The sequence below is a fragment of the Sciurus vulgaris genome (assembly GCF_902686455.1).
Source record: "Sciurus vulgaris genome assembly, chromosome: 15".
NCBI classification, from domain to species: domain Eukaryota; kingdom Metazoa; phylum Chordata; class Mammalia; order Rodentia; family Sciuridae; genus Sciurus; species Sciurus vulgaris.
Genome location: NC_136476.1, coordinates 22034957 through 22323314, shown reverse-complemented (window position 1 = coordinate 22323314; position 288358 = coordinate 22034957). Strand labels below are relative to the sequence as shown.

General features: G+C 37.9%; 1 protein-coding gene, 1 long non-coding RNA gene and 1 pseudogene across 3 annotated transcripts; all 3 read left to right on the top strand.

Annotated features, from left to right (window-relative positions):
• The first annotated feature begins 71652 nt into the window (after window positions 1-71652).
• LOC306645383 lies at window positions 71653-180761 on the top strand. Its single transcript, XR_013759631.1, has 3 exons — window positions 71653-71865; window positions 72743-72835; window positions 179332-180761. It is a non-coding gene; the product is annotated as an uncharacterized lncRNA (long non-coding RNA).
• On the top strand, window positions 143154-147229 carry LOC306644870 (ATPase PAAT-like; annotated as a pseudogene). The gene is made up of 3 exons: window positions 143154-143188; window positions 145419-145656; window positions 145843-147229. The product of its transcript is annotated as an ATPase PAAT-like (transcript).
• A 44302-nt stretch (window positions 180762-225063) lies between the features above and the next one.
• On the top strand, window positions 225064-266900 carry PUM3 (pumilio RNA binding family member 3). Its single transcript, XM_079112145.1, is given in 21 exon segments — window positions 225064-225123; window positions 232511-232602; window positions 233729-233896; window positions 233899-233943; window positions 237207-237342; window positions 237939-238014; window positions 239927-240020; window positions 240272-240291; window positions 240293-240339; window positions 240984-241054; window positions 241057-241157; window positions 242533-242636; window positions 244040-244118; window positions 246056-246154; window positions 246986-247038; window positions 250242-250384; window positions 257460-257592; window positions 258261-258483; window positions 261016-261103; window positions 263598-263688; window positions 266598-266900. Coding segments are annotated over 20 exon segments (1989 nt in total). The 5' UTR covers window positions 225064-225123; window positions 232511-232517; the 3' UTR covers window positions 266731-266900.
• Window positions 266901-288358: the final 21458 nt, after the last annotated feature.

Sequence of the window (288358 nt, the reverse complement as noted above, 5' to 3'; positions counted from 1 at the left end):
TCTATCTCTGGGGGCAACATGAAGGGTGAATGGTGCAACAGAAAATGGGCAGTGAGAAGGAGAAAGGTGGTTTGTCACACAGCTGAGAAATGAGGACCTGAACTAGCACAGCTCTCATGGGTGTGGAGAGGTCTCAGATGGAGCAGTGGAGTGAGATGATGTGCTGTGTGATTCTCTCATTTCCCTGATAATGCTCTGTTGGGAGCACCACAGGGTAGTTGCGGTCACCCTGTCTTTGAGAGTTCACTCTTAAGGCCTAGATGGCGCTGCCTGAAGTTTTCTTCCTTCCCTGGTGTGACTAGTCAGCAGCATTCAACTTGATGCCCAGCACCCCATGACCCAGCTATCTTGAGCATCTCCAAATCACTTTTGGAGTTTGCTTATTTTGTCTTGCGTCTCCCTCAGAATGGCTTTATTACCATTCATAATGATAGCATGGAGGGTACTCTTTGAATCTGACCCTGTGCACATTGCAGTGAAGTGATTAGTTTTTGGTTTAAGTGCTTTGGAAAGGTTCCTCTGGCAAATAATTTTCATCAGGGTGAACTTGGCTGTAGCACTTATTTATATGTCAATCATATTTAATTTCCTCTCTCCTGGGATGAATGTGGGTCATGGATTCAGTAATATCAGTTGAATAGTTCCATACTTATACACCCGAAGAGATTCCTTCCTTAATGTGACTTAGATAATTTTACTGCCTGGATAGATAATCTTGCTTTTGGAAAACGTTGTTCATTTGCAATCCTAGCTACCCCATCACTTTGCATCCATTCTACTGCAATTGCATTGAAGAAGTGGTTTTAGGGACAGATGGAAGCTCAATTCTTTTTAATTCTTTATTAAGGTATAATTGCCGTATTTGAAAAGTTGTACATATTTAGTATATAGATATTGATGTGTTTGGACATATGTATTCACCCATGATACCATCACCACAATTAAGGTTCTAAACATATCCTTCACGTCCAAAAGTCTCCATATGTTCTTATGTGTTTTTGTTGTGTTTGTTTTTTGGTAATAACATTTAACATGAGATTCATTAGCATATTAGCTTAGCATATTTTAAAGGTCACAATGCTGTTGTTAGTCATAGGTGTTGTGTTGTACAGCAGATCTCTAGAACTTATTCATCTTGCATAACTGAAACTTTATACCTATTGAGCAACAATTCCCCATTTCTGCCTCCCTTCATCCCCTGACAATTATTATTCTCTTCTCTATCCTTGGCTTCAGTGCATTTGGCTATTTTATACAGTTCACATAAATTGAATCATGCAGTATTTGTCTTTCTGTGACTGGCTTATTTCATTTAAATAATGTCTTCTAGCTTCATCCATGATATTGCAAATGGTAGGATTGTCCTCTCTTTTTAAAATTCAATTTTGTCTACATACACATTTGTTTATACTTTCATTTGTTGATGGATATTTCAGAATTTATTTATTTATCTGTTGACAGACATCTGGAAATTCAACTCAAAAGACTTTTATACTATTCTAATTGACAATGGAAGGAATTTGTAAGAACAAGAACTGTGGTTGTCCTTATTCAGTACAAAAGTTCCAACTGGGTCTAAGATTTTCAAGAAAAGTCTTGGTGATAAATATTGGAATATAGTTCAAGATTTATGGCTGAGTATCAATGGAGACTACCTGCATACTTTCTACTACTACTGCTACTTTCTACTTTCTGCTACTGTTAAATTTTTACCACTTATAAGTTTAATATATTATAAGCAGATGAAATCTTCAGGGTATCAGGAAGGACCCAAAAGGATGAAAAAAATCACCACACAGAGATATAATTACTTTTGACATTTTGCATACATACTACTTAAAAGTTGCATAACAGGGATTATCCTTGTTACAGTTTGGATATGAGATGTCCCCCAAAAGCTTGTGTGTTAAATACAGGAATATTTCGAGGTAAAATGATCAGTTATGAGAACTGCAACCTAATTCTGTCCATCCTACTTTGAATACACTACCTAAGTGGGTTGTGTCTGGAAGAGGTGGGTCACTGGGGACATGCACTGGAAGGGTTCATCCTTCCTGCAGCAACACCTCCCGGACTTCCTGACCACCGTGAGTTGAGCAGCTTTCTTCCTCCACTCACTTCCAAGGTGATGTTCTGTGTCATTTCCTGCCCAGAGCAATGGAGTTGGCGAACCATGGACTGAATCTCTGAAACCATAATCCACAAGAAACTTTCCCTCCTCTAAGTTGTTCTTATCAGGTATTTTGATAACAACATTGAAAAAGTGAACTAAAACAGCCCTGAAAATATTTTGTCTTTTTTTTCTTTTATTATAGGTTATGAATATTGTCTCATAGCAATTTTTTTCTTTTTTAACTGAATCTAATGGTTGAATGACATTCTTTCACGTGAAGACCATCTTTGATTAGTCTTCTATTTGAACACTTAAGTTGCTTCCACTTTTACTCTTACATGTATTTTTACAGGAAAATGTTTAAACAGATGCCTTGACACATGACTAATGTTTTCCTAAGGACTGATTTCTATAAATGAAGTGGTAACATCAACTGTTGTGAATATGAAGATTTTGGGCAGGTATTAATAAGTCATCTTAAAAGTTGTAATGATGATTTCCCCACCAATACTATATGAAGGCACCTGCCAATCTGCCAATCTTGGACATTGAAATAACTGACAGTTCTATAGTTATCTTGTTTTAATTTAATTCCTTTGAATGCTGGTGTTCTTGTATGATTTACATGTTGTCTAGCCAATTGAATTCTTCCTTAAGAACTGCCTGTTAATATTATTTATCCATTTATTTGGGAACTTTTATTGATTTACACAAAGCTTTTTATTTAAGAATATAATATATTTTGAATGTATTTTATATAAATACTACCCCCAGGTTTATATTTTTCCAGTTTTTCTTTTTAAAAGCATTTAATTCTTACATGGTCACTTTTACTTTATACACTTTGTCTTTGCCTTAACATTAAAGACAACTCTTTTCTAGGATTTGAGAAATATCTTCTTTTTTCCTTTTAAAAAGCCCACGTCCATTTTGGGTTTGAGTTGTTAGCTGGGAATCTGTATCAGTTAGGATTCAGTTCAACAACATATAATAAGAAACTCCCAGATAACAGTGTCAAAAAGAAATTAAAGTCCTTTTCTCTTGCATAAAAAAAGTCCAGTAGTTACCAGTCCAATTTTGGCTGTAGAAAACTTTCAGGTATCTAGCTTCCTCTCACCTACTACTTTGCTACTCAACTCTGCTCATATTAAGATTACAAATAACTGACAGACCTCCACTCATCACATCTGCTTTCCAGACAGCAGAATGGAGAAAGGAGAAGGGTAGTTTTCTCTTTTTAAAAATGGAACTAAAATTGTTTTCAATTCTTTTCCTCATAATTTGCCTAAAAAAGCAACCCTTCTTTTATTCACTTGAAATACCACCTTTATCAAACACAAAATTCTCGGATGACTTTCTTCCTGTTTGTAATCCCTGTTGCATTCATTCATCTATCTTCATACTATTGTACTACACAACTCACGTTTTTAATTTCTGATAATACAGTACTGTAGCTGATATTTTATTCATTTCCCCCAGAAAGAAAAACCCAGGGATCCATTTTTTTTCTATCTGATTTTTGGAACAAAATTTAGATTCACAGATAAATTTACACACACACACACACACACACACACACACACACACACACACAGAGAGAGAGAGAGAGAGAGAGAGAGAGAGAGATAGGTCAGAATTATAAATATAGAATTCTTTAGAATTTTAACAGTTTTTGAAGATACATACAACTGTCTGTTATTAGCATGAAGAAGTTAAAATTTATTCTCTTGATTCTTTCTGATTTTACAATAAAATCTTCTCCTTACCAATATTTAGACCTTTTGTTTATTTTCATGCCCTATTTTATTGGCTAGTACTCTCAGAACAATGTAAGATAAAACAGACTTGTGTGAACTCAATGATTTCATTTGTGACTTGAAATGGATTTAAAATTTAAGCACAATATTTGTCTTTGGATGAATAAACAATTCTTTATTTTAAAATTTACTCTAGATGATTAGATGTTCAATAAAAAACTGTTTTCCCCTCTTGTTCATTTATTTTTTGCTTTAATAAAAGGAATCACATATTTTCCTTTACTATGTTTTTATGACATTTGCATTAATGGCTAGAGGAGACTCTAAAAGTGTGAGAACTAGAGACTGCTGCATTTGAATCTTGTCTCTGGCTATCTTAGCAAGATGACATACATAAACTAGCTGACTTAGAAATAACAAATATATTGCTCACAGTTCCATAGTCTGAGAAGTTCAAGATCAAGGTGCTGGCAGATGTATGGTGAGGCCTCATTCCTCAAAAATGGTGCCTTCTTGCTGTATCCTCATGTGGAGGAAGGAACAAAAATGGTCCCTTTCCCTCTTTTATAAGGGTACCAATCCCATTTTTTGCTCACAGTAAAGAGAAATGGGGGAGCTAATTCAGGCCCTGGTGCATGCTAGGCAATCCCTCTACCATTGAGTTACATCCCCAGCCCAAGGTAAAAGATTTGAAAATGCTCAAACAGCTGGGCATGGCGGTGCACACATGTAATCCCAGTGACTCTAGAGGCTGAAGCAGGAGGATCACAAGTTCAATGCCAGTCTCAACAATTTAGCAAGGCCCTAAGGAACTTAGCACGACCCTGTCTCAAAGTAGAAAATAAAAATGGCTGGGGATGTTGCTCAGTGGTTAAGGACTCCTGGATTCAATCCCTGGTACAAAAAAAAAAAAAAAAAAGTTCAAATACAGTTAGCTGCCTGCTCAGCTCTATACTGTGAACAAGTAAGTGTTTTTAGTCAAAATGGGAATATTAATTGCAGGAAATCAAAGATTTTTAAAATTCCTGCTCCAATCTCTTTGCACAGACTGATGCCTTAACCCTAATTACCCCACCCACAAAACCCATAAGAACTACTTAGTCTTAGATCTGTCATGTCCATTCATAACTTGTTTATTCACTAGCCTTTCGCAGAAGTGATTTCACATGCTCGGAATGACCTTTTCCACTTCTTTCCTTCCCCCTTGAAAATCTTTTTCTTTTCCTCTAAGACTTGGACCCCATGTAATATTGCCTATGAGAGATATCTTAGGCAAAATCAGTTGCTCGTTTTTCTGTAATACCATAGCACTTTGAACAGATCTCTTCTTGCACTGTGAGCTCTTTCAAGGCTGTAGCTGCAGTTTATTTATTTTTGAATCTTCCCTTAGTGCCAATCAACAGTGAGTGGCATATAGCAGATGCTCATAAATGTTAGTTATATGTGCATGTGTGAATGAATCCCCAAACTAAGGCCTGCAGATGCCTGATTCCCCACATCTGCTGCAGGGTGAAAACAAAAATTAATCTCTAGAATAGCTCTTGACAGCTAAGTTGTTATTTTTTCCTTTTTCATTGGCAGCTCCCACTCTTTGTTGTTATAGCTGGCAAATCCACGTTGGAGTCATTCTCCTCAACTGGGTATCTAGAAGAGGATAGTTTAGGGTTGCAAGAAGAACATAGGTTAAAAGTTTCAAGAAGAACATAGGTACTTTGTAAAACACGTTACCCAGACAGGATATAGATTCTATAATACTTGTTTACTTTAAAGAGACATTTACAATGAAATTAATTTAAATTTAAGAGATGCTGCTTCTTTGGTGGACAGAATTTTACATTCCTACAGAAAAATGAGGAAGTGAACTTTTTCTTAGATCAAACTGTGAAAACAATTTTTTTTTTTTTTACAAATCAAGAAATCTAAATCATTTGCCAGAGTTGAAAAAAAAAAAAAAAAAAAAAAAAACTCCAAGTGGAAAAACACCAAGTTTTTGATCAACACTTTGTTCTCTGTAATACTCTGAAATTTTATTCTCCTGGTTTTTAAGTGGTTTAGGAAGATAACAAGGCTTCTATGATTGTGATGATTCAGGTAAGTGTTTATCAATCATACTGTATGTGCTGGAAACAATAGCCATGCATTTGATAGAAAGGAGGAAATTTAAAAAGTTCTACTAATCCTTTCCCTGTAAGTCTTAGCAACCATGTTCTCTATGATACCTAGTCACTTTTCTACCTTGAGAAATTGTAAGGGGAACTGAGGAATTGCTATGCCAAGCATCATAAGTAAATTGAAGTGAGCAGTGGCTTCCTTGACAAGCTGTTAGGCAAGTGGCATCCTATTTCATTAAAGGCAGAATGAAAAGTATCTTCTTTCTGACTTGAAAATATTGGTCACAGAGGTGTTTAAAATTTCATTATGGAATCGGTTTCGGTGTTTATTTGTTTTTCTTCTTTCTGCTGTGGTCATGCGTGGAGGAAAGGATGTGAAAGAAGAGAGGAAGTGGTAAAAAAATTCTTAAAGCTGATTTGGAGTTTAGAAAGATGAGGTACTTTTGCCCTTCTGCTTTGTTTTAAAAGGGATGTGGCTAAAAGGTCACATGTATCTGAACTGGGGCGATGCTGATGTGATTCCTGTCAACTCAATACTTCTTGGTCCTTGCTGTGCACCAAGTCCTTTAGGGGAATCAGAGAAAGGACAGAATTCCTTCCCTTGAACAGACTGACATTTTGCACGATAGATAAGACTGGGGCACAAATGGGAGAGAATAAAAAAGTGGTGTAAGAGAGGCACAAAGTTCTATTGAGTTAGTGTGAGAAAACTAAAGCACGTTGGTTGGGTTAACCAGGTGGCAGCATTTGAAATGAGCATTCGGAAATCAGGTAGCACTTTCATGAGTAGAAAGGCAGCTATAAGTATCGCTTTGAAGTCCCACTCTTCTGGTTCACATGCCTACCACCACTATTACAAGTCCTTTTTGGAAAGCAGCTGGTAGGTGGTTTGATTGGAGTATGGCACACATTTAGGGGGTTCGTGGGGCAAAAGCAGTACAAGTGACCCAGAGGGTTACAATACCAGGCAGAAGAGACTGTACTGTATGTTTTAGCCAACATTTTAGTTTCTGTGATTAAAAGAATTGACAAGAACAATTTTAGAGAATGGAAAATTTATTTGGGGCTCACAGTTTCAGAGGTCTCTGTCCATTCCTGGGGCTTGAGGTGAGGTAGAACATCATGGTGAAAGAGTGTGGTGGAAAGAAGTGCCTTACATGGTGATCAGGAAGCAGAAAGAGACTCCACTCACCAGACAAAATATATACCCCAAAGGCACACCCCCAACTACCCACCTCCTCTAGCCACACCCTTCCTGCCTTCAGTTACCACTCACATAATCCCATCAGGGAATTAATTCACTGATTGAGTTAAGGCTCTCATAATTGAATCATTTCTCCTCTAAACCTTCTTCATTGTCTCACACATGAGCTTTTGGGGGACACCTCACATCAAGACCATAACACTGTAGTAATCAGTGGTGAATCTTTGCAGGTGTGAGCAGAACATGTCTATGATTGCACACATGCTTCATCTTTTGTCCTGCAGAAGTTCATAGTGTGAGTTCATGTTCAGACAACGTGAGGATAGCAGTGGGGAGATTATCAGGAGTGTCCAGGTGGGGAGCAGTAAAACCTCAGAATGGGCAAGGTCAAGGGATTCAGGCAAAATGTTCTTAGACTTGATGCCAATAGTAAGATTTATAAGAGGAAAAGTGACTAAGTGGACCTCCTCAAAATTAAAAACATTTTCTCTGTGGAAGCTCTTAAGATTAGAAATCAAGATATATGAAGTAAGAGAAAATATTCGCATACTACATATCTGACAATGACTCAATATCTAGAATGTGAAGAACTCTCAAAACTCAACAGTAAAAAAGTAATGATCCAGTTCAAAAAGGGGTAAAAGATGAGCAGAAATTTACCGAAGAGAATATTAGATGACAAATAAGCACGTGAAAAGATATTCTACACTGTTAACCATTAGAGAAATGCAGATTAAATCCAGATATCACTATACAACTATCAGAATAGCTACAATAAAAAATAGTGACAACACCAAATGCTGAGGAAGATGTGGAGAATGTGGATCATTCATTTATTTTCAAGGAAAATATTAAATAACATAGTCACTCTAGAAACCAATTTGGCAGTCTTCTATAAAGCTCTATGTGCAATTACCATGTAATCTAGCAGTTGAACCCTTGAACATTCATACCAGGAAAACTTATTTTCACATAAACTTTACATGAATATTCATAACAATTTTATTAGAAAGAGCACCAAAGTAGAAGTGGTTGTCGCAGAACTGTAGTGTCTTCATATCATGGGAAACTGCTCAGAAGTAGAAAGGAACTATGAATATATTCAGCAACTCAGATAACTCTCCAGGGAATTTTGACAAGTGAAAAAGCCAATTCTAAATTGTTATATACTGGATGACTCCATTTATATAGTGTTTTTGAAATGACAGTTTTTTAGAAATGAATTAATGGTTTCCAGGTATTCAGGAAGGGGATTGGGTGGGGAAGGAGGGGATAGAGCTATAAAGGGCAACATGAGGATATTTGTGCTGAAAGAATTGTTCACTATCTTAATAGTCGTGAATACACAAACACACACATAATAAAACACTCATACACACAGAGGCATGCATGTGCGAGGACAGGTGAAACTAGAAAAATCTGCATGTGACTGGTGGATTGTATTCACATTGGTATACTGATTCTGATAATGTGACATAGTTCTGCAAAAAGTTAGCACTGGGGGACATTAGTTAAAGTGTATACAGAAACACATTTGTTCTTACATGTGATCTTGTACAGTAATCTCAATAGTATTTTTAGTTAAAAAATAAAAGTGGACTGAAGCTTTGATAAAGTGTGGATTTTGTTATAGTCTAGATCTTTGTAAATATAAAGCCAAGTAGACTGAAACGATCATGGAATTGAGAGAGATTAGCACCAACTGACACTCTTTCCAGTCATTCTTCCATCATATGCTGTTTTGTTTGTTCATTTGTTTGTTTTTTTGGGTACCACGGATTGAACTCAGAGGCACTTTACCACTGAGCTACATCCCCAGCCCTATTTTGTATTTTTATTTAGAGACAGGATCTTACTGAGTTGCTTGGTGCCTTGTTTTTGCTTGGGCTGGCTTTGAACTCACAATCTTCCTGCCTCAGCCTCCCAAGCTACTGGGATTACAGGCATGTGCCACCGCACCCGGCATATGCTTTTTTGTTGTTGTTGTTCTTGGTAAGTTTTAAGTTTTATTGGCATCATGTTCATCTCTTTACAGAAGAACTCAGTCCACACCTAGGATGTCGACCTCTGGAGAGGGGAAAGGCTCTCTGGTAAAGAAAGCTACCATGCAGGTGGATCCTGGGCAGGGGGCAGGACTGCCGGTTCCAACGGAAGAGATGGGTGGGTTCGTGAAGGGGCAATGCGGGGAGATGGGTGGGAAAAGGGGAGAAAATGATCTGCTAGCCTAAGGAGACCACGGCCCTGAAAGGAGTGCCTTCTAGAACAAAGGTAGAATCAGTAGGAGAGATGGGGGGGTGGCTTCTTTTGATCTAAGCAAAGTCACTTTACCTCTTTGAGACTCAGTTTCCCCATCTAGAACAAAGGTAGAATCAGTAGGAGAGATGGGGAGGTGGCTTCTTTTGATCTAAGCAAAGTCACTTTACCTCTTTGAGACTCAGTTTCACCATCTGTAAAATTTGACTAGGTTATCTTTAAGGGTCAGATAAGCTTCAGCACCTCAGGATGGTAAGGCAAATCTGGAGCTCTTCTCTGCCCTGTGCTCCAGCCAGTATGGAGACTTCTCTTTTCTCTTCTCAGCCTCTCCATCTTCCCTTTGTTCTCAAGTGTCCATCTTTTTGTTAGCAAGCACCCACTTACTTTTCTTCTTTTTTACATGTCACTTCTCTTCCCATGCTGAAGGTTTTACGGCATTAAACTGCCCAGGGCACAAAGACTTCTTAAAGGAAGAATTTAATCTCTTGAGCATGGCCATTTTGGCTGGGTGTATCGTCCAAGCTGCATCTTTATTTAATGATTTTAACAAGTTATATCAATCTGTGTAAGCCTCAGTTTCTCGTAGCATGGAAATATTATGACCTGATTCACATGAACTGCGTAAATAATGTGTGCTGTGCAGTCACTGGGACATATAGGAACGAGAAACAAATGTTTTTAGTTTCCTTCTCCTTTCTCAAGTCACTTTCAGAGAATAGCAACTAATGCAATTAGTTTCACTGACTTGATGTTTAAGGATGGCTACATCACCTCCATTTTCCCGTTTCATCCCGTTTAATGTTTCATATAAAAACATCAGTATAGGTTCCCTCTTAATATCTCTCTCCATCTTCATATTCTCTAAGAACTTCAGGGTCTTATTTATTAATGGCCCTGCTTTCAAGCCTGAGGGAACCAAAGGACCTGACCCACCCACTACTTGGTCACCACTTTTGCCTTCTATTGCCTCTGGTGCTAATGGTGTTGCTGTTGGAACTAATGCCTGCAGTGTCTATTTCCTGCCACTCCGACATTTCGCACGGTTCTGTTGGAGTGGAGGATCCGACACTTGACATGGTCTGTTGGAATAGAGAACTCAACACTTGACACAGTTCTGTTTATCGTCCTCCCTCTTGGGGGCCATAGGCGTGGCATGTCTCCATGTGTAGTTGCTTTTTAGTATTAATAATCAATATATCATTAGAAACTTATTGGAAAAAACATTGGGAAGGTTTTACTGTATTGGGACACAAAATAGTGCATAATAAAAATTTAGCACTAATACATAAATAAAATAAATGAAAATAAACAATTGTAGCTGTGCTTGAGTTAAAAGAAGCCTGTGATTGCTTTAGCATAATAATAGATGGATAAAGAGGCATTCCTCTGAGCTTGGATGTGGTATTTAGACTTTGTTGCTTTCCTAGTTTTAATAGTTGATTATAGAGATACTTTACATAATGAAAACATTTAGGTTAGTCATAAATATAATTTGTGCTTTTCCTATGTTTAGTCTAATTCTTTGTGAGAATCAGAATAAGATTGTAGTCTGCCATTATATGAAATTAGAATAGACTAAATACTAATTCTAAGTTGATTTCTTTGCCCTTTAATAATAGTAAAAACTTTTCACTGTTAAACACTGGAGTTCATGGTGGGGGTGGTTTCTCAGAAAATCTAGTGATAGATTAAAGGTTAAAGGCTGGCAGATCATGGTGCCCTCAGTTTAGCTGGGAGACAAGATTGTTTTAATCCAGCTGGAAAATAAGATTGTTCTGGTCTGGACTGTCATACAGAGAGAATGTGTACTTTGAGAAGAAGCATAGATTGTACTTTTGAAGGTTTTTCTTATTCTAAACTAACCATAAAACTATAAAAAGGCTGGCAAAAAAATAAAGATTCAAATTCAGCCTCAGAACACTTGGTGTCTCTGTGTGCTGTTTCTCCACCGCGCCGATGCCTCCCATCCACCGAGGACCCCCGACCCCTGCTAGGGCTGGTCCCCGGCAAATGCCCCATGGAAACACCTGTTTCTATCCAATTGTTATGGTCCCCTGCAGAGGCAAATGAACACACCCTACCCCGAAGTTTGTTCAGATATCTGATGATTCCATGCACCCTGAGAGCCCATGAGAAGGTTTCTTACTAAACTCAGATTTCTGGGAGAGCAGGACAGTTCTCTCAAACAGTTCTCCAAGGTGAGAAAGAACAAGATTAGTGAGATAAAACCCCATTGACATTTCCTGCACACAGGCAGGGAACTGACTGAATCAGAAGGGAATACCCAGGTTTTCTTACTGGCTTTCTCAGATGTGAGGTCCCAGGGCACAGGGAGGGTTTCAGCTTAGAAGTTGACCAAGATCAAAACCTGGGGTTGGACTCCTATGTCACCAGTGCTATGCAAAGATCCTCAATGGTTATTCCCTCAGAGTTGTAGCTCATTGGCTCACATTCAACCTATGGAGACAGATAGAAATTTCCTGTGCCAAGACTACAGCCATGGCCTACAAATGACCTATGCCCTTATCCAGACGTGCCCTTTCCTCACTATGAGTTGCTCTTTGGGGAATTCTGTGGTTTTTCCTATCAGAGGACTCTCCCCGCTGCCCACCAGCCCTACTCCAGCAGAAACATTTACTAATGCTGCTTCCCACAGGGATGGTATCTAGGATTTTTGTTCTCAGCAGGTTTGACTTCTGCGCAGATGCACTCATGGAGAGAAGACTACCACCTCTCCAAAAAGAGGGTTCCTAGTTTAATTCCTGGCTCCACTGGGAGATGTGGAATGTCAGAATGGGTAGCAATCTCTGAATGCCTCAGATTCCCAGTCTCTAAAAAAGGAAGTCACATTTCCAATTTCTTAGGGTTTTTTTAGGATTATGTGAGATTATGTACATGAGATATTTTTCATTTTTTAGCATAAAGTAAGTACTGAGTAAATTCTATGCATTATTCATAATTTAAAATTTTTGTTTTTTTCAAAATAATACATATGTAGAATTGAAAATCAAGGATGACACTGCAAAGATTATGAGGAAAAATATAATTTTTTCCCCTTTCCCTTGCTCACCTCCCAAAAGCAAACATGCAAAGCTCATCTCACCATTTTTTCTAGCGTTAATTCCATTTTCTAAAGAACATGCTATGATGATGTTTGCGGATTTCTCAATCTTGTACATGTCTAGTGACTGGTAGATGAGAATTTAACCATCTTGTGTTACCCTTGCCTTGCTGTTCTTTCTGGTTTTTTTTTCTTTCTGGTATGATTATATTACAGATTTCTTGTGCTTATGTAAATATGGTTCATTATAGCTGTAAAATTTCCTTTCCTGCAAACTTCCAGTTTTTTGGCTTTGTTTTTGAATATTTGCCTCCTGTTATCCATTATTTTATTTTGATTTGTTGCTGTCTTTAATATTTTGCAGGCTTCTTCTGACTTACACCTAGTGGTGTTATTTTGTAAATGATCACCCATATCAGATGTTTCCTTGGAAATAACTCACAACTTCCACCTGCTACAAAGATGGCATCATCTTTAATTTCCCATACCCTCAATCATCTGATTTTTCCCATTTCTTTCTCTTTTTGGTAATTAATTGTTGCTGGAATGTTCTCCAATAGTTTCCTAATAAAAGGTCCCTGGGAAGTAGTTTTTAGAGTTATTTTGTATCTGAAAATGTTTTACCTTTCATTCACATGATAGATTGCCACACCGAGTGTAGAATTTAAGGCCAAAACTTATTTTATTCTACAATTTTGGAAGAAATTCTTTGGTATTGCTCAAGTTTCCAGGATCACTGAAGATATCTATGTCACTCTATTTCCCTTGTTCTGTATGTGATCTATTTTTTTTCTCTGAAAGTTTTTATAATTTTAATTGTACCTCTGATGTCCTGAATTTCACAATAATATGCCTGGTTGTCCATAATTTTTCATTTATTGTTCTAGTTATTTGGAGAGTCTATACAATCTAAAGATTAGTATTGTTGAATTCTGAGTAATTCCTAAATTCTTTGCTAAATTCCTCCCTTCTGTTCTCTGTTTGTTCTAGAATTTCTGTTGGTTGAATGGCAGAATATCAAGTGTAATTCCTTAATAATTTCTTTTTTCTCCTTTTTTAAAATAATTTTTCTTCTGTTCTACTTTTTAAGATTTCCTTGAATTTTTCATCTAATTCTTCTAGTGAATTTTTTTATTTTCAATAGATTTTTTAAATTTTTATTGTAAACAAATGGGATACATCTTGTTTCTCTGTACATGAAGAAGAGGCATACCATTTGTGTAATCATACATTTACATAGGGTAATAGTGTTTGATTCATTCTGTTATTTTTTCCTTCCCTTTCACCCCTCTTTTCCCTCTATACAGTCCCTCCTTCCTCCATTCTTGCCCTCCTCCCACCCCCCATTATGTGTCATCATCCACTTATCAGCAAGATCATTCGTCCTTTGGTTTTTTGAGATTGGCTTATCTCATTTGGCATGATATTCTCTAATTTCATCCATTTGCCTGCAAATGCCATAATTTTATTATTCTTTATGACTGAGTAATATTCTATTGTATATATATGTATCACAGTTTCTTTATCCATTCATCAATTGAAGGGCATCTAGGTTGATTCCACAATCTGGCTACCGTGAATTGAGCATTTATGAACACTGATGTGGCTGTATCTCTGTAGTATGCTGATTTTAAGTCCTTTGGGTATAGGCCAAGGAATGGGATAGCTGGGTCAAATGCTGGTTCCATTCCAAGTTTCTATTGGATTTTTAAATTTCAACTATGTATTTTAATTTATATTTTTTCTTGTGCTTTATTTTTATAGCATTCTGTTAGCTTTTTTAATTTATTTTTATTTTTATTTTTTATGGTGCTGGGGATTAAACCCAGGGCCTTGTGCATGTGGGGCAAGCACTCAATCAATTGAGCTCTATCCCCAGTCCTTTGTTAGCTTATTAATTGTTTTTTTTTTATTCCTTAGCTTCTAAAATGCTACCTGACACTTAACAAGTGCTTAATAAGTATTTTTGAATGAAAAAAACCCCTCTATATTAATTACATTAAACAATTTTTCCAATGTTTACTGTGTTATCTCTCTCCCCCTGGAATTCTATTTTCTGGTCTTGTTTTCATTTTGGAGTCTTTCCTTAAACATCTAGTGTTCTTTTCATGATCATTCATTTTGAAACTGCTAAGAAGCAGTTTGAAAGATTTTATTATGGTTAGGACCTGTAAGCATCACTGTGGGGAAATCTGGTCACTAGCTGTATTAGTCTGTATTAGTCTTCTATCTGCATAAAATGTGCTATAATCTTAGCAGCTTAAAACAATACACATTTTTAAAGCATGGATTTCTGAAAGTCAGAAGTCCAGCTGAGTTTTCTTCCCAGGGTTTCATAAGGCTGGAATGAAGGCATTGACTGGATTGAGTTCTTATTTGGAGGTTCTGAAGAAAACTACTTCCAAGCTCAGTCTTGGTGGTGGTGGAATTAGGTTCCTTGTGGTTGGACGACTGAAGTTGCATTTCCTTGTTGGAACTTCACTGGAGTTGCTTGCATCATCTAGGAGCCAGCCACACACCTTTACCAGACACGTTACTCACCCGCTCTGTCTTTAAGTTTGCAACAGCATATAAAATTCTTTTCATTCTTTGAATTCTGACATCTAGTATCTGATCCAGAGACCTGACCATATCAAACAAACAGGGTAATCTTATATTAAATTCAGTTTATTTGGAAATGTAATTACTTCAGCAAATTCCCTTCATAGTGGTTGAGGAGTCTGTCTAGTGTCCTGCATCATGTGGTAGTCTTGGGGGTTACTGAATCATAAAATTTTTCCTTTAGTCTAAGTGCTGGCCTATCCCTCAGTAACTTCCATTTAGGGCTTATTAGTTTTGCCCCTGAATAATTATGAAATATTTGCCTAAATCTAAAAGTAATGTAAGTTTGCTTTAGAACACAGGGGAAAAACAGAAAAGCAAATAGAGATAAATAAAACAACTATAATCCCAGTGCCCAGAAATAACCACTATTATTTTATGTATATATTTACTCTTTATATGTGTTTATTTTACCTACCTACCTATCAGTCAATCATGTTATTAACATCTAGATGAGAGTAGCCAGGTAATGCTAGTGGACGTCTGAGAGCGGGAGAACCCCCACAGTACCATTGGATCTTCACTGGAGAATGAGAGGGTTCAGTCCGAGCCCAGAAGTTTAAGCATGGAGTGGTTTTGCTTCTGGTAGGTCCCAAATGGGTGGGAGCTGTGTGCCCCTTTACAGTTCAGAAATTAATTTTAAATAAACATGAAAAACATCCTTTTAATACCTAGGTAAAATAAACATATTACCAGAAGAGAAAGACAGAGCCCTATACTGAGGAAAAATGGCTGGGAATGGAATCAAAATCGAGCAAGATAGGAACAGAAGAGATCAAATAAAAGAGACGGTCCAGGATAGGGTGGCAGGCTAAGATACCCAAAAGGGGAAATACCTAGTAAGTAAGCTGCCATATTTCAAACCTATACAAAAACAATTTTAGTGAAATTAGAAAAACAATGTGAGCTAAATGTCTTCTAACAATTAAGGAAAATAAGATTCAAATAAAAACAAGCAACATAAGGACTTGTGGTGAGCATGAAAAGGTCATTGTGTGAGGGATACTATGCATCGGCAGGCGTTGTCATTGTAGATTTAGCTGTAAGATGAAATGTGGAGGAAGGGGGTAGTATTTAGGAAACTTAACACAAAACAACCAAACGACTGGTCAGATGTCATAGTTGTTGGCAGTAGTATTCTGAGATTGGTGTGTGCTTCTTAACAGCCCCTTCCATCACTCTCTGCCTCCTATCTGGCAGCTACCTTACTTCTCAACTCTAAAACCCTTTCCAGATCTTCTTCCTTTCCCTCTTTGCCTTCCCCCAAATCCCTTCATTTTTCTTCTGCTATTTGTCAGCACAAAATGATGGAGCTGGGTGCAGACTTCATGGATCAGCAAAGCCTTGATTGAGCAGTGGATTCATGCACCTGGTGGACCCTGTTTCCTAATGCAAAATGAGCCACCGGCCAAAGAAGGAATCTGTACTAATGCATGCGACACTGAGAGGTCACTTAATCATTGACAGAGCATGTCAGTTTGGACACTAAGGAAACAGGTTTGTGAGATTTAAAAATTTGATTTTACTGGGCAATATTTTTACTTGGGGAAAAACGGAGGGCCTGAAGTCAGCGTTCGGTGCTTTTCTCTTTTCCTTCAGAGTCCCATTGTACTGTCACCGGGAAAGGATTTATTTGGGGAAGGATCAATGCTTTGGCTTCCTCCCAGGTCTTGCCATGTTAAGCCTGATGTGTATCTCCTTCCCAGGGATTGTTCTGTCACTGGGAAAGGATGTATTGGGAAAGGATCAATGTTATCAATGTTTGACCTTTTTCTACACTCCCTCTTCCCAGGGCACACTATTTTGGGGTTTGTCATTTTCCATATCTTACTCTATTAACTTCCTGCCTCTTTGAATTTGAATTAGTCAATCCATTTTCAGTTTTTGTCATTCTTATCACTCGAGCAAGAAAAAGCCTAGAATTAAATCTTTCAAACACAAAATTCTCCTTAACAGAGCAGGAGAAGCAGTATGAGTGTATCATTTATTGCTGTTTTGTCAAATCTCATAGAAAATTGTGTTAGTAGTATGATTAGTATTGATGCTAAATGTCCTTTACTCTTTTCACTCATCTTCTGGTGTGAAGGTTGTTAAAAAGAGCAACCACACCATTGTCTATACGTTTTACTCCATCTATATAGGGGCTGCCTAGGTAATGATTTTTTAGTTTTTGTTTCTAGGAAACATAGTAGTAAGAATAATTTCTTATTTATATGTGGGAAAAATATCGAGGGTCAGTTTAGCAAAGAGTTGGTGTGCAGACCATATTATTATGTAATGAGTTTTATTCTGCCCAGGAATTTATGTATAAAAGTAATTATAGAACTCCTACACTTATTTCTAATATTCTAGGTGGACTAATATTATTGCTTTCCTGTGGAGATTAAACTTTTGCCTTTGTGTAAGCTACAAGGAGAGGGGAGGTATACATTGGAAAAGTGGGGAAGTAGTGGTCAAGAAAAGCAAGGAACGTCCTCTTAACCTTACCCCACGGCACTGTCCATGTTTAATTGTCTACACCTGTAAAATGGGTGAATCATGGATTTCTGTGGAAGTTATGACAGACGAAATTATGGGAGCAGATAGAATAAGGCCTGTGTAGTATTCATCATTATCGTTTGGTTTGAGAAACTTCTGGAAGAACACATGGCTTTCAACAGGAAGGGAACAAGGAACCTCTGGGCTTTCCTCAAGCTGACTAAACTCTGTGCATGAACTTCTGCTTGTTACTTTGCTGCTACCAGCACTCAACCTTAACCTATGAAACTGTAGCAAAGAGTATTGTTGATGAGGGCAAAGTTTTAAAAGCAGCGTGATGGTTAATCACAGAAGTGGCCCTTCTAAATGGGTCACTGAAAAGATGAAATGAGATGTTGGGAAGAGGGGGTCAGACTGTTCAGCAATTCTGGCTGTGATTAGTAGCAGCAGGAGCAATAAAAATGTAATAGAAAGATGGAAACCCTGTACTCAGTACAGGGTACACTGGAAAGGACCCCCATGCTCCCCTCCAGTGGTGTAGTGTCTTCTGGTCATGGATTTATGTGTGCTCTGCAATACTTTTTCACTATAGTTCTTCAATTTTTTTCTAATGTAAACTTTTAAATTTAAAAAGATATATTTCTCCATTGATAATACTCTTTTCCCTAAAATGGCTGCCTTTAATCTTGATCTTATGAATTAAAAGAAATCATTTAGAATGTTTATTCTACATACTAACATGGTCAAAGGTCAGCAAAGGAAATCAACACAAGAAGTTAAAAGATTAGCAAATGAAAACATGGGAAGATGCTCATTTCCATGGATAATTTAAAAAATGGTAATTAAAATAACAATTGTATTTGATGTAGTAATTCTTCAATAAACTTTTTGAATGAAGTATCAATGAATGTCTAATAAGTGGAAAGATTGTAAGAATGATAATAATACTACTCTCTGAAAATGAGAATGGCAAAATATATTAATCGTTCGTATCTTTTATTTGATTACTTTTTAGCAAATGAATATAGTCTTCTTTTTTTGGTTATAAAACTAAGCAGTGGCTGGGAGGCCAAGGCAGGAGGATCATGAGTTCAAAGTTGGCCTCAGGAACTTAGTGAGTTCCTAAGCAACTTAGTGAGATCCTGTCTCAAAGTAAAATATAAAAATGGGCTGGGGATGTGGCTCAGTGGTTAAGTGCCCCTGGGTTCAATTCCCAGTATTCAATAATTCAACAATAATATTAATAATAATAATAAATAAGTCATATAAAAATGCAAACCAGGCAGTTTTCCTATTAAGGAAAAATTTCCTATTAAGGGAAAAATTGAAGTGATCCCAAATTTCTCCATCCAATGGGGACCACTGATAAAATGCTGGTGAATATCTTTTTAAAAAGTTTTCCATGAAAGTGAACATAATATTAAATTATTACCATATATTATATATGCCTGTCTGCACCCCAAACATGGAAGTACTGTGCTTACCCAACCATGTAAGTGATGGACTTCTTGCTTTTTTGCATTTTCTAACTGTAGTAAACAATTCCAAGATGAATGTTCTTGATTATACATTCATCCACACTTGATAAAGTACATTCTGGAAGAAATTATTACAAGTCAAATGGCTAGTGAAGAATACATAAATTTAAAATTTTTACTTATATGGATATAGTACATCCAGAAAATAGAAATGTACAGCCCCAGTGACAATTATATCATTCATTATTTTCTCATGCTCTTCAACATTCGATATTGTCAACATATATTTTAAAAGAATCGAACAATAAGAGATAAAAAGTTAGGTCTCTTATTTTTCCTCTCCTGCTGGGGATGGAACCCAGGCCTCACATGTGCTAGACAGGTACTTTACCACTGAGTCACACCCCAGCTTGTTTGCTTACTGAGATTCACTGTTCTTTCACTTTTCCCTCTTAGTATTTTTCCAGTTGCCAACCATCTGTCCATTCCTCTTATTAACTTCTCAAAAGAGTTGCTTACTTCTTTTTATTTTAGAGTGCTAATTGTGTGTTGTGGATATTAAGTGTTTGTTAGGTATGCTGGGAAATATTTGTGCTGCTTATCACTACTTTCCAATTTAAAATTTTTTTTTTTTGCAAAATCAAAAATTTAATTTTGAGTCATTATCAATATTTATGTCCAGAAAAATGATCTTCATTAAAAAAAAAATAAAAGTAGAACTACCATTGACCCAGCAATCCCTCTTTTGAGTGTAACCCCCAAGAAAATATTGACACCACTTGATGAAGACAACTGTACTCCACGGTCACTGCAGCATTGTTCATTGTGACAAGATGTGGAAATAACCTAGGTGTCTGTCAGCAGATGCCTGGATAAAGAAATTGTGGCATATACATAACAGAATATTATTCAACCTTTAAAAGAAAGGCACTTCGGCTATTGGCATCAGCATGGATGAACTAGAGGATAATATGCTAAGTGACATAAGTGATACAGAGAAAGAAATACTCTATGATCTCACTTAAATGTGGACTCTAAAAGAAATAAATGAGTACCTAGAAACGGAGAGTAGCAGGATGGTTACTTGGGGTACAGGAGATAGGGAAATGGGAAGATAAAGGTCAAGGGATACAAAGATGCAGTTGTTGATGATGAATAAGTACGTAGGTACATCCTGAGGACTATAGCTAAAATATCACATTGTATACTAGAAGTTTGCTAAGAGACTAGGTTTTAGACATTTTTACCACATGCATACACATGAAAGAAAAGTAACTGAGATGATAGATATGTTGGTTTTCTTTTTTTAATTTTTTAAAAATTTTTTATTTTTTACAGACTGCATTTTGATTCATTGTACACAAATGGGATACATCATTTCTTTTCTATGGTTGTACACGATGTAGATTCATACCATTCATGTAATCATACATGTATGTAGGGTAATGATGTCTGTCTCATTCCACCATTTTTCATACCCTGCCTCCCTCTCATTTCCTTCTACATAATCTAAAGTTCCTCCATTCTTCTCTCACTCCTGACCCCCTACCCCCATTATATATCATCATTTACTTATCAGGGAAAACATTCAACCTTTGGTTTTCTGGGATTGGCTTATTTCACTTAGCGTGATATTCTCCAACTCCATCCATCTACCTGCAAAAGACATAATTTCATTCTTCTTTAAGGCTGAATAATATTCCATTGTGTATATATAGCACGTTTCTTTATCCACTCACCTACTGAAGGGCATTTAGGTGGGTTCCACAATCTAGCTATTGTGAATTGAGCTGCTATAAACATTGATGTAGCTGCATTATTGTAGTATGCTAATTTTAAGTCCTTTGGGTATAAACCGAGGAGTGGGATAACAGGGTTGAAAGGTGGGCCCTTGACTGTAGTAATCACTTTTCTTTTTGTATGTTTATCAAAACATCGTGTTATAAAAAACAAAACATCATGTTTTTTAAAAACAAAGACAAAAAGACATGACAGAACTAAAAAGTAAAAGGAAAACTTTCTTCACCAATATGTAAAGAGAGGATAGGGAAAGGGTAAAAATTGGGATATATGGGCAGGCATTTTACAATTTATCAAAAAAGGAAAAATAGAAATTCAATTTGTACTCTAACGAAAATATCTCTGGACCTATGGGCATAAGGAGTACCAGACTAGGGAAGTTTGAAGTTTTGATTTATTCTGGTATTCAATTAATACATGGAGAAATACTTTTGCCAATTTAACAAATATTTATTCAGCACCAGGCACTGTGCTAGGTTTTGATTCTGAGAGAAAAAAATATTGATTTCAAAAACAAAGTGAAATTGCCCCTGCTGGCAAAGAGGTCAGAGACTACAACAGGCAGGTATGTATAAGGGCCTGTGGATGCTTCGAATCCTCCGTCCTTTTTCATTCCATATCATACTTCGATACCAGAAGAGGAAAAATTGATAGAATGCTAAAAATTCTAATTTAGTAAAAAAATATTTCTTGTAGCTTAAGAAAACCTTTAGAAGTGACCCAAAGTCCCTTCCTTTGTATCCACATTCACGATTACCTCTCTTCAAGGAGGTACTTATGCCTCTAAGATATTGACTGGGCTGTCCTAACTAAACCTGCAGTCATGTTTGATGCCAAGGAAATGTTTTCCAAACATCTGCACTATTAAACCAGCCAAGACATTTTGTGAAAAATATTTGTGAATACTTCCATCAGGAAGTATGTATTCATTTGAGCTAATGGATGGAAATATTTAAAAATATTTATCTTTCATGCTTCTGTGTGTCATGCGTGTGCATGTTTTGAAAGTGTGCACAAGCATGCCTATGTTTGTATCAGTAGAATGTTACATGCAATTGTGTTTTTAAGTTAATACCCTTTATGTATTTGATTGTGTAAGGGAGAATGCAAGATATTAAGAATAGGAATTAAGATCTAATTTAAAGTGAGAGAAATAATAGTCTCTTAGTGTTTTAATAATGTTTTTAGAAATTATTTTCCATTATTAGTCTTCACCAGAAACTCACCCATATTTTCATTTTACATAATGAAAAAATGTAATTTAATATGATTAGGTAATTGAAATTCCTCAGTTTGCCTTTGAAGATGGAAGCAAAACTCCAAGTTCATTGCTCTGTCTACCACAGGACAGCTGCCCCAATGCTAAAAGCCTGTCTAACCTATAAAAGGAAGATTAGCGAGTTTGTTTCCAATTGTATAAGCTCCCTCTTTATCACATTTCTATCCACATGTTATGGGAGAGACATTGTGCTTTAGGCTTTGGAGTCAAATAGCTGAGTTGAAATTCCATTTCAGTCACTTATCAGCTACACATATTGGGTCTAAGCTCTCTGCTTTACCTTTACCTACAAACATTGGAAGCAATAATACTTGAAATGGGAATTCAGTGAGATATCTTTGGCATGTTAGGGTCTCAGGAATTACTCAGACATTACCTGCATTCTTCTGGGATGGATCAATATATTAAAAAATAAAATAAAATAAAAGTTGTGGAGCATGGATCCCTGGACACCGAGGCAGGAAGCAATAGGAATCACTTTTGAGCCCTGCGCTAACCCATGTACAGAGAATCCTTATTTGGCTATGGTTAGATTCATTTCTTTCATCTCTGATCCTTCATGTTCATATATGTTGGAGGAGGCATTATATCAAGACTTTAGAATGGAGACCTTGAAAACATGAGAGAAATGTAGGAATGGCACAGGTGAGTGAGCATTTTTTAACAACATGCAAAATACATCTGCCTAATTTATTTTTTCACCTATTTGTTTTTTTGTAATATTAATTTTTTATTTATTCTTTTGAGTTATACATGACAGTGGAATGCATTTTGATATATCAAACATACATGGAGTATAACTTCCCATTTTTGTGATTATACATGATGTGGAGTTACACTGGTCGTGTACTCATATATAAACATAGGAAAGTTATGTCTGATTTGTTCTGCTTTTCCCATTCCCATCCCCCATCCCTTCTCCCATTTGGCCCTGTCCAATCCAGTCAACACCCCACCCCTGCCTGTTGTGATTCAGCCTCTGCATATCATAGAGAACATTCACCTTTTTTTTTTTTTTTTTTTTTTGAGAATGGTATATTTCACTTAGCCTGATAGTCTCCAGTTCCATGCATTTACTGGCAAATGCCATAATTTTATTTTTCTTTAAGGCTGAGTAATATTCCATTGTGTATATGCCACATTTTCTTTATCCACTCATCTGTTGAAGGGCACGTAGGGTGGTTCTATAGCTTAGCTATTGTGAATTGACCCACTATAAACATTGATGTGGCTACTAACTGTAACGTGCTGATTTTAAGTCCTGTGGCTACATGCTGGGGAATGGGATAATTGAGTCAAGTGGGTCAAATGGTGGTTCCATTCCATGTTTTCTGAGGACCCTCCTTATGCTTTCCATAGTGGTTACACCAATTTGAGTCCCACCAGCAATGGTTGACATCCTTTCCCCACATCCTTGACAACATTAACTATTACTTGTATTCCTGATAATTGCTATTCTGATTGGAGTAAGATGAAATCTCAGTATAGTTTTAATTTGAATTTCTCTAATTGCTAGTGATGTTGAACATTTTTTCATATATTTATTAACTGTATTTCTTCTGTGAAGTATCTGTTCAGGTCCTTTGCCCATTTATTGACTGGGTTATTTATTTTTTTGGAGTTCAAGTTTTTTGACTTCTTTACATATCCTGGAAATTAATGCTATATCTGAGGTGCAAGTGGCAAAGATTTTCTCCCATTCTGTAGGCTTTCTTTTCACATTTTTGCTTGTTTCCTTTGCTGTGAAGAAGCTTTCTAGTTTGATATCATCCTATTTATTGATTCTTGATTTTACTTCTTATGCTTTTTTGAGGAATTCAGCTCCTAAACTGACATGATAGAGAGTTGGGCCTACTTTTTATTCTATTAGGCACAGCGTCTTTCATTTAATGCCTAAGTCCTTGATCCAGTTTGAGTTGGTTTTGTGCAGGGTGAGAGATAGAAGTCTGATTTCATTTTGTTATATATGGGTTTCCAGTTTTCTCAGTACCATTTATTGAAGAGGCCATTCTTTCTCCAAAGTATATTTATGGTAACTTTATGCCAGTGTGAGATACCTGTATTTATGTGGATTTGTCCCTGTGTCTTCTATTCATTGGACTTCATGTCTGTTTTGGTGCCAATACCATGCTGTTTTGTTACTATAGCTCTGTAGTATAATTTAAGGTCTGGTATTGTGATGCCTCCTGCTTCACTTTTCTCACTGAGAAATGCTTTGGCTGTTCTGGGCCTCTTATTTTTCCAAATGAATTTCTTGACTGCTTTTCCTGTTACTATGAAGAATGTCATCAGAACCTTAATTGGAATTGCATTTAATCTGTATAGCACTTTTGATAGTATGAGGATTTTAACAATATTAATTCTGCCTATCGAACAACATGGGAGATCTTTCAATCCTCTAAGATCTTCTTCAATTTTTTTACTTAGTGTTCTGTAGTTTCCAATATAGATGTCTTTCATCTCTTTTGTTAGATTGATTCCCAAATATTTTATTTTATTTTATTTGGACTATTGTGAATGGAATAGTTTTTCTAATTTCTCTTTCAGTTGATTCGTCACTGATGTAAAAGAATGTAATTGTCTTATTGGTGCTAATTTTATATCCTGCTACTTTCCTGAATCCATTTATGAATTGTAGAAGTTTTCTGGTGGAGTTTTTTGGGTCTTCTTAATATAGAGTCATGTCATCAGCAAACAGGAATAATTTGAGTTCTTCTTTTCCTATTCATTTCTCTTTAATTTCTTTCTTCTATCTAATTGCTCTGGCTAGAGTTTCCAGGACGGTGTTGAATAGAAGTGGTAAAAGAGGGCATCCTTGTCTTGTTTCAGGATTTAAAGGAAAGACTTTAAATTTTTCTCCATTTAGAATGATGTTGGCCTTGGGTTATCATACACAGCTTTTACAATGTTGAGGATAGCTGATGGTGTTTGTATCTTTAAATGCTCACTCCCCAGAGACACTGAATGTTGCTACGTGGGGAAGGAGTCCCTCTTGATCACTGGGGTAAAGCAGTGCTTTGCTGAAGTTCGAGTCTCATGCTGGTGAGTTTGTGCCAACCCTGGCCCATGTCTTTGAAAAGTGAATCTCATTTGCTGACTTTCATCTTTGTCATTGGTCAGCTTTGACAAAAATGTGTCTGGATTTGAGTTATCACCCATTGACAAAGCCACATAAAACTGGCATTGGAGCTTCTTTGAAATCATCCCTGGCTAGAGAATTTGGTCTCCTAGAGCAGAACTTATTCTTAGCTCTCATATTGCTAGAGCTGCAAGAGAAACCACCGATTGGTCAGTTCTTTGCTCCTGTTGTTGCTTCTTGAAGTTGAGGTTGTTGGAGGATTGTGATATTCAATTTGAGAATGATTTCATCCTGTTTTTGTCTGAGAACATTTGATAAGCACTGTTAAGACTCTGAGTAGCAGAAGTCAAGTTAACAGAAAAGTAAACTAAAGGATAAATAGACATATTTAAGCAGGTACTGAAATACCCTCTGGAAAATTTCCAGTCTCATAAAGAAGATTTGACTAACAAAGCCTTGGGTCTGCTTTAGATGAATGATGTCATTTCCTCACCCAAGATATAAATTGTTCTATCTCACTTCTGGTGTCAATCCATGACAATGTGAACAATCCAAAACAATGTGAAGCTTTAGCATTGGTACAGATTTTCCTTTGCTTAGGCAGATGAGTATTGTCTTTTCTAGAATTTCCTATAAATTAAATTATTAAATACCTACTCTTTGACAAATAGTCAACATATATATCAGGTCATTTGGCATGTCTTGAGATTTAATCATGTCGTTGCACATGTTAGTAGCTTGTTTTTACTAAGTAATAGTCATACTTCATCTATTCTCATTTTCATGAACATTGAGCCTGTTCCAGGTTTTGGCTATTATGAGTAAAGCTACTAAAAATATTTTCATGCCAATTTTGTTACATGTCTATGTATTTTTCATTTCTCTTGGCTCAGATACCTCAGAGTAAAATTTCTGGGTCATGACTGGCATGGTGGTATACACCTGAAATCCCAGTGGCTAGGAAGGCTGAGATGGGAGGATCACAAGTTCAAAATCAGCCTCAGTAATGGCAAGGCATTAAGCAACTCAGTGAGACCCTGTCTCTAAATAAAATACAAAATTGGACTGGGGATATGGCTCCATGGTTGAATGCCCTGAGTTTAATCCCTGATACCCTCCCACCAAAAAAAAAAAAAAAAAAAAAAAAAAAAAAAAAAAAAAAAAAAAATTCTGGGTCATAGAGTAAGCACATGCTTAGTTTTATAAGAAATAGTTTTTTTATAACCAAAATAATTGGACCATTCTATAATCCCATCAACAATGGACGAGAGTTCTGGTTGTTCTACATCCTTGACAAAATTTGGTTTTTCAACTTTAATTCTTCTTTTTGATCTTGAAGCCTTTTATGTTTTTCTTGATTCCTTAACTTTCTTCTGACCTTCACTATAATGCTGCATAGAATTGAAAAGAATATTTTTCCTTGACATTTTCTTGATTGTACAGGAAAATCTAGTATGTCACCATTAGGCATAATGTGTGATATATATAGTGGATGCCCTTTATTAGATTAGAGAAATTCTCTTTCATGCTTAGTTTACTAGAAAATTTTATCATTTTGAGTATTAGATTTTGTCAGATTTTTTCTGAATCTATTGAGATTGTCATATTCTATAAATTTGGTGAATTATTTTGAACAAAATAGTTTGCGTAGAATTGATATTATTTTTCTATTAAGTACTTAATAGAATTTGCGAAGAAATTAGGACTTAAGGTTTTAGCCATGGAATAAAATTTCTTTTGCAGATATAAGGCCATTAGATTTTCTTCTTGTGTCAATTTGGTATTTTATAGTCTTTCTTGAAATTTTTAAATTTCATCTAGGATGACAGATTAACTGGCAGATTTGTACATAATTTGTACATAAAGCATGTTATCCTTTTAATTTCATAGGAGTTGTAATAATTTCTTCTGTGGTTGTTAATGTCTCCTCCTTTTCTCTTGACCAGCTAGCTTGAGGTTTATTAATTTTATTAATATTTTCAACAAATCAGTTTTTGTTTCCATAATTTTGTCTATTGTTCGTCTGTTTCCTATTTCATTGACTTTTCCTTATGGTTTTCTTTCTTCTGCATTCTTTGGGCTTACTTAGCCTTTTTGTTCTAGATGAAGGTCATTAACCTTATTCTTCCGTTGTTTTCTAAAATAATTTCTTAGAGTTATGCATTTTCCATTAAGTATGGCTTTTCTTATGTAACCAAATTTTCATGTTGCATCTTCCTTAGCATGCAGTTCAAAATATATTCTATTATCTCTTCCAGTTACTTATTTTAACCCTGGGATATTGAGAAATATTTTAATTGGCATGCACCTTAGAAGATTCCGCATAGCTTCCTGTTACTGAAGCTAGGCATTCTTAATATGCTGTCTTAATTTTGTTGCCTTCCTTTATGGAGTACTGAGGTTCGTTCAGGTTGGCTAGCTGTAGGTCAGCTCTGTTCTTCTGAGGCTTGTTTTAATTTACTGTGGCTGAGAATTACTTATTTGAGGTCTAGTCTAGAACTACATATGAACACTCTGGTTTCTGTTCAAAGGTCTCTGTACTCTGATTGATTGGCACCATGAGTTCTCACCACCTTACGTTGTCTCTGGAACTGTTCAGCTTGAATCTCCCTAATAGTTGTTCTTTTCTAGTACAGTTGTTAATTTTTGTACATTTTGTAGAACTTTGTACTACACACAATTTATTCATCTGGAAAAAATACATATGCATATAAATATACATATATATATATATATATAAAATGTATATTTTAGCTTTTTCTTCATATAGGTTCTTGCTCTCTGGTAATCTGCCTTAGAAGTTTCAGAAGTAGCTTCACCCTTTCTGAATGATCCTCTCTGTATCTCCAGGTAAACCCGACCATTCTGTTTTCCCACATGCTGTGCTACAGTCTGGATGAGGCCGCAAGGCAGAAAACCACAGCAATCCCAACACTGTCCTCCCTGGTTTTCCTCCATTCAGGGATCATAGTTTCATGTGACCTGTTCTCCACTGTCTGGAAACTATAGTTTTACATATTTTGTCCAGATTTCTTGTGTCAGTGGGAGGGACAGTATGATAGCAGCTAATCTGTCACAGTTATAAGCAGAAGATCTCTCTCTATTTTCTCAAGAGAAAGAAATTCATGCACTCAGAATATTTCCTATTTCTTTAGTAATAGCTAATGGGAAGCCATGAAAATCCAGAAGCAATCAACATTCCCTTTCCTTCTGTATTCTCATTCTGACACAAATCATAGCTCATCTGTGCCTCTGTTACACAACCCAGGAGATAGAGGCAGAAAGACAGAGGAAAAAGAGATTCCCATTCATAAAATATTTGCAAATTTTTCCTTCCCTTTAATGGCAGATCTGCCTTTTTGACTTTGATATTCCTGTATAAATGGTATATTTCTTTTTCTTCCTATAATCTTAAATACTGATCACACTCACAAAGGACTCAGTTATAGACCATAATAAAAATCCAATTTTTCTGTGTTTAAGAACTGTGAAAAGTCACAGACTTTATTCTATTTGTGAGACAAGTTAGATCACTGCTGTGCCACAGATGACCACAATAGACATGAGATTCCTGGGTCAGAGATTAAAAAAAAAAAAAACCAAACACTATTATTCAAAGAAAGAGCAGTAGCCAGAGTATCAGTATATTGTCAGTTTTTTGAGCCCCAGTTTACACAGGCAGATGTGAAGGGTCAGAGGGAGCCTTCACGTACATTCTGTTACATAACGGTAAAGGAACACCTAGCTCAGAGAATCCACCATTTTATAGCAAGCATTAAACAGATGAAGACATTATTTCATCCTCAAATTTGCTTGTTTATGCACAACTCTGAGATAGTCCAGGCAAAGAGTCAAGGCCTGTGTTCTTTCCCTAGCCAGTAAAACATCTATGAGTCATGTTAAGGGACCCATGAAGGCATGTCTCTCAACTCTCTTGCTTTGCAAAGGAGAGGTCGAAGAATTTCTCATTTATAGAAACACAAACACAGAGAAAAGGGTAGTGCCTATGGAGTATCCCTTATCTGAAAGGTTTTAGACCAGAAGTGTTTCAGATTTTGGAGATTGATTTCATATTTGAGAAAGTTTAGGTAGACTTTACTGATTGAGGCTCCCTAATCCAATATGTGAAATCTGAAATGCTCTAAAATCTAAATTTTTAGTGTTACATCAGATTTTTGGACTGGGAATGTTCAACCTTTGTTCATGGGTCAAAATAAATCAGGAATAAGCACACCCATTGACCATCTTTGCAGGAAAGACAGATATGGAAAGACAATATAGAATTTCTTTTATACTTAAGAGTAACTAATATCAGTAATGCAGAATATACTACAGTCAACTTTCTTAACAATTCAGTTGAGACAGGCCTCAAGTTTTTATTAACTGTAGCCTCTTGACCTGATTATAGAGAAGTGGGTGCCTTAGTCATTCAAATTATCCTGAAAGCTATAGACAGACAACACTGAATGAGGATAAACACCAGCCTCTCCATATTTTCCATTGATTGGCGGGAAATAGACATCCATTTGACAAAAATAATTCAAATAGGGTTTAGGCACAAATAAAACCAGATTTCCAGATATCAATAAACCAGAAATAATTTAGAAAGAGATGCAGAGTACAATGGATAAAGTACATTTCTCACATAGTGCTGCCTGGTCAGCCCTGGTGGTGTAAGTCTTTGTGGGCATCTCAGTGGGGCTTGCATGTTAAAAATCAAATTAAAAACCCAATCAACATTTCTTGAGTGCTGAGTGGGGTTTTATCTACAATAATAAAACGTATATGAAGGAGTCCTGATTTCATGACTGGCACCCAGATAAAGAGAGAGACTCTATTTGTAGGTCAAATATGATATCTTCCAATGCTGATTGGGTTACATTTGGGTCAGTTTTAATAAAAACAAGAAATTCCTATTTTCAATAGCGAAAGCTAGGATGAGGCTTATCTCAGGATGTGACTTAGAAGGTCCCACATGGCCCAGGTCCCAGGCGGCAGCGGGATCTTGATTGTCATTTATCAGCCTGAGTGTTGACAGAGGCTGTCGGCTTGTGTCACTGCCTATCAGACACAATTGCTGAGTTTTCAAGATGTGCTCTGCTTTCCTGGAATAAGAGGATGTGGAGTTTGAAATGTGAGTCTCTTATGTTATATTTAGAAGTGAAGAAACAGCTGCCAAATATCTGTAACTTGGGTAAGAAAAAAAAAAACTCCAACTTACTGGGGAGTTGACCGGTGTTGAGAATTAGATGTCACCACCAGGAGAGAAGTGATCAAATATCCATGTCTCTGTAAGAAGGATTTCTTCCTGCTTTCCTTCTGCGGAATTGTGACACAGTGATTCCCAAGCTTGATTTGGTCACAGATCAGATCATTTCCTGTGATCTCAAACAGGACTGTGAAATCTTAAAAGCACAAACATTTTTTTTTTTATTCAGTGTATTTTAGAAGCAGTGGGGACACTTAATAATAACAGATATAAAAAAATTTTACAAAAACGTTTAAGTGATAGACTGATGGTAAGATGTGTGGAACATTATCATATACTGTGCAAGGTATCTTCCTGTTCATCCTCCAAGCCCTTACTTATGTGCTAAATATGTAGTCCTGAGCAAAGAGAAGATTTCACAGTTGTATAGGTGCATTTTAAGGAAGGGACACTGACAATAAATAACTGGACATATAGTGCTGTAAAGAAAAATGAAGCAGGATGAGGAGCAGAGAATGACCCAGGACTATACTATCTGTAGGCAATTTTTCAGGAAAAGCCTCATCGATGAGATAACATTTGAGTAGAAAACTTCAGGGGGCCTGGGGAGTAGCCCTGCATGTCTGAGCTAAGTGTGGTCCAGACAGAAGGTGGAACTACAAGGAGTCTGAGACAGGACATGTTTGAAGACCAGATGAGAGCAGCAAGGCAGGAGATCAGAAAGCAAGGGGCCAGGTCAGGAGAGGCCAGGAAGCCCTGGTGGGAACTTCAGTTCCATTTTAAGGGAGGTGAGAGGCTTTGGAGGATTCAGAGCAGAGAAGATAAGACTTGACATGGTCTGAGAATTACATCATTTTTATGTCATTCTTAAATGTACATATTTATACCCTCTCTCATTGAGATACTCATAGCAGCCCTTTGAGACTGGTAGTTTTTATAGTCTATTCCCATTTTCAAAGATGCTAAGACTCAGGGTTATCGAGGAAGTTGCTCAAGTGACAAAAATAAAATGCAAAGTCCATGCTCTTTCTGCCCTTTCCAGTTTGCCTCTTCACCTTTCAATGAACTGGCTGTTGACATTTAATATAGAAAACTTACATTATTAACTGGGATGATATCATGAACATGGGAAAGCCAACTTTTATCAATGTTGTCCTAAGGACAAAAACAAATACATTAGCAGAGTTTATTATGGGGGCTTATAAGTCTTGGGAAAATAATTTGAAACTTATATAACAGTTGCATAAACAAAACAATTTCTAAATTTAAAAAGATATTAATTTATAATATTTTGTCACATTTGATTTTGCTCTCTGTGCATATATATATGTACATTAATTAATGTTATAACTATATAACATTAATTTGGAAGAGTTCTTCACTCTTCTTTCTTTCATGACAGGGATATTTGAAGAGTATGGATTAGTTACTTTATAGAATATTCCCCAAGTGGGAGTTTTCTGTTGTTTCCTTCTGAAAAAGATCAGGTGCAGCAACTCCAAGTAGACAGCTACCCATGTGCTGTGGTGTGCGTCCCGGGGCATCACACCCAGGAGCATTGATGTCCCTTCACCTTTAATTGAAAATGGTAATTTTGATCTCCTGGTCAAGGTATTTTCCATTTTGTCCACTGTAAAGTGACAATTCTTCCTTTATTATATGTAATTAATAAGCAATCTGCACAAAAGACACATTGAGATTACACAAATATCACTTTGCTTATCAAACAGCCTCCCATCCCAAGCATAGTATTCATTCATTATTTTTTTTTAATTGTAAGCAAATGGGATACATGTTGTTTCTCTGTTTGTACATGGCGTAAAGGCATACCATTTGTGTAATCATAAATTTACATAGGGTAATGTTGTTTTATTCATTCTGTTATTTTTTCCCTTCCCCCCACCCTTCCCACCCCTCTTTTCCCTCTATACAGTCCTTCCTTCCTCTATTCTTGCCCCCCTCCCTAACCCTAACTCTAACCCTAACACTAACCCCTCCCTCCCCCCATTATGTGTCCTCACCACTTATTAGCGATATCATTCGACCTTTGGTTTTTTGAGATTGGCTTATCTCACTTAGCATGATATTCTCCAATTTCATTCATTTGCCTGCAAATGCCATAATTTTATCATTCTTTATGGCTGAGTAATATTCCATTGTATATATATATATATACCACAGTTTCTTTATCCACTCATCAATTGAAGGACATCTAGGTTGGTTCCACAATCTGGCTATGGTGAATTGAGCAGCTATGAACATTGATGTGGCTGTATCTCTGTAGTATGCTGATTTTAAGTCCTTTGGGTATAGGCCAAGGAGTGGGATAGCTGGGTCAAATGGAGGGTCCATTCCAAGTTTTCTAAGGAATCTCCACACTGCTTTCCAGAGTGGCTGCACTAATTTGCAGCCCCACCAGCAATGTATGAGTGTACCTTTCTCCCCACATCCTCGCCAACACCTGTTGTTGCTTGTATTCTTGATAATCGCCTTTCTAATTGGGGTGAGATGGAATCTTACGGTGGTTTTGATTTGCATTTCTCTTATTACTAGAGATGTTGAACATTTTTCCATATGATTGTTGATTGCTTGTAGATCTTCTTCTGTGAAGTGTCTATTCATTTCCTTAGCCCATTTGTCGACTGGATTATTTGCATTGTTGGTGTAGAGTTTTTTGAGTTCTTTATAGATTCTGGAGATTAGTACACTATCTGAAGTATGATTGGCAAAGATTTTCTCCCACTCTGTAGGCTCTTTCTTCACATTGCTGATAGTTTCCTTTGCTGAGACAAAGCATTTTAGTTTGAATCTATCCCAGTTGTTGATTCTTGCTTTTATTTCTTGTGCTATGGGAGTCCTGTTAAGGAAGTCTCGTCCTAAGCCAACATGTTGAAGATCTGGACCTACTTTTTCTTCTATAATTTGCAGGGTCTCTGGTCTGATTCCGAGGTCCTCAATCCATTTTGAGTTTAGTTTTGTGCATGGTGAGAGATGTGGATTTAGTTTCATACTGTTGCATATGGATATCCAATTCTCCCAGCACCATTTGTTGAAGAGGCTATCTTTTCTCCATTGCATATTTTTGGCCCCTTTGTCTAGTATGAGAAAATTGTATTTATTTGGGTTTGTGTCTGTGTCCTCTATTCTGTACCATTGATCTACCTTTCTATTTTGGTACTAATACCATGCCATTTTTGTTACTATTGCTGTGTAGTAGACTTGAAGATCTGGTATTGCAATACCCCCTGTTTCACTCTTTCTGCTAAGGATTGCTTTAGCTATTTTGGGTTTCTTATTCTTCCAGATGAATTTCATAATTGCTTGCTCTATTTCTGTAAGGTACATCATTGGAATTTTAATTGGAATTGCATTGAATCTGTATAGCACTTTACGTAGTATGGCCATTTTGACAATATTAATTCTTCCTATCCAAGAACGTGGGAGATCTTTCCACTTCTAAGGTTTTCTTTAATTTCTTTCTTTAGTGTACTGTAGTTCTCATTGTAGAGGTCTTTCACCACTTTTGTGAGATTGATTCCCAAGTATTTTATTTTTTTCAAGGCTATTGTGAATGGGGTAGTTTTCCTGATTATTATTTCCAAAGATTCATCACTTATGTATAAAAATGCATTAGATTTATGAGCATTGATCTTATATCCCGCTACTTTACTGAATTCACCTATGAGTTCTAAAAGTTTTCTGGTGGAATTTCCTGGTTCCTCTAAGTATATAATCATATCATCAGCAAATAGGGATAGTTTGAGTTCTTCTTTTCCTATTCGTATCCCTTTAATTTCTTTGGTTTGTCTCTGGCTAGAGTTTCAAGGACAATATTGAATAGAAGTGGTGAAAGAGGGCATCCTTGCCTTATTCCAGTTTTTAGGGGGAATGCTTTCAGTTTTTCACTATTTAGAATGATATTAGCCATGGGCTTAGCATAAATGGCCTTCACAATGTTAAGGAATGTTCCCACTATCCCTATTTTTTCTAGTGTTTTGAGCGTGAAGGGGTGCTGTATTTTATCAAATGCTTTTTCTGCATCTATTGAAAAATCATGTGATTCTTGACTTTAAGTCTATTGATATGGTGAATTACATTTATTGATTTCCTGATGTTGAACCAACCTTGCATCCCTGGGATGAAACCCACTTGATCATGGTGCACTACCTTTTTAATATGTTTTTGTACGCGATTTGCTAAAATTTTGTTGAGAATTTTTGCGTCAATGTTCATTAAAGATATTGGTCTGAAATTTTCTTTCCTGGATGTGTCTCTGTCTGGTTTAGATATCAGTGTGATATTGGCTTCATAGAATGAGTTTGGGAGGGTTCCCTCCTCTTCTATTTTATGGAATATCTTGAGAAGTATTGGAATGAGCTCTTCATTAAAGGTTTTGTAGAACTTGGCTGAGAACCCATCTGGTCCAGGAGTTTTCTTTGTTGGTAGGCTTTTGATGACTTCTTCTATTTCATTACTTGAAATTGGTCTATTTAAATTGTGTATGTCCTCCTCATTCCGTTTAGGCAATTCATATGTTTCTAGAAACCTGTTGATGTCTTCAAAATTTTCTATTTTGTTGGAGTATAGATTTTTAAAATAGCTTCTAATTATGTTTTGTATTTCAATCCTGTCTGTTGCGATATTTCCTTGTTCATTCCGAATTTTAGTGATTTGGGTTTTCTCTTGTCTTCTCTTTGTTAGTGTGGCTAAAGGTTTATCAATTTTGTTTATTTATTCAAAGAACCAACTATTTATTTTGTCAATTTTTTGTATTGTTTCTTTTGTTTCAATTTCATTGATTTCAGCTCTGAGTTTAACTATTTCCTGACTTCTACTACTTTTGGTGCTGGTCTGTTCTTCTTTTTCTAGGGCTTTGAGCTGTAGTGTTAGGTCGTTTATTCATTGAGTTTTACTTCTTTTATTAAATGTGCTCCATGAAATAAATTTCCCTCTAAGTACTGCTTTCATAGTGTCCCAGAGACTTTGATATGATATTTCTTTGTTCTCATTACCTCTAAGAATTTTTTAATTTTCTTCCTAATATCTTCTGTTATCCATTCATCATATAATAGTGTATTGTTCAATCTCCAGGTGTTGGAATAGTTTCTGTTTTTTACTCTTTCATTTATTTCTAACTCCAATCCATTATGATCTGATAGAATACAAGGTAGTGTCTCTATCTTCTTGTATTTGCTAACATTAGCTTTGTGGCATAATATATGGTCTATTTTAGAGAAGGATCCATGTGCTGCTGAGAAGAAAGTGTATTCACTCTTGGTTGGATGGTATATTCCATAAATGTCCGTTAAGTCTAAATTATTGATTGTGTTATTGAGATCTATGGTTTCTTTGTTCAATTTTTGTTTGGAAGATCTGTCCAGTGGTGAGAGAGGCGTGTTAAAATCACCTAGTATTATGAGAGAGGCGTGTTAAAATCACCTAGTGTTATGGTCTATTTGGTTTCTGAAATTGAGAAGATTTGTTTGACATACATGGATGAGCCACTGTTTGGGGCATAGATGTTTATGATTGTTATATCTTGCTGATTTATGCTTCCCTTAAGCAGTACGAAATGTCCTTCTTTATCCCTTCTGACTAACTTTGGCTTGAAGTCCACATTATCTGAAATGAGGATGGATACTCCAGCTTTTTTGCTGAGTCCATGTGCATGGTATGTTTTTCCCCATCCTTTCACCTTTAGTCTATGGGTATCTTTTTCTATGAGGTGAGTCTCTTGCAGGCAACATATTGTTGGATCTTTCTTTTTAATCCAATCTGCCAGTCTGTATCTTTTGATTGATGAGTTCAGGCCATTAACATTCAGAGTTATTATTGAGGTATGATTTGGTTTCCCAGTCATTTGGTTCATTTTTTAAAATTTTATTATTTATTCATTTATTTATTTGACTCGACTTGGTTCCTCCTTTATTTGAGAATTCCTTTAGGATAATTCCTCCTTTTGCTGATTTGCATCGTTGTTTTTCATCTCTTCCTCATGGAATATTTTGCTGAGAATGTTCTGTAATGCTGGCTTTCTTTTTGTAAATTCTTTTAGCTCTTGTTTATCATGGAAGGATTTTATTTCATTGTCAAATTTGAAGGTAAGTTTTGTTGGGTATAAGATTCTTGGTTGGCATCCGTTTTCTTTCAGAGCTTGAAAAATGTTGTTCCAGGCTCTTCTAGCTTTTAGGGTCTGAATTGAAAAATCTGCTGATATCCGTATTGGTTTCCCCCTGAATGTAATTTGGTTCTTTTCTCTCACAGCCTTTAAAATTCTGTCTTTATTTTGTATGTTAGGTATTTTCATTATAATGTGCCTTGGTGTGGGTCTGTTGTAATTTTGTGTATTTGGAGTCCTATAAGCCTCTTGAACTTGATTTTCCATTTTGTTCTTCAGATTTGGGAAATTTTCTGATATTATTTTGTTGAATAGATTGTTCATTCCTTTGGTTTGTTTCTGTAAGCCTTCCTGAATCCCAATAATTCTTAAATTTGGCCTTTTCATGATATCCCATAATTCTTGTAGATTCTGTTCATGATTTCTTACCATCTTCTCTGTTTGTTCAACTTTGTTTTCAAGGTTAAATATTTTGTCTTCAATGTCTGAGGTTCTGTCTTCCAGGTTTTCTATCCTACTGGATATGCTTTCTATGGAGTTCTTAATTTGGTTTATTGTTTCCTTCATGTCAAGGATTTCTGTTTGGTTTTTTTTCAATATCTCTAACTCTTTATTGAAATGATCTTTTGCTTCCTGTATTTGCTCTTTTAACTGTCGATTGGTGTGATCATTCAATGCCTGCATTTGCTCTTTCATCTCATCATTTGCTTCCCTGATCATTTTAATTATGTACATTCTGAACTCCTTTTCTGTCATTTCTTCTGCCATGCTGTCATTGGGTTTTATTGATGTAACATCTAGATTTGTTTGGGGCATTTTCTTCCCTTTTCTCATATTGTTCAGGTATCAGTGGACCACTGAGGTATTGCAGATTTCCTCTATTGACTTACAATGTTCCTGAAGATTTCTAGTATATCCCCTCTTAGCCTTCAGTAGGCTGAAGTCTTGGAGGAAGTTGATAGCGCGGTGCTCCACAAGGAAGCTGCCTCTCTAGGGGTGGTGGACTTCAGGTGGTGTATATTCCCTGCTAGTGGGCAGAGGTGCCTCCACTTGTTGACCAATGGTCATCCAATGGGGAACTAGGCTGCGGGCTGAGGCAAGACCTGTTTGGGCCTGTGTCTCTGATTTTACCGTCCTTGTGGGAAAACCTCATTCGGCAGGGAAGAGTCACCTGGTGGGGAGGTCTCGCTGGTTGGTTCCCCTCCTAGAGGTTCCCCTCAATCTACAGCTACCACCTGGGCTGGGCTGCCTTCCTCTGCAATGTTCCCAGGGTCCTGGACCTACCTCCTGGGCCTGGGAGCCTCACCCTTCGCAGATGAGTCTCCTTAGGCTGCCTCTCCTCAGAGAATCTGCCCGCAGTCCTGGAACCTTTGCTCCGCCCTAAGCCTGTCTCTGTGCAGCTCTTCCATCAAGAAGCCTTGTAGGTCCCGGGACCCTGTTCTGCACCTAATCGCCTGGCTATGCGGCCCCTCCTCTGAGCAGCCACCTGGAGCCCCATACAATCGCTCCGAGTCCCAGAGAGCCAGTGCGTGCCTCTTCCTCCAGACAGCCACCCGGTGTTCCGGTGCAGTCACCAAGAGTCCAAGCAACTCACTGCGCACCTCCTCCTCTCGCCAACCGCCTGTAGCCCTTGGCAGTCACTCCGAGTCCACATGACCCGCTCCGTTCCTCCTCCTCCTCCAGGTAGCCCTCCTGGTGTTCAGGAGCAGTTACTCTGAGTCGCTCTGAGTTGCTCTGAGTCCACATGACCCGCTGCACGCCTCCTCCGGGCAGCCACCTGGAGCTCTGGTGCGGCCACTGGAGACCAAGTGACCCACTGCGCTCCTTCTCCAGGCAGCCCCCCGGTGTTCAGGAGCGGTCACTTTGAGTCCAAACAACTCAGCACTCGCCTCCTCCTCTGAGCAGCCGCCTGGAGCTCCAACGCAGTCAACTGCGACCAAACTGCTCGCCATGCAGCTCCTCCTCCGGCAACCGCCCGTAGCTCTGGTACAGTCACTCCGAATCCAAGCAGCCTCGCTCCACCTCCTCCTCCTCCTCCTCCTCCTCCTCCTCCTCCTCCGGGCAGGTCCCAGTGTTCAGGAGTGGTCACTCTGAGTCCAAACAGCTCTCCTCACAGCCCCTCCCCTGGGCAGCCGCCTGGAGCCCCAGTGGTTGCTCCGAGTCCCAGTGCTGTGCTGAGCGGCCTCCTCTACGATGCTCCCAGCTGTCCCAGTTCACCGCTCCAACGGGGGGAAGGGGTGTCTCGCCGGCAGCTCTACTTCACAAAGTTCCCTGCGTTCCAGGACTATCGCCCCATCTGGGATGCCTCCCCAACAGGAGAGACTCACCCGGCTGCTTTGAGTTGGTCCCAAGTCTCTCAATATCTCCTCTTTTGAATCCTGAGTCCTGGAGCAACATGAAATGCAGCCACCCTCCAGTCCACCATCTTGAAACCTCCCTATTCATTCATTATGATTGCTTTGGACAGACAGTTTTTATATTTCTGTGAGTAGCCTTATATCCTGCTACTTAGCAAAGTCATCTAGGTCGTGTAAGATTTTTTTTGTAGTGTCCTGGAATTTTCTTCATAAATTATAATATGCATAAATAAATTCATATATATAATCCTTGACTAGAGACAGTTCTTCTTTTTCTATTTGTATGTCCTTCAATCCTTCCCTCCCTCTATTTTCCCCTTTCCCTATCCCTTCAATTCCTTTCTTTCTTGCCCTGTTACAGCATCTGGGACTTCTAGTGCAATATTGTGTAGCTCTGAATGAATATCTTTGCTTTGTTCATGATCTAAGCGAAAACATTCAGTTTTCGCCATGTTAACTGGGGAGTTTTTTTTTGTAGATGGCTGTTATTAGGGTGAGGAAGGTTCATTCTGTTCCTAATTTCCTGAGAATTTCTACCTTGAATGTGTGTCTTATAAAATGCTTTTTCTAAATCTGTGGAGCTGATTATATCATTTTAATTTTTAGTTTGTTAATATTGTGAATTACATTATTCATTTGGAGGTATTAAAACAACCTTGAATTTTTGAGAAAAACTCCATTGTCATGCTTGATACATTATATATGTATCTGGGTTAAATTTTCTAGAATTTTATGAGTAATGTGGCCTTATAAAACGAGCTGGAATGTGTTCCAATGTCCAGTAGAACAATAGCTAAAGCCATTGTGAGATTTTTCAAATACAAAACCAATTTCTTTAATATATAGGTCTGTTTAAAGTGCCTATTATTTATTGAGGAGCTTTAATGGTTGTGTCTTGCATGGACTTGTCCATTGGGTTCTCAAATTAGTTGCTGTTGAATTAGTTGTTGTTCATAATACTCCATTATATAGATGAGATCTGTAATGATGCCCTCTCTTGTTTTTATATTGTTAATAAGTCTTGCCTTGCCTATTTTTTCTTTCTAGGCTAGTTAAACACTTATCAACTTTATTGATCTTTTCAATGAAACAACTTGGGTTTTATTCATTTTTCTCTGTTTTCGGTCTTACAGATTCCTGCTCTTGTCTTTATGCTTTCCTTTCTACTTTGCTTCTCTGATTACTCGTCTCTGTTTAATTTTTTAAGGTGACTTAAATCATTCATTTTAGTTCTTTCTTTTTTTCTCATATACACATTTTATGCTATACATTTCCTTCTACACGGGGCTCTGAGAATATCCATTTTGGTAGGTTGTATTTTACTTGCCATAGAGTTCAAGATGTTTCCTAACTTCTATTGTTATTTTTTCTTTTCTTCAACCTATGGATTTCCTTTTTGATACATGGATTATTTGTAAGTGATTAATTTCCAAATATCTGGGGATTTCCAGGATATCAGTCTTTTATGATATTTAGTTTAATCTGTGTTCTGAGAACATGGTTTATGTGGTATCGGTGGGTTCAACTTTGTTAGAGTCTGTTTATGGTCCACAATATGGTCTATCCTGGTGGATGTTCTGTGAGTACTTGAAAAGAATGTGTATTTTGTGTCTCTAAATGTCAGGTAAGTTTAGTTGTTTTATTGTTATTAAAAGAGGAGGGTTGTGATTACCTACTATAACTGAATTGCATATATTTTATGCTCCTTTCCTATGTGAATGTTGATTTTCCATTGAGTACATATGAAGTCTTCTTTCAGATAATGACTCAAGAAAACAAAAATCAAAGTCTCAATGATTCTAGGAGGCCTTTTCCAATTTTCTTTCTATTACAGTGAAATTACACATTTCACTTAAACGTAGCGAGATCGTGGCTACTCCATGCTTCCCTATTCTCAGCATTTATTATAATAGCCTTTTTGTCAGGTTCCTGTTTCCTGATGAACATGCATAAACACCTGCATCCCAGTGAAATATTCATAAATAGGAATGAAATGACATGATGTCTGGAATTTGCTTTAAAATGTCCAGCCAAAGAAACAAAATACATATGATAGTACAGATGAATTAAAATCAACAGGAGCTTAACAAATTCTGAATCTTGACAATGGAATTCTTTCTATTAATCCACTTTATGTCTATTTTCATAATAAAATTTTAAAAATGAGATGTTCGAAAAGTTCATACAATTACAATTTGGAGTATCAGGATTTACAAGGAAACAAATATAATTTATCTGCAATTTGATTAGTCTGCTGGCCATCTAAGGTGCATGATCAAGTGTTTTAGAGCAGCCTTGAAATACCCTCTTAAAATTACAGTACGAATAAGCAGAGGCTAGGATGAGTAATGGACTAAAAGAACTTAAAAATCTTTACAGTTTAGGTTTTGCTGCACTTGACTAATAGCTTGAAGACAAAGCAGAGCATAATTACCTATGATAGAACAACCTGTGCTGGACATTAATACTTGTGTTCCTTCTGCTTCTTTTTAAAAAGTGCTTTCTAATACCTTACTTGTCTTAGAAGTGTGAAAGGAACTTACATCATATAAGTTAAAAGAAAATGCTTCAGAGAAAATATCATTTAAATTAATTCATAAAAATACTATTTCCAGGGTGGGAAGACAATGCCTGTTTCCCATACCATCATCATTCCCATGATGGAGGAAAGTGTTTCACCCTTAATGGAGGACAACTTAGCAATACATTTCAAAATAGAAATGTACATCTCTCCAATCTCACTTCCCGGAAGTTAGCCAATGAATATATTCATAAGTAGGCAGTATGAAGTAAACTTAAACCATATTTGCATTAAATCATTGTTTTCAGCAGAAAAATAGTGAAAACAAGAAAAATGTCCATCTTTAAGCTCAGGGTGATTTAGAACACCACTCAGCTGTTTAAAAAATATTAGTGTCTTTGGGTAATATAAAAATAACTTTTAGCTGAAATAAAATTTCTAAATAAGGGATACTTTAGACCATCTATCACTTAGCTAAAAGTAAGAACAATATTTATTCAGCATTTAAAACCCAAAGCCCTTCAGACAGTGCACTGGGAACCAGAGATCTGCAGCAGAACAACTAAGAGGGGGACCTTTTATTCGGGCTTAATGTTTCAGAGGTTCAGTCTGTGGATGGCCAACTCTATTGTTCTAGATCCAAGGCAGAACATCATGGCATAAGGATGTGGTGGAAGAAAGCTGTTCAGTTCACGGTGGGCAGGAAGCCCGGACGGGAGAGCCATAGGGAAGACAATCTGTTCCAGAGCAACCCCCAGTGACCTGACTCCTCCACTCACAGCCTACAGTTATCACCCAATTAATCCATTAAAACTAATGATTATGTTACAGTTCTCACAATTCAATCATTTTCTCTGAATATTCCTGAATCAACATAGAAGCTTTTGAGGGACATCTCATATCTAAACCATACCACCAACTAAGTGCCTCCAAACCTTCTCATCTTCTATTTCTAGGAGAAAACTCCTTCTGGTTCCTAGATAAGGTGATGATGCTCCAAAAAATCTTTGGTTCATGGCATCTCAGGAGATTTTATTGCATTCTGAACTCATTGCTCATATAAGCATGCTATATTAAAACTTTATCAGGGAAGAAAACTTTATTAAAAAATTATTGATACAGAGTGTTGTTTGTCCATTTATTGGATCTCCATAGTGGGAAGTATAGTCAATGCCAATCTTATACAAGAATGAAGTTAAAGTCTGCTTCTCATAGTTGGAAATCGAGAAATTGTTTCTCCACTGAAGTAGCTTGCAGGAGGTGTATGTTCAGACCAGTCTGCAAGAATAATAGTATGCCGAGAGCTCAGCATACCACTTCTTTATAAACAAGAGATATTATAACATAATAACCTTATTCAGTGGCAAAAATAATACTGTGTGAAAGTGTGTGAAGAAAGAATTTAGGATGCCAAACACTTTCTCCAGTGGTTCACGTGCTAATGACACATTTTCCCTGTCAGTCACAGGTGCAGTAATAGTTCCTGTAGCCTGCCTTAGAGGTTGCACATTATACAAGTACCAGGACAAGAGGGATGGCTGGGGGTAATGTCCTTCCAGTGATACCCAGAATGTGGAGCTGCAATGGCCTAGCGATGTCTATATTTCTTTACTTAACTCTTGGCTACCTCCTTTCATTGTGGTGAGTCCAGAAATCACCTGATCCTTTCCATTTTTACCATCTTTACCTTTAGCTATGGAAGGGTTTAAGGATTCTGTTCACACAAAGTCAAAATTCTCCATTTGTTTTCCCATCTTTTAAAGTACACACAACTATTTAGATCAGGGTTTCTCGTCCTCATTGTTGGCATTTTAGTCTGGATCATTCTCTGTCATGGTGGGCTGTCTTGTGTCCTTCAGGATGTTGAGGATCACCCAAGCCCCTGCCCACTAGATACCAGTAGTACTATTGCCTACCCGGTTGTGACAACCAAATATTTTCAGATATTGCTAGATTCCCCTGTAGAACAAAATCACCCTTGGTTGAGAATCTCTTTCTTGGGCACCTTTTGAGATTTTTATCAGTTTTATCTGCTGGAAATAAAGAGGAAAACTAAGGCATAACAAATAAGCTGCAGCTTGTATTTTTATTTTTTATGACCAAGAGCCAGAATTTACAAATTGATGACCGGAGGGATGAGTTCGCCAGAAGATGAGTAACATTTGACCTATCGTGTGATTTTATTTTTAAATTAAAGTTGAAGGCATCTGGAAGAGGCCTACACTTTCCACTCTAGGGTTTGTCAGTCCCCTCTACTTGCTAAAGATGCACATGCTTGACCCTATTTACTGAGCCTGTCTGATTATAAGGATGTCAGTGTGCCACCCTTTTCTACAGTAGCCATGGAGGAAAATGCAAGGACCAAGGTACATATTTATCAGGGATACTTTGGGTTGCCATGGTCGACTTGGGAATTTGTCCAAATTAGGGGGAAAAAAAGCCCTCTTAAGACAATTTTGCTTTCCCTGTCTGAAAGTTATCATGGTATACCGATTTCATTAGAGAATTACAACTCAATGTACTTGTATAATAAATCTATAATGTTTTAGGTAATGTAGTCCAAGGGTTGTGCAGTACACAGTCTATAGAACGATGTGTGTCAGTCTTACATATTTAAATTAAGAAAGGCCTGTGCTCCATAAGGAGACCTAGATTTAGGTCTTCCTGGGCTTTTCATTAAATTATTTGTTTAGAGCAGACCTGAAAGAACAGGAAAAATTACAGTTGTAGTGAGATCAGCATTATCTTCCCTTTGGTTGAAGAGAAACACCCACTCTTTTGAAATAGCAAGTCAGGACCATGCCCAGGATCATTCTTGAAGTTGGGAGGGGTAAAATCCAGGGAGGATGATTGAGTGGGACAAGAAATCAAGAGGAGATTCCTGAGTGATGAAGTAAAGAAAGAATGTTTTTTTGTGGCTTGACTGCTAGAACCTTCTAGTTCATACAGAGCTGATCCTGGGAGGCTGCTGTTCCTAGGCATGGAAACCACTTGTCTCATCACTTATGCATGTTACCTGGTCAGAGCTCTTAGAGAAGTGATCCTCTGGATTTCATATTCTAATTCAACATTTGATTATTATTTTTCTTTCCTTTTCATTATTTTTTTTCCACTTAACTTGTACAAAAGTGTTTTTGAGCACCTGCTACCAGCAGGCACTATTGTAGATTCATGTTTGCATGCAGACATCATTTTTTAAATGCAAATTCTGCTCAAGTAGGCACTTTAGAGAACCCCTCTCTATTGCAGAGAGTTTTTAGTTTGCTCAGATTCCATTTTAAAATTCACTTTCCATTTTAGTATTTGAAAAAATATAATATTAATTCAACTTTTGTTAACATTGTGGCTTACTTATTTTCAACATTTATGTTTTGTATACATTTTTAAACAGTTATTATTTTCATATTATTTTATATCCTACTACTCACACTTACCACTATTGTAAACATTTTCCATATGTTTTAGATTTTATAAGCATCATTAAAAATAAATAAATAATATTTACAAGTAAGTTCCTATATTTTGCTTAATCAGTCCTCTGTGGTAGAACATTTAAATAGTTCACACTGTTTTACTATTAAAATATTTTTGCCAGTATAATTAGGAAGGGCAACATTTTTTACAGTACAGATAAATAAATATCTGGGTCTATACCTTTGGATGGTTTCATTCAGATCAATACCTGGAAATTGAACAAATGTGCCAAAGGATATGAATTTTTTTTCCTCTGCTACATATAGACAAATTGCTTACCGAAACACATGTTCTGTTTTGTAATTTATGGAGACTCCAGCATTATTTGAATGTAGCATTTCACTAAAGCCTTATAAAAATTGAATGTTGTTAAGTTTTTTAAAAAATTATCTTATTAATTCAATTCTAAAGAAAAAATTGCACATCATTTAAATTTGCATTTCATTGTACTCTATTGATGTGAAATTGAGGGGGATTTTGTTAGCATACCAGACTGTGACCTTGGGACACTGGGTGACATCATCTCTGCCATCAAGAGACCATCTACTCTGGCAGTGACAGTGTCATTCACAAAAGCCATTTCAGTTTCCTTCAAGTTTTACAATAGAATTGTACTTCTCTGGTCCCTTGAAGTTAGGCATGGATGAATGACTTGCTTTGGTTAATGACTGTAAGTGAGAGAGAAGTGTTAATTTCTCACTAAAGGTCTTACAAGCCATTGTAGCAATTACCATGTTCCTGTTTTCTTGCTTTTATGATCCTAAACCCTTTCTAGCCTGGGTCTTTGGGCATACTTGTGAGAATAACATGAAGCAAAGTCACTGCAGTGACCATTGAATGGCTTATAGGTTAAATGAGAAGAAAATATTTTTCTAAGCTAGGGATTGTTTGTTATGAGGCATAACCTGCCTGTCCTCACAGATTTGGCCTGTGCATCCAATCCCCGTGCCTGCATTGCTGTGACCTAGCACCAGGATGTATGGCCATTTCAATACCCAGAACCATTGCAGCTGAGCTTGTCAGGTGCTTTTCCAAACAAGGGAAGAGTTCAATGATATTTATGTATAATCCATTCAATTCCAAGCAACAAAGTGGGTGACAACACTATGCCATCTGCCAGCTCAAATTATTTTTGTCATCACAGATTAAAAATTCAGTTTTAATATTCAGCAGGGAAATGCCTCAGTGCTGGTTGGCTTTGGGCAACTTTTTAAAGATCGTTTTTCCTTCACAAAAGGCCCATAAAAGCTAATAAAAAGAGCTAATATTTATTGATCATTCATTATGCTTCAGGGACTGTGCCAAGCATCTTACCAATATAGTCTTCTTCATCTCTCCTTAAAAGCTGACGAGGTCATCTCTGATTTGTAGATGAAGAAACCAAGGTTCAAGGTGAACCTCCCTTGTCAAGGTCATTCTCTAGTTAATAGCAGCATCAGGATTTGAACCATGGTATTTCTAGGGTGGTGCACAGCCACTACACGATGGATGTACTGGTTCTCTGCAGGTTTCCTCAGGGCTGTAGTTGGACCCATTTGGATTCTAAAACACTGCCATGTTGTTGTCAAGGCTTTTGTCTTATCCATGACTTTGTCCAACTGTCGCCTGCCAGTTACCATGCAGATGCTAGGGACTAAAAAATCAGTAAGACATAGTGCCTGCCCTCCAGGAGCAGATTCCCTAGAGCAGAACTGACCTGGAAATATGATGTAAGACACAGTGCAAATCACGTGAGTCCACATTTTTAGAAAAGTCAAAAGAAACAGGTGAAATTGATTTTAAACACATGTTTAACCCAGTAAATCCAACATGTCATGTAGTCATGTAACCAGCATAGAAGGTTATGAAGGAGATACCTTATATTCTTTTTCTTTTTTACTATGTTTTTGAAATCTAGTACATTTTATTGTATAATTAGCAGTCTGTGTCATTGGACCAAGCACCTGGGCTCCATTGCCACATGTGGTTGATAGCTATTGTATTGCTTGCACAGATCTAAAGGGAAAGATTAAGACATAGAGATGCTATTTCAAGGTATCAGGGAGACTGATAGTCCCCAGAGCACTATGAGAACCTAGCAAAAGGACAGTAAGCCCAACTGGTAGCTCTTAGGAAGTTTCCGGGGAGCCAAGACTAGGCTGGGCGGTAGTTTGGGGCCCAGTCAGGGAGGGAGTTGACAGAAAAGCCAAAGAGTGTGGAATTTATTCACAAATCCCTCTTAATTTTATAATGTCCTTTCATACACATTAGATCATTTAGGAACTGCTTCAGCCTTGAGCCAAGTGGCCAAGACTGCTAGTTGCCTCCCTGTTCTATTATCTCCTTCTTCTCTAACAGAAGTACTGTATTACCAAGGTTGGCAAGGACTGTAGCTAAAATCTATATCTTCCAGTAAGCCTTGAAAATAAACTTGTTAACTAAAGTTATTGGGTAGAGTTTCTGGGAAAATTTTGGATAGGAGGTATACCTCTTTATCCATTCCCCTTCCAACTTCTTGCTGCCTGGAACATAAACGTGACTGCTAGAGCTGAAGCAGTTGCTTTGTGACTACAAGGCACCCTGAGGATGGAAAGTACACTCTAAACACATCAGAAGAGAAGGACACATAGTACCTGTGTCTTTATGACTGTGGATCTGCTGTATTATCTCTGAATTGCATAATTCTGGACTTCTTTATGTGAGAGAAAAGTAAATTCTTAACTTTTAAAAGCCACTGTTATTTTCTTTTTTGTTATATGTGGGTAGACTAACAAAATCCTAACTCATACAGAAAATGGAGCTCACAAGTTAACTCTATCCATTCATTTTATAGAGGACTTCACCACGAATCTGAAAAAACTGTGTCAAGTAGAGGTATTGGAGGCCAAAACCACAGTCTGGGGATTCCACTCCCAAAGCTTATGCTTTATTTATTGTATCAGTGTATCTTCTAAGCATGTGGTTTCTGCTACCTTCTCCTCTTTCTTCCCATTCTGGGTGTAGCTGTTGTGCTGAAATGTGGTAGGGTGATAACTAGTAACATTCTCTATGGGGTATCTGGTAGCAAGTGGTGTGGTATCCACTTTGTCCCATCCTCTAGTTGGACACAGGTGTCCTTTTCCTTGATCACCTGGCAGAGGCTCATGAAACAAGGGAGCAAATGGGTGACCATCTTCTCTCCTTTCCTTAGCCCCACCCATCCCAGAGCTGGTTTCTCACCTTCTCAGTCCCTCTGACTGCTTCCTCTGGGTTCTCTTGGCTGGGCAGAGAAAAGGCTCATCTGGTTGCTTCTGATCCTTCAAATGAACTGCAGGCACTGGGCTTTCACCTCTCTCCCCTCTCCTGCTGTTGGCTTTGTGATTATAGCACTGCTCATTTAGCAGTCCTAGCAGAGAATGGTGATGCTCAAATCTGTCAGTTATGCAACTTGTTGGCAGCTCTACAGAGGGCTCCGTGGGAAAGAAGGTTACTGACTCAAAGCTAAATGTGATTTTCACATCATCTGCAGAGCCCAGTTCATCACAAGATCCATACTGCTTGCAAGTTGTTCATATCAATCAGTGGTTTGTCGAGCTTCCTCTCTGATCTTCAGAACTACCATTAACTTTACCTTTGCTGCCAACAAATGGCCTGAGCCAAATATCTGGTGCTACTTTCCTCTTTGGTTCCAGGTGTGATCAGGCCATTGTCATGGACTTTGGAATGGACATGCTTCCAACTGACCTGGAACTCCTTACTCCAGGATTTCAATGCCCTTTTGTGTCAATCTGTCTTCACAAATGAACAGAGAAACAGGTGTTCTGCCTCTTAGACTTTCTGTATCCAAAGCAAGGGTGAGAAAACTGTTGCTTGAAGGTCAGCATGGTGAACACGTTAGGCTCCATGGTCCTTAGGCTTGCACATCCATACAACTCTGTCACTGTAGCAGCCATAGACAGTACATGAGCAAACAAGCCTGGCTGTGCTCCCATAAAGCTTTATTTATGGACCCTGAAATTTGAATTTCATATAATTTTTGGCATAAAATAAAATTCTTTCTTTAATTTTTTTTTTAAACTATGTAAAAATTATTCTCAGCTCAGGGGCTATACAGAAACAGGCAGTGGGTTGCATTTGGCCTGTGGGCTGTGCTTTGACAACCTCTGATCTGATCTAGAAGCAGGAGAATGTGGTAGTTGAAAGCATAGCTCTTTGGGGTACCAGTCCTGGTGCTGTCACCAATTAGCTGTGTAACTTAATGTCATCTGCTTCACTTTTTTTCATTTGTGAAGTAAGGATAGTTCAAGGTATATGACAAAGGACTCCTGGTTGATTAGATGAGATAATGAATGGAAAGTACATGGCCCTAAACACTGTGGGGGACCCCTGTGGACACAGCACTGAACGAGGCATTACAGAAGATCTAAAAACGAACTAGACACAGGTGCACCCTACAGGAGTTAGCTTGGAGTCCCGCAGGGAAGTGGCCATGTGCCTCAGTAACTATCTCACACAGTGGACTTGTCCACAAGAGATACAGCAGTGTCAGTTTGTTATCTTGCTGTTGTGTTTTTGCTTTAGGGGACTTGGGGATGCTCAGTGTTTTTGCTGAAAGGGGGAACAGATCTGCCCAGGACTTCCACAGTGAAACCAGTCCCCATACTTCTGTTTGAAGTCCAGCTTCACCATTGCCCTTGCTCACAGTCCCACAGAAGCCACAGAGATCAATCTTCCACTTGCCACCTCTTGTAAAGCAGCCCAGTTGAGCTTATGGCAGAAAGCACTTCGCCATTGGTGAATTTCTGTTAACTGGAAGGCATTCCAATAAAATGTGTACAGTTTGTCCATGACTCATTTGTGAATGACATGAGAAATATGGTTAATTTGTGCTTGATGTATTTGCATTATTTTAATTTCCACTTAAAAATAAAGTCTTACTCTTACCTATCTGTGTAAGATTACTTGTTCTGTCCAGTTGGGGCACCAACCAAAATCCTAACTGAACTTATCAGTTGGGGCCCATGTAGACTATATCCCTATATGGAATTCTTTAACTCAGCCCTTAAAAAAACAGAAGATAACAAGACTTTTCATAAATCACTTGGACCTTCATATGTTTTAAATGGTGTACAGCTTTCTAAATTGTTTCCTTTTATATAATGTATAAATCACAGGTCATACTTCTGAGACCATAATAATAAAAAGTGATGTTCAGATACTAAGAGCTCATCTCACCACCAGAAAGAACTGATTAAATCCTTAGGATCCTATTCAATGTGTTTCCTGAAGTCCTCCTGACTCTGCACCACCCACAAGTCCCAACCTGCTCACATTCGGTGCGATTCCATGCCAAGTTGATATCTCGAACTCTCAAATCAGGTATTTCATACTAATTACAGAGCTGTCTCTGTCCTTGACAACAGTTACTCAAGTCCACATTTTCAAAGTGGTGATCTTTCCATTCATTTTTTTGCAAACCCTTTAGGATGGTCCTTTAATTCTAATAGTGTAAAAACACCTGCTGCAGCTGCCCATTTACCTTGGAATTACTTCTCTCAATTTTGTACTGCTATAGTTTCTTTCTGCTCTGTCTACTCTTTGATCTGTCTTCTGCTATGATGATGGGGAGGGCTTTTGAGGTTATTCTAGAATTTTGAAGAGTGAAAGGAACTTCCAAGTTAGGCATGGCATGAAAAGCTTGCCTGCGCAAAGATGTTGTGTAACACAATTCTGAGGAAAGTTCTCTTCAGGGTTGTTGTGAGTGTGGTGAACCAGAGGCAGCACAGAGCCTAGGAGGCTGTATTCAGCTGACCCAGCCCAGTGGACAGGCCCCATTTGAGGCTGTGATGCATACTCTGAATGATGCTGCCTGGCATGTGTCTCCCAAGGCTTCTTGTGTTGGAAGCTTGGTCCTCCTTGTGATGATGTTTGGAGGTGGTGGGGGACCTTTAAGAGGTGGGGCTTAGTACAGGGTAATTAGATCATTGGGGCTCTTGTCCTTTGGAAGGGACTAAAGTTAGTTCCCATGGCAGTGAGTTACTATAAAAGAGCAGAACTGGTCCAGGCATGGTGACACACATTTGTAATCCTAGCTACTCAAGAGGATCAGGCAGGAAGATCACAAGTTAGAGGCCCTCAGCAACTTAGTGGGACCCTTAGCAACTTAGTAAAACCCCTTGTCAAAATAAAAAATAAAAAAGATTTGGGATGTAGCTCAGTGGTAAAGTGCCCCTGAGTCCAATCTCTAGTATCTAAAATAAAGTAAAATAAAATAAGAAGGCAGGACTGGCCCCTCTACACTCTCTGATTTCCTGTCTTACAGATAATTTGTATACATTACCACCATCATGCTACCCACCATGAGGATTCACCTGAGATTGAAGAAATGGAGTCACCTAATCTTGGATTTTCAACCTACAAATCTTTGAGCTAAATAGACTTCTCCTCCTCCTCCTCCTCCTTCTCCTCCTCTCCCCCCTCCTCTTTCTCCTTCTCCTTCTTCTTTTCTTTTTTCTTTTTTGGTACCAGGGATTGAACCCAGAGGACCTTAACCAATGAGCCACATCCCCAGCCCTTTTAATACTTTATCAGAGATAGGGTTCCACTGAGTTCTCAGGGCCTCACTAAGTTGCTGAGGCTGGGTTTGAACTTGTGATTCTTCTGCCTCAGCCTCTTGAGTTGCTGGGATTATAGGCATGTGCCACCATGCCTGGCTAAATAGATTTCTTTATACATTATTTGGTCTCAGGCATTTTGTTATAGTAATGGAAAACAGACTAATATGATTCTAACAAAGAAGGAGCAATGAAGGGGAGGAAGAATAAAAGGATGGCAATAGTTTTATGGAGCTTCTTTTGTGTTAGGCCTTCCCACAAAGTATTTAAAAAAAAATATACATATATATATGTAAAGTGGGGTGTGTGTGTGTGTGTGTGTGTGTGTTAACTCTTTTAATTACTAAGTAGGATTGCTTCCTACAATGTACTGGTCACTACCTTGGACAATGGTGAACAGAGTCAGAAATAGGCTTCTTACATCTATATGACTTACAACCTTGTGAATTTTGATCGACTCAAGCAAATGCACACAAAAGTTTGTCCATGGCAGGGTCAAAGCTCAGTGCACATAAAAGTGCTGAAATTGACATCAGTCCCCTCTCCAAAATCCACACGGACTACCAGTTGCATAAAAAGACAAATATGGCCTCACATTTAATATTATATCATTAAATGGCTTTTCTATTAAACTTTAATTTTTTTCTGTGACTCCAGATTTTGGCCCCTGCACATTGGAAAACCAGGCCACATCCCCACTAGCACTGTGACTCAAAAATCTCCCTGCTGGAGGCTTTGCTTGAAGCCAATACCCTCCTCCTTCCTCTCTCCCTGTCCAAATGCCTCCTGCTACCCTTGGCTCACAGTTTACCTCCTCTAAGCAGCCTTCTCCGATGGAATACTCAGTGCTCCCACTACTTGCATCTTTGAATACAAATTATCCTACATTATTTTCTGTATTAACAATGTGTTGCTTTGTAGTAGTTCTCATGTGTGTCAATCTCACTCTTCCCTCTCTCTCTCTCCCCTCTCCCTCATCACATATTCCTTGAGGGTGGAAGCTTCATTTCTAATTTTGTTTGTAGGCCCCTCCACAGCCCCCACTCCTGTGCCCAGCACACAGCGGGTGATCCATAAATGCTTTTTAATAAGGAGCTGACTCACCGCCAGCACTCTGGCCCCCTTGGCTCAGGTTGTTCTGAGCACACAGCCTCCCAAGAAAAGCTGGCTTTCTTGGCTTCCTTCCACAGTGCGGGTATGAATTTCAATGCTAGACCTCAAAGAAAAAAACTCAGAAAGGGCCATCCTTACCCTTGGGTAATTGTGAAAGAGAGGGCCCCAGTGGAGAGGAATCCTAGGGCCACATGGATAAAATTCACACCTATTTCTATTCACTTTCCTTTAGCAAATAAAACAGAATTTCTAACCAAAGCTAACATTTAATACATACAGATAGTGCATGTGTTTGTTTTTGCGTGTGTATGTGTGTGCCCATGCATGCATGCATAGATATAAATATATATTTCCATAACAACCCTTGGGCATAGGTATTATACTCATTTACAACTAGAGGCAGTTGTCTGTCTAAAGCCACAAAGCTAGCAAATGGTAGAACCAGGCTTGGGTGCCAGGTAGGCTGACTTGGTTGAACATCAGCTCTCCGCCTCTGCATTGTGTACTTCTACACTGTATCTTTTGGCATTAATTTGTGTCCTTATTTGTACATGGTATGTGTACTTGTGCATAGACAGCACAGAAACAATTTTAAAGTGCAAAATGAACTTTGTATCTGTATTGCGTTACTCTGATAAATAGTACATTATATAATTGATAAACATGGGGCTTATAAAGGCAAAGAGAGTTCAGCTAGAGAATGTTTTATAAATTCTAGGAAAACTTTGCTAGGCTAGAGTAATAGGTAACTAGTTCTCAAGGTGTAATCTCTAAGAAAGGAATGTCTGCAGTTGCACACAGAGAGCCTTTTACTGTCATGATTTTGTTATGCTGGGGACCAAAAACACTTCCCCACCTGGCTGATCTCTCTGGTTGGAGCTGAAGCCATCTCTCTATTAATTATGTTGCATGGATGTGTCACATTTTATTTTTTTCCTGTTTGATTACAGTATTTAATTTTAATTTTATTTATTTTTTTATTTTTACAGGCTGCATTTTGATTCATTGTACACAAATGGGGTACAACTTTCCATTTCTGTGGTTGTGCATGATGTAGATCATACCACTCGTGTAATCATACATGTAAGTAGGATAATGATGTCTGTCTCATTCCACCATCTTTCCTTCAGTGTGTCACATTTTAACTTTATCCTTGCTTCTTTCCTTCTCAGCCTTCCTCTGTTGGTACCCACATAGCTTATTCTGAGGCAGAACATACCCCAGAGGGACATCCTACGTTTTGGCACTTCCCACTTTCTGGAATAGAAATATTGGTACTGGAGTGAACACTGGTCTGGCTGGTTTGACGTTGAGCAAATCATCTCTCCCTCCTTGATTGTTCAGTGGATATCATAACTCCTCTTTATAGTGGGGATTGTATTAAATGGCACCATAAATGTGAACATAATCGGAGCACTGGGTCTGTGTGTGCCTGCTTCTGACCCTGGCTGAGACTGGCAGCAGGAGCTCTCTCTTCTCCACTCCTGGTTGTTCTTTTGTGTTTCTCTCCCCTGGCACTCCTCCCCCAGCCTCCTCCTCTTCACTTTAGTTCCTGGACAGCTGCTACTGTGAAGACAGTGCAGCTCCCATCTGCTTTCAGCATATGGGACCAAGGCTGTTGCTTCCAAAGTCCTTGTGTTTGTTGTTCAGAGCAGGGTGGGTTATTGTGTGGAAGTGAGGCAGAAAATTGCAGTGTGACCTAATCAGTCTCTGTTAAATTTTGATTTAGTGTAGATGGACTCAATTGATCAGTCTTTCTATCCATCTACCTATCCACCCATTCATGCATCCATCTCCCAACTTTTACCACAGAGATTTGAGTTTTCTCATACATCTATATAATAAAATACAAATAAAGTTCATGATCAGAGAAGCACAGAAGGCTGAGGCCAAGGGGAAATTAAAACACAAATCTGTATATTAGAGGATCCATAAATATTGTTGTTAAATCATGGTTTTAGCTTTGAACATCTTGGCATCTAAGCAAAAGAAGAATCACAATCAGTTTATAAACTTATAAGACTCCCAATGTCTGCAAGGGGTGGAGCAGTGGTAGGTGGGCATAATATGTCAAACAAAGCTTCTCTTGGCATTTAGATCTGAAGAAAATTTTCCATGTGGATTGCCGATAAGACTTAGAACATGCCTTCACACCAAAGTATCAGGGGTTCTGGTTCTAGACTCAATACTCATTCAAGAGTGTCAAATGAGAACATTTCTTCCTATCAAAGTATCAAAGGATTCTAGATTTTCTGGAAGTGGGTCACAGATAAAACTTCAGGTAAGCCACATATAGAAAGGGAACTCTACTGGTTAGAGTTACAAAATATTGAATGATAACCAATATCCTTGGGTTTAATTCTTCTGATTTTGGATTCATGTTATCCCAAACATGAATCACTGTTGTTGAATCTGTTGGTTGTTGAATTTGTTATTTGCTTTTTGTAGGACTGTGTGGTTAGATTGCTTTGATAGGGATGATGGATAGTGCAGTGGCTGCTTCTGGAATCCTCTTAGACTGGAATCACTCTGCTACTGTCTCCATATGTTGGTGGACCCTAGGTCATTGCTGATTATAGTAAGTATCAAGAGAGGTAAATGATCTGAAAAAGTTAACCTTTACAGTTCAAATCACACAGTGGGTCAATCAACAGCAACACATGCACATAACAACATGCTCTTGGAAATGATCATGACTGATGGTCCAGAACTTATCTAATAGCACCAGCATTTGTCCCCCACCCCCAGTGCCAAGGAGTGTCTGTACATTGGCCAAACAAGGTCATTGTCAAGAAACTCAACAATGTTCCCTGCAAGCTTAAAAAAACAAAAAAAAAACAAAAAACCTTTCTGTTTATTGAAAAGAACATAAAGTAAGTTTGGTAGCAGATTTGCTGGCCACTGAATGGGCCTTAAGTATATGAGGCATAGACTCAAATACCTATAGGACTCAGGTGGGTCATAGAAAGGCATGAAGTGAGATGGTTGCAAATAAAAGAGAATGGGTACCACCATGGTGGCTGGAGACATCATGCCCTTTCAAAAGCAGTAGTTACTTCTTTCATGTGAATTTCTGCCACAAAGCAATTTAGACTCAAGTGTGCCATATCATACAATTTTAGGCAGAAGTCCACATTTCATCAGAATTTTTTCTGATTTTTAAAGCACATAATGGCCAAATTAAAACATTCCTATAGACTGGATTTAACTTCTCTTGTTTTTATGTCCAGTGAATCACTTGGATAAGTATGAAAGAGAAAACAGAAAAGCAAAGCAACTGAGCTAAGACAACACATGCACTTCTATGCTTTCAGCCAATTAATATAGATGCATTTCGCTGCATTTTTCTCTCCAAAAAAAATTGAAGACCATATTAATTTCTTTTTAAAATTTGTACTAATTAGTTATAGGTGACAGCAAAATGCATTTCAATGCATTATACACATATGGAGCACAACTTTTCATTTCTCTATGCAGAGCCACATCACTTATGCAAGCCACACCACTTGTGCAATCATACATATACATAGGGTCATAATGTTCATCTCATTCCACCATATTTCCCATCCCCTTACCCTCCACTCCCCTCACTCCCCTCTGCCCAACCTAAAGTTCCTCCATTCTTGCCTTCTCCATTATGGATCAGCATCCACATATCAGAGAAAAAATTTGACCTTTGGTTTTTTGGAATTGGCTAATTTCATTTATCGTGATATTCTCCAACTCCATCCATTTATCTACAAATGTCATAATTTCATTCTTCTTTAAGGCTGAGTAATATTTCATTGTGTATATATGCCACAGTTTCTTTATCCATTCATCTGTTTAAGGGTATCTAAGTTGGTTTCACAGTTTAGTTATTGTGAATTGAGTTGCTAAAAAAATTGATGTGACTGTCGTGCACTGATTTTAAGTCCGTTGGATATAGGCCAAGGAGTAGGATAGCTGGGTCAAATGATGGTTCCATTCCAAGTTTCTAAGGAATCTCCACACTGCTTTCCAGAGTGGCTGCACTAATTTGCAGCCCCACCAGCAATGCATGAGTGTACCATTTGCCCCATATCCTCATCAACACCTATTGTTGCCTGTATTCTTGATAATCACCATTCTAATTGGGGTGAGATGGAATTTGAGGATAGTTTTGATTTGCATTTCTCTTATTACTAGAGATGTTGAACATTTTTTCATATATCTGTTGATTGCTTGTATTTCTTCTGTGAAGTGTCTGTTCATTTCCTTAGCCCATTTGTTGATCGGGTTATTTGTATTCTTGGTGTGGAGTTTTTTGAGTTCTTTATAGATTCTGGAAATTAGCGCTCTATCTGAAGTATGAGTGCCAAAGATATTCTCCCACTCTGTAGGTTTTCTCTTCACATTACTGATAGTTTCCTTTGCTGAGAGAAAGCTTTTTAGTTTGAATCTATCCCAGTTGTTGATTCTTGCTTTTATTTCTTGTGCTATGGGAGTCCTGTTAAAGAAGTCTGATCCTAAGCCAACAAGTTGAAGGTTTGGACCTACTTTTTCTTCTATAAGATGCAGGGTCTCTGGTCTGATTCCGAGGTCCTTGATCCATTTTGAGTTGAGTTTTGTGCAGGGTGAGAGATAGGGGTTTAGTTTCATTCTGTTGCATATGGATTTCCAGTTTTCCCAGCACCATTTGTTGAAGAGGCTAATTTTTCTCCATTGCATATTTTGGCACCTTTGTCTAGTATTAGAAAATTGTATTTATTTGGGTTTCTGTCCATGTCCTCTATTCTGTACCATTGACCTACCTGTCTATTTTGGTGCGAATACCATGCCGTTTTTGTTACTATTGCTTTGTAATAGAGTTGAAGATCTGGTATTGCGATACCCCCTGATTCACTCTTTCTACAGAGGATTGCTTTAGCTATTCTGGGTTTCTTGTTCTTCCAGATGAATTTCATAATTGCTTGCTCTATTTCTGTGAGGTACATCATTGGGATTTTAATTGGAATTGCATTGAATCTATATAGGCCTTTTGGTAGTATGGCCATTTTGACAATATTAATTCTGCCTATCCAAGAACATGGGAGATCTTTCCGTCTTCTAAGGTTTTCTTTAATTTCTTTCTTTAGTGTTCTGTAGTTCTCATTGTAGAGGTCTTTCACCTCTTTTGTGAGATTGATTCCCAAGTATTTTATTTTTTTCGATGCTATTGTGAATGGAGTAGTTTTCCTAATTTCTCTTTCTGAAGATTCATCACTTATGTATAAAAACACATTGGATTTATGAGCATTGATCTTGTAACGTGCTACTTTACTGAATTCACTTATGGGTTCTAAGAGTTTTCTGGTCGAATTTCCAGGTTCCTCTAAATATATAATCATGTCATCAGCGAAGAGAGTAGTTTGAGTTCTTCTTTTCCAATTCATATCCCTTTAATTTCTTTGGTTTGTCTCATTGCTCTGGCTAGAGTCTCAAGGACGATGTTGAATAGAATTGGTGAAAGAGGGTATCCCTTCCTTGTTCCAGTTTTTAGGGGGAATGCTTTCAGTTTTTCACCATTTAGAATGATATTGGTCATCGGCTTAGTGTAGATGGCCTTTACAATGTTAAGGAATGTTCCCACTACCCCAATTTTTTCTAATGTTTTGAGCATGAAGGGATGCTGTATTTTATTGAATGCTTTTTCGGCATCTATTGAAATAATCATGTGATTCTTAACTTTAAGTCTGTTGATATGGTGAATGACATTTATCGATTTCCAAATGTTGAACCAACCTTGCATCCCTGGGATAAAACCCACTTGATCATGGTGCACTATCTTTTTAATATGTTTTTGTATGCGATTTGCTAAAATTTTGTTGAGAATTTTTGTGTTGATGTTCATTAAGGATATTGGTCTGAAATTTTCTTTCCTGGATGTGTCTCTGTCTGGTTTAGGCATCAGGGTGATATTGGCTTCAGAGAATGAGTTTGGGAGGGTTCCTTCCTCTTCTATTTTATGGAATACTTTGAGAAGTATTGGAATGAACTCTTCATTAAAGGTTTTGTAGAACTCGGCTGAGAACCCATCTAGTCCCAGACTTTTCTTGGTTGGTAGGCTTTTGATGACCTCTTGTATTTCATTGCTTGAAATTGATTTATTTAAGTTGTGTATGTGCTCCTCGTTCAGTTTAGGTAATTCATTTGTCTCTAGAAACTTGTTGATGTCTTCGAGGTTTTCTATTTTGTTGGAGTATAGATTTTCAAAATAGCTTCTAATTATGTTTTGTATTTCAATCGTGTCTATTGTGATATTTCCTCGTTCATTCCGAATTTTAGTAATTTGAGTTTTCTCCCTCTTTCTCTTTGTTAGTGTGGCTAAGGGTTTATCAATTTTGTTTATTTTTTCAAAGAACCAATATTTATCTTGTTATTTTTTCTGATTGTGTCTCTTGTTTCAATTTTGTTGATTTCGGGTCTGATTTTAAATATTTCCTGTCTTCTACTACCTTTGGTGTTGGTCTGCTCTTCTTTTTCTAGGGCTTTGAGCTGTAGTGTTAAGTCCTTTATTTGTTGATTTCTACTTCTTTTGTTGAATGCGCCCCATGAAATTAATCTTCCTCTAAGTACTGTTTTCATAGTGTCCCAGAGATTTTGATATGATGTGTTTTTGTTCTCGTTTACTTCAAAGAATTTTTTTATTTCCCTCCTGATGTCTTCTGTTACCCATTCATCTTACAATAGCATATTATTTAATGTCCTGTTGTTGGAGAAGTTTCTGTTTTTTATTCTGTCATTTATTTCTAATTTCAATCCATTATGATCTGATAGAGTACAAGGTAGTATCTCTATCTTCTTGTATTTGCTAATAGTAGCTTTGTGGCATAAAATATGGTCTATTTTAGAGAAGGATCCATGTGCTGCTGAGAAGAAAGCGTATTAGTTCTTTGTTGGATGGTATTTTCTATATAAGTTGGTTAAGTCTAAATTGTTGATTGTGTTATTGAGATCTATGGTTTCTTTATTCAATTTTTGTTTGGAAGATCTATCCAGCGGTGAGAGAGGTGTGTTAAAATCTCCTAGTATTATTGTGTTGTGGTCTATTTGATTTCTGGATTTGAGAAGGATTTGTTTGACGTACATGGATGAGCCAATGTTCGGGGCATAGATATTTATGATTGTTATGTCTTGCTGATTTATGCTTCCCTTAAGCAGTATGTAAAGTTCTTCTTTATCCCATCTGACTAGTTTTGGCTTGAAGTCCACATTATCTGAAATTAGGGTGGATACTCCATCTTTTTTGCTGTGTCCATGTGCATGGTATGTTTTTTCCCATCCTTTTATCTTTAGTCTATGGGTATCTTTTTCTATGAAATGAGTCTCTTGCAGGCAGCATATTGTTGGATTTTTCTTTTTAATCCAATCTGCCAGTCTATGCCTTTTGTTTGATGAGTTCAGGCCATTAACATTCAGCGTTATTATTGTGATATGATTTGTATTCCCAGTTATTTGACTCACTTTTGTTTTTTGACATGATTTGGTTTCTCCTTTATTTGGCTATTCCTTTAGGCTAGTTCCTCCCGTTGCTGATTTGCATTGTTGTTTTTCATCTCTTCCTCATGGAATATTTTGCTTAGAATATTCTGTAATGCCGGCTTTCTTTTTGTAAATTCCTTTAGCTTTTGTTTATCACGGAAGGATCTTATTTTGTCGTCAAATCTGAAAGTAAGTTTTGCTGGGTATAAGATTCTTGGTTGGCATCCGTTTTCTTTCATGGCTTGGTAAATGTTGTTCCAGGCCCTTCTAGCTTTTAGGGTCTGGATTGAAAAATCTGCTGATATTCTTATTGGTTTCCCCCTGAATGTAATTTGATTCTTTTCTCTTGTGGCCTTTAAAATTCTGTCTTTATTTTGTATGTTAGGTATTTTCATAATAATGTGCCTTGGTGTGGGTCTGTTGTAATCTTGTATATTTGGAGTCCTATAAGCCTCTTGTACTTGATTTTCCATTTCATTCTTCATATTTGGGAAATTTTCTGATATTATTTCATTGACCAGATTGTTCATTCCTTTGGTTTGTTTCTCTCAGCCTTCCTCAATGCCAATAATTCTTAAATTTGGCCTTTTCATGATATCCCATAATTCTTGTAGATTCTGTTCATGATTTCTTACCATCTTTTCTGTTTGGTCAACTTTGATTTCAAGATTAAATATTTTGTCTTTATGTCTGAGGTTCTGTCTTCCAGGTGTTCTATCCTATTGGTTACGCTTTCTATGGAGTTTTTAATTTGGTTTATTGTTTCCTTCATTTCAAGGATTTCTGTTTGTTTGTTTTGTTTTGTTTTTTTTTTCAGTATCTCTAACTCTTTTTTGAAATGATCTTTTGCTTCCTGTATTTGCTCTTTTAACTGTTGAGTGGTGCGATCATTCAAAGCCTGCATTTGCTCTTTCATGTCATCATTTGCTTCTCTGATCATTTTAATTATGTACATTCTGAACTCCCTTTCTGACATTTCTTCTGTCATGCCGTCATTGGATTTTATTGCTGTAGCATCTAGGTTTGTTGGGGACGTTTTCTTCTTTTGTTTTCTCATATTGCTCAGGTATCTACCTCTCTAGTAGTGAAACTCTGAGATATTGCAGATTTCCTCTATTGACTTACAGAGTCCCTATAAATTACCAACACTCACCTCTTAGCCTTCAGTTGCCTGAAGTCTTGGAGGAACTCGATAATGTGGTGCTCCACAAGGAATCTGCCCCTCTAGGTATTGTGGCTTTCAGGTGGGGGGTATTCCCTATCAGTGGGCAGAGATGCTTCCACTTGTTGACAGACGGTCAGCCAAAAGGGGTCTAGACTACGGACCGTGGCCCATCTGGTCTGGGCCTGTGTCTCTAATTCTACCGCCCTGTTTGGAAAGCCTCTCCCAGCGGGGAAGACTCACCAGGTGGGTAAGTTTCACTGGACAGCTTTCCCCTGAGAAGTTCCTTTTGGTCCAGAACTACTGCCTGAACTGGGCAGCCCTCCTCTGCAATGTTCCCTGGGGACCGGACCTACTGCCTGGGCCTCGCCCTGGGACGAAGTCTCTTGCTGAGCGGCCCTCCTCCAAGAAGCTGCCTGCAGTCTGGTCCTGAAGCCTGGGTCTGGGACCCTCGCTCTGTGTGGATGAAGCCTCTTGCTGTGTGGCCCTCCTCTGCAACGCTTCCAGTTGACTTTGTTCACGGCTCCAGCGGGGGCATCTCACTGGGCCACTCTACTCCACGAAGGTCCCTGCATTCTGGGACTACTGCCCCATCTGGGGAGTCTGGCCCAGTTAGGAGAGACTCAATGGCAGCTCTGAGTTGGTCCCAAGTCTCTCAATACCTCCTCTTCTTGAATCCTGAGTCCTGTCAAAGGGCCTCCAGTGTCCTGTAGGTGTCTCAGGAAGGGAGCCGCCCTTCCGATGATGATGGCCACCCCCTCAGGAATAATTCAAAATGCCTGCACCAGCCTCCAAAGAAGCTGGGGAGTCCCAGCGAGGGTGCGCTGAGTCAGCACATTGGCAAGTGCAGTGTCCCTCAGCAGTAGGGGGGCAGGCGGGCAGACTTAGCAATGGCGACTGACCTTGGCATGGGGGTCAGGTGGGGTCCAAGTCCATGTTTCTCAAAAGTCATATTACAAAACTAACAAAGCAGCTACTTATCATCCAAACTGGTCTTTTTATGGGAATTGAAATCTCAAGTCTTCCAAACACTCTCTTCAGCCTTGCAACAAGGTGCAGAATTTTTTCAACTGAGTTTATGAGAGTTTTTGTCTTATTCATTTATGGATAATGTATAAAGAGAAAGACCAGAGAGATTTTTAGATCAATCTATTATGCAAAGTTTTCACTTGGCAAAACAAAGTGCCCCAAGCATTATGCAATGAAAGTGCATGTTGCTATTTTATTTTTAAAAGAATGTATACTGAGTTGTACTAGCACTTCCCCCAAATTATCTGGTTTGGGAATGTCAAGAGCACAACATAGATAGTCATAAATATCTTGATTTTAGTTGCCAAATGTCATTTTAAAACCTGTAAATCTAATCAAATTGCAAACATGCCTTTTTGCCCTGTTTGGTATTCACCTTGCTGGGAGGCATGCAGAAGTCTTAGGAAGCTATAGCTGCTAATCAAATAGCAGCTCATATTGCCATATAAAAACATTAGTCCCTCTGAATATATATTCAGTGCACCAGAAGGTGCATTCTGACCTCACTGAGTGAATGGAGGGACTGTTTGTCTTTCTATAAGTCTGGTGACCTTCAAAGGACTAGGTGGTTTTGTGGAATTCAGTCTTGACCTTGAGTAATATGAATAAGGGATGGCCTTCCCTGTGATAGGTTAAAGCACAATGGTAGAGATGGGCTCAATTGCAAATAGACTGACTACTTCTAAAGGAGTGAAAAGAATGGTTCAGATTTAAAAAGCACTTGAGATGGATAAAACAAAAACATGGAAAGCTAAGCCAAAATCAAAGGCAAACAAACAAAAAGAATAAAATTATCACCGTAAGCCTGTGTGACTAGCAGTGACTTAGAATACAAAACAAAACAACATTTTTGCAAATGGGGGAGTTTCTGTTTGAGTCAAGGCTACTTGTATAAAGAAGTTGAAGTCAGAAAGGGACAGCTACCATAATGGAATGTCACCTAGAGCAGGTATCCCCTTTCTACTCTCTCAAATTTTCCTCACCCCATCTCTCAGTTACCTCTTTCTCTTGCCCTTGCCCTTGCCCCCATGGCCCCCTCCCACAGGATTATATGATTTTTCGGTCAGGATAATTCAATAGCTTATCATTCAAAATGTAACACTTTTGAGTGTGAAAGGGAGTAGGATCAATAATTTCTCTAGGATAGCAGGAATAAACCAAGGTGTCCCAGCCAAATCAAGACACAGCTGCCCCTTTGAAGTCTCAGAACCTGGCCCTGTTGGATTACAGTGCCATGGTGTTCATTCAGACTAGGTTACCCTTGGGTCAGCAGCTCATTCTTAACTCATACTCGTTGGCTCAAGTCCCGTGGTGTAAACAGATCATTAGGAACCATGAACAGTGCCAGATATCCTTAGGGAGTGTAGATAGGGAAGCAGGACTGGTGGTGGTTGGCAACGTCAGATATTGAACATGTTACAAAACCAGAAATGTTAGATTAGTTGCTTTGTAGTGGCTTTCTCACATCAGTGATCTGAAGCTGGAAGCAAAATCTGGGTTTAACCTAATCCAAGATTTCAGAAGCCAAGACACTAAGTGTCTATTTTCCATGTCTCAGCACCCTCCAGTTTGCCCCCTAAAGCAGATTTTCTGACTCCTACTCACTCTGGTTTAGCTTAGAGTTTAATGCTTCTATTTCCTTCAGTAGAAGTCAACTGTGATTTTGCTTACCTGAAATCTACTCTCCTTTCTTCTGCTAACAGAACTCAATTTTCTTTTAGGTTTAGACAGATTGACTTGTCTACTCAGTTGATGTTAATCCTTGGCCATACACATTGTTGCAGACATGCAGAGAGGAGTCTGTAATTTAAATTGGTTCAACAGATTCAATCTGGAACTTTTGTTAAAACATTTGGAAGGATTGAGGTTGCTGTGCTGGTAGGAGTGCAGTTCTTGGTTGCTTATGGTCGTTTTGTTGTATGAGGAGGAAGCCTGCCCAAGCAGGAAGCTAAAACAGAAATATGGAATGAGAGACACCAAGTCCTAAAAACATTGGAACTCATGGACACAGCCATTTTTAAAAATGGAATTTTAATCCTGTGTTTTTCAGTTTTGTGAGCCAAAAAAAAAAAAAAAAAAAAAAAAAAAAAAAAAAAAAAACCAAACAGTTTTCACTGATATACCTTTTAGAATCTGTTTCTGTTTCTGTTCTGGTTTGGTCAATTACCCCTCTGTTCAAGGCTGACCCCAGACTTACCTGCTTATTGGCAGTTAGGAAGTTCTTTAAGTCTTGGGCTTTCCTTGTGAATGGTAGTGTGTCGGAACCAGCAGACTAGGATCCCAAGAGGATCAGGGACCCAACTCAATATTCGAACAAGTGCAAAACCTTTCTTATCTTCCTGGATGGTGAGGCTTACTCTTTTACTACTATTTAGGTCTCTGCAGGTCATTCTAACAAGTGCTAATTGATTTTAAAGATATGCATGAAGAATGCCTCTGATTTGACAAAATGTGAACCCACTTATTTTTGCATAAATCTTTCCTAGCACTTTGCACCTATCTTTTGTTTGGACAAAAACAGTTTTAATAAGTGCTGCATAAATTATGAACTATAGGTTTGGTTGCTAATTGTAAGGCTTGGAGAAAGAAACAAACCCAAATACTACATTCAGTTTCTTAGAACTCCTAACTACCTTTGTTTTAAGAGGGGTTGATTTGACAATTGCTTTCAAAGAATGCTGACAAGTTCTTTTTAAAGAGGAGACAAAAGCACTAAAAGGGAAAAATTAGCTTGAAATTCGGTGACACTATTTTTCTAGTTTTTTTTTTCTGTATGGAATAGAAATATAGAGTGTCCTATAATAGTATTATTTTTGTTGGGTACTCAGAAACCTACTTTATATCTAAGTCCTACTCTACTAAGTAAATCTGCTTGTATGAGTCACAAGAGGGGCCATCCCATACTGACTTCACTCAATGGCACAGTCCCCTGCATATACACATGTATTCATTTCTCCATCCCACTTCAGCGTCACCATCTGAGATTTCAATGCCTTTTGCTGTAAATACATAAATCCAGTATATCTGTATGAGAATGTCTTAAAACTCAGTTTGTGTTTCACTATGGGAGTTGGGGTGGAGCAGGCAGGGGAACTCTCTTGCACAAACATTATGTTTCTGTCCATGAAAAACAAAGAAAAGCAAAAATATTTTGACATATTTAGAGGTTCAGATAATGAATAGTGAATAGACTTAAAATGCATGATGGATCAAAGATAATTTGGTTCTGGCAGCAAGTTTAATTAGCCATGATTAACTGAACTTTTTCTCTTTAAGGAAATGGAATGACTGAACCCAAATAATTAAGTTTGCACACCTCTGATTAGGGAAGAAATAAATCTGTGAGAAAGAAACCCCTAATTCTCAGGTAATTGCTCTGGGAGAACCAGACAAGTTAGGAGGTAGGAGTGGAAATGGATCCAAGAAACAGTGGAAGAAGAGGGGAAAAGGAGGAGGAGGGAGAAGAATCAGAACAGAGAAGAAAGAGGAAGGCAAAAGGAGCAATATAGAGAGGAAAGAAGAAGAGAAGAAATAAGAAGTAGAAAAAAGAAGAAAGAGAAGAAGAAAAAGTGAAGCGGGAGGAAGAAAAGAGGGAAAAGAAAGAATATGTTCATTCATTTATCTACTCAATTATTCAATGATATTAATTAGATACTTACTAAATGTCAGATATTGGATTAAGCACTAGAAATGAATGGCAAACCAATCTCTATACCCTCATTTAAATCTTTTCATTTTTATATTCTATTGGGCAAGACAGGAAAAATAAGTAACTGGACAAAATAGTAATCATGACACCATATGTTATGTGGAGAACTAATAAGGGGCTGACATATAGAAGACAGCAATATAGCTGTTGATATCACATCTGTCCCATGTGAATGAAATCTAGAGACACAATCCCACTTCTGCAGCTCCGATCAGTGGATATGAGGAATCAGCATATCTACTCTAAGCTGATCCATCCCAAAGGGGGACACGCCCAGGCCATGAATCCTGGGGAAGGAGAACTACATGGGGTAGTGGTTGGCATTTCTCTATCCTTTGTATACAGATTTCAGAAGACAGGTAGGTGTCTTTTCCTTCTATGGATGCCCAGAAAACAAAACAAAACAAAACAAAAATAAACAAAAAATGAAAAACTTAACTTGACAAACTTGAGCTGATGGACTAGCAGGAAGTAGAATGGATTATATGTAAATTAGCCCAGAAGCAATTCTACAACAGTATCTAGAATCCAACATTATTCTTAAAAAAATAAAAATCTATACCATGACTATCATGTTGTCAGTTGTGTACTTTCTGGTAGAATTTTGAGACATGTGGCCAGAACAGCTGAGGTAGTCAGACAGGTATTACCTTTTCCTGGCATAGAAAGATGCTTGTATCTTGGTAAATAAATTCTCCGTATGGAAAGCCTTGCAGACAGTATCGCTTGTAAATAGCAGCTATTTAAGAGAAGAACGCAAACAAAAACAAATCCCTTCAATCTGGTCTTATGGAAGTAACAACAGAGAGCAATGTTGTACATGAGCAGTCCGTATTGATCTATGGGTATTAACTATGTACTAAAAATTGAAAAATAATGGTTTGTCAGGAAGAATGTTAAATCAAGCCTGAGAATCAGAGAAGAATAATTGGAATTAGGACTATAGCATGGAGCCTCATTTCCTTGGTTGATACCTACACTATAGAGAAAATTATAGGTACATATTTGTGGTGAAAAGTCACAAAACTTGATGGTTTACAAGCTGAGAGGTTATAAGGGCAGCTCCGTGAGTCACCCTTTCAGGAACAGGGTGGGTGGATGTATTCTTTGAAAGGTGTCATTTTACTCATGACGCATGCTCTGTTCACAAGGACTTGGCTGTTACTAGTAATTGAGAGTGATCCCTTGTCCTTACACATTCTGCCCACTGCCTTCAGACTTCCAGGAACTCTATTTGTTCCAGAGCAGACATTCTTCCCCATACCCTCCTTACTTCTTCTGCCCTGAGCAACTAATGGAGCCCATGTACAAATGTGACTACCCCTTCAGACTTGACTGTATTCCAAAAAGCTGAATGTTCTTTCCTCTTCTTATTAAAGTCCCGGCTATGCAGAAATAACTGCATTCTTCAAACACAGAGTACCTGCAGATGCAAAGACTCCCTCTGCCTCCTCCCCGCAAAATGGACTCCTTATCAAAATGTTCTCCAAAGACAAAATAACATGCTGGATTTAAAGATCCTTTTATTCCCTTTACCCCGAGTCTATGCCCTTCAGTTTGGAGAACTGGGTAAGGGAGGAGAAGGGGTGTTTGGGTGACAACTGCCTCTTCTCCTGAGGGATTCTCCAGAGTCCTTTTTTCCCAGAGACAGAGAGGAAAGAAAAAAAAAAAAATCAACAAAGTTCTTTTCTTTTTGAAGAGAGCTTATATTTTTTGCCTATTTATACATCATGTGGAAATATTTTCCTTTATTTAGACGCATTTCTTTAACCATTAAAATTAAAATGGGGGTGAATTGTTAAGAATGCATTCTCCTAACAGAATTCACCAGGGGTAGGGGTGAATAGATGATTCTGGACTTGCCAGGATGCTCCTGATTTTCTAAACCTGTCAGTCCCACACAGAGGCTCTGATTTTTGGTTTATCAAACATGATCCCTGTGCTAGGATTATAAGAAGCTGTGAGAACAGTGTGACTGAATTATGTTTCCTCAGATTCATATGTTGAAACCCTAACCCCCATGTGACGGTATTAGAATAGGGAAGTAATTTTGGTTCTACAGGGTCACAGGGTGGTGCCCTGGTCCTGTGGGATTAATGCCCTTACAGGAAGAGATACAGAGAGCTTAGTGCTTTCTCTCTGCCACATGAGGACACAGGTAAAAGCAGCAGATGGCAAGCCAGGAAGCAAGACCTTCCAGAACCTAACTGGTACCTTGAACTTAGACTTCCTACCCTCTAACACTATGAGAAAATAAATTTCTATCATTTATGTCAGTTCATTTGTGATGTCTTGCTATATGTTCATATGTGATGTCTTGCTAGACAGCGAATAATGTGATAGGACTGAATTTAAAAAAAAAATATCAAACACAGTAGAGCTAATACATCCAGATTATTTATTCTGTAAGCAGTTCATGTAACTTCATTGGAGTTTCCCATTTACATTTTCCTTTGGATACAAATGATGAGTTGTATAGAAGAGCAGCTGTGTCACTATAATTGTCAAAAATCCTGTTTATTTTTTAATGAAAAATAATACTTTTCAGCTTGCCACGTCTTCTTATTCACTAAATTAGGTAGCCATTATTTTTGTCTCTATTAAAAATTCAAATTTCCCCTAAAGTATGTAGACCTACAACTGTAGAGAAAAATTCAAAAGACTATTTGTTGAACAAATTAATTTACCGTAGGCTTTGAAAGCCCAAACAACAGAGATGCCCAGGACTCAAAGAACTCACAGATGGGTGACAAGAACCACTGCTGGCAGTCTCTGAGAACTCAGAGAGAACTGGAGAGGTGCCAGGAGACTGGAGCTGTGTAAATATTGTCCAATTCTTTTTAAGAGAGAAAAAATGCAAATACAGAAAATAAGAGTTAACAGACTTGATATTTTCAACCCAAAGTCATATTTGATAAGCAAATAATTATGTCCAGAATTTGAAGAATATGGTAAGAATATTAAGATTTATTTAGTCTCTAATATTTCCTCTGAGAACAAATCGGAACAATGAGCAAAATGGCAGCACAATTAAGGGGCTTTTGTAGCACTTTGCATAGCCGAGTGATTTTGTGTGAGAAGTGTTGACACACACAAAGTTAATAATGGATTGTTCAGGGAAAAACCAGGTTATAAGACATAGAGTACAACACTATTGTTGTAAATAATATGGAGATAGAAACAAATATATAAAAAATTCCCAGGAGAGTCCTAAAACATTATTAGTGGTCGTATTTGAGAATTGTTTTTCCTTCTTGGTTTTCTTTTCTGTATTTCTAAATTTTGTATGGTTAAGTGATAGACTGGTTTCTTTAATAACAACACAGTCCAAAGAGAATAACAAGAGAATAGAAATATTGATTAATGTATTGATTTTATGTGTGAGAAGATGTTGTGAAGAAATAGTATCTCTTTTACTGTACTGTGGAATTCTTATTGTATGACTGCTTCAATATTCTATTAACTGGAGTTCTCAAAACTGTCTTGTCACCAGAATTACCAGGGATATAGTGAAACATATAGATGCTGGACTCTAACATTCAGGTACAGTGAACCTGCTGTGAGTCTTGGGAATCCAACGACAGGTAATTGATTAAATTATGGTATAGACAGAGTTTGAGACTACTTACTGACCTGAGGAGTTACCCATAGTTTCATAAATGAAAAGAACCAGTTGTAAAATACTATGAAGCAATTTTGTTAAGAAGAAGAGCTTTACACACACACACACACACACACACACACACACGCACACACCAAAACATACACAAAATGTTCATAATAATCACATCTATAAGGGGATCACTTTTATTTTCTTCTTTTTATTTATTACATTTTCTAAACATTTCATATATACCATGTTTTAGTTTTATAGTTATTTTAAAATCATTATTTCCATCATTTCCTTTATAAGGGTATAATTGCAAAAGATAAAGATTTGCCAGAAAATTTCATACTGGAGTTAAATTTTTAACCCAAGAACCATTCTGTTTCCATAGAGAAGATGTGTACAGGGAAACACTAACCAGGTGACAGTTCTTTGGTTGGAATGATCCCTTGCAAGCTGGTGAGAAAGTCAGTGTTTGGGATACACTGGACATCTAATCCTGATTTTATTTCCACCAGGGATTCCTCCCAGTACCCTTCTCTAGGTTCTTTGAAGGAGATGGAATTTCTATGTGCAGGCAGTACTTTCATCTGTTTTCATGTTCTCCACCAAGATCTTTTTTCAACATACCTGTCCCCATGTGGGAGATTCCCAGGACCTCACCAGTTAGAAACAGTTTCACCAAGTTTACTAGACATTTGTCTAAACGTGCTGCATTTACATTTCAGACCTATTTACTGGGTGTGTGCTATGCTGTGCTTTGTTCTAGAAACTAGAGAAAAATAAGTCATGAACATCTAAACAATGCCTTAGGAGAGGTTGATTTAAGCAGAGAGTTGGAGATTTTAAAAAACAGATAAATTCAGTAAAATGTGAAATATGATAGTAAGCTAAGAACATGAAGTTAGAGTGAACATTCTCATCTCTGGCCCCACATGAGAACTCTGGAGGCTTTTGAAAAACAGAGATGCCTTGTCCCCACTTCCCACACTGAATTATCAGGTCTAGGGTGAGGGTTTAATATCCACAGGCAGGAAAATCTTTCCAGTGTATTCTGGTCTATAGCTGAGTGTTGAAACCCACTGCAATGCAGCAACTAATTGTGCCTGTGGTGCTCTAGAGCATGGCAACAAGGAAAGGCTAGCTGCACATAGTCTGGGAAATGGATAGGAGTTTGATATCCAAAGATAATCTAACAAGAAACGAGGGGTACAAATTCAAAAGGTCTTGCCAGGACCTGGTTGATGTAGGAATTTGTGAGGGTTCAACCTGGCAGGAGTACCAAGGGCATGCTGCAGGTCTTGTGTGTGTGGGAAGAGAGGTTATAGACAGTACTAAAAGGCATTGCAGCAGGGACAGATGGGAATGTGAGAGGTGGGGTCTCGAATGTGATGGGCTGGAGCTTACCATGAACCAAGAGTATGTGGGCATTAGGGACCCAATCATGAAGGGGAGACCAGGTCACAATGTCTGTGGTGGTCACAGATGGTGCAGACCACTAGGTGGAATTGGCAGTATCTGAGAGAGATTTCTGAGGCAGAAGTGACAGAATTTGGCAATTGTACATATTGCATTATCAATAATATCACTTTGGAGTTGTTTCCACCTTCAATTCTGCATTTTTATCCAATAGTAGAATGCATTCCCTTGTGTGCACATATCCTGAATTATTTCACTTTTTCTCTCTATGGCTTGAGAATATAGAGTAAAATGAGAGAGAAAGAAACTTCCGTATTTATGATAGAAAAAGGATACACACACACACACACATATATATACATGTATATATAGACACACATATATATTTATATTCATATACTCTTTTCTTATTCACAGATAAATATTTTTCTTATCGTCTCATTCCCCAGAGCACACACTGAGTATATATCTGTGAGCTATTCAAAGATAGTATCAGGAGAATTGGAAGAGTTCAGTCTCTGCCTGTGTCCCATTATGCTCTCCCACTTGATGTTTCCAAATGCAAATATATCTGACAGGTGTAAATAAGGGTGTCACTTCTCGGAGCAGAACCCATTTCCACCTTGCCATTCCTTATCATGCATATTTTTGGGGACAAATGTGCTGTTTTCATCTTCTAAGATTTTCACAGTTGGCATTTTTTTTTACACAGTGCAATGGTGAGTTCTGTGGTTTCCAAGGTGAAGAAATGGATCTGCTTTTTCTCCTTACAAAAGTCAGTGCATTGTCAAATTCCTTGAAAAGATGTGGAGTCGGAGAAAGGAATCCTTGGTGTTCAGTTAGTGGACAGAGGAAGCATCTGCTGCACAATACTTCCAGGTCAGGAAAGTTGTCCCAGGTGGAATGAATTGATTTATTTCAAGGTGACATATACCTGTGAACACACCTGGGCAGTTTGGGTGGTAAGGACATATTGATTTTTCTCCTTCATGGTTCTCCTAGCAAGTTCCTCAGACCAGCAGCAGCTGCAGCGCAACAACAGCAACATCACCACCTGGATTTAAATCCCTACTCTGCCATTTATTAAGTTGTCAAGACTTAAGCACGTTGCTATATCTTTCTGAGCCTCAGTTTCCTCAGCAGAGAAACATAATGCATATAATTGTGATTATTTAATTTGATGAGATGATATCTGTGAAGCAATTAGCATGGCACCTGGCATATGGAAAACTCTACCAAATGGTGGCAATTGCAATGATGATATTTATTACTGGCAGTGTTTATGGGTTTATAAGCACCACAGCACCCAACTGGCTTGTCTCAGTTTCCATCAGGATTATCGTCACTACCTTCCACTTCCCCCATCATCTGAGATTCGTATCCATTTTCCTCTCAAGATGGATGGGGCTCACCAAGAAAGGCCATCCCTCTACACTTTGATCCTTTCTTTACATGATACCATTATTGATCTATGTTGTCTCATAGCCTGCACTTTAAGAAGGGATCCTGGGTGCCTATCCCACCCATATCTAGGCATGAATCTATTGTATGGAACAGGAGTCCAGAAGTGTGGACTGTACTTAGAATAATATTACTCACAAATAGCATTATCACAGACCCCCATGCCACTCTCATTCTCATCTCCCCCATGTTTTAAAGTGTAGGTCTAACTGACCATGGTGGCTGTAAGAACCAGACCCTCATGAAGGTGCTTCCTTGATGGTGGTTGACCCCCCCACCTTTCTTTTCCCCACAGTTTTATGGCTGATTTTCTCTGATGCTAGATTTTGTGAGGACAGTTACTTACCACAGAGCCATCCTCCAGAACCACACTGACTTGGGAGACAAGGTAAGGGTGGCAACAGGTTAATAATCTCATGCTATTTTAAGAAGCCTTTTCAAGACCAGAGTCAAAATGGAGCTTTGATAGAATTACCATGTGACCCAGAAGTTCCACCCCTAGCTATATACCCCAAAGAACTGAAAATAGATATCAAGCAAATTCTTATACATAAATGTTCATAGCAGCACTACTCAGAATAACCAGAAATATAACTGAAAATGTCTATCAGCTGGTGAATGTATAATCAAAATGTGGTTGTCCATGCAATGGAATATTATGATTATTCATAATTCATACTATCCATAAATTATGAATATTCATAATTATTTCTATTTATACTATCCATAAAAAGAATGAAAAGCTGATACATGTTTCAACATGGATGAACCTCAATGTGAAAGAAGCCAGCCACAAATGTCAGAGGATTCCATTTCTGTAGAACAGATAAATCAATAAAGGTAAAAATCACACTAGTGGTTGTCAGGGCTGTGGCCAGGTGGGAGGGGAGAAGGGAAGGGAAGTGATGACTTAGTAGGGACAGAGTTTCTTTCCTTTGGAGTATTGAAAATGTCTTGGAATTAGGTAGATGTAATGGTTGCCCAACATAATGAATGTACTAAATGATACTAAATTGGACTCTTGAAAATGGTTAATTTGATGTTATATGAAATTTTACCTTAATGAAAAAAATTAAGCTCTGAGTGCCAAGAACTCAAGATATTGAATGTACTAAGTGTTGTTGCACAGAACAGGTTAGGAGCTTTATTGCCATGTAATGAATAGCTCTTCATGAGGCACTCCACTGTAATTTTCTCATAGGCTTCACGTGTGCATGCATTTATTTCCTTCACAAAATGTATCTAAATGATGCATGATTGCTAACACATTAAACAACCATTGTCCATTATTCTTCTACCAGTTAAAAAAAGCCAACGTGTGTGTGCACGTGTGCGTGTGTGTTTGTGTGTGTGCATGCATGCGTATGTGTTTTAAAGGCTAAACAGTTTATCTCAGAAACAAGAATACTGGTCGGAGGAATCAGCAGTTGTGAAATCCAGTTTCATATTTCCCCCTTAACTATGTAATCTTAGGCAAAACAACCAACTTCACTGAGCATCAGTCAATTCTGTCACTGTAATAATTGTGTAACCACAGTGTTTGAGCTTTGCTACATGAATTTCCCAGGAGGTGTGGTACAATATTGAAATAAGGGTCTTGATGATTCATGCCTCCCTTGTATCTACACCACTTTGCCAAGTCAGGTAGCTGCTCTTCTCATCCAAAGGCAGTCTGATTTTTTACCTCTTAACACTGTGCTGACCTTGTGACTTGCTTTGACCAGTAGAATATGACAGAGATAATATGAATTCCATAGGCCCAGGCCTTAACAAGCTTGTGGCATCTACTCATACCCTTCTTGGAACCCTGAGACCACTGCGCTCTGAAGAAGCCCAGTATCGTCTACTACAATTGAGAGGTCACATGGAGGAGACCTGAAACCCCCAGCAGGCAACCAGCATCAACTGGGAGATTTAGGAGTGAGGCCGTCTGGCACCTCTGAGTCCAAACAGTCTTCAGCTGAATGCAGGAGCATGAACAGATATAAGCAAGACTACAGAGAAACTGCTCAGAATTGGGAGAACTAATAAAATGTTTCTACTTTGAGCCTCTAAATTTTCTTTCCTTCTCTTTTTTCTCATTCTTTTCCTTACATGTGGTTAGTTGTACAACAGTCAATCAAAATAGAGAAAAAGATGCATGAAAAAGTAGTGATCAATAGACCTCCAGCTAGAAGTTGTCTAACCCATGGCTTCCTTCTCTAATGTCTCCCTTCTGCTATTAATCTCATCAATGATGTTTTTATGTTGGTTAGTGTATTTTTTAATTCTAAAATTCCCATTTGGTTCTTCTCTATATCATTTATTTCTTGACTAAGATTTTCTGTTTTTCCATTGGTTTCAGCAGTGTTCATGATTGCTGGTTGGAGTTACTTATAATAGCTGCTTCAATGTCTATCAGATAATTCTAATCTCTGTGTACTGCAATGTTATCTTCAGTTGATCCTTTTCCCATGGGAGCTGAGATTTACCTGATTCATAATGTGCTAAGAGATTCTGGATTGACTAGACACTGTCCATTCTGAGTATTGCATTATGAGTCTCTAGATCTTATTTAAAACCCATGGCGAATGTTGGTTTCTTTTTTTTTTTTTTTTTTTTTTTTTTAGCAGACAGGCTGGTTAGGTTCAGGCCACAAGTTTCATCCCATAGTTATCTTCAGAGGGCTAGGATTCCCACGTCAGATCAGTTTTCAATATCTTGGCGCTGCTCTTTGGATCTGTCTTTTTGTGTGTCACGCAGTGGTCAGTCTGGTACCCGAGTGGAGGTCTCCAAGTTTTGGTGTGCCCATTACTGTCAGATCAAAGCATGTACAAGTTGAAAATGAACCTAAGAATCTATACAAGATGCTTTATTTGTTGCCTTGCTAAGCTTCTTTTTCCCATGATCTTGATATTTTCTGCCTCCCTGTATTTTTGTCACTTGCTAAAAATCTCACTGTGCCCTGTACTTCCATGATTTTTCCTACATATTAGACAGACAGAGGAGAGAGAGAAAAAGTGCTGGGGTGTGGACCCACCCTTTGGGAACAACAATGCCACTAAATGGAGAGGTGGGTTCTCCAGCTTTGGCTCCCACAGACTGATGTTGCCACTAATGCGGCATCACTGGGGGTAGAGGAGGTGGGGAGGGAAGGAAGCCAGGAGGAGGGAAAGGGAGAAAGGAGAGGGAGGGAAAACAGAATTTCCACACTCTGAGCATTAGGAATTCCCTTTCCCTCTCCTAGAGTCAGAACCAAAGGGCATCTCTAAGAGCTTTCTTGATCTGTACCCTGGTGCCCATTTCTGGGGTGTTGAGTTCAGGCCAGGGTTTATGGGAAGGAAAAAATGGGGTCAATTTACAACTGTTTGGCAAGATTTCAATTAATCTTCCCCAGTCTACATGCTACCATTTACTTTTCAGAATCATCGAGTAGTTGCTCCGTGCATTGTGTCCAAATTTTATAGTTATATTCAGTACAGAGTAAGAAGGGCCTCCTCTGACTTAGCCAGGATGGGATGCTTTCTACAAGCTTGCTCAAGGTACTCTGGTGGGTGAGGTAAGAGAACCAGTGAGACCAGAGATAGTCATGTTTGACCACATTTTCTCATCTGTTATAGGTCTTGAGATATCCAGGGACCTGGCTTTGTCAGTGGAGCATGCCTGGATAAAGCTGTGAAGTAAACAGTCCTAGGCAAAGAATCTGATTGTGAGAGATGGGCAGAAGGGAGGAGGGAAAAGGCTTGTTTCTTTTGTCACTATCTGATCTTCAAGATTGTGGGTAAGCACTCTTGTTCAATTAAGGTAGGTTTTTTCCCAATTAATTAAAAAAAAAAAAAAGTCAACCCTGAACTGTTGTCTTCTTAATGGTGAGAATGTGATGATTTTATTTAGGGAAACTTCTCTCCCTTTGCAGGAACCTAGTTTTAATCTATAATCTCTATAATCTATTTTCTTTATTATCTATAATCTACTTCAAACTCTGATTATAGCTTCTAAAGATCCTTAATCTCACTAATAATTTTCATAATGAAAGTCTTTCTCCTGGATTACATTTCTTGGCCATTTCATTTCTGCACTTTTTCATCAGTAACAATGAAGTTATTGGACCAATTCATCTTTAATGTCACTCTCAACTCTAAAGAGTTGAGATTCTCAATATACCCTATTCTTGCCTGCCTGAATGGTTTATGTGCCAAAAAAAATAAAATAGGCATCCATCTGTTGGGGCTTATGAAGGTGATAATTAATCACATGATTAATAATTAATTATGTCCCTTTCCCCCTTTGAGTTCTGAACCAATTTAGAAATTGTCACAGATGTCAGATAGAAATCATAATGTCAGTTTTATTGGTGATATTGCTGTTCGAGAATGGGACTTAGACCTGTGGCCAAATAAAACTTCTATTCCCTTGTCCCCTAAACTGAACCTTTCCACCTACTTGTATGCTGAATACTTGGTCTCTAAGGGGGTATCAGAGCTCACCAGGTTAAACTTCCCACAGAGGATCAAGGGCACACACTTGAGTAGGGGTAGGCAAGCTGACCCCAGGCCTGCACTGGGACTGTGCATGCTCATTCCTATTTTCACTGTCCCCATCAGATGAGTCGCTCCTACTATGGGGAAAAAAGAGGAAAGATAGATGACCATTCTTACCTCCATTACTGCCCTCTCTTGGGAGTAACTGTCCTCTTCCCTCTGAAAACTGAAGGAGTACACAGTCTCCATTTTAGTGTCCCTGAACTCCCATTGGTCCCTGATAAACTGGGATGATTGGTAAGCCTAACTTCAATCCTATCACAAATCCAAAATGTTTTTATTTATCTTTTGTTTGCTTTCATCACAACAAAGACTGTCCTAGAATAACTCCTGTGAGTTTATGGCAGATCCCACCTTTTCACTAAATCCTTGTATTCTTTCTCATTGAAATAGCCTTCCTAAAAGAGCATCAGTATTGACTACCTGAAAGGGCAAGGGTTTGGGATGCTCAATACCAATAGCTACTACTTATTAAGGAACTTAACACTAGCATCAAGCTAAGGGCTTTCCCCAATGCTTCCTTTCACCTTCATTACAACTTTGTGTGATAACTACTAATATTATTGCTCTTCTAGAGATAAGAGAATTAGGGTCTGGAAATAGTGGTGGTTATTTACCTGATTTTATATAAATAGAAATGAAAAGGTCAGGTTAAGACTCAGTCTATCTTCAGAGTCCACACATATACCTTCTAAATGACATAACCCATGGGAAGGTTGGCAGAAATTGCTAAGGGAGACTCTTGTTTCCCCAGATCTAAGGGTGAGATGAAAACATTTCATTATTTAAGACACCCCACAAATGTATGAGGTAGCATTGCATAATGGTTATATTCATGAGTTATGGAGCCAGAGAGCTGTTAAAATTCCAAGTTGGCCACTTGCCCATGTACCTGTCCTAGACCTTTATCCTGTTTGTCTTGAGATCCTGGGCAGGTTATCTACTGTCTCTGGGCTTTGGTTCCTTTATCTGTAAGAGTAGAATAATGGTAAGAGTAATAGTTACTTCCTAGAGTCGTTGTCAATCCAAGATGAAACAATGTGTACGAAGCATTTAGTTCATGGTCTGTAATATGAACACAATACACATTAGCCAGTATTATTGTTGATGATGATCTTGGGGAAAAATACTATAGTTTCTACTTCAGGTATAATTTTCAGTCTTCCTAATCTCAAGTTTTTATTCTGTCTCCTTCATGCAGTTTTAATGAAAATCCTTTCTTGGCCAGAGCACTGCTGGCTGAGAATTCCATTTGGAATCTGTCCAGAAAACTGACCCTGCTGGAACCTACCCCATCTCCCCTCCTTGGAGTTTCTGTTAATTGCCATCTGGCTATTTTTAGTTTCTTCAAATGTGTGCTGGGTACAAGCAGGGAAAGTCCATCCTGCTGAGGGAGTGGGGTTGTATGAGCTGTGGGGTTTTAATTTGGAAATGTTTTGACACTTCATTTGTCAGGGCACCAGTTGCTGGAAACTTGTGAGAGTAAGCAGGAGCTGAGAGCTTATTATTTTTTCAAATCAGCATTTTCACAGGAGAGAATCCCCAGTTGTAACAGCTGCTTAGTGCATCCAAATGTGGGGTTGGCTTAGGCAGAAGGGATTTAGGGATTTGGGGGCTTAAAAGAAAACATAAATAACAACAAACATGCAAAGCAACTTGTTTAGACTGTCAGCTGATAGGCAGATTTGCAGAGCTTGAACTTTGGATCTTCTGATGTGAGTTTTATTTGGTGTGAGCTTTTCATCATTTTTCCCAAAAGTCCTTAGGTTCATTTCTATTCCTGTTCTGAAATTCTCTTCTTACTTTAAAGTACCACATACCTCGAGTCAACCTGCCACACTGGAAAGGCTTGACCTTAATTGTTGACCAGAATGAGGGTTGTAGCACAGATCTGCCACAAAGCCCTGTCTGTAAGTTCTTGCTTCCTTCCACTGATTCTAACCCTCTACCTCTCATCCTGAGAATCATTCTTAACCCAGTGGTAGCAGAATCCTTGTTCAGAGCTGAGTCGGGAAGTAGTGAGAGAAGGAAATGACTCATGATTCCCGGTAGCTGCTTTGCATATCCTATCTCATTTAATCTCTGTGTGTTCGGGTTCTTGGCTGCCAGCATCAGAAACCAACTCTGCTAATTTAAGAAAAAGAAAAAAAAAAAATCCCAAAAGGATACAGGAACATCAGATAACTATGCATGGTGACTACATAACCAAAATAACTTTCAAACTTATGCAGAGTTGATCACAGGAAGACAGCAGTGCAGCCAGACGTAGCTCTGCAATGTGCACAGCCTTTCACCCAAAACTAGTCTGCAGTGTTGTTCTTAGAACTTCTGCTCTGCTGCTTTACCATCTGGAAGTAGCCATGACCTTACCAGAGTGGGTTCTGTGCAGTCTCCTCAGCTTCACACTCTGAGCTTCCCATGCAAGGTGCATCTTTTTTGGCAGGACCTGGGTCATGTCTGTGCTTTAGCTCAAGTGTGCTGGAAAAGAGCATCTGACACCTTCATTCTCCAGCAGGAGGCTTGTACTGCCTCATAATGCAGAGGTGGACCATTCTCCAAAGATGGGAAGGGAGTGCAGATGCTCAGAGGCACAGAAGAATGGCAGATACTCACTATACTGTGCAACACACAGAGGCAATGCATGTTATTAGGTGGACAATAGGGACCAGAGCTACAAAAATTTAGTTAACTTGCCCTAGGGTACATACTACTAAGTGGTTTGAGATATGTGCAAACTCAGGTCTGTCTGTATCCAAGACTGTACTTCAAGATGATTTGGGGAATGTTAGAGAGACTGTCTACATATTGATGAACATATATTTTACTTACCTATGTGATTTTTGGAATGTGTGTGATGGAGGGTAGGATATGACAATGTAAAACAGTCTCTTTTAGACTCTGTTTGTATACACCCATGCATGCATTTTTTTTTTTCCTGTGACACGGATTTGAAAGCTACTTTAGTTTCCTAGGGCTGCCATAACAAATTACCAGAGATGGGGTAGTTTGAGTACAACAGAAATCAATTGTCTCACAGTTCTGCAGGTTAAAAATGCCAAACTGAGAATTCTTCAGGGCTGTGCTCTTCTGAAACTTCCAGGTACAAATCCTTCCTAACTTCTGGTGGTTGCTGGCAATCCTTGATGTTCCTTGACTTGTAAAACACATCACTTAAATCTCTGCCTCCATTGCTACCTGACATTATCCCTGCATGTTTCGTGTCTGGGTAAATTTCTCTCTTCTCTAAGTGACACCAGTCACATTGGACTAAGGGCCCACTATAATCTAATCAGACTATCTTAACTTGATTACCTCTAAAAGGGCTCTATTTACAAGTAAGGTCACATGTTCTGAATAGGCACAGATTTTTGAATGGTGGATATTCTTCAACCCAGAGGACTGGCTAGGTTCAAGTTAAGGTATCTACCACTAAAACTCATTCCTGGGGTGAATGCTCTGGAATAGAGATGAGTAAGAGGTACAAAATGGAACTAGGTTGTACCCGACTTGTTTATAATTTAAAAAATGGGACTAGGTTTAAACTGATTTCTTTGGCTCCTGAAGCCCACAGAGACCCTCTGAATGGATTTTCTGATTATGAGTATGAAGTAGATAATATATGTGCAGGGTTCTGAGCTTATATAGAATCTAAAAGGTTAGTGGAGAAAGATTCTAGAATTAGCAAAAGAAAATGCTTTCATTTGGTATGAAAGTAAAGTGCAGCTTTGGAGGAGAACCTAGAAGACTGAACAAGCAATGATCTCAGACTTGTTTTGGGGGTAACTGGAAAAAAGGAAGCTGGGGGTTTAGGATACAAGGCAGTAGGTGGATTTCTAGCAAATATGTCTGTACTTAAAGATCATCTCTGCTCCTTTTGATATGATGACACATGACCTTGATCTTTTTGAAGTTGCTTTTAAATTGGGATAAGAATCAATTATATGGTGGCTATAAGAGTTTAGTGAGTATGGAGAGTTTGCGTACAACTCTAGAATGCTGTTTAAACAACTAGGGAATCAGAATCAGAAATCATCAGAGCTTCAAAATGTGATTTCCCCAGGCTGTGGCATAGGATAGACTAGGCTGCTGTAACAACCAGCTCATAGATCTCAGTGGCTTAAACCAACAGAGCTTTATTTCTCACTCACATCATATGTCCATTATGAGTTGTCTAGAGGCTCTGCTTTCTGTCATTCTTACTTTAGGACCCAGGCTGAAAGAACAGTCTCCATGTGAAACAGTTCCTGTTTCATAGAGAGACAGAGAACATGGAGAATCATACCACATTACTTCTGTTACATTGACCAACACAAGTCATATGGGTACTCCTAATTTCAAAAGGGCAGGAGATTATAATTCTACCTTGTGCCTATAAGAACTGGAAGTGGCAAAATGACTATTATATCAGGTGTCACTTTTGCAAACTCATTACAAAGGGACAGTTGCTAAGGCGATATTCAGAGTGTACCAGTTATGCATGGAAAGGGATTGGATGTTGAAGGATTTATATTTTACTTACATGGTTTTATTGGAACCAGCTTCTGCCTAGAAATTTCCTAGGGCTGAATTTCCAAATCTTATACTTTCCCTCTAAGACAGTGCCATGAAGAGCCAATTCAGGGAAGCTACTCACTTTTTAAAGGCTAATATAGAAGACTCTGTGTAACAGTAACTTCTAAGGTACATGACTTCATTATAATATGTGATTTCCAGGATGTAAATAAGCATATAAAGAGAGTAGGTCATTAAAAAGCAGTTAAAGTGAATAAAACAATTAGTTAATAAGCTCTTCAAAGTATTATACCAGAACCTATTTTTATTTTTTCCTGACACTGAACCAGAAATTGAACTCTGATGAATTTGAAGCTTCTACCTAAATCCTCTTTTCACTAATAGTCCTAAATTTGAGGTACTGACACAGTTAATAAGCTTCAGAGTGTGGCTTAGGTTTAGAATTGAGAAGATCCAGAAAACCAGAATAGAAAGAATCACAGGAAAAAGTCAATAAACACACGTTGGTTTTTTGTTGTTGTTGTTGTTTTTGTTTTTTTATAACTACCATCAATTTCTTAGTGTAGGGTCCCTAAATCACAAAGCATGGGGCAAAGATTTCTATACTGGAACTTTATCAGGGACTGAAATTTCAGGAAAGCAGAAGCAGGATAAGAGGCCAGTGAGGCAGGGAAAGAGGGAGAGCACATTACTGAGCAGGCTAAAGTTTTATGAAAATCTGCTTGATGTCAGAGGATGTCTTCAAAAGTTCTCCTCTAATAGTTCATCCAGGGGGAGAAAAGAGGAACAATTTATCCATTGGCTGCCACCTTCCATTGCTCAAAGTATGTCACTTAGGTCCCTTGACCTTCAAGGGTGTCCCTACATGGGTGCCACATGTATACTACAGTGCTTGCTCCTGCCTAGCAAAGAAGCTCTATGGTAGGAAGTAGATGAGGTGTGCACTGTTTTGCTGTGCCCATGAACAACATGAGGCACTAGGAGAAGCCATTGCAACAGGCTCCTCAGGCAGTAGTGACTATAGTGGCAACAGCAGCAGCAACATTAGCAATGAAACAAGATTTAAGTTTGGAAATCAATTTCTCAGACTCCTCTGGTCAGATAGCAAGGCAAGTACTCTATTCTGGTGTGATGCAAAAGCAGAATGTTTTATAACCAGCTATACAAACCAGCAAACTCAGAGTCATTCTGGACCTTTTCTTCTCCTTTCCAGTATCCAAATCCTTTAGATTCTATTAGAATCTTTAGGTTCTTGACATTTCCACAATCTGTCCACTTCTTTCTGGTCCCATAGCTAATTCTTAGTTTTCATTTTCGTTCTTATCTTTCCTGGAATTATGCAAAAGTTTTTCAACTACTTTTCCTACTGGAACAAGTTAAGATAACTTTGAATTCATGTAGGAGAAAAATCCCATCTTAAACTGACTTAAACAGTCAAAAGTAGTGTGACACCATGTTTTAATCCAATTACTCTGAACATCATATCCAAATTTAACAAAACTCAGGAAGCAAGAGGCATTTTTTTCCTGTGTCCTTTAAAAGGGAGAAATCTTTCCCATCAGATTTCCCATCAGGTTCCATTAGCACATTAGTATCACCTAGGTCTAAACCCATCATTAGGAATGAAGAGGAATGGAATCACCTAATGATTGCCCTAGACCAATAAATGTCCCCTCCTTACAACTGAGGGTGGAGGAGGGTAAATACTTAGTGAAAGTGAAGTTCTTAATGGAAGCAGGAAGGAGAAGGGACTGATATTGGTTAGGAACTGCCAATGCCTGCTCTCCGTGATCTTGTGGCCATCCCTTCCATGCTATTCATGGTATTAGTGAAATGCAACATTGAAACAATTCTTCTGTTAAAATATTTGATCCTTCTTTGTATTAGGATCAAAATGTTTATACACAAGAGTCTGTGATCATGCATCTACCAGTGTCTCTGTTTTTCACCCTTGCCATGTTCATGTCCCAACCATGCCTCTGCTTCTTCCTTCAAAACTTGCATCATGCTCCTGAGGCAAAAATGTGACTGGCTTTATCATCCTGGGTGCCTTTGTTCATACTTCCCAGATATCGTGCCTCTCTCTCCACTCAAGTTGCACAGTGTGGAATCACTTCAATTTTCATTCCCCAGGTCATCTTGGTGAAGTCTTCACAGACCGCTTGGTACAGGAGACATTCCTTCATACTCCCACCATGCCCTTTGTATAATTCTGTCATCACCATGGTAACTCATCATTGCATTTCTTTCCTCTATGTCTTGATCTACATGTCTCATTCCTTCTACCAAATGGTCATGCTCTACTTGCTTTTGCATTTCCAGTCCCTGGAAGTACTTGACACAAAATAGGAAGCACCTAATAAACGACTGATGAATGAATCAGTGCTCGAGGTTTAGAGCTCAGTGATTGTTGTCAGAATGTATTGGTAGCATCTGTAGAGGGGCTAATCATGAGCTAAAGGTGGTCCGCATACTTCATATATTCCTTAATCATAGAGGAAAGTACTTGTAGAATTGGTAAAATGGTGGATACAATTTATCTGTCCCCTGCCAAAGACTAGGCAGAATGAAATACAGGTGCTTATAGGCATCAATGATGCTTTATTAAACACAGGCTACCCTCTAGGTAAAAGGAATTTTCACTGCACAACAGATGTAGAGTTATGTCTTATGAGGAGCAATTACTGAAGAATTTTCCTGCAAAGTTCTAATTATTTGAACAAGATTGAAGTCTTATCTGCAAAGGCCATAAATGGATGTTTTCTGCAACCATTGAGATGCTTAGTAGATGTGATGGACTACAAAAAACTGTGCAGTTTCCTCATTGTGTTTCTTCCTAGAAACTGCTCAGTTAACCTGTCAGCCTATAGTTTGGATGCTGGAAGAGTTTGGTCAGTCTGTGGAGTCAGGCAGTCCATAGCAGCTAACAATGATGATAAAGTACATGCAAGAGCATGGGTGAGGTCCAACTTTGGGCTTTCTAATAGGGTGGCTACAGGTAGAATAAAATGGGGGCAGGAAGGAGAGATGGCTTTGGAAGTGCACAGAAAGGTAGGTCACAATAATTAGGAATATAGTACATACAACAATGGTAGTTGGCTTGTTGCAAATTGAGCAGCCATTGATATGTGCAAGCATGCAATGAAATAAATAAATAATAACTGGCATCATAGGAGTTAACTAGGGGATAATCAGGACTTCAGTATTTGAAAATAATTATTAATAGCTGGGTGAAAAATAAGGCCAATAGCATCCCATTCTGAACAATACAAAGAACAACAGAATTGAAGTGAAAGGGTTGGTAAGAACATAGGGTCAGAATTAGGTAATTTAAAAAATCTTATATCTGCCACTTATTAAGTGCCTCATTTTTACTTCCTCTGATTCTCAGTCTCTTTATCTATAATATAGGAAAGCAGCAGTACCCACATTATAGATTTTCGTCACAAATAAATCAGGCAGTCCCTAAAAAGTACTAGAAAGGCATAGGATAGGATAAGTATACAACAAATGGTAAATATTTACCTTATTTTTATTCTGTTTCAGGATAGTTTGATTTCAGTTTCATAAGGACCTGGATATTCCTTATTCATTTTAAGCTAATAAAAAATACATTTGAACTCACTTGGAATTATATGAGCTCTGTCCAAACATTTTGCAGGATCCCTTCCTCCCTCCTCCAGGAAATCATAAGGGCATGTGATAATTAAAAACATCCATACAAGCAAAATGATGATCCTTTCTTTTTAAACTTTACTTACCAACACCTTCACAGAATATTTGGCACTATTGTGCAGATCAATTGTTGACTATTCCCTATTGGTCCTGCTTGATATTTCCCACCATTATCTGATGCTGCCTCATATTAGATTTTTTTTTTTAAAATGACTGTATCTGTAGTTACCGCCTATTTATGCAACGGGCAGCCTAGGATGAATTCCCTCTCTAGAGGAACTTGGTGCACAAGAGCTAACTGGATTGTAAAGCAATGATAATATGTCAATGTCAAAATAAAGTCATGCTTTGAAGGATTCATAAAATCACTACATTAGAGAAGACCTGATATGCTGGTGGCACAAAGTGCCTTCTTAGGAAGGTGACACATTTTCTGTGCACCATATTTTCTGGATCATGAATCTGTTCCCTAATTTCAGAAGTGGCAGACAATTTCATTTATCTAGCTCATTCAACAGAGGTTCAGGGAGTACCTCTACTACGGCCAGACCTTGTGTTACGTGTCAGCATTTCAGTAATGAATGAGAAACAGATGGGGGTCTCTCCTTTAATGAAGATTACTATCCAGAAGTAAGAATAGACATTAATCAAATACTCATTCATGGGGTGAAAAATTATAACCATGGTGAGTGTTACAAAGGAAGGATATGAGAAGGTGGCGATAAGGAAGTACGTAGCAGGACTTGGAGTGGGAGGGGAGAAAAGACCAGGAGAGGCTTCTGGGTAGAGAGGTTAGTAGGCAAAGGATGAGTTGGTGGATCAGCAAGGGTCGCTGCAGAAGGGAGAGAGCACACATGCAGGGTTTCAGGACAGTTAAGTAACATTGATCCTTTCAAAAGCTATGTGCAGAGTTAAGGGAATCAACCAACAAGAGATGGCATTGTACCCTGCACTAGCAAGAGTGGGGACCTGTTACCACCCTGGGCCTAAAGATTACAGGAAACCACAGAGAAAAGTTGTAACTGTATAGTCTGGATTGTGAATCTCTCTCCTGTTTTCAGAAGCAAAATAGATTTTCATTTATTCAATTCTTAAAAAGATTTTGTGAGTATCTCTGCTATATGTTAGACCCATAAGAAATGGGAGCCCAACAAGACGTGTGACTTTGGGTAAAGAGGAATACAATAAATCTGTGAAGGCCCAGGAAGGGGAAAGTCTAGGGAAGAAATGATCTGGCCTCACCATCCTCACTCTCTGACTGCCTGCTGGCATTGCTCTTGACTGATTCCAACCAGAGTCCAGTGGTAAGACAGCCCATGTAGGCCTGGCTCCTGTTAAAGAGCAGGATGAAGAGTGGGGAATAGATCTGAAAGATAAAATAGAAATTATATGACACAATAAGCACTGAGGAGGTTTTAAAAAATGACCATAGACTGATAGCACAGACTTCATAGTGGGGGGCACCCCAGGAAAGGGAGCAGCATGTACAAAGGCCCTGTGGCAGGAACAAACATGCAACCTTCCAAGGAGGCCTGTGTCAGAGCGGGGGGATCTGGCAAATGACTCCCTCGGTCATTCAGAAGAGTGACCATGTTCATGTTCAGATCATGGTTAGAGAGGAAGGGTGGAGACCACGAAGGCAAAATGAGTAGAAAGGAGGAAAGAGCCTATGAGGTAACTTGGAGCCAAGAAATAGATTATAGGACAGATGCAGAAGGCAAGGAATGTTGAGTGAAACTGTTCAGGATACGTTCCTTGAATAAGGCAAGGGTCTCCTGAGCTCATCCTCTTTGGGTGCTACTTATGATCTGAGAACATTTACAGAGTCCAAATGACTGACAAAAGTCACAGGACTTTTCCAGAGATATTTCAAAATGATGTTGAAATTAGGAAACTGCCATTTCTGAGTCATCCCCTTAATCCCCTTTAGCCAACAAATATTCATGTTTTTATATTTCCCATAGTGCCAGCTAGGTGTTGAGAGAGAAATGATATGACTCCTGCCTTAGGAAAGCTCATAGGCCAAGCAAGGGAGAAAAGAATATGCAAAAATAATTGCAATTTCCTATGATACAGGGCTGGGGTTGTAACTCAGTGGTACACTTGCCTAGCATGTGTGAGGCACTGAGTTTGATCCTCAGCACCACATAAAAATAGATTTTACAAAAAGCATTGTCTATCTGCAACTAAAAAAAAAGTTTTAGATATTCTGTGATACATGCATCATATGTATGATATACAGAGCGCTGCATAAGAGGTGACAGAGAGCCTTAGCTAGACCGATTGGAGAAGCCAGGGAAGGAATCTCATCTTAAAAGATGAGTTTCTAGGTAGAAAAATGAAGGGAGGGAATATCACCCATGGGAAATGGATGGATTGTTTTATTCCAGTTACTAAAGCAAGCAATCCCTAAATCTCAGTGGTTGATCATAATACAATTTATTTCATGATCATGCCATGCCCTGTATTCTCTGAGGGAATTTTCCTGAAGTGGTGACTTAGAGATGCAGACTCTTTAATGATCATATATTGTTCTTCATACTCTGCTCTTTTATCTTTTGCTGTACAAAAAGAGAGCCACAGTGGTGTGGAGGGCTTGTCACTGGATTCGCATCTTCATTCTGCCACTTACTAACCCTGTTACATTGGGAAAACTATGTAGTAACTTGGAGCCTCAATTTTCTCATCAATGAAATGGACACAAAACTATGTATTATCTATTCCAAGGAGGCATGAGCAACAAATATCTAATGTCTAGGGAACATCTTTGGGAAACTATAAAATTCTCTACAAATACAAGGGGATTTTATTAATCTCTTTTGATTCTGTTTAAGGGGGACTATTTTTTTCCAGGGCATGAAAACATAACTTAATATCTGCCAAGATCCTCAAATATGCCAGGTCTGTGAACATTTACCTATGGTAGAATAAAAAATAAGCTCCATATGATGTTCTGTGAGAATAAAGAAATATAATTAGAGGCAGCTCCAAGGCTTCCTGTGGTGCTGTGTAAGAAAGTATAATGAAATGATCTGTCTTTACATCCTCTGTCTTCCTGCAGGCTTGGAAACCCCAGCTGGAAAGGGTTCTGGCATTATATTTCCTTAGAGCCTAAATATTTGCTTTGACTATAGTTTTTCATTATTGAATTTATCTCTGGCCCTCCATGGCATTATTTCCAAAGTTGCATGGCCTTTATCGATAAGGTGACATGTCCTGTGCCTCCCCACTCTCTCTTCCCAGTCACATTACTAAACATTCACTTGTTAAGTTTCTTCATCTACACACAAAGAGGAAGCAGATGGGATTATCTGAATAATGCTAGCCAAAGATCAGACTCTTTTTCAAGGCTTATCCTCTTTTTTGAAATAGCCCTATGATTAAGAGTATTTTGACTCAACAAATTTAGAAAATTGCCTAAATTTGTCATGTTTTACTTTTTCTCTAGATTTGGTCTGGGTCTAAGAGAGTATCCTCCTACCAAATGGACTAATTTGTTAAAATCATAACCATATCAGGCTCCCCTCCATTTCTGCCCCTTTTCTCTTTCTCTCCATTCCCTTTCCCAGTCTCTCTCCTAAAGGTAAAATATTTCTTTGGGTTTTAGTCTGCAGTATCAAGATCACTGAAGAAGAGTGTTTGAAGTCGTGCTTCCTGTCGCGCTGGTGAATTAGACAAAAAGCTCCATTGACACATTTCTAGGGCATACATCACCAGAGCTTCCAGGTACAGTTTCCATTCTCTGCTAATTTGCATTCACATTTTGGTTGGGTTGAACTTTGAACCCAAGGAATATTGAAGAAGGCTCTGGAGAGGGCTTCTGAACATGGTGTGTTTTTCTTTGGGACACTAGATTGTACTCTCCAACTTAATGACCTCTGCAACCTAAATGGTAGTCATCAGTGTTCTTGCAATGGTCCATATCCCAGTGAAGATGCTGTGTTTCCTAAGTGTTTTAGTCATCTTTTCCATGACTGTGACCAAAAAATCTGACAAGAACAGCTAGAGGAGGAAAAGTCTATTTTGGCACTCATGGTTTCAGCTTTCAATCTATAGACAGCTGGCTGCATTCCTCAGGACCTAAGGTGAGGCAGAACATCATGGTGGAAGAGTGTGGTGGAAGAAAGTAGCTCATGACATTGTACCAGGAAGGGGAGGGAGGGAGAGAGAGAGAGAGAGAGAGAGAGAGAGAGAGAGAGAGAGAGAGAGAGAGAGAGAGAGAGAGAGAGAGAGAGAGAGAGAGAGAGAACTCTCCTCACTATGACAAAATATAAACCCCAAAGGTGTGCCCCAAATGACCCACCTCTTCCATCCATACATCACCCTACCTTCCTAGGGTTACCATCCAGGTGACTCCTATCAGTGAATTAATGCACAAATTAGGTTCCTGTAACCCAATAATTTCGCCTCTGAACTTTCTTCCATTGTCTCACATGTAAGCTTTTGTGGGACACCTCATATTTAAACCATAATACTAGGGAAGATGAGAAGAGAATATTGGTATTTCTAAAAGTACAGACAGCCTGACAGCCTATTTTAGAGTCTGGGTGACATTTTAAATGGATAATGCACCTAATTACTCAAACTCTAGGAAACCATATGGGGTACAGCCTCAGCTCTAGAATTAATAAAACGAGCACTTGCAAACCCATTACTAGCAGCATGTTCTTCCAGAATCATGGCACAGTCTGTCAGCACAACATGATATTGTGGTTATGACCCCACCCCCAGACACAAAGCCTTTTGATATTTCCTGTTTGGGGGGAGATTTTTTCCTGCTATCAAACATTTTTAACTTTCCTAAATTTTCCAACAAGAAATACTAGTTTGTTTCCTTGTAAGACTGCCTACTGGTATCCCTGTGTTGAAATGTCAGCTTTATGGAGGATGAATGTAAGTCAGCAATGTATGACAATATGGAACCCAAGCCTGGAAGGCAGAAATGTTCAGATTCAGAGCTTGACCTCTCTACTTACTGCGAGGTGAACTTGGGCTGATTGGTCAATGTTCCTGATTTTCAGATTTTTAAAAAATCTATTCTGTGGGCATAATTATGCCATGTACTCATGTAGTTTTTATGAGGATTTAAAGCCAAGGATAATGCCTTGTTCAAAAGTAGTGCCAGAACTGCTAAGGATAAAGTTACCAATGAAACAGAAATACAGCAATTTGACTTTCAGTGGTCAAACTGAGAATCAGGCTTTCACCACATCAATGGTGTTAGCGGGGAGGCGCCCAGTATGTACCGACCACCCCTTGCCTCTCAGCACATAGGTTCATGTTGGCTTCTATGCTGGTGATTGGCATTTCTTTAAAAATTTTAAGTTCTAGGTCTAAACACAGAAAGTGAAAGAAATATTTCATCAGTTACTACCTTTCTACCCTCTCACCTTCCTTAGAAATTTCCCTAAATTTGTGGAAGAAGCCTGACTGTAAAAACAAAACCATATATATATATATATATATATATATATATACACACATATATATACATGTATAATATATATATTAAATATATATACACACACACCTCACTTTTTTATTTTTTTAAGACTATATCATCAGTTATTTCTAAACATACATATGTTATTCCAAAACTCATGAGATGGTTTGGTGGACTGAACTCCTTATAGACACTACTGTTCTTGGCCCTAAGCATCCTAAAAGCAATCCTTGTTACAAAGAAGCTGAAATAATCATAGCACTGACTTGAGGAGCACCAACTATGAACCAAGTTCTTCGCACACATGTCGTACTATTTCATCCTACAGCCTACCTTAGAGAGAGGCTACTATTAACCCTATTTAATGTGAGTGTTTTCTTATCTTCTTTGACCCACCAGGAGAGAAGTCAGATTTCACTGGAATTGGATTTATTTTTTATTTATTTTTTCTCTTTAAGCTCTGTGCTAATACAGCTGCACCATTCATTTCAGATTTCACTTTCAGATTTTCATAAGGGCCTGTGTCTATAGGATTGTAGTTGGAGGAACAGACAGATCTGTCTGTCTGCCTTCCTTTCTTCCTTTCGTTTTTCTTTCTTTTTCAGATTTCAGATTTGAATTGGAGATACTTCGTTTTAAGTATATGCTACACTATCCTTATGAAACATGTACGAATATTTGAAAATAAGTCAAAGTTAAGAGTTATTATTAAGAGCTAATAATAGCTTTCAGTGATATTTGGATATAATTATCCAACCAAAGCTACAGAAATTGGGTGTATATGCAGCATGTGAACAGGGTAATGTGCTTATCATTCACAACTGGAGAAGGACTGAATTTTCACAAGGGGCAGGATGACAGAGAAGAAAACATGGCTGCTGCTTCAAGCAAGCCGCATGAAACTTTCCTCCACTCCTGAACAGTTGGTAATGTTGACCGATTGTTGATTTTGGAGTGAGTGAGCGAAGAGGGCCCCAGTAAGGAACTGGTAAGTGGTTATGGCATTTTGGAGGGAAAACCACTGGACTTGATGTCTACAAGTTTGTTGGACTTCTTTTCTCCTTCCAATGTGTTCTGAAGAAAATATTTTCAATCATTTGCTTCTTTACCAAATCTTAATGGTTATTTTATTAGCTATTGGCTACACACAAAAGAATATTGGTAAAATGCATACATTGTAAGAACAACAACATACTACCTCTTTTAAGAAACAAACTATTGGGCTGGGGGTGTAGCTCAGTGGTAGAGTGCTTGCTTGATTTGTACAAGGCTCAATGTTCAATCCTAAGTACTGGGAAAAAATTAGAAAAGAAATATCAGTGTTTCCTTCAAAGGCATATGTTCCTTGCCCTGAACACAGTACCACTCTGCTCTGAGCAGAGGTCACCTCCATCTTGAATTTTTGTTTATCATTCTCTTGTTCTTTGAACTGTTACTGCAACTTCCTATTCCTAAAAGCAAGCCATTTGTGAACTTCCCCTGTGTAGCTTGCTTTTTTCATTCAACATTATGTTCTTGGAAGATCATCTGTGTTGATACTGCTGCCTATTTATTTTTAATTTTTTGTTTCTTCTGTTTTTTATTTCCAGCTGTCGTCTCTGTATTTTTAAAGTTACATAGTGTCCCATGGTAACACTCTGGTTGTTAGTCTACAACACTGTCCACAGACTTTGGAGGGCTTCCGTTATAAAAATGTTCTTGTGAATATTCTTCTACACAATCCTCACTGCATCATGGTGAGAGTTTCTTGGACATGTGCCTACAAGTGAGATTGTTGGGTCATAGGGCATGCATATCTTCTGCTTTGCTATATAATGCCAAATATTTTCCAAAGTGGTTGTAACAATTTTTACTCCCTCTGGTAGTACATGGGAGTGCCACTGTTTTATGTCATTGTCAGCACTTTGATATTGTTAGATGTAGGAACCTTTGCCCTTCTGGTGTTTATGTATGATATTTGAGGGTTTTGTTTGTATTCCCCCCTAACTAATGACTTTAAGCATCTTTGCAAGCATTTTGGTCATTTGTGCTTTCCCTTCTGTAAAATGCCTGTTCACATTTGTTGTTGTTGTTTTGACAATTTTTCTTTTGAATGGATTCTGATTTATTTGTAGGAATGAATTCCATATTCATATGGAACATATACATCCTTGTGAGTTGAATATGTTTCAAGTATCTTCTTCCAGTTTGTACATTATGTTGTCTCTTTCCTAATAGTCCTAGTAAACTTTACATGTGGAATTCTTAAAAAAAATAATGATAGAGATTGTAAACTTGTATAGAGAACCTCAGAGATAAAAAAGGCTGCTGATCAAATCTTTAAATGCTTTCTTAAGGATGAGGAGTTGAGTTTAGATCTTTGTCTTAGTTGCTGCTCATTCATTCATGTATACGTTCATACAGTTGAATCCTATAATAACATTGGGAGGCAGCACAGGAAGAACAGCAGTGATTAAGGTCTATTCCTATATTAAAGAGTTTCTATTCTAATAAGGAGTTGATCCTGTTTCATCTCATATTAGAGCTATCTCCTCCCCAAGAGTGGAATAAATAATTCAGGGTTTTTCCTTCTTCCATGTAGTGTGTTTTATCATTTATTTTTAATGTGATTTAAACCAGGTACAGTGGTCTAGACTTCTAATCTCAGAAATTTGGGAGGCTGAGACAGGAGAATCACAAGTTCAAGGCCAGTCTCAACAACTTAGTGAGACCCTGTCTAAAAAACAAAAAAAGTGATTTAAGATACTGTATATAGTTATTTTTAAAACCTAAAAAATCTAATATCCTGCTGGTCATGGTGGCACATAGGTAATCCCAGCAACTCTGGAGGCTAAGGCAGGAGGAACTCAAGTTCAAGGCTAGTCTTAGCAACTTAACAAGGCCCTCAGGAACACAGGGAGGAACCTATGGAACCTGTCTCAAAATAAAAAATAAAAAAGACTGGACCTGTAGCCAGTAGTAAAGTACCCATGGATTCAACCACCAGTGCCAAAAAAAAAAAAAAAAAAAAAAAAAAATCTAATATGCTATGTTATAGTATGCTAAGAGAGAGAGGAAATAATTAACTAGAGATAGTCGTGCATTCCCTAATATAACTCTTTCTCTGACCCAAGCATAAACGCTTAGTAATTGCCAGCACACCCTGGGAGGAGTCATTCTGAAACTCTCTGTGTTCCAGAATGTTTCTGGCTTCTCCAGGAAAATTCTTATTTCAGTTAAGTACATCAACAGGCTCAGTGTATTCTCATGAAATGGGCTTGCCCCCATGGACCCTTTGATTCAATGTGAATGCTATTCACTTATAAAGGTCTCACGCAAGAAGCCAATATAAAACGTATGAAAAGGGAAAAAAAAACCAAAAATTTTAAACATTTTTTTGAAATAATTTCAAGCTTATAGATAAGTACAAAAAAAAGTCCAAAGACTACTCAAATCCCCTTTACTTAGATTCACCTGTTAATATTTTACCATATTCACTTTCACTGGGTTTTGTTCACTCTTACCTTAATGTATATGCATGAATGTGTGTATATGTTCATATATAAAGATGAATGTACATTTGTATGTGTAATTCATATACACATGTGTGTATGTCTACATACATACATGTATGTATATAGATCTACATATATGTATACTTTTTACAATGGATCAGTTATATACATTATTATCCTTATCTAAATATTCCAGTGTGATTTGCTCAAAATGATTCGTTCTTTATATGAACTAAAGAAATTAAAGGTGAAGAAGAAGCTGTATGATGACTTATCCATTGAACCTTTTTCAATGTTAGTGTTTATTAGTGATGTTAAAGCAGGATGAATGGACAGACTCTCACTAAAAGCAATGATGTGAGAGGAGTGTGTATATAACTGCATCTTCCCTTGTACAGTATTTCCAGGAAGACTTATTTTTAAATAATTAAATCCTATATTTGGTGGGGGGAGCTAAAAAAGGATGGAGAGACAATGTTCAAGAGATATGGGGATGCAGATGGATAGGAATAATAAATATTAAAGTCTGCAGCACAGTAGATAACTCTGGTTGACAACAATTAATTTCATATTTCAAGATCGCTTGTAGTAAGGATATTGAATATCTTCAACATGAAGAACTAATAAATATTTGAGGTGATGGATATGCCAATTGCTCTGATCTGATCATTATACATTGTATATGGATATTCAAATATCTCACATTCCATAAATATGTAGAATTTTGTATCAATTAAGAATTTTCAAAATTTCACTATAAAAATTTATTAAAAAAAAAAAAAACACAACCAAAACTAATGTTCTAATGAATCCCAAGGTACTACAGCTTGTAGAGGATGTCTGTGTTGCGGTAATATTTTTTTAAAATATTTTTTAGATGTTGATAGACCTTTATTTTATTTAGTTATATGTGGTGCTGAGAATTGAACCCAGTGCCTTACATATGCTAGGCAAGCATACTACCACTCAGTCACAACCCCAGCCCTGTGTTACAGTAATATTTATTTTCTGTGTACAGCTGAGGTAGGTTAGGGATGGGGTGCCTTGCCCAGTACTGATAGGGATGGCAGGGAGTCCTTGAAATCCTTGGTGATCAGTCTCTTGTTTCCCAGTCTTTCTCTGCATGTTGTCCTAAGGACAGATTAATTAAGTATGGTCAAGGATGATTGGAATTTCCTTAAAGGGTAGATTTAAAATAGTCTGATTCTTCTTTGTAATGAAGACCGTGGCCTCCACATGCCCCTGGCTCCTGCTGTGGCTGTCTTTAAGCTTCCTCCTCAGGCGGAAGCCCTTTCACCTTATGGAGGAGGATCAGTAACAGCTTATGGTTTCTGCCTTTTCCCCCAACACTTGTCTGTATGGTTTGTGGGTGGCAAAATGTGATTGTGAACAGCAAAGAAATGATTTTCACTCTAAGAATAGGCTGATATAGCAGCTCAGCACACAGAACATGGTGCTCCTTTTTGCCCTTTTCATTATTTGGTAATTGAACCAGCAGACATTTAATTCTGTCCTCTGGAGTCTTCATTAAATTGCTCAGAAAAGATAAAATTGCAACAAGAAAGAAAAATGTACAAATTTAACTACCATTGCCTGTCCCTGGATTCATCTTCACACACCAGGCTTCTGGGCTTTCAGTAAACAGAATATTTTCAAATCGTATTGAATTCAATTTTGGTTGTACTTAGTGGCTTGGCCTGATTTTTTAAGGATGGGTCCTCAGCAGGCAAGACCCTGCGAGTGACTCCTTGTCTGCAAGGCATACACGCTGAGACATTTCTTAGAGTGGTCATCAACCTATCAAGGGGGCTCACCCTGAACCCAACATGACATTTCTGGCTCAGTAATAAGAGAAGATTCCCTTCCAGTGAAAAGGACAGAACTAAAGGTCTCCCATGAGCATCCAAACTGTGAACTTGCCCACTTCAAACTGGCAGCTATGTCTTGTTCTTTTTTTTTTTTTTCCTTATATTTGAAACACAAACCTAAGACTCCCAGATCATATAGAACAAATGAAAAAGAAAAGGTACAAGACAAATTTATACAAGTCAAGGAGGAGGGTGTTTCTTAACTTAAAATCATATTCAGGTACATGTCATGTCTCTCCACCTGGATGGTAAACTTCTTCCTTAAAGGCCCAGCAGGATGGTAGACAGTGAGGGTGGGCAGTTGTGACTAGATGATGTTCTCTAACCAACTTAAATTTGCAACCAAGTTCCCTGGTGTTCAGGTTTAGCAATGTCCATAATCATTATTGGGCTGCTTCATTGGACTTTCCTAGTACACAGTCCCTAGATGTGTCTCATTAGGATGCTTTGTGGGAACTCAGATCAGGTGTTTCTGGATCATGGGGTGTTGACAGTAAAGGCAAATGGAATTAGAACTATTGTGACACATTGCCTTCAGACCCTGTTGGTTTCATAATCTAGAACTGCTCTGTCCAATGTGGTAGCATTACAGACATGTGGCTGTATAAATATAAATACAAGTTAACAATAAAAATTCAATTCCCTTGTCACACAGGCATTTCCTCTACTCAGTAACCACAAGTGGCTAATGGCTATTGTATCAAATGGCATTGCTATAGAACATCTTTTATATCATCCCAGAAAGTTTTATCAGAAAGTACTGATGAAGAGGTTGAAGTGGCCAAACCTCACCTATCTGGCATGTGATGGCCAGAATGATGGGTACATTCACTGCTTGGTATTGGCAGCCATGGCTCCATTGTCATAGCCAGCCTTAGGGTGAGGTGGTACCCACTCAATCCCTCTTGCTGCGGCCATTGTGCTTCCCTTGTTTATGCGTCAAATCTATCATAGAGCAGGTTCCCTAGGAAACAGATCGTGATTCAGAGGTTTGTATGCAGGAAGTTTATTAGGAAGGTCTTTTAGCAACCTCATCTGCAGGATAGTGAAGGAAGCTGCATAGGATTGAGAAGAGGGAGGAGGTAAGCTACAATATAGCCATTGTAAATGACACAGTCAATCCCATAGAGTTTGAGCTGGGTGGCCCTGCAGAGTTGAGCCACCTTGAAACAGACAGCTATATATTCTACAGTTCTTATGTGAATGACCTCAGGAAGCAGCGTAACCTTGGGTAAGGTGGTCCTCTTGGGTATATGGGATTCCTAGAACATGACTCAGCTCAGACCCAACATCTAACAACATACCCAGCAACTGGGAGAGTGAGTGGCATGGTCCTAAAGGAAGGGCCTGTGTGATAGGCCACACTATTCTAAGAGATCAAGTTCCAGTATCCTGACTTTGGGCTATAGACAGGGAGCTAATGGAAGATAAAGATGATAGTAAATCTAAATTTTGGAGTTAAAGTGATGGAGAAAGTGGATGATACTCAAAGCTTAGGACAAACCACAGGGCAACATGTTATGATTCCTTTAGTTGTGAGCAGAATCTTTTAGGAACCAAATACATCACCTGAGCTTATGTATTCTGTACTATGCTAAGGCCCATGAGGACACAGAGCCCATATCAGACACAATCGTTCCCCAGTAGCACCTGATAATCCAGTTGGTTTTCAAAGAAGTGAAATTCGTTACACAAAACAGTGAGAGCCAAGTGTGTATGAATGGCAGAGATGAAACATGCCACACCAAAGCAAAGAAAGATTCGTCTTGTCTGCTGGTTAGAAAAGGCTTTGAAAAGAGATGTGAATTGAAATTGATCCTGAAGGATGAGAAGAAATGAAATGTTCCACTTCTCATTGTTCCACTTCTCATTTTTTCACCTCCTACTGCCAACAATGGAATTTTTAAAACTCTTAGGTTCCCATGGATTTCCCATCTTAATTGTGTTGATAATCCATTCAAAAAAGCTTTAAAGGCCAATTACTGGAAGGATACTTATACTTGTTTGTTTATTTATTTGGTGCTGGAGGTTAAACCCAGGGCCTTGTGCATGCTAGGCAAGTGCTCTACCACTGAACTACATCTCCAGATTAATTTTTAATCTTGAATGCAAGCAAAGCATGTACTTTGAAGTTTTTTCCATATGAATTTAGCCTGAGTTCAACTCTTTGCGATAGGGTTTTTCTCTAATTGCTTTAGTGTCTCCAATTGCTAACTTTTATTTCCTCCTCACTCTCCCACAGACGCCAAATGCCTGAGTCACAAAATTCCATGCAGCCTGTCAACACTTTTTATTTTCACACTGACAATGAAGTTAAAAGGTGGCAATAAGGAATCTGTTAAGGAAACAATAATAAGCATTTGGCATAGCTGAAGTTTAGAATTTAGGAAGCATTTCCACATCTATAACTTATATATCTTCAGGAAGAGTCAGTGAGGTGCATGGAACAGATAATACTATCCCCACCTTGCAGATAAACCAGAAGTCAGGTCATGAAGACGGTACATGATCTGTGGGAGCAATCCCAGGCTGCTTCCTTCTGGAATGTCCAAGTAAGCAAAAACTCATAGTTCCCTTGAGGGTGAAGAGGTGACTGTGCTTAACAAGAAGCTGGACCACCTGCCCCTGTAGGGAGTTCCTCCAAAACTCAGGAGAACATGCATCTTTCTCTTAGTGAAACACTTAAACAGGGAGGGAGTTCTGCAATCCAAGAAGCTTCCTCCATTGAAAAATTCAGCCAGGAGCAGTGTAAAGTAGCCCATGTAAAATGCCACTCTGCTGCAAAGCCCCATTCAAGAAATAAGAGCCCTCCTCATGTTTGGACTGGTGATTGATTAGGGTTATGGTTGGATATGTTTCCTGAAGTTCTTGTGGTGGAAAGTTAATGCCAACATAATAATGTTAAGACATGGGGACTTCAAGAGATGACTGGGTCAATGAGGACAAAGTTCTTGTAAATGTATTAATGCCCTTGTCCTAGGAATAAGTTCTCTCCTGCACACAGGCTATTATAAAATAAGAATGAGTTCAACTGACTCCCACAGTCTCTTGCATACCTACTCTTTGTTCTCCTGCATTCCTCCTTGAGATAACACAACTCGAAAGCCCTTAATAGTTGTGTTGCTATGCCCTTGGATTTCACAGCCTCCAGACTTGTGAGCCAGATAAACTTCCTTTCTTCAAAAATGACCCAGTTTATGGTATTCTATTATAGCAACAGAAAATGGATGAAGAGAGTTGAGCAAGAAGACAATTTGAAAGAGAATATCCATGCCTCTTTGTCACTCAGTGCTCACTTCCCTGTAGGGTAGGTCCTAAACATGTTTACCAGAATGGATTCAAATTGAGGAAATAAATCTGGAGTAAGACAGTGTGGAATTACATCCCTGTCCCTCCAAACGAATGGCTATGTGACCTTAACAAGTGCCTTCGTTTCCTATTGCTGCTGTAAAAAATTAACACAAACTTAGTGACTTGGAAAAATAGAATATATTACCTTATAGGGTTGGGAGTCAGAAGTTCAAAATGGTTGTCACAAGGCTAAAATGAAGGTGCCACAGAACTGGGTTCTAGGGGGGAACCCATTCCTTGCATTTCCAGCCTTCAGAGGCTCATGTCTGCATCTCCCTGACTTATAAACTCCTCATCATTTCCCCTCCACTGCCTCTGACTCTCTCTCTAATAAGGACCCTTGTGACTATATTGGGCTCACTGGGATAATACAGTATACTTTCCCCATTTCAATATCTTTAACTTAATTATATCTGTAAAGTCCCTTGGTCACATGAGGCAACATATGCACAGTTTTCAGGGATGAGGATGTGGACATCTTTGGAAGGTTATTATTCTGCCTACCACACAAGTTGTCATCTGACCTTACCTACCTCATTTTCTTCATCTCTAAGATTATAGATAATAATAGTCCCTCATGAAGATATTTATGAGGATTACATGAGAAAATTCATATAAAATTTAGCATAGTGCCTGACATTCTCTAGCTATTGTAATTATTCCCATCATGGTCATTATCAGAATCATTATAGAGCCCCCATTTCATCCATGTCTGTATAAATCAACCAAGCAGATTTTATGGAAGGGGGATTACCAGGCAACAGAAGGAAGCAAGGGGCCAGGCACAGCACATTTTTTTTAAGAGCATATTGTTGCAATTGGATTTTGAAAATCCTCTTATTACTCCTTTTTTAAAACCAAAATATTGCAAGATGACTGAGGCTGTACTTGTTTCCCAACTCTTCTTGAAGGTTCTGCTGACTTGGCAGTGCACTGTGTTAGCAGCTCTCTGGTAGCCAATTCTCGGAAAAAAAATTTATAGCTGTTCTTAAGCCCTTTCCCCCATTGGTTCTTCTCTTGCTGAAGTTCTTGTCAGGTGGCCTCAGTATTGGCGACTATCCAGAGGGAGCACAACCTCTTCAGGAACAGTGTAGTAACTCTCAAAAGGGATACATCAGAATCCCTTTAAGGATTTTCAAAACAGACTTCTGGGTCCCATCCTGGTGTCTGATTCTGTAGGTATGAATAGTGGCCTGAGAATTTGCCTTTGTTCTAAGTCCTAGTGATGCTGATGCTTCTGATTAGGGGACCACTCTTTGAGAACCACTGAGATTATGGAATATTGGAGCTGAAGCAGTCCCTAAACTTGACTTACCATGATAATTTGCAAGGTGCATCATGGAGACCCATTAGGGACTGAGAAAGAGAAGAGAGCTTGAACAGCAGCAGTGAGTTCACCTTCCCCAAGCATCTAAAGTTTACTCACTGGGATTCTGGATCAAATTTTGTTTGAAGAAGGGTGTGGAGACCAAAAGAAACCTTTTGACCTAATGTCCAGTTGCCTCAATTTTCTGGAGTCCTAGAGAAGTTAATGGTGTGTCCAAATCCACAGCCTTTTCCTCTTACTATAGTCTACATGTCCCCCAAAATTCGTGTTTTGAAACAATTCCTACTGTGGTGGCATTAAGAGGTAGTAAACAGTTTTGGGGAAGTGACTAAGTCCTGAGGGCATAAAGGCAAGGATTCCTGCATTACAAGAACTAGCTTAGGCCCTTGCACCCCTCTGACACATGAGGACCCATTGTTCCTTCTGCCACATAAGGACACCTAAACAGGATTCTACCAAACACTGTGACTGCCAGCACTTGGATCTTGGAATTCTCAGCCTCTAGTATTATGAGAAATAAATTTCCGTTCTTTATAAATTATTCAATCTCAGGCATTTTGTTGTAGCAGCACAAATGCTACTTCGGCCATTGTATCTGTCATTATCAATTTTCAAACCATAATTCAAATGACTTTGTAGTTTATTTTGCAATTTCTGAGATCTATTTTCATTAAGCCAGTCTTTACTCTCAGGACCCCCCTGACTTTTCTAGTTCCTCTTTTTACCTATCTGCTTCTGGAAGTCCTTACTGTGTGCTGCTGTAGTAGGACCCTATTTATGAGCCAGTTTCATTCTGGGCCTTAGAGGATAGAAACCTGTTTGCAGAAAAATGCTTATTGATCTAAACCATTTCTCTACCACAGCAACCACATTTTAGGGGAACTGTAATTAGGCCATACCTTTTTTTTTGGCAAGTGAGCAGGGAAGGTAGGACACACTGTCATTTAAACAGGACAGGTGAGTGAAGCACCATTTGAGCTTTCCTGGAAATAGAACCAAAAAGCATTCAGATGGTTGATTACTACTGATGCTAACATTGTCTCAAAGCTCCTTCACCCTGGCAGTGAGTTTGCCACCCTCCCCCATTTACATTTCTCAGCCAGCTCTGGGTAGCTCAAGAGTGTCACTGTGTGGGAGGCACCACGAGGAAGAAAAAAGAACACACTCAATGAGTTTGGCTGCATGAGACTCTTCAAGACCAGACCAACCTCTGAAGAGCAGAATCAGCCACATCAACAGTTGGCTTCTCTGCACAATGCCAAGTAATCACTTTGACTCCTCATTTTCCAGAGGCTTGATGAATCCTCTTTTGCTTGGGGCTAAAACGGTGTTGCCATCACGGAGCCTCAGATTGGTGTCCAATCTTACTCTTTCATCTAATGCAGCTGAGGAAATGATAACTGGTTTTGCCACCTGGGTTACTTTTTAATGATCTGAAAGACCACAAGGAGCCGGCGTTTCTTTTGTGCAGTTTCTCATTCAACAACCTAATAGCTATCTGAAGAGAGCTTTCTTGAAAAGAAAAAAAAAAAGTCTGCTCCTCTCAGGCAGAAGCAATAATAGCACATGATTCTCTGATTAAACTATCACACTGTGCATATTAGTGGGCATCTCACCCGCTTGAAGCCGAGTTACTGCTCAGGTTTCTTGGTATTTGCACTGTTGCTTTTCTGCCAACAAACTGTGAAATGACAGATGAGTGTCCCTAAAGTGTAGGGTGAATGGCAAATAGAGTGACCAAGAAACTGCTGGGGCCCATCTGCCTTTTGGCGCAAGGGTGACAGGGGAAATGGGTTTTCCTTTACTGTCACCTTCTTGAATGCACATGAGCTTCAGTCCAGGGTGTGGCTGACGCTGCACTACAGGGTATGCCACACTGGAGCGAAGACACTGACTGCATGGTCTCCCCACTGCCAGCGCTTGCTAACAGGTACTGAAGTTAGAAGTGAGCAAAGAAAAATTCTTGTCTCCTCCCTCATTCTTTTTCAAATATACCATTTTAAGCCTCAAAAATTCTGTGATGTAGTGTATGAAAAAGCAACTTCCTAAGGGTTGTAGTAGCCGGTGCTTAAGGTAGTGACCTGATCATTATTCTATATATTACATCTGCAAGGTTTTGGTTGTATGGAGTGATCAACAAACATTTGGAACTATTCTGCCATAGTGGCTTATTTTGGAAGCTGTGTGTGTATTACTGCACTCACACTTTATATTTGTTAGAACATATTCTAAAGTTAAAATGATGAGATGCCACTGTACACCCACAAATAGCTAAAATTTAAAAGACTGACAAGAAGCAAGAGACAGGGATGTGGGGCTAGTGGAGTCCTCATGCATCGCAGGTAGAAATGGAAAATGATAAAACTTTGAAAAGCATCTGGACAGCTTCTCACAAAATTAAACATGCACTCCCTTGTGATCCAGCAATTTCATCCCTTGGTGTTTCCCAAAAAGAAAAGGAAATATCTGCCCACACAAAGATTTTTACCTAAAAACCAGGAAATAACACAAATGCATATTAACAAATGAAAGACAGCCTATTACAGTATATCCAAACAGTGGCATATCACTAAGAAATAAAATTGAATGTACTACTCAAGTACATAATGGCATGATGGAATCTAAAAACCATTATCCTGTTGAAAGAAGCCAAAAGAGCATATACTATATGTATCCTTGCGTATGGAATTCTAAAACAGGCAAAACAAAAAATCTGCCACCAAAAGTAGATCAGCAGTTGCTTGAGACTGGAGGATGATGGATCTCCCAGGGCAAAGGCAGGTGGGATTGGCTGTAAAGAGAGACATAAAGGAAGATTGGGGGTGATGGTATTTTTCTGTATCTTGATTGTACTGATATATAGTTAAAGATGTAGATATATACACACACAAACATATACATATATATATATCCATGTAAACATACATATACTCATGTAAATTATGTATATAAACTGTATATATATATACAAATATATACATCAAACTCTATACTTAAAATTAGTGTTTCATTGCATGCAAATCATACTACAATAAATATGATTTTAAAAAACAAGAGTAAACTTCTAGTCAGCATTGTACTGAAAACATTTGTGCAATAATATTTAAAAACTGAAAGGATTAGAAATGGGAGAAAGATAAGGATGAAATAATATTTTAATCTACTAACATTTTTATTACAAATGACACATGGAAACCTATTGTGTTATGTGCTTTAAAATACTGATTTAATGTTTGGTGATGATGTGATTCAAAGCTTTGGTTACATATTAAGTTTATTTCAGTACATGCTTATGAGAACTGTTGCAGCTAGAAACAAACACTATGATATGTAAATTCAAATGGAAGAAAACCAAAATGTGTTGAGCTAAATAAATCAGGGTTCTCAGTTTCCAATCTATCCGTCATTATGCAAAGCATTTGAAATTCAGCTAATGTATTTCTCTTTCTCCTGATGTCAATCAGAAGATCTTACAAACTAATCAGAAGTTGTTGCACTTTTACATTTTTAAGAAATAGGTTTAAATTTTTAAGTCTTTTTTTGGAAGATTTTTTAACATGTTATAAAATTATGTTCCCAAGTTTTAAAAATTTTGAAGATATGAGATTCTTTACATCATTTTGAGCAACAAAACCATATAACCATGAGATATCCCTAAGAACCACTTTTAAAATGTTCTCTCCATAGCATGAGGGGTTTTTTTGTTTTGTTTTGTTTTTTGGGGTTCTTTTTTTTTTTTTTTTTTTTTTAAATATTGCCTCTTTCATTCATTACTAAAAGTCAGCATTACCTTGGAAGGGAAAACTAAGTTAATTTAAAAAAAAATGCAACCTGAGTAGAATGGTTCTGACAACTACTGTCATCACAGAAAATTTCAGCAAATTGTGACTCTTGTCTTTAGTAAGAAAATTCCTTGGCTGATTTGTGAGAGAAGAACCACTTCTAAGTACTCTGCTATGAAATAAGCAGTCAAGGCCCAGTGCTGAAAAGATTTTCAAGGACATCTCCACATTATAAAAAGAACTATAAACAGTTCCCTGTCTCTTAAAGGCCTTTAAAATTTCATATTATAGAATATGCATAACATAAAATTTGCCATCTTAACCATGTCAGGTGTACAGTGTGGTGACATTCAGCCCATTCAGAGTGTTGTGCAACCATCCCCACCTTCCAGCTCTCGATCTTGCAGAATGGAAACTGTACTCATTAAGCAAAACTCCACACCTCATCCTCCTCGCCCCTAGCAAGAGTCACTCTACTTTCGTCTCCATGATTTTGACTATGAAGATTCCACATATAAGTGAAATAAAACAGAATCAGTCTTTTTGTGATGAACTTATTTTACTTGTCATGGTATCCTCAGGGTCAGCCATGTTGTAGCAAATGCCAGAGACACCTTCCTTTTGAGGCTGAATAATACTCCATTGTATGTATTCACCACATTAAGCTTATCTTTCCATCTATTGAGGGACGCTAGGACTGTGTGTTAGTCTGTTTGCTGCTGCTAACAAAATACCTGAGACTGGGGATTTGTAAAGAACAGAAATTCATTGTTCGAAATTCTAGAGGCTGGCAATTCCAAGATCAAAGAGCCAACAGGTTTTGGGTGCCTGGTGAGGGCTGTGTTCTCCAGAGAAGAGGGACACAGTGTGCTCATGTGGTATAAAGTAGAGGGCCAGCTCACCCAACTTTGCATGGAGAAGCCTCCTTCACAAAGACCTTACTCCCATTGATGAGGGAGGAGCCTTATGACCTTCTCATCTCTTAAAGGCCCCATCTACTAATACTGTCATGTTGGCAACACCTGAATTATTGAAGGGACACATTCAAACCATAGCAGGTTACTTTCACGTGGTAGGTATTACAGGTTGAGTACTTCTTATCCAAAAATGCATGAGAAAGGAAGTGTTTCAGATTTCAAATTTTTTTTTTTAGTTTGGAGTATTTGCAGACCTTATTGTTTGAGCATCCTTAATCCAAAATGCTCCAAAATCCAAAACTCTTGGAGTGTCATATTGGTGCTCAACAGGTTTTGGATTTGGGAGCATTTTGGGTTTCAGAATTTTGAATCAGGAATGCTCTACCTGTTTGAATAGTGCTGCTGTAAACATGGGTATGTGAATATCTTCTTGAGACCCTGCTTCAAGTTCTTTTGGATATATACTCAGAAGTATAATTGCTGGATTAAATAGTAAATTTGAGTTTGTTTGTTTTATTTTTTATTTTTTTATTTGTTCCTTTTAGATACACATGACAGTAGAGTGTATTTTTCTAAGGAATTACCATACTGCTTCCCACAGGCACTGTACTATCTTCACTCCTACTGACACTGGACAAGGGTGTATTTTTCCCATATCCTCAACACTTGTTATTTTCTTTATTTTTATAGCAGACATTCTAGTGATGTGAGATGTTATCTTGTTGTGATATAGATTTACATTTCCTTAATGACTGGTGATGTTTAGTATCTTTTTACATGCTTATTGACCATTTATAAACCTTCTTGGAGAAATATCTCTTTAAGTCCTTTGCCTTTGCTGAGTTTGTTCATTAGGCTAACATGTTTTTGTTTATGTGAGGAATGTTTAGAATTTTCTATATATAAGATTTTATTTTCTGAGAACACAGATTATGTCACATTTTCCTTTGCCACTTTTATGTCTTCTGTTTCTTTTCTTACCTAATTGCTCTGGTTAGGACTTCCAGCACTATGTTAAATCTCAGTGGAAAAACTGGGCACCCAGCCTCATTTCTGATCTTAGAGAAAAAACTTTCAGACTTTCACCATCAAAGATGGCATTTACTATGGATTTTTCTTATATAACTTCTGTTATGCTGAAGTAGTTTTCCTCCTATTTCTGTTTCTTGAGGGCTTTTTTTTTTTAACAACAAAAGCATGCTAGATTTTGTCAAGAATTTTCTGTCTCAATTGAGATAATAATGTGTTTCTTTCCCTTCGTTCTGTTAGAATGATGCACAATATTTTCAGTTGTCTTATGTTGAGCCATCCTTGCATTCCAAGAATAAATCCCACTTGGTTGTGATGTATAGCATTTTTAAGATACTGTTGAATTTGTTTGGCTAGTATTTTGTTGAGGATTTTCGCATCACTGTTCATAAGGAATACTAATCTGTAGTTTTCTTCTTGTGTCTTTTTCTGGCTTTGATATTCAGGGAAAATCGCCTTTTCAGGATGAATTATGAAGTGTTTCCTCCTCCTTAATTTGTTTGGAAAATTCTAAGAGGATTGCTATTACTTATTCCTTAAATGTTTGGTAAAATTCACCAGTGATGCTCTTTGGCCGATGACATTTCATTGTTGGCAGATTTTTTTTTTTTTTTTTTTGTATAGCTGATTCTGATTCAATTTCCTCAATAGGTGAAGATCTATCTAGATTTTCTATTCCTTCATGATTTAGTCTTGATAGGCTTTGTGTTTCTAGGAATTTTTCCATTTCATCTAGGTTATGCAATTCGTTGGTGTATGAATTATCATAGTACTCTCATAATTCTTTCTATTCCTGGAGAATTAGTAGTTGTATAACTACTTTAATTGATGATTTTAGTTATTTGGTTTTCTCTTATTTTTTTCTTCTTAGTAAGTTTGGCTGAAGGTTTGTCAGTTTTGCTGATCATTCAAAGAACCAATATTTGGTTAGTGATTTTTCTATATTGTTTTTCTATTCTGTATTTCATTTGTCTCTGACTTAATTTATATTATTTTCTTTCTTTCTTCTGCTATGTTTGTGTAGTTCATCTTCTTTTTCTAGTTCTTTGTCATCAAGTTAGGTTGTTGATTTGAAATCTTTTGTATTTTTCCCTTAGCACTGTGTTTCATAAGTTTTGATATGTTGCAGTCTTTATTTTTTTCTGTCATTTCTTTGATCCTTTGGCTATTTAAAAGTGTGTTTTTAAATTTACAAACATTTCAGATTTTTTTCTGAATTCCTTGTTATTGATTTCTAACTCTATCACATCATGTTTGGACAAGGTACCTCATACTAAATCTCTCACTTTAAATATAACTGGACTTGTTACCTAACATGGTGTATCCTGAGAATGTTTCAGGTGTGCTTGAAAACTATGTATATCTTGTTATTGGGTAAAGTGTCCTGTATTTTACCATTAGACCTAGTTCATTAACTGTGTTTCTTGGTCCTCTACCTCCTTACCTCTGCCTGGTTGTCCTATCCATTAGTAAGAATGAGGTATTAAAATCTCTAGCTATTGTAGAAAGGTGTATTTCTCTATCAATCCAGTCAATATTTTTTTTCTCCATTTACTTCTAAGGTCAGTTATTGGCATGTAAATGTTTATAATTTTTACATCTTCTTGCTGTTTAATAGATTATTGATACATATGATGTCCTTTTAAGTTTTTAAATTTAAAACCTATTTTGTCTGATATTAACAAAATATTAAAACCTATTTTGTCTAATATTAACATAGCTACCCATGCTCTCCTTTGCTTACTATTTACTTGTAATATCATTCCATCCTTTCACTTTCAACACATGTGTGTCTTTGAATCCCAAATGAGTCTCTCATACACAGCATATAGTTGAAGCATGTCTTTTTTTAAAATTCATCTTGTCAATCTATTTCTTCTGATTGAAGAATGCAGTTCATTTATATTTAAAATAGTTGCTGATCACAAGGAACTTCTTTCATTTTGCATTTGTTTTTCTATATACGTCATAACTTTTCTGTACATTGGTTCATTATTTTTTAATGCATTGTGTTTTTAAATCATGTCAAAAACAAAAATAGAGTGATAAGCCATAGTTAAAACAATATTAGCATTTAGAATTATACATATATTTATATATACTGAAATTTTTCTCTTCCTACAATTTTAGGTTATCATTTGTTGTCTTTTTGTTTCAACCTGCTTTGCTCATTAAGAATATTTTGTAGGACAGATGAGTGGTAACAGATTTCCTCAGTTGTGGTTTATCTGAAAATATCTTAATTTAATTTATCCATAACTTTTGAAGGAGTTTTTTCTGGATATAGGATCCTTGGTTGATACCATTGTTTTCTTCTTATCAACTGTTTTTAACCAAAATTCTGACCTGCAAAACTTCTGATGAGAAAGCTGCTTATACTAAGTGTCCTTTGAAAGTGATAAGTTCTTTCTTTCTTGGTGCTTTCAAAATTTTTTCCTTGTCATTCAACTGTTTTAATGTGTCTTTGAGGTCATAATTTTGGGAGTTTCTTGAGCTTCTTGAATGTTTATATTCATGTATTTTACCAAACATGGAAGTTTTCTAAAATGAACTCTCTAGATATTATCTTCTCTCCTTTCTCTTTTCCTTCTGAGAATCCTGCATAATGCATATTCATGCAATGGTGCCCCACAGGTCCCTTATGATCCCTGCACTTTTTCACTTTTTTCAGCTCCTCAAACTCAATAATTTCAGTTTTCCTACCTTGAAATTCACTGATTCTTCCTTCTCCCTTAGCAAATCTGCTTGAAAGTCTTCTAATTTTTTTTTTCATTTCAGTTACTGTAATTTTGAGCTTTAGAATTTCTTTCTGGTTTCTTGTGGTTGTCTGTCTCTTTATTAATATTTCCATTTTGTTCATATATTGTTTTCTTGACTTCATCCATGTCTTCTTTATTCCTTTGGCATCTTAGGACAGTAATTTTAAAGTCTTTGTCTTATATGTCTGCCACATGGTCTTCCTTGGGACAGTTTCTTTTGGCTTATTTCTTTACTTTGAAGGACCCACACTTTCTCATCTCATATGCCTTGTGATTTTATAGTTTGTCTTGAAAATTGCATATTTGAATCTAATAGTGTGGTACCTCTAGACATCTGATTCTCCCCCTTCCCTGGGGCTTTGTGTTTTTAAATTTTCTTTTGTTTTCTTCCATTGTTTAAGGTCATCTCTATGCTGAGAATCAAGATCTTCTCAGAGCTGCATCTTTCACTGGGCATGTGCAGTCTTTCTAATTTCCCCTCTGTATGCAGTTGCTTTTGAGTGTCATAATCTTTAATGTCTGACTGCCAAAGAGGAAAAGAGAAAAACTGAAAGTGGAGACATGGGGTTGAGAGTAGGATATTGGCTCTTTAAATTCCCTAGAAGTGTCTGGGGGAAAGAGTTTGGAAGAATGTGCCACAGAGACTGCTTGCCTATATCTGCATCAAGAAGCAACAAGCAATGACCATAACCCAGAACCCTGATATTTGGAGACAGGGTCCCTATTCTCTCCCCTTGTTCCCATGGGCTACATGCAGGGTTCTTTGGAGTGGGGAATGGGTAGTGATGGCTGATCTAAAAGATGAAAATGATCAAAATTAACCACAGTTTACCATCCAAGTCTTTCCTTAACCATCACAGGCCTTCAATGGACTCCAGAATTCCAAAATAGTTGACAGAGTCTACCTGCGCAATTCTTGTGTAACTGTGGAAACTGGATTTCTGGTGCTTCCTACTCCACCTTTTCCCCAGAATCTTCTTACATTAAAATTAACCACATTCCTGGGGAGAAAGGTACACTCATACATTGCTGGTGGGGCTGCAAATTAGTGCAGCCACTCTGGAAAGCAGTGTGGAGATTCCTTAGAAAACTTGGAATGGAACCACCATTTGACCCAGCTATTCCACTCCTTGGCCTATACCCAAAGGACTTAAAATGAGCATACTACAGAGATACAGCCACATCAATGTTCATAGCTGCTCAATTCACAATAGCCAGACTATGGAACCAACCTAGATGCCCTTCAGTCGATGAATGGATAAAGAAACTGTGGTATATATATACAATGGAATATTACTCAGGCATAAAGAATGATAAAATTATGACACTTGCAGGCAAATGGATGAAATTGGAGAATATCATGCTAAGTGAGATAAGCCAATCTCAAAAAACCAAAGGTCGAATGATATCGCTAATAAGTGGATGAGGACACATAATGGGGGGAGGGAGGGGTTAGTGTTAGGGTTAGAGTTAGGGTTAGGGAGTGGGGCAAGAATGGAGGAAGGAAGGTCTGTATAGAGGGAAAAGAGGGGTGGGAGGGGTGGGGGGAAGGGAAAAAATAACACAATGAATCAAACAACAATACCCTATGTAAATTTATGATTACACAAATGGTATGCCTTTACGCCATGTACAAACAGAGAAACAACATGTATCGCATTTGTTTACAATAAAAAATATTAACCACATTCCATAGTCCCATGAAGACTTCTGACTTAAACTACTCATCTGTAATAACAAGATGCTGAGAACATGTGGAGCTTCTCTAAAAGTTACCCTTTATGTGAATTTCCAAAATTTCCATCAAAATTATGACTTCATCAGCACTTACAGCTACATAGTTTTCCTATGATTCCCATGAAGGTCATGTGATCTCCCAGCACATCATTCCTTTACCTGATTCACAGAAAAGCAGTCTTTCTCATATCTGTTGTTCTAATACAACCTAGAATAAAATGCAATCTATGTTAGGAAGATCCACATTTGATAAAATGTATGTAGCAAATCCCCCACATAGCATATTTTTTTTTCCAAATTGTTCTTAAAATTATCAATGTTTTCTCTGTGTAAGCAATAATATTTTCTGACAAATGAATTCACTTTAGTTTTTTATCACAATGTTTTAACGTGATATTTCAGCCATTTTACCACAACAGGGAAATCAAATATTTCTCATTGACTTCTGGCTTTTCTCTTTTGAAAGTATATAAGAAACCTCAAACATAGCTTATAAAGTTTGGGGTGAATTTTATGAAGGACTAGATTGTATAATATGTGACATTGCTTTTAAAAATTATAAAAGTTTCTCTTTATATTTCAAATGATAAGTTGTTTAAATGTCTGTCAAATCCCTATAGTTTTTACCAGCACAATATATACCCTTGAGATGAAGTTGGTTCTTAAAGATATTTGGTGTAACTATATTTTTCAAATAAGTTTTTTTTTGGTAATTTTGGATTTTTTTCAGCTGTTTTCTTCTGAGAGTTAAATGTCCACTTCTTTAAAAAATAAATCAGACTGTGTCTAAGAGCTAGTGATGAGAAGTGTCAGCTCTTGTACTTTCACACTGTTTGATTGTCATTGTATCCAACTACCTGGGCCTGCCTTGGTGCCACCAAATCGGTAGGTTCTTGGACTTTCTACCAGAAAGATCAGGCAGATGCACAGTTGGGGCTTCAGCTCAAGCAAAAGAGAACACACAACGCTGACTGACAGTGTCAGACTGTCTGAAAGGGCAAAGGAGTACAGATTTTATAGCATCTAAGGACAAGACAGAGTCCCAGTCTCTTGATGTCATCACACATGGAGGTGGAGTTTTAGCTGCACCTGGGCTCTTCTTCATTATGTCTCTTTATAGGGCACATGTCTCATTGTCATAAACCTTCAGTTTGGAGTGCTTTTTATGGTGATAATAAAGTAAATGTAACCATAGGTTACCGTAGTGAATATCCCATGCATGTGTTTGTCCCTTATACATAGAGTTGCTCTTTCTCTGGAAAAGTCCCTAATATTATTTTCAGAATTAGGCAGACTATTGTCCTGTCTCTTTAGGTTTGATGTTAGATTTTGTCTTATCTGTTTCTGAGTTTTTGGTATTTCTGTTGAGCACAAAGCTTCAGAAGGCTGAGCTGACTTCTCACCCCCCGTATCCTGGTGTGTTAATTTCATAGCCTTGAAAACAGGTTCGTTTCTTAATTCCTATTTTTTCTGTTATGACTGTTTAGCCCCATAAAACTAAGAGCTAGTTTTCCTATATAGTATCTTAAACCACCCTCCTAAAATAGATAGGGTGTTATGTAGGAGGAAAAATGGTGATCAGAACACCTCAGTTTACTCCCCCCATCACCACCTAGGCTGCAAGGCCTGCAATTGGCAATATAATCCAATCAACTCTCCATGTCCATAGGTTTTATATCATAGATTCAGCCAATCATGGATCAAAAATATTAACAAATAAAAATAATACAAATTTTAAAATACAACATGACAACTTTTAGATTACATTGGGTAATGTAAGTAATCTAGAGATGGTTTAAAGTATATGGGAGAATATCCACAAATTATATGCACACACTACACTATTTTATAAAAGAGCTTGAGCAACTGCAGATCTTGGCATTTGCAAGAGTTCCCAGAACTGGTCACCTGTAGCTATTGAAGAATGACTGTATAGAGATTAAGGCTACAGACTCTGAAATCTGTGTTTGGGACAACCCTAGCTTTTGCATTTACTAACTCTGTGGTTTTGCAAAGGCTACTTAAACTCTGCACATGATTTCCTCTTGTGCACAACAAGCACAATAACAAGGCATCTTATAATTGAACCCTTTCCCTCTTTCTCCATCTCCACCACATCAAATCAAGTAAACTCTATTTTCAAAATATGTGTAGAATCCAGTTACTTTTCAGGCCTTCCACCACTCCCCTGAAGGTGAAGCCATTGAAGCCATCTCTTATCCAGAATGCCAGAATAGTCCCTAATTAATTTTGTTTCTGTCCTCATCTCTCTTACTCTTTTTTCCATGTAGCATCAGTGAAAATTCTTTAAAAGTATAGGTTAGAATCTAATGCTTCTCAGTGTCTTCTCTTTCCACTCTGTATAAAATCCAGAGCTCTTATGGTGGCCTGCAAGGGCATTCTTGGTTGCCTCTCATTGCTTCTGTTTCCTACCATGCCTCCTCTATCTCATTTTCTCCAGATTTTCTGTTCTTGCTCTTCTCAAAAACAACAAGCACATTTCCACTTCATGGCCCTTGCTCTAATTTTCTCTGTTACTGGAAAATTCTTCCCCTAGGTAGCTACGGGGGTGGCACCCCCTCCATTCAGTTCTCTTCACATGTCAACTTAGAAGGTCTGCCCTGACCACTCTATCTGAAGAAACTCTTTTCTTTGGATCATTTTATTTTCCTTTGTCTTGCTATATTTTTATTAATGGTACTTTTTATACCTAACACATGTCAAATCAATAGCCTGCTTATATATATTCTACTCCGAGTCCTGTGGTCCTCAATTGGGTGACCTTGCCTCCCAGGGGACATTTGACAATGACTGAAAACATTTTTTGTCATGCTAAGACAAGGAATACAGGACAGGGATTCAGCTGAGCACTCTAATATGCCCAGGACAGTCCCCATAAGAGAAAATCATTTAGCCAGAATGTCAGTATGGTTGAGGCAAGAAGCCTCTATATAGCATTGAGTGGCATGAGAGCAGGAAACTGGTCTGTTTTGTCCCCATTGGTTACAACTGTGTCTGGCACATTAGAAGTGCATAATTGCATAATACATTTCTCTTTAGTGAATGAGTAAAATGAATATGGTAAAGCATTTAGATAGTTTCTGGACAATAGTAACTATTCCCTTTAACACTGAACAAATATTTATTGAGCATTAAGTGTGGTAGACATAGTGCCAACTTCTAAGGACAAAAATGAACAAGAAATCCCAGATATCACAGGTTACCTTTTAAAGGACATTGCTATTACTTATCATTGTAATTATTTTAGTTTATATCAGTCATCCTGGTAATATGTAAGGTTTACCATGAGACCATGGTTTTCTTGTTTGTTTTTTCATAAGACTTTTATTTTTCAGCATGCTCTAGAAAACTCAGAGAGTTTAGATTTTCTAAAAGCTGCCCAGCATAGTGTAAATAAGAATTGTAGAATTTTAAACCAAACAGCCTACATTGATATTGGAATAGCACTTACTGTAGGTGATCTTGTGGGATAAGTAAGGTTCTCTTATAGTAACAGAGGTTTATTTTGAGTCCATGAGTGTTTCCATGGCTATGGCTTATTTTACTGACCAAAGTAAATCATGTAGCCATGGTGTGAGTAGGGCAAGAGAGTATAATTTCACTTGGGGGAAGGGAAGAGAATATTGTTGGCAGTGGGTTAATGGTTTTGGTTTCTTCATCTTCAAAACATCAGTTCTAATTTTGTAAAATTCTATTAGTCTGACTTTAAGTTATAAATCACAGAAGTGTAACTCACTAGCTTAATGAAAAAAAGAAAAAAATAATTTATCAGATCATATAGCCTGGCAGTTCAGAGAAGGAAGAGGGAGCAACTGAAATGAGGCTCTCTAGCTCTCATTCTCTCTCTCCTTCTCTGTTCCTCTCTTTCTTTCTTTCTCTTTTTCTCCTTAGGATTTAGAGGTGGTGTCTCTCAAAAGCTCATGTGTGAGACAATGCAAGAAGGTTGGGAGGAGAAATAATTTGGGTTATAAGGGTCTTAGCCCAATCTGTGAATTAATCCCCTGATAGGGATTAACTGAGTGGTCACTGAAGTGGCGGGGTGTGGCTGGAGAAGATGGGAATTGGGGCTTGGCTTTGGGGTATATATTTGTGTCTGACAAGTGAACACCTCTCTCTGCTTCCTGTTCATCATGTGAGCTGTTTCCCTGTGCCACAGTCTTCCACCATGGTGTTCTGCCTCACTTTGAGCCCCAAGGAATGGAGCTGGCCTTCTGTGAACAGAGACCTCTGAAACTGTGAGCCCTTTTCTCCTCAACAGTTGTGCTGGTGTGGTCCTTTTAGTCACAGTGAAAAAGCTGACTAAAACACCCAGCCCTCCTTCTATATATCAGTTTCCTTCTATCTATGTTGGATTCCTTCTTTTACTATAAAAAGTCCATCTACTTGTGAAAAAAGAAGGCCACTGACAATATACGAATAACATCCTTTCAGATCCATAACTCAGAAAGCAATCTTCTCCTCCAATGTATTCAGAAAAAAAAAAAAAAAAAAAAAAAACTTCTCAGGAAGGATTTTGATCAGCCTACCTGCCCATACCTCCAATCATTATTATAAGAGAAGTGGGAATGAAAACCACGATTGCCTGGTCTGGGTCCCATGCCCATTTTTATGGCAAGGATTGGGAAAGTTAACTGTCACTGGCAGCATCACCAGCATCACATGATCAGAATAGTAGAGGATGAACTTTTCAGAATTTCCCAGAGGAAGAACAGATGCTACACAGGCAAAATTGACAGAGAGATCAAACACATGCCTGACTCACTCTAAATAAGATAAAGCATCTGAAAACCTTTTGTAAATTGTAAAGCATTATCCAAATGCTAATTACTGCTATTATTCCTTTCAGGTTTGATAAAAAGCCACATTATTTACTAGGGCAACTATTGTTCCACACACTTGGTTAGGTGAAAGTAAAGTTGCAATAAATATGCAAGAGGTTACCAGCAAATTGAGTAAGGCAATGACAGAAACTGTTTAGTATTGAACCTAGAAGTGGTGCTTATTACTTAGGAATGAAGCTGTATCTGCAAGATAACAACTGTACAACTATAATGTGAAAAATTCCACAATACATTATTTTCTGAGTGCTGTTATGTCCTTGGCTTGATGCTGTGGGATATTCTAGTAGAATAAGATACAGCCTCTATCTTGGAGAAATGTCCCACTCCAGTCAGATCCCAGGAGCTCCAAATATGCAGATTACATCAAGAAAGGATCAGGACAAATTGACTGAGTTTTTCACTTTTCCTTCTGATGCCTTGACAGCCTATTTCTCATACTTACTGAATGATGTTTAATTTAATCCGTGTGCTCCAGGCGGCATGCTCTGTATTGCAGCTGTGCAGTTTTTGTTTGAAAGGGCTTTTGTGGCAAGGTCAAAAGCAGGAGGCGCATTGCGGTGACTCCTTGATGAATAAACCCCTTGGGAAAGAAGTGTCATAATGAAGTCACAAAAGAAATCTTCATAAATCCTTGGAAGTTCGGTGGCTGGGTGTGAGTACAACCAAAATGCTTCTAAAAGGATCCTGCTGAAGGTAAATAAGACCACTGTTAGGCAGTTTTTATAAACCTGCTGTATTTTTAGGCACCATTCTTATAGTAATCTACCCACACACGTGTGCATGTGCACACACACAGAAGCATGTACGTAAATATACATGTGTGTGCGCACATATACTGCATCCATGGCTCTTGTGGGCCCTTCTTCTATTTCCAGCCCCCAGTGCCTCCTGCTTTTCCAATGCGAAGGAGAAATAGTTGTCAATTTCCCTGGTTGATTGATCAACTGACTTACTCTAGTGTTAAATAATTTGAACTTTTCAGTCACCAAGGCACTTTTAGACCTTCAACTCTAAGGTAAGGGACAGCTTTTGAGAAAAGAAGAGAGAGTGTGTATGTGCATGTGTTGGGTGTAGGGTCTGAAATCATTCCCCTGTTGTGACGTAGTCCTGAAGTCAGGAGAGGAAGGACAGTGATATGGTATTATGGTTGGGATATAAGGTGTCTCCCAAAAGCTCCTGTGTTAATGCAGGAGTGTTTGGAGGTGAAATGGTTGGATTGTGAGAACTGTAACCGAATCAGTTCATTCTAGTTATGAATGGACCAACTGGGTGATAACTGTAGGAAAGTGGGTGTGACTGCAGAAGGTGGGTCCCTGGGGTTGGGCCCTGGAAGGGTTCCTTTGGACCCTTCCCTGTCTCTTTCTCTGCTTCCTGCTACCACCAACAGGGAAGCACTCCTCTACCACACCCTTCCACCATGATGTTCTGCCCCACCTTGGACCCAGAGCAATGGAGTAGGCCTACCACGGAATAAACCTCTGTAACTGTGAGCTCAAAATAAACTTTTCCTTCTCTAAGTTGTTCTGACCAGGTATTTTGATCACAGTGGTAAAAAGCTAACACATATGAGATCCATCTCTAAGGAGCCCACCTCTTCCAAGGGCCTTAATCGGCTGGGGGCTTTGTCCCAGGATTGCACCTAGAAGGGCCTTGTCTCGTGGTCTTTTCTTCATTACAGACACCAGAGCTGTCTCAGCAGTAGAGGGGGTGCACTGATAAAAAGTCTCCCTTTGCTTTCCTTTATCACTGGTATATTAGTTTGCTATGCCTGCCATGACAGTACCATAGACTCTGTGGGGTTTTAGCAACAGAAATTTCTTTTCTCCAATTCTGGAGGCTGGGAAGTCCAAGATCAAAGCATCTTGATTCTTCTGTGGCCCCTCTGCTTGGCTTTCACATGGCTGTTACCTCCCCGTGTCTTCACAAGCTCTTTCTTCTATAACTGTCTATGTCCTATTTCCTCTCAGAAGGACATGACTCATATTGGATTAGGGCCTTCACTAAAGCCCTCATTTTGTTTTAATAACTTCTTTAAAGGTTCTGTCTCTAAGTACAGTCACATTGTGAGGTACTAGGGTTTAGGACTTCAACATGTGAATTTCAAAGGCACATAATACAACCCATACCAGTCTGCCTCACTGCCCTTACCCTAACTGGTGGCCTGGCCCCTTCACCTGCCCTAGCTGCCCAACCCAAGGCAGGCTTGATTGATTCAGGTTCCTCCCTGTCAGATATATTGAATCAGAGGGAAGAAGCAGAGTTTCCTTAACAACAACAACAAAGCCAAGAAGTCCTCCACAGCCTAAAGTGCAAACTTTAGCAGGATTGAGATAGTCCTTAGGAGCTAAGGTTTAGATCTATGACTTTGGCAGCCAGAGGGATGCAATGAAGAATGACCAGTCAAATGTCAACAGAAGGGCAGTCTGGGTCGGGAGAGTTAGCAGACTCTAGCCATGACTGCTGTCTAGATGTTTGCAGCATAAATCAAATGAACATCAACCCAGCCTCACAGCATTGATTCAGAATCTAGATTTCCTCTTTCTTCTTGCCTCTTGTCTCTAGTTCATGATTCTGTAATAGTAGATCCATTGCTTTCTCTGCTCAAAGCCTTCTTTTCCCCATTGTTACCTGCTCAGCTCCCACATATCCTTCCAGATTTTACTAACACGTCCCTGCTTCCCTAAAGCCTTCCTAACTCAGTGTATTTCAGTTTAGCTGTTCAGAGATCCAACTGGATTATGTTCCATAAGAGGAGATACACACCTTTGTACTTTTTCAGCCCCCAGAGTTGTTCTCAACAAATGCTTATTCCAGGATCGTTTGAATTAGGTAGGTCAGTCTTCATATGTCCATTCCTGTGTCTCTTCTGTCCTATCTTCTGTGTAGGGAAGAGCACGATGTGTAGCTCAGTGCTGCACAGTGGTGCAGTGAAACAGTTAAGAACACAGACTTGGGTGCAGACTGTTTGGAGTCCAATTCTGGCCTCACTTTTTATTGGATTGCTGACTGCTTTAGTTTGCTAGGCCCACCGTAACAAAGTACCACAAACCGAGAGTCTTTAATAGAAATTTATTGTCACACAGTTCAGGAGGCTGGAAGTCTGAGATCAGGGTGTTGGCAGGGTCGATTCTGTCTGAGGATGGGGTGCAGAGAATGTCCCATGCCTCTCCTGACTCCAGATGGTGTGCTGACATCTTTGGCATTATCAGCTTCTGCTGCATCAGCCTGATCTCTGTGTTCCTGTGTGTAGGCCTGCCTCTAACTCTCCCTGTTATAAGAACATTAGTCATATTGCATTAGGGGCCCACCTTACTCCAGTATGACTTAACTAATAACATCTGCAACAACTCTATTTCTAAATAAGGTCACATTCTGAGGTCCTGGGAGTGAGGACTTCAACATACAAATTTTGAGGGGACACAATTCAACCCATAACAGTGACCCTTGGCAGATTACCTCATTTCAAATTCCACCTTTGTAAAACAGAATAATACTAGACTATTGTATGAGGTTGTTGTACAATGAAATGGCTCATAAGGCAACACCTGTACCCCCTGCATGGGCAGCAGCTGGTACTTCTGAGGGCTTTTCTCCTTCACTAATCTATTGTGAGGGAGGACTGTGTTTGGTCATATTTCAATGGTGTTTTATCACACACAATTCAAGATATAACAGAGAACTTTGCACTTGATACATAATCTTTGAACTGAATTGATTAAACCAAATATAAGGCAGAGTCATACTGGGACTGTCTGAAATTGAAAGTCTGCCTGCATTAGTGAGATAGTGTATTTAGTATGTTGTGCTTTATCATGCCAGTCATATAGTTAGATCCCAAAGGCTTGCCCTGGGAAGAACTTGAAACCCCTCATCTTTCTTAGTCTCTCCCTGAGGTTTCCTGCTTTCTTAGAAAGGCTTGGGGAACCTGCTATTATAGATGCAAATGCTGTTTTGTCTTCAGGTATACAGGGAGCATTCAGCCTGAGCATCTTACCTTGAGTTATTGGCATAATTGAATGTGCAGTTCTCTATTCAGTTGTGATATTATCTGCACAAGGAAGGAAAAAGAAGGGAAGAGCAATGTGATATTTCTTCCTCAGAGGCCTGGGTGGGCCATCTGGCAATCTTTAAATCTGGGTGCCAGATTGAATAACATGCTTTGGGTGACTTTTTAAATGTATTATTCAGGGGAGATGTTGTTTTAACCTCTGCGTTTCATGCAACTTCCTAGCTGATGGAAATCTTTTCTCTCCTTTGCTTGAAAATTGTGTGAAACACAGCCCAGCAGAGACTAATAAATCAGCATGAGGATTCTTCAGCTGGTCTGAATAACAGCTAATGATGGAAAAGGTAGTTGAATTATTCTGCACAAAGCAAGGACAAGGAAACAATGTGCAATTGTTCATTCGGCACATATATAAGGTTATCTGGGTCCTGACTGATGGACCAACTTGGATCTGCCTCTTGTTCCAACAAAGTGGAGGTCATATTTATGAGGGAGTCCAAGTGCTGGAATAAGAAAATGCCTGCATGGGGGACAGTGGGCTCAGCTCATTGCTTTCTTGAAATTCATGTCATATCACTTCTCTGGGTCTCCGATTCCTCCTTTGTACAATGAAGCTTTAAGCTATGACTGTGATCTTTTGAGGACTTTTCTGTGTTTTCACTTCCTCCACCACATTTTATAAACCAATTGACCCTCAGTCTTTTATCTCTAGGCTAAATGGTTTCTTTCACTTTAGTTCATGACATGGACCGTTTAATTTCTCTTTTGGAACTCAGTGCCAATATCTGTATATCTTCTAAATTTTAGCATCTCAAATTGCATCCAATGCTGAAATGACACCCTGACTTTGTTCTACATGTGAATCACTTGAAACAAGGAATAGGTGACGTCAGCCCTATTTCTTAATTCTAGGAAATTATCTTGAATCTTCTGGCTCAGGAAAAAAGTATCTTTATATTTAAGACTGAGACTATTCATAATAATTGTGCATGTTTATCTATGAAGATTTGGAATAAAACAAATTCTGAGAGGGAAATATAAAAAAGTGAAAAGCATCTCTGGATTTCACCTTTAACGCTGGGATGAATCAATGGCTGAGGTCATTGGTAACTGACAGAGAAGGATCTTCCAGAAATATGTCAGCCAGTTGCTTGAGGTAACAAGTCAGTTAAGATGCTAACTGGTGGGTGATGATTTCTTTGGCAAACAACTGAATCAAGGGGTGGCTTTGGATTATCTTGGAAGAAAGATGCTTTGTACAGGTGGAGTGATCTGGGTCATTCTTCCTAATTTATGACTGGATATTTCTCTGAAGAGAAAGGGAATATGAATATGTAAGTTCTTACTGAACAAACTCTGCACCTCAAGGCAGTGGCATAGAGAAGGGGCACACACCCCGACCCAGATGTAACAGCCACTGATCTTTTAAAAAATGTTATTAGTGCATTATAGTTATCCATAATATTGGAATTCATTTCAACATAATCACACATGCATGGAATATAATTTGCTCCACTTCAGTCCCAAAATGTCCCCTTTCCCTCCCCTTCTCCCTCCTCCTGTCCCCTTTCTCTACTCTACTGGTTGCCAGAATGGCATGGTGACATTTTTGTGGCATATGCAACATATCAGCCCTCAGTACAGAGGAGCAATTCTGTTTGCCTAGCTTCTGTCTCTTGGAAGCGCTGCAAAACTGGTTACAGACTGGGCTTCTAGATCTTATCAAGTCACTGGTTGCCTGCACAGTCAGGGTTGGGCTAATGAGCAGAATCTCACATTTGAGGAGAAACTGTTTGAAAGATGAAATGTTGGCAAAGCCTGGGACAGATTTTAAACTCATACAACATTTGGTGAAAAATAAAATCCAAATAACCCTAATTCCTTCATATTTAAATTGTCAAAATATTGCTTTGTCAGAATTATTTCATAGTCACTTTAATTTTTTTTTCCTACAAAGCTCCTCACTTTTTTCCAGCCTATAGCCAGTTTACTTGTATTCTTTTTATCTTCTAAACTGGCAAAGTCAATAATATAATTTGAAAATCATTTTTATATATTAAAAGCTCTGGGACTGGGGATATAGTTCAGTTGATAGAGTGCTTGCCTCACAAGTACAAGGCCCTGGGTTCAATTCCCAACTCCACTATATATAAATATATATATATATATATATATATATATATATATATATATATATATAAAATAAAAATAAAATCTCTAACTTATAAAAGCTCTAACTTCAATAAATCCTTCAATGAGAATTTAAAAATTACTTTGGCTACCAAAAAAAAAAAAAACTCCAGATTAGTCAAGAGCTTCTTTAATAACCCATTACAAAAAGAAACTAAATAACCTTGATAGAATTAATTGATGTGAATTTCAGTTTTCCTGTCTATCTCGTAGAGATGATCATAATGCTTCAGTGTCATGGGATAGAAATAACAAAGGAACACACTTTTCGAAAGGTAAAAGTCTAATATCATTGATTTTATTAAAAGCAAGCTTATAAAATGCAATCATATAACTGTATAATCATATATCTAACTATAACTATAGTTATAGAATTACATAACACTGTACTATTGATTTACATGCCCAGAGGAGACAAATCCAAAATAAATTTTTATTATATACTAATATTTAGCCTTTCTCTAAATCCCATAATTATTCTGGAGATTCATAGCCCTTTATAGTCTGAAAATTGCCCTTGAATGGAAAAAGACCCTCAGTAAGGAAATAAATATATTTGTATCAAAGGGAGGTGTAGATAGAAGAGGAGACTCTTCACTCTTGTACACAGTTTCCTAGTACTACATGCTACTTGAGTAACCAGTAACTCAGCTATCCATAGCAAAAGTGTTAGATACTGGTCTAAGTTCTCAGACGACACCATTCTGTTAAGACTATCATGGCTGAGAGGCCCACTGGGCTGGACAGGACACCAACATTTGTCTACTGGTTCAACTGAATGTTAGTAGAAAGTCCAATTTAACACTGCCTCTTAACACACGATAACTTTTTGTAAAAGAAATATGAAGGGGGACACCTAAGGTAGTGTTACTACTCCATAAAATTCATCAAGCCTCAGGATCCCTCTCATGTCTTCCAGTTCTGCTAACCTGATCTGTGAATTGTAATCTGAAGGTTACCCCAAAGTCTAAGTAGCTGTTGTAACTCTAGTCAACAAATCCATATTATAGCAATAGGATTTATAAGGGGAAGACTCAAAAATGCCTTTCCCTAGTTTTTTCTTTCCCTATTAAGAAATGTTTCCAAGAAACCTTCTCAGAAATTCCTCCCAACAGATATGCTTACATTTCATAGGCTAGAACTTAGCCACACTTAGCTTCAAGGGAGCCTATAAAATGTAATTTAGTTGGAACATTGTTGCTCCCAGTAATATAGGAATTTTATTAGTAAGATAAAAGACAATAATGGATGTTGGATCAGCAAGTATGAGCTTTCTGGGATAAGAGTAGAAAGTCGAACATAGGGTCAAGGAGAATCATTGCCAGGCAGTCTGACCAAATGTCTATATCCATATCCCCAGTCCTGCTGAAAGCTAATTACTGTAGTCTCACTCACCTACCATAGGAAAATGGAAGGAATCTAGCAATGGATAATCACTTGAATGCACCATGTCACTAATTCTCAGAGCAACCCAAATAGGTGCTAAGGTTATTTCTCTTTTACACAGAGGGCTAAATGAGGCTGCCAGATTATCCTGACCAAGCATGGAGAAGCATGTTTTCAGTCATATATACAAATACTCTTAACCACTATACTGTATCCCCAACAAACAGAAGGAAAAAGGGGCAGGAAAAGAGTCCTGAAGAGGAAATGGAATAAATTAAATCCCAAACCCAAACTTTAAAATCTTCTGCTAAAATGCTATAAAATATTTTTTAATAAGGTAAAGCCAATTTAATCCATAGTGCCACAAAAAAAGGTAAAATCTTGACTCCCATACAAATATAAAATGAATGTGTCAATTATTTTTATTGACCTCATTAATAGGTAAACCAGTAAGATGTTAAATAGTTCAAAGGAGAATTTTAAGATATATATATATATGTATATGACATATAATTATATGTGTAATTTAAATGTGTTTGTATATATATACATGTGGTGTTTCAGCCATGTCCAGTGTGGACAAGGGAAGGGATAACTGCCAGAGGACAGCTGTGCCAGCAATAAATCAATTAATTACCAACAAGCTTATCTAATCAATAATCAAGAGCCAATACTCTTTTTAAATGGGGGGAGGGGGAACCAGATCTGGCCTCCAACAAGATGGAGTAGCCCACCTCTCCTTTATTTATAGTCACACAGGTAAAGGGGCCTGGACTAGGAAGGGCCTCTGTGAGGAACAGGATGGGGTGGAGTTAGGGAAAGCTTTTGCTTAGGGAACTAGCATATCATCAGATGGTAAGCCACTCCCTCACAGGGCTACTTACTCCTAGGCTATCTGGAATAGTCTATCATGACCGCCAGTTCCTGGGAGTCAGACCTCTGTATCCCATGGCTCAGCCAAATCTGATTCGGCTAGGCATGGATGACTCCCCACATATACAATTTCAGAGGGCCCTCTTTTCTGCACACTGATTACTAATGATTTTCAAATAGATAAAAGACTGATCTGGAAATAAGGCAGTAAGTAATGCCATCCCACCAGATGCAGTTCCTTACTAACTACAGTAACCGAGGGCTAGGATTATCTAGAAGGGTATGTTAGACAGAACAGTAACTTTTTGTCCATTTTAAAGTCTAAAGTCTTTTGTAACTATTTTTTTCCCTGGCATTCTTAAATTAGCCTCTTCCTGTTGCCAGATATGGCAACATTTAGGGAGACATAAGGAACAACCCCAGCAATTCCTTTTATCTACTTACCCTCCATTTGCCTGCTCCTAGAGAGCACAGAGTGAAGAGCAAAGATTAATGTTTTATCTTTGAACTTTGCAGCGTGTTGGAAACAACTTTCCAAACTAAGATGGAAAACTGAATTCCAGTAACTGCTATGTCTCCTTTGGTGAGGTAATTAGCAAATACTTACTGGATGCCTTCAATGTGCCAGATACTCTGCCAGATGGGCAAAGTAGACATGGCACCTGCTGTCAGATGCTTAGAGTAAACAGGGGAACACTTTCCAAGAAAGGACAAATAAGTTGGCCAAGATTATGTTCAAAGGTGTGTGTGTGTGTGTGTGTGTGTGTGTGTGTGTGTGTACATGCATGCACATACATGCTTGTGAATTGCTTCTCTGGATATTACACACTTTATAAATTGGTCATAGCATCCCTTCCGAACCAGGACAGCTTGTCGGCCTCCTTGATTTTCTTCTTCCCTAGTTGCTGAGCAGTTTGGAACATCATCAGAGAAAAAGCACTCTGTGTATTAAAGTTGCCAGTGTGGTATTTTGCTGGTGGCCAAACTCTGACTTTGGCAGCATTTCCCTCATAAAAGCTTCATGTGACTTCCTTCTGTCAACAACCTTCGGAGCTTCTGCATTGATGAAGGGGCATATCCTTGCTCAGCACAGGGAAGCTTTCTGGACTTCTTGAACTCTTCCCTTGAATCATCTCAAAAACAAACAGGGACGAAGAAATACCTGTATTCATCTGTCTTTCCCTGGCTTCTGTTTGCACCTCTCTCATTCATCATTCTCTTTGTCGCTCTGCTTGTGCTCTCTCCTCCTTGCCCTGCCTGCTTGTATTTTGCAAAGGTTTGTTGCACTCAGATCTCTTGCTGATTTCTCCTGGGCCTATTTACTTCCTGAGCATTCAATTTCAGAGGGCCCTCTTTCCTGCACATTGATAACTAAGCACCACTGGGTCAAGAAGGACCCTATGCAGTGCTAAGCATTCACCTGTTACAGACAGGAAGCAGGTGTGCACTTGTGGAGGATAAAGAAAGGGTGAGGGAGACAGTGAGCACATGGACTTTCTCTTCAGACACTTCTCAGAAAGGAGAAACCCCATAATGTGATGGTCTCTAGTAATAGTTATGAGCCAAACTAGTTCAACCACATTGGTACATAGAGTCACATTCCTCCAAGTCTGCCACTGCCTGTGGCATGTCCTTGGGATGGACACTGGCCTCTCTAGGCCTCAGTTTCCTGGTTTATGAAATGATGGCATCAGAACAGGTAGTTAGTCAAGGAATTTAGCTTAAGCATTCTGTTTAACTAAAGCCATGGGATATATTTTTTAACAATAAAGTTAATGTTGCTTTTTACAAACATTTAAATAAATCCTGAAAATTGTCCATTAAGGAGGAAATAAAATGATAATAAAATGATTCTGACTTTATTCCCTCTTTTTTTTTTATTTGTTTAAATGCTATATGTATGTGTGTGGGGGTGGGGGGCGGAATCAAATCACAAAGGAAGGTCTAAAACAAAAAGTAATCTCCCCCCATCCTCCTAATCATCCTGATCACAGTCGCCAATGTTAACGATTCTGAGTTTATGTCTTTTTACTTTTTCAGCCGATTGCTGTAATAACTTTGCCATAATGACCATATTTTTCCTCAGAATTATCATCTTTGAATGATGTATTGACTCCGAGTATAATAGGAATCTCTTCCTTCTAATATAACTTCCAGTTTTGTTTGGTTATATTATTTCTAGATGGTCCAGATTTAGAATACTTACCAAGTCTTTAATGCTTATAGTCTGTAGTCTACTTCTGAATATTTAACTCCCCCTGAGGAGCATATTAAATATCATAATGCTAAATGTATCTTTCACTATGGAACCTGTTAGTTTCATTGGATTCATGGGAAAGGAAATTCAGTCCCATGTCATACCAAGAATGGCCTCTCTGGCAAGAATGGCCTCTCTGTCAAAAACGGATGAACTTTTTCTTTTCAGATTTCTTTACTTGTACATCATACTCAAGTTGCCACTGATTATATTTTCCTCTTTTCTTATATTTTTCTTGTATGTTGATTCCTTTTATTTTGTCATTTGTCATACACAATTGAAAAATCTTGAGGCTTTTTTTTCCAAAAATGCTTTACATTTCTTCACAATTTATGAATTTTTGTCTGGAAATATAATTCTAGTCTCAAAATCATTTTACTTTAGAATTTAATTCTCTGCTCATTGCTAGTGAGAACTCTGGTACAGTATAATTCGGGTACATTTGAGGCTAATGTGACATATTTAACTTTAGTGCTGCCTCATAGTTTTCTCCTCTCAGTGTCTGAAATTGAAAACCCCCAATTGACCAATCTCTTCTTGGTTTATCTTCTTTTTTGGCATGGGTGGGGGTGGGGTGGTTACCAGGAATTGAACTCAGGAGGACTTGCCCACATCCCTAGCCCTATTTTGTATTTTATTTAGAAACCAGTCTCGCTGAGTTGCTTAACATCTCACTTTTGCTGAGACTGACTTTGAACACGTAATCCTACTGCCTGAGCCTCCAGAGCTGCTGGGATAATAGGTGTGCGCCACTGTTCTTGACTATCTTGGTTTATCTCTTCAGCTTCAATGTCCACTCTAGGATCTTTCCTATGGCACATCACTAGGAAGAGTGCTAAGAACTCCAACCCTGGGACAAAGCCCACTATGCCAGCCTCACAAATTCTATATTCCTGAGAGAGGAGACAGGGACCACCAAACCCACTGATTATCTCCTGGGCTGCCTCTAATCTTGGCATTTGCTAACTCAAAATTTGTCTTTTTCTCTCAAACTCCTTTCATACAGGAAATCTTCATTAGTTCTGATACTTAGAGGTTCAGCAACATGTGCTTTATTTTCTCCATTTGTCCCATCCAATCTGCTACCTGTTTTTTAGAGTTCCCCCAAACTTTTTCCTCACTTGCTGGCTCTTTTTAATGAACATGCAGGTTAAGGTTTCTTTTTCGCTGTATCATTTACTGTGTTTCTGTGGAATCTCCAAATACAGCAGCAGATATATTTGCTTAGCTCCTGCTTCTACCTATTTTCTGTTTTTGTAAAAAAAAAAAAAGTCCTACTTTAATATAAAAAATTAAGAGCAATTCAGAAATTTAAGAAATAAATTTAAACCACTCATAATAATCATTATTAATAGTAGGTGCACAGTGTTCCAGACATTTTCTGTGCAAACATGAGGAGAGAAGAGTGGGTAGAGAAAAATTACTTTTAGGAAAATGAGATTATATGATCTGTGGCATTTTAAGTAAAAGTATTAAATCAAATTTAATTGAATTTAACAGAAGGAAAAGAAATGGGGATAAGAGAAATTGATAAACTTTAAAAATAAATGTTGTCTTACCAACAGACTAATCACTTCCTAAAGGGCTCCTTTAAAGTTATGGGAAACATTACAAAATTGGAATCGTATTTTTTTTCTACCTGTGATAAAACTGTATTCTCTCCTTTTAAAGAAATAAAGTCATTAGTACTCTCAGATCTCCTCTTTCCCCTTTCTGCTAGCTAATGCATTTTTATACTGTGAAGGTATAATGTAATTTCCACCGAAATATGACCAAATATAATAAAAATTCATGAAATAGTATAATGTTTGGTCTATAATTAAATGGATTCATTTCTAGCCATCAGTCATTTTATTATAGCTTCCTTCGTACCAATTACTTTTGATTCATCTCTTAATTATGTTTCCCCCTACCCTTTTCCAGTGAAGGAATTTTTGAAGAAAGACTTATGTGTGCTATACATCCTGAGTTCTCTCATGTTGAAAATGTCCATGTAAGGTGGGTGTAGTTCAGAGGTAGAGCACTTGTCTGGCTTGCATAAGGCTCTGGATTCCATCTCTGCACAAAGAAAATGAAGTATCGAGAGAGATCCAAGATGGCAGACTAGAGGGTGACTGCATCTCCCGTTGCACCAGAACTCAGGATTCAAGAAGGGGAGGTATTGAGAGGATCGCACCAACATAGAGCCCAGGGGTGAGTCTCTCCCACCTAGTGAAGCAGGCCCGGACAGTGGGCAGCTTCTCAGAGCAGAACAGGGCAGGTCAGCAAGAAACTTCCCCAAGCAGCCCTGCTCCCTCTAGTGGCAGGCCCAATCCACAGCTAGCTTCTTGGAGCAGGTCCGCCCAGTGAGAGCTTTTCTGCACAGAGCCAACCCAAGCCCTGAACCCAGCGGCGGACCCTGCCCGCAGGTAGCTTCTGGGACCAAGGCAGGACAGGGAGAGGCTTTCCAGAACAACCCGACTCCCTCTGGCGATGGCAGGCCCTGTATACAGCCAGCCAGCTTCTCGGAGCAGGCCTGCCCAGTGAGAGGATTTCCACATAGAACCAGGCCCAAGCCCTGGACCCAGTAGCAGGCTAGGGGTAGCTTTCTTCGGAAGCACTATATTATCAAGTTCCTCCAGGACATCAGGCTACTGAAGGCTGGGAGGTGATATACTGGAAATCTACAGGGATACTATAAGCCAATAGAGGAAATCTGCAATATCTCAGAGTCCCACTGATATCTGACCAATAAGAGAAAAGAAGGGAAAAAAATGTCCCAAAAAAACCTAGATACTATATCAGTAAAACCTAATGACAGCACAGCAGAAGAAATGTCAGAAAGGGAGTTCAGAATGTACATAATTAAAACAATCAGGGAAGCAAATGAGGAGATGAAAGAACAAATGCAGGCATTAAATGATCGCACCAATCAACAGTTAAAAGACCAAATACGGGAAGCAAAATATCATTTCAATGAAGTTAGAGATACTGAAAAACAAACAAAGAAACAAACAAACAGAAATCCTTGAAATGAAAGAAACAATGAACCAAGTTAAAAACTCCATAGAAAACATAACCAATAGGATAGAACACCTGGAAGACAGAAACTCAGACATCGAAGACAAAATATTTAATCTTGAAAACAAAATTGACCAAACAGACAAGATGGCAAGAAATCATGAACAGAATCTACAAGAATTATGGGATATCATGAAAAGGCCAAATTTAAGAATTATTGGCATTGAGGAAGACTTAGAGAAACAAACCAAAGGAATGAATAATCTATTCAATGAAATAGTATCAGAAAATTTCCCAAATCTGAAGAATGAAATGGAAAACCAGGTACAAGAGGCTTATAGGAATCCAAAATTACAACAGACCCACACCAACGCACGTTATAATGAAAATACCTAACATGCAGAATAAGACAGAATTTTAAGGGCTTCGAGAGAAAAGAATCAAATTACATTGAGGGGAAAACCAATAAGAATATCTGCAGATTTTTCAATCCAGACCCTAAAAGCTAGAAGGGCCTGGAACAACATTTACCAAGTCCTAAAAGAAAACAGATGCCAACCAAGAATATTATACCCAGCAAAACTTACTTTCAGATTTGACGATGAAATAAGATCCTTCTATGATAAACAAAAGCTAAAGGAATTTACAAAAAGAAAGCCAACATTACAGAACATACTCAGCAAAATATTCCATGAGGAAGAGATGAAAAACAATGATGCAAATCAGCAACCAGAGGAACTAGCCTAAAGGAATAACCAAATAAAGGAGAAACCAAATCATGTCAAAAAGCAAAAATGAGTCAAATGACTGGGAATACAAATCATATCACAATAATAACCCTGAATGATAATGGCCTGAACTCATCAATCAAAAGACATAGACAGGCAGATTGGATTAAAAAGAAAAATACAACAATATGCTGCCTGCAAGAGACTCAGATCTCATAGAAACAGATACCTACAGACTAAAGGTGAAAGGATGGGAAAAAAGATACCATGCACACAGACACAGCAAAAAAGATGGAGTATCCATCCTCATTTCAGATAATGTGGACTTCAAGCCAAAACTAGTCAGAGGAGATAAAGAAGGACATTTCAAACTGCTGAAGGGAAGCATAAATCAGCAAGACATAACAATCATAAATATCTATGCCCTGAACATTGGCTCATCCATGTACGTCAAACAAATCCTTCTCAATTCCAGAAATCAAATAGACCACAACACAATAATACTAGGTGATTTTAACACATCTCTCTCACCACTGGATAGATCTTCCAAACAAAAATTGAATAAAGAAACCATAGATCTCAATAACACAATCAACAATTTAGACTTAACGGACATATATAGAATATACCATTCAACAAAGAACAAATACACATTCTTCTCATTAGCACATGGATCCTTCTTTAAAATAGACCATATTTTATGCCACAAAGCTACTGTTAGTAAATACAAGAAGATAGAGATACTACCTTGTATTTTATCAGATTATAATGAATTGAAATTAGAAATAAATGACAGAATAAAAAACAGAAACTTCTCCAACACCTGGACATTAAATAATATGCTATTGTAAGATGAATGGATTACAGAAGACATCAGGAGGGAAATAAAAAATTCTTAGAGGTAAACGAGAACAAAGACAAATCATATCAAAATCTCTGGGACACAATGAAAGCAGTACTTAGAGGAAGATTTATTTCATGGAGCGCATTTAACAAAAGAAGAAAAATATCAACAAATAAATGACTTAACACTACAGCTCAAAGCCCTAGAAAAAGAAGAGCAGACCAACACAAAAAGTAGTAGAAGACAGGAAATAGTTAAAATCAGAGCCAAAATCAATGAAATTGAAACAAAAGAAACAATACAAAAAATTGACAAAATAAATAGTTGGTTCTTTGAAAAAATAAAGAAAATTGATAAACCCTTAGCCACACTAACAAAGATAAAGAGAGAGAAAACTCAAATTACTAAAATTCAGATTGAACAAGGAAATACCACTACAGACATGAGTGAAATACAAAACATAATTAGAAGCTATTTTGAAAATCTATACTCCAACAAAATAGAAAATCTCAAAGACATAAACAAGTTTCTAGAGACATATGAATTACCTAATCTGAACCAGGAGGACATACACAACTTAAATAAATCAATTTCAAGCAATGAAATAGAAGAAGTCATCAAAAGCCTACCAACCAAGAAAAGTCCGGGACCAGATGGGTTCTCAGCCGAGTTCTACAAAACCTTTAAAGAAGAGCTCATTCCAATACTCCTCAAGGTATTCCATGAAATAGAAGAGGAGGAAACCCTCCCAATCTCATTCTATGAAGCCAATATCACCCTGATACCTAAGCCAGAGAGACACACATCCAGGAAAGAAAATTTCAGACCAATATCCTTAATGAACATCGATGCAAAAATTCTCAACAAAATTTTAGCAAATTGCATACAAAAATATATTAAAAAGATAGTGCACCACGATCAAGTGGGTTTTATCCCAGGGATGCAAGGTGGTTCAACATCTGGAAATCAATAAATGTCATTCACCATATCAACAGACTTAAAGTCAAGAATCACATGATTATTTCAATAGATGCAGAAAAAGCATTTGATAAAATACAGCATCCCTTCAAGCTCAAAACACTAGAAAAATTAGGGATAGTGGGAACATTCCTAAACATTACAAAGGCCATGTATGCTAAGCCCATGGCCAATATCATTCTAAATGGTGAAAAACTGAAAGCATTCCCCCTAAAAACTGGAACAAGGCAGGGATGCCCTCTTTCACCACTTCTCTTCAACATTGTCCTTGAAACTCTAGCCAGAGCAATTAGACCAAAAAATTAAAGGGATACGAATAGGAAAAGAACTCAAACTATCCCTATTTTCTGATGACATGATTATATATTTAGAGGAACCAGAAAATTCCACCGGAAAACTTTTAGAACTCATAAGTGAATTCAGTAAAGTAGCAGGATATAAGATCAATGCTCATAAATCCAATGCATTTTTATACATAAGTGATGAATCTTCAGAAAGAGAAGTCAGGAAAACTACCCCATTCACAATAGCCTCGAAAAAAATAAAACACTTGGGAATCAATCTAACAAAGGAGGTGAAAGACCTCTACAATGAGAACTACAGAACACTAAAGAAAGAAATGAAAGAACACCTTTAATTGTTCTTGGATAGAAAGATCTCCCATGTTCTTGGATTAGCAGAATTAATATTGTCAAAATGGCCATACTACCAAAAGTGCTATACAGATTCAATGCAATTCCAATTAAAATCCCAATGATGTACCTTACAGAAATAGAGCAAGCAATCATGAAATTCACCTGGAAGAGTAATAAACCCAGAATAGCTAAAGCAATCCTTAGCAGGAAGAGTGAAACAGGGGTATTGCAATGCCAGACCTTCAACTATACTACAAAGCAATAGTAACAAGAATGGCATGGTATTGGTACCAAAATAGACAGGTAGATTAATGGTACAGAATATAGGAGATGGACGCAAACCCAAATAAATACAATTTTCTCATACTAGACAAAGGGGCCAAAAATATGCAATGGAGAAAATATAGCCTCTTCAACAAATGGTGCTGGGAAAAGTGGAAATCCATAGGCAACAGAATGAAATTAAACCCCTATCTCTCACCCTGCACAAAAATCAACTTACAATGGATCAAGGACCTTGGAATCAGACCAGAGATCCTTCATCTTACAGAAGAAAAAGTAGGTCCAAATCTTCAACCTGTTGGCTTAGGACCAGACTTCCTTAACAGGACTCCCATAGCACAAGAAATAAAAGCTAGAATCAACCAGTGGGATAGATTCAAACTAAAAAGCTTTCTCTCAGCAAAGGAAACTATCAGCAATGTGAAGAAAGAGCCTACAGAGTGGGAGAATATCTTTGCCAATCATACTTCAGATAGAGCACTAATCTCCAGAATCTATAAAGAACTCAAAAAACTCTACTCCAAGAATTCAAATAATCCAGTCGACAAATGGGCTAAGGAAATGAATAGACACTTCACAGAAGAAGATCTACAAGCAATCAACAAACATATGGAAAAATATTCAACATCTCTAGTAATAAGAGAAATGCAAATCAAAACCACCCTAAGATTCCATCTCACCCCAATTAGAATGGCGATTATCAAGAATATGAGCAACAGCAGGTGTTGGTGAGGATGTGGGGAAAAAGGTACACTCATACATTGCTGGTGGGACTGCAAATTAGTGCAGCCACTCTGGAAAGCAGTGTGGAGATTCCTTCGAAAACTTGGTATGGACCCTCCATTTGACCCAGCTATCCCACTCCTTGGCCTATACCCAAAGGACTTAAAATCAGCATACTACAGAGATACAACCACATCAATGTTCATAGCTGCTCAATTCACAATAGCCAGACTGTGGAACCAACCTAGATGCCCTTCAATTGATGAGTGGATAAAGAAACAGTGGTATATATATACAATGGAATATTACTCAGCCATAAAGAATGATAAAATTATGGCATTTGCAGGCAAATGGATGAAATTGGAGAATATCATGCTAAGTGAGATGAGCCAATCTCAAAAAGCCAAAGGATGAATGATATCGCTATAAGTGGATGATGACACATAATCGGGGGAGGGAAGGATTAGTGTTAGGGTTAGGGAGGGGGGCAAGTATGGAGGAAGGAAGCACTGTATAGAGGGAAAAGAGGGGTGGGAGAGGTGGGGGGAAGGGAAAAATAACAATGAATCAAACAACATTACTCTATGTAAATTTATGATTACACAAATGGTATACTTTACGCCATGTACAAACAGAGAAACAACATGTATCCCATTTGTTTACAATAAAATAAAAAAAAAAGAAAGTATATAAGAAACCTCAAACATAGCTTATAAAGTTTGGGGTGAATTTTATGAAGGACTAGATTGTATAATATGTAACATTGCTTTTAAAAATTATAAAAGTTTCTCTTTATATTTCAAATGATAAGTTGTTTAAATGTCTGTCAAATCCCTATAGTTTTTACCAGCACAATATATACCCTTGAGATGAAGTTGGTTCTTAAAGATATTTGGTGTAACTATATTTTTCAAATAAGTTTTTTTTTTTTGGTAATTTTGGATTTTTTTCACTCATAAGTGAATTCAGTTAAGTAGCAGGATATAAGATCAATGATGATGATGATCATCTCACTGATGAGTGGATGATGACACCTAATTGGGGGTGGGAGGGGGGCAAGAATGGAGGAATGAAGGACTGTATAGAGGGAAAAGAGGGGTGGGAGGGGTGGGGCAGAAGGGAAAAAATAACAGAATGAATCAAACAACATTACTCTATGTAAATTTATTATTACACAAATTGTATGCCTTTACTCCATGTACAAACAGAGAAACAAGATGTTTCCCATTTGTTTACAATAAAAAAAAATCTTAGGAAATAAAGGGCTCAAGTTTCAGCTAAATGCCAGCAACCTCTCTAGTGAGGCAAAATTTAAATGTTACAAGTGCATGGAAGTTTTATTATGGTATTTTAAAAAAAAAATTGTTGATGTTTAAGAAACAAAAAAAAAAAAAGAAAATGAAGTAGCCATTTATTGCTGTTATACATGAATAGAATCTCTCTGAATTTAATCTTTCTTCAGCCACATTTTTTTCTTCTAAGTATTATAGACATTATCCTATTGCTTTCTTAACATAAATATGACTATAGAAGAATCTAGTGCCAACCTCATTTTCTTTCAGATGATTTCTGTCTGGATGCCTGAGAAATTCATTCCTTATTCCTTAAATAAAAAATTGTTGGTAGAATACATTTTCAGATTATAATTACTATATGAAGATTTCCTATGACCCATTTATATATTTTCTTTCTATCAACCTATTGTTTTTCATATAAGGGGAAGTTTCTTTTAATATATCTTTGACTTTTCTATTCTATTTTTCTAGACTTATGTGATTTTAACTAACTTAATGCTTCTTTCTTTTAATTTGTATTTTATATCTATTAGCTTCTTTCTGATGGCTTAAATAATTTTTTGTTATTTTATTGGCACTCATTATTTTAGCTCAAACTTTTCTATTAGTAATATAATTTAACATTTTCTAGTATAAAATATACTTAAAAGAGCTGGGGTTATAACCCACTGGTAGAATGCTTACTTAGCACTGTGTTTGATCCTCAGCACCACATAAAAATAAATTAATAAAATAAAGGTATTATGTTCATCTACAACTAAAAATATATGCACATGCTAACATGTCAGTAGGGTTAAAAATTAGTATAAACACTATAGAAATCACTATGGAGATGTCTCAAAAAACTAGGAATGGAATCATCATATAGTTCAGCTATCCCACTCCTCAATATTTAATATAAAGAACTGTAGTCAGCATACTCTAGCAATACATACATACCTACATGTATAGAAGCACAATTCACAATAGCTAAAGTATGGAACCAGCCTGGAAGAGTTTTACTCAACCATAAAGAAGAACAAAATTATGTGATTTGCAGGGAAATGTGTGGAACTTGAAAGCATTGTGTTAAGTGAATAAACTAGACTCAGAAAGTCATGTTTTCTCTCACGTATGAAAGGTAGAGAGGGAAAAAAGGAGGGGGCCTATCATGAAAATAGAAGGGAGGCCAGTAGAGTAACAAAGGGGACCTGGGTGGGGGATGTTATGATTTAAATATAAGGTGTCCCCAAAAACTCATGTGCAAAGGAATCCAAGAAGTTTCAGGGGTGAGATAATTAAATGATGAGAGATTTAACATAATTAATGGATCAATACATGGATCAATCCATTGATATGGACTAATGAGGTAGTAACTGTAGGCAGGTAGAGTGTGACTGGAGGGTCTCACAGTTAATGAGTAGAATATTCAGAACTAGAACCCAAGCCTTTCACCTCCCAAACTTTTGCTCTTTCCACTACTTTGAGACAGAAGATAATTATGCCTCCAGATACCTACTGGAGGCATGACTTTGGGGTTTATAGTTTTTCCCTGGCAGGAGTAGATCTCTCCGCCTCCTGGCTTTCATGGCTTGAGCTACTCCCCTTTGCTATTCCCTTCCTCCCTGATGTTCTGCCTCACCTCAGGTCCAGAGCAATGGAGTTGGCCATCTATAGACTGAGACCTCAGCGACCACCATGAGCCTCAAATAAACTTTTCCTTCTCCACATTGTTCTTGTCAGGTCTTTTGATCACAGTGATGAAAAGCTGATTAAAACAGGGAGAAAGTAGTAGAGAGAAAGGAAAGGTACTAGGGAATGAAATTGACCAAATAATGCTATGTGCATATATGAGAATGTAACAATTAAGCCCATTATTATAATTATAAGGCACCAATAAAAATTTAACTTAATTAATAAACACTCTTGGTGGATATAGAAAAAGTGAGTGTAAATATAAGGCATAAAGAATAATAACCAAATAAACACCCATATCCCCACAATCCTGCATAAGAACTAGAATAATATAACTATATGTTGAATTTCCTATATGCCTCTTCAAGATTCCATGCTCCTTCTTTTATTCCCCCAAATTGCCAACATCTTGAGTTTAATATAAATTTTTAAAGATTAGTATATCCTAAATGATGTAGCTTTAGTTTTGAATATGTGCCACTTTTAATAAAAAGAAACAATATATGTTCCTTAGCAGCTTGCTTTTTCTCCTTAAAATTCTGCCTGTGAAATTTGTTTAAACATGTTAAATCATATTAAAACATGTTCTTTTAGTTATTTTTTGTCACTGTCAAGTAGTATTCACACTATGAACAGTATTCATAGTAAATGGATATATGACCATTTACTCATTCATTTCCTTATCAATAGTTACTTCTAGTTTAGTCTAAATTTGTTTTGTTAGCATCAATATTATTAAAAACATGTATTAGTACATGTTCTCTAGTGCACACGTGAATTTCTAGGGAATAAGGATAATATTTCTTAGTCGTAAAGTAAATGCATCTTTAGCTTCACTGAATAATGCCAAATGGTTTTCTAAAATGGTTATGTATGATTTGAATGTAATTTATTGTCTGCCTAGATAATGGTTATGTATTATTCTGTAATTATGTTACTTTACTTCTTGATTTGTTTCTTTGAGTCTGAAATCTCCCTTTTAATCTCAGTTCTATTGTTTCATCATCTTTTCTTTAAGTCCTTGTTTTCCTTAACCTATATTCTCTTTGACTTATATATTACTTTGCACTGTCTCATTTAATTTAAACCTTGAAATAACACTGAAGAATAGGCACTATTACTATTCCCATTTTTGTAGGTAAAGAAATAGATTTCCAAGAATTTGTGTTTCTTGGCCACAGCCTCACAGCTAATGAGACTATTCAGAACTAGAACCCAAGCCTTTCACCTCCCAAACTCTTGTTCTTTCCACTACTTTGAGACAGAAGATAATTAGGAGCTATATGATGTAGTATAGTCTCTAATACTAATTTGACTTCCAAAGAGGTATAAATTAATAGCACATTTTTAACCCACGTAGTTCAGTTAAAAACCTCCCAAATGAGAAAAGCACAATAGTATACCAGGTGAAATTACTGTCTATCATGGAACTTACCCTGGACTTAAAAGCAAGATTCTACTGCTGCCACCACCTGGAGCGGGAGGGAATGAGAGGGTGGAAAGAGTCTGTATTTTAAACAGCTGATACAGTATCATTATTGTTAACACAGATTTTAGAAACCCAATTTAATAACAAAGGAAGTAGGATTGAAACAAGGATATGATGTGGGTTTTCTTGTGCTTCAGTGGTATCTGGGGAGAAGAGCCTTTATTTGGCATCTGCTTTATCACAAACTCTTGGAAAAGGACTGGGTCACACAGAGAAAACCTGTGTAGCACTTGGAGAGACACATGTTCATTTATTCCTGGATAATCTCTGTACTGGGTTGCAGTTTTGGAAGAATAGCACATGAAATGACAGGGTAGCAAAAAATTATATGTATTGACGATGTTGCAAACCAAAGATGAAGGGAAATGGCAAAACCAATTCAAAGCCTAGTGTCTTACATCTGGAATTGACTGCTCTTGTGTATTAGTCAAAGCTATTGTTGGTTGAGTGTATGTCCTGTATTCAAATATCTTTGTCAAGCAATTGTAGTCAATCCTAGGATTATCAAATAACTGTTTTCTTTGTTTCCTAAGGATTGATCTGTGGGAGATAAATATATATTCAGTGAAAAAAATTGCAAATTATTCAAATAAATTTAGATGTCTTCGATTTAACAAAGCCAACAGTTTCCTTCTCTGCAGAATTTCTCAAAGCCATTAATATGCTGATGACTCTGAATTTGTAAGAGAAATATATATTACAAAGAAGTTTCAAAATTATTTGATCATGAAGCTCTTATATTCATGGATTCCTGGAATATACTTGAGGAAATTTTTCTTTCTTTCAATCATACTATGCTAGAACTAAAGGAGCCTTAAAACAGTTCTAGTTTTAAGTGCTCGGGTATGGCTCAGTAATAGAGTGCTTGTCTCACATGTGTGAGTCCTGAGTTTGATCCCCAATACAGCAAAAATTTTAAAAAAATAATAATTGTTTGTAGTAAAGGAACAATGAGAATCTATATCTTCAGAGTCCTCATCGTAGTGTGCTTTGACGGTGGTCAAAAACAGATGAAGTCAGAAGATACATCAACCTGCTTATGCAGGTCTGTTTTAGCACTTCCAGGCATATGATACACTTTTGTTCACCAGTGACAACAATTAGATTCATTTTTTTTTCCTGTGGATGCAAAATTACCCTTTTAATTATTCACAGCATCTTCTTTCCAAAACCTCATTATATGTCAGATCTCCCTGAAGGTTCCCATGTCCAGGGTTATTCACTGTGAATTCTGCATGTATGGCCTACCTCATATTCACTCAAATATTCTATCACATTGGCCCCTCCAGCCAAACTTAGAAAAATTGCCCTCCTAACATCCTAACCCAAGTGAACAATGCTATGGAAAGAGGCAGTTTTACACACTGATGTGCAAACCTCAAAGACCATGAACAGAGTTTAGAAAGCGAACCACTGTTGTGGCTGCCATTGGTGTACTGTGTATCAAGAGACCCTAAATGTTCCACACCCTTTAACTTTGCAAGAAATAGTGAAAAATGTCTCCCCAAATTTAATTATAGTATTATTCATCAATACACTATTACAATAATGAGAAATTTGAAATAACCTCAATGTTCAATAATGGAGTCTTGATTAAATGAATTGAGACACATCTATGAAATGATACATAGCCGATAAAAAAAAAACACGTTATAGAGCAATTCATGGAAAGATAAAGAGTTTCACAATAAATGTGGTAGGTACTGAGATATTAATGCTCTTTGCCCTCATCGTAGTACTTCAGGGTCTGGTGTGGCAGTCAGTGTCAACAGCACAAATGTCTCAAATTGCAAGCAGTCTCTTCTCACAACACAAGAATACCATAAAAATTTTAATCTGCAAAATGTAAACCATGATTTTAAAAAATGTTCAGAAAACTACTCTAAAACATATTGCGTGAAAAAAAGATTATGAAGTACTATTACAATGAGTTTTGATATACACTCAAATGTCTGCTAGGAAATATTCCCTCCCTACATCTGGACAATGGGATTATAAGTGATTTTTATTTTCATATTTTTGTTCATCTTCAGTTTTCTTTTTTAATGAAAAGTATTCTTTAATAACATAATAGTAATAATTTTGATGCTTCTATGGTCTTAATATGCTTTGTTTGAGTCTCAGAAAAACTCATGCAGTAGTCACGGCAATTATTATTTTCATTGTGTAAATGTTATTTTTAAATTCTAAAATTGAAGCTAGTAGGAGCTAGACAAGTTGATGCAGGCAGAACAGGAAAGGTGGAAATGAGAAGTATCTGAAAGATACAAATAAGAAAATGTAATAACTAATCGTCTGTAAAAACTACACCATCAGGATAATGAGGACTATGATATCAGTGCCCAAATCAGAATCATGGAAATACAAGATCTTGCAAAGATCTTTAGGGTAAATTTAGAGGAATGGTTAGTTTTCAAGAAGAAACTGAGTTTGGCTCTTTTTAATTTTTCCCCCTGGTATTTGGAATTAAACCTAGGGTCTCTATAATGCCGGGCAAATAACTATGCCACTAAGCTATGTTCTCAATCTTTGTTTCAAGGAGATGACATGGCATGTTGCTGGAAATGTCCAGGTGATTGCTGAAACTCAGGCAAGAGAGGGAATCTGAAGGTGTAACTGGACAGGCAACTGCAATGAACCACATTTGAGCTGTGTAGGTGAATTGATTGTCCTGGGAAGACAACGTGGAGAAAAAAGCTCTAACTCAACAGAACTCCCAGGGACCTGACTTCTATGTATGGAATGATGCTAGAACGGAATTCCAAGAATCCTAGTTCATGGATAAACGTTCTTAATGGATGACATGTCCAACTAGTACTCTTTAGTGTTCTTTCTTAGATTAGAGATTACTGGACTTAAAACAAAGTTAAGGGCTGGGGCTATAGTTCAGTGGTAGAATGCTTCCTAGCATGCATAAGAGCCCAGCACCACAAAAGTAAAGAAAAGTAAAGAAAATATTTAGTAAACTTATAGAACACATGTCGGTGAGCAGTACCCTAGGAGACAGGATAAGATGTGAAAGATGCCCTAAATATTTTAAAGATGTGATCAGAAGTGGATAAGGTGCAACTGAATCATGTACATTGCATTGAGGATGTGAAGAGGGATCAAGCTATTAAAATACAAAATAAAAGGTTTCTGCCCCGTTACAAATACAATAAGCAAAGATTTAAAAGTCTCAGGGAGCAACAACTTGAAAAGGAATATGCTGTATGTATTTCTGCTGACACATACAAAATATTTATTAGGAAAGTATTTTCTTTTTTTAGGCAGTAGAAAGGCATACATATAATAATAAAATCACCTTTCATATTTGGCATTAAGAAGAAATATATTAAAATGTAATAACGTATTTCTCCTCAGGGTCTCTCTTTTAAAAGAGTTCAAAGTTACTAAATAGAAAGCATACATCAAAGAAAGTGAGTACATGACTGTAAAAATGTACTTCTAAAGAAAGGCTACTGAATAGTATTATTTACTTTTGAAATCAAAAGGGATAACTTAATAAGGATAAGGATTATTAATTTATGGAAGATTGTTATACATATTTTTTGGTATTTATTACAATTAGAATGACAGGAAATAAGTTGAAGTCATTAATGCCCTGCTAAATGTATATGTGCATGTGTATCCATGCTCACGCAGGCCACGTGAACCTACATACACATATTTGAAGAGCATGCAAAAGAATATTAATAGTTATTATTTCTATGTAGTAGGATTGCATATATTTTTGTTTCTTATCTGTATCTTCTAACTATCTGTAATAAACAATTCAATATTTGTGCAGTTAGAAAACTAAGTTATTTTTCTTTAGAAGCTTTTCAAGAAGTAAAGATGTCATTTCTTTCTGCCTTCTATCCTGACCTCTAATTTATTAAACTTATTTTTCATAAGGTTCTGAATAACAACAGTACTGGCACCCTATTATCTTTTTCAGATGCTAGTGAAAAATAACCATCTTTCAGGCAAGATCATTGTTTTGCCAGGAAAAATTGAAAAAGTCTCACTTCCTCAGGCAGGAGATGTGATTGTCTTTGAACCAAGGGGATACGAGCCGTTCAAAGAAAGGATGCTGGAGAGTTACCTTCACTCCAAAAAATCAAATGGCTAGTTGACTGATTCCTGGTTTAGAGGCTAACGCTGCCATAAATTTTTTTTTTACTCTTCTTCCCTAAATTTGCTTCTAAACAGGAAAAGAAAGAGTACTTTTATTATACCAAATTATTTGATTTTTCTCAACTCTTCACAACACATTAGCCAGTCTCCAGTTATAAGGTGTGCTGCGTAGTATTCAATATGGTACAGATGGCTTGTTCAGTGTTGCATTTTTAATCCTGGTTAATGGGATTAATTGATGTAGTAGGGTGTGGCTGAAGGAAACTGGAATTGGGGCATGGCTTTGGGGTACATATTTTATATCTGGAGAGTGGAGACTCTCTCTGCTTCCTGATGATGCAAGCTGCTTCCCTCTCCCATGCACTTCCACCGTGATGTTCTGCTTCACCTGGAATCCCAAGGAATGGAGCTGGCCTTCTATGGACTAAGACCTCTGAAATCATGAGCCCTCAGATAAACCTTTCCTCCTCTATAATTGCACTGGTCAAATCCTTTTGGTCACAGCGGCAAAAATGCTGACTAAAACACTTATTCAGGGCTGGGAAGATAGCTCAGTCGGTAGAGTGCTTGCCCTGCAAGCAAAAGCCCTGAGTTCGATTCCCAGCACTGCAAAAAAACAAATAAATAAAACACTTATTCATAGTTTAATTTTCCAAGGCTTTAGATACCTATGGTCAGATAAGGTCTGAAAATATTAAGTGAAAATTTCCAAAATAAATAATTCACAAGTTTTAAATTGTGCATAATTCTGAGTAGCATGATGAAATCTTGTGCTACCCCACTCCATCCTGACCAGGATATGAAATACCCCTTTGGCCAGTTTATTCACACAATATACACTACCCACCCATTAGTCACTTAGTAGTTGTCTTGGATATCAAATCAATTGTTACAGTATTTCAGTGCTTGGGTTCAAATAATCCTTGCATGGTAGCCAAATGCTATATCATAATGCCCATGTCATTTACCCCACTTCATCCCATCAGGTAAGCATTGTATTATCTCACATCAATACAAGAAGAAAGGTGAGTATAGTCTAAGAAGATATTTTGAGACAGAATGGTAGAGATAGAACATTGATATAACTTTTTTATAGTATATTGTTATAATCGTTCTATTTTATAGTTATTGTTAATCTCTTACCTAATTTATAAATTAAACTTTAATTGTAGAAAAATCATAGCAAATAATAGAGTTCCATACTATTCATTGTTTCAGGCATCTGCCGAAGGTCTTGCAACATACCTATGAGGATGAGAGGGAACCTCCATAAATTCAGTATTGTTTGTGCTTGACTGAGTGATGGTGTGTGCTAAGCAGTTTGAATGAATAACAATATCCTTGCAAAGTCTGAGTGACGGATGGTTTCAACTGACATGAGTGGTTAGCAGTATGGTTCTCAGTATGGTGCATTCTTCTCCAGGGACATCTCAATGTCTAGAGATATTTTCAGTTGTTACAATGGCAGCTGAGGTTGGAGTGCTGGCATCTAGTGGATAAAAAGCAAGGATGCTGCTTAACGTTCTTCAATGCACAGAACAGACCCCCTTACATGCAAGAAATATCCAGCCCAAAATGTCAACAGTGCACAATTAAGATCTGGGTTAGCGGGAGACACTATTTTGAAAAAGGAAAACTGAGATTCAAAGAGTGAAGATGACTTGTTAAAGACAGTAGAACCCAGGCTGGTACTGAATTCCACACTATGGACTTCTCTAAACATTCTACTTTTCACCAAAAGAGTGAACATGTTTTTGTTTTCGTTTTTCAATTCATGCATAGAAGAAAAGCATCCAATTTTAAAAGTGGCATCTCTCATGAGGATTTTGGATTCTTACTCTAATTTTATGTACTTTAAATTAGCAGGATTGTCTCTTTCTATCTTGATGTCCAATGAAAACAAAATAGTGAACAATAATGCAACTTATACACACCAAGTAACAATATATGCCTGTAAGTGATATGAGTGAAATTTGAAGCTCATCTGTAATTTCCTACATGTTTTAAGATTTAGAAGTTCAGAAATAGGGACTGTAAATAAATCAATAAACTCAGGCACAGAATCCCTAATGTCAAGAATTGCATTCACAATGCTGGTATAAAGTAGCTGGGAATGATCTTGGAAGTCTTGTGCTCATGTGATTCGGTTGAACTGTGGGAGATGAAAGTAAGGAACAAAGCAACTTAGGTTTCCTCCTCGATGCCCCCAGGAAGAATATTTGTTTTCTTTTTTTTTTTTCCTACATTTTTTTTCAGATGGTTGGGTGCTTTTGTTATGATGAATTTTTTAAAAATATAATTAATGAATGTGCAGCTATTGAGCCTTTCTTAAGCTGAATATTTAGAGTTAGTATCTAGTTTCCTTTTCCCCCAGATCCTTGAAATGGATATGAAATTTCATACTGGGTTATGTATCTTTAACTAGACAAGTGAAAATACTGATTTTATTGGCTTTCTAACCTGTGTGATCCTGAGAGAAGGGTGATTGATTTCTTTTAAAATTATTTTTATTTTCTATAAAAATAAGGCATAGTTTAAAACATCACATAATAATAAAAAGGCTTATAATGAAAAAAGCAGCCCTCTGCTGCACCTCTTCCTATCCTTGGACTATTCCCCAAGGGAACTATTTCCAATTCTATTTGCTATTTCTTCTATTGTGTGCCTACATATTCCTGTATAAAATTATATTGTGTTATTTTTAACACTCTGGGCTTGAGAATTTAGCCATCATATGTAGCAGCTTCTTCCCTTCTTGATGTACCCTCCTTGTTTCATTCTCTCAGTGTATTTACAGTGGTCCTCAATTCCATATCCAAACCCTTGGGGCCAGATGCATTTCCGAATTTAAAATCTGGAGGACTTCAGAAAGTTAATATGATTGTAGACCATGTATTACTTAACACCCCTAGAGGGATCAGAGGCAACACTTCATAATGAAACACATTGTATTTCTGCAACAAAACATATGAATATTGATAGCAAGTGGGAAAAATAAAGACTATAAATAGACTCATGTCAATTCGGATCAGGTATTGCCATCAAATGATGTTGCTGTAATCTTAAAAAATCAATTGCTTTTCATAGCTATTTTGGATTTTGGGATTTAGAATAAGGGAAAATAGAACTAGATCATAATTTGGTTAAGTCAATAACCAGTATTTACTTTATTATGAGGTAATATAATATAATGTAAATATTATTCTGTGCTGTTAGGTGGTATAGAAAAAAAAATGTCCTAAGATGCGGTGCCTGGCAGGGACACCGCCCCCTGATCCCTCCGCTAGCGCCCGAGGTGTTCCGTGGTTGGCGTGTCCGCCGCTGCGTTGGCGTCCGGTGCTTCACAGCTGAAGGAGACCCGGTGCCGGGACACGAGCCTGACGGCCCTTCTCCTTCGCGTCAGGCAGCCACCTTGCTCTCAGGGAAGCTGCGGGGGTATCGCCGCCGCCCTCGGGTACTACTGTTGCCATCTGCCATGGTGTGATGCATCAGGAAAGAAAGAAAAGCCTGTTGGGAATGATGAAAGTCAGAATCTTAATGAATAAAGAAGTGAAATAAAATGATGGGACAAAAGGTGAGAGAGATGACGAGAATGTCATTTTGCATCAGACATTATGAAAACTTTTGCTGTCTTTAAAAGTACTTTGGGGATGCAGAACTGACCACCTGCCCCACACTGGCCTCTTCCTGGGAAGCGGCAAGCAGGGCCCTGACCCAGAGCCTCCTCCTCACCCAGGCTGGTGTTGGTGCCCAGGACCTCAATTGGGAGTTGCTGCTGGCATCACCTGCTCCGGGCAGGACCTGGTGCACTTGAGCAGGACCCCTGAACCCGAAGGCAGAGGCCCTGCTTCCTCGACCTGAGCTGTGGCCCCAAGGGAAGTGAAGAGGTCCTTGCAGTGGGCATCCTGAACTCAGCGAGAAACATATAGATGTACATGGGAGAGGAGTACTGCGGCACTGGCAGGGGCAAAGGTGTCTGCCAAGGGCATCTGCTCTGTCCCCGACAGCAATTGCTGTCCTTTGGAGAAAAGCAGTGTGTGTTCATCAGTAATGTCATGGTATATGTGAGACCAACATCAGCAAATTCTTCACCAAGCTCTCCTGCTCTAGGATCAAGGATAGACCTTGACAAGGTCCAAACCATAATGGAGTCATGGGGTCAAAATTATCACCTGGAGCTCAGCAGTTGATGAATGTGGTTAGGTTTCAGCAACAGAATCATATCCCATTGGAGAGCAGCTTCAGTCCATTTTGGGAACTGTCAGACACAAGCACATGATCGCACTCCAGCCGTCGTCCACTTCAGTATCCTGGACAAGTCATCCTCCACACCTTTCCCTTTTAAAACTGCATTGACATCTGCAAACGGGACTGAAAACTTACAGACTTTCATCAATAAAAGCACAAGACCACCTGGGGAGGGAAATAACATGAACCGTGACAGGTGTAAGACTGTGCCACAGAACCATTCCCTTCTTGAAGATGATCTTAAAAATGCAGTATCTTCTTTCTCACCAAAGAAAGCAAGTGACAGGCTCACTCCCCAGCTCTGAGTTGCTGCCCTTTCTCCAGAATTTATGCAGTCAAGTCAACCATCTTCAAGTGGGACATAATGCCAAGAGGCAGGAAAATGTCCCCAAGCTCAGTGAAGGCATTGTTGGTGTTGCAATGGAAGAACAGCCTATTTGCTCCTACTTGCAGCAGATTCTCTCTAAAAATATGGAACTACTGGAAAAGAAACTTGTGGACAGCACATAGATGACAAGGTGGCCTTGTTGATGGACTTCCTGCAAAATCCCAACTCCCCACCCACTGGGCTGCCTCTGAGCCATTGTGACTCTGGAGAAAGAATTTCCAGTGGAGAAAGATGAGTACTCAGCATATAGTGACCAGCAGATATTCATTACCTATTTATTACAAAGCCCAAACCTAAAAACATTTATGAAAGCCAAGTATTTGATGTCCTGTGAAGGCTCAAGAGCTGACATAAAGTGACCTCAGTGTTTTGACTGCCCTTGTTACTGTGAATCCAGTACTGTCCACTGAGAGGTAATACCAAAGTTAGAAGTTATTCTTGTTTACAGTGTTTTCCATGTGATGAAATTTTTGTATGCTTGTATTGCTTATAGATTTTAAGTATTTAAGGATTTTTTTGTGTGTGGTGCTGGGGATAGAACCCAGGGCCTCGTGCTTCACAGGCAATCACTCTAGCAACTGAGCTATATCCCTAGCCCATATTTAAGGATTTCTAATGTAGTTCATTAGTTTTGTTTTGTATGTGATTGAAGTAGTTTTAATTTGTACAAAGACCTTATTTACTATTTGTGAGGTATGAAAAAATGCTTACTTGGATTTATTTTTCTGTAATCACTGAAGAAGAAATATGATGTAGGTATTCTGCCCACTTAAGTATTCAGATTGTGAGTGCAGCTCACAAGGTTTACATTCAAAACCCATGAAGAATACCCATAACTCAATAATTCTTTAAGTACAACCCAATTAAAATGACCTAGGCACAGTGGAACATACCTGTAGTCTCAGCAACCCTTGAGGATGAGGCAAGATGATCACAAGTTAGAGGCTAGCCTCAGCAACTTAGCAAGAATAAATAAAATAAATCAAAAAAATACTTCTGGTTTCAATTCCCAATACCAAAATGCATATAAATTGATGCTCTATATCATTAAGTAGGAAAATGACATATTGTAACTACTATGAGGTAACAATGCACACACACTTAGGGCTATTTATAAAGGAGGGCTGCAGATGTAGCTCAGTGGTACCATGTGCTTATTAGTACGTGCGAAATCATTTGTCAATCCCCACCACTGTAGGCTAGTTGCAGGAAAGACGTGCCAGTGAGAATGTTTAGAAACTGGAACCTCACACACTCATACAACTTAGGTGGGAATATAAAGTAGCACAGCCACTATGGAAAGAAGTTTGTCCATTTCTTAAAAAGTTAAACATAAACTTAGTATACATTCCAGTAATTCCAGTCCTAAGAATCCAGTCAAGAGAAAGAAAACAATGACTTACACATGAAAGCTCACAGCAGCAGTATTTCTAACAGCCAAAATGTAGTGATTCAACTCTTCATTGACTGCTAAATGGATATACAAAATGTGGTATATCTACTCAACAGGACATTATTCGTTTTTTTTTTTTTAAATAATTTTTTAGATGTGGATAGATCTTTATTATTATATTTTTTTAAATTTCTATGTGGTACTGAGAATTGAACCCAGTGCCTCACACATGCTAGGCAGGTGCTCTACCACTGAGCCGCAACCCCAGTCCCAGGACATTATTCTTCTATAAAAAGTAGTAAAGCATTAATACAAGCAACCACATGTAAGAACCTTGAAAATATAGCCAAGTGAAAGAAACCCGATGCAAAAGATCACCTATTATATGATTCCATCTATACAAAAGGTTCACAAGGGTGCTGATCAATGGAGACAGACAGCACATAACTCTTGCCATGGTCTGGAATAGCAGTTAGGATTAGATCATTTGGGTATTTTTTTTTTTTTTTTTTTTTTGTCACAATGGACGTATGTTCAAACTGGACTGTGGTAATGTTTGCAAGAACTTTAAATCTGTTTAAAATCTCTTGAGTAGTGCATGTAAAGTAAGTAGACTTTATGATATGTAAATCATAGTTCATTAAACAGGGAGACAGAAGGGAGTCTGAGCATGCATGCACACGATGACAAGACAGCATTAGTACCTGAGGTCAAAAGTAATGTAGGCTAGAAGACTAAGGACCATTTAATGTCCTGTAGTAAAGAAATAGTACAGATACCAAACAAGCAGGACATAGCTTCACTAATCGGTCCTTCTGGACAATTCAGCTCCTGCAAGTGTCTATACTGGTGGAAGTAAATGTCCTGCAGGTCAAATATCTGACTTTTGGAAATGAATTTAGGAATGAATATTGCATCATGCACTAAAGCAGTGGCATCCATATGCCGAATGATTCTGGAAGTCTCACAAAGTCATTCCTATGACTAGGGAATTAAGCAAAATGCTTAGAGACATTATTGGACATGTGCATCATAGGTTTTATGTTATGGGTATGTAAGAAATAATTGTTATGTTATGGGTTATGTAAGAAGAAATGGTCCCTAAGCAAAACAATACAAACAAACAACACCACCAATAACAACAACAAGAAAAAAACATAACGGGTTGGGGTTATGACTCAGTGGTAGAGTGCTTGCCTGGCATGTGTGAAACCCTCGGTTTGATTCTCAGTACCTCATAAAAGTAGATGAATAAAATAAAGGTCCATCAACATCTTAAAAATTTTTAAATATTTTAAAATAGAAAAAACAAATTAGCCGTCACAAACAACAAGAGGTGATTATAGCCCATTCTCTGCATTGGTGTATCTGAAGTGAAGTGGGAATTCCCTAAGAGCCCTCTGCCTTAAGAGTGGTACTGAACCACAGATGCTTGCCCTCCCTGCTTCAGTGGGCATTCCACCAAATTTATGCAGTGTGTGTGGTTCCTCAGGTAGGGCCCACTTGTCAGTGAGTCCTGTCCCCTGTATCTTAGGTATAGGTGACAAAAATGGAGAGAGTGTGGTGCTCAGGAGAGAGTATCTGATATGAGTTCACCGTGAAGGAGTGGAGACATATCTACCTCACTACAGATAATTACACCATGCATAGCATCCTTCTTTGGACCTATGTCTAAGTGAATATTGTATTTTATTGGTTTGGTGATTTTTCCTTAATTTTAAATTTTATGTATAACAATGTATAAAAATAGATTCTATGAGATTCAGAGTGAAGTTTCAAAATGTGTATGTGTTATATAAACTAGTCAGCATTTAGCATCTTTCACCTTGTATCTTTATTGTTATGGTGAGAACATAAAGAATCCATTAATCTAGTTACCTTGGAACACAGCACATTGTTAACAAGTATAGTTATCCTACTATATTCTAGGACCATAGAAATTGTTTTTTCCTGTGTATTTTAACCCCTCTGAATTTTACTTCTCCACCCACCACACTTGGGTAACCATTATTTTACTCTTGTTTTTGTGATATGAACTTTTTAATTTTGTACTTAAAAAAAAAAAAAAAAAAAGAAAAAAAATGTCCTAAGATTCTATCTAGTTTCTCATATAATTTGGTTTTTCCTATAGTTTTCCTGTATTCATGGATGTTTCCAAGCTCCAGTGGATTCGACAGGTACTCATCAGTAATTATTCTGTGGACGCCTTCCTCCTGCAGACCTCTGTCCTCTAGAACACATGCACTGGTTGCTCCCCACCCCTATCACTGAGCTGCTGTACTCTGTCTTTCCACCATCATTCTTTCATTTTCCTTTCTTGTTTTATACCATCACTTCAGCAAAAAATGTTCTCTAGCAGCTTCTGTGACAGGGTGCTTAAGAAATTGCTTTTTACCAAGCCCTTATATTATTTGACTAAGTTGAAAATTTCACGTGAAGACAATTTTTATTCAATATTTCCAAGACTTTTGTCTGTTTGCTTGCTTGTTTCTGGCTTTTAATATTGTGATTCGAGAAGTTCAACACCATTCCATTTCCTAACACTTTCATGTTCCCTGATTTTCTCTAGATGATTTTGGTAACTTCTCTGTATTTCTAGTGTTCTCAGTGTAAATCTTTTTTTTTTTTTTTTCAACTTTTGGAAGTTTTTAATCACCTTTGGTGATTTCCTCCCAACCATTATTGTGATATTCTTGGAATTCCTGTTAGGGTTGGGGTTCACAATAGCCTTCACTGAAGCTGCCTGGGTACACAAGCAGTGACACGTGCCACTTTCCAGGGTAACATCCTTCTGTCTTGAAATTGGAAAACCACTAAGGATTTGTTAGTGTTCTGACATCAGTGTGTGAGAGCTAGATGGGGAATGTTACAATCATGCTTTGGCTTAGACCACTACTGAAAATGCCATAAATAAAATGAAATGTTCTATTTTAACAGATGTGGAAGGAAGCATAGTTAGAGTATGCCACACAGACTGTCAGGTGAGACTCTACTCTCCAGGTTTTATTCTTCCCCTTATTATCTCTGTGAACTTGACTGAGGCACGTGAGTTGCACTGTTCCTTCATTTCCTTATTTATAGAACAGATATAATAATAGAACCTACTAATATTCTTATGAAGATTAAGTGAATGAGTACTTAGAAAAGCTATAGAGAAGTGTATGGCAGAATTTATAGCACAAGAAATTCAGGTATTATTATTGTTGTTACTTTTATGGCTTCATTTCTGGTTTTCTAGGCTGTCCTCATTTTTGAAATAGAGTTAATAACTCATTATTCTTCCATGTGAAGCTCAGTAAGTGGCCATGAAAAATATTCTACCTAAAATTTCAAGAATGTGATCATGAGGTGTACCTGCTCAAAAGGCCTGACTTCAGGCTTGCGAGTTGAGATGCTCATTTACCTACCAAGAACCTCCTTTTCCTATAGTTCCCATAGATGCTGAGAACAAAGCACAGATGAGAGCTTCCCAGCATGGAGGATGGCAAGCATCCCCATGAGCATGAACTCCGAGAGCACTCAAAAAGATCATGGTGGGTCACAGTCCGAGAGCAGGAAATAAGTGTGAAGGGATGGTGGGATTTTGATTCTTTTCACAGTTATTTTTTGCAAGTAAGAAATTTAACAAATCAGTAAAAGGGAGCTCCCAGAATTCCTAGCATAGGACATACAGGAAGGAAAACAGTCAGTAGCTGAGAAGACAGTAATGCCAGATTAAACATCTTACCCATGATAAAAGCTTTTATCATATAGTTTCGTGACTTGCTTTGCTTTTTTATATTTCCTCCAGTCATATCTATCTGTCTATTCATCTCTATCTATCTATCTAGATATCTCTCTCTCTATATATATATATATGCATATATTGTATGTGTTTTTTTGGTAGTACTGGTGATTGAACCTAGGTCCTCACACATGCTAGGCAAACACCCTACCACTGAGCTACTTTCCCAGCCCACTAACTTTTTATCCTTGCTTTAAGGCAAAATTATATTTTATTCTGTTGTGTAACAACAGATATAAAATTAAAAGACAAGAATGGGTCTCAGAAGGCAGGGGAGTGTACCCTTCATTCAGGAGACAGTAGAAGTTGAATTCTGGGACTGTTGTCTTTTGCTCATTAGGGATGATGTTCCCAACATTCAGCAACATCCACTTGATCCCTTTTTCTGATGAAAAGTTCTCTACATGGAACACTACTCCAGAGTCACCTTTCAGTAAGATTCTCTTCGCTCTTCCCTTTCTTTACTTTTAAGTAAGCCAGAGTTTCAAAACTACTGACATTTGGGGTCAGACGACGTGGAGGAAGGGTGGTCCTGTACATTGCATGACATTTAGCAGTACCACTGACTTTTAGCTCTTACATGACAATAGCACCTTCTCTCCAGAGTTCTGACAGTGTCTCCAGACATTGCCAAATGTCCCCTTCAAAGCAAAATTACTGCTAGTTGAGAACCACTGCTCACAAATCAGAGATAACAAATCAAGGAACTACTTATTCAATATCAAGCATTCAAAAACCCCACCCTGTGCAAAAGTGATAACATCCTCCCCACTCACTTGATCCACTTTTCATCATCTGTTCCGTTGACTCAGGCTGTGGTTTCTGTTAGAATGTGCCTTTTACAGGGAATATATCCATCAAGCACAACTGGGTCCAAATGAGGAGAGCCAATCTCCTTTGGAGTTTTCCCAAATCCTTTTTTCCCCAGTCTTTTTGGGTTTTGCTCCAAACCTTCCATCAATTAAAAACTAATGTCTTCCCTCCTGAAAGCCCTTAATCATATTTCTCACTTCATTGTTCTCTCTCACTACCTTCCATATTATGTCTATTTCCCCTCAGGAGACTACAAGTTCTAGAAGAATGGCTATTTTGTTTGCTATCACATCTCCATCATCTAAACTAGCTAATGATAGTTACTCAATACATTTTGTTGACTAGAAGATAAATAAATGGATTTATTGTAATAATTCCTATATATTAAGATTTTCTTACATTCAGAATTTCCAGTTTTTCTGGTAATTTTCTTTGTGATGGCTTTCACAACAGGTACTTAACTTTTTCATGTAAATAGTTCAACCCGTGTTTTCATTTATTGTTTCTTTTTTGTCCTTTATTTTGAAAAGGGTTTCCCCCCACCCTGAATTTGGTGTTAATTTCCTCTACTATTTTTATATTTTCAATTAAATTTTTTAAAAATTTGCATTCAACTCTGAAATTCATCTTCATGTACAGTGTATGATAAGCATTTAACTTTATTCCTTCCAAATAACCAATCCTGGTAGACCAGGTTATTACATTCTGATGCCAATAGTAGTCACCTACAAAATTAGTGATTTCCTTTCTTTCTTGATACTGATTCTTTGGATCTCTTCAAGTAAAATTCTGGAAAGAACCTCCTGAGAGTAAGGCTTGGTAATGAAGAATCATCATTCCTACCTCCAAATCCTCTGTATATGATGGGTACCATCAGCATTATTGAAAGTAATTAGCTTAGGTGTTTGCACCAAAAAATTGTACCAATACAATTTTTTATAAAAAAAATTTAAATAATTCTCATATCAAGAAAAACACAGACATAGGATCAATTAAGAGGAGTAACCGTATTATCAGGAAATCTGAGATTGAACTAGATCTTCTTATTTATTTCAATTTTAGAACAGAAAAGCACCAACAAAATAGGCAAGACTTAAGAACTGGATAAATAACTTCTTAAGTAGAGCCAGGTTTTCTCAATTACCAACTGTAATTTAATCTCTCTGAAACACGATTTCCTTGTTTATAACTGAAGACAATAATCTCCCCTACCTGAAGATGGGGGAAGTTCTAGTTTTAGGGATGGTTCTCTATTTGTACTTTCCTACCTTAATAGTCCTTTCCTTCTGGACCATGTCGCCAAAGTGAGGCTTCTATCAGATGTTGAATATATTAGTCCCAATTATATATTCAGGGACTATATGAATAATAAGAGGTCATTGGATACTGACATGGATTTGGTTCAAACTTCCATTTATTACCTGTCCTCCACAAGCCCTCACTTACTAAAGGCATTCTAGATTTCCTGGTCTCATTATCAGCTCAGACTTATTATCTAACTTTCCTCAAAAAATCTACATATTCTCCTTTACCCCATCACAGTTGCCTTGAAATAGAAACCCAGGTCTCTCTGGAGAAGGGTGTTGGAATAACTACCACCTATGTTTGTGGTGGCACTGTAGAGTCCTTCCTCAAGGGATTGGGTGTCTAACTCAGTGGTGGGGTCAGTGGTCTCTGAGTCCCTAAACCACTTGTATCTGGGCACTGGTTGAGGAACCTAACCTTTCCATTGCAAAATATGATATTATCCTTCTGCTAACCAGCTATTAATTTTTGTTGATTTGCAAATTGAGCACTATCTTAGTTGACTGTTAATCTGTTTCACCTCTCTGGGAGCACTAAGATCTATTATTAACTACCACAGATCCATGAGGATCAAAGAGCCCTGATCACTACTCTACTCATACTGCCCAACACAGTAATTATGCCATTCTTGCCTGTGACAGTTAATACTGCTTTGCCATTTCTGAAATTCTAAAATTCCTTCCAAATCATGATCATTGGGAGGATAATTTAATGGCAGCATCACATTCTGCCATCTTAGTTCTTTAAGAACAACCACCCTAAGTTTCTCAAAGATGCCACTCTTCTCTCACTGGTTCATTCACTATTACCTTTGTGAAAGTAAGGTTTCCTGGGTTTTATCTGTGAAGATTGTCAGATGGGATATTCTTAGGTCTCCCATATAAAACCACCTAATACTTTCACCTCTCTGAGCCTTTTGACCCATTCCTCAATATTGTACTGCAGAAGTGGAGTTATCATCTCACTGACTACAGGCCATCATGATGACCAAGCTTCAAAGCAACATACCAGCAGACTATAGGACTGGTTCCTGGTGTCTTTGCTAGAACATTGAATCCTATGAGTGGCCCATGTCAATGAACCTTGTCCTGACTTACAGTCTACCCTCATAGTCCTGTACTTTTGAAATCTACTCTCATAAAAATTTCCATTTCCTAGTGGAAAATATTATCTAGCTTCTGTAATTTCTTAGGTACCCAAATTGCCTTCTCCTGGGATAAGAATCATATTTATTGTTCAGCCTATGCTTGTGTTATCAGTCCAACAACAGTGATGAGCTAAGCCTAGAGGCAATGGGTAATCCTGAGGTAGAACTAGAGGAGAACAAGATCATCTCTCTAGGCATAAACTTGAAGAGAAGTTGCACAGTGTCCAGGCAAGTTCTTCTCTAGCAAGAGGGTAGAGATTTCAACTTATGTTGATTTACGGGACTCAAGGGAATTGGAAATTTATTTCCAAGATTCTCTGACCCTGTCCCCAACTATCCCACTCCAGGTCTCAGAAACCCTGTCAGGGCTTCACCTTGGATACAAAAGACCTCTGAAGGTTGTACATTCAGCTTCCTTTGTGGGACTTCTACTGTTTCTGTTTTCCTGTCTTATTTGAAGTATGGGATGGGTCAGTTTCAGTGCCAAGGATGTGACTTTTGACTGTCATATTACCTGACTTTCAGCACAGTAGGTCTTGGAGCATTAAGGATAGAAATTTCCTTAAATTCTCCTACAGCGGTCCTCTGAATTTGTGTGTCTTAAATTGAAAGTTGGAATGCTCTGAGATTATAATTTTTTGTGTATGATGCTTCCAATGCTGTTAGGCTTGCCTACTCCTGAGTCCATGAAATTATCAGTGCCCCAAACTTCAAGCAAAATTACTATATAGCCTAAAGTTTCACCTTTCACCTTTACAGCATTCTAATTAACCATCAGCAAGACCATTAGAAATGGTGATGAATCTGGTCAATGGTTATCACTTCCCACTCACCACCTAAAATGAGGCAACGTCATTATATTGGTGAGCAGTTCCATGTTAAGGGTCTGCCTCTTAGGGCCATGGCTGGTGTTAATTGTCTTAGCTTGAGTTTTCCAGGAAGCATGATCTTAGGCAAATCTTATGAGTTATCACATTACTAAGGAACACAACCCCAATAAAACAAGAAAAATGATAAGAGCAAGGTAGGAAAGGAAGAAAAGCTAATGTAATTATGTTACCAAGCTGACCACCACATGGTATCAGATAACAAGAGATTGCTTGATATCACAGGACCATTGCAGAAAAGTTAAGTGAACTTCATCTCAAGACAGTTTATACAGAGGATGGGAGAAAAATGAACTTATATACTAGCTCTTATCTCCCCAGTCATCAGTGTTCATCCCTCAGGTATGAACTGTCCTGCACTTTTGTGTTTGGCATGTGTAGACACCAAATGGATGTCATGGCATCTGATGCCCATAATTAACAGGGATGCCTCAGGGCAAGCTTAGAGAGGGACTGTTGAGTTGTACCCATGTAAGGCCAGATGAGTCTACACCTTGGCACCTTTGGAACAGAACACATAACTGAAGATTCTGGGCAGGTGAGCACTGGACCATCTGCAATGAGACCTAACAAGTCTCTTCAGAGTGTTATGAATAGGATTGTATGGATCCATCATGCTTGACAAGGGCAGAGACAATTGAAATCTTTCAAGGATGCCAGTGGTAAATGGCCTGTGGTTAGTTTTTCTTTACAGAAATGAAGAAGTCTGTGCTTGTAAAGGATAAGGGAAGGTGAATGTAGGTAGAATTTTACCACAGGCAATAAAAGCTTCCTTCTTACTCTGAGTCTACAGAATACCTTATTGACCATGGTATTGCTGAGAATCATTTTTTTCAAGAAAACATATTGAACTGTGTTATGCTTTGTATGTGAGGTGTCCCCCAAAAGCTCACATGCGAGAGAATGCAAGAAGGTTCAGAGGAGAAATGATTGAGTTGTTAGAATCTTAACCCAGTCAGCGATTCAATCCCCTGTTAGGGATTGAGAGGTAACTGAAGTGGTAGGGTGTGGCTGGAGGAGGTGGGATTTGGGGTGTGGCTTTGGGTATATATTTTTATCTGGTGAGTGGACTCTCTCTGCTTCCTGATCGCCATTATGTGAGCTGCTTCCTTTCACCACCCTCTGCAGACATGATGTTCAGTCTTACCTCCAGCCCCAAGGAATAGAGCAGACCTTCTATGGACTAAGACCTTTGAAACTGTGAACACTCAAATAAACTTTTCCTCCTCTACAATCATTCTGGTCAGATCTTTTAGTCACAGCAGCGAAAAAGCTGACTAAAACAAATTGAATGAACAAGTTACTAAATTCTGTGAAAATTATGGATGTTTGTTCTTCAGCTTATTCTGCCCCATCTCTGAATTCCCTGCTAAAGTTTCTTTTGTAGAGATCAGATCCTAGTGTTCTGGTCTTTCCCCAGAATATATTTGTCTTTGATAATCTCTGGGTCATAGAAATACTATATGGATCAAATAATACATCTCAAATGACAATGTGATATAACCAAATTTTTATCAGAAGCCAAGAATACAGCACAAAGTATAACAGAGAAAGAACTTTTGCAAGAATACTACTATGACCAACACAATCGTATTTGGACTTTCACGTGCCCCCATCCTTGTTTAATTTGTTTTTCAATGATACTTCTGGCTAGAATCTCCTTTTACCTTACTATTTTTCATTCTTGATATTTCCTCTGCATTTCTGTTTATATCTACTGCTCTTTAATTCATCTGGCTTTTGCTCTTAGAATAAGTCAGATTCCTAGATTGATGTTTTAAAAAAAATTTTGTAACCTGTGTCAAACTCATGTCCCTTCCATAATATTCTGCCACTGGGCCCATATACATACAGATCTGTATGGCCAAGAATGCAGTATTTCAGTTTCCTGATCCTTAGACGCCAGAACTCTCCATGTCCAGACAGAATGGTCAAGTCCCCTCACCATCCCCTGACCTCTTTCTATAAACTCTGGGCTATAACAATGTAGTTCAGTCCTCAGAGAATTAGCACCTCATCAAACTAGGCAAAGCTAGTTTCTCAGAATTATGTTCACAGTACTTATGCATGCAGACTCTTGTTTTATTAATGGTTTCAGTTAAAACACTTTGATTTTTGGTTATAAGTGATCAAAAACCCAATAAAAATGGTTAAAGAAAAACATTTTTGACTTATGTATCTGTCAAATACATTCATAGATTCAACTTCTCAGACACAAACTCATGTTTTGCCCTGGTCTCTTCTCTATTGTTCAGCTCAGTTCTGTTCTTCAGTAGGATTTTCTCTCATGGCAGTGATATGATTTCCAGAAAATCTAGATTTATGACCTACATCTCAGTGTTCACTCATGTTTTGCCACAGTCTGAACAAAAGTCGTAGACTTGACTCTCATTTGATCAGATACTTAACCAAGTCCTTCCGCACAGACAGGTGATAAGATGCTCTGATTAGCTGAGACTGAGCCACACGGCAAGGACAGCATCAAGACCAACCAAGCCACAAAACTGCAAGTAAGTAAGATATGCTTCCTGGAAGAAAATTTGGTATTATTACCATCAGAAGAGCAACCATGCACTGGATAGAACAAACAAGAGATGTCTACCATTCTTGTCTTGATTGATCTACTCTTCCCTCATATGACTTTAATAGGTCCAATTATTGGGCCAACCAGAGGGAAATTTCCTGTGGATTCTTCTACAGAATCATAGCTTTTACCACTTTACTTCTTACGGAAGAGGCACCGTCCAAATTTGGTTTCTTTTAAAGGACTATTGCACCCATTTTCCCCCTCTTCTATGCTAAAACAAAACAAAACAAACAAACAAAACCCCTATGTTTTTGCAACTACAAAAAATATAAAACCATAACATATGGAAAGCCAAATCCCCATACTTTGCTGGTTTAAACTAGTAAAACTAGAGTTATAATGAGTTAACATCTTTACACAAATAGGACTTTCTACATTGGTATGCCTGCATGCTGTTGCAGAAAATTGTATCAAATCAAAATCACAGTAAGATATCACCTCACACCTTTGGGATGACTAACATCAGAAAAAGAAGAATACAAATATTGTTTGCGGATACAGAGAAATTGGAACCTTTGCACTGTTAGTAGAAATGAAAAAGGATACAGTTACTCTGGAAAACAATATGGAATCTTCTCAAAATAAAATTAAAATAGAGCTGCATATAATCCAATAATTCCACTTCTGAGTAGTTATCCAAAAAAACTGAAACCAAGATCTTGAAAAATATTAGCATTCCTATGTTTGTTGCAGCACTGTTCACAGTAGGTAAGACGTGAAAACAACCTAAATGTTCATCAACAGATGAATGTAAAAATTAAACATGGTATGTAAATACAATAGATTATATTCTGTCTTTAAAAAAAAGGAAATTCTGCAATTTGTATCAACATAGATGAACCTGGAGGACATAATGCTAAATGAAATAAGCCAGTTACAGAAAGACGAATACTGCATGATTCCACAACTATAAGGTATTTAAAATAATCAAATTCATAGACTTAATTAAAGAGCAGGTACAGTTGCACATGCTTATAGTCCCACCAGTTCAGGAGGATCAAAAGTTCAAAGTCAGACTCAGCAACTTGGCAAGGTCCTAAGCAATTGACAAGACTCATCTTAAAATTAAAAATAATAAAAAGGCCTGGGGATGTGGATAAGTGGTTAAGTACCTGTGGGTTCAATCTGTGGTACCACAAAACAAACAAATAAATATAAAGTAAATTTTGAAGTAAAAATCACGGAATGATAGTTACCAGGGCCTAGGGAGAAAGAGAAATAGGAGGTTAGTAAATCAACAGGCATAAAGATGCAGTCAAGAAGCTGAATAATCTCTGACTGTCTACCTATAGTTAAAAATAATCTATTATACACTTAAAATTTTTTAAGTTAAATATTCTTAGATATTTACATAAAATAAATAAAAGAACACATAAAATTTCATTTAAGGAAGTTAAGCAAATTGTCAAAAACAAGACTCGAGTGCTACCGTAGAAAAGAATATTAAAAAAATTGAAGATGCAATTTGTTACTGTGCACATACTCTACTATTCCAATCACACTCTCATGCTGAATTTTCGGTACTATTTGTGTCTCAGGTGACTTTCTTGGATCCTTTTGTGTCTCTAGTTCTTAGAGTTACATATGCCTCTGGTCAGTTGGCATAGTCCTGATTGTTGATTCTGGTATAGCAGGGCATGTTAAGATACAAAGCTTAAGCATCGAGCAGCATGTGAAAGAGTAGAGACCCCCTTATAAAAAGAAAAAGGTAGAGACCCTCTGATATAAAACAAATATATCTAGTTAAGATTGACCAAACCAAAATGGGTGCAAATTAAATCATTGAGCTGTGCTGATTGTGGTAAATACAAGGACCATACCAGAGATAAAATAATGTGGCCATGAGTAAAGGACATTGTGACTATTTCTGTGAAGCAACCCATCCCTTCAGAGGCTCCAGAAGCTGCCAGTTTCAGATATGTGTAGTCTGGCTCCCCATGCCTAGCCTGCCCTGCTAACCCACCAGAACCTGAAACAGATAAGCTGGAGCTGGCTGCTTACATTCCTTGGGGGGGGAAAGGAAAAAGCTTGCCAGGATTTTTTTATGGTTTTCACTTTAAAAACTAGCTTGCTGAAGTCACTCCCCACTACTAGTGCCCCACTTGGAGTATTGGTCCTGACGTGTCAGTCTGTTTTCTTTTTCTTTTTTTCTCTTTTCCCAGAATAAACTTTTTTCCTACTTTAGTTTCTGATGGTCTCACTATGTGTCGGTAACCAGACCCCACAACACAGCACAACAGCAGTTCCCCTCCTCTCCCTTCAAATCTCCTCTCTTCCTCTCTCTCTAGGGTAGAAGGAAGTTGCAAAGACTTTTTTTTTCAATTGTAACAATATATTAATCATTGAACTAGAAACACAAAAAATACGTTTTATATAATAAATGCATAGTAATCAAGAATGTATTTTCTTCCTTTCTTTTTTTCCCCCTTTGTTTCTACTCATCCAAAAACTGCTGATTCATCAAGCCACTGAGATATGCATAATTAAATTTGGTCATTTTTATATTTGTCAACTTTCAGTCAAATGAAACTATAGTTTTTCCATGTTTAAAGATACATTTATGAAGATGGGAAATTATAGATTTTGGGGGGTGGGCAGTTTACTGGGGATTGAACTCGGGGGCATTTGACCCTGAGTCACATCCCTAGCCCTATTTTTTTGTATTTTTTTTTAGAGACAGGGTCTCACTGAGTTGCTTAGCACCTCACTTTTGCTGAGACTGACTTTGAACTTGACATCCTTCTGCCTCCATCTCCTGAGTTCCTGGGATTACAGGCATGTGCCACCACACCAGGCTGAGATATAATATTTTTATTTTAGCAGTCTGTTAGCTTCATTTGCACCTTTTCTACAATGAGATATGTAACCCTCTATTTGTATCTCTTGCTTCCATCCTTAAAGGTGTCAGGTACAGGTCTGCTTATCCTCCACCCCAACACATCAGGTTTGAATCAGTCATCATGTATTAAAATGAATCACTAACTGGAAGATCCTTAGGACAGTTAAAATTCTTCACTATCACAAATTATATATTAGTTAACATTGCATATGGATCTTCACAAACTTGTAAGATTATTTCCATAGATAAATATACCTCTGTAGTTGCTAGGTCATAGTAAAGGCCTATGACTTTTACCAAAGCAAAATAGCTGTTATGCTGTGTGCGAGTCCATTGTAACAAGGAAATAGGTGTGTGTGTTTGAAAGGCTTCCCTCTGGAATCTGAGAGCCCTGTGCTAACTCTGACAAGGGCAGCTCAGGCTGCACTGCAATCCTTCTAGTGAGATCCTAGACCTGGGATGGAGGAGAGATGTGAGAAAAGGAGGCAAGAGACTTACAAGATAAACAGAGAAGAAATGGTGAGAACACAAGAAAGGCCAGAGAGGGAGGTCTTCTCTGGTCTTGGAGGTACTTCTCCAAGCCAGGCTGTGTGCAGGATGTGATGTTACTGTGTTGGGACATGGATTGCTTCATTATCTATACTCTGGATACATCTAGACCAGCTAATACAGATTGAGCATCCTTAATCTGAAATGTAAAATGTTCCGAAATCCAAACTTTCTGAGTACAGACATGATGCCACAAATGGAAAATTCCATACCTGATGTGATATCAGGGGCCATAGTCAAAATGCAAGTGCACTAAGAATATTGCATAAAATTACCTTCTGGATCTGTGTATAAAGTATTCATGAAACATAGATTGATTTTGTGTTTGCATTTTCTTAGCGCTTATTATGCAAACATTCCAAAGTCTTTAAGAAAACCTGAAATATTTCTGGTCCCAAGTGTTTTGGATAAGGGGAACCTAATCTGTAGTAAAATTGCTTATTTGCTACACTGCGTTTTCAGGTCTTTCCAGATGTTGCATGCATGGGTTGGTGGTGGTGATGATGGTGGTAGTAAATGAGAAGAATTCCCACACGAAGAATGGTGGGGATTGGAAATATGAACTCAGGAAGAAATAAAACACATATATTCTATCCCTTGTGTGCTCATAAAAAGGCCATAAGTTAACTTGGAAAAGAAAACCCACTACAATGGAAATTATTACCAGCTCCCAAGTCAACAGATTAGTTTCCTGATCCAACCCCCACCCACAGTGTATCTTAGGAGACCCAGAGAGATGCCAGCTCCCATCTGCTTTCATTATTTTATGATGCAGTACAGAAGGATATTTGAAATTTCTAAGCATTAGAAATATGAAATACGGTCCAGCCAGAAATTTTTTTAAAATTTCAGGCAGCAGGCTCTTTGCCCACAGCTCTCCAGTCTGCCCCAGGAATGGTGCCCATTTACATCACACTGATTGTGGCTGCTGGGTTTTAACTGGTACTGAACACACAAGGCAAATGGTACAGATGCCTCCCCTCTGAGAACTCAGGTTGTATTCAGCAATTGAGAAGTTTTCAACTCAGTCACTGCCAAGTGGAGGGCTAGATTAGCTATCCTTGCAGTTTTTCTCTTTCACCTACTTGGCCAGGAATCTAGAACAGTTAGCTTAGGTAGTACCCTAATCCTGAATGCACAGGAGAATCACTGATTGAGCTTTGGAAAGAAATAGGCACTGGAGTTACCACCAGAACAAATAAGTCACAATTGAGGGCATATAGTCCAGTCATTAGCACTTTTACAAGCTTCCTGGGGATTCTAAAGGACAGACAAGGTTGAGATCCTCTGAGCTCTCTAGAAAACTCTGTCTTTCTTTCTCTCTCCACCCTTTTGTCCTCCCCCTCTCCCTCTTCCTCCTTCTTTCTTACTTCTTCCAGTACTAGACTTTTGTGACAATGTCTGTTTCCCCAAGAACATTCCCATTATCCTGCTATATACTACGAAGATTGCTTAAGCCTATAACATTCTGTTTTTGACCACTTTTGCTAGGATTACAGGGAACTTGTTTTCAAATATATGCTTTTGTAAAGTGATCTGCAACACTGTTTGGCCTTACCTGTGGGTCAGCTTGCCACCAGCCCTTGCTGGGGGTGGAAGGCTAAGAAATGAGTAATGAGGCTGGAGAAACATGGACAGATGATTTCCATTTCCCCATCATTCTCATAGGTGCCTGTGCCCACACACAGGGCCATGTAGAGTAACACACCCTCTGTTTCAGTCACAGTAGGGTCCAGTGATGCATGCCTGAAATATCAGTGACTGGGAAGCTAAGGTAGGAGAATCCCAAGTTCAAGGCCTGTCTGGGCATTTAGTGAGACTCTGTCTCAAAATGAAAAGGACTGGGTATGTCGCTCAGTGGTACAGCAACCCTAGGTTCAATTCCCAGTAGCACAGAAAGAAAACAATAATAATGATTTGTCACAGGTTCAGTGGGTCATGTCCTCTTGCATATTGAGGGTTGGCTGTTGACTTAGTGTCATTGGGCCTACTCCTCCCAAGGACATTAGCCAAGCTGAGCCTGCATACTGATCAGGTTCCAGGCATGGTTGAGTTATAGTAAGTACATAAAGATAAGTCAGAGTTGGTGGTGTGCTGGTAAATGCTTTACATCTGTGCCTCTGTGTTGGCAGGAAGGTTGTGAAGACATGATTTATGGTGTTCACCATTATCTGTGGTTCATTGTCACTGATGATGGGATTAAAAAGAGATGTGTACAATGGACTCTGATGAGCTGAGATAAGCCAGCTCGAATTCAACAGCAGAGACAGCTTTTGCTCACTTGTGACTTGCTGCCTGATAACAACACAGCCAATGGCATTATGAAGGTGAAGGCCAGTGGCTATGGAAAAATGGAAAAGTTAAATTTATTTCCTAAAACAGAAGGAGTATCAAGAGGCTTTGGAGATCTGCAGTCATGCTCTGGGTTGAGATAGTGAAAGAGTCAAAGAAACTGCATTTCAGTACTTGAACAGTATGTCACAGAGCAAGAGGACACCTGCTGGGTGTGAGAACCAGAGTGGGAACACAAAGGTCGTTACCCCAAATATCCTTTACAGTAACCTCCCATAAGTAATTGCCTTCAACTTAACAACTTCTCTCTCCTCTCTCTCTACCCCAGGTTAAGTTCAGGTCTGCAAATTTTTCTAGAGGAAATTTCCTATAACCAGATGCCTTTTGCATGTTCTAACACCCACTTCTAACACCCACTCTAGGACTAAATTAGAGGACCCCTCACTGCACATCACACAACTATGAGTGGCTACCAACTCAGGTGAGGGAAAAGATGCATAGTGATTCTTTGTGCTACCTATTTTTAGGTACCAGCAGTGATTCTGTGGGATCAACCTGTCCATTATGCAGAGTGCAGCAGTAGATGAATATTTCAGACAGCAATAGTAGTAAGTGGGCTCTTTTCAGGCTTCTTCCATCTGCTATGTATTGATTCATTCACTCACTCATTCTTTCACCTCACATGCACCATGCTGCCAGACTCTGAGATAAGCCATCACAGAGGAGGAGAATGAGCTCCTTGAATTTTCAAGTCTTCTAGTTCTCATCTCTCAATTGAGAAAGCTGTCAGAGAGTGTTACTGTTGAAAGCAAGATTTTCTAGCTACCTCTTAGTAGGTAATTTCTAATTCCCTGACCTATCCTGTACACATACTTAACCTTCAAAATTGTTTAGTAATTTGCATCTTTGTTTAGGAATTTGCATCTTCCCGTTCATCCTAGTAGCCCAAAGCATAATAGAAGAGAAACTGCATAACAGCTTAGAGCAAGAACTTTGCTGTTAATCAGATTTGGGTTTCAATTGTGGTCCCATTTAGTTGTGAAACCTTGGGCAACGTTGTTTGCATCATCAGAAACTCTTTAAATTGTAAATGGAAAGAATCCTCAACTTTCTTCTGCTAAAATGGAATGACTATCCCTCACAATTTGCAAAGCCTGGAGATAGAGTGTTCTTGAGGAACTTGTTGAAGCAGCTCAATTGCTTGAGTTCAGTTTATCTTGATAGGAAAATAACATATTTGATTTTTTTTCCCCTTTGAACACATTTGACATTAGAATTTTGGTGACTTGGACAGCCGAATACATAGAAAACTTTATAAATGCAGAAGAGAAAGATCTACATAGGTTCGTGCAAATCATTGTTGCTTTCAAGCTTTAAAACATCCTCTTCACATCTCCCAACCCCAACCCTTCAGTGCTGACTTTTGCTGCTCACACAGGGAAAAGACTTATAGATGTGAGTCACATACAGGAATGGTGCAGCAATACCAGATGTATTGTTGCAAAATGAGGATAATGATGGTTCTTCTATAGATTATTTTAAGAACTGAATGACAGTACTCCCCTTACCCCCTTCCTTCCTCTTGCCATGAGCTGAGCAGCCTTCCTTCAACACACACGTCCGCCATGATGTCCTGCCTCATCTTGGGGCCCAGAGCAATGGAGTCAGCCAACCATGAAATGAATCTCTGAAACCTTTTTCTTGTCAGGTATTGGTCACAGTGACAAAAGGCTGGCTAACACAGAAATTGGTAGTGGATTCTCCTTTAAGTGAACCTTCAGATGTCTGAGGCCTTGGTTAAAATCTCAAATGCAGCTTTCTGAGAGATCCTGCCCTCGCAGGATCCAGCTAAATTGCACTAGAATTTAGAATTCCTGATCCCCATAAACAATGGGATGACTTTTGGGGACACACCTCAAGGATTATTTCACCTGCTATGAGCATAATTTGTAGAGCACTTGTTTGACTAGACAAAGATTTTTAAATTTTTTTGGGGTGGTGGGGGATTTGAACCCAGGGCCTCATGCATGCAAAGCAAGCACTTTACCACTGAGCCACATCCCCAGCCCTAGACCAAGATATTTAAAGAGGAAAGTGAAATAATCTCATGGAAAAGACTGCATCAAAAGTTTTGTCACTGAAGGAGAATTTTGAAGCATAAAGGTAGAAATTAGACACTAAATAGATCTCTGCAGAATGAGTTTCATATCACCACATGATCATTTTTGTGCCTGAAGACAGGTGAATTTTGAATTCACCTATTCATCATGAATGTGTCTAAATGAAAATAAAAAGAATAAAGTAAGAATTGTACACTTACAAAAATATCAGAGGAGATAAAAAGGAATTGAATGATAAAAATAAAATGATGATAACATAGTATATACTTATATAACCAGACACTGTTCTGAGCCCTTGGTATACAATAACTTATTTAACTGTACCCAATGCTATATAAATAGTATATTGTCATCCCTATTTTACAGATAAAAAAGTAAGGATAAGGGAAATGAGACATTACATAAGGTCACAGAATTAATAAGTGTGTTAGAGTTAGGATTTGAACTTTTCAGAAGGCTCTGGAATCTGGGCTTTTTTAGTCACTCTGACTTTGTTCCTCTCAAGTAAGAGGATATCTGTGACGGGACCCAAACTAGTGCACACATAGTAATGACAGGTAGGAGAGCTACAACTTGAGTGCCTGCTACACAGCAGGTACCATGCTAAGTGCCTTATAATCAATGGATCGTTTTCAAAGAGGACACTCAATAAATGTTAGTCCATCTTTCCCTTTACTTGAAGAGACTCTAAGGACTCATGCGTTGACTTGGTTCCATTTTCTCAGATGATGATATGAATCTCTTTTTGATGAACTTTCACTAGTATTTTGCCCTTTGCTCCCTGAGAAAATCAATACATACACACACACACACACACACACACACACACACACACACACACATATATATATATATATTTTTTTTTTTTTTTTTTTTCTGGATAAACAAGTTAAGACCCAACCAGGATGTAATTTGCCTGGAGCTGCTGAGGAAGCAAGAGTCACACTTTAGTAGGCACAGCTTATAGCTGGCTTAAAAAAAAAAAAAAAAAAGTCAGCCATCTTGAGATCATGATCAATAGAATATTCCTGTATCAGTTAGGATTGGCTAAAACACACCACAGTAACAAAAAGAAGCCTTAGTGGCTTATAACAACACAGGCGTCTTTCTTCCCTGGACTGCTTATCCATTGTGCACAAAATTTATCTCAACTGTGTATCATGCCACCCAGTAATTGGGCTGATGCAGCAGCTTCTGTCTGTAACAATGCTTGTCTCTTAGGAGAAAGAATGAGCACACCAAATTAAAAGCCTCTGCCTGGGACTGGTACCAGTCACTTCTCCTAGAATTTAATTGGTCAGAGCAAATCTCAAAGTTGTATCTGAGTTCAAGTGGGTGGAACGACACTGACATAAGCTCAGAACAAGACGACTGGCAGTTAGGAACAACAATAACTATTTCCTAATTACTAGGGAATTTTTTGAAAATTATATCCATGGTGACTTTCCAGAGAAGTTATTCATTCACTGGTGCATTAATTCAGCAAGTATTTAAGTCCACTTAAGGGGATGAAAAATAAAATAAAAAGTAAAAGAAATAAATTACAGTCCAAGACCAATAAATTCAAAGTGTCAAATACAATGGAAAATTGTAGAGATACTCTGAATGCTGCAGGATGAAAGAAGGTAAACCTTCGGGGGCACTGTGAATGCAAATAGCAACAACCTCCCTTGAGAACCTCTGGAACACCCACTAAAATAAATCTCCTTGGGGTGATCCCATTGTCTTGATGGACAATAACGTCATCTTTTAACTGTGAAATGATTTAAAGCTTGCAAAGCATCCCTACAGACATTTTTCCCCATTTGGTATGAAGAATCTTGTGAAGATAGATTTTAACATCCTTCAACAAATGAGGAGACTGAGGTTCAGAGAATTTAAGTGGCATTTCAAGGTTCCACAGCTAAAACAGGCCCAGCAACTAGATTTGGTTGTCTCATTTCCAATATTCTTTCTAGTCCTGCTTATTCTGCATTTATCAAACTATGGCAGCTACAGTGTGAGTCCTACTGTAGCCTAGTGGGAAGTTAAACTGTCTCCTTGAAAAATAAATGAACTATGACCACGACCTTCTGAGCTCAATGTTCCCCTTTTAATCCTCTCCACTTTTAGAGGTCTGAGCAGCTGTGCCTGGGACTTGTCACTGCCCATGGTTTGGCTTCTGAAGGGCTGGCTGTCACCTGTGCTCTGACTCATCCTGCTCTTGAAGAGTCAAACCCCACTCAGAATGCTGCACTCACCCTGTGCAGTTCCTGACTCTTGCAGCACAGTGGTGTGGTCCTTGCAGGGTTTTGTCAGAAAATAAGTTGCTCAAATGTGCAGCATCACCCCAGCATTTATCAGAAACCAGGATAGTCTCATGGCCAAGGAGAAAAGTGCATAAGGAAAAAGAAAATATTTTGTGAATGCTCCTGTTGACCTCACAAATCCATCTAGCATATCTGTCAACAAAAACGTAATAATTCCAAGCATTTTCTTTTTCTCTTTCTGTTTGTCTTTTATTATTATTATTACCTTGCAAAGTGGAAGTCCTCTTTGTGTTCCAGATAGTGACACTGGCCTCGTCCATGGCCTGGTGTTCCGATTTGACTTTTTTTGGGGGTCTCTGTGTGTACTTTCCCCCTTCTTAACCTAGTCCACCCCTTACTACTATTTGTAATCGAAATTTCAGCTTTGAAGACTTAATTTCAACAATAGTACTTGTTTCTTTGGTTTTCAAGGAAATAAGTATTGATATTAATGCCACTTTCATATTTCTAGATGAAATGAAAATAGCACAGTTTCCATAGCGTCATATCACATCTGACTAAAATAGTTAAAATTGCCCAAGTAAATTGGATTGAGCTGTGGAAGACCGAAAGATGGTCTGTGCTTTGTAAACCTTCTTGGTCTTTTCCAGAGGCCCCTCACCTGATTATACAACCTCTACATCTTATTAATAGCCTGAATCATTCTGTTCCCCACTTTGATTCACAGCCTAGAATTCTTTTGTGAGCAGGCAGGCTGCTTTGTTAAAGCTAATGTTGCAATTAGCTTTAACATCTCTACCTCTGCACTTCCTTTCCCCTACTCCCAGATTTTTACATTGCAGGGAAAAGAGGAGAAAGACAGCCTACAAGTTAGTTGTCAATGCTTGGTTTCCTCTGTGGGCTGCAATTCTCCCAGGACCCTGAAGTCTCTGTTCTCTCCCTGACTTCCCAGCTCTCTTCCCATGCTTCCCTGTGTGTTGCAATGACTAAATATATTTGATCTAGGTCATGTGCTCCCTAGGCAAAGGAAAATGTTTTCCAGTATACTCCCCTCTACTCTTTGGGAGAACTTCTAGCCTCATCACTGTGCCCCCTTAGAAAGAAATGTCCCAGAGGCTGTAATAAAGCTGGGGGGAGGGGAACGAGGGGATCCAGGGAGGAGGCAACCCACAGAAACTTTGTCCAAGCTGACCATCAGAAAGTAAGAAAATGAGGCACAAATCATTCCTACTCCATATAAGCATGTTCAAGGAATCCATGCACTTATTTTTCCCAGTAATAGCCCACAAAGAATTTGTTCCTAAAAGCTGAGATAAACTTGAAGTGGCCTTCTTCAAGAGGGAAGTTTCTTTGAAGCTAAATGTTTTATCTTTGTAAAAAAAAAATGTAGAAAATTTGCATTTCTTCTCTATACTATATCTGAGCATATTTTGATCTAAAAAGGATTTGTATTACATAGCAGTTAAGTTATATAAAAATTTCCTTACAAATCTTCAAGTCAAAATTGACCCTCCAGGATTTTGCCTTATGTTTATTTAATATGTCCCTGACTTTCCACAACCAGCAATCACTACCTAGCCCCAGACATGTGAGGGGTGTTAGCAGGGCACCAAGATGTTCTTGCTTCTTCCTGTGAAATAAAGAACCTTCATTTAAACATGCACAAGATATCTGAGCTGGGAGGACAGTAGAGGCATCTGCTCCAGTTTATCTTGTTAAGAGAATCCCTTCAGGCCCCCTGAACAGATTGACAGGAGACAGGAAAAATCCAGAGCCCAGGCTTCTCCCCTTGCCACATTTTTCAAACAAGTTAATTCCTAATTTAACACTGTTACTTATTGGGCTTTGGTTGAGCTTTGATTTAGAAATACAAGTTGACATGATGGCTGAGTAGGAATTTGGAGCATAATCCTCCAGTCTCCTCTGTGTGATTTCGGGCATATAATTTCATCTCCCTGAGCGTCCTTTGTAGAATTGTTGTAGAGATTTAATGGAATAATAAACATCAACTCTTCATTCAATACCCACCACATAGTAATTGCTCAATAAATTGAGTTACCCTTATCTTAAAAGAGTTCCATGAGTCAAAAGGAATAAAACCACTTATCAGTCCCACCCATTAACGAGGGTCTGGCAGGTAATTGGCTTTTAACTTTTTTCTTACCACACAGGGTGATGATTTGGCTGTCAATAGTCCCTGATATTACTGGTATCAGGTACAGTACCTTCTTCAGACCTCTCTCTTTGCAAAGGAAAGGGAGACTCTCTCAGGGAAAGTTCTTTGTAGCCAATAAACAGTAAGCAGGGCAGTGCAGTGGCGATTTCACCTCTACTTACTGGGCATTGAGAGGGTGGAACTGGAAGAAGTAGACATCACCCTCAGACGGACAAAAAGCTTTCCAAAGGCCTGACTGAGTTCGCACAGGTGTCCTCAGTTAGAGCACTTGCTGGGCCCATTCCATCCATGCACTGAGTGGCCAGGAAGAGGAGTTAGGGATAACTCAAGGGCAGCACCCTCCAGCTGATCACTAAGAAAGGAGGAGAAATCCAGCAGCTCAAGGGAACATTTGCCAAAGGCTTGAATTATCGAATCTTTAACCCCATGAACGCTGCTTGGATGTACTTACCTCTGTCAAGCCACACACTGCCGAATTTAGTACAATAAAATTGATGAGTGCTGCAGAGCAAAGGCACTTCAGAGGCAGTATCTGGTGTGTTGGGAAGGACTAAGGTGTTCCCTGGGGTGATGGATTTCATGAGGTCTGTTCAGCGATTTCCTTGATTTATCTCAGTTTTGAAATGCCCTGTTTTTTTCTACCTCAGTGGAGCTTCGGCTGTGGGAGATACAGGAGGGCCGGGTAGTGGAACATTTTCAGGACCATTCGAGTATTGAGGGCACTCAGGTCTTTGCATCAAACTTTCTTTCCTCCCTACCTCACATTGTTCCCTGGGCCTGTTCTAAACACTCCAGTGATAGAGACTGCCCCACCTCAAAAACTGACCTTCATTACAAAAACCAACATGCTAGCATATAAATTGAAAGCAACAAAAGTATACATGGAGAGTGGTCCTACATTACCACACCTCATCCCACTCCAGCGATGCTAGGTAGTTCGATCTGTATTACTTTCAAGTGATTTTCTGTGCAAATATCAACAAATAGTATCATTGTAGTTTTTACAAGATTACCCTAGCAGGCAACTTAATATTTCACTTCAAAATAAGTCCTGGATCTGTACCAACAAAACTGCTTTGTTCTTTTTAATAGATGTATACTATTCTAGAGTGTGGAAATACCATAATGTCTTTAATCAAACCCCAGGTTATTGATACTTAGATTGTTTTCAGTTTTGCTTTCTTTTTGCCATTGAAATAAATTCTGCAGTAAACGTCTTTGAATATATAGCATGCACAGTGGTGGGCATTTTCAAATAAGATGCCTAGAAATGGAAATGCTGTATCAAAGGTCTATGATCTATGGTTGCACCAATTTACTCTCATGTTAGTAATAGAAAAGCATACACATTTTTCCACATTTCCCCTAAACTTGATGTTATTTGTCTCTGTCATTTCTGTCAATCTGATAGACCCAAAAATAATTCTTAAAAAGTAGCCTCTGGTCATTTTGGTCAGCATTTCTTTAATTATTGGTAAAGTAACCTATAATATGATCATTGACTATCAACATCTTTGGTTTTCACCATCTTTACTTAAAAAATTTTCATGATCCTGCATCTTCCTTCCTGTCAACAATTCTCATTGATCTTACTTATTATGTTCTGAATTCAAACTAAACAGGACAGTTCTAACCTCTAAAGGGCAATTGTTCAAATATTTAGAGAGTTCTGCCAGATGCTCTCTAGTCCCCAGGACTATAGGCTAATTTCCTCAACTCTTCCCTCTTCTAAGAATGATTTTGGAACAGTTTGAGATTCTAAGTTCTCCCTGTGAAATACTCCAGTTAACAATGTCCCCTTATAAGACATTTTTCCAAAATGGAATACAGGACAGCATATGTGTTGCAATAAGTGTGGCATACAGATAGAAAGTAACCACTGCTGTTTTGAATTGTAATCATGTAATTTAAGTTTAAAAGTTTGGGATTCATTTCACTTGAGGGAATAGGCAATTAAAACCAAAAAGTTCATTTTCACATGATCTATTTTTAAGTCAGTTTTCTCCCTTTTCCTAATAGGCAGCTGATTTTTGTCAGCTTTCATACAAGTCTTTGTGTTTGGTCCACTCACGCCTTTCTTTATATGCTGTATTTCAGTCTTTATCAGAGTCAATGGATTATATTCTTTATTTGCAAAATTATTTTGTGTAGCATATTAGTGATTCTTGGCATTTTGTACACTGGCAAATTTAATAGGCAAATTTTTATTTGAAAATATTAAGTAGGATGAGGCAAAGAATATAATCTTCCTTCAAAATTTATATATACCTTACCTAATCCACATCCTTTGGATCTGTCAGGGAAGTAGCTCAAAATCCACCCACCATATTCATAGTGGTCCACGTTGCTCCATCTGGACCATAGGAAATACAGTGCAGCAAATGTTAAGTGTGATGTCCAGGTGAGCTGAATTTCTGGTTTTATTGTCATACTCCAGTCCAATATCCTGCCAAAAAAAAAAGGCAATGAAACTAATCAGACAGTCTCATTGGTTAATCTCTTAATGAAACTGTGCTAGCTCTCTAGTTATCATGGCTTTCTATCTCTGTAAAAAATTCATAATAAAAATACATATAAAAGTACAATGAAAAGTCTCCTCCCCTTGTGAATCTCATTCCTGTCCCTTCATCTCCCCCATTATACAGCCACTTATCACCTTATGTGTCTTTGTTTCTTGCATATCCTTTCAGTTTCATTAAGGATATGTAATTAGAAAATGCCATAATGGTAGGAATGAATGATTTATTTTTTTATTTTGCTCCTGCTTTTATACCTAACTGTGGGAGATGTAGAAGGGCTTAGGCAGCCAGGGCAAGATGGCAAGTGAGGAAGTCAGGGGCAAGGCCAGAGCAAAGGAGCACGGAGAATGTCTTCTGATGAGTTCAACTTCCTGCTTGACAAAAGCTCTCGTGGACACAAGCAGGGGAACCAATCAGACACACACTTCTGTACTCATTCTCCTAAGTGCGGGATCCAATGGAAAAACTAATATATGGACAGAGGAAGCACCAAGCAATAATAGTGAGGAGCATGTGGACAGGAGAAGGGATCACCAAAGGAGGACGTTCCAGAGACCATAAAAAGAACAGGCCAAAACTACCCCCCATGGATCCCCAGCTCTGGGGCCCCTTCTCTCCAGAGAAGTCTATCTGTTACTTTTGCAACAAACCTACTTCTTGCTTGCTACCTCTGTGTCCTGTTCTTCAATTCTTTGCTGAACAGAGGCAACGAACCCAGCACCCCAGCACACCTGGCTTGTAACATTACTAGCAACATTCTGTATCTGTTTTCTACATCTCAGTTTTTTCACTTGACCATACATCTCAAAAACGTTTCCATCTCAGCACATGGGGAACCCTCTCGTTCCCTTCCTTGAGTTACTGTATTTCTGTCTCATGGTCTTCCTTCATCAAGGTCATTGCATCCTTTGTAGAGGAAAGGGCTTCATCAAGGCTTTAAAAACCATGGCAAAGTATTCACTTGTTTTATCTGTGCATGGGAACATTTATCTGATATGTGTTTTTCATCTGTTTGTAAATTTTACTAACCCCCCCTCCCACTTTTTTACTTTATTCTGAAAATAAATATCCATCTCCCTATTGTTTTGGAGTTATGGTGGTTCATCATCAACTTGTGGAACTTTTCTGGACAACTATTTGCAGAAAGAAACCCCTGTGGGAAGGAGAGATTGGACAGTCTTTGTGTTATCTGTTTTCCTCAACTGGAACTTTCTCTCCTTACGTGCGGCCACAGATTCATATTGCTTCCCACAAGAATGGCTCCTCTGTGTGCTTTGGGTTGCTTCACTGTGTTCTGGTTCCAGGAGCTTTTGCCCCGAGCCCTGCTCACACTAAGGTGTCACAAACAAAGAATGTGTCTTCTGCATTTCAGAAAATGCTCCTCACCAGCAGGGAATGTACTTTTGTGAGCCCTTTCTAAGGTGTGCTTCCCCTTAGCCTGCTTATCACTTCTTTTGGACATTTTTCCATATGGTTTATAACTAGTCTCAACTACTTTTATGATGCTCACACATGAGCTAGAGACTGCACATTATAGTTTTCTCCGAGTTTTAAAAAAAATAAGGTCTGTGGTCTGCAGTATCTTTCTATGCTCCATAGTTTTGGATGACTTCCAGGAGCAAAAGTGGATAATGCTGACTTATGCCATGTTCATCCTGGAAGTTACCACTTTCTTTCTGAATCTTCATAAACCATCTGTTTAATGATAAGTTTTAAGAAAACAAAAAAGTGCTAAGGAGCAGTAGCCAACATCTGCCTGGAGTTTTGAACTTTGCCCTTTTTGTTGTTACAAACCAGGATAATAGTCCTTTGCCTTCAAATATTTGTATTTTTAAAGTGTCTCAGAGTATAACTAGGCAAGTGAATTTAAATCATCTTATTCTTTCATTATTTTTTTCTGAAATATACTGAGTTTCATCCTCATCAGTCATATTTTTCTACCATTTCTTCTTCATTGCCTCTACTAGGCAAGAAGGGACCAGGTGCAGTGTTGCATGCCTGTAATCCCAGTGGCTCCAGAGGCCGAGGCAGAAGGATAGCAAGTTCAAAGCCAGCCTCAGCAACTTAGCAAGGCCCTGAGCAACTTAGCAAGAACTGTCTCAAAATAAAAATAAAAAGGGCTGGGGATGTGTCTCAGTGGTTGTGCACCCCTGGATTCAATTTCCATTACCAAAAAAAAAAAAAAAAAAGGCACACCATTTACCTTATATCTTTATTGTAGTTCTGATATTGTATTGCTATTATTTGCATATCTGTGAACCTCCCAAGAAGAGAGACTGAGTCTTATTCTATCCTCTACCTTTCCTCACTTCGTATATTTCAGAGACACAGTAATGTTGTGCAATGACTAACCAAAGGAAGGAGTCACGAGCTGATGATCCCACTCTCACTAAGAACTTAGTCTGGCGCAATTCAAAGAAGCAGCTAAATCACAGGGAGATCAGTGGAATAGAGGATGAGGACCAGGGGTGGGAAGGGGAAGTGCTGGGGAGCATATTGGCCAAATTGTATACTTGTATTGTGTGCATGTACAAATACATAACAAATCCCATCATTGTGTACAACTATAATGCTTCAATAAAGTATGTGGGGGAGAGAAAGCAGCTAAGATATTATGGACACCCAATATTTTGTGAGAAGAAGAAAAGAAAGGCTGGAGAACTTTACCTCATTAGATCAACAATCTCGAGAGTGGATAAAAGATCAGGTTTTGGAGTCTGCTGTATCCTGGTTCTGCTCAGTCTATTCTACACATGGGTTGGCTCATCAGTGACTCTGGGAAAGCTAATGAATCTGTGTAGCATCTCAGTTTCCTCAGTTTATCATCTGTAAGGTAGCATTTATAATCATCATCTCACCAGGCCCTTACAAATATTAAAAGAGAAAACATCATATAATGATTAACACAGAAAAAGTCCACAGTAAATCTTAGTTCCATTTCCTTGTCCCTTATTCTCTTTCAAACTCTGAATGTACCTCTTCATATCTTTGTTTTAAAATTCTCATATTTCCTGATTTTTATATAAGCCTCGGTGATTCCTGAATGTTAGTATTTGGATGCCATTTTTTTTTTTTTTCCAGAAAGGTTGCTGTCCCTTTGTAATGTCTTGGATAAGATCTCCATCTTCTTCTTTTTTTTTTTTTTTTATTGTAAACAAATGGGATACATGTTGTTTCTCTGTTTTTACATGGCATAAAGGCATACCATTTGTGTAATCATAAATTTACATAGGGTAATGTTGTTTGATTCATTCTGTTATTTTTTCCCTTCCCCCCACCCCTCCCACCCCTCTTTTCCCTCTATACAGTCCTTCCTTCCTCCATACTTGCCCCCCTCCCTAACCCTAACTCTAACCCTAACACTAACCCCTCCCTCCCCCCATTATGTGTCATCATCCACTTATTAGTGATATCATTCTTTATCGTCAAATATTCTTTTAAACTCTGAACTCCTGGGAGAAGTCCCTATGCAACCACACGGTGTGACAATGACTGCCCTTTTCTTCCCCTCCAGGACCATTTATGATTATATTGTTAGCATTTTATTTTTGACAGCCTCCCATCATTCTGGAGCTATCATTCATTTTATTGCTCTGGCAATAAAATAGAACATATATTTTTTATGAACTTTATTAAATTTATATCCCTAAAGTTCAAAGATGTGGTCTTCATGGATTTTTTTTATCATGTGCACCGAAGAGTAGAAGCAATTTATGTATGTCTCCCTCAGTGTATCAAATTTGTCTTTTAAATTGTGTGCATGTACTCTAATAATAATAACAGAACTTAATAATTTTCATACATATAAATGCTTTCTATATACACATATACATATATATATACATGCATAGACAGACCTGTGTGCGTACATATATTATGCAGAAATTCATGTATTATGTATTTTGTAAGATACACAAAAATAGAAATAAAAAGGATGCATGAAAAAATAGAGTGATGATTGGATCTAGCTCAGCTACTTATCCTGTGCCAAAATATTTTGAAACATTATTTAAAATTTTTGGATCCCTATGAAGGCCTGCTATACCCAGGTTTGGCAGGGGATTTAGTTTAAAGAGAGTTTGATGAGGTTTGTGGTTTATAATACTGGAAGAAGTGCTGATCAAAGAATTAAAGCTTTGGAAGCTTCAAGTGCTACTCCTACTGGTCATCATTAAACTGCTTCACTGTGGGCTTCATATAAAATTGAACCTCTCAACAGCTCTGTATTTTGTCAGTTGTATCAGAAGGAATTATGGGAAGAAATTGTCGTGCACAGTGAAGTTGTAGGGTGTGGTGGTACAGCTCTAAATGGCATTTCTTTGTACCATAATGTTAGATTCTTCTAGATCAGACATATGCATCCATCACATGGTTGGCATTTACTCACTGAAATTGTACTACATTATTTAGGATGGGATTAGAGTCTTACTGAGCTTTCCCTCCCATCTTTGTAAAACCTAAACAATTACTTTTACTCGTAAGTAAACATAACAAATATCCAAACTTTTAGTTGATGATTAGAAGCTAGCATTTTCCTGGTGAATCTATTACTGTTTAATATGCATTTGGTAAACAACTCTTACAAGATACTGCAAACTGGGTGCCTTAAAGCAATAGAAATTTTTTTTCTCTCACGGTTCCAGAGGCCAGAGTCTGAAACCACGGCATCAGCAGAGCCATGCTTCTTCTGCAAGCTGAAGACAGGAAGTTATCTTGTGTCCTTCAACCTCTTAACAATGTCTAGCAATTCTTGGTGTTTTTTGGAGCTACATCGCTCCAGTCTCTGCCTCTGTCTTCACAGCGTCCTCTTCCCTATGCTTTTCTGTGTGTCCTTTTCTTGTAAGGACATTAGTCATGTCTTCGGGGCCCATCCTAATCCAGTATGACCTCATGTAAACTTTGTTACCTGTGCAAAACCCTATCTTCAAGCAAGGTCATAGTCACAGTTACTGATAATTAAGACTTGAACATAAATTTGGAGGGACACAAACTAACTAAAATTTTTAAAAGAATCATTTAATATTTTCTTCCACTCTCTAACATATCATCCTTCTTTCTTTCTGGGGCAAACTCATACCTGCTTGCAGAACACTGGTCTTGAGTCCATGTCTGATGAGGCTGTTACTCCTTCCTTTATTTCCCGGTAAATCCCCCAGTGATGCAGATCATTTTTTTTTTTAACCCAGTTTCCTGCCACTTGTGTTTGTCTATCCCATTCTTCCTTGCTGGTCAGTTTTAAGATTATCTCCCTACCGAATAAAATATTATTTCCAAAGATATGTCCTACATCTGTTGTTCCCAAGTATCCAGTATCTTGGATATTGCAAAAAAAAAAAAAAAAAAAAAAAAAGTTTGTATACAAAGCATTGATTTTGTCTTCAATCCTGAACTAGGTATATTCCCTCTTAAACCACTTGCTCTATCTCTATTAAGTTTAAAATGAATAATTCTGGAAAAGAAGTAGGATTTTTAAAAAATGTGCATTGCCAAGTAACTGGTTCAAAAGAATTAATAATTATATAGATTTCTGTGGACACTTGTGGAAGATTTACCAATATTAGTCACTTAATAGCATGGCACTTTGTTGGATTTGGGGTAGGCCTCCTGATCTTGTCACTAGTATGACAGTGCTCCTAGAGTATATTATTTTCCTGCAATTTTAGGTGAGAACATGTTCACCTTAGGTGAATCATTAGGAAATCAGTGAACCTAACAATCCTTTCCTCACCCCCTAACCCTGTCACATGTACACTGAAGGACTTTGACAACAAATCTCAACTTTTTGCTGATCAAGCTGAGCCTGACATATCCCATTTTTTTTCCCTCTGGTCAGGAAACACAGGACTCTGATGATGCATAAAGAAGAGGCATGGATCGTGAAGAGTGAGGGTAAATCAACAGTGTTATCATACTTCCATTCTGAAAAAGAGCCTCGCTAAAGACCCTATAGCAAAAATATATGCATTGTTCTTCCCAATCACAGCAAGAACCATTCAGTTCTTAGCTGTGACAAACTGGATTCAAATATGCATCCGTAAATATCCTCCTGCATACCTCAGAGGACTTGACTTTCTGCCATAAGTTCTACATCAATTTCTTCGACATTGTTAAGAAGATGCCTTTCATTTGGCAAAATGTATAGAAATTCCTTGTTCTGACTTATTTACTAGGTTGATCTCTTAGCCTTTCTGTGATTCCAACAAAGTTTGAGCCTGTTCTAAGGAGCACATTGTCCCTATGCCTAGTTCACCTCCACTCTACCTTCAAGTGTCACAATGCAGTGAACTACAGGGTCTAAGTGTCTAAGAAAAATTTTAAAATAAAAAAAAGTTCAATTTCTGAACATGAAACAATTAAATGAGTTGCATAGGTTCAAAGGACATAATCTTAATTGATTGTTTAAAAAAAGTGTGACTGTATTTTCCTCTTATTTGGTTTGGCCCCAATAAAATCTAGAACTTGCATCAATGGTTTCAAAGGATCTGACAATGTAATTAAACCTAGCCAGGCCACTCTTGGCAATGATGGAAGGGGAGTGGGAATGAAGGACTTATGTTACTTACTAATTTCTGAAATTAAAAAGAAGCCTAGTAATAAAGGAAATTTGTATAAAAATTATTTGTAATATTTTTACATCAAAGATTTGAATATTAGGAATGAGAAAAGAGGTAATGAAATTAGCACTTTAATACTTTGTAAATGAGGAAGTGATTTTATAGACACTCTGGAACATGTTTTCACCCCAACTCTTAGAAACCTTAAATATGTGTATATACTTTAACCTGGTGAGACCACATCTAAGATTTTATTCCAAGGAAATCATTTTAGATACAATTTAAAGATACATCACTAGAATATCCTTTACAGCATGTCAGTTGAAAAATTTAGATTTTTGTTGTTACAAGTAATACTATGTTATTATAAAATATGAATATCCAAGAGTGGGGAATTATTAAGTAAATAGTGCTTACATTTATACAATGCCACTTAAAAGTTTTCAAGAATTATAATATAGGATAAATTCTTGCTTATGTTAAATAAAAGAAAGACTCAAACAATTCTGAAGCATCATTTTGGCAAATATTTATCTTTATAAATACATAGAACAAATATTCTATAATGTTAGCTATGAGAATCTTAGTCTAGTGGCATTATGGCATATTTTCTTTGCATTTCTCCTCTTTTTCAGTTTTTCTACACTGAATGTAATGCTTTTATCATCAGAAGAAATATATGTACAGTATTAAGAATGACTAATAAAAATCCCACAAACATGACTCGTTCTGATCAGTCATCAAGGATCTGTCTCATTACTTATTCTTATCAGCCTGTTCCTCTCACTGTAATTACATGAGCCTTCTTCTGGGGCCTCTTAAAATCAATCACATCTGTTAGCTGTTTTGCATCAGTGTGAAATATAGCTCAACCAATCCTTCCATGATTAGGATCATTTTGGTACTTCAATGAAGATCCATAAAGCATCTCTGTTGCTTAAAGCCATTTTCTGTCATTGATGTTGGTAAAGCTCACCCCCCTACACATACAAAAGTGCTTTGATCAACCAGAAGTACCATTACCTTTGTAAATTTTAAATCAAGAAATTATAGCTATCAAACTCTTCTAATGAATAAACAAGGCTTTTGATTGCCTCTATCAACATTAATAACATCCAAGTAAACAAACATGGACACATGTAAGATACCACACACATTCTTATAAAGTAAGGTGTATTTAAAAGATGCTATTGATGAATGTGAACAGCAAGTGCCTGATGAGATGATGTGTTTTTCTCTGTACAGAAAAAGCTATGACATTCAGATCATGCCACTGGTGAACCATACAGGTTTCAGATCTGGGAACATGCTCAATTTGAAGAGTCCATTCATTAGGTAAGAAATGCGCCTATTCATTTCATACCTATGTGTATAAAATCTCAATTGCCCCTATGACAAGGTCAAGTCCGAATAATTCCATCTTTCTTAAGAAAAGTGTCACTAGTGCTCTTCCTCTCTAAGGAGATGGGTTCTGATGTGGATTTGGAAGTTTTATGACCCATTTAACAATGCAGTATATCCCAAACTGGTACCCAAAGAGTCCTGGAGGGTCCTGTGAAGCAAATTTTCATGGCAGCTGAGTTATAATGAGCTGTGTGACCTCAGGCTAAGTTACTTTCTTTTTCTGGAATTCAGTGTTTTCACTTGCAAACCATGGAGTTTAAAGAGGATCTCTTTTGACTTTCATTCACTAAGGAATGACTTATTCCAATACACCTAAATCATGAGTCCATTTACATTACATTCTTGAGGCTCATCTGACATGAAGATCACATAAGTTAAGGCACATCTCTCATTAGGAGCTATGCAGAACTTTGTATGATAGAATTTGCCATAATGAGGTGGGCCCAGAAAATCTTTTGGAAAACAAACCCCTCTTCCTTACTCTTCTCCAGTATAAGCCAATCAAAAATCCACAAGTGAAATCTACTACACAAATAAAACATTAAATATTCGCCAATGTTGATTTCCTTACTAAAAAGAGATTTTCCCTCATAATGTCTCCTCAAAGCTTTAGTTCTAGGTACCATGTCTCAAAAGTATTGAAAGGTTTGAAGAGAAGACTCAGGAAACCAAAGCAAGAATTCTTTGGCAGAGATGGGAAAGTGGAATTTTGACCCTGAATGTAATTTTGGCCTTGTACAAGGAAAAAAAAAATGCAAAACTACAGTGCTATTATTTGTGTGCAAGTTGTCACACATGATGTGACTCTGAAAGCCATGCCTACTAGAGGTATGGATCTCTAATTCTGAAGAAAGGGAGGAGTCCTTGCTCCATCCACGCTCAACAGGATCCTGTCACTTAAAGCAAGGGGCACAGGTTTTGGTCTCAGAGAGAACAGGCTAATTATTCTTTAGCATGCTGACTCATGAGACAAATTATTTAACCTGCCTAAGCCTCAGCATTCTCATCTGTAAAGTGGGACAAAAACATATATATTGCTGGAATTTTGTAAGAATTTACATCACACATCCAGGTACTTAACAGTTCATATAATTGGTTTTCGAAAAATGCTAATTTCCTTTCTTTCTCCCTCTTCTTCCTGTTCTCGGCTTCCAACTCTCTCAATAAGGTAAATAGATGATGATTTGTTGTTCATTCCAATTATAATCATTTGAGATTTTTAAAAAGAATAAGAATATTTGGAGAATTTTAGAAAATTCACCTTTTAAAGGCAAGAACCATATAAATTAGTAACTTTTGAGTCCCATCTCCATTTCATCATACAAAAACAAGGCTCGTACCAGAAAAACCTCTGGAGACAGACCTGGGAAAGGGCAACCCCTGCTTTGCAAGAAGGCACAAACCACAGTGGCCCCAAGTTCCCTGTGAGGGCTTGTTGGAGATCTAGTGATGACATAAGATGGTCATGCCCCCAGTCACCTGTGACAGACTGTGAAGGAGGGACATATGACTTTCTTTTTCCCTTTCTTTCCATTCAGCAGAAACATTAATTAAGTAGAGGAGAGGACTTAAACATGTGACTGTCCTGTAGATCCCAGATCCTAATTTTATTTTTTTACTGTCTCTTTCCTAATGTCTGGGCCTCAGCATCCTAGTGGAGATGTCAAATAAATGAAAGAATCTTTAAAGAGTTTGGCATAGAACAAATGGTCAGCTAAGTGCTTAATAATGGAAATGCCCCTTTTCCATCTCCCATCTCCACTTTAACTTCCTGTTGCAATAAGCAAGAGGTGTGTGTGTATGTTTGTGTGTGTGTGGTGTATTGGGAAGAACTAAAATAAGTAATATTACCCATAGGAATTATTAGTAAAGTAGCAACAAAATACATTACCTTTTCTCAGCTTACTTTTTGTTGGACCCATTTTTTAGGACACCATTAGTCCCTACTGATAAACAAAAGCAGAAGACTTATTTTTTTTCTTTTGGCTGATCCCCAGTATTATCTGAGCATCAGTGACATGCTAAAAAGACCTCAAGATCAACAAATAACTGAGTTACTAAAAATTAACATCCACCATTGCACAAAATGTAAAAGTTTCTATTATACCTTGGGGGGAGGTTTTATTCTGAATATTAATCAAAGCATTTGAAAATAAAAGAAGATCTAATGGTTGTTTCTAAAATTGAGCAAGAGAACAAAACCACTTTATCAGAGACAGAAAGCTTCTAGGTAATTGGATTTTAGAAGACCCTCGAGTATAATGCTTCCTTATTCAGGCCCCCATGGTCTGTGTGGGATCACATTATGCTAGGCAGCAGGATAGCACCACTGACTGGGTCTGGGACAATCACAGGCTCCTGGAAGCTCACTTTGTAATGGAAGGAAAGTGGGCACCAAATGGTTAACTGTACAATTAAGGATGTCACCACAATTGCAGCAAGTGACACGAAGGAGAGATAGAAGGTGCTTAGAAAGTGTTCCTGGAGTAGAGTTTACCCATAAAGTAAACACTGCCAGTATCCCAAACCCAGAAACAGCAGGTGCAGCCTTAGAGCACCAGAAGGAACCCAGTGTCTCTTTTACAGGAAGTGGGGCACACAGCTTGCCATGGGAACTTGAAATCCCACATTACTGAGAACCCTGGCAGACCCCACTTTTATGGCAAAAAACTCCATTATTTGTCTGTGACCCTTCACACTTGATGCACAAGCCATTGTTCACAGTCCGTGAGAATGATAAGGGACAGACAGATGCGATTGTTGGAAACATAGATTAAGGGAATGATTCTCTAAAATGGACCCACTGTGCTGACTCCCTCATGCTTTCACTTTTAAAAAGCAATTTACCCGGCAGCTCTGCCTGGCTTAAGTCCACACAATATGTTACATTCCTCAGCAAACTACAAGTTGTCTGCAATAGAAATGTGGGCCCAAAATAATGTCAGAAAGAACACAAGTTACCCTGAAGGGGAGACTTTTGTGACCCTTACACAGATCAGATCCTAGACCTCAGGGAGGAAAGCATTATTCCTCCTGACATAAACTCTGTAAGAACAGGTTCTAATTAGAGCTGATCAGTATGGGTCAAGTGACCTAGAATGGTCATGGCAGTGGGGACTTGAAAGTCTGATGTCATCCTCTGCCACTCAAAAAAAAAAAAAAAACTCGAAAAGTGAACCTGACCAGGACTCCAGAAACTTCGCTGGGACCCACAATAAACCTGGAGGACCGGAGAGGCACGCTTCCCCTCTCCTGTCTGAGAGGACTCACTCTTTCCCTTGAGAGTGCTTCTTTCCCCCTTTTCTATCCCTTCCAATAAACTCTTGCCTGTTACTCTGAGCATCGTATCTGAGATCTTTCTGACCTGATTGCAAGAATTGGGCTTTGAAGCCGAGCAGGGGCTCTGTGCTGACTCAGTTTTGTGGAAGACCCCAGCCCTGTACAGGAAGAGGGTTACAGAATGAGTGTGGAATGTCCATTTGATGAATGAGTGAATCAGTGTGGCCCCACAGAGCTTCTCATGGGTCCTAAATAACAAAGCTTATGGACAAAGTACCATCTCCAAAGAGCTTCTGTCTTCCACACCAGCATCACAAGCCAATCCTCTATTGTGTTCACAGCTTCTCATAGAACAGTTGATCCTTCTTTCCCCAAATACCAAATTCTCTTTCTTTCCTCACCTTCAATATTTCTTAACTTCCTCCTTTTTCTCCCAACTAATTTATTAGGCCTTTATGATGTGTCAGGCTCTGTTCTTAGTCCTGGAGAATAACAGAGAATGAAGTAGGAACAAGCTCCCTAATTTTGTTTCAAGAGAGTCTTTCAACAGACATCAAAACAATAACCAAAAAAGATAACATAGTTATAAGTTTTCTGAAAAAGATAAATAGAATAATATCTACCTGATTGCAAACCTTCCTATAAAACAATAGACCTGCCGGTATTAATGAATGTCAGACACCTGCATCAAGAGCACAGAATTCAGAAGCAGACCCTAATGCAGAGAGTCAATTGATTTTTTGACAAAGTTGCAAGGATAATTCAATGGAATTCAGTGAAAATCTTCTAAAACTTGATACTAAAATCATTGATATCAGTATACAATTTTAAGAAGAACTTCCATATCTCATAACATCTACAAAAATTGGTCTTAAAGAGATTGTAGATTGAAACGTAAAAACTAAAAATATAAAACTACTAGAAGAAAACACCAGAGCAACTCTTGTGACCTTGAGTTGGACAAAGATTTCATAGCTATGACCCCAAAAATTCAAAGGACAGGTGTCACCGCCTGCAGCAACAATCCTGCGGATATTTGTTACTGCCTGCAGCAACAATCTCGCGGTATTTATGGGAGGTGGACTGGAAATAAACTACTTCTATTCCTGAGCTGCTTCCTTGCTTGCTTATTCTCTAGCTTGTAGAGGAAGATAGGCTTGCTTGATTTTAGAGGAAGAGAGGCTTTGAGAGGGAGAAAGACTTCGCTTAGAGAAAAAGAGACTTGCTACGCTTTCAGAGATCTACTTCTTCTTAGAGTTCTGCTGCTTCTTCTTAGAGGTGTGTCCTGCATCCTGCAAACTAAAGGTGCATGCTAGAGGTGCGTGCTAAAGGTGCTGTCTATCAGTGGTGCTTCTTAGTGGTGCGTCCCCATACTGTGATCTGTGATCTGCGACCTAGAGATGTGTTCTTAGTCCTCCGCTCTGCAATCTGCCATCTGCCTGCTGCTTTCTGCCTATTGCTGCTGCTGCTTTCCGCCTTCTGCCTACTGCCCGCTTATATTCCCTCCAAGAGGCGGAGGGTAGGGCCACGCCATTTAAGCGAAGATCAGGCAAGGAGCCAGCTGCCCAAGCACGGCAAAAGTCAAAACGAGCAGGAGCACTCGGGAACACATGTGCACGTGTTGTGTGTGTGGACTCACTTGAACACAGCCAATGATAAAGCACCTGAGTGTGTCTATGTTAATCAACCTCCTCACTGCAGATGTGATCAAAACAACTTCTGGCTGACTGCCAGGTGCCATCTTGGCTTAGTCCGCATGGCATAGCCCCCAACAGAGAGGGGGAGAAATTTTGATGGAATATATTTAATAACTTATAATCAAAATTAAGAAATTATAATCTATGAAAGACACATGAAGAGAATGAAAACACAAGTTACACACTGGATGAAACTATTGTAAATCACAAATCTGAAAAAAAAAAAAAACTTATGCCCCAAATCTACAAAGAATGTGTAATGTAACACTTTCCCAAGAAGAAGAAAACAACTCAATGATTAAAAGGGAAGAGGTTGAAAAATTTGGACAAATACTGCACCAAAAATGATGTAATATTAAATAAGCACATGAACAGATGCTCAGGCTCATTAATCATTATGGAAATACAAATTAAAACCACAATGAGATACACTACATACCTATTAGAAAGGCTAACATTCTTTAAAAATCTGACAATGTTAAGTGCTGGTGAAGATATGGAGCTTCTGGAATTCTGGTACAGCCACTTTGGAATACACTTCAACAGTTTCTTATGTAAATATTTGTTTACCATATGACCCAGAAATCTCACTCCTAGGTATTTTCACAAGTGGAATACACAACTTGCCTTCATGCTAAAAACTGTGTTTGAAGGTTTATGGCAACTTTATTTGTAATCATCAAAAACTGGGAACAACTGAAATAACTTCTAAATGGAGAATGTTTGTAGTGGATGGATATAATGGAATAACACAATAAAAAGGAACAAAGAACTGATAATTGTAATGATATGTTTGCATTTCAAATACATTGTATTCAGTGAAAGAAGCCAGATTCAAAAGACTATATACTATCTGATTCCATTTATATGTAACTCTGGAAAAAGAAGTGGTGGCATCCAAGTAGAGATCTGTCAGGAAGGAGGAGATGTGCATGGAGAAACTTCTAGGAAAGAACAGTAAGGACAAGAGCCTAAGGCAAAAGAGCCCATTGACTAGCAAAAAATAAGTCATAGTTCACCTTATGCTATAAACCTATAGAAAAGAAAAAGTTCTTTCAATGAACAAAAATCTGGATCATTGGCTGAGAACTGAATTTAAGCTAGGCATAATTAAACTTACTAAATATAGTGTGTAAAAATAGATTTTTAAGACTGCCCATAAAAACTCCAGGGAAAGGCTTTGGGGTGAGAATAGAGAAGGAAGGTGAAGAGGAAAGGAAAGAGAAGAAGTGAAAACCATGCTTCCTTGCTTGTAGCTTTGGCTCAGGTCAGAACTTCATTACTTTGCTGTTAATAGAATCCCCTTCTGTGTTTTAGGTTTGCTTTGAAGACAGTAACAAGTCAAGCAATAAGTAAAATGAAGGTCTGAGAAGGCCATCAGCTCCCAAGTTCATACTTCACCTTTTTTGCGTTCTAAACATTTCAAAGATGTTTATTCTTATTTAATTTTTATTTCATTTTGAATTTTTTTGCTCCACAACTCCAAAATTCGCAACCTCTTATTATTATTTTTTAAATTGACAAATCTGTTTCTTGTGACTTCTTGGACTGTCTCTTTACAGTCTTATACAACTGTATAAGAAAAATATTTTCAAAGTTTTTCTCTCTTTACAGTAGTTCCCCTTATCTACAGAGGATATGTTTTGTAATCCCTAGGGGGAATCCTGGATAGTTCCAAACCCTCTATGTACTGTTGTTGTTTTTTTTTCCCCAAAAACAAGCCTATAAAAAAGTTCAATTTATAACTTAGGCACAATAAGAGATTGACAATAGTAATAAAATAGAACAGTTATAACCATATCCTATAATAATAGTTATGTGAATATAGCCTGTTTCTCTCCTCTCTGAGTATAGAATTTAACATTTGTTATTTCCAGACTACAGTTGATCATAGGTAACTGAAACCACAGACAGGAAAACTGTGGTCAGAGGGGACTTCTGTACCATTATTCTAGCAAAGGCAACAGCTTTGCTTTAAATTTTGAAGATTTTTAAATAAATTTGACAAAACTCTACCTCACATTTATATATGACTTATGTAAGAGCATGGTAGGAGTGAACCTCTATTCACGAATTTAATGTTACTACTTTTGCCAATATTTTCAAGCAATCAAAAACTAGTTCCTAGTTTGGCAATGTGTTAAGAATCTTTGCCTTATTCATATAATGAATAACTACCATGAATAGTATAATGAATAGTACCATGTCAGAAATGTCCTTCACTGGCATCAGTTGATGGTTCTGTATGTTGTTCAAATAAATGAATAAATAAATAAAGATGAAACCTTCACCAGTTCTTCTAGGCGCTATGTGTGACTCCAGTGAGTCTTCTTCTTTAAAACCTTTATTATGTGTCACATATCAAATGGTGATGAAAAATGATCTTTCCAAAGAGCAGGTTTTCCCCCTGCCCAGACAACCCTTATGAAAATGGGTGTCACATGAGTACACAATCTGATGAAGGCCACCAGGCAACCTGCTCACTCTGTAGGGAGAGCTGGAATGAACAGCAGCTACATATTCTCATCCATCAGTTCATCACCCAGAGCGTTCTTCTCTCCACTCCAGTGCTTAGCTTATTCTGATCCCTCCATTTGAAAGGGTCTTCCCCTCCATCCGCTCGGGCAGTCTGACAACACTGCCAGGCTCAGGTCAGTCCAACCTCTCCAGCATGCTCTGCTGACCACCCCACACTCACTAAAAGCAGCTTTCCCTTCTTAACATATCCTAAGACCCCCTTCATAGAGGCCTTTCTTGCAGTGTTCTATCACTTCATGCCCTAAACATATACACTTTTTCTTCTATGACATTCAAACTTCCTTCATTTTTTAAATTTGCCACAATGCTAACAGTATGCCTAATGCATTGAAGGATCTCAAAAAATGTACACTGATTAAACAAATAAGTTTATACTGAAGTTGAGAGTAACTAGAAAGATGAAATCAGGCCTGACACTGTTCAAATCGCCTTTCAAGTGTGGTAGGCAGAAAATATAAACCTTGGATTATAGAACTATAATTTGGCCACCACCACTGCCTGCTTCACACCCAGGGCCGACATTCATAATCTGTCCCAGAACTTTTTCCCCACCGAACCCAGATGTGGCCTCACTTTATTCCAGCCTTCACTCTAGGAAGCCATTATCAATTTATAGAAGTGGGTAAAAATGAATCACCCATGGCATTTAACTGATATATTCTTTCTCTTTAAACAAACCTGAAGACCTGTAATATTTATAGATTTGTAACTTTGCTGAAGCACAAATTTGATATATGCAATAAGGGGGTGGGGTAGTAGCAAAATAACTGACTTTGTTAATTACTCAAATGATGTATCTCCATAAAAGCAACAATCCTCCTAAACTATTTCTTAAAAATTGCTTTCTGTGTTTTTTACCTAAGTTTTGAAAATTTAAGTAAGTTATTAGTAAATACTTGTATAAAATGATATAATTCTAGGGCAGAGTTTATTTCAGTGGGGGTATTTAGTAATTACTAATTATTTCAACCTTGTATTTATAGAATTTGGAACCCATGGGAATTGATATTAAGGTGCTAATTTATTGTATTTTATGCGGAAAATTATTTCACTGTATTAGCTGCAAATTTAAAAGTGACCTCAAAGCAGATCTTCTTTGAGGGGGTTAGTTTTGTGTCATCTTGACTACACCAAGGGTAGAGTAACCATTATTTCTGGGTGGATCAGTGGTGGTGTTTGCAGAGGAGATTAGCATTTGAACTGGTAGAATCAGTAAAGTAGACTGCCCTCACCATCATGCAGTCTGTTGAGGGCTTGAACAGAACAGAAAGGTAGAGGAATTCATCTCTTTTGCTTCCTGCCAGCCTGCTTGAGCAGGGATATGGGTCATCTCTTGACCTTTTTCTAAGATTTATACCATTTAGTTCCTCTGATTCTCAAGCCTTGGAGGTGAACTAAAATTATACTACTGACATTCTGGGTCTCCAGCTCGCAGGTAATAATGGGACTTCTCAGCCTCCATCACTGTGTGGGCCAATTCCTCATAATCTGTTCTACACACACACACACACACACACACACACACACACACACATACACATGCCTGCATATTCCCCACAGGACCTAGCATAGGGCCTTACACAAATGCTCAAGAAATATTTGTTCCTTGTGATTTAATTTTTCAGTCTCAAGTCCACTTAATTGGAGAGGTCAACAGTTGGCCATGCTCAAGGCAGGCAGATAATGCATTTCACATTGATCTTGTAATCAAATGAATTCTTAAAAACTTCCCTCGCCATGCAAAAAAGCATGAAATTACACATTAACATAGGTCATTCCAAAGCTCAAACTTATTAAATTGTTGGTGTCTTGCACCCCAAACCCTTGGAGGTAATGTTAATGTCACATTTTTATTATAACTTGACATTTCCACTATATTCAAAGAAACTCAACTGCATTCAAAGAGACTCATCAAAGAGCCATAGACAATGCAGGCTTCATCATTTGCAGGTCTTAGTTCAAAATGAAGATGTGGATCTGCAGCTGAAGTGAGTAAGTCATTCTCCCCTTTCTGTATGCCTACTGCTCCAAACTACAGTGACCTTCCAGAGACTGCAACCTCTCATATCCTAGATTGGAAGTGGGCAAGAGGGCCACATGGAGTTACATATTGAACTCATTGTAGTACTGCCAGCCCCTTTGGGGACTGGCATTGCCTTGCCATATCCTGTGATATAGCAGGACACCTGCCAACCCTGACTTTTCTTGTGCCTGTGCCCAGCACACCTGCTCCACCCTGGGCAGAAGGCAACAAGAGAACTCCAGCTCCCCCACATAAAATGACCTAGTGGCTGCAACAGTCAAGGGGGAGGAAGAAGGAAGGGGAGCCAGACAGAGCCTGAGATTTGACAGGTGGATGAAACCCATCCCAGAAAGGCAGTACAAAGGCTGCACACCAGGAGCCAAAGCTTAGACCCATGGCCTGTTCTGCACTGGCCCATCATACTTACAAACACAAATTCAAAGATAAAATTTAAGAATTAAGGATTTCAAGACAGTGATCCCAGAGCATGAAACCACAAACCCTTTCAAGCTTGGGACTCTATGTTATTGTACTGATTACATGTCCTGGCTTGGGTGTGTGGTATCTTGTTTAAAGTGAACAGTTCATTTGGGGAGAAGACAAGCCCCATTTTAAGAAATGCTGTCATATATTCCTAAAGTGCAAGAAGTAAAATCGAGAATTGATAAATGGGATGGAATCAAACTGAGAAGCTTCTTCACAGCAAAGGAAACAATAATGTGAAGAGAGAGCCTACAGAATGGGAAAACATCTTTAACACACACACAGCAGATAGAGCACTAATCTTCAGGATATAAGAAGAACTTTAAAAAGTTAACAGGAAAAAAACAAATAATCCAATCAATAAATGGGTTAAGGAACTGAACAGACACTTCACAGAAGAAGAAATACAATCTATCAATGAATATATGAAAAAATGTTCAACATCTCTAGCAATTAGAGAAATGCAAATCAAAACTGAGATTTCATCTCACTCCAGTCAGAATGTCAATCATCAAAAATACAGGCAACAATAAATGTTGGCAAGGATTTGGGGGGAAATATACAGTCATACATTGCCAGAGGGAATGTAAATTGGTGCAACCACTATGGAAAGCAGTATGGAGATTCCTCAGAAAACTTGGAATGGAACCACCATTTGACCCAGCTATCCCTATCCTCAGCTTATACCCAAAGGACTTAAAATCAGCATACTACAGTGATGCAGCCACATCACTTATAGCAGTTCAATTCACAATAGCTAATCTATGGAACCAACCTAGGTGCCCTTCAACAAACGAATGGATAAAGAAAATGTGTATATATGTATATAAGATGGAATATTACTCAACCTAAAGAATGAAATTATGGCATTTGCCAGTAAATGGATGAAACTAGAGAATACTATGCTAAGCAAAATAGGCCAATTCCAAAGAACCAAAGGCCAAATGTTTTCTCTGATATGCAGATGCTAATTTACAATAAGGATGGGGGAATAGAGGTAATATGGACTAGACAGAGGGAAGTGAAGGGAAGCAAGGAGGAAGGGGTATAGGACTGATAGTAGAATGAATTGGACTTTATTAACCTATGTGCATATATGATTATATGACTGTAACTCTGCATCATGTACAACCAGACAAATGAGAATTTATGGTCCATTTATGTATGCTGTGTCAAAGTGCATTTTACTGTCATGTATAACTAATTAGAACAAATAAAAAATATGTAAACATATAGAACAAAGAAATGGTGTCATAAAAATGATACAGTTAACTAATGGATGGGGAGAAACTGGACAATGAGGAGGGTGGCTGCTTATTGTGCCAGTGCTCATGACTCCGCTGAACCTTTCTCCCCATAATATATGCCATGGTGACTTTGCACTTCACCTTGCAGGCAGGTACTAAAGAGCCATTTGGCATTTCTAAAATGTAGGAATGACACAATGGGGGTTGCATCACAGATGGATCTCTGTGGTGACAGTGTGCAGGTGGGAGTCAAAGAAGTAGAGACTCTAGGTAGTCAAGTCATCTAAATTCTAGATCTACTGTTGCTGAAAGTGGCCTTATAGCATGGTAGCTAAAGGCTTGGGCTCTTTAGCTAGACACACCTGTGTTGGAATCCTCATTCTGCCGTTTTTGAGTTGTAGAAATATGGGTCCGTTCCTCACTTTCTATGTGCTCAGTTCCTTTATATGCTAAGACAAAAAAGAATAGGATTCTTGTGAGGATTGAAGGAAATAATGCATAAGACTCTTGTGAGAATTGAATGAAATGACATATATGAAACATTTAGCACAATGTCTGGCTCATTAAGTGTTGCCACTGTTATTATCACACGAAAGGGATTATTTGTTTCTCTTCCCAGTTCCATGTTTATGCCCCTTCTAAAACAGCTGTACTTCCATGCTAGAGGAAGGACACCAATATCTCCCTCCTGAAACCCACAATTCTTTAAGAGCAGAAAGGGCAACTGCATATTCCCTCTCCTACTTTATAATCTCATTCTTCTACTCAGGGGCAGCTGCCTTAAAATCTAGCTGTCAGATACAAAATGACATCCACTTGACTGGTGGAGTCCCTGGAAGAAATTTAGAAAAATCCACTTTCTGTTCATTAGTTAATTTTAAATGTATTGTCTTTCTAAGGAAATCTCATTCATTTCTTCATCCATTCAACCTCTTTTACCCTTGACCAAAAAGGATATAGAAAGGAAGAACTAACTGATGATTTAAGGAAGAAATAAAAATATATTCATTTAATATTTGCAATATAATGTACTCATTGAAAAGAATTCATCAATGTTATTATAATTTAATAAAGAAAGTAATTCATGGATATCCTACTTATAGGTAACTTATCAGAATACAGTTTGGAGAAAAAAACAAAAGCAGTTTTTCATTGGAGGCACCAAAGGCAGTTAGTACCATGTCTCAGGTATTGGAAAAAATCTAGAAATTAGAGTGAAAAGAAAAATGTTCATCAAGACAAAAAAAAAAAAAAAAAAAAATCCAGGACCATGTTCAACCAAGAATGGAGAAGTTAATAAAGGTGAGGTTTGAATACCATGTTCCAAGTTTTCATGGGTATGAAGAAAGGGAGGGGCAAGAATCAAACTGAAAACACCTGTGGAGGACTGTTCTGGCCACCTGCATTGAGCAATGGTCAAATGAGGAGTGGGTATGCTGCTCTTTCTCTTTGGTTCTCATGGTCGGTTAGAGAAGTTGGTGTTAGACTAGGATAGGACATGGAGATTCAGGTGGTATCTGGAGAAATACTACTCAACTATAAATGTGCATGAGTAGCTTGGTGATCTTATTAAAATGCAGAGCATCTCACTCAGTGAGCCTGGGGTGTTGCTTGAGATTCTAATAAGCTCCCTGATAATGCCAGTGCTGCTAGCCATGGACTACACTTTGAGTTAGCAAGGAAATGTGTTCTGTTGAAATCTCCTGTTGGAACTTTCACTATAACTCACTTTTTAAAGTTGTTCTCTTATTCTCTTTTTCCACAAATCACTATCATATTCTTAAGCCAGAACCCCAGAGCTACAATTTCAAAAAATGTTTTTCATAGTGAAGATGCTGAGAAGTGACTAGATTCAGGATCTACTTTGGAGACAGTAGTAGCATTACTTACTGATAGATTGGTAGTCAATAGGAGAGGGAAAGAAGAATCAAGGTCAACTCCTGGGTTATTGGTCTGAGAAATTTGGTGCCATTTACGATATAAAAGACTAAAGAAAGAGCATGCTTGGGAGGGAAAATCAAGAGTATGATTGTGAGCATGTTGGGTCTGAGATGACCTTTTCCCATCAGTGTGGAGCTAGGGAGCAGACAGACATGTACATCTGGAACTCAGAAGATTTCTCTGGAGAGTTGAGAGCATATTTATGGCAATGAAAACAAAGTACTGCATGAGATTCCTTTGAAAATAGTATGGGGAACTAGGAGCAGAGAACTCCATCATTAAAAAGTTTGAGAGAGGAGAAGGGGTCAGCAAGAAAGACAGTTTCACCCAGTAAGGAAAGAGGTCTGCAGTGACATAAAACAAAAGAAGAAACTGCTTCAAGAAGGAAAGATGAACAATTTGTGTCAAATGTTGCTCTGGGGTTAAATGTGCTGAGTACAGAGATTTGACCATGGGAATAAGTAACATGGAACTTATCAGTGATCTTAACAAGAGTCACATCATGGGTGAGGGAGATGTGTCAAAGTCAGAAGATACATCTAGTATATAGACAGCTCCTCCTAAGAGTTTTGGTGTGAGGAACATCAAGAAATATGGTATTGTAGCTGAGTCCCCATATCAGAATCTGTGCCTTCATAATGTGTGTGACACCTCATGCTCTCCAACTTTGGCTGACTTAGGACCCCACCTTGGTCTTTATAGACTATACGTGGACTAACAGCTATTCCTGAATCTGAACCCTAGACTGGGATCACTCTTAGTACAATTTTTTTTTTCCTACCAGATTCTCCACATAAAGTAATAGTAAACCACATGCCCAGGAGAGATATGGACAAAAGGTGAAAGAAAATACATAAATCTTTTCTTCTGAAACCAGAAAGGTTCTATGTAGCTGATAACAGTCAACAAGAATGCTGGGGCCCCAAATGGCATGGCTATCAAGAAGCTCAGTGGTCCTGATAAGAAAGTAAGAGTCCTCACATCAACAACCCTTAAAAGCAAGAAGCTTGGAGTGTTGGAAATCATTTAAATTTAATTTTTGAATTGTCTATACATTCACATGATTCAAAATTCAAAAAAGTAAAAAGTATAAATAATGACATCTTGATTGGGCTCCTGTTTCCAGACTTCCAGTCCACTTCCCCAGTGAAAAACAATGATTTCAGTTTTTGTCCAGTCTTCCATGCATATATGCAAATGCATGCATATCTGTCCCTCTCCATCCTTTGTCAAAACTGACACCTTCATTCTACTCCACATCTTCATCCATTTGATGCTTGGAGAGAAGTGGATTTTTGTAGCTTCACCTAAGAGCCACTGAATTAATGATAAATATTTTGAGGGGAAAGCAGTTGTTTAATTACATAGTAGGTGTGATAAATGGAGTCCAAATTGAGTTCTGATGTGTCTTGGAGTGCCTGTTGAGTGGAATTGACTTATAAGGTAGTGGAAGATACCTGGGAGAATGAAGGTAGGAGATTCCACACTTATGCCTCAGCATTCTTACCCAAGTTCCCAGGAATGTCATGGAACTTTTCCATCACCAGTGTATTTGCTCCCCATCATCCCCTCCCTTCTGGCACTTCTGGGAAGGCCCTACTCTCCTGCCAGCACACCCACGGGTCTTTGGCTGGCTGGTTCTGAAGTTAATGAGCTGCCAAGATCACCACCTGTCTCCTGTCAAAATTGGCTTTATATTGTGAACGCCTCTCTCTTGGCTGATCATCCTTGCAATGCCTCCATCAGGCTTTGTCATGTCACCAGGTCCCCATGCTCCTGGTTTGAAGATTCACCCTTAGCTGCATGCCTGAGCCCCTGTCTCAGAGGGGGCATGTGATTCTTGAATGTGAACCAATTCTAACATTTAAAAAAAATAGAGCCCAGTTTTTTAAATGACCATTTGACATGCCAAGTGAAGTGAAGCTCATTTTCAGATGATTCCCAGCTGTCACAACAGCATTGCGCTTGAATGGCTCAGTCATCGCGGAGGCGAGGAGGGCAATTTTATTTCACATTTGACCTGATAACAGGAATTGTGATTAGAAGTCAACCTGAGATGCTTAGAACAGCTACTTGTAATTACATCAATTAACACGTGTACTTTGCTTTATTGTTTGTGAAGCAGTTTTGTGCACACTGTCAAAATATGTAAGACGGTGAGCGTGGCTCCAAGGAGAGAACAAAACTGAAATATTTTATTACCTAAGCTGAGAAACAGGGAGGGAACAGACAGGTTTCTACAAAAGAGGACGTCAAAGCAGACCATGGAGCTAAACACAGAAAAGGAAGCATTACCGATGTCAAACCAGAGAGGCTGAAATGAAAACTCTGCCAACTCAAGAATCTGAGATAGACTTATCATGGGAGGAGGGTCAAGCCAACATGAGGTCCTAAAGTGTTCAAGACCAAGGGGTGCCAAACCACTATCTGGCCAAAGTAGGCTTTGTCTTCTTTAATTTATAGCATAGATAATACATAGCTTTGTGTTAAAATATAGCAACTGTGGATAAACCAAAAGAGAATAAGCAGTATATTTAGGCTTCTATGCCCAGTATCTTTTCTGGCCACATTTTTAGGAAAGTTGTCTGGCATTCATCTTGGCCAATGGCCTCATTTTGCAGCTTTTCTCTTTCCCCCAAATTGCTTAGTGCTTCCCTCTCTGACCTGCTTCTTCTTCCAGTGGCTTGGGAGTAAACATTTCCCTAACTATTGATGGCTCAGCAAAGAACTTAACTGATGATATCTGCATTTTCTGGAGAGTTAGTACTCATAATTGTCTCTAGTTTTAGAAGTTGAATTGCAGGATACATTCATATATGTTGTGAAAGAATTCAGGTTGATTCATGTGATGGCATTGAATGCCATGCAAACTCATGGTGATTTCATTGTGCCAAAAACCTGGTAATTTTTAATAAGTATTTTTGTTATGGTGCTTTCCCTGAAGAGTCTGCAGTGACTGGCTTGCATGTTTCCATTCTGTCACTCCATTTGCCAGTCAGGTTCCTTGCATACAGTAGGTATTCAACACCCATTGTTCTCTTTCTTACAATGTGATGAAGCTCCACTGTGAAACTGGCTGATCCACTAGGGTTTATTTCCCTTTCAGGATGAAGCCCTGTTCAAATGACAGTGAGAGCTGAATTGCTGAAGATCATCTCCCCCTTGAAAATAAACATGTGAGGATGTGTTAGTGTTAATGGCATGGCTTAAATGTGATTGTGTGTGGGATATGCTTGTGGGCATTATTACTTTATTCCTAGACTGTTGGTTTTTCCCAGAATGGAGCCCTGTTCGCCAGAAGCAAGCTCTTGGGATTCTTTCTTTTCTGACAGTCTTCCTCTCAAGACTCCCAACCTCCAGAAGTTTTACCCATTTTATGATGGTTGTACCCAAATGCCTTGGTGAACATTGATCTCATTTCTCAGAGAAAACTAGACTCCTGTCATATTGGGCAGGAATAAAATGGAGGTGATCTTTCCAGAATGAAGACCAGGGGTGAATAAGGGAATGGAAGGTGGGCAGGAACTGGGACCAAGGAGATTAATGCTGGCATAACGTTTCTAAAACATGCTTAAGGAGATTCCTCTGGGAAGTTCTAATCATGTTAAGTCTGAAGCCACCCCAGACATTGTCCTGGTCCAGAGATGAAGTGAAAAGCAAGATGGGCACAGGAAGCAAGAAAGGAGAATGATAGCAAAAAGGAGTTGAATTAGAGGAAGAAAGGGAAATTGTAACCGGAATCAATGGAAATGGTAAAGATCTATCAATACCCTTTTTCTCAAGTGACTGAAAAGAGTATCTCTCATCTATACCCATTTGCCTATCTACCCTATCCATCCATCCTATCCATTTGCCAAAAAAAAAAAAAAAAAAAAAAATTCAAACTAATTCCTAAGGATAAGTTGTAAATGATGATATAGTATAAACTGTAATTGTGCAAAATAACACAGAAATACAAGAATGAAGAAAAAATGGATCCAAGAGGGAGGCTGACCACACAAGTTGCTATGGCTGGAACACTGTACCTAAGATTGCCTGTGGCAGTGAGAGGCAGTGGCAGAGAGTCTTGCCACATCTGGGGTTTGGGTCTGGTGTATGTCTTCCTGTCCAAATGTCTTGCTTGAACTCAGTCACACCTGATGGGCATTGTGGGGTGGCTTATCTATGCAAGGAGGCAGGGGGAAGACAGATTGAATGTGTGTGTCTGTGAGTATTATGTATGTTAAAACCCAAATGCAAAACTTGCATCAGTTGCATTAGGCAAATTAACAGAAAGAAAGTGCCTAACTATATGGAGGAAAAAACTTGTCCAAGGTTATACAACAGCAACATTAATTTTTTCAGAGCTCAAAAAAATAGGGATTTTTAAAACCTTTCTTTTCAGAGTTAAAAAAAAAAAAAACAACAGATTTAGAAGTATGTTGACAGGGCCTATGAGGTTCTTTTCTTATCTGACATCTCCCTCTACTGACAGTGCCTTCTCTCATTTTTCCCTTGCAACCCAGCAGGGAAGTCCTTTGAAAGTGACATTCCTATGAAATGCCTTTGAGTCCTTGCTCAAAGATTGGAGAAGGTCCAAGTTTTGGTGGGGAAGATCATAGGTCCATTTGGGATGTGGGGACAAGTTCAATCAGCAATAGGGACACATGTCTGCAGCTTAGAAGAGAGACCTCAGACAAAGACAGAAGTGGGAGAGTGGTCAGTGGGAGTGGATGAAAGAAAAGAGAAGGAGGACAATGCTCTGACCTTGAAAGTCTCTAATACAAAAAGGTCAGGCAGATGGGTAGGAACAAAAACAACACATTCTTTCCTCTGAATGCCTTTCTTCAGCGTCTCCTACTGCTGGCCATCCATCTTTAACTGGTACAAACCCAGTAGCAGGAAACTCACTCCTTCATTGCTATTTGATGATTCTTATTGTTATAAAGCTATAATTTTTGTGAGTTGGAATCTGCTTCCCCACAAATTCCCATCTTTTTTTCTCATTCTGCTGTTCAGAGTGATAAAGATAGAATCTGTCACCTCACACATTTACCCAATAAATGCTTCCCTCACAGGAATCCTGGGAAACCAATATGGTAAAATAGTTAAGTCATGGAATTCAACACCTATTCCCTACCCTTCCCCCATCCCACTAGAAGCCCTTGAGAACAAAAACTGTGCCTTATTCCCTTGCTCCCAGCTTCCAGCCTGTCAAACATTTGAGGGAAACTTTCTGAATAGTAAGTTCTTCTCAAGCATAATCCCTACAGATATAAGTGAATGAGCTAGATGCCATCATCATCTCCCTTTACAGATAAGGAAACTGAGGTTCTTAGGGATATATAACTGTACAAGAAAGGCCACATAGCCAGGGGTGATACAGGTCTTTCTGATATCAAAGACTACAGTTAAGCGAATGTGATTCTACCCCTTTCACTCCTAGACAGAGCCAGGTATAGAAAAAGCCTACAGTAGCATTCACTGGACTGGACCAAATAGTAACAATACCTACTTGAAAATTGGCAAATTGGGGTCAAGAACTTATAGACAGAACAATTAAGGACTCATCTCTAGACCTCAGTTTCTGTCCTTCCTTGTCTCAGTACCAGCTCTGGTAGAGCAGCCTCCTCCCCAGCTTACTGCCTCAACCTGGCAGTGCTGGCTATGACTCTTCCGATGGACTCCATCTGTGGTCTGCCTCCCTCAGCCCTTAACACCAAGTGATCCACCCATATAGGATTCCTAGTCCTCAAACTTTAGCCAGTACATCAGCTCCCATTATTTTGAATTTCCCTCTGACCTGAGAGCTGTGTTTTGGTACACTTGAATCCCCACTAACCAGCTACGGAAACTTAGGTAAATTATTTAACTCTTTTGGTCCCTGAGTTTCTCATTTTTAAAACAGGAGTGAGAAGTTGTGCTTAAAAGTCCATCGTGAATTAGCTAAATGACCAACTCAGGGCCTGCCCTACACTGTATCTACTCAAAAGTAATAGTGCTTATCGTTCACGTGGATAGAAACTGAAAACTCTTGTTCCTGGAGGAAATTGAGACAGCAGAGGAAGAAAGGAGTTCCAGGAGTAAGAGAGCAAATAAAATGTAGGACCATGGAAGTCACAGGATAAGGGTTCTCTTTAGTTCCTGTTTTCTAGATGATGATCAAGAATTTCTGTCCTGCATTTGGCAGAGATGTGGGATTTGGGAGACTTTTATTTTTTCTTCAGAGATGTGGGGATAGAGACAGATGGAGGAGTGATAAGGAGTGCAAGGTCTTAAGAAAGTGAAGGTAGTTGTCGGTGACTATGAAGTTTGGTGAAGAAAAGAAAGCAGAGGAGAGGGGCAGCAATCTGAGGGTGATGTGTTGATGTTAAATAGGTGATAGATAAATGCTCACAGAAGCAATGGCTGAGGGAGCAACTGCATCAGTGAAGATGCTTGGCCTTGGCTTAAGTGTTTTTTGACAATATTGACATTGTCGGGTCTGATCATCTATAAGATTTTTCCATAACAATAGTGGAAAAAAAGTTGAGAGGATTATACAGTGTCTTCAGCTAATAACAAAGCACACCTAAGAGCCAAGAGCATAAGATAAAAAACCCAGAGATAAACACCTGTAATCCCAGCTACTTGGGAGGCTGAGGCAGAGAATCATGAGTTAAAGGTCATCCTGGACAATATAGTAACACCTGCCTCCATAAAAATATTTTTTTAAAAAAGTAAAAATCCTTTTACCTGCTACCATCTGTAGCTCCCTAAACTGCCGGACATTCTGTGCATGCCCACCAATTCATTATGCAAGATCCAAAACAAGATGTGTGTTAGAGAAGACCTAGGAAGACCAGTCTTAGGGTGGAGATTTACAATGTTGAGTCTGAGTATTTCAGTGCACAGGGGAGCATCTCCTGAGATTGTTACTCTCAAGTTGATGGAAGGCTGGACGAAAACCAATGTATCTGTTTCCTTCAGCCCATTTCCTGAGACCTCTACTCCCTTTCGATTAGACTGAAACAGCCTCAGCTCCTCAGGGATGGGATAGTGAGTCCCCGACTGGTCATTTACTCTAGACCAGGGCTTCTTACATTTTAATGTGCTTGAGAATCATCTGGGAATATTGTCCAAAAACAGACTCTTGCTAACTTGATGTGGGGCAGGCCTAACTGACCTGTGGCTCCGTGTTGATGGCTCTGTGTTGATGCTGAGGCTGCTGAGCCCAAGAGTAATGAATTTACTGGAGGAGCAAGGCTGTGACACGTTTGACACTGTTGTGCCCATATCCACCAGGTAACATTTGATGAGGATCTGAGATACTCTTGGTATAAAGTCAGCTTTAGGACTGATTTCTTCTCTTTCCCTAACTCCCCTGCCCTACCTCCCTAGGAAAAAAAAAAGAACAAGAAAATTTAGTAATAGCAGATGCTTACAATTCTGAATTTATAGATTAAAGGCATTTTTTCCCAGTTTTTTTTTAGGGGGAAACTGTCTTTTTGACTCCCAGAAGCTGTGGGGTTTTTTCGTTTTTGTTTTTTTCTTTTTTTCTTTTTGACCTTTGTGGTTTGGCACAAACCCATTTTTATGATTTGGCATTTCCTCTGTGGATAAACTTTCTGGCTTTGGAAAAAGCCTCCTTCTTTTATGAGGTACTTTTAACCTGCAGGATCTCCATTTAACTTAATTGGCATATTTATGTATTGAGATGGGTGCCTAGAGGGCTTGGGCCACAGCATCTTTTGTATGAATCGAAAAAAAATGAAATGAGCTGTTCACACAGTTGTGTGCCCTTCAGTCATGGAGTGTGCTAAAAGGCTCATCATTTACAGGCTGCGAAAGCTCAGGAAGATCAATAGGCATAATGCAACCTGCAGCCATTTAGAAAAGCAAAACTCGGGGTTTTCAAAGCCCAATTACATCAAGAGCTTGGCCATTACTAATTCCCAGTTAAATCCTTCCTGGGCCTTCATTCTGGTGTTAAGGAATGGCCTCAACTCTGGATTAATCATTCTTCGAAGGCAAAGCCAAGAGCCTTCTCCTGAGGGTTGAACAATTTGTAAGCTCTGGGGAGCTGACTGCTCCTGGCCAGCCCCTTCTGATCACAAGCTCAGCTGCAGACTGTCACTTTTCAGGTCACTTCTAAAGCCCAGCAGGCTTTGAAGGCAAGTGTGGGAATTGATTCTTATTAGTTTAATATAGCTTTGGCTAATGGCTTATAGATTTTTATATACTCAGGCCCTGCTCAGCATGTCTATTAAGTCTCTATTAAGGTTGACAGAAGAGAGAGAAGGTCAAAGGGCCTGGGACAAATTCATGGCTTTCTGCAAGTCAGGCTGAGAAATGTCTCCTTAACAAGAGTTCTTAAGACCTCCTGAAGAATTTAAGAGAAGAGGGGTCTTTTAGTGGATACCAGGGGAATTTGGCACCCAAGCTCGAGAATGCATGTCTCACTAGGACCAAAGGTAGTATTAGAATGCCCAAATGCCCTGCTGGGTTGAACTGATGAAAACAGACACAGGTGAACCAGCTTCCCTTAGAGGTTTCGGCTCCTGCCAAGATGGCTATAGTGGGTTGAATGGCAGTCCTGCAAAAAATTCATCCACCTAGAAATTGTGGAAGTGAATTTGTTCAGAAAGGGATCTTTGCAGATGTAATTCAGTTAAGGACCTCAAATGAGATCAGCTCAGATTTTCTGTGAGGGTTGTATAGCTAATGACAAATATCTTTACAAGAAGAAACCACACTGATGTAGGGAAAAAGGCAATGTGAAGACAGACGCAGAGATGGGAGCACTATATCTGCCAGCGACTAGCACCAAGGATTGCCAGCAAGGACCAGAAAGTAGTAGAGAAGGAACCAGTACTGCTAACACCCTGATTTTTGGACTTCTGACCTTGAGAATAAATTTCTGTTTTTTAAAGCTCCCTAATTTCTGGCAGTTTCTAGGACTCCTAGGAATCTAGGAATCTGCTGGTTCCTTCCTCCAGAATCAACCCTGGAGAAGCTCTGGAACCAAAAAGAAACATAGACTCCAGAAACTAGTGGTAAGAAAAAATATGAGGTGCCCCTTAGGAGACAAAGCTGTCTTGTTTTGTGATAGCACAGATAGATGGCTGCACCTCAGAGGGAGGGTGACCCGAAGCAATCGTGCAAAAAAAAACGTTGGAGGAAATCTTATTATATTCTGTACATGCCTCTATCCTAGGTGATTTGGAGTAATCATGAACTGATCCTTTGCTGCAGAAATCCCTGCAGTTTTCCATATGTTCTCTGCCAGTATCCAAAGAGTGATGGACACAGACACCACTGCCACACAGAGGCAGGGTGTTGGATGAGAGGAAGCAAGTCTCTGAACAGTCATTTTCCACTCCTGTCTTCCTCTTCCAAGCCCAGACATATTGCTGGCTGGCAACCTACGGAGGTAAGTCCCTCCCCACAGTGCACTTCTCCCTAGGATTTTTAAGGTATGACCCTCACCAGGAGAATTGCCTGGTGAGATGGGAGCAAACCACACAAACTAACAGTTGCTCTGTAAGAACCCATGGCTCACTTCTGGGGCTTATCCTTCCCCTCTCCTCAAACTCATCAGAACTCCCACTGATAAGCCCTTCATATTCCATTTAAAGCAGGATTGTGGGAACAAAAATTTAAAATAAACATGATGTAGTAAGGGAATATGTTAGGTATATGAGCAAAGAACAAGAAATCAAAAAATAATGTCATGGTTTAAATATAAGGTGTCCCCTGAAAGCTCATGTGTGAGACAATGCAGGAATGTTCACAGGTGACATGATTAGATTGTGAAAGTTGTAACCTAATCAGTGGACTAGCCCATTTGCCAGAGTAATAAATTTGAAAGGACTACAGTGCTGGGTTGTAACAATAGGCAGGTAGGGTGTGGCTGGAGGAAATAGGTCGCTGGGGTTGTGCCTTTGGGATTTGTGTTTTATCCCTAGAAAACAGAGCTCTTTCTGTCTCTTTGTGCTTCCGGGTTGTCACGCGCTGAACACTCTTCCTTCCTTCAGTCATGTTCTGCCTTACCTCAGGCCCAAAGCTATGGAGTTGACTGACCATGGACTGAATTTCTGAAACCATGAGCCAAAATAAAATTTTTCTCCTCTCAGTGGTTCTCATCAGATCTTTTTGTCTCAGCAATGAAAAGCTAACACAAAGGACTCAATGAAAACTCTAATATTTAAAATAGAGAATATAATACATGGAATAAATAATAGAATCAATATAGGTCAAGAATGAATCATGAGTTGGAAGATCAGTTTGTAATGGATATGTTTGATAATAGGCCAATATATTTAATGCATAAAGCCCTATATAAATTGAAAAAGAAAACAAACCCTAATGCTCTAATTTTTAAATACGCAAAGTATAGGAGCAAAAATTCCCACTAGAAATGCAAAAAACAATAAGCACAAAAGAAGCCCAACATATTGACAATAAAATAAATATAAAAAATAGCAATGAAGTAACATTTTAAATCTCATCTTAGAAAAGATATAAAACAACTATAATATTCAACTTTGAATGTCTTTGACTATTATTTAGAAATACCACTGGAAGGTTTTGGAGTGATGTCTGAAAGTGGAGCTTGATAGAAAACTTCAAAGAGAAGGCAGGAGGGCACTAGTTATATCTAAAGAGGAAGTCAAGCATTACCAAGGACGGTTGGTGAGATAAGTGTTCTCATACATTTCTGGTTGCAACCTCTCTGGAGAATAATATTAAAATATTGATCAAGATCCTTTTGTTCTTTGTTCAGGAATCTGTAGATATGTGCAAATTTTGTGGCATCCACGGAATTCCTCTGCTTTTTCAGGGAAAATCTCCTCCACCTCTTCTCCCTTGTTGCCCACAAAAGCTACCTTTCCATCTTCCCTGGGGCTCACTATAATCTGTTAGCTTGGTTCAGACCTTGCTAAGCTTCAAGTAGAACTGCTGCCTCCTGCATGATGAGGTAGAAAAAAGAAAGCTGTCTGTATTCTTGATGGCAATGTTCATTAAACAAGCCACCTACTGCTTGCTTCTGAATATTTTTTATATCAAAAAAACATATCCCTCATCTGTTTAAGCCTCAAATATCTCTGGTTACCAGCCAATAAATGCAATTCAAAGCTGAATGGTTTAATAAAGGTTTTGAGCTTAGTTAGCTCTTTTCACTAGCACACATGCATAAATTGCTCAGGTATTTAGTTGTAGACCTTTGGGTAAGTCTGATGTCCATTTCCTGAAATACTATGAAACTTTCCTTAATCACTGGATAGTTGATGTTTTGGTGAACTTTTTCAAATCCAATTGTTCTTTGGCAACTGTGAAGCAGGTGGTTGATGGAATGGTCTTATCCAAGTAATATGCAAGTGTGAGAAGAAGTAAGCTTAAATAGTAAAAAGAAAAGAGCTTCTACAAAATATATTTTCTCTACTTTTCCAAATGTTGCTCCACCTCCCCCTAATGACTCTTATTGAACTCCAAAGTTATGAGAAGGAATTGGGCCAAACCAACTTCAGTGATCAAACACACAGGTTATCCAAACAGAAGGAGTAGGTAAAGTGACCCTCAGAAGTGGATCTAAGTGGTGCTACTGCAGCAATGCCAGGAAGAACCCTGATTCCACTAGGTCATCTTCAGCTGGCAGCTAGGCTTCTTTCCAGGAGTTTTGTCACTTTTCTTAGATCTTTCTTGGGAAGAAATGGTTCTGGTTGACATGGACACTCAAGAAAAATAAGTACATTACTAGAAACTACAATGTAGATCTGAGGAATTTACAAAGAACTGTACTTCTAACCAAAAGGCAGCAAGTCTGAAATTCATGGTTATTATCCTTACACGCTGTTCAGACACCATCAATACATCATTAGTCATATCTTCCCCTTGTGGATCCTCCCTACTCCTAACTCCTTGTTGCTAGGAATGTTTTCAAGATCAGGTACATTAATATAATTTATATCTAAAGCTTTATCACTTGGCCTCATAGGATTTCTTATGCTTAAGAGGTTCCACTTTTGTCTTTGGGGACATTGTTTGAGAGGATAAGATGCTTAATCTCTAAATTCCTTCTATCTATCAAGATTTCCTTGGGGATGCTCAAGTTGTATGTTGAAGTGTGGCGTTCTTACAGGTTGACTCAGAATAGCACAGACTCTTTTGCAAAATTTATCCCATTTTTTTCCTAATGCTAAGTAATGCCAATATTCTTATATAAAGGTAGCATACAAATATGAGAGTTTATAAATATTATTGATGGTTTAAATACATTGGGGGAGTTGCAGGCTTTGTTGGCAATATGGATTTTAGTATAATATCTGAAATAGGGCCTTGGTAGAAAACTGAAGAAGAAAATATATGAGAACACTGGGCATATAGAGAAAAGAGACCAAATGTTTAAAAGGAGGGAGGAAGTGTTGGGAGGAGAAAAGGAAGTCGTGACTAGGATCTACTAAGAAGCTGATATTGGTATGATAGAGATGAAGGCATGTTGGCACTCTGTCACTCTGCTGTTTTATGTCATCTTATTTAAATTCACACAAAATGTAAAGTTAGTTGAATGATTCATTGAGTTCATTTGTAAAATGAGATGCTATGACATTAAGGATAGTTATTCTCTATTCTTTTACCACCTATTAGTTACATAGAAAAATTATTTTTCGGTGAGAGAAACTCAAGAATAATTTTATGAAAATTTAACTCATCAGAGCCTGAAAGTACAAAGAATTACATAAGCAAGTCTGTTGTTATAAAGTAGATTTGTATAAAGACTTCCTATGAACAAATAATTAGTAATTAGGGGGAAGACAGACGAAAGGAAAGAAACTAAGTAGGTCTATGTTTTGTTTTCATTACTGAAGATTTGATAGAAAATCAAAGAGCAAAGAGTAGCGTGGACACTCTTAAAGAATGATGGCAGAACTTGCTCTCTCCAATGTCAAGGCTAATCAAACTGCTGAAGACTCTGAGGCACAGAGGTGCCGCAAGTTCAGACAGGTAGATCAGTGTTACAAAACAGAACACACACACATAGCTTCAAACACAAATGACCACGTAATTTATAACTAAAGAATCACTACAAAGTCATAGGGAAAGAATAGCCTTTTAAAAAAATAGTGCTGCAACAACTGAATATTCACCCTTAAGGGAAAAAAAGGAAGGAAAGTAGGGACAGTGGGAGGGAAGGAAGGAAGGACACATCTTGATTCCTACTTTGAACCATATTCAAAAACCAGTTTTAGAGGGTTAGAGATTTAAACTTGAAAACCAAAACAATGAATCACTTAGAAGACAATGGAGTAGAATATCTTTGTGATCCTGAGGTCTGAAAATATTGAATAGAACACAGAGAGCACTGATCAACAGACTTTTAAAATATTAAAACTTTTGTTCATCAAAGGACAGCAAATAAGAACAAAAATGCAAACCATTGAGGGAGAAAAAATTGTAGCACATGAAACTAACAAAGGACTTTTACTCAGAATATATGAAGAATGCCTGTATACAAATAAAAAGTTATAGTTCAACAGAAAAATTAATAAAAAAAACTTATACAGAAGGCTAAAACATTTAACAAATGAGGGAATACAAATTAAAATGTGCTCACTTTTACTAACATGAAGGGAAATAAAAAAACCAAAGCCACAAGGAGACGTCAATGTCCATTCTCTAGACTGGCTAAATTAAAAAATATCAGATGTTGTTGAGAATATGGAAAAATGAGAGCTCACACGAATCATTGATGGAATATAAATTGTATATTCATGTCAGAAAATAATATCATCAATGAAGTTTTAGATATGCCTTCCTCTGAATTTAGCAATTTTTCTTCTAGAAAATATAACCATAGGCATAACATGAGGCATGCAGAAGGATGTACAAAACAACATTATCATGATCTGAAAGACTAGAAAAAATGATCATTGAGGAAAAAATTGATAAATTGTGGGAAATGTATACCATGGCATTCCAAACAGCAATAAAAATCAATGAACATCTACACACAACAATATGCATAATTTTTAAATGTTGAGCAAAAGAAGTTAGACATAAAATGGTTCCTGTGATTTTATTTTTATAAAAGTCAGTAAAGGCAGAAACTGGATGAGGGTTATAGCTCAGTGGTTGAGCACTTGCCTAGTATGCACAGGCCCTGGCTTCAATCCCCTCATCCCTGTAAAAAAATGGCAAAAACTTAGGTATAGTGTTGAAGGATGCCTACTCACGTGGTACAAGTAAAGAAAAACAAGAAAGCCATGAGCATAAAAATGAGGACTTTCAGGTGCTGAAAATATTATATTTCTTGACATGGGTGATTGTTACCCATGTGCAGAGGTTCCAAAAGTTATTCATTAAACTACATTAAAAGAAATTTGTTTAACACATTTTTGTGTATGTCTAATTTATTTCCAAAGAAAAATTTAGAGGAAAAAAATAAAATAACTGGACACTAAAAAAGAAGAGTTCAAATTCAGGCAGATGAATCTGAAGCAGAGGGGAAATGTGATAGATTGATAAATGACCTCTTAATACTTCAAACAACGTATCCGATACTTGTAGATAGTTGATTTCCTGGTTTTGTCAATAGGTTGAAAAACTTACATCATGGTCCCTCCTGGGCAATAATGGTTGTGTCAGTGATTATTCACGGCAAAGACACTTGCTTTTCACAGAAGTTATATTTCACATAAAATAATGTGGGACGCCATCCTTATCTAGCAGAATCTGGCAGTGCCCTGTCTAGTTTCCCTGAGAGAATGGCTCCCCTAACTCCACCCTATCCTGTCCATCACAGAAGAAGCTCCTTCTGGTCTTGCCCTCTTTACCTATCTGTCTATAAATAAAAGAGAGTTGAGCTACTCCAGGTTGTTGTTATTAGAGGCCAGAACAGGTATGGACAGACCCGTCACAACCCCCTCCTATTTAAAAAGAGTATTGGCTCTTGTGTGTTTATTGAGTAGATAAGTTTGTGGGTAATTGAGTGATACACAGCCAACATCCTCCTGGGGCACTTAACCCTTTTCTCATCCACACCGGACGTGGCAGAGAGGGCCCCCCCCATCAACATTATATCCAACTTAGATCAATTCTCTAGTCTACATGAAGGGACAGGAATAAGTCAGCTCAGGACAGCATTATTCAAATAGCTAACTGGAAAATGTGTCCATCAAAATAAAATTGATAGATTATAGTAAACTCTGACTAAATTAGGCCACTAAATAGAAGCTGTACATAACACCCTGGATCACTCTCTTTTTCAAATGTTGAGTAAAAGAGAACAAATACAAAAGGACGTACTTTTCATGATTCTATTTTTTATTAGTGCATTATAGTAATACATATTATTGGGGTTCACTTTGACGTAATCATACAAGCAGGGAATACAATTTGTTCTACTGCAGCCCCCAGCACTTCCCCTTTCCCTCTCCTCATCTTCACCCCAGTTCTCCTTCCTCTATCCTACTGGTCTTCCTTTTACTTATTTATGTTTTTCTAATTAGTGTTTTATTGATACACGTAAAGATGAAATTCACTGTGGTATATTCATATATGTACATAGGATAGTTTGGTCAATTTCATCCCACCGTTTCTCTCTTTTCCTGTCCTTCCTCCCTTTCTCTCAATCTCCTTCCTCTACTCCATTGTTCTTCCTTCTTTTTCATGGGATTACCCCCACTTTTTCATTTCTTTATTTCAGTCTAGTTTCCACATGAGAGAGAAAACATTCAGCCAGTCTTTCTTAGTAGGATGTTCTCCAGTTCCATCTATTTACCAACAAATACCATAATTCCAATCCTTCTTTGTGGTTGAATAAAACTCCATTGGGTATGAATACCACATTTTCTTGACCATTCATCTATTGAAGTGCAACTGGGCTTGTTCCATAACTTAGCTCTTGTGAATTGAGTTGCTATAAACATGAATGTGGCAGTACTGTAATAGTATGTTGATTTTAGTTTTTGTGAATAAACACCAAGGAGTGGATAACTGGGTCATATGGTGGTTCCATTCCTAGTTCCTGGGGAATATCATACAGTTTTTCAAAGTGATTGTACTAATTTGCAGTCCTATCAACAATGTATGAGTGTATTTCCCCCCTACATCCTCATCAGCATTTATTATTTGTATTCTTGATAATTGCCATTTTGACTACAGTGAGATGAAATTTCAATGAGGTTATGATTCCATTTTTAAGAAGTCCAAATACGTGCAAAAACTAAAATATAGAATTTAGGGGCTCACACATATGGTAAAAGTGTGAAGAAAAGTCAGAAATCAGTGAGTGTATCATGGGTGGGCAAAGCAAGCAAGGGCCTCACATGTGCTAACCCATTCTAGGATACTACCATAAATATAAGAGGATCTCATTACTCAACTACGCGGAATGATTTGTTTCTAGAGTCATAGCACCTCAAGATTAGAAAGACCTTTAAAGATCACTGAGCAGCCCCTTTGATTTTTTTTTAATTTCAATTTTTGGAAATGGTGTATCTAAGAAGTAAGAAGTAAAAAATAAATAGTATCAGAATAAATAATAGTCCTTTCAATTGAATAAATTTAGATTCACAAATCACATTACCTATATCTTTCTAGGGATTTAGTAAAAATTTTGTAATTGACTCTCACCAATCTCTAGTCTAGCATATAATAAATTTCTACCCCATTCACCACTCATCCAGCCCTTGAGCTGTGTTCCCCAAATCCATGAAAAGTGGTGCTAGTACCTATCTATGTGTGGACACTTTTGATGAATGAGAGTTCATTACCTCCTAAAGACATCTTGTCACCTTTCAACATGTGACTGAACCCTCTGATCAGAAGGCTGAATCTGATTCTAGTTGTTCCCCTTTTGCTTTTTGTTCCTAGATGCAACAGTACCTGCTGTCAGACCACACAGTCTTTTAATTGTCAGCTGCAGGATTTGAGCAATGTACCTTCCTCCTACTCTCCCCCTGGTCCTCCTCAAGTCTAAATACCCCAGGTCTTATTTATATTTTCTATGCATATGATAGTCCACATCTTCAGCATCCTTGTCACCCTGACTGTGGTGGTCCAGTTTGTCTGCATCTACTTTTAAAATGTGATATTCTAAACTAAGCACAACTTTCCAGGCAGTCTGCCTAGCACAGAGGGAAGAGTAAACCCACCATCCTTTTTATTTTAGACATTATACTTCTTTATTCAATGTAGTTTAAAGTTTCCCAAGTCAGCTTTCCCATTCTTGTTAACCCATTCAATGAAAACAAGTTCATAGTCCAGTATGAGTCAAGACTACTTGCTCATAGACAGAAAGATGGGATGATGTATCTTGTAAACCAATGATAGGACATTATTTTTTAAGTGCTCCAAATGTACCGAATTTGCATTTAGTCTGTGTTATGGTGTAGATATTAGGTGTTCCCCAAAAGCTCATGTGTGAGACAATGAAGAATGTTTAGAGGTGAAATGATTGGGCTATGAGGGCCTTAACCTAGTCAGTGAATTAACCTAGTCCACTCATAGGGATTAACTGGGTGGTAACTGAAGGCAGGTAGTGTGTGGCAGTAGGAGGTGAGTCACTGGGTGTGTGCCTTTGGGGCACATATTTTGTTCTTGTTAAGTGGAGCTCTCTTTCTCTCTCTCTGCTTCTTAGAACCAAGTCCCCAGTTGCTTTCCTCTGCACACCTTTCTGCACACTCTTCTGTCACAATGTTTGGCCTCACATCTGGCCCTGAAGAATGGTGCGGGCCATCTATGGTCTGAGACCTTGGAAAATGTGAGTCCCAAAATTAACTTTTTCTCTTCTAAAATTGTTCTTGTCAGTCTTTGGGTCACTAGTGAAAAAGCTGACTAAAAAAGCCTGCATCCCTCCATTTGTGAGAAAGTATACCATTAGTGAGGTTCCCAAATATCTTTCAGAGGACTTACACAGGGTCTTGATATGATAGGCCAGTCTAGTAAACTCCAGGGGGCAGGGACTGGGGGTGAGGCAGGATGTAGTTACTGTACTGGGATTTGTCCTTGCTGGCTGCTCGCCAGCTCTCTCTACTGGTATCAGTGTCCAGTTTACATTCTCTGCTGCTCAGTAAGTACCAGAAGTCCCACCAGCATCAGTTCAGTGATCTCATTTGCATGTTTCCTCTGTAAACTGGATTTGCCTGGGCCATGAGGCACAAAGGAAAATTAATTAAATATCCCTACTCATTTTGTACATTGTGAGAAAGTAAGACAATTTATGAAAAATTAAATTGTTAATAATAAAAGTACCAATTTTCATCATACCATGGAAAGTTAGTTAATTATATCTAGGTCTCTCACTCCATTCTATATTTATATTTATATATCATTTGTCACATACTCTAGTAAGTTTAGCTAAATAAGTATATCTATTCTATTTATTATTTACTAGAAATTTACTCATAACCCACAAAAAGCATTTTCAGAGGCAATATAAAATAGTTATTTTAATAATTCAAGAAGAGAAGAAAACATTTGTTTTCATTAAATTTTATCTAGTTTGTATAAAAAGGCAAAATGTGTTTACAGAATATTAATATATGTATACATTTTGTATTATTTGTACAATTGCCAAAGCTCATTTTCTATTTTACTCTTGTAACTTTTAAGGAAAAATCTTTACAGACTAACATCACACTCCATTGAAATCACCTCATGAAACCCACCCATGGTAATTTTGCACTTCCAGAGTCAATGAAAGACAATAGTGAAAAACAGTTTGAAAATGAGAAATTCAAGAATTATTGACATTCCCATTCCTTTCCAATCTGCTTCATTCCTTTAACAAGTATTACTTTAGCACCTACAACATACCCAACCCTGTGCTAGGCACTGGGAGACTGAAGTTAAAAAGCTAAATCCCTGTCCTATGAAGCCTATGCGTTAGTGAGGGAAACACAGTAACAAGGTAAATACACAAGTAAATAATGTCAGGTAAAGAAAAGAGCCGAAAAGGAAATAAACCAGGGCAGGGGAGTGAGAGAATAATGGGTGTCAGGGAAGGATATTTTAAGTAGACTGATGTAGAGATGCAGAAGCTCCATGTTTTCTGTGGCTCTAATACTGGAGTTAGCTGGCTTTCAACAATGACCATGTCTTCCATCTTCGTCCTCCACCTTTGGAGAGAGAATAAGGAAGAGAAGCAAAGGGCAAATGACTGGGCAGTATTCCTGAGACTGAGCGACTTTGGATAAGGAGGAGAGAAGTGGTTTCCGGAAGTGGCTTTGGCTGCAGCCAGCAAAGAAGAAAGCGGAACCTCCAGGAAGAGAATGTGGCGGGAAACCCTAGCACCTCAGAGGCATGACAAGAACAGAAGAGGGGGAGGGGAGGAACTGTGGCTGAGAACAGGAGGGCTGGGGCGGGGCGGGATGGAGAGGGCCAGGTGTGTCACATCCCTCTAATTAAGCCATCCCAACCTGACCAGCTTGAATGAGGCTTTGCTTCCTTCCACTGGCAAAATGCAAGGTGAACGTCTTAAAAAAGCAGAATTATAACAATTTTGGTTTCAGTGTTTTAAGTGGCTTTTATTCATGAGTCTAGAATCCAGAAGCTCCGGCAACATGCACAGGTTCAAAGACTTCCAGGGTGCCACGTGGTCAGACAGCATTAATAGAAAGAAAACGGAAATGCCATACAGGAAGCGGAAGTGAGGTGTGCAGGCAGCTTGATGCGTCATAGCTCAGCCTTTGCCTTTTTTGAACAAGGGCCACCAGTTGGTTACCTGCACTGAATGAAGGTTTGCTGCTGCAATTGGCTGATGCTCAGCTATGCATTACCCAAGCAGGCGCATACCTAGGCTTTCATTAGCTTACACATGAAGTTAGGCTGCAGCTGGCTATGTGAGGACGAGTGTACAGGCAGTCTCAGGCCACGTTTGACTTAACTGATCCATTAAAAGGCATTGAACCTGGGGTCTTACAATATTCAAGAGTTCCACAGACAGAATTCAGTAAATTCATGAACTGGACAGGGGAGGGAGGGAAGTAGAGAGAGGGGGAGAGTAGAGAGAGAAGGAGAAAAATACATCTTTATTTTTATTAAACTAAAATGAAGCAGTTTATCAAATAAAATCATAGCCACAAACATAATATGACAGTTACAGCTATCTTGAAATTCTGTCATAGTTACTTCAAAATTACAGTGGATAGGAAGACTGCCTCTGGGTTTTATTAATTTCTGCATTAGTAAAGGTGCACATATATTGCTGCATCTCACATTTTCTTAAATATTCTGAAAATCCATGTTCCAATATGATTGGATTTTTTTTCATCCAATGCATTCTATTTTATGCATTTAAGAACACAAAGGTGAGGAGGACTTCAGAGACCTTATCTGACTGCCACAGGGCTCAGAACCCCTGTACTAAATTGTTGAAGTGTGGGAAGAATAGAACCCTTCAAGTTATCCTCTGTGGATTCCTGAAGAATCACCTAAGAACTACATTCACCCCTTAGATCTGGGGCTGTAGGCGCCTGGTTTTAGAAGAAATATTAATAATAATTATGCCTCACTTCCAGTTTGCAGAGTCCTGGGGTTCAGTACCCTCTGACATTTTAGGGGAAATACTGCCATCTGGTGGCCACTGATCCTCTTCCCGGGCACCCTTCTGTTTGTCTTGCAATTAGAAACATTCGCAGCAAATCACAATGACATTTCCAGGGTCAGTGAGGAGTTCTTCCCCATTTATTCCTACTACTTGTGCTCAGTTTTGTCAATTTCCAAATCTCACGGACTCAAAGCGTGATAATGCTCAAGTGGGGTTCTGCGGAAACACGTTTTTAAAAAAAAATTCCTTCTCAGAACTATCCAGCAGGGGGCAGTGGTTAGCAGAATTTGAATTCCGATTATCACAGGATTGGATAATGGTGAAGGTTCCTCTTCCCTCAGAAGAGCATTTTGATTAGTGATTGTGCATGAATAGTTTCAAAGGCAAGGTGCACAGAGATAGGAGGGCTGTGGGGTGTCCATCCGTCCGCCCACTGGAGGCCTGAAGGAGAGTTGATCCTAGGAAACGCTGGGAACTCCTGACACACTGACCACGGATTTTCCTTCACATTTTGGTCAACTTGCCTTTGACTTGGAAACTCTGGTGTTGGTTCCTTACCTGGACCCCACTACTTTTCTGACTCTCCTGGCCATTTTTCACAACATCTGTTTCCTCCACCAGGTCCAAGCCACCAGCTTCTCCTCTCAGATACATTAACTGCGGCCTCCTTTTCCTCTTCTTCCATTTTGCCCTTTTTACTTCATTCCACAAGGCATGCAGAATTATCTTGTAAACACTCAGGTCTTAAATTTCCTATCTTCCTTGTCAGAGTAAAATGGGAATTCTTCACAGTATCCTGCAAGACACTATGCTCAAGCCTACAGATAACTCTTTCATCTCACTGCCTTCTGCAGGCAACCTTCACCAGCAAAACCTGCCTTCTTGCTGTTCTTCAAACAAAGGGGGCACCCCTGTGCCTCAGGACATCTACACTTGTTCCTGCTGCCTAAAACACTGTTCCTCCAGGTGCCAACAGGGCTCATTCTCTCAATTTTAAGCCCAGAGACTCCACACCTCTTCCTTCCCAATTTAATTTTCTCTATAGTACTTAACACCATCTAGCATTTTATGTATCTTACTTATTTTTGTTGTCTTCCTCCTGCTGCTAGAATAAAATCTTGAGAATAGAGATTGTCTCCTCAGTTTATTGCAGCATCCTCACTGTCTAAAAAGGTGCTAGTCACAGTGCAGAAAATCAAATGTTATTGGTTGAAAGGCTCATATATCCTGCCATCAGAAGATCATGCTCCACCTGTTGGTGGATTTTGTTTTACTGTGCCTGCAGTGAGCTCTGCCTTGCCCCATGGTGGACTCTCCTGGATCATTCTCAAGTATGTCCTGGGCTATTTCAGGTTTCTATGATGCTTATAACATTAAAGCAACCCCCCCAATCAAAATGACCCAAATCTACTTCTCATGTAAAATTTGAACCAATCTTGGGTTACACCCAGGATCACTGAAATGCAAGTGTTGAGTATGAGGAAGTAACAATATACAAAATGACAATATTTGTATAGAATGTCCATAGTTTCTCCTTGAGAGCTTTTTCATTATTTCTTTAAAATACATTTTTATTTTTAATTGACACATAAGTGTACATATTTATGGGGTATAGTGTAACATTTCAATACCTTACATAATGTGTAATGATCAGAGTAATTGGTATATTCATCACCTCAAATAATTTATTTTTTGTGTTGAAAACACTTGAAATCGTCTCTGCCAACTATTCTAAATACACAATTATCCGTTGTCAATTATAGTTACCTGACTGTGTTATAGAACATTGGAAGTCGTTCCTCCTATGTAACTGCAGTCCTGTACCCACCAACCATTCTTTCTCTTTCCCTCCTCCCCTCACCCTTCTCAGCCTCCGGTAACCACTATCCTACTACCATTTTCTATGAGATCAACTTTTTAGCTTTTACATATAAGTGAAAACATGTGGCATTTGTCTGTCTGTGCCTAATTTATTTCCTGACATAAAGTCTTTGATATAATGTCCTCCAGCTCCACCCATGTTGCTACAAATGGCAGCATTTTTATGGCTGAATAATATTCCATTGTGAATATATACATTTTCTCTATTCAGTCATATGTTGATGAACACCTTGGTTGATTCCACATCTCGCCTATTGTGAATAATGCTATAATGCACACGGGAGTGCATAGGTCTCTTTGATGTACTAATTTCATTTATTTTGGATATATACCTAGTAGTGGGATTGTTGGATCATATGGTAAGTTCTATTTTTAATTTTCTGAGGAACTTCCAAATTGTTTTCCGTAATGAGTATACTAATTTACACTCCCACTGATGGTGTGTTAGAGGTCCCTTTATACCACATCTGTGCCACCAATTGTTATTTTTCATCTTTTTGATAATAGCCATTCTAACTGGGATGAGATGGAATCCTATTGGGGTTTTCTTTTCCCTAATTATTTGAGATGTTGAGCATTTTTCGCATACTTCTTGGCTATTTGTACATCTTCTTTTGAGAAATGTCTATTTAGGTCATGTGCCCATTTTTAATCATAGAGTTGGCAGTAAGATGGGGTTTTGAGAGTAGATCATTCCCCACCACCTGGCAAGGATGACCATGATCCAGGTATGGGTACATGAGGCACACATGGTCCAAGGTGCAACTTAGCTACCTTGTTGCTACATTTTCCATCATTGATGGTCTGGGGAATGTCTACTGCAAAGGGACACTCTTGCCAGTGTGATGATTCAGACATTTGAAAGTTACAAGGTGAGGGGTTCAATGCATTTAAGGGCAGTGGAGGTGGATGATTTCCTACAGACTGATAATGAGATGCTGGATGCAGTTTAATGGTTAAAGGTTAGTAGGGGAGCCGGAGGCATTTTTAATAGTTTAGAAATAGGATCCTAACTTCTTAAAGGAAAAAGGAAGACTTGAGGAATGAGCACAAGATTTAATAGTCATGGATCACCAGGATATTTCAAATGCTCAGCCGAAGTAATCTGTTACACTGAGGTCAGCATCCTGGTTGGACAAACTTGAGACTGAAATTTGGGATACAGAAAGTATGACTCCAAAGATGGCCCTGAACACACAGAGTTTTCTCCTCCCTCCTTTACAAGATTTAGACTACCCCCAAACAGGAAGACATTGCAAAGGCTTCTCCCTGCATTGCAAAGCCCTCCCCTGAGCAGGAGTTGCCTCCATTGCTCTTCCTGGCTGCCAGGCAAGTAACTAGGGTTAAAGCCCTGTGACGTGCTAGGATTGATGAGGGAGAAAGAGATTGTACCACAAAGGACTTTCAAAAATTTCCCACCTTGCACCTTTCAGAGTAGAGGGGTACCCAGGGACTGGATTATAAGGGTGCTCAACCAAGGGACTGGCAGGTAAAAGTGAACATTCAAGAATACATTGACTTGAGGTTATTTTCTAAAGGCATGGATCTTAGCACCTTAGGGAAGGCCCCTGAAGGATAGGGCAAGCACATTGTCCTATGGCTTTCCAAAGTCTGGTACAAAGCAGTGCCCCAGTGCTGAGCAAGGGTGAGATGCCTGAGTTGCCATCACAGATGGCAAAATCAAATGAAAAAAAAATAGATGGAAAATAAGATCAGAAACAGTTCACATTCCTTGGAATGAACAGCAACATTCATTTACAGTTTTACACTAGGGCTATGTTAGTTCGCCCACCCTCTATCTTAATATAGTCCAAAGAAATCTGGACCATCTGGACACCTCACAGCATATCACATTGATCTGTTACATCAATAAAGAGATGACTGAGATGCTAGAGACCTTGGTAAGAAACATGTGTTTCAGAGGGCAGGAGACAAACTCTATAAAGATTCAGGGATGGGCCACTTCAGTTAAGCTTTTGGGAGTCATATGAGAGTAGACACCAAAGCATGGACATTTTCACATGCTAACACCTATCAAGAAGCATCTGCTAAGGAGGAGACATTGAAGAATTAAGTGGGCAAAATGAGCCAGCCCATTGGTGTTAGTCAGTCTTCAGAGTTGGGTGTGATGGGTATATGAATGTAGTGACCACATGCTACAAGTGGGGAATAGATACAGGGTGAACAGGATAAACTTTCACTTAAACATATCCAATAAAATTGCTGCTTCCTCTAAATGTAGAAACCTCCATCAGCAGAAACCAATGCTGGGCCCCTGATATGACACTATTTTTCAAAGAGACCAAGAGGCCACTTGGTGAAAGTTAATGACACTGGACTTCTTTCCTTATGGAAGGCACAGCGGTTTCTCCTCGTGGGAACCAAGTGCTATTACAAGTATGAGTTTGCCTTTCCCACCCACAGAGTCTCTACCAGCATGAGTATCCAGAAGCTCATGAAATACTTGATTCACAGACATAAAATCTTACATAGCACGACCCCCAAATGTGGGATATACTCACAGCAAAGAAGGTGCAGGAGTGGGCCTATGGGCATAAGATTCACAGGTCATATCACATATTGCACCATCCAGAGGCAGCTGTCCTGGTAGAGCATTGTGGTGGCCTGCTGAAGACACAGCTGAAGCACCAGTTTATAGACAATAGTCTGCACAAATGGGTACTTTTCCTCCAGAAAAGAATAAATAAATCAAGATCAGAGGTGCCCCTAATAAGTACACGTGTCTGGGAACTGAGGGATAGATGTTGGAATGGTCCCTCTTGCCATCATTCTCAATGACCCTTGGGAGGAATTTGCCTGCTGTCCCTGTCCTGGTCTCCAAAGGGGAACCAGTCTTATAGGGTTCCCCTTTGAATGTGAGTCCCATCAAACTACAGATACCACCCAGACAGTTTGGTAATTGTGACCAACAGTTGAGAAGAGCAATCTCCATCTTAAAAAGAGTGATTAATTCTGGTCAGTAGAAGTTTGGGCTGCTTTTATATAATAGGGGCATGAAGGAATATAGGCAGAACCAAGGTCATCCACTTAGATGCTTCTCAGTACTTCTTAAGCCCCCATTGTAACTGTAAATGGATGTACATAGCAACCCTTGATTTAGAAGTGTAGGATTGCTAGGATCTCAGAGCTAGTAATCTGATGTGATGATGAAGTACCACCATATAAGCTATCAAAACCTACCAAGTCAAGAGCAGTGGGTGAGGTGCTTTAGAATGGGTAATGGAGAGGATGATGCAGTACCCTGTGCAGTCCCAAACCCACTCCTCTCCCTCTTCTAACTTTCCCTCAGGTGGAGAGACCCTCAGGAACATTGGAGGAACTGCTTTCCCAGCATAGATGGGAGGGGGTACTCTGGCAGCCCTGGTCTGCTCCAATCTCCTTTTAAGAGAGACCTGCTGTGAGAGGAACAGTTGACTGGCAGCCTCTACTTGCCAAGTCTTCCAACTTTACCACAGCACTGTCCTGAGGCCATACTCTTCCTGAGTTCCTCCCCTCTGATGACTGTGCAAGGGCACTAGAGTGAAGTCATTTCTAGCCAATTTGGTTGTCCTCTCAGGAAATCTTTACTCTGGCGTTTCAGGCTGACCTAGTCAAGAGCTTCTCAGAGTTTTATTGTAATCTGAAGACTTTCTACCACATCTTCCTTCCATCTCTCCCTCCATAGTTATTAGGTGCATATCACAGTCTGAGATTCTCCCCCCCAACCCCTTCCCCCTACCCACTTGTCCTTCATTGGTTTTTCTCACTATGAATCTCTTGGCCTACTAATTCTGTCTCGGCATCTGCTTCTTGGAGTACTCAAATTGACAAAATGAGTTTGGATAAGTCAGTTAATATTTTTCTTAATCTTCAAAGGAAGAAGTAGGTTGACCAGGTAAGTAGGTAGGGTCATTATGCTAAGGATCAAATTAAAATTTCTATAGTTTATTTAAATTAAAATGAGAGGAATAATTAGAAAATATTGATTATTCTTTTCATATTTGAAACAAATTTCATATTTGTTCATCTAATAAAATATATACTGAATTATGCAGTTTTTATTGTTCATAAAATAAGGAAATCACAAGGTAAAACTAATTGTTACTTTCCAAAGGAAATAACTCTTATCAAGCCTGAAGGCAAAATTTAAACAAAAAGGTAAGCCACAAACATGTTAATTGTTCTTGTTCTAAATGAGAAAATCAGCTTGGACTTGTGGCTTGACTACCACTTTATAAAACCATAGTACATTATAAATGTGCTGTCTACAAGTGATAATTTGTGGAATATAAGTGATATTAATGAATTTTTATTTTATTTCTCTGTTACCTACAATCAGATAAACTTTTACCCTGATTGTACAATTTTTCTGCTGCTCCCAAGCAAGTCACCAAAGAAAGAGAATTAGGGCAAGGTTAATTTTGTGTTTACTAGACAACAACCAGAACATTATGAATGCTCAGTTGATGTTTAGACTTATTAGTGCATTTTTTAGCAAATTTATGGTATTAAAAAAGCATAATGCACCCTATTCAGAAGCAGTTCTTTTTCACTAAGAGAAAATTTGTTGGCAACTGTTCTGTTTCCATGGATTTATCATTCTAATAGATCCTGAAAATAAAACCCAAACTTTGCCAAAAACTCATTTATGCTTTATATCAACAACATGCCCTTTATCCATGCTTATGCATTTGGGAATAGAAAAACAACCCCAATTAGTTAAAAATACACTAATTAGAACTGATTTTGTGGAGGGGAATATGTGGGAGCTGACACTAACATACTTTAATTTTATTAAAAAAATAGAAAATTGCACAAAATCCTAAGGAACTGAAAAAGAAACAAACATTTTCCAGAGTATATCTGGAAGCATATAGTTCAAATTTTAAATATCTAATGATATTTCATCAATAGGGAACCATAATCAATGAGAAAGATATAATTATGTCCAAGACATAATACTTATAGAAACAAGTGTATTACACATTTAATTCTTAGTTTTGGTGACTTTAATAAAAAGAGAGATTGGGAGGTTGCAATATTTAATCCCCAAGGTAATTATTAAATCAAATCAACAATTTTAACCCCATTCCTTAAACAAGTAGCTCTTAAGTTTTGCTGCATGTTAGCAAGACTTGGGGAGTGTCCCAAATTCTTAATACCAAGGTCCTATTCCATAGTAATAATGAGAATTACTAATATCTTAAAAAAAAAGAAAACACCTCTACAGGTGACTTGATGTGCTGCCAAGATTGAGAGCCATCACCTTGGATATTACAGTTATTTTAACTTTTAAATCGTGTTTAAGCTACACATTAAATCTCTGTTGCTGTATGGAAGAATGTTTACCAAATGACCTTTAATTTTATCAGAGTACTCTAAAAAGAATGTAATGCCCTGATCTCTGATATAAATCCTGAAATTTCAGGAGCACATCTGGCAGTCAGAGAGCATCAGATGTGAGAATGAGAAGTCACCATGTTGAGGATGGTAGTTGAAGATAGAGACTAAAAGATATTGGGTCTTCAGTGATATTCTTGAATGATTGAACTACAACAGTCAACTACCCTCAGAATTTTTGTTGTGTGAAGAAAGTTATTGCTCCAGCAATAACTATTAGCTGAAATTTCCCATTACTTGTAGTCAAAAGTATTTCTAGTGGATATATCTTGATTCTCTCTGCTATGAATCATTTGACATTTACTATTGACTAAGAATCTCATGTATATTATCACTTTGGGGCCATACGACAACCCAAAAGATAAGCATTATTACCTCAATATTATATATGCAGAAACTGAGGCCCACACAAATCAACTATATTGTCCATTACCACACAGAATTAGGAGTTTAAGCCAGATCCATTTGTCAACACTCTTAATTGCATACTATTAGTACTGTTACTAACTTCTTGAATGTGTTTAAATCTATTTACTCTAAATCTAACTGTATGCATATGTAAGAAGAGCATCTTGTGTTTCTAGGGATTCATGTTTCTAGGAATACATTTAGATCAGCAGATATTTGAAGAATTAGTGGGCTTATGGGATTAAAATCAAAATTATAGGATATACCTTCTTTGCTGTTCTGTAACACTGCCAGAAACTTTCTGCTTGCTCCAAACCAAAACCAAAACCAACCAACAAAACAAAACAAAAAACACCCAAACCAACTTTTTGACAGCACAGAAGACTTGATCAGAACATTATTAATAACAACCTAGGATTTTGATATATAACTTTTTCTTCTCCCTGCCAAAAAAAAGGCAAATGAAAAAAGTAGGTTTTTGGTTTATTATGTTTAAGATAGCTACTTGGATGTGTCTTCCAGGATACGGGGTGCTATTGTCTGTAGAGTAGAAGACACAAATATATCCCCTTCCCAGGATCATGTTGTAGGGTGTATTTTTGTGATTTTTTTTTTTTTTTTGGCCAGAATTTTCTCATTAGGGGTTTCAAGGTATCTAATATCCCACATTATTACATTATTTACCCAACAGTTACTGCTGGTAGATCTCCTGCAATTCTTGTTCTTTATTCCCTTATCTTGAGCATTTACCAAAGAATTAATGGATTAGAGAAAACAGTCCAGAGGCAGCCATGTTCAGTTTAGAGTCAGGCTCACAGGATCAATGCTAGTATTTCCCCTTTTCTCATAAAATGAGAAAAGACCTACTTCAAAAAAAACTTTTTTGATGAGACTTTAAGAGAAATATAAAGATGCTTGTAACAAAGCAGATAACAATTACTTATCAGGTATCTATTGCTGAGAAGTGGGATAGGTGCCTGGGAAGTAAGCATGACACCTGTCCTTGAGAAGCAATATTGTGGATTACCAGTCTCAAAGCTGAATGAAAGGCAAGAAACAAAGAATTGGGAGGCAGCAAAATCTTGAACTCTATATACCTGGGATCAAATTCCAATGCTTCAACTTTCCAGATGTAGTCAGTTCTTGGTCTCCAAAAGATAGGTCCATGTTTCAATCCCTAGAACCTGTAAAAGTGGATTTATTTGTAAAAAGGGTCTTCGAAGATGAAATTAAGGACTGTGAGTTCATTCTGGATTATCCTGGGGGGGGGGCGCTAAATCCAATGACGGTGTTCTTACAATAGAAAGAGAAGGCACAGACACAGATGAGAGGACCATTTGAAGACAGATGGAGAAGGGGTTATACCACTACAAGCCAAGGAATGCCAGGAACCACCAGAAGCCAAAAGAATTCACTCCTAATGCTTTTAAAGGTATCTGGCCTCGCCAACAGCTTGATTTCAGATTTCTAGCCTTCAGAACTGTCAAGAGAATGAAGTTCTCTTAAAACGAACACGTTTGTTATGCCAGTTTCTTTGTAAAAATAGGAATAATATCCTGTTTTCTGAAGAAGCAAAGGGATTTGCAGGATTCAGACACAGGAATATTTTTTAAATGGCAAGCACTTATAGCTTTTCAAGTTCATTCACTGTCCTAGGCGTCTTGCACGTATGACGCATTTCAATTTTATGGATCAGGAAACCAAGCAAAAAAAATTAGTAATTCTCCCAGAGCCACACAAATAGAGAATGAAAAAAAAAAAAAAAAATGGGATTACAATGCAAAGCCAGCTCCTAAAGTAGGTATTTTATACTCGGCGCTGGACTACGCAGAAAAGATGTAAATGAACACATTGTTTTCACATTAGTTCAGACTACAGAATCAACCCCGCTTGTCAGCAGTGTCGGATCGCTCCTTCAACAATCTGTCAGCCCTCGCGAGAATTCCGTTTCGTCGCGGGTACGGACGCGACGGGGTTAACAACGTCACTTTCAGGCCCCACTGACGTGCCCGCCACCCGACGGATCCTTTCAAGGACCAAATCCTGTGTGTGGCGCAGCCCTCGCGCTCGTAGATGAGCTATAACGAAGATGGACCAATAGGAACTCGGAACTTTCGTGTTTCCCGCTAAACTCCACCCCTTAACCCCAGCGCCCCAGCGGAAGAATACAAAAAGCGGGGCAGGGGGCGGGACAAAAGCAAAGGAAGCGGAAGTGGCTGTCGGGAATCGACGGGGCGTGCTGCCTCAGCCCCACGTGTGCGGTGAGTGTTGCAGACTGCGGGCTCTCTACAGGGAGAGGGGTTCATCTGCTCCGCACTGGCGTTGGGAGGATGTCCCTGGACAGCCGGCGAGGGCATACATTGCTGACCTCTTGCCCGCTGAGCTGTTTTCTATGGTCCTTTTATAGACTGGGAGTTTGGGGTTTGACGAACCTGGCGAGGAGGGCAGGGCTACTGTGACCCTGAGTGCTGATTTAGACTGAAGTAATTTTACTACAAAATCATGTTTGGCAGACATCCATCCATTCTGCATCTGATTAAGCTGGTGCTGAGATAACAATCTGGATATACAGTTGCCGGTTCTAGGCGCTGAGATGTAAGATAAGGGAGTCCGAAGAAGTTGTGCTTAAGCCGAGAACTAAAGCAGGACGGGAGGCAGCCCTTAGATCTTCCAGTACTTTAAGCAGAGGCATTTACGGGCTGTCCTTAAGTGAGAGCTAGAACAACGAAACAAGTTAAAGTTAGAGGAAGGGTGGATGAGTTTTTGCGGAGCTCTTGTTTCTGTACATTTGGAAACATTCCTCTTCGTATTTCCGTATGAAGAAAACATTGAAGGCTTAAAATCCAGGAGAAAATATGGCAAGCCCTGGGTTTTGTTAGAAAGTATTTTTGATTTGGAAGTTCAGTAAGGAGGTTTTTGATGTTCTGCATTAAGAGTGGTGGTAGCAGAAAGAAAAATAAGAGTTAGAGGTATTTTAACGGGGGATTTAAGAAAACTTACTAATGGATTGTGGCATATAAGGGAAAGCAGAATGTCAAGAGGAATTATAGATTTCTTGTTTGAGGAATGGAGTAGATGATGTGCCACTGGCTGAGGTGGGAGGAAGAATAGGGCAGGAAGACTTACATGATATACTCTTGGGGAGTGGTTTGTGGTGGAAATACAGGGAATTATATTTTGGAGGTATTTTGTATAAGTTGCCTGTGAGACACTTGATCACAATTGTCAGGAAAGCAGTTTGATTCACAGGTCTGGAAACCAGGGAAAGTTTTTAATGGAGAAATAATTTAGGAGTCCTCAGCATAGAAAGCAAGGAGATTGAATGAAATCATCTAGCGTCAAGTGTGGAGAGAGAGGGATTCACTAGGACAGAAGACTTGAGGAATGCCATCATGGAGAGATTGGTTATTGAATGTTTAGTGCTTTCAAAACACATTGCTAAGCCTGCTGAGGGGAATGAAGAGAGGTCAGTCAGATATCCCTTCACTTCCAGTAAATCTCTGATATTTGCCTAAGGCAGAATTGGACTCTCAGCCACTGGCTCCCTTACCACTTTGTATATAATTATGTTGCAACTCTTTTAATTACATTGTGTGTTAATTTTCTGCATTTTGTCCATTAGACCACACTGTTTTTTCCCCCCCCATATATTTTTTTCAGCCCAACAGCTTTCTAGCACATGGTTTGTAGGTATTCAATAAATTTCTATAGAAGAAAAGTAGAATGACCTATGAATAACTTTAAAAGTGTTAAATTTTGAAAAGGCCATAAAAATATACTAGTGAAATAAAAAGGAAAATGATAAGGGAAAGAGGAGAAACCTTATGGAGAATGTATATGTAAATGTCATTTAAGCTGGATTTGTAGGATAGGTAGAATTCTGTTTGTAGAAAGAATTCCTTTTAAGTTCGGATCCTGAAAAAGAATGGGAGTAAGTTTGGTTCCTGTGTAGTGTTTGTGATTGGGGTGAATTAGGACCAAATTTTGAATAGTTATGTGAATGCCAGTCTGAGACCTTTTTCCTATAAGCAGTGGGAAATTTTCAAGCTGTAAACGTATTGAAATGTCATGAAATAGGTGTGTTAGTTGAAGATCAATCAAGCAGCAGACAGTGGATGCAACAGATTGGATATAAGGGCAAAACAATATAAGCAAGAAAGAACAAAAGCTTGAATGGGGTAATAGAGGGAAAGGGTAGCAGGCACAATTCTGAGAGACACTGCAGTGTGATTGCTTATAAAATACAACACTCTCAAACCAAATGCATTTGCTAAATGAAGGAAGCAAGACCCAAAATGTTACGTTTTATTTGATTTCATTTGTATGACATTCTAGAAAAGACAAACAGATGAAAGATGGATTATGGCAGCCAAGGAAGGGGGCAGATGTTGATTACAAATTGACTGTACAGGGCACTTTTTAGAGTGATGAAATTGTTCTGTATGATACTGTGGTGCATGGCTCTATCCATTTGTTAAAACACACAGAAATGTACACAAAAAAAGTGAACTTGACTATCTGGAGGGTTAACAAATCAACTGGCATTTCTGGGGTGGAATGCAGGCAATGAGAAATAAATTTTATTATAAACCTACAATGTCACTGAAGAGGGTGGGTGATAAAAGGAACTGATTTAAGGACGTTGGAAAACAGTATTTTAAATAGATTACTCTGAGGCAAAAGACAAGAACTATACATTAACACTGCTATAATTAGTATATTTTTAATCCATGGGGTAGAGTTGAGCAATTCTGAACCTACTTTACATTTATATTAGGGTTGAGCAAATTTATAAATATATTGTAGATATTGGGGAGCAGACTTCTTAGAGAAAGAAGTTGAAATTGAACGAAGTGGACTACTAGAACAAAACTTCTGGTGTTTGACTAGAGTTAAAGACATTGGTATGAACTTTACATTATTTTAACAAATATAGAAATATAGGTATACATGAATACATGGGTTAATAAATGCATATCTGTTATCCAGCTCTGTCTGCTGAAAGGACCTAGAAGCAGTGACCCAAGTAACAGCAAACACACCTGGCAGTCAGATCTTGGTTTTTAAATACCATTCGTAATAAAAGGAACCAGAGTGTAATGCTGAAATGGCTGCTTTCAGCACTAGGACAAGGATAATATAATATGAGTATATAGCAAGTGCCAAGAAATAAAGACATGCTTAAAAAGGAAAGGAAAGACAGATCATATCAAAAGGACCCGAACCTGAAGCAACCTGAAATACTTCCCATTGGCCAGAGCTGCAACTATTTGAATAATAAAATAATGGTATTATTGGGTTATACCCAAGGAGTACAATGAAAATCTAAAGCCATACTGATACAAATAAGTAGATAGAAAAGATGGGCCAAGTCTTCTCTTTAGAATAATTTGAGTTTATGAGGAAAAATGTGATAAGACAAATAGAAAACACCTTTTGAATACCACAGTCATAACTGCAAGCAAGATCCACTGAGGAAGGCTAAAATTAGTGGGCAAAACTTTAAGACGACACAGGTATTTGTATAAACTCAAATATCTTGTCCAAAGTATTAATTGCTGTGGTAGTTTAAACGTGTGTCTATAAATTCTTTGCTATCCTTCTCTCTCAGAATTAGAGCTTCATTTCCTTCTAAGTTCAGGCCAGAAGTAAGGGCTTCTAATAAGAGTAAAGAAAGGAAAAGATAGTGACGTAACATTAAAGAAATCTGGCAAAGGCTACTTGACCAAGTGGTCAAGGTTAACATGATCACTAATAAGTCATACTGTTGTCCTGTACCTCCTATTCTGATACTATGAAAAGTATTTCTTTGTGAGGCTGAGGCAGGAGGATCACCAAGTTCAAGCCCAGCCTTGATAACTTAGACTGTCTCAGAAAAAGGGTTCAGGTAGAGCATTTGCCTTGGGTTCAGTCCCCTATACTGGGGTGGGGAGGTCTGTAAACTCATCCTAATCATGAGAAAACATCAGTCAAACCCGAATGAGGCATACAAAATACTAAAGGAGACAATATGGCTGGATTTAGGGTATCCTAGAACAGAGAGAATATTAGTGGGAACACTGGTGGAATACATAAAAGCCTTTTAGCTTAGTTAATAGTGGTAATGTTAATTCCTTAGTTTTGATAAGTCATCATAATAAGAAAGATGTTAGGGGAAACTGGGCAAATGATATGTGGGAACTCTTTTCAGCCTCTGTAAAATGAAAATTAAAAAGCATTTGACAAAATATAGCACTCCTTCATGTTCAGAACTCTAGAAAAACTAGGGATAGTAGGAACATACCTCAACATCATAAAAGTCATATGCTAAACCCAAGGCCAACATAATTCTAAATGGAGGAAAATTGAAAGCATGCCCTTTACAAACTGGAACAAGGATGCCCTCTTTTACCACTTCTATTTAACATTGTCCTTGAAACTGTAGCTAGAGCAATTAGAAGAAAGAAGGGGATACAATTAGGTAAAGAAGAAATCAAACTATCACTCTTTGCTGATGACATGATTGTATATTCACAAGATTCAAAAAATTTTACCAAAAAAAATTCTAGGATAAGTGAATTCAGCAAAGTAGCAGGATATAAAAATCAACACCCATAAATCAAACGTGTTCCTATACATCAATGAGGGATCCACTGAAAGAGAAATTAGGAAAACTACCCCATTCACAATAGCCTCAAAAAAATAAAATATTTGGGGATCAATCTAACAGAAGGTGAAAGACCTCTACAGTGAAAACTACAGAACACTAAAGAAAGAAATTGAAGAAGACCTTAGAAGATAGAAAGACCTCCCATGCTCTGGTATAGGCAGAATTAATATTGTCAAAGTGGTCGTACTACCAAAAGTATTATACAGATTTAATTCAATTCCTATTAAAACCCCATTGACATTCTTTATAGAACTAGAAAAAGCAGTCATGAAATTCATTTGGAAATATAAGAGACCCAGAATAGCCAAAGCAGTCCTTATCAAGAAGAGTAAGCAGGAGGCATCACAATACCAGACTTCAAACTATACCACCAAGCTTTAATAAGAAAAACAGCATGGTATTGGTACCAAAGCAGACATGTTAATGAATGGTACAGAATAGAAGACACAGAGACAAGACCACATAAATACAGTTATCTCATACTAGACAAGGGCGCCAAAAACATTCACTGGATAAAAGATGTCCTACTCAACAAATGGTGCTGGGAAAAATGGAAAGCCACATGTAACAAAATGAAATTAAACCTCTGTCTCTCACCTGCATGAAACGCAAGGTAGATCAAAGACTTAGGCAATAGAATTGAGACTCTGTGCCTAATGGAAGAAAAAGTAGGCCCAAATCTTAACTGTGTTGGCCTAAAATCTGACTTCCTTAACAAGATCCCTAGCACTCAAGAAGTAAAATCAAGAATCAATAAATGGGATGGATTCAAACTAAAAAGCTTCTCAGCAAAATAAACAATCAATAATGTTAAGAGAGAGCCTACACATTGGGAAAAAATCTTTACCACATGCATCACAAATAAAACATTCATCTCTAGGATATATAGAGCACTCAAAAAACTTAGCACCAAAAAAACCAAATAACCCAATCGACAAATGATCTAAGGAACTGAGCAGACACTTCATGGAAAATATACAATCGATCAATAAATATGAAAAGGTGTTCAACATTTCTAGCAATTAGAGAAATTAAAATCAAAATTACTCTTAAGATTTCATCTTACTCTAGTCAGAATGGCAGTTATCAAAGTACAAGTAACAATAAATGTTGGCAAGGATATGGAGGAAAAGGTACTCTCATACATTGCTGGTGGGACTGCAAATTGGTGCAACTGTTACGGAAAGTAGGATGGAGATTCCTCAGAAAACTTGGAATGGAACCATCATTCGACCCAGCTATCCCACTCTTGGTTTATACCCAAAGGACTTAAAATCTGCATATCACAGTGATGCAGCTACATCATTGTTTATAGCAGCTCAATTCACAATAGCTAAACTATGGGACCAAAATGCCCTTCAACAGATGAATGGATAAAGAAACTGTGATATATATGTGATGCACTATTACTCAGCTTTAAAGAAGAATGAAATTATGACATTTGTTGATAAGTTGATGGAGTTGGAGAATATCATGCTAAGTGAAATAAGCCAGTCCCCCAAAACCAAAGACCAAATATTCTCTCTGATATGCGGATGCTAATTTGCAATAAGAGGTGGGGACATGCCAGGGAAGAACAGAGGTAATTTAGAATAGGTAGAGGGAAGGAAGGGAGTATGGGGGGTAAGAAGGATAGTAGAATGAAACATTCTCAATATATACACATATATAACTGCGTGATGGATGTGGTCCTACAAACGTACAATCAGAAGTATGAGAAATTACACTCCATTTATATATGATTTTTCAAAATGCATGAATGCATTCTACTGTCCTGTATAATTACAACAAATTTTTAAAAATACAAATTAAAACAAATACAGAGAAAACATAATGAATTTTTAGAAAAACCACATGCACTTAAGAGTTAGGAAGTACTGGTATGGGTATGACAGTTGTAGCCAAGTGATAGTGACCCTATAGTCGTATATGCCCTAAGGAAGCTCTATAAATCAGGAGCCAGCCATTTTTAAAAATCATATTTGTAAAATCTAAAACAGCATCTTTTAGAGCATTCCCTAGAAACACTGCTCCCTTGAGATGGCTCCAAAAAAGTGGTTCAGCTAGGTTTGGAAAATCCTACATACTTTAGCTTATACTTGGCAATGGATAGTTCATGTTAGCAAATTAAAGAATCTGAAAAGCCTTTTCTTACAGACTTAATGTTGCTCAAATATATTTAAACCCAGAATACTTTTTTCTTATACATATCAATATCCTAAGAAATTAGTTCTTGATATTCCTGGAGCCTTATCCTGTGCCCTGTGGGGCACATGTTACCTGTCGGACAGACTCTTTTTAAATGAAATATTAATTAATATTTTAATCGTTTTGGAGTTCATTTCATGTTACTTAGGAGTCTCTAAAACAATACCCAACATTGGACAATAACCTTTATTTTAATTACACAGAGATCTTTCAGAGAATCATTTATTTTCTATTATTATATTTGAATATGTGATAAGTACAGCCTATTGTTTGTTCCTGGCCCTTTAGGGTAGAGGCTGAGAAATTAAATGGTAATATTATCATTAATTTATTGCCGTCTTCTCAGATTATAAAATGCAGGTTATATTTAATGGTCTGTTTTTAGCCAGTGCTGTTGCTGAAGTGTTGTGTCCAGATACATCACACAAAACCAGTGTGTGTATTCTTAGTTTTTATGTTGGTATCTTGTTTGTTTTGGTTCTGGGTATGGGATCTAAATTGCTCAGAGTCTTGCTAAATTGCCCTGGCTGGCATTAAACTTGTGATTCTCCTGCCTCATCCTCCAGATTCACTGAGATTACAGGCATACACCACCATACCTGTCCTTTTGGTCATTTTTAAAGTCTTGGAAACAGTGGTTACATAATTGCTACATTTGTGTGGGTGCCTATGCTGTACCTGGGTGATTTTTATACTACATCTGAACTCAAGGACTAAATATGGCAAGGACTAAAATGTCTTTTGTTCGACTAGAAGCAATTCAGTGATTCATTCTGGTTTTTGTCTTCCAGAGTTGCTATGATGGAAGTCAAAGAGAAAAAAAAAATCACAGGAAAGAGTACAAAGGCATCACAAGAAAAAAAGAGATTTCATAAAACCAGTGGTAAGATAGCTGCACCAAAACATACTTCTCATATGGTTGTTTTGACCATTGCAGTTGAGGGGGGATGGAAAGTTATGTAGCAGATTCCAATCTGCATTCATACTTTAGGATTAGGGTTGAAATAGGAAGAAATGGGTGTTATTGTTTATGAGTTAGCATGTTTCTCATGAAATTTAGAAATTTACAATATTGCAAGAATAATTGAGGAGCACTTTACTCATGAAAGATCCCATATCTCAACTGTTGATGCTATTGCATCATTTTATGCACACTCATTCTCTGTATATTTAATGTTTGGTAAATTTGGACTGGTTAATATTACTGTTGCCTAACCAAATGCTTAAAGCTTCAGGATTGTAAATTGTAATGTCTTTCTTATTCCATCAGGGGTCAGTATTGGGAAATAGAAAAGTTAGACATTTATAAATGTCTAAGTGTTTCCTGAGCAATTTTTGTTTTTCTCTTTTTTTCCTTGTAATAGTCTTAAGGCATAGCTGTTGCTATTTTCATTTCATTTGATAGGTACTTAATTTGCAGGCTTTGTTGACTAAATGTTTTTATCAAATGATTTTATTACAGGTTTTAAGATTATTTTCCTTGAACTAGAAATTTTCAGAAATTAACATTTTAAATTTTTTATGACATACTAAATTTCCAGCCTGTTCATTTTATTCTTAGACACCTATTATGTCATTGTACTATTGAAAATTATCCATAAAGGTTAGCAATATGGAGTTGTTAAAGCAGAATACAAAGGTATATGAATAATAATACCTCCCTTGTACCATATACTTAAAGCTCCAGAAATATAACAAACCAACAGCAGTGGTTATCTCTAGGTGGTCGAATTACAGATGGTTTTGATTATACATTTCTCTACTTCCTAGGTTTTTTATCATGAACTTGTATAATGATTTTATAATCAGAGTAAGAAGTGTTTGTATTTTGGTTTGATTATTTAAATCCTACCCTATTCAGAAGGGTAAATAAATATAAATGTATATTTGAGAGTCAGACAAATTATGTGCCACTAGAGAGCATATAATTCTTTATAGCAGATATAATCCAGTAGATAAAAGAAATCTTGTCCCAGAATAATTGAATAATTATTTATTGTTACGACTAGATTCTAGTTCTTCAAAAACATTCCCCCGAAAAGTTAAGAATGGTGGACCTAAAATCACATCTAAGAACTTTGAGAAAAGTACTACAAAACCTGGGAAAAAGGGTGTGAAACAGTTCAAGAATAAACAACAAGGGGACAAAGGACTGAAGAACAAATTTCAGCAGGCAAATAATTCAACAAAAAGAGAAAATTCCAGCCAGACAGTAAAAATGATGGTAAGCACCAATTCATCTAGCACTCTTTTTTTTTTGTTTGTTTGTTTGGTGCTGGGGATTTAACACAGGGATGCTTATGACTGAGCTACATCACCAGTCCTTTGTATTTTATTTTGATACAGGTTCTCACTAAGTTGCTGAGGGCCTTCTAAATTGTTGAGGCTTGCCCAAATTTGTGATCCTCCTGTCTCTGTCTCCCAAGTCTCTGGGATTGCAGGCATGTGCCACCACACCCAGCACCTAGTATAGTCTTTGCAGAGCCTTTCCATATCAGAGGTAGCATCTGGACTATTGTGCACAGGGACTCTGGACAAGTACTAGAGACCTCACATTCTTGCTCCTTAAGTGGAACTTTAAATAAAACATTCCTTTTTGTAGGCTAGAATTAATTTATTAATTCATTTATTCATTCAACAAATACTTGAGTTCTCTATCTTTGTGCTAGGAGGTGATAATCACCATCATCAGTAAAGATAAAGACCCCCCAACTAATCATAAAAGTTGATCTTAAAGAACCAGTGTGTCCCAGCTAAGTGTCAACCTTGATTGAGGAGGTCTTGGGGAACAAGGGATTTTATAGACTCTGCCGTTACAGAGCTTAGCTTAGTCTAATACAGTCAGCCCATTAGATGGCTCAAATCTAGTAGCAACTTCAGAGAGAATGTAGTGCACACATGACGTGATTTTAATTGGTTTAGACAAGGGTGTTCATTGGTTAGAAGTGTTGAAGCTATTTTTCATTGAAACAAACTGCTTATCTTTTCCTTACTATTTTCAAGGGATCATTTCTAACCCAGAGCTTTGCTCTTTGTTGTGTGACGTTGTCCTGTGCTGGTTACATGTACTGATATACATGTACCTTCTTCCCCACTTCATGAGAATTTCTCTGGTGTCTTTGAGTCTTTTTCTCTCTAACACAAAATACATTCTAACACTGCTCACTTTCTGTGAGCCAAGACCACTGCCATTTCAGGTCAATTCTGTGTCTTTGGACTTTGCTATTTATTCTACCCAAGGGCTGCTCATTAGAGAGACAGCAATCTTAAGACAGGGAGCTGAGAAGGAAGAAGTGGAAGGAAATTTCATTATTTCTCATTAGGCCTGCAGGATCCTTTCTCACTCCAGTTCTTTTCTTTTATCTTTACCTTTCTTTGCATTTCTTCCACTCCCCATAGTTCCTCTTCCATCTTCTTTTTCCTTTTTCCTTCTCTTTCCTAGCCTGGCAAACACATCTGAAATCTTCTTTTCCTTACTAAAGTTCTTGATACCTGCATTTGGAATATATATGCATTCATTCTGTGATTAAGATCCTACTATATACTATGGTGCTGTTTTCCTTTTAATCATGAGAGATGTCTTAATGTTTTAAAATGAAACTCTTGGATTTTATTTTCTCCTATTTTTATATGAGTAATCGAATGTGGTACTAGATATCTCCAGAATTTGTATATCTACTGAAACCCAGCGTGGCATGTCAAGGGTACCCAAATATTTGTGAAATTACATTAACTCTAGGTCAGTAATTGTCCTCTACTGTGTAGTACATGATAGCACTGTTAATGGTAAATATACCCTCCATTGCCTCTATTCCTCTATTAGCAGACAAGGAATAAACAAATAGTAAAGTAAATAAAAATAAACATTGTAGTAAATTGTATGTAGCCATTAAAAATTTGGTTTTTATGAATAGTTTCATTGAAAAGTGCTGAGTATAATGTTAAGATGGTAAGATTATGAATTTTAAAAGATTTGTGTAAACCATACGTGGGAAAAGGGCAAAAAGGAAATAATGTGTTGTTATACCTAGATTTTAGCATTCCTGAGGATTTTTTTTTTTTTTTGGCATTTTCCAGATTTTTGTAATTTTTGTAATGTGTTTTTTGATCAGAGAAAAATATTTATAATAACTAGTTTCCAAAATCTTGCCTGCAGATTTTCATGTAAATGATACCCATTTTGTTAAGATTTTCTTTGTTTAGCCTTGTTTTAGTCAGCTTTTTTTGGTGCTGTGACAAAAAGGATCTGACCAGCACAATTGTAGAAGAGAAGAGGTTTATTTGAGGGCTCATGGTTTCAGAGGTCTTAGTCCATAGAAGGCTGACTGCATTCATTGGGGCTTGAGGTGAGGCAGAACATTATGGCAGAAGAGCATGGCAGAGGGAAGCATCTTGCATCATCAGGAAGCAGAGAGAGAGAGAGAGAGACTCCACTCTCCAGATAAAAACTATATACCCCAAATCCATACACCATTTCCAATCTATTCTAGCCATACCCTACCACTTCAGGGATTAATCCACTGATTGGGTTAAGACTCTTAGAACTCAGTCATTTCTTCTCAATCTTCCTGCATAGTCTCACATGTGGGCTTTTGGGGGACATGTCACATCCAAACCATAACAAGCCTCATTGAATTTTTGGTTCAGTTGATAAGATACTCAGATTTTTTGACAAAAAAAAAATCATAGTAGAAAGATACTTGACTTTTATAACATCATTCTGTTTGTAGAAAAAGAAACTTTGATTATGCATCATCATAAGTAAAAGGCAGTTGAAGATTTGTCTCTGAATTGAATGCTGTCTCTACCACTATGGTTGTATGTCCTTGGAAAAGTAACTTAATTAACTGTGGACTCTGTTTCCCCAATGTGGAAGTGGGTGGGGATAATAATAGCACCCACCTTGCAGTAGTGTTGTAAGAATTACATTGACTTCATAAACAATTGCACTCCGAAGAGAGGTTGGTTGTATGTAGTGCTGGGGATTGAACCCATAGCCTCACACATAATAGGCAAGCACTCTACACTAAGCTACATCCCAAGCCCTTGAACAGTGAATTTTTTTTTAGATTTTTTCTGTTGCATTTTGGACTAATTTGTTTTCATTGAACTAATTTTATTTCACTGAATTAATTTGTTCTCATTATACTTAAAGTCCAATGACCTTAATTTTCTAAAGTAGAATTTTATTTTACAGTCAAAAAAGATGCTAAAATTTTCCAATTGTTTTTATAATCCTTTTCCTTTTTGTCTTACCAGGTACCCTGGTGAGAATCAATAAAAAGCTATTAAATGATTGGTTTTAAACACATCTAAAATATAGAAACTGCTCCAAAAATGCAGAAATAAATTAGAAAATATTTTCCCCTTTCTAGCTTCCCCAATGAGTATTACCCTGATTAGTGATTGCCCTTGATATCTAATTCGTATTTGTTTATGGCACTCAGAATGTTAAATGTAATTGAAAATAATTTCCGTAACACCTAGAATCAGCAGCTAAGAAACCCAAATGGGATGACTTCAAAAAGAAGAAGAAAGAACTAAAGCAGAGCAGGCAGCTCAGTGACAAAACCAACTATGACATTGTTGTTCGAGCAAAGCAGATTTGGGAGATCCTAAGAAGGTAATGTACCTAATAGCATCCTTATTAGTTCCTTTGAGACTATGGAGAAGTAACAGTATGCCTTGTAACTAGAGAGATGTCCTGAAGTAAATGACATAGCACTTGGCTGATTTGGGAGTACTCGTAACATTCCAGTAGGAGGCATCAGTGTTTGGGTGTCTGCCCATTGCAGAAGTGTGTGGAGTCTTTAGGACAGTGTCAGATACGTTTATGAAAATATATGAGAGTCAAGATGAATTTGACATCCTTCCTTGAATTTCTGAGAAATGAAGGACAATTTCTTATTGGCTAGGTTTTGAGATACTTAAGTATTTGGTATCTGAGACTTATTTTATTGTTTTCTTCCCTTCTAAAGTTCTGGTTGTTGAGATTTAGATTGATGCATAAAATTATACCTTGTGAGATGAATTTCTGCCTCTGAGAAAATTACTTTTGTCTGATGGCTCCAGAATGGTAATTTTAATGTCAGAGGTTTGCTGCCTTTGAATAAAAAATCATGCTAAACCTGGTGAATGTACATCAGTGTGGCATTTAATTCTATATGTTTAAAATAACTTCTTCACTTAGCAGTGTTTTCTCCCACTTCTCATTTGTAGAAAAGATTGTGACAAAGAAAAAAGAGTAAAGCTGATGAGTGACTTGCAGAAGTTGATCCAAGGGAAAATTAAAACTGTAAGTAGTGCATGCTCATTATTTCAATTTTAAGCCATCTGAGTTGCCTCACTCTTAGGGAAGGTCAGTTAACTATTCATTACAGGGGAACTTGTCATTGTTTCCAGTTTATTTGGCTAAAAATTTCAACTGTCTTTCATGAAACTAACTAAATAAGAATTTAATACAGCTTGCATAGACCTTATTTGAAATTCTTGGAACCAGAATAATTTTGGATTGAAGTTTTTTTCAGATTTTGGAATTTGCATATACATAATAAGATATCTTAGTGATGGCCTCCAAGTGCAAACACAGAACTCATTTATGTTTCACAGACACTTTATACACATAGCCCAAAGGTAACTTGGGCCTGTGTTAACTGTAACCCATTATTACTTGAGGTCTAAGTAGTTTTATATTGTTGCTGTTGAATCCTGATTTGTAATAAGCTTCCATTAGTTCTTAGAATACATATGCAGTCACTATTCACTTATAAGGCAATAGATTCAGTAGTTTTAGGGGAGACTGCCAACCCATATGCATAGGTCTAACAGATGCTACATTACAGCATGAGGGAATGTTTTAAAATGTCTAGACTTCAGCTGTTTATTTCTTATAAATTCTATAAGCTCCCTAGGATGGAAGAGCCCCTCAGATTTATCTGTAGTCTGTTATCCCTAATTTATAAATATTTCACACTTAGAATCCTTTGTCAGATACCCTTAAGTCATTGCAGGTTGGTAATGGACTTGGGAGTTAGTCTGGTGCTCAAATTCCACCTCTGTTTATTGAACCATTGGACAGTAACAATAACCTGTTTATCGATTATTTACTATGAGAAATTGTGCTAACCCATGCACACATTGTTTCATTTAACTTATGTCATCATTCCTTTTGTACATTTCATACATATGGGTCTCAGAGTAGTTAGGTTTTTTCCCCCAGGGTCACAGCGGTGGGTAGCAAGTTCCTTAACTTCTTATAGCCTTATTTTTCTCGTGTACAAAGTAGCAACAACAGCTTAAGTTGCTTTGAGATCTAAATAAGAAAAATATTATTAAAGCATTTGTATTGGTCATATAGTAGATACTCAATATATATACAGCAAGATAAAGTTTATTATAGTTGTCCAAAATCTCCCTTAAAGAAATTTTGAAATCTCTGACTTTGTTGGAGATGTATCTTCACTGTTTGATTTTTTTGGTGTTGAAAAATTTGAAAGACAAAGTAAAGAACACTTTTGAAATAGACTGCTAACATAGCATAGTAAAAACAGTCTTGCATGACTGATGTTTTATGGTTGTTATTGTAGAAAATTGATCAGTACATCTTTAATAATCATCTAATGTAGCCAGTACCTGTGAGAGGGAATGAGTTGGAGAATCAGATTTGAAAAATAACAACTTTTCTTACTATCTAATGGGATACATGTGTGGGGATTATAATAAAAAGTGAGAAATGGATGATTAATTTTATGATGTGATTGCCTATATGTAGCAATGTAGTTACATCTTTTTATTTAGCAACACTTTTATATTGATCTTACATATCTTCTTTTGGTTGCCAAAGCCAAACATTCTTAGATCACTTATGTAAAAATCATTAAATAGTAGACTTTTTAAACTGGAATATTACTCTTCTAGGGAAGGTAACTGTCAGAAAAACAAAAACTATAGACTATGTAATCGTTAGATGATTTTGGTTTGGTTTAGATTTTAATTATAATGCTAGGCATATTGCAAAATGGTTAAATTTATCCTTGCCTCAGTTTCATTAATTATACTTATCAAGTACAATAGGCAGTAAAACCTCAAATGATGTTTTACATAATTAAAACAAGCATTTTTACACCCAAATAGTTAAAGTTTTTCTTTCAAGAAATACAACTCTTCAGAGAGACTTAGTCTAAAGGCTCCAACTGTTTCTCCTGCAGATTGCTTTTGCACATGATTCAACTCGTGTGATCCAGTGTTACATTCAGTATGGTAATGAAGAACAGAGAAAACAGGCCTTTGAAGAATTGCGAGGTATTGGTTATATATTTAAGGTGTTATCATTGTAAATAATTCACTTGTTTTTTTCTTGGAATACCTAGGACTCCTAGAAAATAATTTTGTGGAATTGTCCTCTACAGGACCATTTTTGGTTTTTATGTGTTCTTTGCCTGGGACAGATAGTTGTGTTTGTAGAACTATGCTTTTTTTTTTTAGCTTTTCCCCTTGTTTCTTGAAAACCGAAATGAGTATATCAACTCATTATAGGGTCTTTTGTTTTTCAGATGATTTGGTGGAATTAAGTAAAAGCCAAGTATTCCAGAAATATTGTTAAGAAATTTCTCATGTATGGGTAAGTTGTGTTATTTATAAAATACATTTTTCTTATTTTTTGATTCATGGATTTCATCTGCTCAAGTGTTGCTTATGAAGTCTGTGATCACATTAATGACCCTCCATAGATGCCTTTGAAGTTTGGGGGTATATCATCTAGAAACAATTATTGAAGTAATGTGAAATTTTGGTATTGCTGTTCCTATTCTTAAGAGACTATTTTTGTGTTTGATGCTCTATAAGAAGAGAAATGGAATAATAAACTTGTAATTATTAGCAGTATTTAAAGGGTAGAGGGTTGGAATAGCAAATGAATAAACTCTTGAGGAAGGATCAGTGGGTTAGGAAATGTCAAGATAGGAGGATTTCCTAAATTTAGGTGAAATTCGTCTTTGTCTTGACCAATCATTTTGAGTGTAATAATGTGCAAGAATATGATAACCAGCAAGGAAAAAGGTGTAACATAATGAGGTTGACAAATGTACTCCTGGGTGTTATTATCAGCAGTTTGATTTTCCTGTTCATAAACTTTTTCTTTTTTTTTTTTTTAAAGGAGATCCCTTCACAAATATATACACTGATTAGTTGGCCTCAGGAGAAATAAATTATGTATTATCCTCCAACTTTCTCCTTTTATCATTTATTTTTTCCCCTGATCTTTAGGGGTAAGCCACAGATTGCAGAGATTATCAAAAGTTTTAAAGGCCATGTGAGGAAGATGCTGCGTCATGCAGAGCATCTGCCATTGTGGAGTACGCATACAATGACAAAGCCATTTTGGAACAGAGGAACATGCTGACAGAGGAGCTCTATGGGAACACATTTCAACTTTACAAGGTGACGTTTCCAGAAGACTTTTTCTTGTGTGTTTATTTTTTCTATGTGTTGTCGTTAACTTCTAGTGCCCTGTTTCCAGAAGGCCTTTTTACTTCGGATGCTGCTTTAACAGACCATCTCTTTTCTCATAGATGGTTTTGTCTCTTAATGTAGTGAGCAAGTGATCATACTTACATTTTTTTCTTCCAGAGCATTATCTTTAAATCGCCTTCCAATGAAACTTCTTTTGTTGCTCCGATCCTAATGCTCTGTGTGTAATGCCTCAGGACTTTCATTTCTGAGTCAGACTGAGGTCAAAGACTTAACAGAAGCTTTGGAACCACTCCCTATCCAGCTTGGGATGAAGAGAATTGGACTTGCTGTTGTTGCCTTCTCCCATCTTTCTTCATGATTTTGTATTACCCTTTTTCAGATTGATGAGAGAAGGAAGGGAGTAGCGACATCCCACAATGGATAGAGTGCAATGACTGAATCTAAGACTACCCAGTATGGGACTAGGAGAGCTAGAGTCTGGTGTGTTACAAACCATGTGACATTAATGTGTGTTTGTCTGAGGGATATGGATTGATTACTGGTTTCCCTGCATTAGGTTTCCCTGTTCTGTTCCTGAGTTGAACATGTTGCTGTTTTACTTTTGTAATACCTCACTTTAGGAATATTCAGCTAATGGAAAAACAGGGCAGCAAGATTTGTGATCCGACTACTTGATTCTGTGATTAGGCACATGTGGGGTCTTGGCAAGTGCCTATTGACTGGTTGGCTTGATTGTTTGGTTAACGTGGCTCCTTAAATCTGTGGATTCTGCATCCAAGGAGTCAGACAATCACAGGATAAAAATATTTATTAACAGTTGCATCTATACTATATGCATACATGTTTTTCCTTGACATTATTCCCTAAACAATATATTGTAACAACCATTCACATAGCATTTACATTTTACATTGTATTTGGTATTATTAAGTAATCTAAAGATGATTTAAAGTACACAGGAATTCTCAAGTATATTTGTATATTACTTATATATACACATAAATGTGTATATATAAAATGTTACTACATACGTCTGTGTATGTGTGGGTTATAAACAAATATTATGCCTTTTTATATGAGATTTGCACATCAGTGTTTTATATCCACAGGGATTCCTGGACCCAATCCCCTATAGATACCAAGGATGGTATCAGATGGTACAATCTGAGAATCAGATCAAGAATTACTCCATGAGCGTTTATGTAGCAAGGCTTGAGTTATGTACATAGGGAGCACCTTAAATTTATTTTAAATTTATTGAAAGTAGGTATAATTGCTTTCCTTTGTTTGAAATGAAGACACTGATTAATTTCAGAGGGGTTTGACTTTTCTTTTGTTACAGTCAGCAGATCACCCGACTCTGGACAAAGTATTAGAGGTACAGCCAGAAAAATTAGAGCTTATTATGGATGAAATGAAACAGATTCTAACTCCAATGGCCCAAAAGTAAGAAAGATGTTTTTGTATTTTCTTAATAAATTTTATAAAGATATTTGAAGGAGGAAAGTTTTACGTAACCCTTGCCCAAAAAGGTAGATATTTCCTCTTTATTGTCATTAATCTGTCCTAAATTTAAGTGTAAAAACTTTTGTTTGGAGCCTCTTTCAGTGTAAAAGGGCATCTTTTTTTCTTTTTCCGATATTGTATCTTGTAAAAGGATAACATATAATAATGGTTTATAAACTTTGTTTAAGCAACAAAACATTTCTTTTTGAGGTGGGTGCTGGGGATTAACTCAGGGGCACTCAACCACTAAGCCACATCCCTAGTTCTATTTTTGTATTTAATTTAGAGACAGTGTCTCACTGAATTGCATAGCACCTTGTTTTTTTGCTGAGCCTGGCTTTAAACTCGAGATCCTCCTGCCTCAGCCTCCCAAGCTGCTGGGATTACAGGTGTGTGCCACCATGCCCAGAGACACTGAAACATTCTTCTCCAAAAAATGTTATATTGTATATGTTATATTGCATAGTTTCACAAATATAATGTTATTTAAATTGGATTGTAAGACTTAGAAACCCATGCATGTGGCCTTGGAATTGGTACCATAGTACAATGATTAGGAATGCAGCTTCTGGGACTGGACTGCATGAATGACTCCTGCTGTCCCTTCCCCGACAAGTATTAATTGTAACCTTAGACAATATAACCTCTGTGCCCGGTATCCATATAGTGAAATTGAGATAGAAATGGTACATATGCCATAAAGTTTTTTAAAGATTAAATGAGATACTTCTAAAGAGTTCAAAACAGTGCTTTACCCGTAAAAGCAGCAGTTTCTGCTATTGACTTGGATAAAGCATGTGAATTTACAACTTTGATGCCTAAACGTCAACCTCTGCTTATACCCGAATTCACCAAATGTCACACGATGGGACAGTGATCACATATGGTTGTTGCTATTTCTTTCACTGATTCATTCAAGTTTCAGTCCTCTAAAAATTATTTTATGAAGCTAATGTATTTTGAAGGGTGCTTTCAGAAAGAAAAGAGCTTTAAAAAAAAAAAATAGGTCTACATGTGGATTTCCAATCATGTGTCCAGTGCTGGGGGAGGAAAATAGAATTATCCTTATTTATGAAGGTAGAGTATATTGAATGATGATATAATCTTTTCTGATAAGACAACAGAAATTTGTATTTAGGTCTTAGCTGTGGATGGCAGTCAATTTTATAATATAATTTTTTTTTTAATCTTAATGCTGCTGAAAGATACAATTTTATATTTAGTAAAACTCATCTTACTTACTTAGATTATCTTAGTACCAAGGTTCCCTGTCTCTGTATAGCTGTTTTGCTAGATCTGATGGGTTGTTTTGTTTTTGTTTTTTTTCTTTTTTCTGTTTTCAGGGAAGCTGTGATTAAGCACTCATTGGTCCATAAAGTATTCTTGGATTTTTTTACCTATGCACCCCCAAAACTCAGATCAGTAAGTTCCTGGTGTTTGTTTTTAAACCAAAGTACAGAGAAAAAGCCATTTAGAAATTTTGACACATTGCTTTGATATGCATACTCTTTTGGAAATTTTAGTTGCTTTCTTAATTAGAATAGATAATTTGGTAAACTTCGTTAAATAAGCCTGCTAATTCGTTTCACTTTTTGTCTTGAAAAATGATGGAATTGACCCTAGTTTTACTAATACCATCGCATTTTTATATTTTAATTATAATCCAGAGGGTATCTGCCAGATTTTTTGAAAATAAAGTAATATGGGAGGAATATTTAGCATTCAAGTAGTTTTTAAATTCAACTGTGCCAGTCCAAAAGGAAAAAAAAAAAACTTGCTGATATTAAAAGGTTAGCGGAAGATACTTAATGTAAAACTAAATGGCCCATGAAAACCTGGACCTTATATGATAGAAGGAGAAGGAACAGAAAGTGAAGGTAAATTGCGCTGCCCTTCAAGTTAGTGAAGGGAATACAAATGAGAATTCATCATTTAGTTCCCTGAACTTTGCTTGCCTCATCATGCAGTGAGCTCATTGTCCATTTGTCCTCATTTTCAGTCACAAGGGATAACTAAAATAATGAATCTGACTTCTTTTAACAAATATGCCAGATTACATATTCATAAGAATTTTGACCCTCTCAAAATTAGCATGCAAAATAATTTCTCAACGGTAGACACTCTCCTAAGCTCATGGTTCAGCGACCATAGCAACATCTCCTCTTTGAGGGATTTCTGTTTCCTCCAAAACACAATATCTTTGCAGTTCTGTGTTTCCTAAGGCAGGACTGTATGTTCTGACTGGCAAAATGATCATTTGAATATATTTAGTGCTGCAAATCATTTATCTTTTTAGTGTTGAGTGTGTTTTAGGAACAGAAAAAAATTTTTGGAACAGAATATAAAGTAATGAAGAATCTATTCTGGCACTGGGGGGAATTTTCAAATGAGAGACCTATAAAAATATCACTAGGGATATTAGAAGCATAACTGGAATACATGTATAACTTTCTAACTGGATAGGTGTGTTGGCTGAAATCTATGTTCTGGAAGTTCATCCTGGGAGAGGATTATAAGATACTTGAGAGTGAAATTGCTTGTTCCTTATTGATGAAATTAGGCAGCTACCTTTCCATTTCCTGGCATGAGGCTTTGTATTTTGTTTTACAATGGGAATAGACTAAAATGAGGGTCTGCAGGTATTAGCTGCCAGAATACATTTACAACCTGTGCTTAGACTTCGAAGATATGAATAAGAAACTGTATACATTGAAAGTGAATGCTAAAGATTAAATTAGCTACACTACCTTGTAAAAACTAATGATTTGTCTACAAAAGTATTGTTTATAGGTGAAGGCTATCCTAAATTTTATACTATAGAGATTAATTTTCTTTGGAATGCAATTTAAGTTATTTATGATAAAGAATTAATGTGATTTCTGGAGATAATCCAGTGATAAACTTAAAAAAGGGAAACGTCGTTTTTAGAATGAGTTTTGGTTCTATTTATTACATACATGTCTCTTAGGGAAAAGCATTTTATGTACTTTTATTGTTCTGTTAGAAACTCCCTTATCACTGCCACCTTCTAGACAGTTTTTTCCTGGAAAATCATTTAGAATATATTATGTTACCTATATAGCCTGTAACATTTTTTTAAATAGACATTGGTAAAAGTTAGATATGTTGTTTAATAGAAATTGCTTGCCAGCAATATTTGCTGCTTTGATAGAAAAGAATGTTTCTAGAATGAGGTTGTATTTTTGTCTGATTGTCTACAGAATTAAAAATTCAGTTGTTTGCTACCTGTGCTCTCTACCTTTCATTTTCTGTGCCTGACTGCTCTCCCATAGTCAGATAAAACATCAAAAAGAAGGAAAAAAAAATAAACCAATGCCCTGACAGCATTTGTTCCCTAGGAACTAATTGAAGCCATCCGCGAAGCAGTGGTATACTTAGCACACACACATGATGGTGCCCGAGTGGCCATGCACTGTCTATGGCATGGCACACCCAAGGTAAGTATTGTCAGTCAGGGCTATGTCTTGCTTATTCAAAGATTTTCAGTCCCCTGCAGTCTTTCCCCAGTTTTGCATAAACATTATATCCTCAAGTTATGTCTCAGGGCCTTACAGGTACTTACCATCTTTAGGCCCAGTATTTCTTCTCTGCTTTAGTAGAAACCTTGAGCTTTGTTGAAGGGTGAGAAAGAGTCTATTAAGCAAGTAAACATAAGAGGTTTTTTTGTCTGTTAGACTCTTTATTCCTCATTTAATGATCATTTGTGATGGGGATGAGATAATGAACAACCACATGTGTGAGTGTTAAGTTCATGCTCATGTGAGTTTTAGGTACTTTGAGAAAAAAGATAAAGATCCATATTACTTACAGAATTTTAATGGAAATAACCATATTTCTGCCTTCAAAAGATAATTGTATTCTATGTTTTCATTAATGCAAGTTTAGTTTTATTCAACAAATGTATATTGAGTACTATTTCTGTGCTCAACTTTTGCATTTAAAGATATTTCAGATATTGGATCAGAGATCTCTCAGGTCTTACTGTAAAAGCTGGTTCACTGGGTTTGCATTGCTTACAACTTTAGGGTTCCCTCTTCATGTTTAGGGTTCATGTTTAGGGTTCCCCTCTTCATGTCTAATGCACTGTCACATGTAAGTCTAAGATTTACTCTAAAAGGAATTAGGTATGTTGCAATTGTTCATTCTGGTTGCAAAACTATTTTCACTAAAGAAAAGTATGCCACTCAAATGAAATCTTAACAAAAATGTTTATGAAATAGCTTTAATCTATTGCTAAAAGTTCATTAAGACAATTTTTCTTTTTTAAGGACAGGAAAGTGATTGTGAAAACAATGAAGACTTATGTTGAAAAAGTGGCTATGTAAGTACAATAAAAGTAAATGTTTCTTATTTCAATAGTAAAATGAATTTGTCTTAAAGAAAATTTGAAAAATTCAAAAAATGTTCAAGAAAATTGTTTTATTGTAGTCTCTTTGTATGCATATTTTTTTATAATTATTTGTAAAAATTGGAATTCAGACCATGTGTCTTTTTTTTTTTTTTTGCAGTGCAGGGGATTGAAACTAGGACCTTGCACATGCTAGGCAAAGGCTCTTAACTGAACTGCATCCCCAGATCCCTAAGCCACTCCAACCCTCTCTTGTTCAAAATGTAATATTAGATTGTGACAGGTCCCATTTTAACTAGATAGTTTTTGAAGGCTTGATGTTTTACTAGTATCATTACATAAATTTGGTCCACATCATGTTAATTAAATGTATGAATTGACTCGCCTTGATTAAGGTATCTATGTTCTATAACTCTCTTCAAGGTAATCTCTCAATATTGCAGTTCATAACTTGTATATCAGTGTTCATTACCATCCCCCAAATTAAAATTGTTTCCTTTTTCTATTAGAATAAATTTGCAGTGTGGTCATGGCAATTTTGCTTCTTAGAATCCTTTGGAGATGTAGCAACCTTCTAATGAATTTAGTGGACACAAAATTTTTCTGGGGGAATAATTGCCTCAAAACTAGTGTTTGCATGTATTCAGATATTTTCTGCATTGCTATACAATGACACTATAACTAGAATATGTGTGGTAGTACATATAATTTTAATTTTTGAGTTATGTATTTGATGATTTACTTCATCAGTAAAATTCAACTTAAGTGGTAATCGAAAGAGTATTGCATGACCAAATACTTTTTCTATAAAAATCCAGTGGGAACTATAAGTGTCTTCTGACTTCTTAATATAGCAAGTGGCTAATTCAGAAACATAACTTGATGCTTGGTGACTGTGTACTTATCTATTGTCTTCTATAAGGTTGGAGATTAGGTTTGAAAGCATTCAGAGGCATTCTATAACAAAGTAAAATAGGGTAGTCTCTTGAGCTATTTCTGCAATATGAGAATATCTCTGATTTTCTAGAGTCACATTAAGTAATTTATCTCATGTATGTGACATTTTAATTTGAATACTTAAATTTAGAATTGAGTAAAAATAGAATGTTAATAGAAAGTTCTAAACTGTAGTAGTTGTAAGAGATTTTTAAGTAATAAAGTTAATTAGAATGTTTTTAATTTTACAGTTTGATTATTTTAGGTAATTCAACAATCAAGTTTTTTGAGAACCTAATCCTACTATGGGCATTGGAATGGCAATAAAAATTAATAATCCAATGTCTTTTTTTAATCTCTAAGAGTGACTTCCAAAGTGGGTGACATCAACTGTTAACATAACTCATGGATTTGAGCCATCCATTATTTAGAAATGTTTTTTAATTTCCAATATTGATGATTTCTTGGTATTCTGTTATTTCAATTCTTTAAGTATATTGAGACTTGTTTAATCATGTCTTAAGAAGAACTTATGTAGGTGTTTGTGGTATTCTATAACTGTTAGATCAAGGTGGTTGATAGTGTTGTTCAGAATAGTTTTTTACTGATTGCTGTATTATTTTCTAGTTTTCTCAACTGCTGAGCAAAATGTGTTAGAACCTCCAAATATGATTATTGAATTGCCTGTTGCTTACTTACACTGTTAATATGGAATAATTGTACATATTAGATAATTTTAACAAATCATCATCATTGATCAGTATAATTCTGCCTTCAAAAGATATTATATCTGCCTTTTAAATTCAGTTCTCTACAGACTCCTTTTGTATTTACCCAGAAATATTGTACTCTTGGTCAAGTTTGTGTGTATTTGACTTCCAAAAAGCTCAAACTGGTGATTTGATACTATGTCCTGTTTTCTGTCTTGTCTCCCTCACTTAATTTATCTTAGGGACCATTTTATTTCAATTCATATATATCTGTAGTTGTTACCTTTGTTTTCCAAAGAAGTTTAAACCACTCATTTTGCATTCTCACCAACATAAAATGTGCCTGCTTTACTCCAACTTGTGATGGTAGTCTGTTTTCAGAGATTTTTAACCATTGTCTATAGGATAGTGGACAGTGGTGTTTCATTTTTTTAATTATTGATCTTAATTATTCCATTAAGACATTATTTCATACATTTAAGGCCATTCTCTAAAAGGACTTCATTATTTGCTTTTTTAGTTGATTGTTGATCTCTAAATAGTAAATACATTAGACCTTTGGTGTTTTTCCTACAGTTTGTTTTACACCTGTATAATTAGCAAATTCCTCATTGTTTTTATTAAAATAGTCATGTTCCTCAGACCTTGCTATGAATGCATGCTGGCTATTATCAAAAATCAATTCTCCCTAATTAAAACAGACACACACAACATTGATAGATACTAACAAGAATATGCCACAAGCTTTTAAAACAGTTTTTTCGTTTTGTTTCTGTACATACGGTAGGAGTTCTTTAAACATTTGGAAGACTATCAGCATTGGAGAAATAATTGTGTTATTTTAAGAAGTGACTATTGTGAAAGCCACAATTGTGAATTTACATGAGGTCTTGTTTCCATACTTTTTTAAAGCACAGTTTTATCTTATTATCATTAAGTAGGTGTACCTTTACAGTTTGTTTTCTAGTTTACTTACATTCTAATTATGTAGGATTATTTTAAGAAAATTTATAATATAGTCTAAGTATAATTGGAGAATACATGATAAAAAGATTATAATCCTTTATCCCAGAGATGACTATTACATTACAGTATTTTGTCTTCTAGAATTTTTCTGACATGTATTATGATATTATGTATATGTGTAATTATATGTAAGCTTATATATTTTTGTGTGTGATTTTAATATTCTCTGATTACCCCCCAAACACACACACACATATTAATCTTATCACTTGGGATTTTCTTAAGTTTAATTTTGAAATAGCTTTTCATTAACAGAATACCTATTTAGACAGGTATTATATCCTGGTTAGTCTGGGGCTCTTTGATAATGAAGGATATGCTTTTCTGTTTCTTTCTTTTTTTTTTTTCCTTTTTCCTTTTAATCAATCTTCTCTTTAGAATATAATTAACTAGGTCCTGATAAGAAAGGAAGTGCATTTGAATGGCTTTTATTTGTCTTGTTTAAATTGTGTTGGGCAAGTTGTCCATGTTAGTAACCTTTATGTAGTGACTCCATGGATAGAGGAAGAGGGAAAATCTTTGCATTTTTGTTTTAACTTTTATTGCCTTTCAATTCTTACAGGGCCAATACTCCCATTTGGTTTTACTGGCTGCATTTGATTGTATTGATGATACTAAGCTTGTGAAGCAGATAATCATCTCAGTAAGTAATTCTGATGGTCTTGGATTTAAGATGCATTGATATACCATTTGTGGGTATGTAACTTTGATTTTACACATTCCATATAAAAGACTTATTACCTGTACTCATACCAGTTATTTCCTGTTATATTTTAGTTGTCTTAACTAAGTCTTACTTTGGAAATTTGCTCTGCTCCTATATAAATCATAACCTTGTCACTTGATATTAATACTGTTTAAAACATTTAGAAAACTGATTAATACTGAAACTTTTTGTTTTGGATTAGGGCAACATGGGTTTTTCTTTTTTTTTTTTAAGACCATATGAGAGACAAGAAAATGAAAAACATGGGTTATTCATCTGAAAATTATACAGACCTTTGTGTTTGGTACACATGAATGGGAATCTTGGAGAAATCTTAGGGCAAATGGTACTCAGAGAAAAAGGCACATGGGTTATGTAGAGAGTTTACCTGTTGTCAGGTGGTGGTGCTGTGGCCTCTCTCGGTAGCCCATCTGCACCCGTAGAACTGGGTGCGATAGAAAAAGTGTGTCAACTAGTGGAAAGGAAAGAAATTCAGTTTCTTAGATGCCAGCTCTAGGTCCCAGTGTGTGTGAATTTCTCATGCCCTTGCTGTCATTTTCCAACTTTGTTCTTCACTGTTTTAAGATGGTGATGACTTTCTTTAGGATAGGATTGTGGGAAGAAACAAATTGGCAAGACTTTTATGTCACAGACTGAGTGTTTTGACAAGTTCCTTGTGACTTTATTACCCTTTTGACTCCAATCAATAATGATTGTTTTTCATTCCTGTGACAGAAATGTGAGGCCATAGAATTGGCTAATGAATAAAGTTGTTTCACAAAAATGGAATCAGGCTGGGCTATTGAAAGTTTGCTTTTGTTTAATATTTTCACAACAACTAAAATTTGCATAACGGTTCCAAACATTTCAAGAGAAACCAAACTTCCTTCGGAATTTGTCAGAATTGTCTCTTTAATTTTTTTCCCAAAGATTTATCTCCCTTAAAGTTGCTCTTACAACACTTTGAATTCCTTGTGTTTAACAGTTTAATTCCCACAACTATTTAACCCACATTCTTGATGACTGTCTCTCTTAGGGCAGCTTCCCTGCCTGGCTTGACTGTTGATCTCTTGCCTGTAACTGACAAAAGCTCAACAGGCTATGTATCATTAAACTGTGTAGCTGGTGATAAAAACTGTGGAATGCTAATTGCTCTTGCATTTCCCCACTCCACCAATCATCATGAAACCTGTTGCAGAAAGCAGTGCTTTTAAAAATAACCAGGAAAGTCAAGTGTTGTTAGGCACACTGTTCAGGGTACCCAGACTTCCGAAATGTCAGGTCGAAATCATAGCCTGGTCAGCTGAGGCTTACACTTTTCAAAATGAATCATCAAAATGAATACAAACTGTATTCTCATCTCTTTTGTTTGTTTCCACTTACCCTAAAGTCATTGGTATGATGCATTCTGGTTTGACAACAGTATTCTGAATACCAGTTGCTGTTCAATGGCAAATAAATATTGGTACGTATTTTTAAATGCTTCAACTAAAAATATACTTAAAGGTGTAAAGGATCATACAGAGAACACTTAGCCACCCAACAACTGCCATAAAGAAACAAAGCTGACAGATAAACTTCAAAGTTTCAGCCTTTTGATTACCCATCCCTAATTCAGTATTCCACACCCAGCCCTTACCTGCTTTGTGAATTTGACATTTATTATTCATGTACATTTTCTTATCCAGTCATTATATGAAGGGTATATATAATATTATTTTGTATGTTCACAGATTCTGTGTATGTGATATTTTGTACATATTCTGTAACTTATTATGTTGTAAGTTTCATCATTGGGGACCAGCAAGCCAGTTTTGTAAATGACCAGATAGTGATTATTTTAGGCTTTATGGGCCTTACCTGGTGTCTATTTCACATTCCTGTTTGATTTGGTTTTGCCCTTTAACAATCCTTTGAGATGCAAAATCTATTCTTAGTTTGCAGGGTATCAGAAGTAGGCTGCAGTCTGGATTTGAGTGTGGACCATGAATTTGCCCACTTTGTCCTTGGTCATTTATTTTTCAATGCCAAGTAGTATTCTATTATGGATACACTGTAATTTTCTTTTCCTGGTGATAGATGTTCAGTTTTTTTCTTTCTAATATAGTTTTTAGCCCTATTTTAAAATTCTTTTTAATTTTTGCTAATGCAGATAATTCCATTAACAATCATGTATATTTTCTGAACATGTGTTAAAAGTTTGTGAAGGTATTTACTTACCAGATTGCTGAGTAATTCTACACAAATATACTACACATAAAGTCCTATGTTTCAGTATTTTCCACCCAACCACTACAAAAACCTATTGTATTATACAGGGTTTTTTTTAAATGGCCAAAAAAACTTAGTGTTGCTAAGCATTCTGGTCATAGTATCTGGATTTACTGAAATGTCATATCAAAATCATAAGCTGATAGTCATTCCTTGTTTTCTGTTAAGATCAATCAGGTATCACTCTTTGATCTCCCTGCCAGATCTGGTCTGCTCATCCTATCAACTGCTGTTGTCTTTGTTTTACCTACCCATTCACTTAGCAGTTAATTGTGATCTGACATAGTGTTCACAAACAGAGAAACGTCCATTGACTAAACAGGTAAATGAATAAGGCAGGCCAGGTATGAGACAAGGAGGTAGGCATATGAGCAATGGAGAAATCACCTGCCTTGTCCAAAGTGATGGCCACAACTCACCTAAGCCTCTGGGAATGTGAGCACTAAGGTGCTAGACCTTCCCATTTTTGTTTTTGTTTATTTTATAATTAGATAAAATACACAGAACACTATCTGTCATTTTTAAGTATACAGTCAATAATATGTGCTGTACTCAAAATGATTGTACAACCAGTCTCCAGGACTTTTATTTTTCAGAACTGACAAACCCTATACCCATTAAATTGGATCTGCCATTTTAAAAAAAAAAAAAGAACATTTTTTATAACAAAACACTTAGGCTGCCTGGTGATACAACCTTCCCTCAACCCTTCAGTTAGTATTCATTATTTAAGTCTCTTATATTTCTTTTTAATTCCATTAATTCTTTTGCTGCTTCTGCTAGATTTTAGCTTCTTATGGGTCATGTAATTTGCATTTCTGTTTTCCTTCACACAGAAACTATCATAGAAGTACATATACCACAGGCTTGGTTCTCAGTAATTTATATTGCTTTTTTTTTTAGCTTTTAATTTTTTACAGACTGCATTTGATTCATTGTACGCAAATGGGGTACATCATTTCATTTCTATGGTTGTACACAATGTAGTTTCATACCATTCATGTAATCATACATGTACATAGCGTAATGATGTCTGTCTCATTTCACCATTTTTCATACCCCCCTCCATCTCATTTCCTTCTACATATTCTAAAATTCCCCCATTATTCTCTCATTCCCTCCCCCCATTATATATCATTCTCCACTTATCAGGGAAAACATTCAGCCTTTGGTTTTTTGGGCTTGGCTTATTTCACTTAGCATGATGTTCTCCAGTTCCATTCATTTATTTGCAAATGCCATAATATTATTATTTATGGCTGAATAGTATTCCATCGTGTATATAAATGCCAGAGTTTCTTTATCCACTCTAGTAATTAGAGAAATGCAAATTAAAACAACTCTAAGATTTCATCTTACTCCAATTAGAATGGCTTTTATCAAGAACACAAACAATAATAGATGTTGGTGTGGATGTGGGGGAAAAGGCACACTTTTACATTGCTGGTGGAGTTGCAAATTAGTGCAGCCACTCTGGAAAGCAGTATGGAGAATCCTAAGAAAACTTGGAATGGACCCATCTTTTGACCTAGTTTTCCCACTCCTCAATTTATACCCAAAGGACCTAAAATCAGCAAACTGCAGTAACACAGCCACATCAATGTTTATAGCAGCTCAGTTCACAATAGCTAGATTATGTTGCTTTTTGTATTTCTAACCTCCCTGTGTAGATCTTTGATTTTGACTATTACCCTTCTCTTTGGAGAGGAATAGGCAAAACAAGAGTGCCAAGCAGTCTGGAAAGGGCTTAACGCTAGATCAGAACTGGCCAAAGGTGTCTTTGGGCAGAAATAGTTTTGGAACACAAGAATCTAGAACTTCATGAATCACGGGAGAGAGGTCTTTTGTTCTTTCCCGGGCTCTTTGTTTTTGAAGTGTAAGAAAAAGAAATTATAAAAACTGGTCCTCGTTTTATTTTCTCTAAGTTAATTCTTGTAAAGTATAAGCTAAGCCAAACTGAAAATCAGACTGTCATTGTTGGTGTTTCTTTTGTGAGAGTGAAAAAACTTGACTCTATCAGCTTTATTTAATCTTCATCATTGAGGATGCTGTATATTCAGTGGTGTGTTTCAAATATGAAAATAATTTTTTTACAGCAGCTTGCCCTATGGATTTTCTGATTTGCTCATGGTAATAGCCTGTGTGTCAGGCAGGTGGGTCATTTCCTTTACAGATAAGGGAATTAATGTGCAGGGAGGTCAAAGGATTTGCCAAAGGCTTCCAACTTGACTTTTAAGACTCTGGTTGACTTTTAAGACTCTGGAGAACAAATTAAGCACAAAACCAGCTATACCACAGTTGTTTCCTACCTGTTTGTTTGTATTAAAGAAAGTATTTGGTACTCTCCAGGAGATGATCTCGAAATCTCTCCTCTGTAATCCAAGTTAAAGAGAAATGGGGTAGTACTCCACACCATAACAACACTTATACACTGTTTTCTTTACATTTTCTCAAAGATGTGTGATTTCAGAGGTAGGGAAAAGCTAGAATGAAGGTGAGATGGGGGAGAATTAAATACTACTTGTTTAAGTAAATGTTTTTTTAAAAAAATATTTTTTAGTTGTCAGTGGACCTTTATTTTGTTTATTAATATGTGGTGCTGAGGATCAAACCCAGTGCCTCACACATGCTAGGCAAGTGCTCTTCCACTGAGCCACAACCCCAGCCCTAAATAAATGTTTTTGAGTCTCATAAAATTGTATTATAAATATTATATATTTTCAAATTTTTAACTAAACTTGAGTGTAGGTCTAAATTCCTTAATTACAAACCAAAAGGCAGTGAAGATCAGTGAATTGGGGGTCTTGTCCTTGAATATATTTTTGTATGAATTTTATGCGTTTCTTAAAGTTCGAGTTTCTTGTGTTCCAAAATTATTTCTGCCCAAACCATATGTATTGAGTTAGTCCAGAAGTAACCATTATAGTTGTTTATCCCTCTGCCTTGTTTTGACATTTCTCTCATAAAAACAACTTTTAAAGGTATTCTAGAAGGGTTTGTTTTTTAAAGGACAGCAAAGGGTTGATGTTAAGACTATGGAAATTGACCCAACCTACTGTGTATCATTCTCAACTCTTTTTTTCAATGAAGTAACAGATCAGAGAGCAGATTTTATAAGACATATGTCCACATCTAAGTTGACTCAAGTTTAAAACAGATACTGAAAGATATACTTAAGGTCCCCCTGTACGGGGCACTGAATGTCATCATCAAAAACACATAATGTAATGAGTCCAGTTTTGTGCTTATTATTTACATAAGAGGTCCATATTCTGTAATAAGTTTGGATTTTTTTTGGTCTGTCTTCCCTTTTATTGTGGAAATTTTAAGTTCATTTTCCCAGGATTGAAATTATATATCTAGTTCAAGGTGGTTAGATTTATTGAATCTATTTTGAAAGCTTGTATGTTTAATATAGGAATCATGATGTGACTTTAAACTTCTTGAGAAGTGGTAAGAGCCAAGTGAGGATTGGAGTAATGTTAACCAGGCACTGTGGTTTCTTTTAAAAAGGAACATGGTACTTGGAAATCTGGAGTTTCATCATCAACTATGGAATCTTGAATTTTGTTGTATCATGGCCTCATAGTTCATAACTCACTTAATTTAGTTTGCTTCCTTGCATTAAAATTACTAACTTTATCATAGTAAATAGACAAATTAGAGAAGAGTTGACCTGAACATGTCATCTCATAAGTAACTCCTCTTCAGAAGAGGTTGTATGATTTCTTTGAAAGAGACTAGATTTAGAGTCAGGGTACTCTGACTGGTGGGCCCTTCTACTGAGTCTGCATGGCCTCTGGCAAGTCATCTCTCTCCTTTCCTAGTGTCTCATCTGTAGACATGGCTAGTAGAACTGAATTCTTCCTTTGGCCTCAGCCAGTTCTAAGAATCTGTGGCGCTGAGATAGTCGTGAATATAAAGTTTGTTACAAGAAACAAGAATGTAAAGGGCGAGGAAAAGCAGATGGCTTTTCTTTGTGTTTCTCTGTCAAGAATAAAAGAATTTTTAAACAGTGACTTTCTGTCTTTGAAAACATCAGCAGATTTGCATAGGCCCTCTGTTGAGATGGGATAGTATTGCTTGTCACTTCGATTGCAACCATAGAAAAGGAAGTTCCTGTGCCTGAGTATATTGACTGATAAGACCATACAGGGTAATTTGTAACTACTCTGGAGTCTTTCTGGATTTACATTCCCTTCCCACTCTTCTTGTTTTTCACTATAATAATTAAATAGCCTTCATTCACCATGAATAAGCAACCTAACTTTAAAAGCACTTTATCCATTTTTTCTGTTTAACAATTTCTCTATCTCCCTCACATAATCAGCAGGGAAGTTCTGAGAAGGATGTTTTTCATTGAGGCTGTGGTTAAATGCAGCTACAAATTAACCATCTACTCAGCGACCCCAGCGAGAACTGTTCCTTAGGAATAGGACTAAGAAATACTGGTCATAATGATTGAAGATAACTACTTTAAATATGTTGTAAGGCCTTGGTCTTGGTCAGTTAATACAAATGGATTGTTCAGTGATACTAATCACAGTAGAGAATTGACTCTGTGTTCCAAATGTAAATCTGTTTGTACTTTAATGTGACAATTCAGAACTCACTCCACTTTTTCCATTAAATACATGGGAAAATAGTTATATGTCTATTTTTCATCACCATTCTAATATCAACCATAGATTACAGATATACTAAAATTTGATTTTTTTATTCATAATTTATAGGAAAATTATCAGTTTCCTTGCCAAACATAGTAAATGACAAATATGGAAGGAAGGTCCTGTTGTACTTACTGAGTCCCAGAGATCCTGCACATACAGTACGAGAAATCATTGAAGTTCTGCAAAAAGGAGATGGTAATGCACACAGGTAAAAGCTAGTAGAATGGTTTGACTACTTCATTCCTTTGCTTTGACTGTTCATTAAATTTGAGTAGTCTGTGCTTCTAGAAATCTATAATCACGTATCCATAGTCTCTCTCTTTCTCTCTCTCTCTAAAAACTTCTCAAGAGGTGAATTTTGTTTTTAATCCTATAAGTTTTGACAGATTCTAAAGTTCTTATCTTGACAAGGAAATAAAAGTGTCATGCCAAAAGAACGTCTCATAGCCGATATTCAGATGCATGGTGCATTTTTTGTTTGCTTTATTTTCGAAACTACTATTACTGTGGGTTTGAGTACCAAAGGAAGGGAATAGAGTTCATAAAGTAGTCTTAAGCATGTGTTATCTTATGGAATAATTTGTTGTTGTTTGGGTGTTTGGGCTTTTGTTTGGTTATTTTGTTACTGTTGTATTGCATAAACTGAGCTTCATTTGTTAAGTGCTTGTTCTGTGCCAGGCACTAATCAGATTCTGTGGATGTGAAGATGAAAAATAGAACATAGCCTCAAATCACTCATCATCTATATGCTCAACAGAATTGTCAACAATTAGAATAGAGTGTGACACAGACTATGGTACTTGCTTGAGGATTTTGTGATAATAGGATCACTGTTTCTTTTGCTACCATCTTGCCTCATTCAACATATTCCTACAGTAAGAAAGACACAGAGATCCGTCGTCGTGAGCTCTTAGAATCCATTTCTCCAGCTTTGTTAAACTACCTGCAAGGACATGCACAAGAGGTGGTGCTAGATAAGTCTGCGTGTGTGTTGGTATCCGACATTCTGGGATCTGCCACTGGAGACGTTCAACCTGCCATGGATGCCATTGCCAGCTTGGCAGCAGCAGAACTACATCCTGGTGGCAAGGATGGAGAGGTAATGCACTATTATAAGATAGGCAGGAAAACTGCAGGGGCTATAAAAACTCAAGTCAACTCAGTGAGAACATCACTATAAAAAGAGTTTTAACAATAATTAACTCACCTCATACTGACAGTACATTTTGAAAATTGGGAATTCAAAATGACATGCCATTTCAGTACTTGTATTCTCAGAAATGTACACTGATTCATGTTAGCTACAGAATAAAAACACAATCTTAGTGATATTCTGTGTTGTCCATGATTGGCCCCATATTACTTTTCCAGAATATTCCATACTCTTAATTTGTGTTTTGAATTTGCTATGAATGTTGGCTTCTTCCTCCAACCTGGAATGCTGCCCCATTTCTCCATTCCCTGTGTTTTTCTATAGAAAGCCTTAGTCATCCACAGTCTTAGAATCTTTCATGAATTCTTCCCTAATTTTTTTTCATTAAATACTTGCTCATTCTGATTGCTCCTGCCTATATTGCTTGGGCCTCATACCGTTTTTCATTACGTCTTAAGTCCACTGATTTATGAGGCATGATAAGTGCTAGACAGTGGCTAGCGCTGCCCTCCCCCAAACTTGTCATTTGGGGACACACTATTTAAACATTTACATCAGTAATTATTTAGTCAGCATTTAAGTGAGAGCTTGAGGCAAGTACAAGTTTTAGGTGATTGTGTAAAGAGCCACCTACCCACAGGGAAGGCTTTTCTGAAGGTAGGGAAAGCAGAAGCTGAGACCTGAGCATTAGTACTCAGCAAGAAATGGTAGAAAGAAGATTCCAGGCTAAGGAAACACAAGTGCAGCAGCCATAATGATGCAAGGAGTGAGGAAGCCTGTTTGAGAACAGGAAGGTGGGGTGGGAAGTGGGAATTGTCAAGCAGAGGCCAGCCAGGTCGTATGGCGCCTTTGTGTTGTGGAACCTAAGGTTTCCTGAGACAGAGATTGGCCTCTTCTTTCACGTAGCATCACAGAGCACAGTAATCTTTTATTATTATCCCTAGTATTACAGGTTGAAGATATAAAGTAAATTATTCAACTTCTTTGCCTTTTATTCATTAATCTGTCCTGAATGCTTAAGGAGTATCCAAATGACAGTGTCCCTGTCCTTAGAGCCTGGGGTCCATTGGAGAGACATATGCAGGCAAGGTGTTAAAGTGGTCCAAAGTCAGTTCTTTTACTGAGATATGTTCAGGATGTGATGGGCACTAAATATAACATCTAAATTTTGGTCTGGATCCAAGGACTTTTAACTAGTACTATGGGTAGTTACTCTAGAAGGGAGTGGCTTTGGCTTGAAATGATAATTGCCTCTTGGTAGCCCTTAAGTGGTTAATTACCATAATAATAAAAGTAGTGCTTCACAGTGCCCTATTCCACCCTCTTGGCTTACCTCATCTTCACAGCTGCTCTTGCCTTGCATTTGCTAGCTTTCACACCATAGCCCAAGTCAACACATCAAGGTCCCAAGCAGGAAGGAAAGAGCAAGAGCAATGAATCTTTTCCTCTTGGGACTGGCAGGTTTCCAGACGGACTTTCTTAGACATTTTGTTGACCAGAACTAAGTCACATTCACTTTTGGGCCAATCTCTGGCAGAAACTGTTTAGATGAACTGAATTGTTTCAGACCAGTCAGGATGTATCCCCTGAGTAGAAAGGAACCTTTAGAGGAGGTGGGTGGCTGGTTGACATGTCAGCAGGAAAGAAAGCTGGCAAGAGAGGTGCTGTTGAGTAAATAGGAGCCTTTCCCATAGCAGCAATTATGTTGAATTCATCTTTAATTCCTTCTAATCATCTGGGCCAAAGCTTGGCATTTGGAAATGTTTGATAACAACACATATTTGGTTCTGAATGAAAACCACGCCAGGTATTTAGTGAATGGCATAGTTCTAATGCATAGAATTGGGAAGGAGAAGTGGGTTGTGGGTCTTAGCAGCCCTGTCCTCTGCCCTCCTGAAGCAGGTCATATTAACAAGTGGGAATGATGAGCGTGCATAGTTTCTCTGTAAAGAGATTGTGCCCATTGTCTCCCATACTCCATACGGGGAGACCCCAGTTGGAAACAATTGGTGTAACCCTTTAAAAGGAATCAAGTTGAGTTAAAACAGTTTTTTTTTACCTACTTATCACATAATTGTAGTCACATGTGTTTAAACACCATTCATCATTCAACATTAGGTTTCAGTGTTTCTGTTGTAGTATTTTGTTCCAGAAGTTTATTCTCACCTCGGAACTACATATTACCACTGGAAAAGTGGTGGTGGTGCTGTGCTGTTTGGACAGGAATTCAGGAAGTCAAGTGTGCCCTGCCCTGGAGGGACTGTGTTCTTGCATAACTGAGTTCATTTCAGCCTGGAGAGTAGAACAGATCTCTGGTCCCTCTAGAAATGATGAATATTCTAGATAAAGACTTCTTAAGCTTTGTGGAACTTGAAACTTGGCTGCATCAAGTTTGCATGTGGTTATATAGGTTGAATTGTGGGCCAAGGCATGGGTGAGAACAGATGTTTGAATTAGCCTCTTCTTGATCCCCTGTAGCTTCATGTTGCAGAACATCCTGCAGGACATCTAGTTCTGAAATGGTTAATAGAGCAAGATAAAAAGATGAAAGAAAATGGAAGAGAAGGTAAGCCATGCAGCTTGACCTTTTCTTGTGTCTTATGTGGAATTTCTATAATTCCTGGCATCCCTGAACTTTACACTGGCCACTTAAGTTCATATGAAGTTTGTCAAGTGTTTAGAAATGATGTCTGTGAATAAAATCTTGTGTCCAAGAATCCTTTATTTATTTATTTATTTTTTGGTCACTTTCCCACCCTCCCTCATGCTTTCTCTCTTCCCTCCTCTCCTACTTTAGGCTTTTAACCAGACTTGGTCATTGCCCTGAAATGCCATTCCTCACAGATAGTGTAGCATTTGATCCAATGAAAAGGCATGGTTTTTATCTCTAATTTTGAGAAAAGAATAAGCAGAAGAATATTATCCTCATCAGAGAATTTTGGACAGCTGCCTATATATTCGGCATTGAAATATGTATGACCAAAGGGCAAGCCAGTTCTTGGCCCTTTTTAAATAAGCCTTATTGCTGCTCTGTAGAAACTCAGCTGTAAAGAGGAGGATAGCATCTTGTATGTAATTGAAATGTTGTATACCATTCCTCTCTTAGTCCTGAACTCAAACTCCATCTGGTTCTTAAGCTGCTAAGAGAATTCTCCCCACCAAATTAGTTTCAGCTATTACTGTCTGAAAAAGTGACAGATCATGAATTAAGACAAGTTATAGTTCTTTAGCTAATGAGACGACCAGTATAACCATAGAGCTGCCACTTCTCACTCAACCTTTAAGAATAGGAATAGAGGCTATTTTTCTACTGCTTTTTTTTTTTAATAAGAAAACTTATAATCTTTAAAAAATGTATTGAATTATCTTTTTCATTATTAAAAAAGAGTTGATGCATAATTGAATTGAGTTTATGCCAGAGAAGTTGTTAAAAGTTTAAGGGATTTTTCTAGGAAATTTTCTTCTTCTTAATGAAAATGTGCTGACAGCTCTAACATATGCCTGTTTGGGCCTGATATGTTTATCATTCTCATGTAGTAACAATTGAGTGTGTCTACATATTTTAAGTATCTGTTGCTGTGGGACAACCACCTCAGAACTCAGTAGTTTTCAGGACAATCATTTGGATCAAGTTTGGAAGAGCTTTGTTTCTCTGGGATTATAGTATCTACTTCTACAATAGCTATCTCACATAAATGGCAAGTTGGTGCTGGCTGTTAGCTAGGAATCAGTAGCCTCAATTTTCATAGGCTGTTTGGGCTTCCTCACAGTATTGTGGTTAGTACCTTAGCATGAGCATCACAAGGGAATAAACCAAATGCATAGTACTTTGATGGTTTATCCCCAGAAGTCATATGATATCATCACTTTTATCATACTCACTTGGTCAAGATGGTCGGTCATGTTCACCCAGATTCAGAAGAAGACATACATTCCACCTCAGGAAATAATTGTTGTAGGTTACCTTTGTTTTTTTTTTTTTTTTTTTTTTTGCAGTGCTGAGGATTGAACCTAGGGCCTTGTGCTTGCAAGACAAGCACCCTACCGACTGAGCTATCTCCCCAGCCCTGTAGGTTACCTTTGTAAAAAACAAGCCATGAAAGTCTGAACAGCAGCCGGGCTTGGTGGTGTATGCCTCTAATCCCAGTGACTTGGGAGCTGAGACAGGAGGATCAAAAGTTCAAAGCCAGCCTCAGCAACTTAGTGAGGCCCTAAGAAACTTAGTGAGAACCTGTCTCAAAATTTAAAAAATGAAAAGGGCTAAGAATGTAGCTCAGTGGTAAGTGACCCTGGGATAGATCCCCAGTACCCCCACCCCCCCAAAAAAGAAACCTAAATAGCCATACGCCTCATAACTTTTAAAGAGTCCTCACATTTGAGTATCTGAATGAATTGTACATACTTCCTAACCAAGATGTTTGCCTTTAAGATAAATTATTCTTTCTTCCACCTGTACTTAATCCTGGCCATTAGAAATTCTCCTTTGTCCAACAGCACTTTGATGTACAGTTAAGATAATACCAAGACCTTGAGAATCAAAAGTACTAGAGTAAAGAAGATGAGTAGTGTTTTTGATATCTAAGCATTGTAGAGGGAAATTGCCCTATATAACCTAGAATAGTCATTCTTCAGCCTCTGTGTTCTTGTCACCTTCTAGATCAGCATTCCTCCATGAGGGAAAACTTGATTTTGACCAAACAAGGTGCTGCTTGTCAATCATTTACTTCTTGAATAACTTTCAGGTCAAGGTTAAATCATTAAATATTAAAAAGAAATGCAAGCATGACCAAGTGAGCATTTTTTAAAGAATTTATTGTTTTTCCTGAGTAACTGCTTAACCAACTTACAGTTTGGATCAGAATTAAAACAAATGACTGTTTTAATGCATTATATAAAGCCTGTACTGGGATTTTTAGTGTTAAGAGAGATTGGTTGAGAAGTCTTTTTTTTTTTTTTTTTTTTTTTTTTAAACTAAAACATATTTGTAAGTTTAAGGTGGGAAGAAAAAAGATTGGGAGTTTGGTATATGATGTTCACTAAATTTCAGTATATCTTTATAGGATGTTTTGCAAGAACGCTTATAGAACACGTTGGTATGAAGAACCTGAAGTCCTGGGCTAGTGTAAATCGAGGTGCCATTATTCTTTCCAGGTAGGTATATTGTGTTTCTTCTCTGCTCAGGACCTAGTCATACAAAGGTACACTTCCTTCCCCTTTACTTCACAGCTCTAGTACTTGTTCCTAGTAATCTGGCATTAGTCTGTACTAATTAGTTCATAGTCTAGACAAGTACATCAAATATTAGAAAGCAAATGTAGCTTTTTCAGTCAGTCCTTAGGATTTCTTTTACTGCCATCTTTTGGTTATCAAAGATCACAAACTGATGACATTCACAAGGCATCATATGATGGTTTTGACCAAAACATAATTATATATTTTAGTAAATAGTTTGTGTTCCTAAAAACACAGTGACAAAGGTGTTTTTTTTTTTTTTTTTTTAAGTCATGCGTTGCCTAACTTCACATGTATTTTTTTGTTTGTTTGTTTTTAGTGATTCTAAAAGAATTGGGAAAGCATATGTTTCTAAAATCTGCATGCTGGTTTTTTCTACCTTAAAATGAGAGAAAACTGATGATGTATGAATCTTGCGTATTATTCTCTAGACTTACATTGAGTTTGTAATTTACAGGTCATTGAACTTTCCATGTATTTTATACCCATATGGAACCCTCTGTTTAAAGCATTTGTTTTATAAGATTTGTGTGTTGCTTTGAAGCATTCACTGTTTATTTTTCCCCTGCTGTGCTACCATGGTTTGAGAAAAAAGATACTAATCCTAATTTGAATTTCCTACCATAATTCATTTGTAACTTACTTTGCAGTTTAACTATATTGTTTGTAGATGTTAGGTTAAATATTTCTTCAGTATATAATTTGATCTTGTACACATATACTTGCAAATATATGCTCATAAAAGCCTTCTTCTGGTTGATTAGTATCCTCAAGTATATGGGTGTTTCATACTTTGTTGATTAGTATCCTCAAGTATATGGGTTTTCATACTTTGATCATTTGTTCATTTCTTATTAATATTAGTTAATTTTCTAGTTGATGTTGAATAGTCAGAATTCATTAGCAGAAACAAACTTTTTTGTTATGAATTTCTTTATCAGACATTTGGAATATTAACACCTACTGACATATTCTTTCATTACTCTCAATTAAATAGAAATTCATTGATGCTATGAAATTAATTTATAAAGGTACTTAACAGAGCTCCCCTTGGGTAAATTTCAAACATAAGAATACTACCAAGTTTATTATGAAGCACTACTTGGAATTAGTACAGGAAGACATGAAAGACTTGGAATTCTAAATGGAAGTTGAACTGTATATAACCTAACAATAAATACAATTATCTTTTTTTTTTTTTAATATTGTAGTGTTTATTTATTTTGTCAAATCCCCTGCTTATTATATTTTACTTAAAACTCGTGTTTTCTTTTGGAAATTTGATTTGTTGTTTGTTGTTTGTCTTTTTGGTGCCATATCTTTTTAGAGCAAATGAAAAAGCCTTTTCAGGTAGAAAGAGAAAATCAGTTTTGTATACTAGCAGAAAAATAACTCAGGGACACAAATCTGTCTAGCATGTAAGAGCATTGGCTTTAGACAGGCTGTCTGGGCTCCAGACCCAGCTTACTAGGTACCGTTGGGAAAATTATTGAACTTTTTTGGTTTTTCTTGGTTGAAAAATGAGATTACTAATAATCCTAAAGTTGTTATGAAAACCATGCATATAAAATGCCTATTATTAAGTTTAATGTATCAAATGTTATCTTGTATTAGTGTTATACATTATGTAACTGTTTAGCCAACATGTATAAAAATTAAAACACCAAGTGAGTCACAAATCCATTAAAAGGGAACTACACTTTTCAACATTTTGATGGCAAGCAGTGCTGTTGCTTGGGTCTCATGAGCACTGGAATGCTGCTTAGTGCTAATAACTGGCCCTCCTCTTTGCTGACATGATGAAAGTTATTGGAACTTTTGAAAAACACAAGTGATTTCCTTCTAGACTGTGTTTCAGAGGTTAACATCTATGTATGGTCCTGAAGAAGCAGGGGAAGAACAGAAAACTCAGGCATGTGTAGAAGGAATGGGCTTACTGCTACTAGTCCACAGGTCTCCATTCACTTTGGTGGCAAAGCACTTGAGCAAGGTTTCAGGTTATTTTACTGAGTGGCTGACATTTATTATTTGCTAAGTGCCTGACTCTGACTTCAGATACAAGATCATTTGAGGCTCGAAATACAACCCCATGGGGGTTTAGAGTGTAACTCAGTGGTAGAATAGGTGCTTAGTATGTGCAGGACCCTGGGTTCTATTCCCATACCAAAAAGAAATGACCAGCCTTACAAGGAAAAAGGTGGATTCTGTTGTTAATTCCATTAACTGAATCCTAGATAATTTAAATACCATGCTCTTGGTTGTGTAATTACAACAGCAGCTCATTTCAAAACTTAGGCTGTGAAACTCAGAGGTAAAGCTCATACTCCTTTACTACATGTTGTAGAGTTCAGCGAGGAAGCTTGCTACCTCTTACTTTTCGTACCCCACCTAGGCTTCCTGTATACCCATACAATTGGGTTAATTAATCTACTCAGCTCTTCTTGGCCATGAAATAAATAAAGAAAATACAGGGACTCTACTCTTGAGCTTATAATATAGATAGGGAAGAAAAGATAGAAGGCATGTAAAATAATTTAAGACAGGATATAATTAAATCCTAAGATAATCAAAGTCAATCAAGTCTTTACTTGAGTAAATCCACCTGCAAGATTATAAAACATTCTTATGTGATTTTAGAATATATAGGTTACTGGCCCTCATCATTCATCTGGTGAACAAAAAACATCTAGAGTGTATATAGTTATAGGACTCAACTCAACATTAATGAATTCTTTTTTACTGTAAGTCCTGGTAGTACTGCAAATTATCTAAGATTTTTTTTTTTAATTTAACTATCACTAATTTTTTTTGTTTTTTTCTGTCTTCAGCCTTCTGCAGAGTTCTGACCAAGAAGTTGCAAACAAAGTCAAAGCTGGGCTGAAAAGCCTTATTCCCACGTTGGAAAAAAAGAAAAGTACCAGCAAAGGCATAGAAACTCTACTTGAAAAATTGACTGCATAAGTGGAAACAGTTAAGAAAACAGTGGAATCATTTTTTCCCCCATTCTCTGTTCTCTTCGCACCACAGAAAAGAGTGCCAGGGGTCCACCTTATTGGTAATTTGGAAGCTCTGTACATGTGTTTCTTCTTTGTATAAGAATCTGTTTATATAAAATTATTTCTAAAAATGGTCTTTAATTTTTAAATCGCAGCCTCTCATTTGAATTAGTAAGTAGACCACAGTGTGCAGCAGTAATTGGAAAGTTTAGCAATCATATATGGGACCAAATATGTATGAAGTGTGGTTGAATGAGTTGATTTGGGGGAGAAGACACCTTCAGTGAGCACGTAGTCTTAGTCTTCCTGGAACATTTGGGACTTGAGAGGGCCATTGTGCCAAAGGAAGGCAGAATATGGAAATGAAGAGCCTAGAGTCTGTGGGATCAGTTAGGTGGGAATTAATAGTTCTGAACTGAACTATAGGAGGCTTTGAGAGACACCCTACAATGAGGGCCTTCTGTTTGTTCTGTGGATTGAGTTCCATGTTAGGTTTTCTTTGAAAGCTACTTAGGTAAATTAAGCTCATTGCAGGAAATGTGCTAGATGACTTAGAAGATCACAGAGGATAGCAGTGTTAAGGTGATCATTACTAGAAATATCTCCCTGTCTCTGAGGGATTTGAGTCTTACAAGTAAATAAGCTCCTTGTGATAAGACATTCTACCTTTGGACTGGCACTAAAATAGTCAAAGTCTACAGGGTAAATGGCAGAAAGATGCAGATCTGTTCCAGTGCAGAAGTCTGAGTGCAGGTAGCATGTCTGAATTTTAAAACTACAGCTGGATCTGAGTGGCAACACTTAGAAGGGTAGGTAGATCAGGGGCTACCCAGACTTCACAACCTCTCTCCTACAGGGTGTATGAACCCTTCTCAAAGAACAGAAGAGCTGATAACCTATAACTTTTCACATGGATTCCCTCCTGACTACAGCCCTCTGAGTCTTAGGGAATGGGGTAGGACAGCTGGGGGAACTAGGCATTGTGTGAGGAGGTGAATGGGGAAAAGGCAACATTAGAGCTTGCCTTTGTTTGACTAATACATTGTGATGTGTGTTCATATAAAGGGCCCATTCAGAGTCTGGAATGGGGGCTACTATTTTTTTCATCTTTGAAAGTAAAAACATGATATATCTTGTAAATAATTAGAAAAGTACTTTTGTAAAACTTATAAAAGCAGCCACTTCTTCTGCCCTCTCCTCGACACCCCTGCCTTATCCTCTCCAGAAATGACTTCCAGTTATTCTTAGCTGTGCTATTTCTAAATACATTATTGTTATAGTTATATTTTTAATCTCTCAGTTTTAGATGATGTCTTCTGACTTCCTGTTATAAAAAATACAGATTAAGAACTTCACCATCACTAATCCTCTTCTTCCCTCTCTTCCCAATAGAACAGCATCATTTGTGATGAATCAATCAAAAGGTTTATATTATTACATCTACATGAATTGTTAAATATTGACTCAAGCAGTGAACTTTGATTTCTTCTGCCATTTGAGTTTTCCTGGAATTAGTCATTGTCTCATTTGTTTTAATTTATGTAATTTTTAATCTTTTTTTTTTTTTTTTTTTTTTTTTTTACCAGAATCACTTTAACTTCTCTTGTAGGCTCCATTAGCAACTACTGGATGGCCATTTTCCTCTTTCTTCAACCTAGTGAGATGCCCTTGTTTGTATTTCTTTCCATGCGGATCAGCTATCCTGTTCCATGTTTCCCAACTAGTGTCTCAAGTGAGTCATAAATGTGAAATTACTTGCCCAGCCTACACCTGGTTCCCTTGTTTTGTGCAGAAGAGCACTGGTATGAACTAATCCAGAGGCTCCATTCCTTAAGTCAGTGATTGATTTTGGAAGGAGCTCAGTCAGTGAACCATGGAAGAGGAGGTGTTCCTGGAAAAGCTTTCTGAGACCCTAGCCCCACAGGAATAGTCCCTTCAGTGCAACCAGTGCTTGAGCTGTTACAGCCAAGAGAACGGATAGAAAGCATGCTGGCAGTTGCTGAGCGAGAGTTAGAGATAATCTAGAACTTGATGATATTGAACTGATACCTAAATCAACTGCAGCTATGCTAGCCTTGGTCTTCTGGTTGTGTAAGAAAATAGACCCCCATTTTTCATCTTGGTAATTGTGAATTGGATCTTTAGACATTTACAGCTAAAAGCATGCCAATCTGACTGAATATTACATGTCAGGTCAATTAGCATTTCCACTTTCTCTTGGAGACACATCCCACCCTCTCCCTCCCCCCAGCTTTCGGGATGTCCTAAAGAATGGGCTACATGTCCACCATCATCTTCCTGTCCCCTTCCCTTCATTTCTCTCTGGTTTCTCTGATGCCATGCATTTCTCTTTCTTGCTTTAACACTTACTTGAATGGTCCCAGCTTCTAATACACTTGTTATGCAAAAATACATGTGAGGTGGCATTGTAAAGCTCTTCCAAGTCTGAAGGTGTTTTACTCTTTCACACCTGGGAACCTAGTTTAGCTGGGTATAGAATTCTAGTTAAATTTTGCTTTAGAATTTGAAAGCATTGATCAAGAATTTTTGTGCGTGCAAAACTGCAATGGAAATATAGTATACTTATTATCAGTTTTATATGTGGCCTTTTGGGGAGGGATAGACTCCTTGAAATTTACACTATTAGTTATTTTTTAAATCATCAGCCTTCTCATATCTCAGGATTGTGTGGCGTAACATTCTTCATTCTAGGCACCTTGTAAACAGTTTTTAATTAGAAAAGCCAAGCACTTCTATTCTGGGAAAGATTTTGTATTATTTCTTGTAATTTTCATACCTTTCCTCCCCAGCTTTCATTTATCTTTGTTTCAGGAGTTCCTGTTTTTGGGATCTTGAATGCTGATCTGAAGCTCCAGTTTTCCTCCCTTCTTCCTATTTTTTATTTCTTTGGTTTTTTTGTTTTGCATTCTGGGTGAGGTATTTACTTTTTCCCCATTCTCTGCCAGCCCTTCCTGTGAAGTGTCTTCTTGTTCCTTTCATATAATCAGTATCTCTTGTATCTCTGGGGATGTTGTATTTTTTTGGTTGTTTTGTTTTACTTTGCCCCTTTTCTGTGTCTGCTCTTTTTCTCTTTGTTTTTGGTCTTGGTGTTTGAGGTTTTTGGGGACAGGTCCCTGGCTGTCCTTATATGTTGCAGAAAATGGAAGCTAATGGAAAGGGGGCAGGCTTTTCTTGTTCTCAACTGTTGACTCTCCTGTGTGGGTATCTAGGTGTGGATCCTTCTGTTTTGCCTGGATCTTCCAGATGTCAGTATTTGTGCTTTTTGTTTGCAGCCATTCAGTACCTTCTTGAAAACAAACCACCTGCAGCCCATGTTCTGGTTGCGTGGTCCTCATTGTGCAAGTTTTAATGGATCAACTTGCTTTTATTATAGTTCCTCTCTCCATGCTGTCTCATACTTGGGGTCCTCTTATCTTGAGCAATTGAACCAGCATAATTCCTCAAAATATGCCACCAGTCTTTTGTCAGTGTGGAAAGTCAAAGTTTGAACCAATTCCCCCTCTTCCATCCTGAGTTCACCCCGGCCTCCACCAGGACATGACACATCTTATTGCTGGGATTTCCTAGTGTGTGCTACTGAGAACTGACTTGCTTCTCTGCGTGCACCAGTTATTATGAGTTCTCCATTCTGCCACTTTCTCCAGTGCTTCCTGTTCTTCCAGATAACACTTACCATTGCTCACCTACTCATAACTTCTTTCCTGTTTACTTTGTTCCTGTGAGTTTATACCATTTTATTCTTTCAGTTCTGTCTGACTCTGGAAGGAACAAATAAATTTAACAATATTCCATTTTTAAGCAACTGTCTAAAAATTACTTTTAACAAACTAAAAACAACAGAACTGGTTTGTTGGGGGACTTATTTTCCTGTAAGAGCTTACTGGATTTGAGAATATTATTAATTCGAAAACTTAGTTTATTGTGGTTTTCATCTTGCATCAACTCCATGCTTTTTTCCAGGGGTAAAATGTCCATAAGGAAGAAAGGAAGATCCATTTTCCCTGTAAGTCTGGCATAGTAAGCATTTATTACATACTAGAATAAGGACTCTTTGGAGGACATGGCTGAACTCAAAGGATTGGCACTTTAAAATTAGAGATGGAACCTCTTTTATTCTCAGGGAAATTTTGAAAAGGTTATATCTTAATTATAGCAGAGGAATCTCTTTTTAATCTATTATACTAAATCTACATGAATTGTTAGGAGGTGTGTGTATCAGAGTAATAGTTAAAAGAACACAAGCTCTCAGAACTGCAGCACTTAGTGGGGAGCCAGTTAACAAAGCTATTTCTAGACCAAAACTAATGAATTAAATAAATATAAAACACTACCACTTAAACTCTTTTGTCAACTCTGATATTGCTTAACTTAAGGAAATAATTTTAAAATCATCTCCACTTTTTTCTAAATTTGAAACACTGCCAAGGTATCCCAAATGCCCCAAATTTTAAACTCGGAATTTTTAAGATTTTCAGACAACAGGGTCAACCAGGAGATGCAGTTTATTCTTTGACTTGCCCGTCTTTTATGAATAGTAACTAAATGACTGCTGTGCATTCCAGATGTGCAGACACTGAGTGCTGTGTACATGTTTGTGCTCAAAACAGTGCCTTGGAAGACAATGCTGATGCCTCTCCTGTCCCTATAAAAGAATGGTGTTTGGAGTCTTTCATAAAAATAAAAGTGTTTCGTTCATTTTTAAAAATGTTTAATTCATTTGTAAGTGTGGACCATACCTTTGCTGAATGGAAGTGGACAGATAGAGCTGCAGAATGTAGGGAGGAGGAATTTTGGCCCAAGCTTCCCTGTTCTTAGGGAGTTAATCATGTTTCGGGAGGAAATGATTATTTCTTAGTGCCTGATAGTGACAGCTTCTTGAATGGAAGGTGATAGGAGTCAGGTAAGGTCATGAGAATCATCTGACTTTATGCTCTTGATGACTTATAATTAAGCATAATGAATATTTAGAAATTTAAATGACTTCCAGATGCCTGAAAACAGACTTTTCCTTTTAGGTAGAAATCCTTTTGCATTTTAAAACTCATTCCTACTGATAGATCTCCCAATGAAGACATACTGCCTTGTTGCTTCATTCAACTGAAGACAGTGATGGGAATTTTAAAAGACCAGTGTAACAGCAGGAGCGCATTTTTGAGGAAATAGACAAGATGTAGGTTTTTCTTTCCAAAATGACTCTTCTACCCCATTCATATTGCTCAGTATCTAAGTCTAGTTCTAAATATAGATCTGTTCAAATCTATTCTGCTGGTAATAATAACTCAATGGACTTATTTTTATCTAGTTGGCACCTCTCTTGGGGTGGTTCTCCCATATTTTGCAGTTATCTTATTTGGGAAAAACTGTCTTAGCCCAGAAATCATGACTCAGGTCTCTAATCTCAACACCATTCCTATGGCCACAGTGATTAGTTAACGTATGGTACTCTGACAAATACGTAGCATCAAATTAGGATCTGGTGTGAGACTTAAACCAGAACATTTAGAGTTCTGGAACTTCTTTGATAAAAATAGTGAAAAATGGTGTCCCTTCCCCCAGAATCCCAAACTCCTCAGACCCTGGCCTGGAGCTGCCTGCCTATATGTTACCCTGTTTCATGAATTTCATTTCTGCACATTTTTTTTTTCACATTTTAATAAGTCAGGGTGTAACTTACATCAATGGCATATTAATATGACCATTGTTCGATAGGCAACTTTTTTATTTAGTGATACATAAAATAATGGTGGATCTTAGAGTCACCATGTGTTTAGAGTTGGTAAAATATAGTGTGCCAATTTTTCCTTTCTTAAGTATTTTCCAAGGTCTATGTTAACCTGGTTTGTTTTTCACCCCTCCAAAATTTTTATCACTGGACCCTCAGAAATGAGCAAGGTTAGGATGAAGTGTCTTCTGCAACATATTTGCACACAAATTACACTTCTTTGGAAGATTAGAATCAGTAAAATGAGAGGTGATATAAGATAGTGACTGTGAGTACCAGCCTGGAACATGTGATGATTTAAAGCCTCACTCTGTAGCTGACTTCAGTGGGCAAGTTACATAACCTCTCTGCTTCAGTTTCCTCATTTATAAAATAAAGATAATATTTCGCATCTTTGTAAAGATTAAACAAGTTTGTATGTGTAAGTGCCTAGAGCTGGACGAGGCACAGTCAGGACTGCCCCTCAGCGCCAACCTTCCCTGTGAGTAGGTAGAATCATGGGAGATTTGGGGATTTTCCCGAAAGCCCTTATGACAACTCTGAAAGTCATGACTTCAAAATCAAAATTCTCATCCTTCAGTTTTTAACACTGAACATTTCCATGGCCCCTACCCCTACACATATCACAAACAAACTGAACTAGCATCTGGGATTAAGAGGACACCCTCTCAATCACTTCTGCCCACAGGTTAGGATGCAGAGGGTGAATGTATCTGAGCCCAAATAGGTTCCTAAAATACAGGTAACCCTGGTAGCAAGAGCACCTTCAGATTTACCTGCCATAATACCTTCCTATGAATTCTCTCAACTTGAGAAGATGGCAGAGAACTAGACTACTGAGAGGGAGGGTTTTTCCTTAGGAAGGAGAAAGGGGTAAATTAAGGTCACTTAACCAGCCCAATAGGTTATGTACAGCAAAGAAGTGGGGGCTTCCAATTGTATATTAGTCCTGGCCTCCAGAGATTGAATTTGGGCCAGAAGAGTGGGCTAACTCCAGGTAGTTATTTTGTATGTGAAATAGCCTTGGACTTTGGGAGAACGTGGAAGTTACTTGGGCTCTACCAACTTGCAGGGCAGTCGATTTTGGTTTTCATTTTCTTCATCTATGAAGCAAAGCACCTACCTTGTGTTTCCTAATTTACAAAGGGTTTCCCTGCAGTTCGAGGGTTTAAGAGCACAGCCCAGTAAAAGACCCCTGGGGTTTGCTTTCAGAAGTTTTGACTTTGCAGCTTGGCCCAAGTTCTGACCAGAAACCTCCAGTTTCCTAATTGGGAAGATATGGATAATAACCTGAAAGTCTCAGGCAGCTGGAGTCAAAATCAAGTAGGATTGTGTATATGAGGCGACTTATAAAACTTCATAGGCTTTTGATTCTCTAGATGGATCAGATGTTCCCTGACTTGTTTTGTTCCCACATCACAGGGTTGTGGTTTATAGATTAAACAACAAAAAGAACAACAACCAAAAGCCTCTACTCTTAGGTAAAATTTCATAAAATCTAGAAAGCAAATAGATTTGCCCCATATAAAGACATCCTAAAGCAGTATCTACAGAGCCATAGAACAATTATTCTTTGCAGGGAGGGGCCGTAAATTTTACTGTCTTGTGGAATAACCAGGTGTTGATTTAACTTTGAGCTCTTACTCCAGTAGTCCTCCTTTCATTGAAAGTGCGTGCGTGTGTGTGTTGTATGCTGTATCTTCCTTTGAACTAGCTTTAGCTTCCTTGTTTTCTCATTAATGAGTTACATAAATCTTTGATTCATTTTATACTTGTATAGAATCCTGTATTTGGTGTTCTGGAAATTGTCCTTTTGACATTGCAGACCTGCTTTCTTGTTTCTGTATTGTACTTTAGATATAATCATATTTTGCACCTTTTAGTACAATAAAACCTAGGAGGTTTGTTCACATCAACAGGTAACACTAGGGGATGCCTCTTTCTCTAGTAGGAAAGGTAGACACTCACTTGCAGTCATGATGTACCTATCCTGTGGAAAGCTATTTTGTTAAGTTCAGATTGCATTTTTAAGTTTAGCTTGTCTTGAAAAAAGCTTTTGAGATGTATAGTTTCGTTACTGCACAACATCGAGGCCTCTTACCATATTGAGATTTTTAAGTGAAATTTTATAATTAATCAAAGTGAGAGACTGATGGAAGAACTTCCCCTCTAACTAGAAGATTGCATCAAGTAATTTTGCCCATAAGCAATTTAGTTCATAATTGCTTGAGTCAAGAAAAGCTATGAAAGAAAAGGCAGACAACACAATAGGAAAGTTTTCTGCAAGACTTTAGTGGGCAAAAAGTAGTGATACTTCTATGAAAATCAGCAGCAAGTTAAAATGTATCTCTGAAGAAGTTTCTGAAAGCAAATTTCTGCCAAGATCAGAGACGCAGAAAAAAACATGAAATTTGAACAAATGAGGAAGGATAAGTCTGTAGGCCATATTTAAGTCAGCAATAAAAATCAAATGTAGAAAATATGTGCCTTCATGTGATATTTCTTTAAATTTGTTTTCTTTTTTATTCTATTAGTATCATCCTTCTATATACTTATAAATATACAGTCAACCCTCTGTATCCATAGATTCAGTCAAACAGGGATTCAAAAACAAGTGTTTATACTGAATATTAAACAGACTTCTTTTCTTGTCACTTTGAACAGTACAATATAAGAATTTACATAGCATTTACTTTGTATTAGATGAGTAATCTAGAGGTGATTTAACATATAAGAGAAGATATGCTTTGTTATATGTAAATACTGTTCCATTTTATGTAAGGAATTTGTGCATTTAGATTTTGTCATGGTTTCCCCAGTGGGTGCTAGAGATTGGGAGGTGGATATATTTCACCTTCCCATGACCCCTTCAATGGTACAGATGCGCCTGCTACCTTCATTCTGTCTCTTGCTTTCCCGTGGGTATGCCAGGGTTTGGCCAGTGGTGCAGGATGAACTAGGGAGACAGGATGGGCAGTTCAGGCCAGTAGCCCCACTAATGAGAGCTGAAGGAGTACATACCCCTCTTCAACCTGAGCTGCAAGGGGGAGAGATTTTCTGACTTTCCCCATAGCAGCAGGCAAAACTGTGGTTTGAATCTATTGTACTACAAATACTACATGTGGGGTAAAGTGAGAGACAGCCTGATAAAAAGCTAATGAAGTCTAGCCTAGGAATTGTGATGTAGTGAACAGGTCTGTTCCAATCCCCATCTAACCAATAAGCCAGTGGTGACCCAAGCTGAATTATTTAATCTTTCTGGGTCTTTACTCTGTCCTCCATAAGAAGTCAAGCTTGGAAAACCTCAGGTAGCTCATGTAGGAGCCTTGAAGTCCCAACTTCCCTTCCCCCCCCACCCCCCATGCATCAGGAACTACAGAGGGCAGAAGGTAGGACAAAGCAGATATAGCTCTTGATCTATCTCCTGGGCTCCAACTGGAGTATCCCCAATTACATGTTTACTGTGTTCAGCTTTAAAGTGAGACTTCCTTTTGTAACAGGGTTCTGCTGTTAAAAACAATAAACAAAAGTAAGGAAACCACTGACCACTGTCACCTCCAGTGTTGCTCCTAGATGAAGCAGCTCCTGATTGCCATGACCTGCATCCTGTTTGTCCTTTTCCTTTCCTCAGCAGTGCTGGAAAGGAAATGTTAGGCTGGAGGCAGATTTCCCATGATGCCAACAAGTCCTAAACATCATAGCTCCTTCCTTGTTGGGTATTCCAAAGCCCATGTCCTAATTGTGTGTTTATAATTTAATATTTTTAAAGAAAATTGATCCAAAACTTAAGTCCCCACAAACCCTGGATTTTCCCTGCATTATCCCCATGCTTCTTAATATCTGATTCCCTTGCAGACCTGTTCTAGTGATCTAAAAATGCATCTTAGCAACTCAGCAAGCTGAGGCAGAAGGGTTGTAAGTTTGAGGTTAGCCTCAGCAACTGTGACTCAAAATAAAAAGGACTAGAAACGTAGTTTAGTGCTAACGCACCCCTGGTTTCAATGTTCAATATCCAGTGCAAAAAAAAAAAAAGCTTGAAAAATGCATCCTAGAACAAACCAACCATTTGAGGTACAGTGAGGGTGGCTTTGCAAGCTCAACCTTACTAAGTGGTGGTGAAACCCATGTTGTTCTTGCTAATGAGAACAGATATAAAATATCAGTCATGAACTAATTTTTCACCTCCATTAACACTTTGGTCAACGTGACACTGAACTCTTGAGAGTTCAAGAATGCATGCTCTGGAGATAAACTGCCTGGGTCGAAATTCTGCTCCATCACTTCCTCTTTAGGTGACATCAAGCACACTAACCAACCTCTTCAAGTCCCATATTTCTCATCTATAAAATGAGAATCACAATCCCCCATAAATTTGGAAAGGTGGAACAAAATACTGTCATATCTCGCATTTAACGCAGTACCAGACACATAGAAGGCACCCAGTTTTCCTTATTATCATTTATGGGTGATTAGTCAAGGCAGAAACTACTATCTCAAAACCTCAGAAACAAGCTTGATTTTTAGCTGGATAGCTGTAAATCCAACTGACAGACATTTTTCAGCTTTCTTCACAGAAAAGTTTTTTTTGCTGGTGAGATATGAGAAAGTATTGTGCTTTGCAGGAAGCCCTGCTGAAGGAGAATGAGTACCCTTCTCCAACCTCTCCAACTTGGATGAAATGGCTGGAACTCCAACCGCTATATTGGGTCATGTGGATAGGTTTGTACCCTTGGGGTGAAAGTGGTGAGCAAAACAGAGCTGGGCCCCTAACTTCATGGAATTGCTGTATCAGCCTTGGACTACCTAACTTTCAAATTCTTTTAGGGTTAGTGGTTCTTAAATCACCTGAAGGGCTTGTTAAAACAAATTTCTGTTCCTTACCCCTAAGTTTCTGATTCAGTAGATCTGATTTGCATCCCAAGAGTTTACATTTCTTTTATGTTCCCAGGAGATGTGGATAGTGCTGATCCAAGGACCATAATTTGAAAGTTGAGGTTCTATGTCTTAAAGAAATAAACCTGTCTTATTTAAGTCACTACAGTTTGGGAATATTCTGTTATTAAAATATGAATTTTATACATTATTTAAATTTTATAACTCACTCTCCCTGTTCTGTTAAGTGGTAAAAAGGAGCAAAATGGTTAAATGGTACTCAAAGTCAAGCAGAAGCCAAGGTGAATTGCATATTGAATTGTTGGCCTCTGCACCATTAATTTATCAAATGAATATGAGTTGGATTCAGTTGACTCAAACTCATAATGCAGTCCAATGACTGCCAGAGAGAAGTAAGCCAATGATTTCCTATCACTCAATTTTTTGAAATAGGGAGGGGCATAGGAGCACGGAATGGAGGTCCTTAGAGACTATTAAATGCAGTAGCCATCAGCCTTCCCTGCATACTGGAATCACCCCAAGAGCTTTGAAATACTCCTGCCTGGACATTGCCTCCAGAGATTTTTATCTAAATGATCTTGGGCAGATCCTGGGCACACGATTTTTAAAAGTTCCCTTGATGAATCTAAGATGCATCTAAGGTTGAATACCACTGATCTAGCCCATCTAGAGAGGTTAGGTGGCTGCCCCAAAGTGACTGACAGAGGGTCAGAGACAAGTCTGCTGCCCAGTGGAATGCTCATCTGGTGCCCAGCTGGCCCTCAGCCTGCCTGAGACTGGGTGTATCACCGGGTTAATTCTCCCTCGCCTGTAATTATCAGTGACACAGCATGTGTGGTGCTGTGAGCCTGTGTCTGCGCTCAGCCCAGGGATAGCTCACTACAGCTCATCAGTTTCCCTAACAAGATTCTCCTTGGTGACAGCGAAACAGATCATTTTAATTAGCAATAGATAATGAATTTAAACAGCATTGCAATAATTCCAAAATCTCCCTTAACTGCCCTAAATAACATCATGCAGGAGTTACTCTAATGGGATTTATTGGTAAAAAATGTCAGCAGTAAGAACAAAACTGAAAAGCCTCTTTATGTGGGATTATTTTCTCTGACTTTTCTTTGAACATGCAGTGAGGTTACAACTATACTGTCACAACTGCAGGGGCTTAGATGTCATCTGGTGTCCCTGTTCCTTGCCTGTGTGCACATCCTCTGATTCACTTGTCCCTGCTGGTACGGGAAGTGTTCTCTCTCCTGAGGAGCTCCATCCATTCAGAAAGTCATTTCTTATGCTCAGCTGACAAAGTCCCTGTACCTTCCACCTTTGTTCCCAATTCTGCTTTGAGAATTCATTCTCTGCCCTTCCATGCCAATGGAACAGAGCAACATCTCTGGGGGTACCAGACAGGATTTGAATAGATGTTGTGTTTGGGATGAATACTGCTGCTGTTAGGCCTCTTTCTGAAGGGACCAAGAAAATAATGCATTGTCTCTGTGGCCATGAAAGATCTTACAAATAGATTTCCTTCTCCTGACATTTCTGTGGAATTGGCACTGGATATTTTTGATTCATGTTTCTCTTAAAGAAAAGAAAGGAAAAGAAAAATCTTGACCACTTTTAAGCCACTAGGCCAAGAGCATGCTCATCCTATTGTGGTTATCAGTGTCTCCCAGGCCACGTTCTGATTTAACCAGTGAGTGGCTCTGCCTTCTCTTGCTAGCCTGCCAGGACTCCCTGTTGACAAGCTGTTTCATTACTAGGCCTTGGCTAGTGATGGATTTGATGGTAACATAGGTCAGTTACATGAAATTGCATGAGCTCAAGAATTCTGGGTTCCCGTTTCTTGTGACTTTTGAGTATGTATTGCATAAAGTAAGACAATAAAGGAGACAATCAAATGATAGCTTTGTTACCAGAGTCTTAGATCAGAGGCCGGACTCTGTGATCATCGTGAACCACATGTGGCCACTCACATCACAAACCAAACAGAAAAGGTAATGGTGAAAAACAGGAAGAGAACTTTAATCAACATGACCATGCTGGGAACGTGAAGTGACAATCAGCATCTCAGCTCTAACTTCAAGGTGTTGACAGGAGTTTGAGGTTTAAATAAGAGGAACTGGGGTGGAGGGTGAGAGGTATGCATAATAAGGAATCTTGGCAAAGCTGCTTTTCCAGTTGATGATTATTTCAGTTCTGGTTCTACAAGGTAGCTCCAGAGAAGTATTTATTGCTTGAAGGGGCAATTTCCACTTGCTACTCAGAATATTTATCTATCAGACCGTGATCCCGGAAGGGGAAAATTCAGTTTCTGTGAAATGACCGCTTTTTTGCTCTGGGGCACAGTTTCATTATGGGGTGATTTACAGGAAGGTAGGTATAGGACGACTGCTAAAGACTCAAGGCACCACTCCAGGGGTCTGAAACAGGATGCTGTAAACGCTGAGTCAAATGTCTCTGCAAATCTAGTGTTGAAGGGGATGAGATAGGTTATGTAAACTTAGGGCTAACAAACCTGTAATCTCAACTGCTTGCTGAAGCAGGAGGATCTCAAGTTTAGAGCCAACCTCAGCAAAAGTGAGGCACTAAGCAACTCAGGGAGACCCTGTATCTAAATAAAACACAAAATAGGGCTGAGAATGTGGCTCAGTGGTCAAGTGCCCCCGCCCAAAAATAAATAAACCTTGTATTACCAGTTTTTAGATGAAGATTTCTTAAATGTTTAACATGTCTCCTGCAAAGCTGAGCAGGATCAGACCCAAAGTTTAAAGTTTTAAGGAGACGATTCAAGATGAAGACAGAGACAACAAGTTTTACCCTTTCAGTTACCCATTTACGTCTGCAGGCCTAATTGAAAAATCGTTGCTTTAGCAAAAGCAGCCTAAGTTCCTGTAATAACTTATGTATGGGCTGAGATATAAATATTAATTTTATCTAGTTCTTTGCATTAAAAAATAATTTTAGAGTTATAGGACTTTTTAGAAGTGCTGTATAGTCACATCCCATATTTCTTCAGTTGCTCTGACACCAACTGATATACTACCAAACATATTTGATGCTAATCAAATCACTCAGGGTTAGTATCATACACCACAGATTCAAGGTCATGATTACCAACAAAATTGCCCTGACTTCTGATGCCAGCAATACTTCTGGCTACAAATTCAGAGATTTCCACAACAACATAAGGTTTGATAATTCACTAAAATGACTCCCAAAACTTAAGAAAGCACCATAGTTAAAATTGCAGTTTTATAACGGACACAAATCAGAACCAGCTAAATAAAAAGTAATACCATGTACCAGACTTGGGGATGTCTGACCCAGAGGCAATAGAAAAGAAACCAAGCCAAAAAGCACAAACACACAGCTTTAATGGTGACAGGGGTTGGTAGGGGGGAGTGTTACCTCAAGGAGAAGGGAGACAGCACCAAGGGAAAAAGAGATGTTTGTTTCCCAGATAAAAGAAGGGACAAGCCTTTTATCAGGTTGCTGGGTTGGCCTAGAGTCTGATAATTATCTCAGTTCTGATTTTGTCAGGTGGCTCTGGAGAAGTCCTATGTTGAACGGACAATCTCCATTTTTATTTTGCAGTGTTTTTATCAGACCCCTGATCCTGGAAGGGGTTGCAGTTTGGTTTCCCAAGGTGACTGCTTCTGCTTAGAATTGTATCATGGGTTGAACTGCCTGTGAGGTTCTCGTGCTCCTGCAAGGTGAAAGGTAATATCTGTGACTTCTAGGTGTTGCTCCAGGGGATCTGGAACAAGATATTGTAAAAGCTAAATGTTCCCTCAAATCTTGAAAATACCTTAGTTATTCTTATCTTGGTTTTCTGGGTCTGAAAAGGAGGAATGATAAGTTAGATAAATTTAGGGCTCGTAAGACAGAAGAAGTGCTACACACACCTATAATCCCAGGGACTCAGGGGGCTGAAGCAGGAGGATCACAAGTTCAAGGTCAGCCTCAACAATTTAGCAAGAATTTATCTCAAAATAAAAAGTTAGAATGGACTAGGGATATAGCTTAGTGGTAAAGTACCCCTTTACCCAGTACTATAAAAATCAATCCTGAATACCAGAAAAAAATATTAGGGTTAATAAACATTAATTGAATGAAATCCATCTACAAATGTTCAAATTATCCTGTGAGTGGAAGTTTTTCATGGTCTTTCCAGGATTATGGGTTTAACAAGTCTGGCATTGATTGTATTCCATGTCAGCCACCTCGGCAATTAGCTAGCAATACCCCAACCAACATTTTTTATTGTTTATGTCACGTTGTCAATACCGTGATGAGCTATTGAATTCAAGGCTTTCAGGAAAGGAAGTATTAAGGACTCTGGAAGTACCAAGCAGCCATCTGGGTCCCACATGGGTCTTTATCTTGAATTAAATCTATATCTTATATTATGCCAATCTTGTTTCATTTCAGGATCATTCCTTTGTTTATTAAATTGCCCTAAGTTATTGATTTGAACAAACTTTATGGAGTTCATTCATGTTACAGAGTTTTGGTATGTTAGATGCCCTTCAGGTGCAGTCTTACCATGAATATCAGCCCTAGCATTTCCTTGATATTCTGATTTGTGGATATGAGCTTCAGTTTTTATGATAGCACTATGTGAAGGTCATAATGATGCGGAAAGTAGATCAGCAGCCTGAGGCCCAGTTTTTATAGGTATGCCATTTGGCATTAAAAATCTCCTGTAACATCAAAATCATACCAAAAGTGTACTTGCTCTTCGTATAGATATAGTCTTATCTGTTGCTAATTAACAGGCATGAGTGAGATCAAATAATTCTGTAAGTTGGGCTGAATTAAGGTGAGTGAGTGCTTCATACCCAGATTGGTATTTTCCTTTAGAAATTTCAGTATAGGAACCATAAATATAGAGTCCCAGTTCGGACTAGTCAATGGTATTTCATTTTTTAAATATTTTTTTAGTTGTTGATGGACCTTCAATTTATTTATTTATATGTGGTGCTGAGAACTGAACCCAGTGCCTCACACATGCTAGGCAAGCGCTTCACCACTGAGCCACAACCCCAGCCTCAATGGTATTTTTTGTAAATCTAGTCTAACAATCAAATTTTGGGAAACTGATTTCACACAATGTTACACAATCCTTTACTGAGCAACATAAAAGTTTAGCAGAAGAGAATTACAGTAATACTATTATATATTATAATAAATATAAATATCATATATAATATGGTAATATTATATATGTTATAATAAATATAATAATAAGTATATTTAAAAGAATCTCTTAAAATGTTAGTCTGCTAGCTGAAAAAATATTGGATACCTTCATTATTTAATAGTCTTCTATAGCATAAGGAAGCTATAGATATAAAGTATTTCTTTGAAAGGGTTCCAGGGAGGATTCTACAATTTCAATAGCTAAAGCTACTGTTCTTAGTCAATTTGGATATGCTCTCTACTGGGTCCAATTATATAACCCATATAGTTATATGGACCTAAAGGTCTATTTTTTTCCCTCCTTATTTTCAAATGATACCTACTCTTTCCTTCATGGGCAAGCAATATAGAGGGTTTAGAGTAATTGGGAGGTCCTAATGTGGGAGGTGTTTTAGTCAGTTTTTTAGTCAAAAAACCTGACAGGAACAATTTTAGAGGAGGTAAAATTTATTTGTCATTCATGGTTTTAGAGGTTTCAGTCCATGGAGAGCCAACTCCATTACTCTGCATCTGAGATGAGGTAGAACATCATGGCAGAAGGGCATGGAGATGGAAAGCAGCTCAGGACATGGCAATTAGGAAGTAGAGAGAGAGTTCTGCTTGCCAGGGACAAAATATAAATCTGGAAGGCATACCCCCAGTTATCTACCTCCTCTAGCCACACCCTTCCTACCTATAGACACTACACAGTTAATCTATATTGGTGGAATAATCGAGTGATTAGGTTAAGCGCTAAGCATACTGTTATTGGTATAGACCTAGTTTTATAACCTAATCATTTCACCTCTGAAAATTCTTGCATTATTTAACGCATGAAATTTTGGGAGACAGTTCTTATCTGAACCATAATATTCTGTCCCTGGTGCCACCCCAAACTCATGCCCATCTCACAATGCAAAATACATTTAATCCATTTCCAAGGGTCCCAATAGTTAACAGTTTTAGCATTACCCAAAAGTGAAAGTCCAAAATCTCATCTGATACTCAAGGCAAACTCTCATCTGTGAGAATAAAGATCACAAGCAAGTTACATATGTCCAATATATAATGGGCAGAGAAAACATTTCCATTCCAAAAGGGAGAAATAGGGGCATAGAAAGAAGGAATGGGAACAAAGCATGATCAAAGTCCAGCTGGGTAAATGAGCCCTGTACCTCCATGTCTAGCATCTGGAGCACATTGTATGGTGATATTCTCTCTAAAGGGCTTGTGTAGCTCTGATCCTATGACCTTGCCAGTTGTGCCTACATCGCATCCTTCTTGGCTTGTTTCTGCTTAAATTCCTGCAACTTTCCTTAGAAGATGTCCCACATTACTGGCATCACTTAATCTTGAGGGTCTCCACTGCAGCTTTTCCTTCCTTCTAGCACCTTCACACATCACCCTCTCAAGGGCAGGCTACAGGGACTCTGATCTTTCTGCACTTTGGCCTCCCAAGTCTTCCTTTGAAATCTTGGTGGAAACCTCAATGATCCCCTAATTCCAGCAATCCTGCAGAACCAACACTACATGATTGCTGCCAAGGTCCACCACCATTTTGAGCAGTAACCAAGCCTCCTATGACCATGGTTGCAGCAGATTCTGAGTGCCCAGGTGGGTAACAATGGTGAAAAACTTTTTACACCCCATGTGTAAGCAGGGTGCCCCCATGGTCTCTTCTCAAAGGAATTTTTATTTTTAAAGCCTTGAGCCTCAGGTAGGTGTGTTCTTTGCAATTCATGAGATGCCCTCAAGCCATCTGCCCTATTGTTTCTGGGTAAAGTACTCAGCATTTCTTTAGTGACTCTAATCTCTTTAACAAACACAACTTTCTTAGCCCCAGTTGTCCCTGTATGTTTCTGGCCAAACTCCAAGTTTTTCAACTTTTTCTGCTGTGCTTTCTACTCCTGATTATTACAGTAAACATAGCTAAAAGTCACCAGCAATATCCAAACCACCACCTGAATGCTTTGCTGCCTTTGTGTTTCCTCTGCCAGGTTTATTAGCCCATAGCCTTTAAATTCAGCTTTACAGAAAGTTTCAGGACATGATCAAAATGCAGACAACTTCTTTGCCAGAATGCAACATGAATGAACTCTAGTCCAGTTTCCAATAGAATTCTCCTTTTCCTCTGAAACCTCATGAGCCTACTCTTTACCATCCACAGATCTGTGAACATTCTGGTCCTTAAATCTCCCACCATAATTGCCCATTAAACTTTATTTACAACATTCTAAAGCTTTTCTAGCTTTCATCTCTAAATTTTTCAAAATTTCTCTCCCCATGAGTCAAATCCAAAGGCTTCTGAACCATATAGCTAGGTTAGTCACAGTAATGACCCCACTACTTGGTACCAATTTCTGTTTTAGTCAGCTTTTCCATCTCTGTAACCAAAAGACTCAACAATAACAATTTTAGTGGAGAAAAAGTTTATTTGGAGCTCATAGTTTCAGAGGTCTCAGTCCCTTGATGGCTGACTCCATTGCTTTGGGCACAAGGTGAGGCAGAAGAGCATGGAGGAGAAAAGCAGTTTAGAACATGGCAATCAGGAAGCAAAGTGAGAACTCTGCTCACCAGGGACAAAATATGAACACCTGTCTCTTCCAACCACACTCTACCTGCCTATAGTTACCACCTGGTTAATCCATATCAGTGAATTAATCCACTGATTAGATTAAAATCTTATATTTTTTTTTAACCTCTGAAAATTCTTGCATTATGTAACCTTTGAGCTTTTGGGGGAAGATTTTGTAGAACAATTTTAAGTTTAGTAAAGTCTTTCTCATGGTTTGTTTCCCAAGGAAGAGGTTTATGAGTGCTATTTTTAGTTAGTTCTTAGAGTAGAGAGGTCAATAAAGGAAATTTGGATACCAGGATCTACAATTTCCTTCCAGTTCGGGGATCTCTGAATTGCCTTATAGTCACTAGTTTTGGAATAATTTTGAATAATATTATCCTTTCCTCAGACATAAAGATTCCTTTTGTGGATAAATCATGACCTCAGTAATGCACTACTTCTTGTAAGAATTGATGTTTATCTCAGGAAGCTTTACAGACCCAGCAGCCAATTGTTGCAGTAATATATTGGATCAATTTCTGAGTCCTCTTTAGATGAAAGGCAAAGAAGCAAGTCATCCACATATTGAGTCAGTATAGAATTTCTGAGAAATTGCAGAGTTTTAAAATGTTGATGTAAAACCTATGAAAAGTATCATGGAGCCTCAGTAAATGTCTGGGATGCTAATGCTTAAGTATATTGGTAATTTTTTTTTCCAAATAAATTCAAACAGACATTTGATTATTTTTTTCTACAGGAATACTAATGAGAACGGAACGTAACTCCTCTACTGTAAACCATTTGAATTCAGCTAGTATGTTTGCCAGTAGGGTATTTTACATCAGATGCTATAAGAAGTCTTGGAATGACCATTTTATTTATAGCTTCAAGATCTCGTGCAAATCTCCATCCTCATCCATGAGTGTTTTGAACATGCAGGTTAGCAGTATTGCAAAGATTGGTACAACAAATAATAAGCCTCTAATTAATTAAATCTTCTACAATAGGGTAGGAGTGATCCCTTGTGGCTTCAGATTTTAAGGAGCATTTAGAAAGCATAAGAGTTGGTTTTGAAAGATTCTTTTTTTTTTTTTGTACCAGGGATTGAACTTAGTGGCATTTCATCACTGAACCACATTCCCCAGCCCTTTTTGTTTTGTTTTTTGAGACAGGGTTTTGCTAAGTTTCTCAGAGTCTCACTAAGTTGCTGAGGCTGGCCTAAAACTTGCAGTTCTCCTGCCTCTGCCTCCCAAGCTACTGGGATTACAGGCATGTACCATTGTGCCTGGCTCCATCTAAATTTTAATAAGTTCAGCATTTAAAAATGTTTTCCACATCTGTAGAAGAGGTCCATAGAGTATCAGGGATTTCAAAGAGTTTTATAATATTTGCATTTTTACTGAATTTAAATCTCATCAGTATTATAAATTTGGACCTGGAGAACACATAATGCTTCAATGTCTGATGAATCTAGAAGTTCTGCTTATTTCTTCTAAGGAAAATGTCCTTTGATATTCTAATTTAGAAAGCAGGTCTCTACCAAGGAGATCCACTGGACAGTATCATATCATAGAAAAGCATGACTTTTAGAGGTAGGACAAAAGTGACAGTTATGAGTTCCAGCAAAGGAACTCTTAATTTTGTTATAAATTCCCACCACTGAAATATTTTTTTTTTTTTATTCTGAGTGTGTTCTGAATGTATTATAGTAAGGTTTGGTGTGAAGTGTATTACTTAGTATCTACCAACACAGTACAAATTTAAGTTATTACCAACTTGCTGATTTAAAGCAATTATTTGAAGTAGTTTACTTGAAGTTTTCTTAGATGTCCATCAACACTGACAGTTATCAGGGGAGGTGGGAGGTTGAGAGCCTCCCATTTGTGGCCAGTCAGGCAATTCATTTTCCAATGTCCTTTCTGTTTCCAAAACCTGAGTTATAGGTAAAGGTCTTTTAAATTTAAAAAAAAGTATCTTATTGTAAGTTCAAGGTTATTAATTTGGCTGCTGATGGTTTCTTTCCTGTTCTAGTGCTTTCTGAAAATATTCTACTAAATGTTGTAACTCCACAGGGAATCATTCCCATCCTAGTTTATATTTCTTCAATAAATAACTTATCTCTGTAGGTAGTCCATTAACAAAATGAGATGATAAAGCCACTTCATTATATCAGCTACTAAGACCAGAGTGCTGATTAACTATTTCTTCTAAGTGCATATGATAGTCCACAGCAGATTTTTTTTTTTCATTTCCAAGACTGGATTATGACCCAATCTACTCTTAAAGGGATTATCTCAATAATGACTTCAAGAAGAATTTGTCCCGTTTTTCTACCTATTTTTTTTTTTTTTTTTCCTTTTTCTTAGAGACGTATTTGGTAGGATCAAAATCTCTAGTGGGATTCTTCCACTCTATTTTTAAAGTTTTTTTAGCACAACCAGGATTGACTCTCTGTATAGACAAATTGATGCAAATTATGGATCCTGGGATTATAAGCACAAAAAGAACATAAAATTAATTTGTAAATTGAGTTTGATCATTTTTAGGGTCTGGAAAATCTTTTACAATGACTTAAAGTTTGCCTTGAGACCAAGTTTAAGTTTTGATGAGTGATGCCCTAGGTTCATTAAACCTTATCATGCATGCGTGTGTGTGTGTGTGTGTGTGTGTGTGTGTGAGAGAGAGAGAGAGAGAGAGAGAGAGAGAGAGAGAGACAGAGGGAGTTCCATCTGCATTTGCATGTAAAAGGGCAGGCAACCATTCTTTCTTTATTTGACTCCCTGGCAGGCAGATATCTTTTCTACTTGACTGAGTGTTTTCTGGCATTGGATGAAGTAAAACAAATAGCCATTGCAAATGCCTGGAAAAACCTTTACAAAAAGGAACCTAATGATGATCTCCAAGGCTGAGAAGGTAGAGGTTACAGAGAGATTCTTGAAAAATATGGTGAGTTGGAAAATAAGCTGGATGATGATAAGGTGTGATCAAGATGAAGAAAAGGGTTGTCTTCCAAAAAGAAAAGGTGGAACTACAAAAGGAATTGTCCAAAGAGAAGGAATCAAGAATCAGGCTACTGAATTTAAGTTATCTGCTGTGAGAGAAAGTTTGGACTACCTTCTTGACTTTGTGGATGCCACACTTGAATTTCAAAGGTTCATTTCACACTGAAAGAGATGCAACAAAAAGTAGTTAAGAAACAGTTCCAGAATAGAATCCATTGGA